The sequence below is a fragment of the Eleginops maclovinus genome, chromosome 22, assembly GCF_036324505.1.
Source record: "Eleginops maclovinus isolate JMC-PN-2008 ecotype Puerto Natales chromosome 22, JC_Emac_rtc_rv5, whole genome shotgun sequence".
Taxonomy (NCBI): Eukaryota; Metazoa; Chordata; class Actinopteri; order Perciformes; family Eleginopidae; genus Eleginops; species Eleginops maclovinus.
The window spans coordinates 6,792,840-7,037,511 of NC_086370.1; the positions used below are offsets into that span (position 1 = coordinate 6,792,840).

The window sequence follows — 244,672 nt, forward strand, 5'->3', positions numbered from 1 at the left end:
ACAAAAGTTGCCATGACTGTGCAAATTACAATCCAGCACAAGGCAAAACATGACTACATGTCAATTCTACCAAATGTCTTTTAGGATGGTGGCAAGCACTGGTTTCCAATACAATCTGACAATATTAAATACAGTTTTGAACATTGTGCCTCTTTTGAGGACTGTTTTCTCCCATACAGTTCAGACATGTGACATGGGTGCTTGGATGGGTTACTTAATGGGCCAATACTGGGCCAATACAGGGCACAAGGACCTAAAATGTCAGGGGTACAAAATAGACATGTAACAACTAGAAAGAGACTAAAAATGACTACAAAAACCATAAAACAGCAAAGGAGACTAGGAGGAATTTTAAAAAAGAGAAATGTAAAACAGCTGCAAAGAGACTCAGTCTCTCACAACAATAAAAAAGGGGAAGAACAACCACAGACATAATTGATGACAAAAAGATACAAAGCAACGACAAAGTATTGAAAATGCCACAAGGAGAAACAAAATAACTACACAGACGTTGAAAGGGGCAAAACAACCACAGAAAATATAACTACAAAAGGACCAAAGCAATTACAAAGTGATACAAATAAATGTTCACCAAAGACACCAAATGAGTACAAGGGACTCAAACAACAACAATTAGAGGATAAACAACTTTAAAAGTCTGTGTGTCTTGCTCTTACGCTGTACAGGTAGGGGGGCCTTTGGTGTGTTTGTGCCCAGGGGCCCATTGTGTTATAATCCTCCCCTGCATGCTATTTATGAAGAGTGGGTCCTTGAATTGAGGCAATGAAGGTACACTGCCGGTTTTTGCAATAGAAATGTCAAACTACTCCTCCTATTTGTGTAAGAAGTTTGAAGTATCTAACCTCTTGGAAGAAGTGTGAGCACACACACCCTTGTATATCCCAGTACAGCAGAAGTGAAGACCATCACCTGAAGTCAAAACATCGCTCTGGGAGCAAAAGCTCAACATTCGGCCTTGTTGCTAGGCTACACAGTACACATGGTTCAAATGAAACAAGAATTCATGTTGATGTGCTTGTCTAGGAGAGTACACAATGGGACAGATAAAACACTCAGGTAGCGGAGAGGCTGCTGTCTGATCGAGGGAACACCTCCCCTTTTATCCTAACTGATGCACATTCACACCCTATTAGGAAGAGTACAGGAGAGCCAGGACTAACGTTGCATGTGCCGTGTAATTAACAGCTTTTTATTCGTAGACTGTAATCACACTTCAGCGGGGAGTTTTTTTAAGTTGTGCGATAATTCGTTTTGGCAAGACGAGAACTCGTGTCATCATCTCACACCTGAAATTGTTTGGATCGTGGTGTTCATTTTTCTTTCGTGGCACTGAAGCTACGCAGAAAGAGGCATTGTACTAGCTACACGAAGTTTGAACGAAATCTAATCGGGGTACTGTAAATTTCCTCTTTACATCCTAGTGTTTAGCTTTTACTAAAGTACAATTTGTTATTCCCTAAATGTTTGAATGAGTATCCACAGGGACCACTGCACGTGCATGACTGACCATGCCAAAAACAACTGCAGTACTTACTACTCCCAATAGACAGAAAAAAACATCAACTTTATCAAAAGCTTTTTTTCCCGTTTGGTATTACTTAAGTGTTGCTAATGCCACTGTATAGGATCAAGGGCACAAACTAAAATCAGCTAGCATAGAATTCACACGAGGCAGAGCTGAGGTCCACAATAGAGCTTTATTTTGTCATTCATCAAAATAACAAACTTAGTATCTCTGCAAGCTACTGTAACAAACTCAATAATCAGAAATTAAACAAAACAAACAGGTACACCTCTATTTACACCATGATTTCTGATGTACGCTCAATCACCTGCACCGTGGGAGTGGGGGCAAATGCCAAGTAAGACATGAGGCAGTCAGCTTCTACATGGTGCGGTTCCAACAGCAGCAGACAACACATGGCCTATGTAGTCAGTGTGAAACCCGGACAGTACACGGCTAATCCAATGTCGAGTACCATTGTGTGCACTTCAAAATAGAAGCCTTTGATCCCACTCAGTGCTTTTATTTTAATGACAATACAGATTTGAGCTGAGCTTATATGAACATTAAGAGGCATTGGCTGATGCTCCTCAGTGCTTTTGGAAATTAACAGGGGACACTTAATTTAAAAATGGTAAACATTTCATATGTATTCTAAGCAACAACAAAAAAAAGATCCTATCAAAAACGGAGCATCCTGTCCTCAATACAAAAATGGGAATTATTACAGGGTATACAAACTCAAGGATCCATTATAACTGAGAAAACAAGACAATTTTCAAAACCGGTTAGATTGTAATTTTTATTGGAAAACAAAAATATACAACTTGGAATGGATTATTTGAGGCATGACCAGAAGTCATAAAAATAAACAAAAAAAAGTAAAAGTGAGTAAAACATTAAAAAGCATGGTAAGATTAGTCGTTTTCTGGTTATAGAACAGCAGATACAAAAAGAGTTTGTACGAGTACCTAGGAGATACACCCGTGTCATTTTTTTGCAGTAGTGCAATGCTGAGAGATTTCCATATATACTTTGTCCGTAGTCCATGCAGAGTTTAAACTCCTCTACATTGTTTCCATGCCAACAGTGTTGCCAAGTGACAACCAGCTGACAGGTTTCCAATGGCGCCATGCGTGGAGGGGCCCCGAGCACACAAGACGGGAAGATTTGAAGTTCTCCGGCTCCCAGGGGCCTCCACAGGCTTCTGGTTGTATGACCATTCCGTCACTCCAAAACACCATGACAGCAAAAGAAAGGGACATGGGGACAAGAGCCTATGCAGTTTACATGCAGTTCCTTTGGACAGCAGAAGGGGCAGGGACGAAGGGGGGCTATTAAGATTTTACAGATAAATTACACAAAGAAAAAAAGGCAAATTATTTATATACGAAATCTGTACAAGGCCATCACTTCGCCGTCATCATTTGTACGAACTCTGCGGGGGGGGAAAGAAAAATGTTGCGACTCAGTATCACAGAGTGACCCAAACGTACAAGAAAGATAAAATACAACATCTACCAACCTTCATAGTTGACCTGCCCATCTCCGTCAATGTCTGCTTCTCTGATCATCTCGTCCACTTCCTCGTCAGTCAGCTTCTCCCCCAGGTTTGTCATCACATGGCGCAGCTCAGCAGCACTGATGTATCCATTGCCATCCTGAACAGGACATTCATCAGTGAGCGCATTTTAAAAGACTGCTGCACATATGCGTGTGTGGGAGTGCAGATGGTATTTACCTTGTCAAAGACACGGAATGCTTCTCTGATCTCCTCCTCGCTGTCTGTGTCCTTCATCTTCCTGGCCATCATGGTGAGGAACTCTGGGAAGTCTATCGTTCCATTTCCTGAAGATAAAAAAAAAAAAAAAACAGACATAAACAAAAAGGGAAAGTCCAACGACAACACAAACCCTGTGTGTTTTGTTTGGATGTTTTTCAGCCAGACTGAATTCTCACCATCAGCATCCACCTCATTGATCATGTCCTGCAGCTCTGCCTCTGTGGGGTTCTGGCCCAGAGAGCGCATCACTGTGCCCAGCTCTTTGGTGGTGATGGTGCCATCGCCATCCTTGTCAAAGAGCGAAAATGCCTCCTTGAACTCTGAAGGGAAGAAGAAAAAAAAAAGCAGATGGTATTTAGTTAGGTAGTGATGTCATTCCTATATGTAGATATACACAGCAAAACTAACAAGAGACTGGCTTTTTTTTGTGCAAAAACAAATAGGTGACCAAAAATACACAGTTTAAAAATGCATTCATGCAAATGCAGTTAAACCACCTTAAATACAAATTCAAACAAACTCTTATCCTCACATTGCCCCAAACCCTGAACTAGCTCTAGACTCAAAGGGCATTACATCACCTATGTTTCAGTTATAAACTAACGTCAGCATACTGACAAGCCCTTCTGTTTTGAGTTCCAACTGCAGTAGTTTCTGGCTAAACAAGAGCAACGACCACGAGATATCAAGCAGTAGGCCGGTGATGCTACACCAGCAGCACAGGACAGCCATGTGTTTAGGTGGAGCCTTGAGGGCAGATGACACTCACCAAGTGTAAGGGGGAATGTGTAATGGATGCAGTGGCTCATCAGGATCACTAAAACTACAACCGGTGTGACCATTTGTAGGGTCAAACACACAGGGCAACACCCTTTTTGTTGTTATGGGGAGAGGCCCGATGTCTACTGCAGGTAATGTTGCAGGGAGTGTCTAATTCCTTAGGTTCAGACCATTGAAACTATCACTGTGCTTTAAATCAAAGTTAATTGATCGAGGCAACATGCTAGTGCACGTCATTTAACTTGTACAAATCTAACTACTGGCACATAAGCATAACAACAAGCTTATACTATGAAATACAAGCGTGTGATACTACATTGTGAAACCTGAGACCTATGCTGATTTAGGTAAACAGCAGCTGAAAGATGTTATCAGGAGAACAACAACAATTGGGCCACATTTTATACATTAGAGCAAGTATCACAGCTCAGCCCAAACTGGCCATTGACACACCTAACCTCTCCTGCATGACTTACATTATAAAACATACAGGTTTCATTTTCAGAAGCCATTATACTAAGCCCATGTTACTACTACGTTTGTTCTTGTATCATTCCATCTATTGAGAACACACCCAGGGCAAAGGACACATCATGCACATTGTGTAAAAAAGGTGACTGGCAACACCGCACAAGAATACACAGGCCTTTCAGATTACATCATATATTACATGGCAACCATGAAAATGCAAAGTTTTCCATGAGGGAGTCCTTCTGCACTCCAGAGGCAGCAAGCAACAGCCGTTTCATTCATTCCTATTTTATGACCAGTAGGCTGCCCTGTGGAACGCCTTAAAAGGCAAAAGTATAAATCCACTGCAGGGGATGCAAGGGTCCATAATGCAGGCCATTTCGCAGGATATGAGGAAGGAAGTAGATCAATGCAGGGAAGTCTTACCAGCAATCTGCTCTTCTGTAAGCTGATCAGCCTGTAAAACACAAGTATACATAATTAGCTTTATAATCAAAGAGCAACCGGGATGGTCTCAATGTAAGAGCCGCCCATTTTAATGTATATGTTGCGAACACAGCTTTCTGGTAATTATTCGGGAGGTTAAAATAGCGGTGTCAGCATTTCAAACGTTACAATGATTGAAAAAAAGGCGTTTTCCGCTCGCTTAGTTCACAATTTTGAGAGACTGCAACAATATCGGGAAAAACGTGGACTTGCAGAAACGTCAGATCCATCTACATTTTAATGTTCGATGACGCTAACTTAACCATAGACAATAGACGACTTACAATTTGGCGGTAAACGTTAGCTAGGACGCGCTAAAGTTAGCTAGCTACGGATACCGGCTCAGTTTACGTTACACACCTTTGAGGAAACCCGTCGTTGCACACTAGACCGTAGCACAATCATAAAGCACAAGTCACAAGCAAAGAATCAGGTTGCGCATAACGCTAGGTAACAACACCAACGTTACATTTCAATAAGCGCATGTAACTAAGTATGGTAGTGTGTGAATAAATGTACTGCAAAGCCAGCGTCAACGATACAAAGACTTATGATGGGCGTGTATAAAAGTATTAGAAGTGAACGATTCTCATGCACTTTTCCCAAAGTGTTACTGCGCAAACGTCTGCTACACGGGTGATAAAAATCAATACATTTATTCAGACAAACGCAGCTTTAGCCAACGCTAGCTTTGTCTAATAGGATAGTCTACCTAGCAACTAGCAAGCTGTCATTTCTTCGGCCAGCACTGCAGTAGTTCAACTGGATTCAGCTCAGCCACTGGTGACGTTACGTTGTATTTACATTATTTCGCATATAAACAATGACACCAGTTACTGGACTGTCAAGCTATTTAAGACAGAGTAAGAATATAATCTTGTTTTCCTTACCATTTCGATGTAGGTGCAGCGGCTGCTTCACGACAAAATCCGTAACAAGCTAAAGCCTTAGCGGACTGACAATCTCTATGACCACACTGAGGAAGAAGCAGCAGGACTCGCCTTTAACGGCTATCCTAAACTCCTCCTCTTTTTGATATCACTCCGCCGTCTTCCCTTTTTCTCGGATATTAAATTATTTGAAAACACTTTTAAAGACATGGTAAACTACCTATAAAAATGAAGAATAATCCATATTTGCGCCATATTGATGCTGGGGAGGTTTCACTGTCAGATTTATATATTATATTGCGTATTACTGGTGGTCTACATGACGGCGTATGAATACTTTCTGCTACTCTGTGATGGGGCACAAGACGTAGCTGAAAGAAGTCGCGCTCTCTGATTGGTGTGTTTGTACCTGCAATGCGTCACTCCCATGGTCTGCGCTGCCGCTGCATCTTGTCCATAGACATCCCAGCCAGTGCCACAGGCATAGCAGACAAGCTTGTTGCACAGTGTGTATACGTATGGGCATCATCTTTAGGGGGACCCAATAAGATAGTTTTGATAAGCAATTAGCTACCCGGAGCATGTATTAGTATTGTGATATTACTGACCCAGTTTGTGCTGCAAGCATTTCCTGTTGCGGCAGTTTTCTCAATCCTGAATACATTGTTTTGTGTTTTGACAAGCATATTAACACTCATTATTTATTTATTTTTTATTGCTGTTACAAGGTTTTCACATACTCTGATAGTTCATCAGTTCTCTTGTCTGCTGTGCAAATCTCCATCACTTCAAATGTTATACATAATGAGATGCAGAGTCAAGCCTGAAGTGTTTGAGTGTAATAGTCTGTAATAAGTCTGTGCATGTATGTGTTGTGTTAGTGCGTGCACATTTAGATGTGTGATATGCGACTGGGTTTGTAGCTGGTGTTGCTGTCAGGTGACAGTGGATTCTCAGGTCTAATTGAGCTGCTGTGTGGATGGGAGTATCTGATAGCCTGATTGCTTATGCATAACTGATCTCCCACACTGACCACCTGTCTCTGGCCTGCTCCCATGGGAGATGCTGAGGAGGAGGAAGAGGAGGGGGAGGAGGAGGAGGGTGGACAGGGATGTGCAAGAAGGATTTGAAGAACCACACAGAGAATGTACTAGAATCTCCATGTCCCACAAAAAGCAGCCCCCACTTCCTTCCAATTCCACTGCCTCTCTTATTATTAGACACGGATGTCACACTATAAGTAGAGAGGGGATTGTGAAAAGCTCAATATTTCACACGTAGCTGTAAGAAAAAGAGGATCCAAAGTGGTTCCCACTTCCATCTGCGCTGCTTTCAGAGGTGATGCTGCCTGCGCCATGTGATCTGCTGAGCAGCTTTAGCATCAGCCAGGCTTTTTCCCCCCAACCTACCTAATCTGGAGCACATTGGATTCCTTTCATTGAAATCTGTTTTTCCACTACAGGGTTTTTATCAGCATGCAGGTTATGTAATGTCAAAGGTGACAACACAAAGGCCGAACACAAGAACACGATAAGCTGGAGAATGTGGAAATGTATAGATTTTCACCTTTATTCATTACTGGTAAAACTTTTCAAACCTTGTAAGAGGCTAATATGGTGTCGCTATGAACACTTAAATGCTTTTCTTCTGGCAATCACAAGCTCAGACTTATTTAGAACAACCTAGACTGTAAATTACTCCAATAAAAGAAACAATGGTTTGCTATTGCATCATAAATACTCCTAAACATTTGTTTAGACATACTATTGTCCTCCTGCCTAATTTCTTTAGCCACTCTATACCCAATTTGCAGAATCAGCTGTTTGGTTGGGTAATGAGATGCCCTTCGATGATCCCGAGGTCCCGGAGGACCTGCTCCAGGTCAAAGGTGATTTTAGGTTGGAGGTTAATAAGGATAGGGAATATTGAAACCCAGGAGCTGTGACTTTAACGGTCTATAAAGCCTGAAACCAATCTCCATGATACACGACTTCCTCACAATACAAAGCAGAGCACAGTTTGTGTTACAGTGTGGTTTCTCTATTGTGACTTATTTTTTGTGTAGATTAATGTGTGTGTGTGTGTGTGTGTGTGTGTGTGTGTGTGTGTGTGTGTGTGTGTGTGTGTGTGTGTGTGTGTGTGTGTGTGTGTGTATGTGTGTGTGTGTGTGTGTGTGTGTGTGTGTGTGTGTGTGTGTGTGTGTGTGTGTGTGTGTGTGTGTGTGTGTGTGTGTGTGTGTGTGTGTGTGTGTGCGTGCGTGCACTTACGCACTGTGCTAACTATTCTCCTCTTATCAGTTCTGTATATATATGTAACTGCCTCGCATAATTACCCTTATCGGACGCAGCCCTTCCCAGAACATTTCTATAAAACGGCAGTTTTATTTCCTTGCCACAGGGATCGAAAGGTCATTGTAGTTCGGCAGAGGCAAGGCTGAATGCACCCCTCCATCTTCATTAATGTCGTCCCCCCCTCCAAACGCCCTGTAGCATCGCTCCTGCTGATTGCAGTTAGTAGTTAGCATTGTTACCTATTTTGGAAAAGTTCAATATTTGGCTAAGGGTTGGCACACGGCACAGGAGGTACAGAATGTGGTATAGCCCTGTGTGAGGTGTGGCGTTAAAGCACAGTCATGTTGTAAAATAAAGCAGCTTTCGAGCATAAACCTTATAGATAAAGCTAATTTGAGAACATAAGCGCTTGCAAGGACTTTCAGGGATGGGGCCCCAGTGACAAATATGAGATGTTTACCTGTGTAACTGAAAGACGCGGCCGGCATAATTAATAAATGAGGCTTTTGTAATACACCTGCTGGTTCCTTGCCAAGGAAGTGGATCACCTTTCATGGCCAACAATGGCAGTTGTTTGTGCGTCATGGATGTCAAAGCTACTATGAGTGAAAAGACCTTTACATTGTGTGTCATCTGTTTGTCGACTGTTTTTGAACATCTGCACGAGCAGAGCATGTGAGATTAGCCTATATGCCACTATGCAAATCTTCGGTATTCTCCGCACTGATGGTAAATACAAGAGGGAAGGAGTGTGTTCATTTATTTTTTATGACCTAAGGCAATTTCGACCACATCTGACCAGCCTCCAAGTAGAATCCTTGATTACCTGTAATGTTTCCCAGCAAACAGGGGCCAAAGGTCTGACCGAGCCTATCGTACAAAGCTGATGACAGCAAACCACTCCTCGTAAGCGTGAATGTTTTTACAGCCATGCAATAAAGGCAAACAACAGTCTGGATGAGCCAATCCCATTCTGTCGTACCTGTTACTGAGAAATGACATGTTTCCCAAAATTACATCATGAGGCAGAAATGATTAATGGCCTCAAATCGGATAAGAGGATTTGGTTGGGGGCCTGCTATCCTCTGCCTATTTCAATCATGTTGTGACGAAATGGATACAATGTTAGGCATGCACTTAGTTTTCTATCCCCCCTCCTAACGTGTTTCTGTTTGTGACTGTGGTACTAGATCATCTAACATCTCTAAACCAGTCGCTTTATTTGAGGGGATCGGAGGGACAAAACCATTTACTGGCTGTCAAATACAATCTCCCACTGTTGATCCCAGCTCTGCCTCACTTTTCATTACCCTCCTGTCTCTCCTTCTAACTCTGTCCCTCTCCCTCTCTCCTTCCCTCACTGGCTCGCCTCCAGGTTGTCTGCTGCAGTCAGTGCAAGGCTGGAGTTCAAACACTGCAGCCTTCGGCACATGAAGCGGTGCTACTTGGAACCTTCCAGAAGTGTGGCACTACAAAAGCTCTCCTGCCAAGGTGATTTCATCCTCAGTGGCTGTTTTCACCGTTAGCTGTGCTTTTGTCTAAAACAGGTGTTAGGAGCTCTACTAGCTATGGATTGTATTCTTTCCCAGAAGTTCCCTCTACAAATTCTGTATCTCAATTCAGTCTGTCAATCAGTCCTGTAGAAAGTAAAACCAGTGCAATGGCGAAGCACTGCAGAGGGTGATGCAGGGGTACTTTAGTGCGTAACCACAATAGGGAAGTGACAGACACAGGGTTGATTAGCAGCGCCCTGCCCTTGACCCTGTCTGCAGCGTAGGCCCGGTCTGTCTCTGCAGTGGCAGGGACCTGCAGGGCTGCTGCCTCGCTCCGCGCCTCCCTCTCAGATGATCTCATCCTGCAGGGGGGCAGCAAGATCCACCGCATGCTCAGGCCACTTCCAGATGAAGGCTGCAGAGCGGGCGACTTGTCGTCAGTGCTTGTGTGTGTGACTGTGTGTGCATTAGGGGCTGTGAAAGTGCTGCGTTTCTGCTCAAACCATACTCATAAGCAAACGTGATTGATCTGACTTGTGTGGAAGACTCAGCTGTGCCACCTGGTGCAGGGAGAAGAGATTGCATGGAGATGTGAAAACAGTAGAACTAACTGGTAGTTGTTGTAAATGCATTGAGGAAAAATACATTTTTGTGAAGTAATTTTACGAAATACTTATTCTTGACTTTAATATTTCCATTTTATCTGATTGTATACTCCTACTAGTAACCAGCAGCAATCATTGCACTTCCAAAAACATCCAAAACATAGGATCATCAGTACATATAATGCCATCCATTTTGATGATGAGACTAGCATGTTAACTAGAACCACTTCAACAATCAAAATACTGTTTGGATGCAAATGCATCGATAATTAATGAACAATGCAAACTTATTTTTAGGTTTTTGGACCAATACCTCTAAAACTTGAATGCAAATGATAATTTGAGTGTGACATTCACATGTATCACTTACTTTTAATCATTAAAGTACTTTGCTCCACTACTGGAAATGCTGTAGTTTTGACTACATCTTCTATTTTGCAGATACATTTTTTGTATAAAATCTTTTATATATATAAACACACACACACACACACACACACACACACACACACACACACACACACACACACACACACACACACACACACACACACACACACACACACACACACACACACACACACATATATATATAAGATGCATTATCATGGTTTCCCAACAGACTTGTAAAAAAGTATTTTTACACTGTTTGATTCTAATGTTTACTTATGAAGATTTTTTTTTTTTTAAATGTTGGCATGTACACTTCAATTTTGATGCTTTCTTGAAGTTTATTCGACTGTAAAAATTGATCAATTTTCTCCTGGTTGTCAATAAAAATAAAATAACAAAACACATAGAGTTAAAAAAGCTACTTTGAAACAAAAGTTTCATTAGTCGCTTTAATCATTTTTACATTTTTAGCTCTGGACTGAACATCACAAGCGTCCATACAAAAAAGCCCAAACAATACAAAACGTTGAATATACCGTATATAACACAAACAGAAGGCAGGGAAAGTTCAGACATGTATACAATCTCAGTTGATCGATAACAGTTCAGTTAGTCATAGGCATTTTTAATTTGGTATGTCAGCTTTTCCAGTTAAGAGACATCTCGGAAAATCTCAACAATTATCTGTTCCCTGGAAGCTCAATCTTAGAACAGTTTCTTGTTAGAGCTTTTTTATGCTGACTATACGCAGTCAGATATCTGTTGCTTCTTGCCACAGCTTCCTCTATGCATAATATAGGGACAACTAACCCTGGAATAAAAAAAATGCGTTTTTTTTTTTACCAATCTAGATTTGTTTTTGGTGTGAGTTGCTAAATGTTGGAAACAAAAGCTGTAGAGATGTCTACCTTAACTTAAGTATAATAGAATTACAGCATGAGAGAATCAGACTGACCTACTACATTTACACCAGGTCTCACATCTCATATCTTTATATTTTTATTAATATTTGCTGCTTTTTTAATGCATTAAATGAAGTTATTAACATTTATTATCAGCCTCATCCAGCACAATAATCAATAACTCACTTTACGTTTTCTATTGGTTTTTTTAAATGTATTTATTTATCATTTACATCATGTTCAAGATGTATAAAGTTGTCCTTGTGAGGAAAACATCTCATGCTTGATTATGTTCAAAATGTAAAAGAACATAACAATATATTCCAAATGCACATTTATGTATATATGTTATGATTGCACAATGCTTTGGCAATACTGTGTGTCATTATGGTCATGCTAATAACGCTATTCAAATTTTCACTAAGGACAGCCATGAGTAGAGGTACTCTTCCCTCTGCGCTGTGATTCAAACAATAATTTCTCAAGAAACTGCTCATAACAAGGGTCAGGATTTCTGGCAAGAGACAATACTGTAGTTCTTTCATTTTATGTGAAGGCATACATTACTACAGCCAAATATTTGGCAACTCAAACCAAAACACTCTAGATTGATAAGCAGCTCTCCAGGTAATAGGGAAAATATTTGTTTTTCCATTTTTTTGTTATCACTTCTAATTGGCACTTTTAGTTGACATTATATTCACACATCGTTTTTTAACCTCCAGTGATAGTCCAGTGTTACAAAAGACAGCTGCCACTGAATTACTATGCAACAATATGTTAGTGTTATCCTAATGTGGGATATGATTTTAGAAAAAAGTGTCCACCTTCTTTCTATAAAAATAAAGTCTAAATCGAATTAAATATGTTTGGGTGATTATGAGAGATGCAAATAAAGAAGCCTTACTGTACGTTTTGGACTGGAACCATAATGAACTCAACTTAATTGTGAACAGAGGGCAGGAGGAGCCTGATGCTAGGCTTTCTGGCGGATGCTAATGTCACTTAAATGGAAGCTGTGCTGGAAAGTGAAGAGCACTGCAGTGGTTTACTTTTCATCACTGTCTCCAGCCAAGAGATTGTTGCTTGGTCAGACTCGGACTGTAAATTGTCATCCTGGCAGAAAATAACATCCTGCTCCAACTTGGCAGGTCCATTGCTCAGCACCGAGGATGGAAATAATTGACTTTAAAGTCACTCAGGCTTAATTATTTGTTTGTTACCATATAAATAAGAGTCATTCATCTTGTCTTTATAAAACAGTGGCTCTAAAAGTGCTTTGTTTGTGATTTGCATCTGTCTGTGTGTGTGTGTGTGTGTGTGTGTGTGTGTGTGTGTGTGTGTGTGTGTGTGTGTGTGTGTGTGTGTGTGTGTGTGTGTGTGTGTGTGTGTGTGTGTGTGTGTGTGTGTGTGTGTGTGTTATCTGTAGCGTTGCCTGGGTGTGTAGTTGTCCAGGATCCGGGGGCTGCAGTGGGTTATGTAGTGCAGGGCGGGGTCGGAGAAGTTGAAGGGCGGGGGGTTGTACTGCTCCTGGATGTGGTTTGGCACCATGTGAGGGAGACTGGAGGTAAACACATAAGCCAATCAGAATGCAGGAATGAACAAGAACTCACCTCAGTCAACCTTTCAATACGGTTTAAAGTAGCATATAGAATAGTGTCCATATCATTTTCTGCACAGGCAAGACACTTCAAGTACATAGTAAATATAACATTTCCCCAGTTGATAAACATTAAGACAAATCATATACAAATATGCAAATGTGATATTATGTCATTAAATATTTGCTATTTTATTTACTTTTCCAGAGCAGAAAGTAAACATTAGATAAAGCCAGGTTACAAAATCTTGTTTCATTTTGTTCACATTTTTGGTCTTTGAAGAGGAGATGCTAGGTATGTCTTTGTATCACTCCAACATAAATGACAGCCACAACATTTTTAATTAAAATTTGAAACTACTGAAGTGGAGATTTCACTCAGATTTCATTCAGAAGAGTATTCTCAGTCTAGTGGCCTTTCAAAATATGTATCAGAAAATTGCATTCATTCACATGCTGTCAGGTTATTATGAAAAATATACTTTAACTAATAGATAATCACCACAAAACTCTCCAGAGGATACATTATGACAATTTTTTCCTATACAAATCAGCCTTTATCTAACGCTAACTGGTGAGAAATCTACAGAAACAAATGGACATATTTAATGCTCATTTTCAGGTTCATGTTTGTATTTTGTGCCTCTGCTGTGACTAATGTTTACTTGCTTTAATGTTCAAAAAGCTCTTTATTTTTCTCATACTGCCTGTGCCGCATCACCTATTTTCACCCTCTGTATGAAACCAGAACCCAGTCTGCTCTGTTGTGATTGGTCAACCACTTAGAGAAGTGACAGAAATGTCCTGCCCCTTAGCATATCACGTATATATGTTGGAGTGGTAGCAAATAGTGTTTAAGTCGGGGGGGAGTGTGAAGGAGAAAATCTCTGGAAGGACCTTTGAGGCAAAATTGCCCAAATTTATACTATGACCAAAGCATACCAAACAATGTTTTGGCTGTTGCAGTTTCTCTTCAGCCTGTACCATGTGGATCATTATGTTCTGTGAGACTGTAACTAGAGTTGATGTATCTCCGTTAAAGCCAGGAGTTACAAATGTGAATATTTTAAACCCTTTTCAAAGAATTTCTGACTTTGATTAGTGCTGCCTATATTTCTCTATTCTGTAGACAATCATTTCAGGCAATTTATGGAAATGTTTGGATGGGCAGCAGTTGTTGTGCTGTACTCAGTGACTCATGAATATTCAGGCAGGCTCTAGCCTAGATATTGTGAGTGTTGAAAGACGCTGAAATCTGGGTTTAAAGCTGATTAAAAAATATGAAACATGCATATCCCAAATGTTTCTCCAGACGTGCAGATTTGCAGTTCAGATGTTTTCGATTGTATATTATTATGGTTGTTCCATGTGCAATTATGTCTATCCTCTCTGATAATGAGGTACAAACTGTGCAACCTGGTGTGCCGTGAGTCATTCTGTGAAAAAAAAGGACAAAGGTGGGAAAATACACAATTCTTGCCAATAAAATAATGAAGATCCTTTGTTTGGTCATTGATCACAGTTCATTTAGAGAAATATTTAGAATCACTGATGCTTACTTGCAATATTAGTCAAGGTCCAGCTAGGTTACATGAGCATCCTTTAGGCTGGGGATGCTGGAGACGTTGGGGACATACTTTTTCAAAAGTATAATTTTCTAAAAATGTTCTGACCTTGTGAATTGGATAGTGGCGGTGTTAAAGAAGGACAGAAGAGGCAGTAAAGGTAGCTCAAACAAGGATCAAAAACGGTGGAGCAGCTAAACAAAACACAAATCAATACAAGGACATTCTATTACGGAAAACTAAAGGGTAACTTATCTTGAGAAAAACGCCACAACCTGAACCTAAGTATGAAATTGTTAACTTGTTTTTATATCTGAAAAAAGTGCCCCTACACTTAAAAAATAAAAATAAATTAGATAGTTAGAGATCTCAACATCAGCATCCCCATCTCCCCCTCCATCGCTCTTTAAGGCGATCACTTCGCCCTAACCATCGCACAACATCTCATAACCTTCATCCTTATTGCAAAAAACTTTGGCAAAGAAAACTATTTTAATCCACTGGAAAGACAGATCAAAATGATCAATAAATCATTGGCGCTATCTTTTAACAGATATGCAAACCTGGAACATATTTCTTCAACCTCAAAAGATAATACAATCTGTATTATTAAAACCCGCTCTCCTTTTTTGCAGTATATCCAGAGCTGATCCTCTTTAGATCAGATTGGCTAGAGACTCCCCTCAACAATGGAACAAATAAACATGATAAAATAGCACAATACTAGCTTTTCTCCTCTCCTTGTCTCCTTTTTTAGTTTTGTAAAAACATATTTATATAACAACAAAAAGAAAAAGTTATGTATAATGCTGACTTTATAATAATCTATAGATACAGTGCTGGAAACCCCTTTAAAAACCTACATTTGATGGTGGGAAGTCAAAGAGGAACATTGAAAACCCATCACTTTACATCTGGGACCTTTATATATCATACAACATAATCTAGGTTTTGCCATCATTCCATTTTATTGAAGGACAACAGCATTACCTCCTCCCTGGCTTTTGCTTATTCACTCTAATCCAACAACATAATCCCACAATGCTACTGCCGACCAGGGCCATTATATCCATAGGGTCTAGTTTGCTAATAGCAGAGAAAGCAGGCCAGTCATCAGGGGGATTATGTGTCTCTATGGCCCACGCACACCTGGTCCAGATGCCATACATCTGTACACACGCTGAGGCCAAGGACACATGAACATTAGAATGCACTGCTATGCACATTCACACGTACACATGCACCTGGATACGAGTTGTTCTTTAGCAGTTACAGCAGATTTTCATCCAAAAGGGTACAATCAGCTTTGTGTGCTATCCTTCAGTGATATGATATTTCATTTGTGGCCCTGTCCTGAGAAGCAATTGAGAATTTATTTCTAGTTCTGATCTTAATTGCTCCCTTTCCTACATTTATGACTTAACAGTTGATATAAAAATCATTACCAAAATAATTTTTCAAAGTTGTTTTTTAAATCTGCAAATCAGGTGTTTTTTGTGACCTTGCTGTTACCCATGTTCTAAAAAGGAGTGGTGCATTATGAGCAAGGTGCAACCTCCGGGGTTGAGCAGTGAAACACATACGGAAGTGCCAAAAGCTGCAGTTCATCGAATGGCCGCGTGGCCTGGCTCCAAGACAGAGCATTTGCATAGACCCCCCCCCCCCCCCCATGTTAAAATGCCAATTTTTACAACAGAAATAAACATGTTTACAGCGTGGTACAAAAATTGCTTTTGGTCTCTATAGCTAATTTCCCTATTCATGACAACTGTGAGGAGGGTGAATTTCTCTATAACTCTCCCGTTTTAATTCTATTAAGGCTTAAGGTTATGCATATTAAGGGCGTGGTCGCTTTGATTGACAGGTTAGCGCCGTCAGTGGGCGCTAGCCGCTAGTTGTCTGCTCTGCTAGCTCTGCTAACAGTCACTGCACTTGACCTTGACATGTTGGTGTTGGTGCCTTTTGAATGCAAATATCAGACATAATGTTGCTTGCTGTGCGATTAATTGTACTAACAGACCGTCCAAGAAGTCTAGTCTCCAGTTTTTTCGGTAAGTGAAATTGTATTATTGTTTTATTTATATTTTAGCACCGTCAGCACTAATTATCAGTGTGTCTGCTCCATAGAAGGTATAAAGTATCGTCTGCTCACTTGTTAGATTAGCTCGTTAGCTAGCTAATTAGCCGTGGGTTAGCCTTCGAGCAAGACGCCCACGATGCTAAACGGGAGCGTATGATAGCCACCTTGCCGCTGGAGAAAATACTACCGCATGAGAGTAGCATACGGTAGCATTTAGCATAGCTTGGCAGCCTTCGAGCTAGTTGGGCGTGTTTCAGTAGCCATGCCCGCTTCAGCTCCAACCCTATGTCCATATTTGGATTAGCCGGGAGGGGGCGGGAGGTACACTGTGAATATGTCGACGGTGGGAGTCGCCCACTTTGAGCTTCATTACGACTCTTCACAAACCTATGGGTGACGTCGCGGATACGTCTATTATTTATACAGTCTATGATTATGACTTGCAGAATAGTTTTTGTAGGCTAAACCCAAAGCTAGCCTCAAAGGCTCTCTTAGTAAAAAACCAAGGCGATTTTTCCATTGGATTAATCGGAAAACAAGATCTGGTGCAAACATGCATTTATGATGCTTACAGGTTTTGTTCAGCAGGATAATCTCCACACCACTTTTTAAATGTTTGAAGCGTTAATGCAATCCCCAGAAATAAATGGCTCATATTAGGCTACAAACAAACTACATGCCACGACCGTAACTAAATGTGGCTAATGTTTAGCGTTTAGTAGTCTCATTAACTCACTTGCTAGCAACCAGCGCTTTTATGACACTTAGCTTTGGATGTTAACGAGTAAGCTAATTACTGCCAATTTCCATGTCAAATAACGAAACGTGAACATTTCTTAAGCTTGTATTACGCTATTTCAGGCAACATGTTCAAAAAAACATTGACATTGAGAAGGAGTGCTAAAATGCTAACTCATTTCTGGGTTTTATAAATTCATCATCACTTTATAGGACGACTGCATGTTATCTTTCAGGTGAGTTCTGATTATTATTCATTTTAAAGGAACAGTTTGACATTTTTTCCAAGAGTGGGATCAGAAGATTGATTCTCATACCAATAATATATTCAGAAAATAAACTGCCGTAATTTAGCTAGCTGGAAAAAGCCAGGCAACGCACAAATGTGACAAAAGAAGAAACTCTTAAACTCACGTTATAAATGTTCTTACTCACATAGCGTCTTGTAGCATTTCATTTTTTGTAAGGACTAATCAAACAAGACATTTATATATTTTAAGCGTGCTTGGAGGCAGATTTTGTTGCCTTTGGAGATAGACATGCTAGCTGCTTCCCTTGTTACAAGTCTTTATGCTAAGCTAAGCTAATGAGGCATGCGGCTGCTACAGTAGCTGTAGTTTCATATTAAAATACAGACATAAATGTGATATCAATCATCTGATCTGACTCTTATCAACACAGAAGTAAATGATTTTGAATAAAATGTATTCCTTTTAGAAATATCATTGGATGAGTAGGCTGTTTATAGCCTTTTTGTGTGTGAGCAAACAGCTCTAATCTGTAGATGTGTTCCCCTCATCATTACTTTTACTGGTTAAATTCTGTCTGCAGAATTTTCAGTGTTACCAAAGTGCAGTTTCATAACTCGGACCAAAGCTGTTAGTAGGAAGTGTTTTTTGTTTAATATAGTAAGAGAGTGGGCAGTCCGTCCTCCATCTGAGAAGTTAAATACAAGAAGGGAGTGCTGCAGCGGAGGACAAGATTTAAAGCCTTCGAGCTGCTATAAAGGATTGTCTCTGGGCAGACCTAGCGGTACTTGACTACTGTACCGTAAAACACTGGCTGTGAAACTGTGTGTGTGTGCATTCTCCCTCACCAGCACTACATTTTGTGCTTACCTGAAATGAACCCTGGAAAAGAAGCTGCTGACCTACCTAAACATGTTTTTTGTTTACTCATGAGAGTTTAAATGCACCACAATTACCAATGATTTCAAAAGCCTGACTTTAGAGATATTCTTAGCATGGCTGTGTGTGGCAGTTATGCTCATTACATAGCAGAATACATGTACTATGAGTTATGCACAACGGAAGATGTTGTATGGATGAAATATGAAGAGAGAACATTGCTATTCTTAGAACTCTAGTGAGGCAAAAAACATTTGGTATGGCAGAAGGGTGGTGCCAAAAGAAAAAAGCACAAAGGGTCTCTTGCTGATAATCTTAGCTTCTTCACACATGCACTGCAACCATGAAATATACTGAAAGTTAATTGTAAGAAAGTGAGGTTATTATTGACGTTTCTATCGCAACAGTGAAGTGGGTGATTGAGGAATGGCCTGTGAGATATTTAAAACACAGTAAAGCGTAGTTGTGTACAGCAAATGTAAAAAGGTAAACAAATACTTAGGCCAAATTATGATCATTAGAACAAAGGTTGTCGTTTCAAAGAGAAGAAATTGATTATTTTTGGATCTTTCTTTTTCTTTTTTTTTTAAGCAAAATTGGTCCACCACTTGAAACCGTTGTGAATCTAAACCAACCAAGCCTTCAGGATTGTTTGGCACATAAAATAATAATAATAATAATAATTATCCGCACCGAAAAGTGAAAGAATACCATCACAAACCCTAATGTTTATAAGTTAATTAGTCAGACACTTGAGTAACAAGTAGAACGGTGTGTAGATTCTACTGAATGGTGCTCTGGTGTTACTTACTCCCCGGTCGCAGTCTTCTTGTTGCAGCAGAAGCAGGCCAGAGCAGCCAGGAGCAGCAGCAGCAGCAGAGGAATCCCAATGCCCAGCACCAGGCCCAGAACAAGGTCCATTTCCACTTCTTTCACAGGTTCTCTGTCTATAAAGAGTCAAGTCAAACCAACTCATGAGCAAAAATGTTCCTAAAATGCCAAAAGTAATTAGCAAGTTAGTGAATACAATGATTTTCTACATAATATGGAATTTAAACATGGCTACACTATAATAAGACATTACAGGGTTAGGTTAAGGTTAGGGTCTTTCGTCTAGTAATTTTTTTATCGATTTGGTACACACTGTTTATTTGCACTGGAGCCATTACTGTACCTGCAGGTTGTATGGATGTAAATTATGCTCAAGATCCTCACCTAAAAAACAGGACTGGCTTTTCTCCACGTCCGTCGTGCCGTTGCAAATACACCTATAACCTCCGTACGTGTTGGCGCAGAGGGCAGGATAGACGCACACCGCCTCCTTGGCCTTACACTCATCCAGATCTGTAGGTGTGGACCGTCCAACAGCAAGTGGGAGAAAGAAGTTTAGTTTTATGTTTTAAAACAGTGCTGCAGTGTTTTGGATATTTTAAAAAGAATAGCTTGGATGTGTTTAGAGTGGGGTTGCATGAGTGAGGTGTCCATAGTCACTCTTAATACTGTGAGATGGCGGTCAGCACTCCCACCAGTTTTGAGAAACAGATAGTAGCTAACGAAGCAAAGCATAGTTTAGCCACCTAAAAGAAAGGCCTACCTCAACATCCCATATCAGTTTAGGTGTATGCTATATTTAGAATATTTGAACTGCTTTAAGTAGAGTGGTGCAGTGGTGATGTAATTTTGTTAGCTTACATGTTTATTTCAGCAGGATAATCTCCACATATTGAAACTTATTATTGATATTTGGAGCGCGAATGCAATCGGCAGAGGTATGCTGTAGCATGTGTGTCAACAATGCTTAGCTAAAGGCGGCTAATGTTCGGCATGATGTTGTTTTTTGGTATCAGTTAGTCACTTGTTAGAAACTGACACTTACTGTATGTCACATGGAAGCCTCGGACATTCAAAAGTTTGGAATTTACTGACGTATTTTATGCTGTAGAACAAAACATTAAAATCTTTTTACTTTGTGTTGACCACAGATCCTATTTGAGGCCTCTGTTACTTTGTTATTGTGAAGGTAAATCATCACAGAAGTGTATTGCTAGTGTTTAAGCACAGACAATAAGTCTGCTAAAATATATAACATGATTGAATTGTTTTGCTGAAGTTAAACAAGAATAAATATCACTGAAAGTATCGGTAGTTTACCATCAACTTCTATGCCTCTCATTTTATAGTGGCTGCTGACTCTGGCCAGGTAGTCTCTGATGTACCAGTGCGGGGTGTCACTCGACACGTTGATACGATACTCTGCCACACCTAGGGGGGAGCTCTGCGCTGGATCCTTCTTGCTGGCGTTGTAGAATTTGTTCTGGAAACCCATGGACAGAATGTCCACCAGCTGGGAAAGAGGGAGAAACAGATAAGCATTATGCAGTGTAGGAATTTGTTATTATATATTTAATTATTTCTGTTCAAATCAATGTGTAAGCAGCCACCACTGGCATGTACACACACACACACACACACACACACACACACACACACACACACACACACACCTGCTTGAGCCCGTCAGAGTTGTTCTGCATCCAGCCCACAGAAACGTTGAACACATTTCCCCCTGCAGTAACAGAGCAGCATCCACAGTGACGACCTCTCTATGCAATATGGGAATGTTTACCATGGTAACACCATAGGAAGAGCAGAGCTTTAATAAAGGTAATGAAGACAAAGAGGGAGGTCTTACCTGGAGGATTGGCAAGGTCACCTGCAGAGAAACAAACATGAGCACATCATTCAGAGGTGTGTTTCTTAGTGTGTGTTCCCTGTTGTAGGGCATAATTATTGTTTTCAGAAACAAACTAGCTAGTTAGAGTTTTTTCTGGCTTTGCCCTGGGGCCACTTTTGCTACACGACAGAATTCGTATTTTCAATCAATTAATGTGCGTTGGTAATTAGAATATGGTTGGCGTGCCGGAATTGGCCTGCGGGCCATAACTTGAGTATCCCTTATAATGCAGGTTTATCTATTTGAGGAGTTTCTGTTACAAAAATGCAAATCACTCTGTTATTCTGGTTAATTGTTGTTATAATTTCTGCTGATCTTTGTATATATTTCATGATAAGGTAACACTATATTTGAATAGGCCATAGAGTTTTATTAACACTTCAATTAGTTGAAATTTAACTTTTTCACTTTGTCTTTTGGTGTTTATCACATTTCCTAAGGAGTACATGGGACAATTTGTGAACAAACATCTATATTCTCAAAAAAAGTTTAGTTTAAATATTTTGAAAAAAATGAGGTATAGATAGAATATCCAAAACAGTGTTCTTAAAATCTTATGTTGAATTAAGCTGCTCTCTCACTGATTTAATGATATTTTATTTGTGTGTTGCTGGTAATTATAAATTCAGACCAACTAACGATTTAATGATAATAAAATGAAAATAATGCTAATCGCTACCGTGCGTCCCTCATTCAATGCATGTAGTTTCTCAGAAGAGCTCTAATCAGAAAAGCTAACATTTATGATTGTGCACATACCACATCCATCAGTGTCCCAGGTCTTCTTGTATCTACAGAAGCACTCGACAGAGCCAGCTGTGTTCTTACACTCAAACTTAGCATTGGGACAGGTGGCCAGCTCGGCACACTCATCTATGTCTACAACACAGAGAAAGGCAGGTCAAAATACATGTGCTGTTATTCATTAGTTTTGGGTATATAGCAGAGTAGGCACCAAGTCATTGATTTCAAGTCAAAACTAAGTCTTAAGTCTTTGTACTCCACACACAAGTCAAGTCCAAAGTCAAGACGGACAAGTCGCAAGTCCTCAGTAAAAATACTGATAAGTACTGAGTTAAATCCCAAGACAACATTGACAAGTCCTGATTCAATGCTAAAGTCAAGTTTTGAGTCAGTATCCTAAATCAAGGCTAATTAGTCTCACGTGAAATCCCAGATCAAGACTAACAAGTCCAAAGCTAAATCCAACTACAACACTGACAAGTCATGAATCTAGTTCCGAACCTATATTTTGAAGTCCCAAGTCAAACCCAAAGTCAAGACTAACCACTCCCAAGTCCCAAGTCAAGACCGGTAAGTCCTGAGTCACGTTGTAAGTCAAGACAAACAGGTCCTAAGTCAATTGTGAAATCAAAACTGAAAAGTCTCAAGTCAAGACACACAAGTCCTAAGTACATTCCCAAATCAAAACTGGCAAATCTCAATTCAAGATTTGCAAGTCAAAAGTGAAATCCCAAGTCAAGAGTAACCACTCCAAAGTTAAATCCTAAAAAAACAACCAGTCCCAATAAACAACAAAGTCAAGACGGACACATCCCAAGTAAAGTTCCAAACCAAGATTTACAAGTCCTAACTCAAGACAATCAAGTCCCAAATCATGACAAAGAAATCCCAAGTCAAGTCCTGAGTCAAGACATTGCTCTTTCATAGCATAACAGTGCGTAGCCTCTGCTGATCAGTACCTGTGCAGTTGTGTCCATCTCCTGTAAAGCCAGGCTTACATGTGCAGGTGAAGTTTTGTCTCGTGCTGAGGCAGTCAGCATCTTTGTGGCAGGGGAAGGGGAAAGGAGGGCTGCACATGTCTGAGAAATAGTACAGAGAAGCAAGAATGAGACCAATTGTAATATTCGGGACACATCTGATAAAATGACTGCACAAAGCACTACAGACCATGCTCAAAGCACTTGTATCCCTGTTTTCCTCCAGAGACAGCATTATTGGGACACTCTCCACAGGTAAACTGTCCGGGCTCTGTCCCTGAATGACACTGAACGCCTCGGAAACACGGTTTGCCTTTACATACGTCTGCAGTTTTCTCACAGAACTTGCCACTCACACCCTTTGGGCACAGGCACCCCACCACCTGGGAGGAACGAGATTTGTACAGAAAGGAAGAGGGATAAACAAAACAACATATTGCATAAATAGAACAAAAAATAATACTTGTCTCTCACTTTTTCATAAAACTCCAATTAGGCTAGCAGCAGGAGCTGGGTCAAACCTGGGTTCCGGAATCAACAGAAAGTTTGCCGATCTGGCGGGGAGTTGGGGCAGCACCGTAGGGACTGCTGAATTTGAGATTAAAATTCACTGGATATATGGGTCAAATTAAAGGATGTGAAATGTGAATTGTCCATTGGTGGAGCAAGGAGTTGCTGGACGGTAATATGCTCATGCATTTCTAAAAAATAAGGTATTCTCTGAAGCATTTTTTGTTGGCATTTAAAGGGTACTATGCACTCTTATAATGCTAGCCACTTGAGTAATTGGGGTAGATCGATATGGTCACTTAAAGACGCCCTATTATGCTTTTTGGATTTTCCCTTTCCTGTAGTGTGTTATACAGGTTTTTGTTGCATGTAAATGTTCTGCAAAGGTTAAAATCGCAAAGTTCTCTGCAGAGGGTTTTGTCTTGCCCCCACCCCACTTGTAATGCTTCAATTCGACTCATTGTTTACTTCAGTAACATGTTGACATCACTATGTAACCAACACACTTCTATTGGTTAGCGCTCGAACACATTGAAAGTGATGGCCCTCCCAAAGGCCAATGGGAGGGACATCTCTATGCGGTTCACCAATCACAACAGAGCCAGCTAACCAATCAGAGCAGACTGGGCTCTGGTTTCAGACAGAGGGTGAAAAGAGATGCTACAGCTCAGGCAGTATGAGAAAGGTGAAGAGCTTTCTGAACATGAAAGCATGGAGACATGTCACAGTAGAGGCACAATATACAAATATCAATCAGAAAAGGAGCAGAATATGTCCTCTTTAATCAGAAAACCTCCTGATATTAAACTTCTTGAAAAATGTACCTGGAAAGTTCCCTGCTGGAGGTTTTCAGTGACGCTCTCATACTGGCAGGTCCCTCGGTTGAGGCAGTTGCAGACGTACAGGATGGGGGTGAACAGGGAGCTGGTGAGCCCGTCACTGACTTTGATGGTCAGCTGGACTGGCTGTGTGGTGAGGGGCTTCCATGTGAGGAAGCCGTCACCTGGAGCAACAAGGTCATGTAGCAGTAGGAGAAAGCTTTCATAACAGAAACCTATGTATATTACATTTCATATACAGTACACAATGGCAGGAAAACGGGGTTGAAAAACTTTAGACAGTAAAAAAAAAACACACACCTAAATACACTTATCACATTACATTTTGTTTTAGCTATTCTTATTTGATTTGATTTCATACAGGCAAAAAATACAACAATAACTTGAATATGATGATGAATATAAACCTCACAAAAAACACACGCTTCAATAGAGCAAGGTATTAAAAAACAATCCTGATGAGTTGTGATTCTTTGTAATGTTGTTTGTGCAAATATATATTCCTAAAACAGTTGGATTGCAATGTATGTTTTTAGGGAACTTTTCAGATTAGTTCTTCATTGAGCTTAAATACAAACATGTTGACATATTGACGGTAGAAAAACAGATACAAACACGATATTTTAGGGCCTGTATAATGCTGATTGTTTAATATTAGTTGTGGGTTATCCTGGAAAAAGAAAGATTAAAAAATGTTTTGTAAATGGTTATAAGAAGTTGTTAAAATATTCAAATCTTCCCAGAAGGAACAGTCAATATGACAGAAACAGTAAGGCATGTAAAATTACATGTTAAATGATTTTGGCTTTACATTTATGACCATATAACAGTTTCACTATCCTGCTGTACGTATCCACTTTTTTAAAATATAATCCTGGATTTTTTATTAAAAAAACACCATTTCCTACATGACAGTTACTTTTTGAGCCTTCTGTTTCCTTGTGCGTGTCTCTCTCTGTGACCCATCCACTGACTCACTCTGAAATGTCCCATCTGGCGAAAATAAGGCTCTCAATCCCAATAACAAATGTCAAGAGTAACGTCATGTGTAACCCGGATGGGGGAGGTGTGTGTGTGTGTGTGTGTGTGTGTGTGTGTGTGTGTGTGTGTGTCTTACTGCTGCCTATTGAAGTCTGGGGAGGCCTGGGGTGGAGCAGGGAGTAGGTGATGGGGTCTCCATTCGGGTCCTGAGCAACAATCTGAACGTTGACAGTGGAGTTGACCTTACAGCCGATCACTGTGGGCTCTTGCACTATGGGAGGCATGTTACCTAGCAGACCATATTCAATTAATACAGGTCAATGGGGGAAGCACGAAACATTTCAAAATAAAATTCTGTCATCTTACCGTATATGAGAGCCAGATTTTGATATTGGTTCTTGGCAGCCAGAGTACGCTGACCCAGATCAGAGCTTCCGGTTGCTATGGTGTCGTGGACGCAGTGCATGCTGCCTTTACAGGTTCTCCTCAGCTCCTCCACCTCAGCAGGACTTAGGCTTTCCAGGATCTGCTGAAAGGAGGCAGGCCGCAGTGAAGCAGGCGGAGGCGGAGAGAACAACAGGCTCTCTGGGACGGGAACTGCCCCTGGAAACCCACAGTCAGACAGTTATAGCTTTGCTTTTATAATCTCAGAGAAGCATGACCCACTAATCATTTCCTTGACAAAATAGTTATTACAATGTGTCCAAATATTGTTAGGATCTAATGTACGGCCACTGAAACCCATACCCAAACTGAGGGCCCACTATTCATGGCTTGAAGTCATCAGTTACTATGTTTACATGCACACTTATATTCCACTTTTACTTCAAATGTGTTGTTATTGCAAATTTGTTTCGGGTCATAAATTCAGCATATTCAATTTGAGTTTTTCTGAAAAAAGTGTGGGATATAGGAACGTTATTCTGATTTTGAAAGCATTCTTATGACTTGTATATTTGGAATATGCGTCTCAAATACTTTGTACAGAAGATTGCATGTGGGCTTTCTTTCACAACTAACAGAGATGTACAAAAGGGGCAAGAGGCTGTTAGCTGTAAAAGAAAAGCCCCCAAAAAACGACCTTTAAACCTAATAAAAGACTAAGATATCAAAAGGTTTTTCGAAACGTTTTTTAAAAGGCGTAGCAGCAGGACATTAAAGGAAGTATGCCCAGATGTATATATAAACAAGAATATACTGTAAGTGGCATATTCCTTTTTATTAACTATGTTAATCGCTTGAGAGGAATATTGTTTTGTTTTTTTAAAGAGCCAAATCTAGAACAAAATATTATTCATGTTCACTGTCACTTTGAATTTATTGAAGCTGAGGGATATTAAACCAAAACAATAAGCTGAAAGATGCTAAAAGACTTTTTAGAGTTTTCAGTTGGCTCTTATTACTTTTAATCACTACAAATGCCCTCCTTCCCTTTACAGATACTCATCTGACTCAATGTTGATGCATAAATATTGATTATAGCGTTTTCCAAAGCTCACCAAAAGACGGGGGAGGACTATTGTTAAGATTTGATGCAACGGGTGCAGCAAAGAGAGGACCGCCTGTAAGCCGCCTTCGTAGACTTGCTTACTTTTAACTTTTATCTTCAGACACAAATAAATAGCTGAACATTACGGATCTATGGTCCACTTACAGGACAAGCCGAAGTCATGCAGCTTGGCCTCTGAGGGGGGGTTGAGGTCCGTTGAGGGGACGAGCCTGCCGTCGGACATGAGGAAATCATCTGAGCGGTTGGAGCTCCACTGACCCATCAGGCCCACAGTGCGGTTGTAGAAGTTCTGAGGAACCTCCACCATGGCCGCCAGCTGATTGTGGGCTTCCCGCCAAACCACCACATGGAGATCCCCGGCATACACCGCCACACAGCGACTCAGTGACACACAGCGCACAGCAAAGTCCTTCTCACCCATGTGCACCACACCTGAAAGGACAATGGTGACATATTTATCAAACATTTACAACATTTGATACATATATGCAGGTTGGGTATAATATTAGTCCTGATGTTAACTGTAACATCAAGTTTTGTATGTCAGATGTGTGTGGGGTCCAATACCAACTGTGACTGCGACTTCCGCATCATCCACAAAAAGCTGAAGTCCATCTCCTTTCTTCGCACATCTCCATTCAATCTGAAAATAATATATGAATATTAGAGGTTAAAGTAGGACTCACCATTAGTTTGTATTATTCATTGTGGTCTGCTTTAACAGTTGGATGAGTATGTTTTGCAAAGGGAATACTTTGGCACTTTACTGTCATGGAAAAATATGTCTTGCTCACTTTTTCAGACAAGACTGATACCAATGTGTTAGAAGAACGAAGCTGGAGCCAATTAGCTTAGCATAATCCCCCTACTATTATAAGTATTTACTTTTGGATATCTAATGTAAGGATTAATCAAACAATTGTTGATTGTTGGTGGGTGTATTTTTTAAATTAGGACAAAAGTAGGCTAGCTGCTCCACTCCTGCTAAGCTAGGCTAATCACCTCCCAGCTAAGTACTTCACAATTGGGAATGCCATCACCATCAGTGGTCTTATCTTACTCTCTTAAAGAAAATGACCAGACTTCATTTTCCAAAATGTAACAATTATTTGAAGAGGCACAAACTATCTCTCTGTGAAAAATAGACCCCGTAACGTTGCCTTCCCTCACACACACAAACATCCTGACCTTGCCAATACCCTGGTGGAAGGCAGCTATGCGCACCACCACTGGGACCTCAATGATCCCCTTTGCGTCTGTGTGTAGCTTGTCAGTCTGTCCTTGCAGGGTGAAGATATTAGAGCCGCTGGAGGAGGAGAGACGCAATATCACAAACTCTCCGAGGGCCTTGAAGGAGAACTCTGTTCCATCGAAGGTGATGAAATGGAGGCTGCCGTACACCATCGCTGCAAGGGAATATCAACAAGAGGGGTTTTTCTGAGACATTATTGAAATTCATCATACTTTATTGGTTGGCATATCAGAAACAATACAAAAAAAAAGACTTAGATGTGAGAGGAGGGCTCTTTTCAGAAAACAACATTCTGATTTTCCAAAATTATAGTTTAACAAAAACATACATATATTGTAGTGATTATATGGTGTTGAACTTACAAAAAAGAAAACTCACATATTGAGAAAATGATAATTATTCTCTGTGAATTTGAAATCATTCATTTGCCAGAAACAACTCTAGTTGTTTGGGAATCAATTCACAATTCAATGAGAAAAAGTTGAGTTTTTTATTTTTCTTAATTATATTCTTAGAAGTTCTGAGTTAAAATGTTTAGTTTTAGCTCCTCTCCTGGTTCAGTATTTTTTTACATCCTACAATTGTCCAAACAAACTGTCATAGTCTTTTTTTTTTCTCTTCTCATTGCTGAACTTAAGGACTAGTTGCAAACATCACTATAACCCAAAAAAATATATATTACTAATCACTGGGCAGTCTGTGATCTTCTGCTGAAGAATCCCTCACCTACACCCTGCGTCGCCTTCTTGGTTTGACTGAATCGGTAAAGGCTTGCCCAGCTGTAACCTTGGCAGCGGTCCAGCGGTCTCTTGTTGAGGTAAAGGTGGCACAGAGGAGACTCGATACAACACCACTGAAACGGCAGGAGATCCTCGTCTGGAGAGGGAAAGTTGATTAAATATTAAATACACTGCCAAGGACAGGTGTCTTACTTTCTCCTTGAGCATGGCATTAAAATCGTACAGACTCACAGTTATTGTTACAGTAACTTTTAATACTATCAACTAGAAGGGGGTACAGCTCCTTCAGATAAATGTACATTTCTATCTATACTTTAAAAAGTCCTTACCAATATGTTTTTGCATGCTGTGTCCAGAGAAGTAGCGTTCGTTGTACCCAGCCAGCAGCGGGCCATCAGGGTCATACACACACCTCTTCCCTGAACCGTGTCTGTTGGACAGGATGGACTGGAAGACGTGCCCCCCTGTGCCCCCCCACCGCAGACCCCTCAGTGTCTTCACCAGCGAACCTGGATCAGTGGTGTCCTGCATGAAGGACATGTCCTCCTGAGCCTGGATGCGGGTGCAGGGACATGGAGACAGCCCCATTGTCCACTCAGCAGGGTCCAGCTGCTCTATCGTCCAAGCCTGGCACCTGATCCGGGAATCTAGGTCCGACACCCCTGATGCTGTAAAATCATACACCAGCTGACCCAGCTTCCCCATGACCCCCTTTACCTGCTGGGGCCTGTATCTGCCCCCAGACCCGAAAAGGTTGTCTGGAGGTATAGTGGGCTCCTTGTGGGAGGATTTCCCATCCGTGTAGCCGATGATAGCGTCATGGTATTGCCTCTGGCCGGGACCCCAGAGCATGTCCCCGTATCGCAGGAGGGCGAAGGAGCGAACTCCATCAGTGGTCAGGACACACTGGAAAGTGTTAGTCTGAAAATGACAAATAAGATTATTAAAAGGGTTTGGTGTTTTTACATTGACACTTTCTCCGGTTTTTTTGTTGTTTTTTTTGCCAATCTTCATGAATTAAAACAAAATATTAAAAAAAGGTCATTTCAATTTCATTCCCTTGAGATATTTTTCCTTGTGTAATCTGCCCATGGACGAAATTAAGAGAAACTCCCACTGGAGGGAGCTTTGAGATTTTACTCTTTGCAAAACATTAACATTCACTGAAACCAATACAACACACAATAAAAAAGGGAAAACCCCAAAAAGCACAACTTTAAAAAGTTAGGGTAATTGCACGTATACATTTAAAATATTCTGTAGCCAATGTTGCAGTACCTTTCATTGTATAGTTTCATACATTTAGCAAATAACAACACTGCATAGTCTGTTAAACTATAGAAATATTAAAAAATAAGACGTTTCTTTTGGTCGCGGTCTGAAAGAATCATAACTTTAATCCAATATTGGTAATATCACTTGTGATACAAATGTCATAATTTGGTATATATTATCCCCGATTGTAAAACATCCGACTGTGACTACACTACACGGAATTGTAATACAATTCCCACCATAAAAGAGTAACAAGACTGCACATACTATGCCAAATTGCCATTGCAGGAAGAAATAAGATAGACAGGTGGCTGCAGCGGATCACTACACTCTACTGTTACGCCCTGTAGCTGAAACATCCCCAGGGTGGCACCAAAGTTAAGCAAAACAAGTGCTCTAGCAATTGTGAGCTGTGTAGGAGACGGTTAAAGGTTTCATATTGTACAAAACAAAAGCAAACAAAGTAGGACAACCTCTCCCTGCTCGACCACACCTTTCACTGAGACTGAAACATAAGAGGACTCTTCGTATATTATTGTTTTGTTTATCTAACCCTAACCCTAGTGACACACAACAGGGCAATCATATTTAATAATCTATGCAGAATTTTATTTCAGATGTATATTATTATAGAACAGTATTATTGTGTTGTCTTTTATCATTAACAATTACATTTAAGGGAATTTAATATACTTAAATCAATAACATAATGAGAAAATACAGTTGCTTCATATCATATAACCATATAATCAGTTTTTATTTGTTAAAGGTAGCTAGACACTATGAGTGTTAAATGATTACAATAATGCTAAAAGCCCAATATATAGTATAGTAATAGGCAGGAGAGTGCAAGTATGCCAAAAGAGTACTTAAGTTCAACACTTGTACTTAGTTATATTAAAGCACTCTTAAATACCAATTGTTCTGGGGGGGAAAAAAGAAACAAAAGAAGAAGCTGATTAGTTTTGAATCTCTTTACCTCTGAGAAGTTGATTTTCTGATAGGCGACGGGCATCACATGGTCCCAGGTGATCTTGAGGATCCATGCAGGGTTGAAGGCAGGTCTGTTCCTCCGCTGCTCAAACTTTGTCACATCATCTGCTGTACGGTTAAACACAATCTGGGAGTAGATATCTGACATATCCAGACCATGGTATTCCTGAAAGATAATAAAAAGAAAAGGAGATATATAATGCAGTTACAAAAATAAAACTCCAGTCCTATTTTAACTTCAGCAAGACCCTAACCATTATTAAAATACAAAAGAAATGGTAAAAAAAACTAAACAATAATAACATCGATAACAAAATAATAATAATAATAATTTAAAATGTGAGAAAAAGTATTTTACATGATAAAAAAAGACAAAAAATAACAACATAAAAGAAATGGAAATAAAAAACGCAAAGTAATATGAAAAAAGATCTAGAAAGCAATCACATTAAAACATTTAACCTGGTAGAGCAGCTTTCCTTCCCCATGGGTGAGGTCAGCATCGTCCCAAAATGCCGCCAACAGGCCCACTGTCATGTTGTCTGGGAAACCAGCGGCTAAAGGAGCTGGGAGCAGGTACTGCTCGTTCTCAGCGACAGACTGAAACTGGACAAGGCCATTGTCTGAAAACTGAGAAAGGAAGAAGAGATAAAGATATCATATCATTTTTAATTTCATTTCACAGTAAAACCTTGAACAAAACATGCAAGCCCCAAGCATTATGTAATGTTATGGTGCCATTTAAACATTGTAGATTGTAAACCATGATCAATGTATTGTTATCAGATATCACATTAATTAAATTAAGGCACTCATTTAGATTCTACTGAGAAATACTGTTCTGCGAGGAGGCTTTGCTTTTATATTTTACTAGCTTGCTAATTAAATGTGTTGGTAAGATTGAATTACAATTGGAGATACATTTTTTGATTTGGATACAGGAATGTATTAATAATATGAAACATGACTTGGATTAAGATGCACACTTTTCAAAATATTTCAATAAGCAACAAAACAGTTGTAGAAGATTAGGTGACAAGAACGGCCAATGCCCCCACAAAAATAAAAACCCTCTGTGGATCCCCCTTACTCTGGGGAATATTATAATACAGTTTTCTGTTCGTAGGGGAAATTGTGGTTATTCACAGGCAGTGATGAAGAAAACATACTTGTGAATAGTCTTGTGTTGTATTGTTAGTTTCTTAAGAACCAACCTAATGGAGGTGGTGGTAGGTAGTTTTGATCATTACATGTGGTACCTTAAAGCCTATCAAGACCCTGGCTCCTCCCATTCCCAGCCATTTAAAATGGTATAGATCCATCGCTGGTTGTATATAAATACACTTAGAAACTCACATAAACCCTGTCGTACATCTTTCCCATGAAGGGGAAACCCATAGGTGGGGTGATGTATGGTGAATTTCCATCTGCTGAGTCCATCTTTAGGCCTTTATCACCAACCTCATCTCCAAACGGGTACAGACTGCTCTCTAAAAGAAGACATTTAATCAGTGGCAAAACTCAACACAAATACATTACACTTCCATAAACAAGACGGTGTTCATATGGTCCCATATTTCTTTTAAATTTGAAATACTATTCGAACTTTGGGAAGAAAATATTTAATGTGTTATTGTGTCCTAATTGAAAACTCAGTGTCTAACTCCACATACTGTACTTCGATGGGAATTGTTGGAAAAAAACGGACTTTTTGCCCTTGGTGTTGTGTGAGCTAGGCTAATGCTCCCCTTTTTGCTGACCCAAAATGGAGAAAAAGAGCGTGCTGTGTTTCCCACTCTGCTTGATAGTATTAAGACTAAAGCACCTAAGAAGTTATGTCAGTAAGCATTTAAGTTTGACAACATAAATAGAAAAATATCAAAAGAGGCAAGGTTCTTGTAGATGAGGTCTCAGAGTGATGTTAGCTTTTCAAATCATAACACCATGACGTAACACATCTCCAAAAGTGTTTCTAAGATGTGGTTTCTTCAGTTTTATGTTTTGATGTAATTTACAATTTTTACATTACCCATAAACCTGAGAGAGCATGCTTTTCTACATAAACTAAGACCAATTTTAGGTTGATCACACACTGGATTTTGATGAGTGACATTTCAATAATGCCTTAAATACATTTTACACTAAAAGAAAAGTTAGAAAAATGACTGATACATTTTTTAAAAATCAACATATGATTAACAAAGGCAAAACCAACCCTTCTGAGTCATCATTTTACACAATGTGCTGTTTTTGGGACAGGAACAGTTGTAAGACCCTGGAAGGTTGTTGCAGGATGTCTGCCCAGGACAGGCCGTGGGTAAAACACACTCATCAAAGTCCTTACATCCTCCTTTTCCATGACCGTTGTCTTTGGTAGCATTCCAGCCCTGACTGCAAGCACACTTGAAGCCCCCTGCATAGTTGGAGCAGATGGCAGCTGGGTGACACTGACCATTGGCCTGTTGGCACTCGTCAAAGTCTACACACAGTGGCCCGATACTCATAAAGCCGGGCATGCACACACATATGAATGACCCTGGGCTGTTGTGGCACCTAGCGAAAGAGTGGCACGGTTTAGTCAGGGCGACACACTCATCTACGTCTTTGCACCAGGAGCCATTTCCAGTGAAGCCTAAGGGACAGTGGCATGAAAAGGAACCAAGTGTGTTCCAGCACCACGCCGAAGAATGGCATGGTGAATCCTCACACTCATTGGTGTCAACACATGCCTGGTTCTCCTCATGGTACCCCAATGGACATGAGCAGTTGTACGTTCCAGGCAGGTTGACGCACACCTGGTCGATGCGGCAAGTGGTGTTGTCCTTGCACTCGTCGATATCCTCACAGCCCGTGCTACTGGGTCGGTACCCAGGGGAACACAGGCAGAAGAAAGACCCTGCGGTGTTGTTGCATATTGCGTGCTCAGGGCAAGGGGTACCATCTGGGTTGTTACACTCATCCACATCCTCACACTTTGTACCATTCAAAATAAACCCCTCATTACAGGGGCAACCGTAAGACCCAGGGATGTTGACGCATGTTGAATGATGCTGACACACCGAAGAGTTGAGGGAATCTGAGCATTCATCTACATCCGTGCACTCTGTCCCATTGCTCCAAAATCCTTTGAAGCATTCACAGTAATATGAGCCGATAGCATTCTTGCAGGTTCCATTGGTGCAAAGCTCACCCAACTCCATGTCACTGCATTCATCGATGTCCACGCACAAGTCATCCAAGCCGGAAAATCCAACATCACAACTACACAGATGGCTTCCGTTGACATTAATGCATGTGCTATGCTCAGGGCAAGTAGAGTTGTCTAGGCATTCATCGATATCCTCGCATTCAGTGTTGTTGCCTTTGTAACCTTGCCAGCAATCACAGACAAAAGATCCAACTGTGTTTTGGCAGTTTGAGAATTCAGGGCACTGGATGAAGCCAATGGAACACTCATCTATGTCTAAACACAGGGAGCCATTGCCTACGAAGCCAGGGTCGCAGGTACATTCATAGCTCCCTTCTATGTTAGTGCAGGTGCTGTTTTCAGGGCAGGAGAAGTTACCAGTCAAACATTCATCCATGTCCTGACAATGTGTCCCATTGTTGAGAAACCCTTCCCAGCAGTCACATATGTAAGAGCCATTTGTGTTGAAGCAGTAGGAGAAGGCAGGGCAGACTTGCGCTTGTGATTTGTTGCATTCATCAACATCATAGCATCCGATACCACTTCCTTCATAACCATCTTCACACTGGCAGTAGAAGGAACCCTTGTGTGGGTAGCACTTGGCAAGTGGGTGACAGACGCTACTAGCATTCATGCAGGTGTCTTCACTAACGCATGTGCCCTCGTCATACACCTGGCTCAAGATACATGAACATGTGTAGGAGCCAGGGGTGTTGCTGCATGTCATGTTCCTGCTACAGGTTCTGGTCAACTGACATTCATCCACATCCTCACAAACAAAGCCATCACCCTGGTATCCATCCTGGCACTGGCAGATGTAGGACCCGTTTGTGTTATGGCACAATGCATGGAAGCTGCAGTTGTGTGGCAGGGTGGAGTTCTGCTCACATTCATCCACATCCTGGCAGTCAGAGCCATTGCCCATCGTGCCAGGTGGGCAGGCACAGTAGAAAGATCCAGGAGTGTTATTGCAGTTGGCAACTGGATCGCATCTTCCATTTTGGACTTGGCACTCGTCAATGTCTATAATTTATCCAAAATGGGACAGTGTCAGGGAAACAGTCCAAATAGGGCTTAAAGGGGAGTCCACTTATGGGGCTAATGGATGCTTAAAAATGTGAAATTAATACTTACCAGAGCAGTTCTTCCCGTCACCCGAGAAACCGCTGAGACATGCGCAGGAATAGTTGCCTATTGTGTTGACACACTTTGCAAACTCACTGCACTCTTGCTGTCCTGACTCACACTCGTTTAGATCTAGAGAAGGAATGGACAAATAGGGAGGAAAATAGTTTAGGTTAACAGAATCCTTCATTGTTTTCAAAATTAAGCAAAACACAGCTTTTACAATATTAGGTATTGAAATATTAGAATCATTTATATGCTAAATCTCTGTTCTAGACCTACGTTCACTTTGTTTTCAATACTAGGATGAGTATTTACTTTTACTATTGGAATTTGGCGATAATTTTCTGATTTTACATGAAGATATACTGTAGATGCAAGATTGCTTCAGAGGCCACATTTAATTTGTCCCAAGAATTCCTATAGAAAAGGCTTGTGTGTATCTTTATTGTCTGCTTTTAGATTGGTATTCATTGGAAAAAATAAAACAACAAAGGATGATGGTTTCTAGAGAAGGATTGGTTGTATTTTGTACAATTTATTTATTGATTTAAAACTATAAAATAACTCCCTTACCGACACACTGTGTTCCATTGAGAGTGTAGCCTTTTTTGCAGTCACAGGAATAGGATCCTGGGGTATTCATACACTCCGTTTCATCTTGAGGGCAAATGTTTTCTCGCTCACACTCATCTATGTCGGAGCAAGTAAGCCCGTCACCCACGTAACCAACATCACATACACACTGGTATCCAGAAGGTGATTGGTGGCACAGGCCTTGAATGTGGCAGACAGGGTCACACAACAGACTGGGTATCACGCAGGTGCCATTGGATGCCAATGTTCCATTCAAACAGGAACATATATGAGCACCAGGGGAGTTTATACACATTGAAAAATGTGGGCAGAGGGTATCAGAGAGGGTACACTCGTCCACATCTTCGCATGAAAAGCCATCACCATTGAAACCTAGCTGACAGGAGCAAAAGAAGTCCCCCATGACATTGGTGCATAGTGCCCGTGAATGGCATGTACCTTCCACAGAACACTCATTTATATCCTCACACTGGGTGCCATTTCCTGAAAAACCTCGCTTACAGGTGCAAGTGAAGGATCCAATTGTGTTGAGGCAGGTTGCGTTAACATGGCATGAGTTAGCTTTACACTCGTCCATATCAACGCAGTCCATGTTGCTGGCCGGGCGGTAGTATCCGACCCGGCAAGGGCACTCGTATGACCCGTCAGTGTTCTTGCACTTTTCATTCACTCCACATGGATTGTTGGGTACACACTCATTTATATCCTGACAAAGAGTCCGGTTGACCAAGATGTATCCTGGTTGGCACAGGCAATAAAAGGAACCCTGGTTGTTGACGCATGAAGCCTTGTTTCGGCAACCTCCATTGTCCAACTGACACTCGTTCACGTCTATGCACTGTATCACCCCATCTCCATAATAACCCACCTGACAGGTGCAGTTGTAGGAGCCAGGGAGATTTATGCAAAGAGCATTGGAGTGGCACTGCTTAGCCAGCGAGCACTCGTCCACATCCACACAAGTGAAGCCATCCCCCCTGTAGCCTGCTGCACACTGACAAGAGTAAGAGCCGGGTGAATTTGTGCATTTTGCATAAGGACTGCAGGGGCCCTCCAAACACTCATCCTGGTCATTGCACTTTGAGTTATTGTAGGTAAATCCGCTACCACAGTTGCAGTAATATGACCCCCCAGTGTTGACGCAGTTAGTGGTAGAAGGGCAGATGTTTGGTGTTGCACACTCATTAATGTCTTCACACAGACGTCCATCTCCTATAAAACCTCCCAAACAGGAGCACTCGTAACTCCCAAGCCTGTTGATACAAGTTGCACTTGTGTCGCATTGATTGTTTCCATTGCATTCATTGAGGTCTGCACAGATTCCATTTCCGTCAAAACCACTCTTGCAGGTGCAACGGTATGACCCCATGGTGTTAATGCAGTCTGCATACAGACTGCAGGTGTTGCTTGCACATTCGTTGATGTCCACACAGCTCAGCCCATTGCTTTGGAAGCCAATGTTGCACGTGCAGCGGAAAGTGCCAGGCAGATTTTGACAGCCTTTGTAGCCAAGTGAAGAAGAACACACACGAGGAGTCTCTGAACATTCATCTACGTCAAGACACAGGTAGTTTCCATTTCCTTTAAATCCAGCATTACAGGTGCAAACATAAGAGCCAGGGTTGTTGGTGCATGTGGCGTTCCAATGGCAGATCCGTGAGTTTGCACATTCATTTATGTCCTGACACTGAAAGCCGCTGCCCCTAAAGCCATCTTTACACCGGCACTGTCTCCCACCCTCCAAATTACTACAGATGGCACTGGCATGGCATCCTCCATTGTCTTTCTGGCACTCGTTGATGTCCTGGCAGTTGGTGCCATCTCCAACATATCCATTGATGCAGACACAGCTGTAGCTGCCAAGGTTGTTGTTACAGCTAGCCTTTGAGTGACAGCCATGCAAACCGCTAAGGCACTCATCAATGTCTTTGCATAGCAGACCATCGCCCTGGTAGCCCATGCGGCACTCACAGGTGAAGTTGTTTCTGACCTGCAGGCACTCGGCTTGAGCGTGACACTTGCTGCCGGCTGCCTCGCAGTCCTTCAGGGTGGCAACTGAAAATAACCAGAGGGAGAAGAAGGAGCTTGAGAACTGCTGAATGTGATTATGTATCAACTACATTTTTCACAGATATGTTAAGGGCGCTGATGTAATATGGTTTGTACAGTCTGTGTGATGGGTTACGACAGTGCCATTGAAGAAAACCTACCTGCACAGCAGTGTTCCAGCCCTGCAAATAGACTCAACAGCCAAAGGAGTGTAAACCTGTAATGGGAAAGATAAAGAACTTAATGAGTGTTTCATCTGTGCAGGAAATCTACATATTGGCAACATCTTCTGCCATTTTTGCATCATCCCAATATTTGTTTCAAGGCAATGACCGAGAAGGGAGTTGAGAGAAATTGTGACATCAATCCCAGTTTATTCTTATTATGTTACCATCTAGATGCCAATATTCCAGACAAGATTTTTGTCTGTGTCTCAGGGGAAGTCTTTGGGTGGACAGAGACAGTACTGTAGCAATCCCATTACATAAGTGCAGAACTGTCTACTACACGTTCATCTCATCAAGCCACCCTGAGGAGCGACAACTAGGACATGATGGGTATGACATATGCCATAATGTCCATCACCATCTGTAGCCTTCAGAAAACATTAAAAACATTAGGTTAAAACTGAAAACTGAAATATTTAATCATCCATTTTTGGATGAGGTTTTGCTAAAATCACTAAGTCGATCTGAGCGAAATATCTTTTGGTTGAAGCATCATACATACAATTACTGACTTGTATCTCTGATTTTGGCTCTGTACCCAATAAATATTAGAGTTACATAAATAGTTGTCATGCTTTTTCTCAGCTATAATCTAGCTACAGTATATATGTTGATACTATTATTATTTTAAAAACAATATTATTTGCGTTATAGATCTGGTTTGTGTTTTATTTACTGTGACTTTATTGAAGAAATCATGTTCAGTTTTTTTTTAGAACAAATCAGTTTTAATTAAGACTCCAAATAAGGACATATTTTAAAGAATAAATGGAACATGGTTATCAATGAATAATCCATGTATGCCAACAAGACAATAATACACAGTTTTCATGTTTAAATTCATGTAGGGCGATAATGTTGAATAATAGGTGTTCCATTTTTAAGAAATACAACAATTTGGTAAGGTGGTCATGAAAAGGACTAAATAACCCTATAAACCGTAAAAATTATAAAGTGATGTAACAGTCTTAGACTATATCCAAAGGTGACCCAATACCATAAACATGAAAGGCAAGATATAGAATAAAGAGAGCAGATTTTTGCACTCACCGCATATTTCCCCGTCTCCTTGTAGACTTTGAATCTCTCTTGTGTTCTACGTCTATGACTACAGAATTGAACCTCTGCAGTCAAGCAGCCTGTTCCCCTTCCTTCTTCTCCACCTCTGTCGTTATTCCTCCACCCATGGGACTCGCAACAATGGCCCACCACACAAAACCCTGCACTGTCCTGACATTTTAAACCTCTGGGAAAGGGAACACCCATATCACCCTGCTTATGTGTCAACTCTCGTACAATAAGTGGACCCGTGCCCTTAGGCCTTTGTTTGTCCCCATCACTGTCAAAAGTCAGGACACCATAATGTTCATCAGGGAGGAGGGATTTGTGTTATTTGTACCATTTCCCTGTGTTTGTCGGAGATATCAGTTTTTTTGTATCAAGAGGCATGTTAAAAACATGTGTATTATTGCAATCACTATTGATACCTGAAAACTTGACAGTTTAAAGGAATACTTCAAACACAAAATTAGATATTAAACCCTTTTTAATAAGCTACCAAACTGATGCAAGCTGCACATCAGTGTGCTGGTGTAAGCTTTAATTAATGAGAAACAATGACTATGTATAATTATATCAGAGTGAACTGAGTTGACATGAACATTATTTGCAACGTTAGGTAATCCATATGGGATGAATGTAAGATAAAACCAAAATGTTGCTATTATTCCAGGGCGTGTTCTACTATCTAATATTAGATTTCATTTGTGCAGTGACATAGTTGACCTGCCATTAAGCCCTGTATACAATACTGTACATGACACACAAGTCATAAATCCTTGGCAGCATCTTCTGGAGCGACAGATGAAGCCACAGATACCAAGCTGGTTTATGAGCTCCATCCACAAGTGGGAAAAGTGGAACTGTTGTAAAGATTTCAGTTTATGATCACTAAAGGCAATTTACCTTTGTTACACTTCACTTTTAAATCATAATAGTCACGGTCTGGGTTGTATATTTGCTTATCAGTCAGAAGCTGTAACAAACACAGTTCTCGATTTTGCACTGATCGTGAACCCTTTGTGGAACTTCTCTCTAGTCCAGTAGGTAAAATAAGGAGTTGGCGAAAGAAAGTTTCATGGCGTTTTTCTGCCACTAAGAGCTTCCTTTTTCCCGGATGCTAATCTGAAAACACTCAGCTGTGAGTGTTTTGGAGGCTCAGTGTTTTGTTAGCTAAGATGCGTTTGGATGCATTAGCAGAAGTTAGAGTAATTCCTCAGGCCATTGTTCTACAACGGAAGGCTGAAAACCTTTCTGGTTTCAGACCTAAAAATGGACTGAGCCCGATATTTTGTAATCTTTGTCCCACCCCTTCTGCACTGTGATCAGACAGTTGGGTCTGGAACCAGAAAAAAATACTGAAATCATAGCAAAATGGACTCTCACCAGGCAGTCATTGCAAACATGTCTTAAGTGAACACAGATTTAAATTTAAAGAGACTCAACTTACTATCTTAATTTAAAATTCAGGAAAATGGTTCTGACGTAAAACTTCTCAAATTCTCAAAAGCTGGCAAAAATCAAGAATGCTTTGTGGTTTGTTCACACATTTTACACAAATATATTTATATCTAACTTTATGAAGAAATTGTACAAATGATATATTATATTATTGCAATAACAATGATGTTTACTGTCTTGAATAAATATAATTACATTATTTATAATGAATAATAATTATAACTTATAATAAAAAACATTGTTTAAACATTTTTTTCTAAAATAGTTAAAATTATACAGAAATGTAAAAGAAACATTGTTTCCTTATTATAAACCTAATTTACGATTAGTTATAAAGCAATCATATTTATCCACCTACAAAAACATCCTTTTTAAGGTACATTTAGAACAGATAAATAATGTGCGATTAATTTGCGATTAATCGCGATGACCTATGGCAATCATGCGATTAATCGTGATTAGATATTTGAATCGACTGACTAATTTTAACACTTCACAACAGATGAGCTGGCTAGATACTGCTGGGTGCATCGTCATTGCTTATCTTTATATATTACCAAAGAATGTGCGACATTTGTGATTGAATGAAATTGTTTTATTATAAGGAATAACTATAATTTAAACTATTTTAGAAATAAATGTTTCATGGGCAGGTATAACTAATGATGTACATGTGTAGTTTTCTTGAAACTTGATCATATTTCCAAGGCGACAATCTAAATTCCTTGGAAGGGCCTGTTCTCCGTGTAACACATTTTTGGAATATTTACAAACCTGGTTTCAGTTAAACATCATATCTCCTCCCTCTAAAAACCACAGCAGTTTAAAGAAAGTCTAGCAAAAGCATAATAACATGATACACTGGCAGTCATTGATCAGGGTGACAACACATCATATGATAGTTATACTCATAATGGAAACATACGGATTGATAATGTCTCAAGGGGTGGATAAAATTAAAGTGGCTTTGTGCTTAGTTCATGTTGTTTTGTTGTTAGCACTTAGTAGTGCATGGCAATGACTATGTATATTGTGAGGAAAATTTGAGGCTATGGGACTTATATAAGGAAAGGCATTGGTATAAGGGACATTTTGTGCCTTATACCAAAAACAAAACATTCCAATTAGAACAAACGGATGACACACTCAAAATATTAATTTGGTCACTTCAATTAAGAAGGTCAACAGGTTCAATGTAGTTGTAAGTGTAGTTTGCATGAAATTAGGTTACAAATACTGTAACTGCATCTATTTTTCTCTTGTGATAAATGTACCTCAAATTAGGATATCGTTTTTCAACTGTCCAGTAATCTATGATTTTGGTCAAATAGTGTTCTTTATTTTTCTGGGATGCACCATACACCTCTCACTCCTGAGAGATTTAGCTCACCTTGGATGCTCAGAGGATGCTTTTCAACTCTCCCTTCTCATAGTCAAACAGATGGGCATGGTTCATCAACGTATGTCACCAACTGAGAAACTGCAAGCTAATCATTTTAAATGTCAATGTGAAAACATCTAAGGGCCCCTTTTTTTCAATCCCTGGACTTTTGTCTATTTTATTATAGTTGGATTTATGTTGGGATATATTAACACAAAAAACAAAAGACCATTTAATTTCTCCTGAAAAGAGAGATTGATAGAGCCTAAATTATATTGATTTTGCTCCTTAATAGGCAGTGGTGAACCCTATAATAAAACCCTATACTCAGGGGAGTAAGGGATTACATTTAACCAGATTACGTACGTATCAGGATACATAAAGTATTCCCTTATAGTTACGTTTAAAAATGTCGTAATCATATAACTGTAAAATATATATATACAGTGGGGCAAAAAAGTATTTAGTCAGCCACCAATTGTGCAAGTTCTCCCATTTAAAAAGATGAGAGAGGCCTGTAATTTTCATCATAGGTATACCTCAACTATGAGAGACAGAATGGGGGAAACAATCCAGGAAATCACATTGTAGGATTTTCAATGAATTAATTATAAATTCCTCTGTAAAATAAGTATTTGGTCACCTACAAACAAGCAACATTTCTGGCTCTCACAGACCTGTAACTTCTTCTTTAAGAGGCTCCTCTGTCCTCCACTCGTTACCTGTATTAATGGCACCTTTTTGAACTCGTTATCAGTATAAAAGACACCTGTCCACAACCTCAAACAGTCATACTCCAAACTCCACTATGGCCAAGACCAAAGAGCTGTCAAAGGAGACCAGAGACTAAATTGTAGACCTGCACCGGGCTGGGAAAACTGAATCTGCAATAGGTAAGCAGCTTGGTGTGAAGAAATCAACTGTGGGAGCAATTATTAGAAAATGGAAGACATACAAGACCACTGCTAATCTCCCTCCATCTGGGGCTCCACGCAAGATCTCACCCCGTGGGGTCAAAATGATCACAAGGACGGTGAGCCAAAATGCCAGAACCACACGGGGGGACCTAGTGAATGACCTGCAGAGAGCTGGGACCAAAGTAACAGAGGCTACCATCAGTAACACACTACGCCGCCAGGGACTTAAATCCTGCAGTTCCAGACGTGTCCCCCTGCTTAAGCCAGTACATGTCCAGGCCCGTCTGAAGTTTGCTAGAGGGCATTTGGATGATCCAGAAGAGGATTGGGACAATGTCATATGGTCAGATGAAACCAAAATAGAACTTTTTGGTAAAAACTCAACTGGTCGTGTTTGGAGGAGAAAGAATGCAGAGTTGCAGCCAAAGAACACCATACCTACTGTGAAGCATGGGGGTGGAAACATCATGGTTTGGGGCTGTTTTTCTGCAAAGGGACCAGGACGACTGATCCGTGTAAAGGAAAGAATGAATGGGGCCATGTATCGTGAGATTTTGAGTGAAAACCTCCTTCCATCAGCAAGGGCACTGAAGATGAAGCGTGGCTGGGTCTTTCAGCATGACAATGATCCCAAACACACCGCCAGGGCAACGAAGGAGTGGCTTCGTAAGAAGCATTTCAAGGTCCTGGAGTGGCCTAGCCAGTCTCCAGATCTCAAGCCCATAGAAAATCTTTGGAGGGAGTTGAAAGTCCGTGTTGCCCAGCGACAGCCCCAAAACATCACTGCTTTAGAGGAGGTCTGCATGGAGGAATGGGCCAAAGTACCAGCAACAGTGTGTGAAAACCTTGTGAAGACTTACAGAAAACGTTTGACCTCTGTCATTGCCAACAAAGGGTATATAACAAAGTATTGAGATGAACTTTTGTTATTGACCAAATACTTATTTTCCACAATAATTTGAAAATAAATTCATTAAAAATCCTTCAATGTGATTTCCTGGATTTTTTTTTCTCATTCTGTCTCTCATAGTTGAGGTATACCTATGATAAAAATTACAGGACTCTCTCATCTTTTTAAATGGGAGAACTTGCACAATTGGTGGCTGACTAAATACTTTTTTGCCTCACTGTAAATGGGGATTACTCAGAGGAATACAATGTTGCAATACATTTTTGTATTGATATTTATTTTCTCTTTCATTTATTTGGATTATTGGTGGTTATCAAAAATATTTTAACCAAAAATGATATTAAAACAATAATGAAAAGCTGAGAAAGGATTAACAGCCCTTTTTATTTTATTCTAAAAAGAGAAAAGTGACTTTAAGAACCTCAATTACATTGATTTAGCTTCTTAATAAACAGTGGTAGCTGTGTCATGTGTGTAACCCTATACCCAAACCAGGTCTCTATTGTTAAACCATGATGACAAATTTGAGGGTTCTAAAGGAAACCACAGAAACATAGAACACTCCGTGATTCCAGCATCTTTCCACAAGAGAGACATTCCGTCGGAGCAGGTATGCTAGGAGTCCGAACTCATTCAGTATCAACTGCTCAGACAGGAGACATCCAAAAACAACTGCTCTCAAGAATCAGAATCAGAATACCTTTATTCGTCCCACAGATGGGACATTTTTATTAGTTACAGCAAAAAGAGCCAAAGACAGCTTAGAATTACATCCAGGATACACAAATATATACAAGAATAACACAATAAATAAATATTAAATACATATTCTATAATAGACCTCAGAAACAGTTCTAAGGTATAGCAGCCAGGTATTTAGTGCTTTGAATTTACAAAACTTGACACAACAAACATGTCACTTTCAATTCTGAAAGAGAAAAACCTGCAGCTCCCAGGGACCTCCACAGGTGAGTCACACAACATTTTTCTTACTCATTTGTAATCTGTATAAATCTGCAAAAAAGTCCTAATCCTTCTGAAAGTGTTGAAACATGTCACATGAAGGAGTTATTATTACGTTTGGTTCAAACTGATGGAGCCAGAAGGCTTTTGGATAGAAGTCTGTAAATGTAAATGTCTGTATCTCTACAGTACTATAGAAGCTATAGTTCATTCAGTTAGATAAATACCAGGAAAACTGTGGGATCAGGAAGAAAGTATGCACACACACAGAAGAAGTGTGAAGGACAAATTTCAGTTTATGGAAAGCACATCATTATAAACTTAATTTTAACCAAATAAATGAGAATAGCAGACCTGTATCCATAATGAACTTTGAGATGATTGATATTTTTTCTCATCAATAATTTGCTTTCGAGTAGTGTGTTTAATGTTGTTGAACGCTCCATTTAAATGATCTGAAAATCACCTGTATTGCTTCGTGTTGACTGAATGTAGTGACCAAACACATCTTTTCTCCATGTGTCTGTCTCAGGACCTGAGGCCGAGATACAAATCTTGGATGTGCTGCACAGTGTGTACCAGCTGCTGGACTTCACGTTCACCGGCACCTTCAGTTCAGTTGCTAAGTGCAAAAACACGCAAACCAAAGAACCTGTGGCTATCAAGATCTTTAAGAAGGGTTCCCAGAAGCACAACTCCGAGGTACATTATCTGAGTCTTTGATTAGCACATTTCTTTTAATGCATTTTATTAATAACTGTTACTTAGATGCCTTATTTTGTGTGTTTTCACCAGCTGGCTATGGTGAAAATGATCCATGGTCTCGATCCAAACAACCTTGTTCGATTCTTGGACAGCTTTGAACACAAAGGGTACTCATGTGTTGCCTTTGAAAGGATGGAAATGAATCTGCACCAGCTGCTCAACGACAGACCTGGCAACCCGCTCTCTCTTGAGGAAATCAAACCCATCGCAAAACAGGTATGTGGATGTGATCTCACCGAGTAACGATAGCATGATGAGTACACCAATAAGTTCAAAATTGTCAATTTTCACTGTATTCACTTTATTTATCTTCTGTCTCTGCAGCTGCTCAGTGCACTCAAGTCTCTTAAGACTGTTGGTGTGATTCACACTGATATCAACCCGCAAAATATCATGTTGACGGTCGAAAACGACCAACTCAGAGTCAAGATCATTGACTTTGGTTCAGCCGTTTTATCTGCGAAAGTGAAACGTGGTTTCGTCATGCAGGCAGCTGCATACAGGTGGCTATTTGTGTTCCAGTTATCATTTGTTGTTTGTTTTTTTGTATGTAAATCATGATATGTAAAACATTCTAGAATTAAAACGCTTGTCTTCCACCCCCAGGTCTCCTGAAGTTATCCTGGGTCTTCCCGTCACAGAGGCAGTGGACGTATGGTCTTTGGGTGGTGTTTTGGGAACCATGTACCTCGGCAGCCCGTTATTCCCTCAGAGATGCATGGTTTATCAAGTAAGTCATCTAAACACACTTAGATTTAAGTGCATATCTTGTAAACCCAAATAGAAACGTTTTTTAAAAAATGTGATTTCTGTTATCCAGATGAAAACAATAGTTAAGAAGATGGGCAACAACTCCAAGAATGAGCAAAGGTTTGCCAGCCTCCTTCGTAAGATGCTGCACCTGAATCCTGAGAAAAGAATAACACCCAGTGCTGCTCTGCTGCACCCGTTCATAACTGGACTGGATGCTGATGAGTCTCTAGTAGAGGAATCATCTGAGGAAGATAACGCTTACGCTGATGATGGTTATTCTTCTGAAACGGACACCTTAGAGGGGGCTTCCTCCAACATGAGCTCAACACACGTAGCCTGCGCTCACAATGTTTTAACAGATTCATTCGACAGTTGCTTGGGTGTAGAAAACGTAGCTGATGGGTTCTATAACGACGAGGCCTCAGATGGAGCTGATGGAGACTCAAACAGAGCATCAACTGTACCGTATGATGCCATTTCGACTGACCAAGGCACAGTCACAGCTAATAATCCGGCCCCACCCTTTACGGTTGACTCTACTGACGCCAACACCGGCTCAGATGGAGTCTCAGCCAGAAACAGTCTGGGGACAAGGATCAGGAAGTTCCTTGGCAGGATGTTCAGGGCCCTGAGATGTTATTGCTCTACAAATGTTGAGCAATAATTTTATGTTATTTTCTTTAATCTTTAATAGTGCTGCAGATAACTCAATTTACGAGGGAAATCTTTCACATTTTTCATCAGTGGATACTACCACTAACATTGGCACATATACTCCATGGAGGTTACTCTTTTGAAAAAGCACGTTAGCCACTCAAAATCCAAGATGGCCGCCAATAATGGCTTGGAGATATATTTTTTTGTTACAAAATCACTTGCACCTGCCCATTATGAATGATCTTGGTGTCAAATGTTACAGCTTTCACCATGAGGAAACCAAATGAAGACTTTAGGAATTACTCAGAAGCTTATTATTTCTCTGTATTTAAGCCATCAAAAGGATCTGCCTGCCATAACTGGATGTGTGGTAGTTGAGGTGTGGGAGTGTAGTAGCTGTAGTAGTAGTAGAGGTAGTATTTTTGTTTCAGTAGTAATTTCAGTCTCCTTATTTAGAAGATTAATATTATTATTAAGATTATTTACATGTAGTTAGATAGCTGCACCAGACTGGGAAGGAAGTGCCGGCACAGGAGAGCCGAGTCAAGGGTAAAGTGACTTTGCATGAATTGTATTTATGTATATCCGCATGGTGTACAGATTGCATGGGACTTTATTGGCACTGGATAAATGATCAGGCTAGGAGTAGTCAGTATAATCTTTTTAACCTAGTTGCATCCCATACCCAAGTGTGCATCCTACTGTGATTAGGTGGTTAAACAACATACTTGTATTTTGAGCATTTTATGCTACTTTATACTTCTACTCCACAACAATAATTGTGTACCTTTAGTTACTTTACAGATTTGGATTAATGATGTGAAATATAATCAACAATTTAAAAAAAGACTTTAGTTCCACCTGGAGTAAATTCACAAACTACCCTGCAGTATACAAAGTCATTCAAACTAGCTACACCACTTTAATGCATCAATAATTATAATCAAAATAGATGATCAGTGGCAGATATTCTGTACCAGACTTCCACCTATCGTTGAGAGCTGTCAGCAGCTAACCAAGTGTTAATGCAAGTCAGAATTGCGGGAGATGCAAATGTTACCCCTTGGTTCCAGGAGTAAATATTTTTAAAGACCACATTGTGTATCTACTGATGCCAGGATATATTAGAATAAATGTCTGTGTCAATGTTATGTCTTTTAAACATGGAAATAAGATTGTAGTTCCTGTTGGAGTTTGAAAATTGTTATAATATATGTTTTTTGCTGACACAAAACAGAAACTTTTAAGAAGTTTCTTTATTGTACATTTGACTTCCCCATAGTCTAACACATATAACAACACCAAAATCACCAAAATCTTTAAATTTCCAATTTGGAAATTCAAGTGGCTAACGTGCTTTTTTAAATAAATGACACCAAAGGGATGAACATGGAAATGTTGGTAATTGAAAAATTGTTACAGCTATCTGCAGTACTATAATAAAAAAAACTGTTGCCATGGCAGTGACCAGGACAAAAGGAAGTGGAGGGGGTCTGGAATAGGGATTCTAGCAGGTAATCTGGGGGGCAAGGCAGAGTCTGAGCATGGGCAGAGTCTGGGGCAGGAGAACACTGGGGGGGTAGGAGACAGGGGCATAGGCCACGGCGTGGGAAATCTGGGTGTCGGCCTAGAGGGCAGCAGAGACCGCGGCGGGGAGAATCTGGGGGCCGGGCTGGAGCGTTGAGACCCCTTCTGAGGGCGGCAGTAGGATGGCCTGGAGGATAGCGTACCCACTTTGGAGAACAGCCTGGAGCGCGATTGACTCCCCTGAAGGACGGCGGGACCCCTCTGGATGAATGGCAGCAGGACGTCGGGACCGTTCCTGTGGACGGGCAGGAGGACGGCAGAGGCCGCATAGGGACGACTCCAGATTCAGCAGGTCTGCCGGAGCAGGAGTCGACCGGGGGCAGGCTGGATGAGATGTGCACTGGGAGGTGGTTTGGTCCGTACCCCCTACTGAACGGGAGGGGCTGAGGGAGCCAGTGTCTGCAGGACTACCTACTGAACAGGAGGTGCACTGGGAGATGGAGGGGCGAGACCCTCAGCCCGACCACAGGACGCGGGGGGCTGGAGTGGGCCGGGCCGCAGACAGGATTTGTGGGTTATTCTTGGGAATTAATAATATGTGGTGCAGGGGAGAGCTGGTTCAGTCCCACCGCAGTCAGCATGTCATTGTGCTTCTGATAAAAGCATCTAAGAAGTAATATAATGCAATGTAATGTAACCTTCTATTGTATTCCACAAAAACGCAATTAAACAAGCAATTAAGTCAACAAAATACTCAAAAGTCATTAAAGTCAGATCCACTCGTGTCTTGGATGGGGATAGCGAGATTAGGTTTGTTAGGGTTAGTTAAGCCAGATAACTTTAGCTTTGAGAACACTTTAATGATCAATAATTATGAAACATATCAGATATATTATTCTGAAATCAACCAATTTGCATAATGGGTCATTTAAGTCGATGCCAGTACTTTTTGTATTTGGTGTTTTAATCATCTTTACAAAATCCAACCTTGCTTGAAAAAAAAAGATTTTTATTTTTTTTGAATGGCACATCAAAAGTGCATTCATGAGTACTAGGACACAGCACTGTCCTAACTCAGGGGCCACTGTTGGAAAATCCCTTTCTTTGCTTGTAGTCCTTTGCTTTGAGTAACACATCAATTTATAAGGCTTACTTACTTTTCTCCTTGCTTTCAACCTACTGTTTTTTTTTTCACTTTCCTTCTCTGTTTTGCCCACTTGAAGATTGTTTTAACTACTCAATACAGATGAAACTATTGGGTTCAATGCTTATGAGAATATTTCTCTCATAGATAATCTGTTAAACTGTGACTCAGCCGTGTCCTCGAAACAGAGCATGACTCACAGCAGCTGGGAAATGTTTTCCTAGCCTCTGGTTTCTGTCAGGTAAGATACCTGCTCAAACAGTTGATGATGTCATCATGTCACACAGTGCACCTCTGTTTATAATAAACAAGTAACATGTTCAGAATTATGTCCTTAACACTTCGAATTTTGTGGACATATTGGGATGTTTGTTAATAATATGAACACATCTCTGCTGTATCCAGAGAAATATATATACAGTATATATCTGGATTCAGCTAAGTAGTTTGAATGTAGCACACAATTTGATATGTTATGGCTAAATACATAAGGGAACTGCTTCCACAAAGTCAAAAAATTCGAATTGTTTTAATGTTTCTACAACATATAGAACATATATGAAAAGCATTACATTGGTGTAGGTTAAACTATCCAAAGAGATATATATAATCATACAGGACTATTTTAATGACACACCAGTAATAAAGTAAAGGACTGTACATAAAAAAGAACCGGTAATTATCAACATTCTGTAGAATAATAATAGCGAGTCTTTAAGTATGAAGTTAACTTTAAGCCACAAACTACATTCAAACTGCCCGATGATTATTGAACCAAAAAAGTACTCTGACTTAAACAAATATAGATTTCCTTTCATTTGGGTCTGTTTTACGTATTTTTGATGGACAAAAGTTATAGAAAGTTAAGACATCTTCGATTCATTGACAAGATAAAATAGTCAAATATGTCAACAGAGTGACAGAGTCGACGAGAAACCAAATATGGTTACAACGGAAAAAAGGTGCATTTGACCACCCCCCTTCTTTCGACTATGCAAATGAGCGTGACGTCAATAGGCTACTTTCTTATAAATCACCTTCATAACAGCTACATATCAGTTGACTGACAACTTCCAAAAGGGTTTATACCGGAAATCAACAATATATCAGTGCTCGTGCTTTTTTGAGACCTTACCTTTGGCGTGTGCGCGCTACTAGAGTTTCACTCCGAACAGGTTCGACCAGGACACACCTGCAGGGACAAAAAGGTGCCTTGTCAACTCAGGAAGCCATTCTTTACTTCACTGACCTCTGAGGACGACAGACGGATAGAAAGCCGAAGAAGGAAACTTTTTTCCCCACATTATTTCGTTTTGAAGGTTTAATTAATTCAATCATGATGAAAATGTGGATTGCTCTCGTGCTCGTTGCATTTGCAGCGACGCCGTCCGCCGAAAGCTGTAAGCCTTTTGAATTCCTAAACTTTATTGGTCTAAATAATGATATAATAATAATAATTGTCTCTAACATACCGTTAACTGTGAAATTATTTATTTGGCAGTGTATTTCCTCTATTTATGTATAGCTTTAGTTACGAAACAGTAATCATTTAAAATGGTAACTTTTTAATTGGGTGTGTTTGAACAGGTGGCAGTTTATATTTTAATACTTGTCTTTCCTTACGCGTAATGCTTGCTTTGTATGACGTCCTTTTTTAATAAGCAAGAAAAGATGGATAAACGGAAGTAAAAGCTAGTTAAATATCAAAGGCAGATAGTTTCGCTGTGGAGTGGGGGTTGGGAGGATTTGTCCCGCTCCCCGGGGTATTCTCTGTTTGGAGAAACCAACGCCCAGGTTTTTGCTAAACCTGCTGGTCTACCTGCTTTGCCCTCTGTGTAAACGGCTGTATAACTGACGATACAATAATCCATTATGAATCAGGTTCACACCAAGCCTATGAGAACATTGTGCAATCTTTAATCTCAACTTTATCATACCGTCTGCATCTATCCAATTATGTAGAATACTTAAAATGATCCCAGTTTAGTAAATTGCCATTAGATTGTCTTAATATTATTTAACTTAACATGCTATCTTATTTGGGATCACTGACATTTTCCTTTTTATTAATTGTGTTTCCTAATTAGGTGACTGTGAACCTCTGAAATGGGCCACCTGTGATGGAACTCCCTGTACCTGTTTCGTGTTGGTTGGCGACAACATGAAACAAACCCTTGACTGTAACAAATGTAAGTAAAACATGATTGCTGAAATGAAGTAGGTAGATTTCCTTTCTTTTTTGCTCATGATTCATCCTTCATTTTTCCACCTTCAGTGATTCCAAAGTGCTTCTTGATGAAGGTCGAGATGTACAGAGCTAAAAAGGGCCTGAGCACCCGTACTATCGGAGGAAAACCAGTTGAGACTGCCTTTGTGGACAACGATGGCATCTACGACCCAGAGTGTGAGAATGACGGCAAATTCAAGGCCAAGCAGTGCAACAACACAGAGGAGTGCTGGTGTGTCAACAGTGCCGGTGTTCGTAGAACTGACAAAGGAGACAAAAACCTGAAGTGTGAGAAGCTGGTGGAGACCAAGTAAGTGATGTCATCATCATTTCTGAGGACTGTGTTCGAAGTTCCTGTGTTCCATCACAAAATATTAACCGCTTATTTTGTTTTCGTTTAGCTGGGTCCGTCTTCAGCTGAAACACAAACCCGTGTCAACTCCAGTGAATAAAGATACTTTGAAAGTGTAAGTTTATTTAAAATTAATAAAAAAAGATTACTTTTTGAGTATATTTTTATCATTCTAATTTCTTGCCTTTTTTTAATACAGTGCCGTTGCAGATGCCATTCACAAGCGTTATTTAAACTTTAACAAGGACTTGGTGGATAATGTTGAGGTAAGTGTCCAATTTGGTGCATTCCCACATTTTATTTCTCTATATGTTACATAAGTCAACTTCATAGGGCTTCTTTAAAAACAGTTTTATCATCAGAGCAGCGTTACAGAAACACCCCACTAATTTCCTGTCCATTCTGCAGTATGATGCTGAGTCTCGCATGATTGTGGTGGATGTGAAGAAGCCCAAGGGAGAGCGCAAGAGTGACTTGGCCAACATGGCCTACTACATGGAGAAGGATGTATGTTAAATGTTTGTTGTTTTTAGTTTTTTAATACGTATATATCCAAAAGAGAAATCCATTGATCCTATCATAATCTCCCCTCCTGCAGGTCAAAGTGCTGCCCCTGTTCAAGCAACAGCAAAATTTCTCAGTGGGATCTCTGGAGATGGAGAACATCCTGGTGTACTACGTTGATGAGGAGGCCCCGACATTCACCATGAAGCACCTGTCTGGGGGGATCATCGCCGTCATTGTGGTGGTGTCCCTGGCTGTGGTTGCCGGCCTGCTGGTCCTGGTGAGTGCATTTATCTACTTATGAAACATGCCATTTATTCAGCGTGAGCCTGGTTTTCTACGATTTGCCAGACTTTAAGTTTATGGATCCTAACCTTCTTTTTTTTGTGTTTTTAGTTCTTCGCCAGAAAGCGACAGAATCAGAGATACAACAAAGCCCAGGTGAGATGAACATCTAGCACATTTTCACAATCATTGTAAAATGATTTTTGCACCATAGACTGTTTAACAACTCTCTGTCTTCTGCTCTTTCTTTTTTTTATTCAGCAAAGAGAGCTGGAACCCATGTAAATTCTTCAGGAGTCGATGACAAGTCAGCTAGTACATCACCTTTTTAGGATTCACTTTTTATTTGCAGTTGGAGGGTGCCATTTTTACCATTTTACTTGAGGAATATGGAATGTAAAGGAATCAACTTGCTTGTGTGTTTTATGTTGGCATTGCCATTACCGCCATTTTTATTTATAACCTTCAACTGTATTTGCCATACAGAAGTTTTCAAAAATTAGCCTGGACCATACTGCATTTTAGGATTTAGAACATGTTGGACTGGTTTAAATGTTGCCATGATTTGTACAGTTTGTTACTTGTGTTTGATGGATTGTTTTTAATAAAAACCTTTTTAAAAGACTCTTGCTGTGGTGCAGGTTTCTTATTTTAAAACTAAGGGTTTGTGTATGAAGTTTTGTGCTTGGACAGTGGAAATGTACAAAGGTTCAAAATGGGGAAGTGAGCAAACTAGAGGCAAACACTCCGGGCACCATTTTGCATTTTGTGGTCATTGTTTGGTGGCCAAAACATTTCTGCTGACGTTCACCCGCATGGATGTTCCCTCCGTTGTGTCACGTGAAATGACTGCTTTGATAATCGTAGATTTACATGAGGTTTTCTATGTTGAAATGTTTTTAAAAGGGTGTGGCTCCCTGTTTTGGACACTTTACTCTCTGTTTTCCATGGGTCACAATGCTTTCCATTCTCCTTGGCTTGAATCTGACTAACAATACACCTGTACATGCTTCTGTTTTTTTTCTCATTTGAACATGACTAGTTTAATATTTGGTGTTTGCGCTTAGGTGTCTGGTATGCAAGTGTTCTGTTAGCGATACTGGCTGACTGAGACTACTTTGTTAGTTACCTAGTCACTTCTATCCCACCTCTGTAAGTGTCTCTATGCGTTCAACCTGTCAGTCAGGTTCTGTCGCCATCATAAAAAAGAACTCTGTATGTAGACAAAAATGACTTATGGAAGCCTTTATTCATTTGTCAACACAATAAAAATTGACGCACAGATTGAGTCAGGAATTTATTGCACAACCATCTTGAAACAGGTGTTGTTGCAGAAAACGTACATTTAGGGGAAACTGGTGTTTAAAAATGGCATTTGTATCCTGTCACAACATGACCTCTCTGTGTGGGTTGGGTGTACTTTAAGAAGCAGTCCTTGTTCAACCTTGCTGTCACTATGTAGGATTAGCCTTTATTTTTTAAGGGAAACAAAGGAACCGCCATGACAGAAAAAGCTGTAAGCAGCCTAAATATATTTTATTTTGAAAGTACACACGAGTAAACCTTTTTTTTAATTGTTTTACTTTACTTGTCTGATTGCACTCCTCTAGTTTTAATACTGTATATTATTAGCCAGCAGAGTATTACACCTAATCATTTGTCTATTAGTTCTCTTGCCTCACCTAGTTTTTCTACCCCGCGAGCCTTCCCCCACTTGTCTCCATAGCAACATGGGGACAAAAGCATGTCTCTAACTAGTTCAGACAGGTTGGGTATCATATTTCTTCCCCCGCCTCCTCCCCCTCCCCCATCTCTCTTCGTGAGAGACTACAGGAATGAAGGTGTGTCATCTGCTGCTGGTATCAAAACGTCTTGTTTTATTTTTGCAGAAATTAAGATAAACTTTAGTTATTTATATGAGAGATGACTGCATACACCACTTTGCTGTAGTTTAGTTTATTCAGGCATTAGACATGTACAGTAATTATAAGACTTATTCCAAGGATGATTACTTTTAAATGACAAATAAATATGAAACTGAAAATACTCGCTGTATACAGGCTTGGAATGATACTTTAAAGTACCTGTTTTTATCTTAATGACCCAGGTCACTTTAACCGTTCATGTGACACCTCTTTACAATAGACAGAGAGTTTTATATTTGGTTGGTTTCTTTTCTTCAGCGAGTCATATTAGGATATAATCCTGTACAAAAGGATTTAGAGGGTTACATTATTCTATGTCACACAAACAAGAACAGACAGAACTTTATTTCTCTTTTAGATCATATCAGCTGCATACCATTAACACTATGTTTCCACAATACCACATCCTCTTACCATCTTCCTCTAAATAACCCTCTCTGCAAAATTATATGTTAACGGGGCCCTATGTGCCTCTACTGTGACATGTTTCCATGCTTTAATGTTCAGAAAGGTCTACCGCTTACAGATGTCCTGATTTGCTTTGGGAAAACTGCAAAAAGCATAATAGGGCCTCTTTAAGTGGAGGCACCTTGCTGGTTTCAGTTAAACTCTTCAACAGAAAGGCTGGAAGTATTTGATTAAAGTTCCACCACTCTCCTGGCTGTTCAGTAACTAAGAGCACACAGGGTCTAAACTGGTGTCCTTTTCTAAACTACACAACTGTCACCTCATCGATTTCCCTTCACTTTTTGTGTTCTTCAGTCTTGCTGTCTGCTTTCATCATAATGTTGAGTATCCTTCATTAAGTCTATCACTGAGGGTTTCACTTCCTGGTAGAGTTGTATTGCCCTACAGGGGGGAGGGAAAACAAACACCCTCTTAATTATTCCCTAACAAAGCGTCATTGCCTCTTGTACCGTGTGCTTTATTTTATTAAGGCTGGAATACAATCATTTACTTCTAACAGCATCTTTCAACAAGGAAATGCCGCACACAGCACAGGTAGGTTAATAATGAGACACCAGAATGCTAGCTCAGTCTGTCAACCAAGGGTGTTGACTTGCTTTTCTTTGGAGTCGGCACTTGAAGGCAACACGTTCGTCAGGGTAACAAAAAGGACTTTGGAGAATGTTGTTTTAAGACAAATGAGGGTATTACAACACACTGCTCCAGGTTTTTGAATCACCTTTTGTGTGCTTGAAATGAAAGGGCACGAAATTCCAGGAATCCTGAGTGATACTTTGCTCTTTCAAAATAAAATGTACCAAACAGTTGAGTGAGACAAGTCTAAACTCATCCCAAAGGGGCAATTATGCTTTAGAGAAGTGACACTTCCACATTCCTGAAATTAATCCGGGCCAATAAGTCACATGACAGAAAGGCAGTGTGTCAAAGTATTCTGGCCTAGTGCAACTAAATCTGCAGGTAAACCCTTCATTCTCTTATAAAATAAAGTAAAAGGGTTGATATTTCTCCGGGTGTGTTCTGTTTGTGCCGTCACAGCAGCGTGGGTGTCTTGCTGGGGCGTCCCAGAGCCGGCGGGGATTTGCTCCTCAGCTGTTTGCTCTTCAGGCTGATGGGCTGCGCCACCATCAGCGCCGGGGCGGAGAGGTGGTGCGCCGCCACCTTCTGCTGATGAGCGCTGTTGATGTAACCGGAGATGAGCAGGGTGATCTCCCTTATCTGATGGCCAAACACAACAAAAAGGGGTGTCAGTGTGTGATGGTGCCTCCATGGATGAAACTCAATTCAAAATCATAAGCTTATACAACATGTTTTTTTTAACTAAATATACTACTTAAACTTCCTCAATTTTCATGTTAAATTACAATTGAAATTAAAGTTTTTGTGGGGCTTTATCTGCTATTTTGATTTAATAAAGCATAAGTAGTGGAACTCGTTAGCCCTAGTTTACAGGGCTTGTATGAGAAAATGGCTAATGGTAACAGCTAACAGTCTTGTGGCTCCTCATATTGAAAGCTTTGCTCAGACAATTCTCATCAAGGAAAGATCTCAAAAGGGAAATCAGTCGAAATCATACCTTGAAAACCATTTTCTCAGGGTTCTCAGTGGGCCACGATTACATCAAAGTTGGTAAGCTGACACTAATGTCATTTATGTGATGAGATGAAACTGCATCAAAGCGGCATGTTTAAGGTAGATTAAAGACTGGCAAACCCTACTTGAGTGGCTGAATGGTATTATGGACACAATGGTTAATGTAAAAACACAGCCTGATCCCTCACAAACCTTTGAGGCGTCCATAGCAAACAGTTGTTTCTCTGTAGGTCTGTCTTTGCTCTGTCCCACAACCAGCATGAAGTCCTGTTTGTAACCTCCAAACGTCATCAGGGTCTTGTATGGGTGTGACACCAGCAGCTTCTGAACACACAGATGTACAGATATTCATGTTATGACAGGATTCTGATAAGGAAAATAGAAAACAAGGTGGGCACTAAATCCATTTGGAGTTTAGAAGTACTTCATATATGACCTACATATCGCTATCTGTAAGCAAGTTTACTTATTGGCATTTTCTGCTGTGCTTTAGTCCAACTTATGAGACAAAATCACATCAAGCTAGCGCTTAACTGTGCTAGTATAATCAGGTTATTTTAGACCACAGGTACCCCAAGGAATATGACTGACTCTTAAAGTGATAGTTTAGATTGTATGAAGAACTAATCAATAGACAGTGTATTATTACATACATGGCGGTCAACCCCAGTCTGCAGAAGCTAACAGGAGCTAGCATACAGGAGCTACGCAATGCTGTACTGCTGTGGACGGGGGCAGCGGCAAAACACATTTTACCCACCTAAAAATATTAAAATCAGTTTAAGTGTACATTATATTTAAGATATTTTCACTGCTTGACAGTCATTTCCAATTGGGAACTAAAGCATTAGGCTAGGCTCTCTTTAAAGCCACCAGACTCCATTGACAAAACCATGAATTGGGTTAGCTATTGCGGTCGGTTAAGTCAAACTCTTGTTTGTTTTTTTGCAATGGAGTCTGGTGGCTTTGGAGGAAGCACAGTAAAACTACTTTAGTTATCTTAAATGTAGAAGAGTCTTGAACTGATAATTCTTTTTTCAGATGGCTAAAATACATTTTGCTGCTATCGCCTTTCACAAGTGCACATACTGTACAGTATGTTTGTACTCCTGCTTGTTTCTCTATGGCAGCCTTTCTCAAAGTGGGTGCCGCGGCACACTGGGGTGCCCCCTGACTGTGTCAGGGGTGCCGCCAAAAAAATTACGTATTCTGACATAAAAAAAAAAAAAAATCCCCCCCAAAAAAAATATTTAAATTTGAATACATAAATACATTATTTGACCTACTAATGGATTACTAACATTGTAAATTAATGTTGATAATATATATCATTTTTATTTAAAAAAACATTTAAATTTTAAAATCTGACTCGCGGACCCGCCCACCGGGGTCAGATGCCAGCGCAGCGCATTGTTTGATTTAACTGCGAAAATCAATTTAATTTCAAAAAGAGCAAGGAACAAGCAACAACAGCATGGATCGTTTTTTAAAAAGAAAAGCCCCACAAGAACCGGACATGATTGACTGTAACATGGAGCCTCAGCCTGCATGCGAGCCTTCGTCCACCAGCCCTGAGTCTGCATCATGGCTTGTTTGTGTAAGTGTGAGAGCGTGCCTGCGCTCTGCGTGCACGTCGACCTCTCTCTCTCTTCCTCTCTCATTGTGGATTATTGTGTGTGTGTGTGTGTGTGTGTGTGTGTGTGTGTGTGTGTGTGTGTGTGTGTGTGTGTGTGTGTGGGTGTGTGTGTGTGTGTGTGTGTGTGTGTGTGTGTGTGTGGGTGTGTGTGTGTGTGTAAGTGCGCGGATGGCACGGATGGAAACACGGATGGAAACAAGGACTATGATGACATTTTTAAAACCTGCATCTTTTTCTTATCTTATTCATTGTATCTCATTTTATTTATTTGTTGTCATGTCTACCCCCTTTATTTTATTTTCACTGCATCCTGCACTTCATTTGAGTTCTCCTGGTCTCAATTTGTTGTTGAGTTCTTGCTTACTACTTGTGGTTTTATGACATTTGTGACTGGTTTATTGTTTTGTGAAGCACTTCTGTGTTTTTAAAGGCGCTGCTAGATAAAGTTCCTATAAAGTTGTTATTATCATTATTATTATTCACAGTTCGTGTTGCACTTTACTGTCCCATCTAAATAAACAGGACATTTGCATTTATGTTTAGGCTATGCAGTTATGTAGTGTCGTTTTTAATCATATTTTACATTGGGGTGCCTTGGGATTTTATGCACTTTTGAAAGGTGCCCTGACTGAAAAAAGTTTGAGAAAGGCTGCTCTATGGGGAGGCTACCTTGTGTAACCTCACTTCAAAATTGTAGCTTCAAAACCCAACACATCAAACTGGTTTGATTTCAAAACTGTTTTATGCCCCCCTGTTTGCATGACTTGTACTACCTCAATTCTCTTCATCAGGGGATCATGTCAAGCAGGGAGATAGAACAGAGACGCTTACGACAGAGTTGTGCTCCAGAACGCTGACACCCTCTTCATGCACCGCCAGCCAAACACGAGCACCCTGCTCCGGAGAGGGGGGGATGGACTAAAGCAGATAGAAAAAGGGAGTTAATATAATAGAAGATAATACACTGAGAAAAAAACCACACAGTATACAATATGATGACCTAACCTTACAATACGTAGAAGATTTATAAATACGTAGCTGCATACTGCTGTTAATATGTACAAATCCAACTGAGTTATTTATTACATTATTATTTTTTACCTTATCTTATTTAACCATTTATTTTAATATGCATTTATGTTTAACTGTTTTGTATGTTATAATGTCATTGCAATATAGAATACAATAACTAAATATAAGGAAGAAAATGGACTTCTTTCGGTGTTTGAGAAAGAATTCCTTAAATTAAAATAAAAAACAAATAAAACAAGTTGTTTTTTTGCGTTGATGCATGTTAAATTGACCGTACTCAATCAATAATGTACAATAACATTTTTATACTAAATGGTTCAGATTTTAAATAATACATTAGATTTCAATCTAGACCAAAAAGCCACTGAGTGGTAAAAACAAATGTTGAATGTTTTCCCAGGTTCTGGTTCATCAAACTAAAACCCTTTGATGTGTACTACCTATCTGTTTTAGCTTTTTTCTCAGAATGGAACACACTGAACACCACTGTGAACACACCACAGCCACAGGTGTGACATCACTATATGTTCAATCAGTGACCCAAAAACTAGAGCCCCCCTCTGTAGAGTGGAATCAGTTTTTGTTGAAGCTGTGTCCGCGGAGGGCTAAATGACCTTTATTTGTGATTGCTTGTCTAGTGCGCAGTATCAGTTTAATTAATGCATATGTTAGACCTTATTTGTTAATCACACTTAAACATTGTTTATATAAAAGCCTGATAAGACAACAACACAAACACACACACATACACACACGCCCTTACCTCTGCTTCAAATAACCTCGCACCAAAGAAAGGCCACTTCCTGGCAACGGTCAGGTAGATCCTGACACACTCCGACGAACTTCGGCCCCTGAGGGAGGCCCAGCGGGCGGAGAGACGCTGCAGCAGTTGTCTGAGAGGAAGGGGGGGGGGGGGACACACAGACATCCATTATATTCATATGATTGCCACAACCTGATTTTGGAATTGGTGGATCTGCATAACTTGATAGAGCTCTATTGTCCCTTTGTTACAGCTTTAGGAACTCTGTGCTGATAAGGCAAGTTTATTCACACAGCACCTTATCAAACACTGAGGCCATTTAAAGTGTATTAAAGGCAAAGAACAGTAAACAGAAGTTTAAAAAAAATGGAAGTAAAGTTTCTGAAAAGTACAGACAGGTATCAAACCAAACAAATAAAGACACCATAAAAGTTAATATTTAAATGTTTATAAAAATGTTTCCACTGAGATCTGATTGGATTAGATTAGTGTTAATGATGCAAACATTTATCACAAATACTTTATGTTCATAGCGACAGGAAATTGAGGGGTTAACTGTCAGGGAACAACTTCCCTATAAACAAAACTTACACTTTATTTATTTATTTTTGGGGGCTTTTTGCCTTTAATCGGATAGGACAGTGGAGAGTGACATGAAAGTGGGAGAGAGAGTCGGGGTGGGATCCGGAAAGGACTACGGGTCGGAAGTCGAACCCGGTTCGCCGGCACACGGTGCAGGTGCCAGCCAGTTGCGCCACAGCCGGGGCCAAAACTTACACTTTATGACGTCACAACAGATTATGAAAATTAAAGTGAGCATACAAAAGAGGCAATATCTAAAGTGTGTATAATAATAAATAGACACACACACAATAAAAGTGGGAAATATGTGTCGTTTTCAGTGTGGTACCTGAGCTGCTCCTCAGACGTGGTCCTCCGGTAATGTTTGGGGTAAAATCTGTCCAGAACCTGCTTGACGGTTTGGTTGGACTTGGTCTGCGCTGATCCAGGAGCAGAGAATGGACGCTCAAAGTCTCCAAACTCCACCTGAACAGACACATACATATTACACTTTCATACTGAACAAATTAAAGAGAAAACGTTTGAATGTATCTAAAAACAACATTGTTATAACTTCCAGACCTGGGCCAGCAGGGCAGCCATTTCCAGAGCCAGTTCCTTGTTGACAGGAAAGTGTCCCGCTACGATGGCCTCATTTGTCTGATAAGCCAGCAGCAACCTCTCCCGTTCTGACTCCCCCCTGACCTGGAGAGAGCAATACAGCCTGCAGATGGAAAAGGAAAAGACAGAGATAGTTCAACGATAAAAAAAAGGAAGAGAAAAGTACCTCCTTTTTTCTGTGTCATTTTTTTAAAGACTAAATCCATATTGCGGTACTCCCTTACAGTGAACCGTTATCTCATTATGTCCTGGATATCTTGAGGCTGAAACAACACATCGTCTTGTTGAACCTGGATGTATTTCAGAGTATTCTTGGTTGTGTCCCTCTTTACCTGTTCTTGTAGGTGAGGCGCACCGTCCTGGTGTTTTCAGACTTGCCAGTGTGCTGCTCCTTCGAAGCTTGCTCCCATTTGGAGATAATGTCACAGATCTGTAGGAAACACATTTGCTTCAAAGGTATAAATCAAACATTTCAGCATTAAAATGTTTAACTGGACATGCTGTATGTTAAACCTTTTGTTCACTAGAGAATTCTAGAGAAATAGGGTATGTTACTTAAGTCAAGGAAACGGCCTGATTCTTTTGGTTGCCTGCATTGGACGTATCCCCTTTGCAAAATGCATCACTGAAGTGGTTCTCCGACAGAAGTGTGCAAACTTTGATTTACCAATTTTAATAATTCGGTCCGATTGTTTTGGACAGGGGGAGATGTGGATAATTCAGCTAACATTAAAAACCTCCGAAGTGTCTGGATAATCAGAGACAAAAGCGGAACAAACATTAGTTGCAACTCAGCTAAAAATCCCCACCAGGAAGTCCTTTTTCAGTCAAACAGCAAAGTAGAAATACAGATTTGGATGGTTAAACTGTTTGAATCAGGGTTTTTACAGTTTTCAATCCAGGAAAAAAGAAAAACACTTCCTATGAACGCACGAATAGAAGACGCACCTTGATGGCTCCCTGCAGACAGTGTTCCAGCTCTCGTCCGGTCGGGTCATCAGTGAACAAGCTGAACCCAGACAGACCCGTTTTCCTGATGCCGGTGTCCTGGTTCAGGCGGCACTGGAACTCGTCCACTGTGGTGGAAGCATCGAAGCTCACTACCTGAGGAAATGAAACACATCACAACAGTTATTATCATGATCATGACAGTTTATTCTGCTTCTAATTTTCCAACCACATGATCAATCCTATGCCAAAATATTTAAATAAAACATAATTAAAACTGATTCCTGTCATGCATGTACTTGGCTCTGAAACAATATACATAAAATACTACTGGAATACTAAAATATTTGTTGGCCTAACAGGGTTTCCATTGGTCATCAAACAGTCCTAAATCCAATTATTTTAGACCCACAAAATGTCCAAATAGTCTTTAATGCAATCTTTTAGGTATCAAAATTGATCCTTCACTGTTGAGTAAACTGCAAATAATCAGAATGGTTTTGTACATTTTATTTCTTCTGATCAATATTTTTACTAGCATTCCCAAAATGTTTTTTATTTCGTTATTTGATTACATTTCACCTTTCTGACACGTCACTGTAGGTAACACATTTGCTTTCCATACTGTAGGTATATTGAGGTTATTTATGAAAACATTTAAAAACTAAATCTGACACACCAACGGTGTTCTACAAAACATCTACGTTTTCATGTATCGCCTAAACCTCATATTTTTTAGGGCTGGTAAATATAGCTATTGTGTTGTTTAAACATGTCAATTTGTTTGTGTTTTGGAAGTAGTACTTGTTTTATCATAAAATCACATACAACTTTATTAGTCTACAGCCGATACCAGGCTGTGATGTCATCGCTTTCTGCAAGCAACCACAGACAGGGAACAAGGAGTGACAAAAACAAACACACCCGGAATTGGTGGTATGTTAGTGATGTGTAACTGTGTGTGGCTGAGATATGAGGTTCTGTCAGCAGGATTCCACCTGTTGGCGTCCCTGTTGTTGTTATAATGATGTCTTCCTGTGTGATCTGTTGCTACCTGGTAGGTGTTATTGAGGAAGTGAACTGGCACGCTGAACGGCAGTGAGTGATGGTAGGGGTTCCTCAGGAGGATGGACAGGATCTCCATTCGCGACGGCCTGGCCTGCCTCTCTCCCTTCTGCTGGGTCCGCTCCATGGAGCGCTGGCAGTAGACAGCATACTTCCCTGCCTCCGTCCTGAGGAGACAGCGGTATATACTGTAACTGGTTTGACATCAAGTACAATAAGAAATGTTGTGGTTATATACCAGATTTAGTTTTATAAATGAAGCGGATATTTCTTTCATTGGGGGAAGAGGTCTAATGTAAGATGGAAGAAATCTTATTAGTACAACAAATCATTGACCCCAAGTTTCCTTCCATTTATTTAAGTTTTTATGTCTGTTACAGGTCAAATGGATAATAGCACTTTCATGGAAATGAAATCATATATGATTGTTTTTTTTGTTTTTATAGATTATTTTATTTCTATAATAAAACTATACTGTTATTAATGAGGTGTGTTTGTAAGTGCATTATTGGTGGCGTGCCCCTTTATTTGAGTCAAATTTAAGATCTGATGTTAATTAAGTCAAACATAAAGAACTATATTTCCCTTAACTGGGATGAAGGTGTGCTTTAACTCAGCACAGGCTTCCACGAAATTGAGTTACTAATTATAAAGGGCTGAAAATCAACAAAGACAATTCATTTGATAATAAATTAATTACAATTTTTGCTCAAGCTCAATCTCGAGTTCAACATGTGAGATATTTGTGCTCAGTGTGCAAAACAAGAGATATTTTAAGAACTGGGCTCAATAAACCAAATCAAATAATGAGGCCATATTGGGCAGATTCATTTCTAATTAAAATAGTCATTATTTGCAGACAGAGTTAATATAAATAAACACATATAGGTTAAAAATGTTAATGCTACATTTTCCAGACTTATTATTGCTGTGTTTTTAAATAATAATAATAATGATAATAATAATAATAATAAAAATAATAATAATGATAATAATAATAATAATAAAAATAATAATAATAATGATAATAATAATAATAATAATAATAATAATAATAGTAATAATAATAATAGTAATAATAATAATAATAATAATAATAATAATAATAATGATAATAATAATAATAATAATAATAATAATAATAATAATAATAATAATAATAATAATAATAATAATAGTTGACATTAAAAAAATATGTACAGAAATGGAATAAATATTTTTTTAAAAACATCATGAGTTGGGGTTAAGGAGTTTCACAGGAAAGCTAGAAGAGGTGTGTTTGATGGGCTTCATTTTTCATGGGCTTATTAAATGTCGTGCTTTGGTTCCTCGTGTTAAACGTTTGGGCCCCTGATTTTTTTTTTTCTCACCTGGAGTCTCCGTGTCTCTTGAGGTGAACCTGCAGCAGCCAGAGGAACGGATGCTGGGGCAGGAACAGTCCCACACACAGAGCCAGAAACTGCCAACCCTGAAGAACAACAGACAAACAAACACACCTCACACACTCTGTACCCACTGTCACAAACATGAGAGGAACTGTACAGAAGCACAGGTGCAGCAGGTGACAGAAAACTGCAGCTCCTTCTGTTTGATAACTTTTATTGACAAACAATTTGGCTCAAGTGTAACTAGTTTCAGTGAATGATCAGACAACAAGCTCCTTTATGTTCACCCTCACAAAGGAGCTGACTGTGATGACTCAGTCTGTTGTTTCAGACATACTGTAAACATACTGTCTGCCCTCTGCTGGTGCGACAGGTATATCTGGTTATTGGTTACAAAAGATCACATGACTACAGGAGGGGTTCCGCTCTTAAAAAGTGGGCTTTTTTTTATTTAAAGAAAATATTGGTAATTCTTTTTTAAAAGTGCCTAAAGTAAACATACTCATTATGAAGAATGACCCATGCCAGAATAATATGTATTAAATGATTGCTTTATGATTATTTTTTGCACTACTGTGTTGAAATGTGGCATTCGGTGGTTGGGTTTATGTGAATGACTTTATATACTGCCGGGTACTTGTACTGGGGTTGTATATTATGATGTAATAGTTACTTAAAATTGTGTATAAATAACCTTAATCTGTAAAGTAAGTAATAACTAATGCTGTAAAATAAATGTAATGGAGTCAAAAACAACATTTGAATACAAAATGTATTTGGGTAAAAGTATGTAAGATCACTGCTAAATGTACTTTGCACCACTAGTTTTAATCATTATTATAAAGCATTATGTATATTAATGGTTTTATAAACATTACTGTACAGTGCTACAAGCAGATTATAACACATTGTTTGTTTAAAATCCACTATAGACATTAGTGTCATAGATTTTGAAATGTCAGAATTTCCTGTTTACAACTCATGTGACTGCTGCTCCCTTGTGGTGAGAGTGCTTACCTGCAGGGGTGCTGGGTGGCCGTGCGGCTGCCTCCTGCAGGTCTGCTTTATGAGCTGGCAGAAGAACTCGTTCTGCAGCTCGGGGTGGGCCAGACACACCTGCAGTGCACTCTGGGCCAGAGAGACATGGTAGTCGATGGCCGGAGCATCGATGGCCACGTTGATGAAAAGCTGACACGTCTGAGGAGAGACAATGGGTATAGAGTTTAAAGACAGACGTAGGAGTAATAGGGACACAACTGCATTGATTATTGTGTATATGTGCATGTGTGTGTGTGTGTGTGTGTGTGTGTGTGTGTGTGTGTGTGTGTGTGTGTGTGTGTGTGTGTTTGTGTGTGTACCTTAAAGAGTTTAACGGCCTCTGTCTGCAGAGCTTGCGAAGGCAGCGTAGTGAGAGGAGACAGCAGAGCTTCCTTACTGAAACACAACATGGGGTGTCTCCAGAGCTGAGAGTCTAAAAGGCAGAAAAACAGAATGCTAGCTGAGTGCATAATGAAAGCACATATCATACAAATGGATAAAAAACAATATGCTCCGTATAAACAGAAAAGAGAAAGATATATACATGTTTTTCCTAAATCCCTACCTTTTTCTGCATTATTTTGCATGGTTAATCTGATCTGTATCATAGAACTCTGTTTCATGGTGATGCTGATGGTGAATTGTACAAAAGATCATCCAAATCTTTCATGGGTCATCATCCATCAGGTGATTGTAACTGCAGATGTTTTTTGTGGTCAGTTGATATTTAATCAAATATAATTGGTGGGAACTCCTTACTTGAATCCCCATCCAGTTGGAAGAGTTTTCCCACCAGTTGTTCGAATTCCGTGCCGACTTTCCCCGCCGTGGTGCCCGCTGCCACAGCCAGATGGTACAGCCACGCTTCCTACGGAGACACACATATGTTAACATCAGTGATAACGGAAATAAACACCAAAAGGCATGTTTTATATTCTTACCGGAACAGAATTAGGCCTCATGATCAGTTTTCAGTTCAAACGCATGAACAGTTTTGGAGGATGTTAAATTTATAACAGCACTTACACATAACTAAACTTAAACTATCTTTTAACTTGAGTTGTCCTCTCATGTCTTCATAAAAACAAAAGAGAAGCAACATACATAGTCTTTCGACAATAGAAAATACAAGGAATAAATGCATCCCTGTCTGAAGTAGACATTACACATTTTGATGTGTGATAATGGGTTCTATAAATAACATTTAAAGTGCAAAGCAGATAATGGGACAACGATAAAGAGTTTCAAGTGCCGATGACCTTCTCGTGGCGGGACTCGATGAGCAGGTAGGTGGGCCCCTGCTCCTGCGGGTGGATGGCGATGGTGAAAGGTGCCGCTTGTAAGCCCCGCCCACAAGCCTTCAGGTCATCATCAGAATCTCTTGACCTGTCCACCTCCTCCACTTTGGCATCCCACAGCTTGATCTGACCCAGGGGGAACTGGAAACACACACATGATCACACACACATACACACTGGAATAAAAAGGTACAGATTTGTCTAATAATATAAAGCTCCTTTCTGCTGAGTCAATTAGATACAGAGTTTCAGTCCAACCACTTTTATGACACTTAAAATCTTAAAGATGTTACCCTGACGAGCGTACAAGCGTTACAGCTTTGTCTCTACATCTCGTACAGTAAATCTGGAGAGCGGGATATTTTATGTTGAATCTTACCTTGTCCTCTTGGCTGCGGAAGTAGTACAAGGTTTTTCCAATCAGAGCACACCAAACCCGCTTTGAGTAGCCGTGCTTCACCTGCAACGGAGAACACTGATGTCACTTAATGCACCACACAGATAATCTAATCTAAAAGACATGGTAGAAATATCGAGGGGATCCAAATCATTGATTGGTAAGTCACAAGTTCGTCCCAAGTCTTTGCATTCAAGGTCAGAGTAAATTCCCAAATCTAGATTGAGGGTTTTAAGTTTAGACAGGCAGGTATTGATTTAAGTCCCTATTCCTAACGTGTCATTATGAAGTCCTAACCAAGTCATGTGACTCAAGTCAACACCTCTGCTATACATGCGATATATGAAGAGAAGTCTAATTCTGAGGTCATGTTGGTACCTTGATGAGCAGTCCCTTCATGCCGGGGCGGATATCGGGCTGTGTGAAGAGCGGACTGGCGGCCTTCAGCCTGAGCACGCTCTGCAGCACCCGCAGCCACTCCTCCAGCAGGTTAGGAGAGTCCGCCTTCAGGTAGTACACACGCTTTCCTGTCACCACCTACAATACACACAACAGGGACAGAAACGCAGGGACAGTTGAGGACGAGGAAGGGAATCCTTTTTAATTGTGCTATTGGGATTTGGAGTAGATTTTCAATAGCTGGACAGAAATACCTGGAGGACTTGTTTTCCGTCTCCACGGGCGATGCTGCTGGTGGCGTTGACCTCAATTTGACCCTGAGGCTTCCTGATCACATCACTCTATGAGAGAGGAATAGAGTTTTAAGGTGGCACATTGAAGAAGTACAGACATATATCCTCTAAGTTCAATTAATACAAATCAACTGTCAATCAAACCATGGATTTATAATAATGAAACCACATTTAATAACAACAAATTGAAGATAAACATAGAGATTAACGCAGTGGAGTAGTGATGAACATTTACTCAAGTAACTAAACTAAAGAAACAAAACTGTAATGATGTGACTTCCACAATAATTGTTGTATAAAACCCACAGGTGAGTTGTAGTAGAGCAGCTCTCCGTCTTTGAGGACAAACCAGCGTCTCTTCCAAGTCTTCTTCCAGGTCTTCACCATTTTTAACAGGTAGCCGGACTTCTCCATTGGTTCCTACAGAGAGACACAACACTGTTCATTTTGATGTAGGACAGTAAAGTACAGTAAAAACTACCAGCTGCATTTCCCACTCATTTATAACAAATGCATTAAAAGTAGGCTGCCAGATATATAAAATAAAACACGTTATTGTAGAAGAAACCTGGTAAAACTACCGGTGTGTAATTGCATTGTGCATCGGCATGCAAATGAGCTTACGAAGACTTGACTTGAGCTGGCCCACATCACACATCAGCAAATGTAATATTATTTGAGATATTTCGGACAGACTCACACTCTTGCCATTGTCGCTGACTGTCGAGCAGGTCTTGGGCAGTTTCTGCTCCGGTTCAGAGCACTCTGTGTCGGTGGAGTAGGCGTCAGGAGGGATGGCGTAGTCGCTCTCTGATGTCATTGACGACATGGACACAGCTGGAAGAGGAGAAAAAGTGAAGAAGTTTTGAGATGATACAGGCATTCCCAGAGTGAATGTATCAAACAAGCTTCCAGTATGTGTGTGTTCCGTACCTCTCTTGAGGGAGCGCGGGCTGCCGGGGCTGCTGTCCTTGCGGGAGCTGGAGGAGGTGTGTGAGCTGCAGATGGAGGCGTCCTCTTCTCCAGAGCTGGACGACTCCTCGGAGCTGGACGACTCGTCTGAGAACGGGCTGCTGCTCAGCAGGGTGGCTTTCTGCAGGAAGGTGGAGCAGCGAGCAACATCAACTTATATAACATTTCTAGATATAATTTCTAAATGTTCGCTGAATTCATCACATGCTTATTCTGATATAAAGTAGCACTCACCCCCTTCAGAGTTGTATACACCGGAGTAGTCATGTTTCTGTAGATGAGGGAGGTGTACATTACAAAGGCAGGATAGGAGGACTTGAGTGAGTGGTCTGCAACACAGATCACAGATCAGTTAGTCAGAGTCTGAGAGTGAGTGCATCACCTCCGCCCCCCTGCCCCTGCATCCTACCTTTGCTTGCAGGGTCTGTGCAGGAAGTCTCAGACAGTCGGATCCCTGATTTAGCCACAGCATAGATACGACTCTCCTGTGGATCAAAAATGCAGCGTTAACAGTCAATAGTTTAAAAAAAACTCTGACATTTCTACAGGGCTGCATTCGTTGCTGGTAATGTGCTCCTCAGCAGCAGATGGCACTGTGAGAACTAGAAATAAATAGAAGCGCATGCACCTGACATTGACCATGTAGCCTAACCGTAATAATAATAATAATAATATAATTTTCTGAAAAATGTAATTACATTTTAACCTAATGCAATAAAAACAATTTTCTCAATAATAAATTAAAATGTTATATTATAACAATATCTGTGTATCACATTTCAGGCAATGATTACATTTTAGATACTAGGCAACAAAAAGAACATGAATTGAATGCTGTTCATTAAAGAACTTCATGCTGGTGTACACTTTTATAACCCATAATGAGACAAAATAAAACATACAATACCCTTTTCACATGCACATTTTTTAAATGTTTCGAAAATTATGCGATGCATGCCTTTCCCATTGTCAGTAAACAGTATCCACTATCAGGAAGCCTGGTAAGCAAATAGTATTATGTTGTTTTTGACGAGTAATATTTTGTTTCTGTTGAGATAAAATGCAATGTGTTTAACAATAATCCCAATTTAAGATGGCTGTTTCTGTGAATGGAGTCTGTTGGCCTGGAATAGAACATATTCATTTGAGTGTATGTTATTAAGTGTACATTAAATAAAATAATAATTGTCAAAATCGATGTTTATATACGTTATTTTATGTTCACTTCTTCAAAGAGGAAAGCATTCTACCAGATATAGGGTTAATATGAGCATGTCCAAACACCAATATTGTTCCTATCACTGCCAAATGGTGCTCCTAACCTGTCCAAATAAATACAAACCGCAGATGTTAAAGTGGGTTAGTGGCGTTCAGTGGGAAATGGGCTTCAGACGGTCTTACCCAGGAGGGCAGCCGGTGTAATGGGGGTGTCGGGGGCACGGAGCTGTCACAGTCCTGCCCTGGGATGATCTCTGATTCAGGAGGCCCAGGCATGTCCCTCCCCGTCTCCATGCCGACCTCCTGCTCCTGGTCGAGGTTGGTTTCCTGCGGGCGGAGGGGGCGCAGCATGCTGAGGGCGTTACGTGTTTGTCCGTGTGTGGCCTCACTGCTGATGGGGGGCTGGCTCAGGTGTTTCTTAGCCAGAGCCACGTTCGTCAACCCGAAGCCCGCCGGGGTCCGCAGGCGGGGCTGTTTGGGGGAGGCGGGGTTGTCCTTCGGGTCGTGGGGCGGGTTTGGACGTTTGGGGGTGAGGGCTGGCGTGAGGATGGGGCTGGGGGTGTTGGGCTCGCTGGAAGAGGATGAGGAGTCGAGTCTCTGTGATTGAAAGCGTTTGTTAAGATCCTCAGAGGTGCAGTCCTGCAATTTGGCGTCCTGCTCCCCCTCCTCCTTACACCCTCCCAGGGGCCCATCGGATGACCCCAGCAGGCTGAAGCGGGGCCGCTCGGCACGCTGCATGTCATCGTCGAACAGAGAGCTGCTGTCGTCCGAAGCGGTCAGGTAGGTCTCACTGCCGGGGCGGCTGAACTCCACACCGCACAACCCTCCCCCTCCGCCTTCCCCCTCTGAGGCAGCACTGGAGAGCACGGAGGAGACGCCGCGGGACTCTGGGCCACGGGCAGGATCATCAAGGCTCTCAGACGCACTGTCGTCCTCCAGATGTCCGGTGTGGTCAGAAGTGTGGACGTCACCGTTTGTCCCTGAGGAGGCTGGATGTTTACTGTCTGTCAAAGCAAACATAAGAAGACACATCCAAAAATGTTGAATCATTATTTTATTAATTAGGTTGGGGATCATGAAACCCCCTCAGTAATAATTTATAAAAAATAATTTAAAATAGTAAACTTCTTATAGCAGAGTTCATCTAAATAATACAAATAATTTAAAATAGTAAACTTCTTATAGCAGAGTTCATCTAAATAATACAAATAATTTAAAATAGTAAACTTCTTATAGCAGAGTTCATCTAAATAATACAAATAATTTTCTGTTTATCTTTGTTGTGTTAATGATTGTTTATGGAGTCTTTAATGGTGTGGGACCGGCCTGCATTACCAATTATTCGCGGTTTAACAACACTTCACAGCCCCTTAGGTCTTATGCTGCAGATTTTGTAAATAGACACCGAAAAGAAGTCTTTAAGTCTTTTAACTATGTACTAAAACTATTGAGAAAGAAGTCCAATTGTATAGAAGTCTAGGAAGAAAATAGCAACTCACTTCATTTATCACTGTGTTAAACATTTTCTTTGTACGTTTGGGTCTAAATCTCTAGTTTCAAGTATTTTCCAATACAGCATGTTTTTGTTTTTTTTATTCTATCTGGTCTCATTTACAGTAAAATAGGTAAAGAAAGTGATGAAGCAGTGAATGATCAAGGGCTACCTTGTGAGAGGTCGCTACCTGTTGTCACCAGGTTGTGTTTTCATCTTAAAACCATTTTTTGGGCACCTAAACATCGCATTCAGTTGTATTTAGCTCGGCCCTATTGTGTCACTTTTGACTCTAAAAATAAGATATCTGTATCTTATTTATTATGGCCAGAATGCCAAACTTGAGGCTTCAAAACCACGCCCCCCTTTTAAATAAAGTCAATGGAAGGAAAGGTGTTTATTTTTTTCCATTAATGCTCTGGTTCTCTAGTCAAATAAGACCAACAACTGACAGTACTTAGCAAAAGTGCAGTGGTTGTGACAAGACTTGCCCAAGACACCATGAATGTGACCAAGTGGCTAAAAAGTCTTCTGAGTCACTTGCTTAATTCTCTATGATAAGAGCCTAATTCTGTCCATCTCATTCCTTAACAAAAGCTGTGAATCTGCTGAGATTTACCGGTTTCCTCTGTGTCCTCAGCCTCTCCCTGGGTACTGAGGGTCCTCTGGCAGGGTGCTGGTCCAGTAAGGACCTGGGGGCTCTTCCCCCTCACCTGGAAACAGCCAAAAGTCAGGCTGCTGAGTCGCTGGGCCTCGCCTGGTCTGCACAGGACTCCTCTTCCTGCACCACACTTCTGTTCAAAGGCTGCACACACAAACGTGTATTAGTATACAAAAGTGTGTGTGTTTGCACATGCACTTAATACTTAATTCATCATGTAGGTGTTACCAAGCTAGATTAGATGTATTCCAAAAGGACAGAAGAGGCTCTCACCCTGCACTTGTTTGTGTAACTCCAGAATCTGTGCCTCCTGTTGCTTATTGGTTTCCCTTAACGCAGCGTTCTCCACCTCAAACTGAACAAAAAGTGTTTCAACATAAAAGCACATCCCAAGGCACGTGGCCACTTTTCCATCCAACTTTATATCCAAAGCTATAATATAATTTACCTCTGACAACTTCAGCATCACCCATTCCTTGATTTTGGCTGCTTTCTCCTCCACTGTTTTGGAGTCCTGAAGTCGGATCTGTTTCTGTTTGGCAAGGAAAAATAGAAAATGAGGCAAAATCATGTGTTGACTGTGGTACACAAACAATGGGTAAAGAAATTTTGAAGAGAGAACATGAGAGTGACTCATGGTATTTCAACCTTATTTCAAACGAGGTTTAACAATGAAAGAATGAATTTACGGCAACAAAGCTAGCTAACACTTTGGCTAACGTTAGCCAATGTAGCTATCGTCATGGGAAACACCACTACTTTTGTCCACAGGGGGCGCCAAGGTTAAAACAACTTATCCATTATTTGCAGTTGTTTAATCAGAAAACCTTTGGTCATGAATATAAGTAAAATTTAAAAGGAGCTCTTTTTGCATTCTTAATGTTCTCCTTTAGCGATTATAAGATAAATGTAACAAGGGACGGAGAGTTTGCTGTTGCCTGTATCTCCCTCAGTCTACATTATTTGGGACCTTAGAAAAACTGGCTGTTGCTATGAAGACATTCTCCATTTGATGAGTGTTACCTGCTCCTCCAGCTGCTGCTCCAGCTGGGCGATGATGTCCGCTTTCTCCTGCACCAAGGCCTGCAGCTCCTGGCACCGCTGGAACAAACGCACCTCCGAGTCCCCTGACTGACTGTCTGGAGCTTTCAGCTTCTCCTCCATCCACTGCACCTGAAAGTACATGTACACTGTAAATAAACATAAAACACATACTAACAGCAGAGGTATACACACTTTTGTACGGATCCTTACCTGCTGGTGAGCGGTGAAGGCCCGTTTCTCTGCATCGATCACCTGCGTCTCCAACTGTTGGATCTGTGAAAAGAAGAGCAAAATATTTGGGTTTTTTCTCATTTGTCCTATTTTAGTTTAAATATTTAGTACATTTCATTCTTTTTTTTTATCTTTCTCTTTTGCTCTTGATACTTAATAATACATATTGCATCCTTTACCAGCAAATGCACATATTAACACTCCCTTCACCTGCACCATCTGGTCAGAAACTGTTCGTTATTTCCCCTCAGCTTCACCTCAGAGGTGCAATACTCCATGTAAGTCCTGAGTCAAGCACAACAGCACCAAATAAAGACAAAGAAAGTGCTGCATGCTGAAGTTGAATGAGCTCCAGATAATGCAAATATGTTGCAAAGGAGCAGATGCTTTGCAGCTGTTCATCGGGCATCCATGACTCAGAAGAATGTGTAGAATCACAATAGGCATACTAAGTTCTATACACATACAAGGATTTGTTCTTCAGATGAAATCCATATCTAATTGCTTTAATTTGTAGCAGCTCATTTCTCAGCTTTTGTATTGGAATTTCATTTGTGGTATTTTATTGGTGTTACAATTTGATGTTATCAACTGGAATAGCAGAGCTCCGCCAAGGCTAGTGGTGCACCTTGGAAGGTCTTTTTTCAAGACTTGGGAAGATGTGTGTCTTATTATCATTGCTACATTGATGCTAAAAAGACAATGTGTTGAATATTATCGTGTTTTAGCAACATTTTGATATCTTTTACCCAGTTGTTGGACTGTGTGGGTATTCACGTGAGTGTGGCAATCCGGAAAGTCATTTTTTTTATATTTAGGAAACACATGAATGCGCCCAGTGTATACAAAAGTAAAAATGTGCCTTAGATTTTGAGTCACTCTAAAAAGTAACAAAAAAAAATGATGTTGGTTGATAAGCATGCTTTATTCCTACATTTTAAGACCTCCTTCTACTCCTCTGTGTCACTACACTGCGCCTTAACACATTGGAAGATATATTTTAACAGATTCATTCCATTGGCTATTTTTGTGGAAATTACATAAACCTTTGGCTCTGTTAGTGCCAGAAGGTAACTGCTCTAAGAAAACGTACTATATACAAAATAGTTTAAACTGTTAAATGTATTGCAGACTTCATTGCCAGGAATAGGCTGCCAATTCCTTTTGGCAGTGTTTCAGTATGTTTACAACACTGTAACTTATATCTCAGAATTGATGGGGCAGTTTTATTTCTGCAGAAGTGCTACATATAGCACCTTTAACCAGCTACATAATAATAATGAGGTGTCACTTCTAAAAATGTATACAGACAGCTCTTTGTTTGCTATGATCAGAACAGAGCCTGTGGAACCTGGTATGAGTGTGTTAAAAGCTGCAGCAACACCAAAAGGTCACACAGCCTGGATACACACATGTGGATGGACACGCAGACAAACTGGACGCGCACACACACAAGGATGGAAAAACCCTGAGGGAATCGAAGGGAGAGATGACTTTATGAGCAACATTCCTCTGAAATTCCTCAGCTGAAAGTGGTGGAATCAGCACAATGACACTCTCTCAAACCTCAGTGGCTTTGTGAAGGAAAATATGCAAGAATCTCGATGGGAATTTTCTGCTTAGCAACTCTGCAACCATAGTGGTTAGAATATTTTTGCTACAAGTGCACATATACGTACAAATTAGAGTAGATTAGAGGGACGTTTTTACCTTCCCCTATGGGAATTTGTGCTGACACAGCAGGGAATCGGATTTAGCTAAGAACAGGACAGTGCTGAAGATAGTAATTATCCGTGGAGTAATTATAAATATATAACGTCAAACAAAGCTTTACCTTCTTAAGTGACAGATAAATAAAGAAAATATACATCAACTCAGACTTTTTTACACCGTGAAGACCCAGCAGTGGCTGCCTCTTTAAGGTACTTTTTATACCCTTTGAATTCAATGACTTCTAAACTCTTTTGGACTCCACCTCAAGTCGGATCAACAACTCGGAAAGTCCGCAAAACACTTGGTGCATGACTTTCCGAGTTGAGGTCCAATTACGCAGAAACATGTTGGAGAAAAGTATCGGCTTAAATGTCGGTTTGAAGGCTAATAACATAAAATGCAGCAAATCATTTTTCTCGAGTCCGTTTTATTTCCACATTACAAGTTAAGGCTCATGGACACATCAAAGTTGGACAAATTACTTTCCAACTCCGGAAACGGGATTATTAGAGGAGCACGTGGATGGCAGTCTGCTCTCCATGAGTGCTATTCTCGTAAATCTTTTGGCTAGCACACTTTTATGATACTTACATGATTTGCTCAGTAGAATAAACTCCACTTACGTGATGTTTCAAGCGTAAAATCCAATCGCCAGCAGTAAAAAGCTTACATAAGGATATAAACAAACTACATGATGGTTGCGCGTCACCATTGCTAAACTAAAGGTGGTTAATGTTCATCATGATGATGCTCAGTTGTCTCATTGAACTACTTGTTAGCAAACGCTGTGTTCACGACATATAGAAGCTCAGAGGGGTTCATATTTTAAACACATTTGATGTCCTACAATGAAAAGTGAAAATCTCTTAAACTTGTGTTGATCACAGACATTAGTTCAGGCATCAATCCAAAAAAAACGTTGAAACAAGGGAACCAAGCATGGTGAAAATGTACGACTAATTCCCCCCTCACACAAGTAGTAACTGGTTTCTTCCCTCCTGTGATATTGCAGAAGTCGGCTATGGGCAAAGCACATTTAATATCCCTTCACCTCTCACTGGTCATCCCGACTCGTCCATCCTACAGTATATATAACATACAGAATGAGAAAACGTACACATTTGCACACATGGTCTGCTATAGAGGAAAATTGTCATCAGACATATGTTTATAGGGTTTTGTATATTGTTATGTCTGGTGTGTGTGCGAGATTGTGTGTGTCGTCTCCAGCTCCAGCCTACAGAATACATGCCCTGTAATTAACATGCTATTTGCCGCCACATGCTATATCTGTATTGAGAGTGGTTCATGCGGTTTGTGGTACAGCAGAGGATCTATATAAAGTGCGTGTGTGCTTTTGTGACATATATATATGAGTCTTTCCACGTGTACTTAATTATAATAAAGAAGTAAGATCTAGGAAGGGATCCAGTAACCAAATAAATTGATCACAGGAATTTAAGCAGACAAGTCAGTCTATTTTATTGTCTTATTTGTCAATTTTCATGAGCAAAAAAGGACATTTATGGTCACAATATCTCCAAACCATATGTGAAGGTACCACGCAGGTTCCACTGACAAAACACACCCACAGATGATTAATTTCCAGGCCTAGAAACCAATCCTCCAAATAAATGACAATTGGAACAGTGGCGATGTACCGGCCTTGGTTCCACTTAGGTCCAGAGAACGCTGTGCAATGGAAATACTGAGTGGCTCTGGCAGGGTGTGGCTGTTTTTGGACAGCGCTGGGTCCACTTTTTCTGGTATTTTGGAGTTAACAGCAGCAGGGGAAAGCTGGATCGCGGCCATGCCAGTCTCCACCAGCTGCGTCCGAGCTGCAGCTTAGTAGTTATAGCTCTTCACGGTAGTTTACACAAAGTTTGGTTATGGAACGGAACGGCAGCTGCTTTAAGTCATTAGGAGTGCTAATTTGTTTATTTTAGTGCATTTAACAGAAGCACTGTGGAAATGGAGTTGTTGGCAACAACATAGGACATATGAAATTTGTGTGTTGGCTCCACTTCTAAAACACTACCAAGTCACATTACTATGGAATCGTTGAGTAACTTCTAGTAAAATACAGTAGGAGCAAAAGAAATGTCAGTTTTGTCAATGCAAGATATCTGTCCTGTCTTTTTTTTTAAACAATAAAAACTCAATAAAACATAAAAAATTGTCTTCGTAAATGTTATTTTTCAATAGTCTTAAACAAATGTCATTTTGTCATAAAATGTTTTGTTTAATTTGTCAGATTATTCCAACAGCACATGATTGTAGCACAAATGCCTTATGGTACAATGTTAAAACAAGTGAAAGTTCAATGACCCAAGCCCTTTTTTTTAGCCCATCCTAGTAACTCGGATTTTCTAAAAACTATTTTGGTTGTAAATAAACAATGGTGGGAGTGCCAGCTGGAACTGTATTGGCCCATTGGTCGAGGATCATTGTTAACATGATGGTGATTTTAAGAGTTACAGCCCCTAATGTACTCACTCACAATATCAATACTCCTGTTACCTCCCAAACACACACACACACGCGTGACCCCCTTGCCTCTCCCTCAGCCTCCGTAACCTTTGTGAAACGCTCTATCACCTCTGCATTCAATTCTCTCTTCAGCTCCAAACTGTAGCTCAACTTCCATTCCTGAAATTCCACAACTGGCGTCTGGCGCTCTGAGGCCAACCTCCCCCTGAACTCCATCCACCCCCCCATCCACAGCCAGCTCACAAAGCCTCCTTCTGTAGACACTACGACTCACAGTGCTGACCTACAGCTTTTATACCCAAAAGGCTGACCAAATATAGTTACATTTAGAACTTCATCTCACGCACATATGCTACCCAACACTCTTAGACTACATTTCTAATATTGTAATTGTTAAATCAAACCAATAAAATGAAAAATGGGGACAAATACACGGATAAACTCACCCATTAAACTATCTTTCTATGACAAACAAGGCAGGCATTCAAGCAGTTAGCCGTGGACACTAACACATAAACACAAGCAAATGGAGATGCACACACATGAAGAGAGACAACCTCTGTTAGGGCAAGTATGAAAAACTTAAAGTCATCAGTAGGCATCTATGTGGCGGTGACTAGGCAGGTAGTAATAAGTAATAATTAGCTCTTTTTTTCCTTCTTTTTTTGAATTATACACTCATGATTGACATTTTGCAAGACAGTACCATCACGATGATATGCTACGATAGCCACCAAGCTAACACGTACAACAACGCTATGATAACATTTTGATAAGGTTCAAGAGGCTTGCAAAGTTTTTGTAGTATAGTTTGGACCACTAATAACAGCACTGGGCTTCCCCCTGACTGAATTTACCACATAACATTATCGATGGTCTCTATGTGGTTGATTGACCAATGTAATGTTAGGTTATGGTTAGCTCATGTTAGCTATGGTTTCTTGAAGCTATTTCTAAAATTAAATGAAATAACATAAATAAAACCCTAACCCTAATCCAACAAAAAGATCTCAACCAACAAATAATTGTTGCTACTTATATTAAGAATTGTATGTGTGTGTGTGTGTGTGTGTGTGTGTGTGTGTGTGTGTGTGTGTGTGTGTGTGTGTGTGTGTGTGTGTGTGTGTCCAAACAGTGGTCTCATCTTATTCCTATGTGCCATAAAGCTCCATTGATGCCTGAAAACAAATACAAACATATTAATGAACCACATCTTTGAACTAGGTGACACATTCCTTCATTACGGCAAACTGTGTAATAGTTTACATTGAGCCAATCCCCCATACACAATCCTGCAGCTTAAAATAGTCCTACAACTCCACCTCATTTGCATTTTACATAATTCCAAATGCTGAAACGTTCTTTGTAAAGTCGGGATTAAGAGGCAGAGAGAAATAATAAAAATGATCAGTGTGCGTGTCAAAGGCAGGACTCAGAAAATGAACACTTGGGCTCTTTGTCTCTTTCATGAGATGTGTAGCCTACTGTTACAGCTGGAGGCCCCGCAGGCCAAAGCCAATGTCCCTCCCAAAAAGCTTTACCCTCACACACACAACGCCAGTTCTCATTTTAGTGCAAAGTGAAGTTAAAAATACATGAATAAATGAATTTGACCTGACCTTCATACAAACACTTGGATACAGTATAACTGACTGCGTCAACTTGCTAACTCACTTATTGAGCAACACACACACACACACACACACACACACACACACACACACACACACACACACACACACACACACACACACACACACACACACACACACACACACACACACACACACAGTTTACCAAACTGGGTATTTCCTCCCATGGGCAGCTCAATCTTTACACACAGCCCTTATTTTTTTTCCCTTTCTTTTTTGTTCTCCTCATCCCCCCTCCATCCACTAATACAGGCTTTCTTGAACATATGTCACAGTAGAGGCACAAAATACAAATATGAACCTGAAATTTGCACAACATGTAATTTTACAATTCAATTTAGTAACACAAACCTGCAGTTCGTTCAGCATCAGCAGCCACAACAACAGAGTGAATCACCACTCTAATGACTTCTTCACCCTTTTATCAGCCCACCTCCACAGTGAGATATTAGGGGGATTTTGCAGTGACGTACTTGCGCCCCCGTACAGCTTTAAAACAACAAGCTCTGGCTGAGGCGATGGGAGCCACAGTAGAGAAAAAAAAACATCAGCAGGGGTCTGCATGTTAACATGATGAGCTCATTGCATCAGTAGGCCAGGGAGCGCACAGTGATGGGTCATTCTACAATAAATCTGCAGCAGTAAAACAACTACATTTAAATGTGAAAGTTGTCTGAATTGGCAATCTGTTTCTGATTCTGGCCTTTTATTACAATTCTAGTATTGGACAAAAGGGTTAAATCACCTCTGGTATGATGGAAACAATGTTATTTGTTTACAAATTTGACTAACCAACTAAAATCGTGGCATGTTCCCTTAATCTTTGTATCTTTTCAAACAGTGGAATGGAACTTTTGATAACCATTTTTTATTGAGTATGAGCACATTATTCGTAGTATTCTGTTTGAACTCTGGATCCCTGGGAACTAAATCATTTGTCTTCTGTATGGGGTAAAATTAAAGGATTACTGCTATCAGATTTAAAACAAACTCAAAGACATTATTAAAGAGCACTGAGCTTAACAGTTTAATACAGGCTAGGGGCTACGAGCCAAACTAACATGAGAAAACTACGATGAGAAATGGTTACTAAGCTCTAAATTGATAGATTAAAAGTCAAAACTCTCAAAGAGAAAATGTAAACAGTGAATTAAAGTTGCACAGCCGCTTCTTGAAAACAAATTGTTTGTTATTCTGAGTTTAATGGTGTGTTTTATGATGTTGAGTGGAAAAAATGCCCAAGACAAATCTTTTGAGCAGCATGGATAAGACTATAAATAAACAGCAGAGACTTTCACATATGTTACGTGGGCTACAAAAAAACCACCAAAACCAATCTTTCTTCCAAGTCTCCGGGAGTTTGTTTTGCTGTCCAGCTGAGCTTACTCTGACTCTGTAATTGACTGGAGCTGGGTCAGTCCCATCATGCAGTGCGTGGCGGGGCCCTGTGGTAGGACTGCTGTTTACATTAGAGCTCTAATCAGCCTCCCTGGAGAGCAGCTTCAGATCTAGGCCACTGAGCAGTTTGGGCCGGCCCAATGCACCAGACACACCACGACTCTCTGTCTCAGAATGGATGTCCTCCTCTTAAGGATGACATGTTGACCACTTTACATTTTTGATATCGTCTTTGGCGCAGTGCTGAATCTTTTAATAAATCACCTACCAAACAATTCAGGCTGCTGTTAGGGTGCTGAGTGAGACCAGCAGTCAGCAATTACTTTGGAATTAGGTCAACTTAACTTCAGTACTTAAGCAATGCTACTTCCGTAGTTATTTTAACCCAAATGTTGACATACAGTATTTGTTACGGAACGTTGGTGCTTAACACTACTTTTGTAGCTATTTCAACCAAAATGTTGACAACATATTTGTTATGTAACTTCCAAACTTAAGTTACGCCACCTACAAAGTTATTGAACCCAAATGTTAATATATTTGCTACGCAAATTTTGTACTTACAGTAAAGCCACTTCCGAAGTTATTTTTACCCAGACGTTGATATGTTTGTTACGTGAAATCTATACCTATTAACGCAACAGTGGTAGTTATTTTAAGCAAAACATTGACATGATTGTTACGCAACTTTCATAGTGAACTCCACTTCCAAACTTATTCAATCCTGAAAATCTTAATGTTTGTGAAGTAACTTTTAAATGAGGTAAAGCCATTGTTATACTCGTTGTTACCTTACAAGGAAAAATTTGTTACGCAATTTCGTTAATTCAGTATCAGCAAATGTTTTCCCAAACATAACAACGTTTTTTTTTTTGTCAGGTTCTGCACTGGATATTTGTAGGTAAATGCAAACAAAATTACAAAATAACTTTTCCTAAGAGATCATACAAACCATTCTATGAGAACATGTGGCCGAATACTTTCACAAACCTTGTCAGCGGTGAGTTCTCGGATCTTGATGATTTGCACTCTGAACTTCATCAGCAGCGCCTCCAGGACCACACACTTGTCTTTCCAGTCTTCCTGGCTCATGGCCTCCTCACCCTCCGCCATCATGCCGGACCCTCTGGAATAAACACACACAGACGAAAACGCAGCGGTGAGAAGAACACAGTGAACCGCTATATGTTTCCTGTGGGAAAACATATAGCATATAATGTTGCCTTTCTGAGATCTATCATCTCCCTCTGTTCGACACTGTCCTTTATGCTGGTTCGGATTCAGTGTCTTTCTCAAGGGCAGTAGACCGCTGACCTGGAAACCAAAGTTTGGATCTTTTTGGGCATGTTATGCCTTTATGTTGTTGATAGATGATATGTTGTAATTCAAAAAGTTCTTCGTAATAATTGTTTATTCCCCAGAATTTAATTTGTGTTAGAGTTTCTCTAAAACAGCACTGAAAACTCACAAGGGTTGATGCTTACTAATGTCAATATTGAATTGGGCACAATTGACTGCTTTTGTTAGTTCTTTAAATATTAGGAAATCAATCAAACTTATTTATTATCAAATGGAAGGTCAAAAGTAACTGAACCATATCTGATCTCACTGATCAAAATGACTAATCTGAAAATGTCCTCTTTATTTTACATTTGTGATTTTCCTCTGATAATAATCCAAACACTTTTAACTCTTACATTGTCATTTTTTTGTGAAAAAATAACAATTAACAATCGTAAGTCAGTGTCTTTTTCTTAAATAGTGGGAGTCTGTTGTTTCTTACAAGATAATTCCTTTATTTTACAAAATCAGGCTATGTTTTCACTTTTCTACCATGATAGCTTTTGCAAGATGCTTATTTCAGAATATTCGTCGATTGCCAACAATGGAAACTGACCCCATTTCAACTTCTGTGAGTGTTTTTTAAAGTTATTTTTGGGGGCTTTTTGTCTTTAATCGGATAGGACAGTGGAGAGTGACAGGAAAGTGGGAGAGAGAGTTGGAGTGGGATCCGGAAAGGACCACGGGTCGGGAATCGAACCCGGGTCGCTGGCCTACGGTGCAGGTGCCCCAGCCAGTTGCGCCACGGCCGGGGCCTTGTGAGTGTTTTTTAATCAGGATCCAAGATATGATCTTATAAGTCCATCTCTTTTTGCAAATCTATTTACCACACATCTCAAACTTTAATATATCCCCATAAACATTTGTAAACGGACAGACAAATACACAAAGGGTGTGTTGTTATGCATATATTTTGCCAGTAGGCATCACCTGAAATGTTCCAGTGTTGAGCACAGCTGGACCAATGTTGGTAGTGGGCGTATCATTTAGCTTAGCCAAACAGAAAAACACAACTTTTCCTTCAAAACACCTCGACGCCCACCCCGGGACGGAGTTGCATCATGTTTTCCAGACGCTATCATGGGAAAACAGACGGTATACATACAGAGAGACAGATGAGGATCTCTGATGGAGGAGAGCAGCAAAAGCCTGGGTTTCTCTTCCAAGTAATAACCTCTCATTACCAGCCTGGCCTCCGCACAAAGAGACTGCAAACATGTGTGGAGGAAGGCAATAAACTGCTTTCCACAGGCTTATTTTTGCTGCCTGTTTGCTGTGGTAAACACTGACGAAGGCAAGGGAAAAAAGAGCCCTGATCCCACAGAACAAAACAGAATAAATAACTATAATATGACATGCTGCATGTAGATCAACAGAGCGATAGGTGCTAAGGAATTGAAGTATCTGGTTTGTATTATACATATCAATTCGAAAAAATAATAACATGTCATTTAAGGAATTACATTTTTTTTATAAGACCAGCATATCTCACCATGTTTGTCATGTAGTTTATTATTAAAGATTACATAAAAAAGTTTTCCTAATTATTTAAGTGTTCTTTTCTTTTGATATATATTAAATATCCTGCCAAATACAGGTTTAATAGTTTTTAAGTAGAGTATGTAAGGATACTAATCAATGTTCTATAATTTAACACATATATCATTGTTTTTATCCAAGCAGTATTTAACATGATAAGGAAAGGATATGGGTGGTGGAAAACATTAAAAGGCAATTTAACCCCTGACCCCTGACTCTGAGTTTCTTTTTGTCTCTCTTTCTCTGTCTCACTTCCTGTTGAGTAAAGCTGTGTCAGTCTAATGAGATAGTGGAACATTAATTTGCTCTTAGAGTGATTGTCTGTGATTTTTGGCTGGAATAATGATGTATCGAGGCATAAAAAGCCACAACTGGGATTAAAAACGACTGACTGGAATAGATGGATGGATGGATGGATGGATGGATGGATGACTGGAATAAAAAGTACCCTACACATTAATGAAATATGTATTAAAAAGGTATTAGTGAATTTTGCAAACGTCTCCCAAATTATTTCAGGATTTTAGTATTGATACAGCAACAGTGAGCGACTCTTAATGTACTTTCAAATAGTTTGTGGTACTTTAAATATAATGAACACAGACTGTAACACATCATAGCTCATGCATGTTTTTTATTCTGTGATGTCACAATACTTTTTTCTAATTAAATTTAACAAAAAACTGTATTTTGGGGTCTATTCTTGAGGGATATTGTTTACATGACAAAGGACTGAATACCAGCAAGTCAAAGACGCAAATAGCATCTCTGTTTCTTTTTTCATCTACAGTGAATTTGACAGTAATGGTAAACAGTAGAGACATTGTGTCTATCCATAATTTCACATCACTGTTATTTCAAATAGCGGACATCTGTTAAGGTTCATTGCTAAAAACATCGTTTAAACCTAACCTTAGCCAAAAGACTGCCAATTAGAGACAACTGTCTGTCGTTTCCTATTTATCTAAAGTAAAACACTGCAATTTTCTTTCAAAATTCTAGACTTACCTTTGAGAATATTTGATGGATATAATCTACTCGAAGGACTTCACGCCATGTGGACTCCAGCGTCTACACATTTCTTGTTATTCCTGTTGTGAAAGTCCTAATTCATGAGTAAAACGATGAATTTCTCTCGTGCCTAAAGGATTTCATTTCAAGCTCAGGCAAAAGTTGGAAACGGGCTGGATGTAGAGGGTGGGGGTTCGCACAATTACGTCCAATCATATTTTTGGTAGGCGTTTCTCAGCGCTGTACAACCACAAAATCTGGGTTATATTGACGTGTGTTTTCCACCAATGAATAGCTGGAGCGCTATTTTATGGACAGACAAACTTCAGAGGGCGGCGTGCAACGATTTGTCGGAAGTGACGTCTCACATGTGCAGCATGGACCATGGATGTGTCAAATTTGTAAGAACAATACAGGAAGCTGAAAGTGTGGCTTCAAATTTAAAGTTGTATGACATTCAAGTAAGATTTTAAAGGTTGGATCAGCGGCTAATGTTGCACAATATAATGTTTGTTTATTATGTAATTAAAAGAGGGATAAATAACTTCAAAAAAGTCCATAGAAGTAACAATTTCATTTGTTATATTTAGGTATGTTGTTTAAATTTAGTTTTATTCTGAAAAATATTTACCGGAAGTGAAAGCGTTTACTTTTCTTACTTGACATGCATTTGAGTTGCCTACCAGCTGAAACCAAGTAAACCTCATGCTGAATTGAAGTAAATGCTAGCTACCTAACAAATAACTTTTCACTGTGTAGTTGTTCCTATTCTTTTCTTTGTGAGCGTTTCCTTGTTTTACCCTGTCAGTGTTATTCACTTGTATCTAGCTTTTTAATTTCGGACGTAGACTCAGTGTTTGAGCTAGCAATAACTGTTGGCTAATCTTAGTCCTAGCATACAGTAATATTACATTTAACCGAGGTAAGGTAAAATATGCAGCAACTGCGTGAAGTTCCCACTAGTTTGTGTGCATGTGTGTGTGTTTGTGAGAGACTGAGAAAATAGATGGACATGGTGCAGTTCAAACTTGTAAATTGCATATTTTTGGAAAACAGTCATGTGAATGAATTAACTGTTATTGCACCTTACTTCATCCAGGGCAGAGCCATGGTGGTGAAGAAGAGGAAGAGCCCCAAAATAGAGGCTGTGGCTTTGGATGAGGAGAAACTACACAAGCTAATAGGTAATGTGACCAAAGAACTGACTTAGTACAGGTGTGTGTAGCCCACACCCATTCATGTTTTGTTAAGATACATTTAATTGAAAATAAGACTGCTCTGATTATCAATTCACAAAGTACTGTGACAACGAACTGCAGTTAGCCTCTAACCAGAAGTAAAACATAAACAGTAGTGTGCTGTGTTTTGTATGAAAGTCATTATAAAGTGTACACCGTACTAACAGTGTTAATTAGTATAAACCCTAATGAAGAGTAGTGTAATTATTGAATACCCTATACAGCTAGAATAAATATAAATGGTATAGCATATTAACTACAGACAGAAGTAGTTTTGACACTTTTAAAAAATGATATAAATTGATTTGAGTACACTTTATATCATTACCAGTGCAGTTGCAAAAGTACATTTCAACGAAGGAAAAATAAACAAGCAAAAAGTGGCACAAAAAGGGGAATTTTTCTTAGTCATAAACATTTTGATAATGCGCCATTTTAAATATATATTCAAGCAAATATATGATACTATAAAACTATATTTAGAGGAAGATATTTGAAAAAGACAATTAGCTTTGTCAATACACACATAAAAACATGACACTAATAGTTCAAATGTGTTTTAATAATTAGAAGAACTATGACATAAGGAAAATAAAATAAAAAATGCACACACTTTAAATATGTTTTTTAATACGCACACTAAGACTGTCTATTACTGATATTAATTGTGTTGTGCTTAATACTCAGCAATGTGTGATTTTTCCAGCGTCCCTCTCTGTGGGTGGAGAAGAGGATGGAGTCAGGGAGCTTGCACAGACCCTGCAGTCCTGCCTGGAGCTGACAGAGCCGGTGCAGCAGATCCAGCTTTTTAAAAAGGTTGGTTTGGATGGAAATGTAATCTTTAACATGCGTGCAAGTTAAATCAAAGTGGGAAATAACTCTTATATTTCTAGAATTTAGCTTAACAGACCTTTGTGTATCCATCCTGCACCAGGCGGGCTCCCAGCTGGAGGCCCTGAGTGAAGAGCCTTCTAATGGATCCCTTCTGGAGTCCTGTCTCCACACCCTGTCTCTGATCTACACCTCCCTGCAGTCCAAGAACCCCCTGCGACGAGCCATCGCCAGGTACAATGCTACATTTTACACATCTCTACAAGTAAATAAGATAAGGTACAGTTGATGGTCGTGAGAAAACCAGTATTTATTTTTCCAGATTTTATTCTGCTTTCAAATGGCAAACAGCAAGAACCGTTTCTGATGAATAAATTGTATAATCTAAATCCTCAACATAACAGCAATGTAAATTCGACATCAGTTATCAGAGAAGTGCAAACTTTCATCTCCAGTTTTATCAATTTGTTTTCATTAGCGCTTGAATGAAGAGTTGACTAAGCATTAGTTGGTCGACAGAAAAATAATCAAACGTTTTTTTGATAATCAGTTAATCATTAAAGTTTTATTTTCTGTATAAAAAAGTAAATATTTGGGTTTATTAATCATTAGTTACTTCCAATTGTCAAATTTAACAGTTCATGTTTTGAATATTTACTAAATTACAATCATCAAAATATAAATTAAAACCTACATTTTACAAAAAACCTTTGATTTAGGAAATATTTTTACCACTTAAAGGTCCTCAACTTAATTTTAAGAGTTTATGCTTGCTTTGACAGTTATTTTACCCTTGAGGATGTTTAGTGAACGTTGCCCCTGATCAATGACATATCTCTGTTTTTATTTCCTCAGTGCCTTAGGTTCAGTACCAGCCTGGCTGAAGGAGCAGACTGTCAACAGTTTGTCCGCCTGTTTGTCCGCCGACTGTCTGTCCAACCCAACCTCAGAGCAGTACCCCCACATCACTGACACCATCACTGCCTGTCTGGATGGCTTCAGTCTCGGTAAGCAGGGGGTCATTTTGGCCTTTACTCCAAACTGTATTCTACTTTTGAGATAACGGTTAGCAAATAAATCTTATTCTGTACTGTAGAATAACTACCTCTTCCAAATATTCTTCCCTCCAGGTGAGAGATGCATTAACAAACTGCTGCCTGAAGGTTAGTATCCGGCTTAAAAGCGTTAAATGATAAATGTCTTCCTTTTTTACTTTGCTAAAAAAGCCATTCATCAACTATCCTTCTCCTCTCTGTAGTGTTGCAGTTTCTTCACAAAGGATTGAGTGGATATCTTCACCAGAACAGGTATCGAGGAATATTCTGTGTTCCATATTTTTCCATATCTACCTTTCTTCTGTTTTGTATTTATATTTATATTTGCGTCTCAGTATTTTTGAATGTACAGACGTGGACGAAATTGTTGGTACCCTTCCGTTAAAACAAGAAAAACCCACAATGGTCACTGAAATAACTTGAAGCTGACAAAAGTTTTGTGGTTCAACAGAATCATTTAAAAAATCAAAATACTGAAACTGGCCTGGACAAAAATGATGGTACCCCTAGAAAAGACTGGAAATAATTTGACCACAGGGTCATGTTAAACTAAGCTGTGTCCTGTAATTAGCATCACAGGTGTCTTCAGACTTGTTATCAGTCAGTCTGCCTATTTAAACGGTGAAAAGTAGTCACTGTGCTGTTTAGTATCATGGGGTGTACCACACTGAACATGGAGCACTGAAAGCTAAGGAGAGAGTTGTCTGTGGATATCTAAAAGAAAATTATAGACAAGCATGTTAAAGGTAAAGGCTATAAGACCATTTCCAAGCAGCTTGATGCTCCTGTGACTACAGTTGCGCATATTATTCAGAACTGTAGCCAACCTCCCTGGACGTGGCTGCAAGAGGAAAATTGATGACAAATTGAAGAGACAGATAATACGAATGGTAACCAAAGAACCCTGAACAACTTCCAAAGAGATTAGAGGTGAACTCCAAGGTCAAGGTACGTCAGTGAAAAATCGCACCATCCGCCACTGTTTGAGCCAAAGTGGACTTAAAGGAAGACGACCGAGGAGGAAACCGCTGTTGAAAGAAAACCTAAAAAAGCGAGACTGGAATTTGCCACAATGCATGTTGACAAGCCTCAAAGCTTCTGGGAGAATCTCCTTTGGACAGATGAGACAAATCTGGAAGTTTTTGGCAAGTCACATCAGCTCTATGTTTACAGACGCAAAAATGAATCATACAAAGAAAAGAACACTACTGTGAAACATGGAGGAGGCTCGGTTATGTTCTGGGGCTGCTTTGCTGGCACAGGTTGTGTGGAATCTGTGCAGGGTATCATGACATCTCAAGACTATCAAGGCATTCTGGAGCGAAATGTGCTGCCCAGTGTCAGAAAGCTTGGTCGTAGTCGCAGGTCATGGGTCCTCCAACAGGATAATGACCCAAAACACACAATTAAAAACACCCAAGAATGGCTCAGAACAAAACGGTGGACTATTCTGAAGTGGCCTTCTATGAGCCCTGATCTAAACCCTATTGAACATCTGTGGAAGGAGCTGAAACATGCGGTCTGGTGAAGGCACCCTTCAAACCTGAGACAGCTGGAGCAGTTTGTTAACGAGGAGTGGGTCAAAATACCTGTCCACAGGCGCAGAAGTCTCATTAAGAGTCACAAAAGTTGCTTGATTGACTCAAAAGGTTGTGCAACAAAGTATTAACTTAAGGGTACCATCATTTTTGTCCAGGCCAGTTTTTTAAATGATTCTGTTGAACCACAATTCAAAAGCAATGTCTGATTTTCATTCGTTATTTTCAATACATTTTTATTTATTATTACTTTGTCAGTTTCAAGTTATTTCAGTGACCATTGTGGGTTTTTCTCGTTTTAACAGAAGGATACCAACAATTTTGTCCACATCTGTATATCTTTATTAAGTTATACACCACTGCATACTTTGTAATATACACATTTTAACGTCATTATTGTTGTACATAATGAAATACAATGTGCACATTTATACATAACTTCATCACTTCTATATTAATATAAATATTCTATTTAATTTAATCTTAATACTTATTTTTACCGTAAACTCTTATGTTTAGATTGATTATTATTAATTTTATTTTAATACAATTGTATTTATATTTTTTTATTCCAAAATGAAGCTGCTGTCACAATACCTTATTTCCCTCTGGGTAAATTCAAATATTGTGATTCTGAATATATATGTTGTTGTTGGTCCTCTGTCGCCCCCTGCTGTTGTCTCAGTGGTCTCGCAGGACGTCACATCGCCCAGGCCCAGCTGATGTTCTTGTGTCTGGCAACTGTGAAGGCCTCCATGCTGGTGATGCAGCGATCCCAGGAGGCCATCGGTGCCGCCCTGCAGTCTGAACACACTCGCACAAAGCTGGAGGACACAATGAGCAGCCTGCTGGGTTGCTACACACACATCCTCACTGATGGTAAGAACCAGGGCCAAACTAGAGTCCACACAACCACCCTCACTCACAATCCATCAAATAGTATCCTATAAAATAATATTGATGTATAATTGTTGATGCATTATGTGTTTAACAATGACCCGTTTCAGCTGGTAAATGACAAGTATTTGTATTTTATTTCATCTATAAAATGCTGGGTAGCTTGTGAATTTCCCCAAGGGATGAATAAAGCTAAAGTGATCTTTACCTATAGTAATGCATGATACAGTTGTTTATTATGTTTGTTTTGTGAATCTGAATCTTCAAGAGGACTGTAACTAGCCTTAACAAATAACTATAGTGGAGTAAGAAGTACAATTCCCTCTGAGTTATGGAGTAGGAGTCAACAGCAGCATGAGGGAAATAAAGTATAAGTACTGTATCATGTTACTGATGTACAGTTCTTACCACAACTTAGTAACTGTACCAAATGTTCCCAAAACGACACACAAAGAAAACATTACCAGTGTCCTGCTGGTAAATTGTAGAAACACCTGGCATGTACAGGGACCCAGCTGATGGAAGTAGACATGAAGATCTGCGTTCATTTCAATGCTGGGCATCCGTCGCGATCCATCCTTACTAAGCATCTATTACACATGCTCAGAAGAAGTCACTACCTCAAAAAACGGACTGTTTGAAGTGACTTCACCGGAGCCGATGAAGTCATGAACTTCCCAATTGCTCCAGAACTTGAAATAAGAATGACCTTTGCGTACACACCCTCCTCTCACCTTTTTCCTCCCCTGTTCATTTTCCCTTTCATAGAGGAGTTCGTCCAGTCAGTCCAGAGCACAGCGGGCATGGCTGTAGTGTTACTGATCCGCTCTGCCATGGGGGGTGGAGATGAAGTTGCCTCTGTTGTGAGTTGTGGTGGTTTTTTGAGTTCTGGATTGTTCACACATGTGTTTTGAGAACAAATACTATTCTATTCTTTGTTCTGACTTGTGTATCTTGGAAATACATGTTAAATTCAAAGGTTTCAAATAATTAGCACATTAACTACAGTGTAAATCTTATTTCTAGGGCTCTTCCAACAATGCAACACATATGACATAAAAAGAAAAAGACATTAAATAGGTTATGGGACATGATGTTGTAAATAAAATGCAGGAATAAGTATACAATGTTCATGTTGAGTAGCATAAGATATAAATATGTTTAAAGCTGCTAATGTACACCTGTATTTCTTCTGTCCCTCAGGTGTGCAGTCTGCTGCGTGGCTCTGCGCAGGGTTTGGACTCGGCCCCTGGGTGGCTGCAGCAGAGGTGTGAAGGTCTGTGCAGCAGCGCCCGCCCCCCCGGTGTCTCTCTGTACCTGTGTCACGGGGCTCTGGCCATGTTGAGCTGGAAGGGGGCTCTGCCGGGGCCGCAGTGGGAGCAGTTGCTGCTGCTGGTTCCCAACACCCTGCTGGATCTGGATGTCAGGTACACTGATCCCCACCCAGTAATGATGCTCTTCTGCTTCTAGAAGGAGGTAGAATCAAAAGTCCTTTTAAAGCAGCAACTTATAATGATGTCCAGAATAGCTGCAATTTGTGATCCGTTTGACTCGTATTGCAATTGATTCGAGGCATAAGAGGGAATGATCGTTTCTGAAGCATTATTCTCTTTATCTTTGTAAAATAAATTATCATCATTTTAAAAAGATCTGTATCAAACAAGGTATAACTGGGCGGTGAGTTAATGTTTCTTTGCCTTAAATTAAACATTTAAACATGTTGTATACTTTAATTTCTTCCAAAAAACAAAATAAACTAGAAATAATATTTTTTGCACTCCTACTCAAAACTTGCTTAAAAAACATGCATGTAGATTTCAAATGTAGCAGATAAAAACAAATACTTACAGAAACAGTGAAAAGAGTTAAATTAAGACCCTTGAATAAACCAGTAACATCGAGAGTGATAGATAGAATAGAATCGGAGGATGAAACCCTGTTTAGTAGTCACATACATGCACACAGCAGAGCACACACAGTGAAATTGGTCCTCTGCATTTGACCCATCCTAGTACTAGGAGCAGTGGGCAGCTATGGTGCAGCGCCCGGGGAGCAATGGGGAGGGGGGATTGGAGGTGTCTGGTGCCTTGTTCAAGGGCACCACAGCAGGGCCTAGGAGGTGAACTGGGACCTCTCCAAGTAGCAGTCCACTTTCCATATTTTTTCAAATCTGTTTGGGGACTTGAACCGGCAACCCTACGATTCCCAGTCCAAGCCCCTACTGACTGAGCCACTGCTGGACTTTTACATTTTTTTAAAAGATGATAGAAGGCATCTTTGAAATGTTTTCTGACGTGTAAAAAATGTTTACCCCTCTGCTGCAGTATAAAGGAGTCCAGTACAGCCATGGTGGTGTCCCGGGTGCTGACCCTGTGGAGCAGCGCTGCTCTGGAATGCCTGCAGGGGGAGAGGCAGGCCTGTCCCCCCCGCCTCCAACAGTCCCTCAGTGGAGGCTCCGAGCTGCAGCAGCGCCTGCTTGAGCACATCTACTCCCACTGGGAGCACCCGCTGGACGGCGTCCGCCACCAAACCCGCTCACTGTTCCGCAACCTCCTCCTCCTCCACCAGCACACACGTTCCTCCATCTTCCATCCAGCTGAGGACTCCTACATCAGAGAGCTCACCCTAAGCCTGCTGGGGCTGGAGTGGCACATGAGGGGGAAGTACGGCTCCCTGGGCTGCCTGGTGGAGCTTTACGGGGCGAGGCACCTGCTGGATGTCCAGCCCCAGCTGCCTGCGTATCTCCTGGGCCTGATGGGGGACCAGAACCTGGCTCCATACGCCAGTGACCTCCTGGAGAGGCTGTTCGTCAGCCACAAGGCTCAGCTGGGCAGTGAGGTGGGTGCTGTGGACACGACAGGCTCAGAGGCCTGGATGGAGGTTTGGCACCAGACGTGGGTCACCCCCCTGCTACAGGTGCTGTGCCGAGCCAGGCTGGACCAGACCACGTACATCCTGGACTACTTCATGCCCAAGCTGCTCCGCTGCAGCCCCTCCAGTCTGACGCACATGGTGAAGGCCCTGCAGGACACCCCGCCCTGCAGCACAGGTGAAGGCTCAGACACACAGTTTTCTTCTTCTTCTTGTTCTTCGTGTTCTTCTTCTAGTTATATTAAATAGGTGCTGTAAGACTCGTTTGGAGAAATTCATTCAAAGTATCATTTGTTATTGGATTATAGACTATATGACTATAGCCAGGCTCTCTGAAGAATTACATCATCAAAGCATGAGGATATAGGATTCATTAAAAAGTGTGCTATATAAGTATCATTAGACTCGTGCATAATGCTAATAACTTAAAAGTATAAAAGAAAATACAATTTAATTAATTCAATGTTTATTTGTTAAATACGATATTTTAAAAAATGAGGTGTGTATGGAGCCAGCATGTACATACACCCGGTTTGATGACTAGCGCTTGTACTGGCATATTTGCATAAACGGGATTTGATTGGCGGGCAGATTTGAAGCGTCTCCATTGAAGTTATATTTGAACACATAGAATGTCCCTGAGTTATGGCCTACATATTCTCAGATCAAATAAAACTGAGTAAAAAAAAACACAAACCAGAAAACACATAGGCCTGTCTCATAGCATTTTAATTATCTGTGCAGCCAAGTTATCTGACACTTTCATGTCAGCTGATTTTAATATCTCTGATCTTCACAGAGCTTTCTGTTGTGGTATAAGCATCGTGAAATGAATGAGCGCTCTCTGATGGCTGTGTTCTCTCCTCAGGCCCTTCAGGCAGCAGAGGAGCACTGGGCGCTCTCATGACGTGTCTGCGGGCGGCCAGAGCCCAGGGTGTCGTTCCGTCCTCAAAGGAGGGTCTGTGGGGGGGCCTGGTGCCCCTCTCCCTGCTCCAACAAGCACTGGTTCACAAACATGACCAAGTGAGTGTCTGGACCCTCATGTGTAAAACCTTTCTTCAAACTGTGGTTTTATACCAGATATCCTATTTAAACAGCCCCCCAACTTTGCTTAAATATGATGTGATTTGTTAAAAATGTACTTTATCTTTAAATAAATCACACAATTTGTTAGAAAATTACTCCATCTCTGAAAAATCACATTATTTAAAAGAAATAAAGCCTCAACTTTGGAAAGAGATCACCTCACTGAATAAAGAGGACCTATTTAAAAACATATGTGAGTGATTCTGAAACTACTTACTTAATTTCCTAATTTCTGAAACTTTCTTTCAAGTTATTCGACCTTTTTTAAAAAAAATGACTTTAAGAAAAAAAAAACCCGAATTCTAAAAGATGACTCAATTTCAATAGAAATTGCCTTTATTTCAAAAAATGCCAACATTTTCAAGAAAATTCCAAAGAAAAATAACACTTAATATCTAATGTTTATAAATACGTTTGTCTCTCTCAGGTGAGGATGGACGCCCTGGGGTTGGTGTGTGAGACCCACCGCAGTACCGAGGCCCTGACGTCTCAGGAAATGGACCTGATGCGTCACTTCCTGCCGCATAATCTCAACAGCCAGGCAGCAGGCGTCAGACAGCAGACAGTCAGCCTGCTGAAGAAGGTCGGACATTATCATGCATTGCCTTTAGCTGTCACATTATATTTTTTAAGGCTCAGATGGTGACATACAGTCAGTTTATGGGCTGGGAGCAGTCCATACAAGAAAAGATTCAAAGGGATCCGCAGTGCTAACAACCCTTTCACCTTGCAAGGCCCAAGCGATGACACAATTGTATGATCAAATAAAAACTTCCATCACTAAAGCTTGAACTCCTCTGTGCAGCTGCTGTGTAGATTGAAGGATAGCGCTCTGCTGCTGCAGAAGAGAATGAGCCAGGAGAGAGATCAGGAGCAGAGAGACGCAGACCAACACACACTGCATCAGTACGAGGTAAAGCACACACACAAACGCAACAGAGCAGGGAGGGTTTGTTCTCTTTTTAAAGAACTAAAGGGCTGCTTGTGTGTAGGAGTTCCTGCGCTGGCTGTGTGTGAGCCTGCTGGAGGTTCTGCTTCCTGGAGCTTCCTTCTCTAAGTGCCTCATGTCCCTCGCCCTGCTGTGTTACCTGGCCGAGCTCTTCCCCTTCAGCACTGGTAGGTCTGCTGTCAGCAGCAGCACTCACACATGACTTGCTAAACTTCACAAATGATGACAGTTGTTACAGCATATCAAATATGTGTTATTATTGTCCCAAAAAGCAAAAGCTGGATTATTTGAATGTTTTTCAATGTTATGAAAGATTATCCAGTAATAACATTATTAAAATTCATGCAAGCAACAACAACGGGAAGGAAGTAAGTGGCGGAGGTGTCACCATCGGGAAACATCATTGGGTCTGTACGGTCCGTGTGCTAGTGGTACTTGTTAATTGTTACAGGGATAGTATGGGGTGTCTATTTGAATCCCTACATATGAGATGTTAATCTATAATTGTCCGTGGTAATTCAAGTAATATTTATTCTTAAACATGCTAAAGAAGCATATCGCATGCAGAAAAGACCAAAAACAGGTTGCTGTTTGGTTCCAATTTGGCTCTTTTGGATGCACCTTTTCCAGTTCAATATGCAGGTTACAATAAAGGGCCAACACATCTGTGTATTGCCACGAGAACATTTACAAATTAGGTAAATCAAAATGCAATCCTTGTGGACCATGTCCGATTATTTTCTTCCATAAGTGTCGTCTTTAGGACTTCACAGTGATTCAATATTCAAAGTTTACTGTCTTGTCATATTCAACAAATCTCCAGAAATGGTATTCTCATATAGTGTAATATTTGTGTTGCCTAATCTTTATCTGCAGCTGTGCACAAATACCAGGTTTCATACAGAAGGAAAAGATTCCTCTGTTCACCTGCCCACACAGATCAGTCTGAATGTCAGGGCTTTATTCAGGGACAGCTTGTTGACGATGCTCGGCATGTGTCCCCTCTGCCTGTGTGTTTCCCACAGGTTCAAGTGTGTTTGCCCTCGGTGAAGTCGTGACCCCGGCCCACGCTCAGAACGTCCTCTACAGCATCGCCAGCAACTTCCTGGAAGTCAAACACCTGGCCTCAACGTTACTACGGCAACTCCCACCATCAGCTGTTGGACTGCAGGTTAATATGAGGACCATGCTCAGTCCCTACACTCATTTGTATCTTATAATGTGAGGATATTTGTTTATTGCACTGTCCTTTTTCATTCTGTGGTTGGTGACTATTATTTTGGCTACACTTTACACAACACCCTTATCTATAATGCATTATACACAGACTTATAATGCTTTATAATCTTGTTATAGTACAGTTATGGTTAGTTATAGTTAAAATAACTCATATTTCATAATGCTTTATAAAAACAATTACAACATATTACAGTATAGAGCATTTAATAATATCCCTTGAGGTCAATATTTCACAATTGATGGTAACTTACTGACATTTGTTTTGCAGATGTTATAATATCACGTAATATAATATATAATTACATTACAATTGCATGGATTTTAATATATATTTTTTCAGCTAAGTTGAGTTCTTATTACTAACTTCCACCCTGATGTTGTGAGGTGCCGGAGAGGATGCGCAGCGTCCTCCAGGCTGCTCTGGACCTCAGCACCAGCACCAAGCCTTTCGACAGCGTCACAGCAGCGCACCTCCTCCACCTGATGCTCCACCAGCCCCACCTCACCGAGGCTCTGCTGCACTGTGCCCAGGAGCAGGGCCTCCCCTTCCGGCCCCCCTCACCTTCACCCAATGCGTCTGAGGCAGTCATCCTGGAGCTCAACACACTGGCTGGTAAGATCCAGACGCATTGCCCTAATAAATACGTGTGTTGTCACTGAGTCGACTCATAACTTTTGCTCCTCCGTCCTCAGTGGTGCAGTTCTTGCTGTGCTGTTTGCAGACGGAGGTGTCCAGGGCGGAGGCTTCTCTCCTGCAGGCCGCTGCTTCCTATCCTCTGTACGGCAGAGCCCACTGCATCACCGCTGTCCTGCAGCTTCTCAACATGGAGTGAGCACACACACACACACATATACAACATTATTAGGCAGCTTAGTTGAATACTCGATTCTGATTGGATATTCTTCTATAAAATTTGACCTAGGAATAATTGACCTTAGGCCGCTCTGATCAAGGGAATATTAATCCGCAGAAAGTAGTCCTGTCAAGTAAACAACAGCTGTGCCCACTAGTTTTCCTCCATCAGAAAACACTGAGGAATATTTGTTTTTAATATTCTATTTTATATTTGTGGAAAATGGTTAAAAGCAGCGCAAGAGAAGATAAGAAGTTAAAACACTCAGAGAGCTGAACAACAGAAGAAGACATACAGGAAGTAAACACTAGCAGGAACACAATATAGGCTCTGGTAGTGTTTAAAGACTCGTTAGGGGAAAATAAAATGTCAACAGACTTGGACATTTACACAATCAGTGCTGCCGTCATTTTGAGTTACCGTCGCCATACGATTCCTTTTCAAATCATTTTTAATCGAGTACGTTTTGTGTAATAATTCATGTATTCAGTTAGTGGTTGTGTATTAAGTGGGATAATATGCAGTGAGCTGGTCATAATGGCAAAAGAAACCCCTTCAGTCTGATTCAAGACCCCTCTGCTCACTGTGTGTGTGTGTGTGTGTGTGTAGGACTTTAATCCAGACAGATCAGTGGAGGTGCGTGGTGTCAGAGCTGATCACCGTGTGCTACAGGATGTCTGATGTGGTCTCCCCTGTAGTCCAGAGCTCCTCCCCAGAAGGACTCATTCCCATGGATACAGACTCAGGTAATCTCTCAGCCTGGCCTCACATCATGTTGCGATTCAACTTCAATATAACATTCTGTGGTGTGTGTGTGCGTGACAGAGACGTCAGCCGGTCTGCAGAGGATCCTGCAGGAGATTCAGCCCAGAGACAGCAACGACTTCTTCAACAGCGCCAGAGAGCTGGACACACACACAGAAGATGATCAAACACAGATCACACACACACCACCACTGAACACAGGTGAGATAGAGATCGTTGTACCGATTTCAGTTTAGGTTACAGACAAAGAAAAGTAAATATACGGCATAAGGGAAAAGAGACGGGAACATTGATATCCTCCTTTATGGTTTGTGATTTTAATAGTGTTTACGTTTCTGACATTTTATAGGTTATTTATCTTCATAGTCCGCTGTATATATAGCTTTTCTTTCATGCCGGTTTATTTTTCATTTGTGTTTCTTCTTTTGTCTATACTTCAGCATTGTTTATTTCAAATGATTTTCTATGTCTTGTATTGTAACATGCTGCTGCAGTACAAACATTTCCCAGTTTGGGATTAATAAAGTAATTCTTATCTTATCTTATCATGCTATTGTTCTAAAGAAAACAGGAAGATTGAGGATTATGTCGACACATTCACGGGCAATTTAGGTTCATTTAAGCATTTGCTTATGCTTAATTCTTCCTTAGAATCTTTTTTAACTCATTTTGAGGAAAACCTCAGACTGACTGATTAAAATGACAGTTTTGCTTCTCCTAGGCCCTTTTTTAAGAGCCAATCCCACCGGAAAACGTGCAAAAACATAACTTTTAATAACTGTATGCATAAGTATAACAATTTTAGAACTGAGGACAAAGACAATGACAGATGTAGAGAGAGTGCCGAGCCTGAATTGTTGAGATAGGGAGGGAAAGAGAAGGTGAAGGGGACATAAATAATGTTTTTTCTATGTTTAGGCAAGGCAAGTTTATTTATATAGCACCTTTCGACACAAGGCAATTCAAAGTATTTTACACAAATGAAAGACATTATGAGCATTGATAAATAGTGCAGCAGAAACACATTATAAAATGGCATTTAAAAACAGTCATTAAAAAGCAAAGATAATAAAATAAACATAACGGGTAAAAATACATGAATAAAAGTTACAGTGCAGTGTGAGATAAGAATAGTTCAATTAAGAGCGGCGGCGGTTTAACTACATTTGGATTTTTTGCTCAGTCAAAGTTGGTGTTTAGTGACGTCCTTACAATGCCGTCACTTCAACATCTTGTCTTAAAAAAGAGAGTTTACAAACACACATGATTATTTCCTTCCTTCCTCATCCATCAACCCTTCTGCTTGTGAGTGCAGTTCCCTTGGTGTCCTGATGAGGGTGGTGTTTGACCTAAGATTTGTGTGGTATATTTATACAGAGGCACAGTCCAATACGTCTGTGAAGCATATGAAATGATTACCTAAGCCAGTGTGACTGTACAGTGATAAAGAGAGTCAAATGGCCCTGTGTGATGTACGTTTCTGTATGGCGTAAACCACAAAAACAAGCACAGCACGTGACTCTGGACGTCTTCATTTTCCATTGAGAACATCGCTCACACATGGCACGTTGCATAATAAGACAAACACATCTTTGAGTTGAAGTTATGAGGTAATAAATGTGATCAAACTTTTTCCATGTCACTTTCTGCATATGTGTGTGACTTTGTGTATGTGTTGGCTGCAGGCGGGGAGGGCTACAGGGTGACAGCCCAGATGGTGCTGGTGTGCTGCTGGCGGAGCATGAAGGAAGTGGCCATGCTGCTGGGACAGCTGTGTCAGAGTCTGCCGCTGCACTGCGCCGCCGACACACATGCCGGACTCATCACTGAAGAACAGGTGAGCTCCTGACACACCAAACACACTCCCACAAAGCTGGTGTGTGTGTGTGTGTGTGTGTGTGTGTGTGTGTGTGTGTGTGTGTGTGTGTGTGTGTGTGGAGCCTGATGTATCTTACTCTGCTTTGCCAAAGACATCCACTGATTCCATCTTTCACTATCTTACAATTCGATTTGAAATTGATTCTGGATTCTTCACATTGTGGTGGATTTAATCCAGTCGACCATACACTAAGACAGTGGCAAAAAAAGCTGAGAAATGTTTATAATATATTGAGTTTTCATTTTAAATATGTTGTATAAACTGATTGCAGAAATGTAAGCACACAAATGCAAACTTAAAGGGGCCCTTTTATGCTTTTTGGGGTTTTCCCTTTCCTGTGTTGGTTATATAGGTGCATGTAAGTGGTCTGCAAGTTCCCACGAGAGGGAGTTTCTCTCCCAAAAACGCCCCCCATGCCTTAAACGACTCCATTAGACTTGCATGTTTACTTCCATAACATAGTGACATCACTACGGAACACTCACGCCTCTATTGGCTACCCCTCTAACACATTGTACGTGATAGGCAAAGAGTCAGGGCATCTCCGTGTGGTGGACCAATCACAACAGAGCTGGCCAGCTAACCAATCAGAGCAGACTGGGCTGTGGTTTCAGACGGAGGGTGTTTTTTCAGTAGGGATAACTAGCTTAAAGCTATCCTCATTTAAAGCAACATGTTCCGTGCACATGTGTTGGATCTATATAAAAATAGTTCATTTCAACACTGTCATCGTAAAATCAGGGCAACGACTCAGTTCAAGTGTCCTGGCCTCATGTTACTTAAAATTATCTAAAAATAACCACGCAGTGATGTCTGTTAAGCTCTAAAACATAACATAGCCTCTGCTGCCTACAGTGTGTGTTTGTATGTTGGTGATGTTAGCTGCTTTGAAGTCACATTTCAGGAATAGGATGGCTATGAGGGCTAACCAAAGTATGGCAGCTGGGCTTTGGCAGTTTGCTGCTAAGAAGTTAAGCTGGCCCCCCCACCTTGATCCTATCGGGAAATCTCATACAAAGACGATCGGACAGAAAACAACAGAGAGAGTTGTTTACATCCACACACAAACCTAGTATTCCCTTTAAAAAAAAAGTGTCCTTCATTATACTGTATGTGTCTATATGTTCTGTAGTAAAGAATTATGTGAATGTGTGTGTGGTTGTTTGTGTGGTTGCGTGTGTTTGTGACACCACGCTGGGAGGCTCTTCAATTAGCATCCGCCCTCGTTAGCGCCGCGCTTTCATTTGAGGCCCGACCCTGCTGGTTTAACGGCCGCGACGCCCCTCCCTTTCCACTGCATTCTTTCCAAATCACTTCCACCACCAGCAAGAAAACACTGGGCACTTTAAACAACACACACACACTCACACTCACACACAGACAGACACACAGACAGACTCACACAGGAATACTTGTCTGAGTGCTTCAGCATGTGAACGTCCATAATAACAAGGGCCCCAGACATGGGCTGTGTTTGTCTGTGTAGGGGGTATAGGGTGTGTGTTTGTGTTTGCCTGTTGAGCATGTACACTTCTCAGAGAGGAGTACAGTAGGAAGTATCACACTGTACTGTGTGCTGAATGTGTGTTTTTTATACGTGTGTGATGGAGCAATCAGGAATGTGTGCAAAGGCAGTCATTGCACTGTTTACTCGAAGATAAGCAGCTGGGCATTGTATTGTCTTTCATATTCATAAAATGGATTCTATTTCCTGTTCATATTTGGCACTCCTGACAGTGATATAGATTTGTATAAATTATTCACTTGTGTACAAACAAAGCACTGTTGTACAATTAGCTGGATGAAAGAGGTGCTATTATGGTTTTTCTGGTTTTCCCTTTCCTGTAGTGTGTTATATAGGTTTCTGTGCAAGGTACAGTATGCAAAAGAAACCAAAGTTCTCTCCAGAGGGGAAACAAATCCTAATTTGAAATATTCCATTTCAGCTGAGTACCCACTGCAACAAACTAAACTACAGTATATGGTGCAGTTTATTAATACAGTCTATGAGGACGCCACTGCACTATCAGTGTGTGATTTACTAACAACAATCAAGTGACTAAAGAATACTTCAATTATTATTTTCAAACGTTTTAAATCTACGGTAAACCGATTGCAGTAAGACTTAGATCGCCTTGTAATCGCCCTAATATCTCATTTTAGTGAGAAACACCGCCGACTGTTTTACCTCTCTTTCCATGTTCTCAGCTATATTGCTGCTTCATTTCAACCACAAATCCATATTTGACTCTGTCATTCCTCATTTAACTGGCTTAAGTGCATGAATGGGAAACCCATAGGCCTCAGTTTGGCACATTAGTTTTTCAGTTTCCTGCTCCATTAAATTTGCTCCGTTTGTTCATTACTCCGTATAGCGCAGATGGAACAATAATAGGCTGAATGTAACCAGGCCCTATAAAACAGCCGGGGGGCGTTTACTGTGTCACTGTGGTTGTGACATCAGTATTGACTCCATTCCTGCAGAGATAATTGACAGTGATATCACGAATGTCAGCTGTGGTAACTATGGCGATGGTCTTCCCTTCATAACCGATGATTGAACAAACTCAAGCTGAGGACCGCGTGAACAGGAGGAAACTCTGCAATCCTGTCCTCCGTCTTTATCGCATCTACTTTCTTTCACTTCTCATCGGTTCCACACTGTCTGTGTGTGTGTGTGTGTGTGTGTGTGTGTGTGTGTGTGTGTGTGTGTGTGTGTGTGTGTGTGTGTGTGTGTGTGTGTGTGTGTGTGTGTGTGTGTGTGTGTGTGTGTGTGTGTGTGTGTGTGTGTGTGTGTGTGTGTGTGTGTGTGTGTGTGTGTGTGTGTGTGTGTGTGTGTGTGTGTGTGTGTGTGTGTGTGTGTGTGTGTGTGTGTGTGTGTGTGTGTGTGAACGTTCAGTGGGGTGATTCCAATAGTGTTTGGAAAGTTGGGTCTGGCGAGGTCTTTGCGGACACAGTCATTCTGCCCTACCACAGTGATGACATGCATGGGCAAACGTGTGTGTGTTAGAGTCCATAACACATTAGTTTCCTTAACGTGTGAGCACAACATCTTCTGCGGTCCACAGCCTGTTTTACATCCTTGTTGGCCTGGCAACCGTGCAGATGTCACTGAGTTGTGCAGGAATGAGTCCTAAAACCCCGAAATGAGTTTCCGTTTTCAAACTTCTCCTTACCTTGCCCACTAAGTCAACGTCTTTTAAAGTTTTTGGGTTAGATGTCTCAAGTGTCTTTGTTGTACAAAATAATGTCAGAAGCTTTGCCTCGTTTAAAAACAGTTGCTACCAAGTGTCTGAATACAATGAATATTCATCATCAATCGAACTTTACCTGCCTTTAGCTTAGCTCTGGCAACGTGTACCAATGTGGAATTGTTAATTAATAGCCTAATGTTGAGATTATTTAGCTGAACGACCCGTCTAAGTACCATAAGCATGTGTTTTCTGCAATACTTCCGAATACAGTGGAAAAATCACATTGTTTTTTGTCGTGGGACCCCTTGTGAGGCTATCTTGTAGGCCTACAAAAATGCCTCATCAATGCACATCCGTTAAGTTTTTCTCATGCCACGCGTCTCTGTTGGCTGTCCACAGGGCTCCATATAATGAAGAACATCATTATCTACTCTTGATGTAATTGAGTAAATAGTCATTTTGATTTCTTTATGTCATGTCTTTCTTGATCTATTGAGACAATACTATTTAGGGAGTCAGAGCTAAGGCACTGGCTGAAGAAAAGGGATGAAAAGCACGTTGAAATCCTGAAAGGACAATCCAAGTGTGTGTGTGTGTGTGTGTGAGGTGTGAGTGCTGTCCGAGTGGGACAGACCACCAGAGTGGCTGCTCAGCTGGATTTTGACAGCTCTGCTGTTTATTTGGCATCGCTCAGCCTGGGTCGGTTGGAGCCTTGGTTACACAGAGGTGACTAAGAGAAACACACCCACATAAACACACACACACACACACACACACACACACACACACACACACACACACACACACACACACACACACACACACACTGCAATGAACACAATAGGAATGCTTTGTCTCACATCGCTCTGCGTTTGCTTTCTAGTGCGCAATATTTAGACCATTTTATTTCAGTGTTCAAAGTCTAAAAGTCAGTTTTATGGCCCCTAATATTACTGTCTTTGGTTCTCACAGTCCAAAAATGGATTGTTTAGATGTGTGCTCATCTATAAAGATATAGCATACTTGCCCCTAACCCCTTAAAAGGATCATATTGCTGCAATTTACATCATGGTTCAGAAATCCTCCCTCATTGGACAATCAGCATGGCTGCGGATTTAAAAATGGGTTAAACTAAAAACAATATACAACGTGTGGATGGATGTAATTAAAATGAAAAACTACTAAAAACATATTCATAATGAAAAACACAAGATAGACCCTACATTTATTAAAATATGGGGTCAAAAATAGATTAAGGTACAGTGGGGCAAAAAGTATTTAGTCAGCCACCAATTGTGCAAGTTCTCCCATTTAAAAAGATGAGAGAGGCCTGTAATTTTCACCATAGGTACACTTCAACTATGAGAGACAAAATGGGGGAAACAATCCAGGAAATCACATTGTAGGATTTTTAATGAATTAATTGGTAAATTCCTCGGTAAAATAAGTATTTGGTCACCTACAAACAAGCAAGATTTCTGGCTCTCACAGACCTGTAACTTCTTCTTTAAGAGGCTCCTCTGTCCTCCACTCGTTATCAGTATAAAAGACACCTTTCCACAACCTCAAACAGTCATACTCCAAACTCCACTATGGCCAAGACCAAAGAGCTGTCAAAGGAGACCAGAGACAAAATTGTAGACCTGCACCAGGCTGGGAAAACTGAATCTGCAATAGGTAAGCAGCTTGGTGTGAAGAAATCAACTGTGGGAGCAATCATTAGAAAATGGAAGACATACAAGACCACTGCTAATCTCCCTCCATCTGGGGCTCCACGCAAGATCTCACCCCGTGGGGTTAAAATGATCACAAGAACGGTGAGCAAAAATCCCAGAACCACACGGGGGGACCTAGTGAATGACCTGCAGAGAGCTGGGACCAAAGTAACAGAGGCTACCATCAGTAACACACTACGCCGCCAGGGACTTACATCCTGCAGTTCCAGACGTGTCCCCCTGCTTAAGCCAGTACATGTCCAGGCCCGTCTGAAGTTTGCTAGAGGGCATTTGGATGATCCAGAAGAGGATTGGGAGAATGTCATATGGTCAGATGAAACCAAAATAGAACTTTTTGGTAAAAACTCAACTCGTCGTGTTTGGAGGAGAAAGAATGCAGAGTTGCATCCAAAGAACACCATACCTACTGTGAAGCATGGGGGTGGAAACATCATGCTTTGGGTCTGTTTTTCTGCAAAGGGACCAGGACGACTGATCCGTGTAAAGGAAAGAATGAATGGGGCCATGTATCGTGAGATTTTGAGTGAAAACCTCCTTCCATCAGCAAGGGCACTGAAGATGAAGCGTGGCTGGGTCTTTCAGCATGACAATGATCCCAAACACACCGCCAGGGCAACGAAGGAGTGGCTTCTTAAGAAGCATTTCAAGGTCCCGCAGTGGCCTAGCCAGTCTCCAGATCTCAACCGCATAGAAAATCTTTGGAGGGAGTTGAAAGTCTGTGTTGCCCAGCGACAGCCCCAAAGCATCACTGCTTTAGAGGAGATCTGCATGGAGGAATGGGCCAAAATACCAGCAACAGTGTGTGGAAACCTTGTGAAGACTTACAGAAAACGTTTGACCTCTGTCATTGCCAACAAAGGGTATATCACAAAGTATTGAGATGAACTTTTGTTATTGACCAAATACTTATTTTCCACAATAATTTGAAAATTAATTCTTTCAAAATCAGACAATTTTTTCTCATTTTGTCTCTCAAGATTCAAGAAGCTTTATTTATCCCGAGGGAAATTGAGGTTGATAGTTGAGGTATACCTATGATGAAAATTACAGGCCTCTCATCTTTTTAAATGGGAGAACTTGCACAATTGGTGGCTGACTAAATACTTTTTTGCCCCACTGTAGCAAATTGGAAGTGTGAGCAGGCCAAAACTATTTTTCACTTTACCAATTTGACTTATCATCACAGAAAATGCCCATCATTATAACAATATATACTATATTTAAATCTGTCTGGAACTCCGTACCTACTGTTTTTATCTTGAGGAAACATATACACTTGGATCTATAACCCTCTCTATTGTATTGGTTTAAAGAGCTTGACCCTCATCCACGACTTTTACTGATGCGTGACTTGTAACAGGTCAAGGTTACTCAAGTCTTAAAAAGGTCCATAACGACTCGTGTATATATCGTAAAATAACAATTGCAAGTCACGAGGATATACATGTACTGAAACGTTACCGTTTATAAATCAGAGTTTCACAATTCAGATTGCAGCCGCATCAACAGACAGGCTCAGAGCTGTGTAACCACCCCCCCGTCCGTCCGCGAGAAGTTAACTATTATGGTCCCGACCCCGAGCCATGCATATATATCCATGCAATTAGACCTGGGGAAACTTCCCTCTGCACATTGACGTTTTTTTTTCTGGGAAACAGGCACGTTTGCAAACAGGAAGTTGACGTCTAAATAAAGCCCCCCTGTAACCTCCCCCAGGAAGCTTGCTCGGCCCTTTTTTAAACCGTTACACAGACGGGAACCTTCAGAAGGGGAGGCTTTAAATAGGCCCGGCCTGGCTCGGCACCGCAGCGGTCTGAAGCCCGGCAGCCACGGGCCATCTAACGGTGACTGTCGCTGCCATTTTTACCCCGGTGAGGTCAGGCCTGCGCTGGGAGTCCACTCCACCAATGTGATAAGTCATTGGGCTTGGTACGGCTGTGGTTTACTTAAGCCATACTTTGGTGTTAAAGTTAGTGCAATTTCAGTCTGCAGGGTCAGTCGAGTTTATTGACCAGTCATGTGGCCAGAAACAGGCTGCCTAAGCCCTACATTTTTGTTTATTCTTTTCTTTGCTATTTTTAGTTTACACATTATTTTCCTTCTTTTTTTTTTTGTTGTAGCACATTCTACTTTCTTCAAATAAACCAAGGTAGTTTGTAAAACATTCGAAGCACGTTTTCTTAGTTGCCAAACCGTGGAACAACACTTTGTCTGTCCATAAAGTCATTTGGGCCAAAAAGACTTGACTTACAAACAAGCCACTGCCGTGACGGGGCATATTGGAGGCAGGGCTTAAAGAAACCCAACTACGCATGCTCTATGGGCCCGAAGATGCGGAAATCGCCAATCTGGGTCTTCCTGTTATTGATAGTAAGGCCACTTTGGCTTCATGCACCACTGAGCAACTTTCGTATGAATGAAAAAAAAACCCACTTCCAACGGTTCAGTTTACACATCCATGTTATAAACTCCTGTCACGCATCATGGTTCTATCACCCAGTGACATCTGGGTTCTGAGTGTTCCAGTGACTGGCGCACTCCTGGTTCATCTGCGGGTCTCTGTCTGTGTTTGTTTAGATGTTGTGTCTATCCCCACATCCCCTAAGGGCCTGTTTTGGGGATTTTTTTTTCTTCTTGTACACCGGGGTGTTTCTGCATCAGGGCCCTGCCACCCCTCCCTTTGCCCTCCATGCCACCCCTGACTAAGACGAGGCTTGGCTGGCTCTGCTGTGGCGGTGATACCACAGCCCAAATGACAGGGCACTGGAGCTTTGCGTCCGCCTCGCCCTGCCGCCTCACCTGCAACACACTCACCAGTTTACACACTGAGTTGTGTGTGTGTGTGTGTGTGTGTATAGTTAGAATAATGTCGCTAACACTATTACTAACTGGCTGGTTTTACTGACAGTGGCCATTATGTGGATGTCTCAGCATCCTCTTTTGAACACACTTGTCACGCTACTGACATGCCGCTCTCACGCTTGACATGCTTGACGCTGACTGGCTGAAAAGTGGTGTCTCTGAAACAGGAGCGTCGCCGGGGCTACAGCTTCACTTTTCTTGCCAAATAGAGAAAAGGCCAATTAGAGGATGCAGTTGTTCTTCTTTTATACGCTGCTCTGCTTTTGGTTAGATTTTGGAGTTCTAGACAATGAACCATTTCATGATTTAATGACTAAGCTGCTCAGGGAAGTCACTTTTACTACTGTATGCATTTTTGACCATGAACGGAATGAGGTCATTTGCCAGGGTGGGGATACTTTTTTGCCATTGTATTGAGTTTATTGCATGTGTTTAGATTTAATTGCGTGACTTTACAAAATGATTCACTCACTTACTCAAAGGCTACAAAGAGTGGTTTATTTTAGATGTTACTGCTTTCTTCAACAGTACCAGTGGATGAATTCTCACTCAAATATTGGTGATTTTTTATGGAGAGGAGGCTGGTGCTTGTGACGGGATGTAATCATTAATGGTATCCTCCTTGGCTAAACTGTAACCAGCTCAGGAGAGCCTCACGTCCATTAGTGGGTTTATGCTTTCTTCTGCGCAATGATCCGGTAACAAATGCGTTTCTGGATCATCTTGGCTAACTGTCATCATTTCAGAAAAGAGACGTTGCTTTGCGGTTTAAATCGATTTTTGATCGATGTTTTTCCTTTATATTGAAGAGAAGAAAAACATCTGAAGGGCCGGTACCTCCAACACTCAACTCAAACCAAAAACAATCTACATAGATAAATAGCAGAGGGAAAAGGGAATATATGCGTTTTGATTTTAGGGTAAACTGTCCCGTTGATGCTTTCTCTACGGTAAGACGCCAGACCAAATTACAAACGCTACAACTTAGCATTCCTCCACTGCTCACCGCCTCACCCTGCTTGTCACGTAATCCTCTTCACTGCAGTTATGTCATTTCACTCAATGGTCACATCCATTCATGCTAAAGTCATGCAGCACACACACACACACACACACACACAACCCCCCCCCCCCCCCCCCCCCGTTACGGCACATGACAGTATTGCTCTTGTTGTGGTTGAGTTTCTGACTCCCTCTCTGTGTCTCTGTTACAGGTGGAAGGGGTCGGTCTGTACTTCCGTCAGCAGCTCCTACAGTCCCGTCATCGTGGCGCCTTTGAACTGGCTTACGTGGGCTTTGTACGCCTCACCGACATGCTCTGCAGGTGTGTGTGTGGGTGTTGGGCTGAAAGTTAATACTGCTGAATGGCTGAGGGCATTAGCTCCCATTATGACTGAGTGTCAGTGTGCCTTGTTATTAGCACGTAGGCGAGTCCTGTCAGTATCACTCTTCAGGGATAATTTAGTTAATTACGTCAGGACTCGGTAAGTGGTGTTATTCATCATATGGAGCTCTCCGGACGGCAAACAGAGACTCACGGCATGAGAAAAATGTACCAGTTGATAACAGTGGTGCAGTGATGACGCATTTCTGAAGTTAGGACTAACTCAACTAAAAACTATGGGATTTCTTTCATTAGATTTTGGAATATTGCTATCTTTGGCTAACACATTTATGATACTTGGGTGTTTTGGTCAGCCGGGTCTACATGTTGACACTTTGTCATTTTTTAAGTATGAATGCAACACAAGAAGTAAAGAGCTAACGCGACGCATTACCTCAAGCTTTGTTTCCTTTTGACTAAGGATGTATAACTATATAAATGAATAGGTCAATCGACAAGGTACCAAAGGATAGTGTAATACAGGGGTATTACACAACTTTTATTTTTCGGCCATATTCCGTTACACGTTTTGAAGCTGCTAAGGCATCGGTTAAAAATGGGCCGATTCATAATGGGCATAATGGCCCCCGGGCAGAAGTTTGGACACCCCTGGTATAGTAGTATTCGTAAGGTATAGTATTTTTCGGGCCACCCTATTTAAAAAAGACAGGCTAACGGTTTTGTGCTAATTTTTTGATTGATAATAATAAACTTATCAGAATCTTGGGGGAATAAATAGTCCTTTAACTGCTATTTACAATATTATAACGGTGATGACAAAATTCAATTCAGCCTTCTAAATTTAACATTCAGTCAGATTTATTGTGTTGTGTGTGGAAAAACAACCCAAAAAACACCCTAAAACCCTGAGATCACGTTTTGTAATTTCCACATTAAACGTGACTTTAGTGACATGCACATACTGCTTCACACCCCGTCACGTGTGCTATTAATGGAAACCATCCTACTATTACCCTCCTGAGGGGAACAGAAACCATCTTTTAATTTTGAAGCCTCCCTGCCCTTCCTCTCCTTCGGGCTGCGGAAGATGTCTTCGGCACCACGGCAGGTGACGAGCCGCAGAAACCGTCTCAGCCGTGCTGACTTTGAACCACCCAGCGCCGAGCAGTTAAAACTAAACGCTCTTGTTTTGTTCTCCGACAGAAACCCCGTCTCGCGGTGTGTTGTGAAACGAGGGCCGACATTCTGGTGGTTGAGCGGAGGCAGTGTGTGTGTCCCGCTCCGGGCATGTGTGGATGGGAGTGTGTTGTTTTCAGGAGGGGAAGAGCAGTGTGTGCTCGGTATGCAGGCCGTGTGCTGGGTTATGGGGTGTTGATTGCGGGGTGCTTAACCGCGGCCTTTTTGATGCTCTGCCTGGAGACCTGGCTCTGATGTGTTCCTCTGTTTTTGCACTCTCACTGCGTCTCTGTTTCTCACTGTACCTTCATTTTACTCTCCTTTTCCATCCCTCACTTTCTCTCTTCTTTGGAAACTCCTGAACCGAGCTCGAGGTTAGAATGTTTATTTATAACGGCAATTGTTTAGAGCGGTGTTTCCTCTCCTTTTTTGCCAGATGCACCCCCTCACCCCCTGTAAGACGAACTCAGGTACCTTTTCATCCACAGTACCGCTATGAATGAAATGCGCAGGGAGTTTCAGTTTCAGTTTTTTTTTTTGCCTTGTTATTTTTTGCTCCGTCCACAGGCATGTGAGAAACATTTTCATAGCTTCCTCTAGGATGCGTGCTGGCGGCCTGGCATCTAGCCACTTTTTTTTTTAAGGTTTAGACCCAGAAACGTACCTTAACACGGCAAAATAAGGAAATCAAGACAGAGGTCAAAGTCTCAGACATGGCCACACACCTTCAGTGGGACATAAGTGCTGATTGACAGGGATGACTTTTGTATGAGTTTATACATTGTTTTGTAGTTTTTGGATGATCCTCCTCACTCTGCATTTTAACTATAGAAAATCTTAGTGGGTATTGGATTAGTTTTGCATTCATATTACTACCACGTTTGACATGGTAGGAGTACAACACCATTTGTCCATATATTTGACTTTGGCCCATATTTTTTGCTGATTTAGCTCAATTTAAACACATTTCCCATTACTTTTTGCTTTTCAAAGAATGTATCGATTACTTTAATGTAATTTTTTTTTTTTTTACTTTTAGTTATTTTTATCATTTCAACCATTTTGTTGTTAGTTTTAGATAATTATTCAAACCATTTATCCATTACTTTTAGCTGTTTCCACCAGTACTGTGACTTTACAGAAGTACCCGATGGGTTCAAGTACCCCTTGTTGTAAACAACTGGTGTACAGTTTATTCCTTACTAAGTGTGTTTGTCGGTGGCGATGTCTCTTTGTGTGTGGCGTCCCTCGTGTGTCAAGTGTGTGTGATGAAGTACACTAGAGTGTGTGGCAGCTCTGCCCCCCCCCTCGCTCTCTCCTCCACGTTGGATTGTTTTAATTCGTCCTCCTCGCTCTGCTGGCTCTTGTTAAACAGCTGCTTCCTACAGAACAGGGCAGAGTGGTTTCTAGCAGGTGTGGGTGTGTGTTTGCCAGACCTGCTTCTTGTGAGAGTAACAGGGGATATGTGTAACAAACTATACAGAAGGAATTGAATCTGTGGCATTAGAATCAGGAGTCGTGTCTGTTCATCCAAGTGTTTGAAAGCTTATCAAGTGCATTGCAAGGTCTTTCACAATTCATCCTACACTTTCTAAACTGGGTACCAAATTATCCACAAAGGTCTCCTCTATGAACCAAAACGACCAGGTGAATAACTGATAGAAACACTAATAAAGCAGTTTCTCCGACACTGTTTAGTGGACAGAGGCTCCAGAAGAGCTGCAAGCCAAGCTGTTGCTAACCTTAGCTGAGCTTTTTTTTGATAACTTCAGATTCCAAAATGAACTAAAAATGAACATGTTAACAACTCCAAAATCTGGATGAAAATGTATGAAAGCTTCGGGCAGAGAACCTTTACGCTATGCAAAGGGAATACAAAACTGTTAAAGGTGACCACTGAAGCCGTTAAAAGACCTTGAATCAAATTGTGTTTAATTCTGTTTCTCTAACAAATGAACTGTACAATGCAGTTATAATGCAGTAATGACGTTTTACATTAGATATTTAAAAAGTGCCAACAATTATATCTTGAAACTGTTATCCGCTCAAAAAATGGTATTTAATAAGTCAAATACATGATTACTTATTATTTCTGGATCTAGTATGGGTTGGATCAGTTTGGTCACATGAGTGTGAGGTGTGTGTGGGAGAGAGGGTGGGAGGGTCGCTGTACTCTTCACAGCTGGAGTATTCAGACTGTGTGTGCAAGTTATAATAAGGTGATAAGTCTTTATTAAAGCAAGATTTTTGTTCAACGCATTTTTGGATCAGCATTAGGCCCGACCTCAGCCTCTCAGCGACTTTGTTTGTTCTGCAGTCGCTACACAATCAAGAATTGAATTATAGCTGAGTCAACATGTGTGATTTCAAACTGATTCTTCTAATGTGATCATAAAAAAAAGCTTTGTGAATGCAAGTATGTGTAAAGTTACTCACTAAGAAAGAGAAGCTTATCTATGTGTGTGTGTTTCTGCGTGTAAGGAGTGGGAGTCCGGCCCTGCAGCAGCTTCCAGCCCGCTGGCTCTCTGAGGTTCTGGAGGAGGTTAAATCCAGCGACCCGTCGTCAAAGCTGTGTGCCACCCGACGCAGCGCCGGGATACCCTTCTACATCCAGGTGTGTAAACATGGTTGGTAACAACTGGGCGAAGTGTCCGAGCTTTCAAGGTGGACTCCGGATTTTGAAGAGGTGGCAAGAGGATATTGTTTTAATTGAAAACACTTCAGATCGCAGGAGATCTTGTCAGTGGAAAACACATTCCTCTGATTCAGTGTCCTGAGAGTGTATTCTGGGAGTGATGGCCACATTGGTTTGCTCACTGTTGGGGAATCTGCATACACTGATGCTGTGTTGCTGTTTGTGATCTTGTGGTGATGTTTAAGACGCACCTTTTTTTGTTATTGTCTTGGTTGCTGCCTTATTTGTTACTAGGCCTGTCACATTAAAAAGGCCTTAGTATGCTTTCTGGGGTTTTCTATTTCCTGTGTTATATAGGTTTTTGTGCATGTAAATGGTCTGGTAGACTAAAAATGTTCACGCCTGCCTGAAAAGCTTCAATTAGACTCCACACAGGGACATCACAATGTAGCACTCGCTTTTATTGGCCTGTCGCTCCAGCACATTGTACATGAAAGGCTATGAGAAGGGAGATTTATGACACATCTGTAAGTAGTTGACCAATCACAACACAGCCTGCCAGCTAACCAATCAGAGCAGACTGGTCTTTCAGACAGAGGGTGAAAAGAGGCACTGCAGCACAGGCAGTATGAGAAAAATAAAGAGCTTTATGAACATTAATGCATGGAGACATGTCACAGAAGAGACATAAATATGAAGCTGAAAATGAGCATAATGTCTGCAGAGCCTTCAGCTGCCCTGCACCCCCCTCTGGAACTCCCTCCCACCTGACATCCGGAATACTGAGTCTCTCCTTTTCAAATCATGTGTCAAAACGTATCTCTTCCAACTGGTATATCCACCCTGATCACATCACACGTCCTCTGTTTTTTATCGATTATATTATCTTGTTTTTGTGCTTTTGTTTTGTTGTTTGTGTACCTTGTACAGCATCTTGAGAGCCTTGAAAAAAATACTTCCAATAACAATAACAATATATACAAATAATATATATAATAATACATATATATTATATTATTGGTGGTCAGCGAACAAAGAGATCGATTCATATATATGATCAATATTGCATGTAATATAACTAAGCCTATGTCTTTTCACTTTAACCAAATCAAAGGGTTTCTGATCGCCAACAAGCAAAAAACTCTTTATTATTTTATTACAGTGGTGGGCCGTCAGGGCCAGCAAGGCCTTCTCTGCTGGCCTAAACATCATCAGAATATAAATTAAATTTTGATATATTTTTTCCACAAATACGTATTAAATTATTCCCCATAGTCTATTCTCTTCATTTTATAGCGTTCGTCTTGGCTGCGCTGCTTCCAGCCTCAGAACGAGATTTGGAGGGCTGGCCTTTATGTTAGAGCTTTTATCCAATCATATTTCAGCCATAATGTGTTGCTAGGGTCAAAGAAATCTGCCCTTAGGCCTTCAGAATCAACAGTGCGGGCGGCTGTAAGCTTAAAGTGAACGCAAACAAAACTGTGGCGTTAACCAATCAGATTTCGAGGTGGCGACAACGGGCCAGCTAGCAGGCGTATGCTAACGTTAGCACGTGCACATCTTCTGATTGGATACGCACTATTGAGAGGCAGAGCTAGGCAGTAGGCAGAGCCATACAGTCTATGGGCAAAGCTAGCAAACAGAATTAGAATTTGAGCGAGCTAATTTGTGTAGATTTCTACAAGCTATTTTTTTCAACCCACAATGGCTGAAGGAGGACAAGAGATCAATTTGGTAGAAGATATAATTACAACGCCATTTTCAAAACGAACTTTTCAAGTAAAGCTACACATCTTGAAAAGGGAACGACCAACTCCAACGCTAGCGAGCCTAGCACAGCAGGGAAACTACGAGCGGTACCCCTGGCTCACAGCCTCCGAGAGGCACTGCAAATTGTACTGCCGGGAATGCCTGGTATTTGCAACTGATCGATTTGGTGTTTGGAGCCACACTAAATTTGCAAACTTGAGTTGTCTAACCAAGGCAGCAGCGAGACACCAAAGCACAGCTGGGCACTTGGAAGCACTGGTGCTTTTGAAAAGCTTTGGGGACACCCGAGTGGATCTACAGCTCAACGAACAAGTGCCCAGGGAAACGGAGCTCCACAACGAAAGGGTGAACAAAAATAGGGAAATATTGAAAGACTGATTGATTGTGTCCTGTTTTTGGGTAAACAGGAACTTTCATTTAGGGGACACGATGAAAGCGCCGAGTCCAGAAACAGAGGAAACTACGTGGAGCTTCTTTCTTTTCGTGCTGAGAACAACACAGATTTGCATTACCACCTGTACACAAACAACATGTTTACTGGGACTTCAGGCAAAATACAAAACGACCTGATTTATGCTATTGCTGAAGTGATGGGAGAAGAGATCAAAATGAAGATTAAAAAAGCACCCTTTGTCGCTGTTATGGTGGACGAGACGTCAGATGTGGGTAATGTAGCACAGCTGGCACTTGTCCTGCGTTATGTGACGGACACAGGTGTCAAGGAGCGGTTTGTCAGATAATCTGATTAATTAAGTTAACTGTAAATATGCTGATGTATTGATTATAAATGCTTCAGAAATATTAATATAACTCTGTTGTACTTGACTATGTTAAGGTGATGCAACGCCCGGTTATACTGCGTTTCTGTCTAAATGTATAGTTTGTAGAGCCATGGCGTCATAATGATGGTATTAAGAGGTGGAATAATTCAGGTAGGACTGTGTAGGACATCACTGAAGGCCTAGGTGTGAAATGCACGGCCCGCCACTGTTTTATTATATACATAATATTATGCACCAATAGGCTATACCACACAAACTTTTTTATTGACGTTTTATCAGTTTATCAGATTTACCAAGGGGTTGGGTTGCTTTAGCCTACTCATTACAAGTGTTCTGAAAGGAGTCCAACTTGCCGCAGGTTTTACTGCATGTCCCTGTTCAATGTCGCCGCCACCACCACCACTGTCCTCAGCTATGGGAGCTAAGGAAGGCCCTGCCGTGGCAAACATATCACTAGTTTTGGCGAATTTGGCAGCGTTGGCTTGAAGAGCCAGCTTTTTCTTTCCTCGTAGTTTCTTTGCACCTCGTTTTCTGTCCATTTTCACAGATCCGAACAGATGACGTTACCGGCGCACCGAACCAAAGGGGGGAGGTGTTTCATGATATGATTGGGCGAGCCCGTGTCAGTGACGCAAATAACCAATGGGCCGTAGACCTTGCGCTGACTTTTTTTTTTTTGCCGAATGCATTACGCAGGCAGGACCAACTCCAAAGGGGTTGTTGTTTAACGATGTGACTGGGCCGGCCCAGTGTCAATCGGGCCGCTGATCAACTGGTTTTTTGGGCCGGTCAGACCAATAAATAAATAAAAAAATGTCGGGACTGTCGGCCCAAATAGCACTTCGGCCCACCGGGAAAATGCCTGGTATGCCAGATGGCCAGTCCGTTGGTGCTCTGAACTGTAATACGGTCATGTGACCGTTGGAATTGTTCAAATGAGATCCAAATGAAGGTGATGGCATGGATTGTAGCGTGTTGTGCGGATATAGTGAGGGTTATGGTTAGTGAACATTTTGTTTAGTATTGGAAATCCTGTGTGTGTGTGTGTGTGTGTGTGTGTGTGTGTGTGTGTGTGTGTGTGTGTGTGTGTGTGTGTGTGTGTGTGTGTGTGTGTGTGTGTGTGTGTGTGTGTGTTCGTTCCTGTTTACGTCTAAAATATGTGCAATCAGCGGTTCTGGGCATGCCACTGGTGCACTCCTGCTGGAAGAACATGGAGTTTCTTAATCCATCTGCCTTCTTTTCTCAGAGACATGCTTACATAAAGACACACACACACACACACACACACACACACACACACACACACACACACACACACACACACACACACACTGTCCTTTGCTTGACCCCCTCATAGTAGTCACGTCCGGCACACCTCTTACAGTGTGTTGTAATCCGTGACTACCTTAACACTCCACTGACTCTGACTGTTTTTCAGCTGCTGCTCGCCCCCCCACTTCCTCTGATTACTGATATTAAATTAGACATGTTTTATCATAGCAGTAATTTCAGAGCTGGGCGGCTGTCTCTTGTGGTTAACGGCACGTTGGCGGCACCGCTGACATCACCGACTCTTCTGTTCCGGTGCCAGTTTGAATTTAGCCAGATTTGAGTCTTGATTTTAAAAGTTTGTACCTTTCTGGAACTTGCACACGTCAGCGGCGTGCCTTTTCTGGATTATTTCTGAAATGTTGTGCGATTCATAGTCAAGTTTATTGCCAAGTAGGTTCACAAATACAAGATATTTGCTCTGATATGTAATACACAAACACAGCAAGAAATAACTTACTAAAAATATTACTATTTAAATGTTTAAAAATACACAAAAAAGTATGAATAAGAAAAATAAATACTCAAAAGTGTAAGAAAAAAAAGGTAGATGAAAAAAATATGTACAGTGGGGCAAAAAAGTATTTAGTCAGCCACCAATTGTGCAAGTTCTCCCATTTAAAAAGATGACAGAGGCCTGTAATTTTCATCATAGGTACACTTCAACTATGAGAGACAGAATGAGAAAAAAAAATCCAGGAAATCACATTGTAGGATTTTTAATGAATTAATTGTTCAATTCCTCTGTAAAATAAGTATTTGGTCACCTACAAACAAGCAAGATTTCTGGCTCTCACAGACCTGTAACTTCTTCTTTAAGAGGCTCCTCTGTCCTCCACTCGTTACCTGTATTTATGGCACCTTTTTGAACTCGTTATCAGTGTAAAAGACACCTGTCCACAACCTCAAACAGTCATACTCCAAACTCCACTATGGCCAAGACCAAAGAGCTGTCAAAGGAGACCAGAGACAAAATTGTAGACATGCACCAGGCTGGGAAAACTGAATCTGCAATAGGTAAGCAGCTTGGTGTGAAGAAATCAACTGTGGGAGCAATTATTAGAAAATGGAAGACATACAAGACCACTGCTAATCTCCCTCGATCTGGGGCTCCACGCAAGATCTCACCCCGTGGGGTCAAAATGATCACAAGAACGGTGAGCAAAAATCCCAGAACCACACGGGGGGACCTAGTGAATGACCTGCAGAGAGCTGGGACCAAAGTAACAGAGGCTACCATCAGTAATACACTACGCCGCCAGGGACTTAAATCCTGCAGTTCCAGACGTGTCCCCCTGCTTAAGCCAGTACATGTCCAGGCCCGTCTGAAGTTTGCTAGAGGGCATTTGGATGATCCAGAAGAGGGTTGGGAGAATGTCATATGGTCAGATGAAACCAAAATAGAACTTTTTGGTAAAAACTCAACTCGTCGTGTTTGGAGGAGAAAGAATGCAGAGTTGCATCCAAAGAACACCATACCTACTGTGAAGCATGGGGGTGGAAACATCATGCTTTGGGGCTGTTTTTCTGCAAAGGGACCAGGACGACTGATCCGTGTAAAGGAAAGAATGAATGGGGCCATGTATCGTGAGATTTTGAGTGAAAACCTCCTTCCATCAGCAAGGGCACTGAAGATGAAGCGTGGCTGGGTCTTTCAGCATGACAATGATCCCAAACACATCGCCAGGGCAACGAAGGAGTGGCTTCGTAAGAAGCATTTCAAGGTCCTGGAGTGGCCTAGCCAGTCTCCAGATCTCAACCCCATTGAAAATCTTTGGAGGGAGTTGAAAGTCCGTGTTGCCCAGCGACAGCCCCAAAACATCACTGCTTTAGAGGAGATCTGCATGGAGGAATGGGCCAAAATACCAGCAACAGTGTGTGAAAACCTTGTGAAGACTTACAGAAAACGTTTGACCTCTGTCATTGCCAACAAAGGGTATATAACAAAGTATTGAGATGAACTTTTGTTATTGACCAAATACTTATTTTCCACAATCATTTGAAAATTAATTCATTAAAAATCCTTCAATGTGATTTCCTGGATTTTTTTTTCTCATTTTGTCTCTCATAGTTGAGGTATACCTATGATAAAAATTACAGGCCTCTCTCATCTTTTTTAATGGGAGAACTTGCACAATTGGTGGCTGACTAAATACTTTTTTGCCCCACTGTATATCTTCAGTAAATCAGAATTTAAATTGGCAAGGCTGTGCTAAATGTATCTGCTTAATAAAACCTTAAACATCCCCAGCTGAAAATATAATGCAAAGTCAAAGTAAAGAAGAACCGAGAAAACACCGGAGATAGGAGAAATACTCTTATACTTAAGGATAAGTAAAAGTACCAGAGTGTAGGAATACTCTGTCACAGTAAAAGTCCTGCATTCTAAATGCTCCTAAAGAAAAAGTAGAAAGTACTCTCATCTAAATGTACTTAAAGTAGCGACAGTAAAAGTAGTCATTGTTTGATTGGTCCATTTCAGAATAATATCTCTGATATGTTTTATAATTATTGATCATTAAAGTGTTCTCAGAGCTGGTAAAGGTGCAGCTAGTTTGAATGACTCTGTATACTGCAGGGTAGCTGCTGAATTTACTCCAGGTGAACTAAAGTCTGATTTAAGGGCTGATTATATTTACCATCATTAATCCTAAGTAACTGAAGGTATAAAATAAATGTAGTGGAGTAAAAGTACAAAGTAGTATAAAACAGAAATACTCAAGTAAAGTACATCGCTTGAGTAAATGTACTTCCCATCTCTGGAAAACACATATGGGGGATTTACGATGAGGGTGAAGGGGGACAGCTGATAACAGGGAAGAAGAGAGGAAGCAGTTTTCGTCGGCTTGGCAGAGCGTCGGGTTGCATTCCTCCACACAGAAAGACGGAGTCAGATCCGGGAAGGCTGGCTCCCACTCGCCTCACGCTTCCTCCTCACCTTCCTCCACCCCGAGAGTTCATAAGATCCAGACTGTGCCTCCTCCTCCTCCATCTCCTCCATCCCTCCCAGGCAGACACACAGCTGGCTCCCATCAACCCCCACCCCCTCACTAACTCCTCTCACACATCAACCAACTCCTGTCACCTTCTCCTGCCACATTCTCAACTCCCGGCCGGCACATTCAAATGATGTCATTCAGTGGAGCCGGCAGGAGAAGCAGACTTATGTAATCATATAGCCGAGTCATTACGTCATGGACCAGCACCGAGATAGTCATGATTAAGTTAAGACATCTACTGCTGCAGAATTATAATAACCAACTTGCTCAAACTGCTTTAAAACCCTGATATATCCACACGTAAAACAACTATTTGGGTTTAATTAAAACGTATTTTTTAGGGTCGTAGCACTTTACAATAAGACTACCCTTATCAAATATGAATAAAGGGTTTATATTATTAATGAGGTTGTAAACACTTTATTAATCATTCAGAACCATTTATAAACCAGTTTTCATGCATCAACACAGGCTCACTATTGGCCAGATGACTAAGCCTTGTATTGGCTGCCTAGCTTACCTCGTCTTCTTCATCAGCCAGCATCCTTGGTATCTGTTGTTCACTGAGTTGATTCTCCCGCCGTCCATCTTGATGTTTTGTTTATCTCTTGCATTTTAAAAGCTTATTAATGATTTGTGAAGTGTTCACAACCTAATTAATAAATGAATTACAAACTAAGAGTAGTCTTATTGTAAAGTGGTACCTTAGGGACTAATACAACGGAAAATCCTGCAAAAATATATACATGTTACCATCGGTTCAGGATGAAGACCACACAAAAACATCCAAATCTCAGAATTTCTCTACATTTTTTACATTGATATTTAATTTAATATTCCACTCAACTGTACAGCTCCGGAAAGAATTAAGAGAACACCAAATGTTTCTTAAATCTTTATCTCTACATGTATGGCAGCCATTCCAGTGTCTGTTGAATTACAACACAGAGAGAAATTGTCAGTAGTTAATAGAATACAATAATAAATCAAAGTATAATTTAACTCGAAGACATACCTCTAAATCATTAAACAAGAGAAAATGATGATGCTGGAGTGGTCTCTTGATTTTTTTCCACGCCTGTAAATATTATTTTTGCTCTGTAATGCTGGTTCATTTCTATTCTTATTTGGAGGTGTTTATCTTTTTGAATTGTTTATTTCTACTCTTTTAATTTCTAATTATGTGCAATACCTTGTTTTGTGTTGTTTTGCTGAACGTAAACATTTCCCAGTTTGCCATCAATGAAGTACCTCTTATTTGAACCGCGTTGTGGGTAATAGAGCACCAGGAAAATGAATGCCTTAAAAAGACAATATCTTTGTTCTGTTCTATCCTTATGTTAAATGATGTTAATGTTTTTTAACAAAATATTCTGCTTTAAATGAGGTTTTTTTTCCCTTCTGCAGGCTCTGCTGTCCTCTGAGCCCAAGTCATCCAGTTGCAGTCTGCTGAAAATGACCATGAGACAACTCATTGCTCTGGCCATGCCCTCCAGCAACAGCACCACCGACAGCTCCACTGTGCCTCAGGTCTGACCCCCCCGCAGCTTCATGCATGCTTCCTTTCCTAGTCAGTTGTTACCAAGGGAAAAAAGGCTGCAGTGACTGATCTTGCTTTATTTTAATCCATGTTACACTTTGACTTATCCAAATAGCATGGAAAAATGTTAACATGTCAAATCCGGTGGTCTTTTCAAGCCTTGCAATGTAGCTCTTGATGTGATTCTGCTAGCTTTTGGTTAAAGGATCCGTTTACCTCTCCCCAGGTCCACGCTCTGAACATCCTCAGGGCTCTGTACCGGGACACCCGTCTGGGGGAAAACATCATCCCCTTCGTCTCAGACGGAATGCAGGCTGCTGTTCTGGGCTTCACCTCTCCTGTTTGGGCGGTGAGTTTCCATTTCTAAGTTCAACATTATCCCTGGCTTCTAACATTTCGCCACCCCATTTATATCACTGAATATCCACTATTTCGGCTTTTTACTGGCACTGTCGGCTGTGTTGAGTCAAATCACGCTGCACTGATTTGCATTTCCATTATTAGTTTTAGTGCGCCAAGTAGTGCCGTCTCCAGGCAGGTTTGGGGACATCTCATCGGCTTCTGATAAACCGCCACGACCCTTCTTCTCCTCCTTCTTCTTCTTCTCCTCCTTCTCCTCCTCAGTCAATTATTTTGACTGATATTCTAATTGTAATATGATTCAATATATTCTTATAGATTTTTAAAGAGGATCTGTACCAAATAAATATGTTTATAAAGTCTTTACATGGTGAACACAATATGAAGGCGCTAGAGCTCCACAATACTTCATTCAATATGGTGTTTGAACACATATTTAACCTTTAAGACATATTGTGCTCTCTGTGATTTGAGTATTGCACCAGCCCATATTGCGTTATAAAGTTTAATAACTGTGCAGGCCTAAGTTTTTGTTGCATAGCAGTAATGTCGAGTTACAAACCCCGAGCATTATAGTGATTTGCTTCTTTATTATAAGATCTTTTAGCTTACAGAAAAGAGACTTTATATGACATTAATACACTGAATTAGGAGAGCCGTCTTAGTGGCTATTCTTCAATAAAATCCAGTAAAAATGTAAGTCAACAACAACAAGTCTACTTATTCTGCGGGGAGAATGAATAAGATGCAGAAATAACGGTGGGCTTTATTTGTAAAGAATTCATGTTGGATAACTTTTCTATTCAACAGTCGTATGAGACAATAGAAATACCTACACACCAAAAAGAAATCCTAAGGAATGTATAGGAGTTGATGTCATGATCCACCATTTAACAGCCGCTCCTTTGACCATTCGTCACCGCCATGGTTCCACCTTGATGCCGGTAGCCCTGTTGTAATGGAGAGGCCGGCTCATGTTTATAGAGAAGGGGCTTAGACTGGGTTCACTTAACCATTCACACACCACACACACACACACACACACACACACACACACACACACACACACACACACACACACACACACACACACACACACACACACACACACACACACACACACACACACACACACACACACACACACACACACACACACTCTCTTCCTGAATCTTATCCTCCCCTCTCTGTTTCCTCTTTGTTCCCCAGGTGAGGAACTCCTCCACTCTGCTCTTCAGCACTCTGATCACCAGGATCTTTGGGGTGAAGAAGGGGAAGGACGAGCACTCGAAAAAGAACAGGTCTGCTGCTTCTCCCTCTCTTAAACTGCTCCACTAGTTCAAGGTCACTATCATGTGCGTCTGTGCAGGATGAGATGCACCCCATGCATAGAAACGACATCATAGTCAGTGGTTATCAGAATCTGAATCAGAATCAAGTTTATTGGCAGGTACGTTTACACATACAAGGGATTTGGTGGTGCCAACATAAACAATCCAAAAAAATTAGGTTGTTAAAGATATAAAGATAACAAAAAGAAGTATGTTTAAGAATCTATTTAGCATTAGAAAAAGGAAATGATAACGGCAAGTATTTACACGGTTCTGTTTGTGCAACGAAGGCCAAAAAGACTAAATTAATGGTGCAACAAAAGTTCTTAGCCACAAGCAAAAGTGATCTGGCCCTTATATATAATATTAAATACCTAGAGGTGATTCCACTTGCATACAGTGTAGTTTCACTTGTGTCAAATGTCAAGGTTCTTCTTTGATATAGATCATTTCAGACGAGTGCTATACATAAGCATTAACACACAAGAGAAAATAAAATGGGCAAACAGAAAGGAAGACTGTTCATAAAAGAGATATACGGTTGTTAAACTCGACTTTGCAGTTGATGCTGCAAGAGTTGAGGAAGTATAATAATCTAATGTTGCTAAAGGACCTCTGGAAAAGCTTTGGAAAACAGTTCAAGTTTGATAAGCAAGTCATCCTAAACTGCAAATATAACTGTCGTTGCTTGTGGTTTTAAGGATTTAAATAGTTTACACTCCCAAGGCTGCATAGCCAAAAATGTAAACAAATGATATGTAATTGTGTTGTACATCAAAACAAAAAAAGCAACTGTAAATCATTTGAAGCCATGGTAAATAAGAAAAAGCATTGTTTCTCCACTAGGGAACACTGTTGTAACACCACTCTGCCAAAAATTCACTTTCTGCTCAAACCCACTGCTCATCAGGATCTGTGGAGACGCTCTTCTCCACCGCTGCTATAACAGCAATAAGGAAGGGACGCTTGGGTCAAAGGGCAACTGCATATTGAGAAATAACAATAGTTGTTCAAATGAGGTTTGGGTTTAGGAGGTTATCAGCTGTTAGGGATTGTTTGACACATTTTTGAGGTATGCTTAGTCAAACAACCATCCAAGTGTTTTTCAAACCTTAGTAATATAACTGATAGCAGACCATGGTCAAGTGTCCCTTCCATTTCATATGTATATCTAACTTAGAAAGGGTGGAGTTGAGCTCTTAGGATGCTGCAACAAGTTCCACAGGATTACATCATCACAGGAAGCAGATGCATTTCACTCATTTTGCATCAAAAATTGTTTCTAGAAGCTCAAGATGTTACATATTTTTCTATTTGTCCAACATTTCTATGCATTACCAAATAACCGATATTGATCCCCCTCTGACCCTTTTTTTACTTCCAGTGAGCATATGTTTGCATGCTTGTAGTCAGATGGTGGAACCTTCTATGTTCTCAACACCAGTATGTTAGCACGCTGACATTCAGTTTGTTTGAGAAAGACACACACACACTCTCAAGCAGAGATGCATACACGTTTGGGGTCGGGTTCAGACTATCTACATCTAGTGATTTAATGAATGCTCTAAAAAAACTGAAATTGGTGATCATTTGTAAAGATGAACATACTGAACAACACTTGTAGGTATCAAACTTTGATTTGCCACATGCTTTTCTCTGCAGTTATTAAACATGTAATGGTAAACATCCATTTGGCTTTTCAATGGAACTAGAGCGATGCTAACTTTCAGATTTGCCTACACATAACATCCCCCCTGCAGCACTCTATTTGGAAATATGAAGATGCAGAAGCCCTGTACACCATGAAATGATAGTACATAAATCTGAAAAATGAGTTCCCTCTCGTATTCAGAGCAAGATTCAAAGCTTTTATTATCATATGTACATTATTCACAGTGGAGTTATGGCAGTGAAAATCTTAGGTTCCAAGCCCCTCCAACAATGCAACATGTTATATATAGGACATAAGACACAATAAAAATAGTGCAAAATGAAACAGAGTAGGATCAATTAGAATAAAATAGTGCAGGTTATGTTGCAAGACCAGTCTAAAAGTAGTGCAGATGAAGTATAAGCATGTCAGAAAAAATAATAAATACAATAAGCCAAATGATGCATGGAATGAATCTATGTACATTTACATAGATGAGAGTATCACCTACGTCTCTCCTGGTGAAATTACAGTCCCGCCCACTTTTAGGGGAAAACATTCGCTCTCATTTGAATGGCGGTCAATACAGAGTCTGAAGTTTTCGGGAATCCCATCAAAAAATCAAGATAACCGCGCCGTTTTTAATGAAAGAAGCCCAATTATGATGGTCAGACAGGCAAAACTATAAAAAATATCATTGGAGATCAATGATCTGTGTCGATAGTTTAATTTAAATCGATAGGGAAATTATGTCCGGTCAGTCTGCTGGAGGTGTGTCAGGCAGCAGGCTTACACTGAAACTGTGATCGTTTCTTTTACGTTCCTTTTTCTGTAAAGGAAGTAAAGAAACCGTAGGGCTGGATTTATTTGTTGTTTGACGTGCAATATATGACTGAGCAGCTTTAAGACATGAAGAAACCATTATTTCCCCCTGATAGTGGGCGGGGCCATATCACACAGCCTCATATTTCCCTATCGATTTAAATTGAACTATAAATCGACGCAGGTCATTGATCTCCAAGGACATTTTTTAATAGTTTGCCTGTATGACCATCATAATTGGGCTTCTGTAATTAAAAGCGGCGCGGTTATCTTGATTTTTTGATGTGATTGCCGAAACCGTCAGAATCTGTATTGACCGCCATTCAAATGAAACCAAATGTTTTTCCCCAAAAGTGGGCGGGGCCGTAATTTTGCCATGAAGTGACGTAGTTGTTACCCTCATCTATAGAATTAAATCCAAGAACAGAATGTAAGATTAAATATTGTACAATGAAATCCAATTTAATACTGTTTGATATATTTATAACTATTAAGATAATAAATCAAATACATTTTAAAATGAATGCTTTGGGTTATGGAGGCACTTTACAGAGCCAAGGCGTTTAGCAGCAACATAATGTACTGGTAGTTGTACTGAGGTCTATATCAGGCTCAGAGGTGAGTTGTTAAGCAGCAGATGATCACTGGTGAAGTTTCACACGCCTCAGAACCTTTTCCAGGAAATTGTCTGGTTCCCTTTTGTCGTGTTTCTATTGGCTGCTTCCCTGAAGGCCTCTGAAACCTCCTCACCAAGCCAAGGCTGCTGCTGTTTATCTTGTCTGCTTTCAGTCTGCTGTGTTTCCCTCTGTGCTGCTGTCAGTTAGTTCCACTCTTTCTGCCTGCTCCTTTCTTGCATTTGGACTTAAGCATCTTTCAGAGATTATTATTCTTACGTTCCTTGTAGCATGCTTGTTGTCATGGCAGTAAATGTTATTGTATCGAGCTGGAATACAGAAGGGTGCGTGCGGGAGCCACAAAGCTGCTTAATCGGGGAAATGTGTCTTTTCCCTCCGCTCTAATTCTGGTTTTTGCTATTACCCCGATTTTACGGTTGTGATGTCCGGCAGCAGAAAATGCACCGTGACAGCTTGTCCACTGTAATATTTGGCCGTGTGTTCATAAGAAGCCTTTAAAAGCAAAACCAGTTCCCCTTTTGCACAAACTCATTTATTTACAGCATCTGGGAAGCCTTGCTGTCTGTGGGAAAGTCAGCTGTGTATTTTACATAGTGACATGATTCCAGGCATACTGTTTGCTTGTGGATTATGGTTCCACTCGGCTCAGACTCCTCCGCTCTATCCCCGTGCATCCATGTTGATCTGATATCGTTTATGAGATAGATGTAACTGTAAACAAAGCTGACACAGCTAAGATTGCTCTCTGCATTCCAGCCTCCAAGCTTTATCTTCATCGTGCTTCATTCCTCACTCCGCTGTTGTTCTCTAAAAAAATCCCGTTTTTTCCCTGAGGGCCACATAAAGAAACACATATGAAGGGCTGGGCCCCACACTAGAGGTGAGGTATTGCCTCATAAGTTAAGTTATAAGTTAGCTAAATCAATCAAAGGTAGGTAATTATTATTATTATTATTGGGCTTTTTTTAATTGATTTGTTTGAAACATTTTTTTACTTTAATTGACTGAATTTATTGGAAAATTGGTCTAATTAACACATGACTACTACTGTGTAATATATTATTTACATATTTAAGAAGTAAAATATAAGAACAGCAGAAGTTTCAGGTGTGGGCCATACTCCATTATACTTTTAGCATTTGCTGAGGACCAATTAAAAGTGAGCCGCATTTGGCCCCTGGGCCGTAGTTTGGACACCTCTGGACTAAAGTAATAATGTTAAAGTAGCTAAAACATATACATAAGTGAATGCACTTTGTTACTTTCCCTTGTTTTTTGTGTATGCATTCTAGTTTAAAATCTCCTTTCTCACTCTAACCCTACCCCACACTTGTTGGGCCAGTTGCCTTAAAGCTAACACACCCACAGCTGTGAGCCCACCAACATGAGCAGGCCTTTCCCCCTCTCCTCTGTCCTGCTCTGTGACCCTCATCCTTTTACCCCCGTCTAATCTGCTCCAACACGACCTCTGACCTTTGTCCTCCAGGCAGCAGAGTCTCATAGAGAAAGCAGAGGAAGGCGGGGGAGGTCATTGTACATGCACACTGTGAACATCAAACAGTCAGGGACGCTTTGAGAATTCCATTTTGTGTTTGTTCCGTGATGCAGAGTGAATCCAGTGCTGGGATATAATTTAGTACATATACTCAAGTATTATACTTGAGTACAATTTTGAAGTACTTTGACTGAGTATTTTCATTTTATGCTACTTCATTCTTCTGCTCTCCTACAATTTGGAAGCCAGTATGGTACTTTTTCTCCACTACGTTTATCTGAGAGCTTTAGTTACTTTAAAGATTCAGATTTTTACTGTAGCTGAGACAAAATATAAATCAACTAATAAATAAGCAATGATTTATCAATATAGGATGAAATATCCATCAGCAGTATACAAAGTAGTTCAAATGAACATTTACCAGCTTTGATGAACACATTAACACATCAATAATAATAATAATAATATAATAATAATAATATAATAATAATAATTATTATATAATAATGATGGGTAATTACACCTAACAAGTACTTTTCATTTTGGTACTTCATTTATTATTTAATTTTCACATTTTAATTACTTTTACTAATGTAATATTTAGAAAATACATACATTTTTCTTTATTGATTTAGTTTTTCTATACATGACTTTGCTCAATATGCAACCTAATTTCTTTACTGGTTGTATAAGTAAAAAAAACAACAACGTCCCATTGTAATCCTTCAATCCCAAAGTTGTTTTGTTTTTCTATGTGAATGGGAAAATAAACACTAATTGCCTTTTTGTATTTAAACACATACTTACAGACATAGAGCCTACATAATATATATATATAAGAAAGTGCCTGAATAACGATTATACCCGCAAGGAAATGTGAATGCAGGACTTGTAACAAAGTATTTTAAACATTTAGTATGATACTTCTACCCAGATTTGAGTACTCCTTCCTCTGCTGCAGTTATCCCCACACTGTGTGTGCATGTGAGAGAAAGTCGGGTCACGAGAGGTGAGTGTGTCAGATCCAGGTTGAAAGGAGTTTTTAAACCAACACACGACCCACTTTCCTACCATGACAGTGTCTGCTGCTAACTTGAAGTGTGTGTGTGTGTGTGTGTGTGTGTGTGTGTGTGTGTGTGTGTGTGTGTGTGTGTGTGTGTGTGTGTGTGTGTGTGTGTGTGTGTGTGTGTGTGTGTGTGTGTGTGTGTGTGTGTGTGTGTGTGTGTGTGTGTGTGTGTGTGTGTGTGTGTGTGTGTGTGTGTGTGTGTGAGAGAGATCTCTCCCGGCCTGCGATCATGTGCTCAGCAGACCAGAGCTCTTCCCCTTCAGCAGCGGCTTCATTTAGACGCGCAGAGTTAAATAAAACCCTTTTATTGGCCCTGAGGCTGAATGGCGGTTGCCGCAGCGAGACCACCAGCGTTAAATATAAAGTTTGTCATTTTATCTACAGTTGTGCGCTTGTGTGAGCAAATATATAAGCACATGACGGAAACACAGGGCATAGTATATGCGCATACACACAGGGTTTTCTGGCTGTATTTCAGGGTGAGCAAACATAGAGGCTGGATGTGTTTAGGTAGAGAGTATTTGGCACAAGGACAGCCCCCCCCCTGGTGCTTCTCCTGATGTCACTTTTTTGGACGGAGAGTATTCGGAACATATGAATTCAATCACAGCTAATGAGGTAATTTAATTAACTGTAATTGAAGTTGGATCATTACCAGTACTACTGATTAATTAGTTTTACAGAGCACAGATATGTGCTCTGTAAAAGGCTTGAGTTTTGATTACGTTCCACATGTTCAAAGATTACAAGACTTGATTTTCATAGGCAAAATATCTAGAAGATAATAGTTATTGAACATCTTAAATCCCACTCTCCTCCAACAGTGCAACATATAGTAAAATAGTGCAATACAAAACATGACCACACTACAGATGACATGTTCCACTGTATGAGCCCTTCTGCTCCCCATTTAAAACCTGACTCCATTTGTCTTGTCATTATAATTTATCCTCAGTTGAAATTCAAATACATGTTTGTACATTTTGTAAATCCTGCTTTTTTTTAATTGTGAAAATGTGCAAAAATCACTTCAAAAAATCAGGCTTATGATGTTAAATGTTAAATTTGTCCCATCTCGACTCCTGCTTTGCCCTTTTTCACTTGTCTTAGCCAAACTGCCCCGACCCATGTTTGAATATTAATTATTTTCTTTACTCTTGCTGCATTGGATGCTAATACATTTCAGTATTGAGTTTAAGATTATTTTGAACCACTAACATAATAAGGCACTCCATCGCCAAGCACCTGCCTACATTTATGATCCACTTCCCCAAAAAACCAAAACCGTTTGGCTATTCTGTGGACCAATCTAGGTGCCAGTTTCTCCCCTCACGTTAGGTATTGGGGCTGTCGCTGGGCAACACGGACTTTCAACTCCCTCCAAAGATTTTCTATGGAGTTGAGATCTGGAGACTGGCTAGGCCACTCCAGGACCTTGAAATGCTTCTTACGAAGCCACTCCTTTGTTGCCCTGGCGGTGTGTTTGGGATCATTGTCATGCTGAAAGACCCAGCCACGCTTCATCTTCAGTGCCCTTGCTGATGGAAGGAGGTTTTCACTCAAAATCTCACGATACATGGCCCCATTCATTCTTTCCTTTACACGGATCAGTCGTCCTGGTCCCTTTGCAGAAAAACAGCCCCAAAGCATGATGTTTCCACCCCCATGCTTCACAGTAGGTATGGTGTTCTTTGGATGCAACTCTGCATTCTTTCTCCTCCAAACACGACGAGTTGAGTTTTTACCAAAAAGTTCTATTTTGGTTTCATCTGACCATATGACATTCTCCCAATCCTCTTCTGGATCATCCAAATGCCCTCTAGCAAACTTCAGACGGGCCTGGACATGTTCTGGCTTAAGCAGGGGGACACGTCTGGAACTGCAGGATTTAAGTCCCTGGCGGCGTAGTGTGTTACTGATGGTAGCCTCTGTTACTTTGGTCCCAGCTCTCTGCAGGTCATTCACTAGGTCCCCCCCGTGTGGTTCTGGGATTTTTGCTCACCGTTCTTGTGATCATTTTGACCCCACGGGGTGAGATCTTGCGTGGAGCCCCAGATCGAGGGAGATTAGCAGTGGTCTTGTATGTCTTCCATTTTCGAATAATTGCTCCCACAGTTGATTTCTTCACACCAAGCTGCTTACCTATTGCAGATTCAGTTTTCCCAGCCTGGTGCAGGTCTACAATTTTGTCTCTGGTCTCCTTTGACAGCTCTTTGGTCTTGGCCATAGTGGAGTTTGGAGTATGACTGTTTGAGGTTGTGGACAGGTGTCTTTTATACTGATAACGAGTTCAAAAAGGTGCCATTAATACAGGTAACGAGTGGAGGACAGAGGAGCCTCTTAAAGAAGAAGTTACAGGTCTGTGAGAGCCAGACATCTTGCTTGTTTGTAGGTGACCAAATACTTATTTTACCGAGGAATTTACAATTAATTCATTAAAAATCCTACAATGTGATTTCCTGGATTGTTTCCCCCATTCTGTCTCTCATAGTTGAAGTGTACCTATGATAAAAATTACAGGCCTCTCATCTTTTTAAATGGGAGAACTTGCACAATTGGTGGCTGACTAAATACTTTTTTGCCCCACTGTAACTTGATTATGAAATGAACTACATGTTAAATGAGGCAACTTTGTTATGTCACTTACAAATGTTATAGTTTCACTTACTTTCTCTGTGTGATTGTTCTGAACATCAAGATGGCCAACAGTCAGTGAATATATTTTTTACAACATCTACAAAAGGGCGACTGTGGCTGCGAGGGAGTGCGGGCGTCTTTCGCTTGATCCCAGCCCGAGCAGTCAACATGTCGATGTACTCTTGGGCAAGATACTCAACCCTCCCGATGGCCAACAAGTGCATGAATGTATGCTTCCCTAGAGCAATTGGTACTGCTCTGCATGAATGAGGTGTGAAAGGGTGAATGACTCGTCGTATGTAAAGCGATTTGAGGAGTCGAAAATACAACGTGCTATATAAGTACAGTCCATTTACTATAGTGGGAGTTAAAACCGGGTTTCAGGACTTTGGAGACGAGCATCCTTGTTTGTGAAAGTATACATATAACGGCCCTTGTGTTATTACTGTTTAACCAATGGATTCTCTTTCTGTCTCCGTTCAGGATGACGGGCAGGGAGTTCTTCACTCGTTTTCCCGCTCTCTATCCCTTCCTGCTGACCCAGCTGGAGGAGGCTGCAGGCACGGTGGAAAGGTAAGGTGGTCCTCTTTAATCCACACACACATGCAACCCCTTGCTTTGGCATTTCACACTCCCCTGATCCCTTTTATAGGTTTAATTTGACTTACACTCAAGCCTGTACTCGGAAGCTTTTCGTTTTGTTTTCTTAAGCTGATTAAGCAGCACTGTTTTTGTGCTGGGAGGCTTGTTGGACTAACAAGTGGGTGCAACTTTTCCATCGGTCTTAAAGCTAGATTGTGGAAACATGAACTATGAACTCTTAAGATATTTTCTCTAATCAAGCAATATTGCCCTAGATCAAGTTCTTGTGTGGGCTTCTCTTTCTCAAGATATCATTTGCAGACTTAGACTTTACAACCGAATAAAGTAAATGTCTTAGTTTTTGCAGTGGGGAGGTTCATTGGCCTTATCTTTGTCAGCCCAAACTCCCTATTTAAAAAGCATCGCAGCCGTCCAACAGCTCCCCAGACGGCATTATCTTAAATGGATCCAATTAATTGAGCGGCTCTTTCACAATTCCCCTCACTCCATTGCGACCCGTTGTTAAAACATTCGCAAATTTCCCACGGAACCAGATCTCGGTTGTTTGACTTCCCACATCATCTCAGCGTATTGAGCCACCCAAACACTGCGACCGCACCATGCTGAAGCAAAGCCCAGCAGGACAGCACACACAGAGCTGCTGTTAGTGGTTTGACAGTCCTGTGGAGTACAAGTGCATTCCCAAAATGGGTCACAATTTACAAAAAACTGCAGAAGTGAAATCTGGAACCAGAAAGTGGACATGATTGTTCATTATGTACTACGTAATCCAGCTTTCTTCCTCCAATGTTCTCATCAAACAGAAGACAAAACAAAACAAAACGATCTTGTGTTTAGAAATAAGCATTAAATAACTCAAAAGGCCCAAAACGTGGCTGTTATGTACATGATAGGCATACATGTGCACAAAAACACGACTTACATTTTAGTTAATTACTCAGTTTGAATTACTTTATGCAAGATTATTGATCATAACGTAGAAGCAATTCACTTAAGTAACCGGGAAATGCTCATTGGTACATTTTCTTGATCTAAAACCATTTGAAACTCGGCAAATGCTTTTCATTTGGGACCCTTCTTTCACTGGACTAAAAGCTCACTAACACCAACTCACAATTGGTTTCTCTCTTCAATAATAAAGCTTAAAATTGACAGTCATTCCCAGAAAATGGTACTTATCAGCTCCAGCTCAATGAACGGTAATGGAAACGTGTCATCCAGGTGGACACAGTCATAAAGAATGAATTAAATCTGGACAAATATTAGAAGTTATTTATTTACAAAACATGCAAAATTATACTCTTATCAAAGCCACCAGGCTCCGTTAAAATAATCAGTAATTGAAACTTGTTGATCATCGTGAAAAACAAGCTAAACAGGAACAAAACCAAACTCTTTCTTTCTTCTGTTTGGACAAACTCTGGTTTGGTGAAGGAAGAAACCCCCGGAGTTAGATATCTGGGGTTAAAATGTTCCTATTCTTAAGGAAACTGTTATATGCTTTACTCTTAGCCACCAGGCTATGTTGACAGAACGTAATTATACTGGCAATAATAATGGCATACCTGGTCATTGCAAGATATGATAACTCTCCTAATTCTTTGTAAGTTTAAGTGGCAAAAGATCCAACGACATCTTTCTATACTTTCTACCAGTATACGTCCTCCAATGCACCTGCTGCTATATATGGCCGCTATTTTAAGCACCAAATTAGGATTCAAGCTGAATATGCTGGATCTCCTAGCATTGAGCTGAGGAGACTTTCCCTGAGTAGATTCCAATGGTAATACTTCACTGTAGCACACGTAAACCTGATTTATCTCTGAAACTATTTGAGCTCAGTTCCCACATTTTAAAGTGATGGGCAGTGATTTGTCGAACTACAAACAGTCTTATCTACCACTGCTTTTTACTTCCAAAGAAAACAGTTTTCAAATGAAACTCAAGTACTTTCCCCTAATTTTCTAAACAAAACTGCTGATTTATCTGTCTGACTGCACACTAAAGCTTTAGTTTACTTTGGAACTTCTTTTGAGTCTCCGCTACTGTGTCCTGTTCTCTTCTTTCCAAATGAAGAATAAAACCACCTAAGGTCAGTGTTCTGTTTCCACTCCCTTTTAGAAGAAGTCAAACAAAAATAACCATTCATCAAACACTCGGGTACTAGAGATGATTGAGGACTTTAGGGAGAGAGGGCCGACATTAATAGAAGAGCCCCGAGAAATTAAATGCCACAGAATCTCTCTCGTGTAATATCAATGTTCCTGCCTCCAGCTGTATCCCAACAAGGCATAGTATGTTTGCAATCCTCCTCTCTAACCAACCACCGCCGCATCTCTGACATCACATCCTGTCTGTGACCCTAAACACATTAGACCACTAATTGGTCTGCTATTATCTTTCCCATCTTGCCGATCTATGTCAGTCCCAGCGGATGGTTCTGTGTGTGTGTGCTGTTGAGGGAAGTAATGAAAAGCACAGGTTGTTTTTGCAGGGGGTCCGTTGTTCTGTCTCCGTTCTATGAGATCCTCATGACTAATGACAGGGCCCGGAGGACATATTGCTCTGCTGACACACACACACAATCATAAAAGCAGACCTTCCATACTTGCAGACCTGCACAACTGCAGGCGCTTCCTACAATGTAAACATTGTTTTCCCATGATGTTCCCATGATTTAAGCAAGCAGCAATCTTTGGTTATATAAACTTAAGCCATTGCAGAGGGGCCTAAAACCTGCTTTCTTTGTAATGGCCAGCAGGGGTGACTACTGGAGGGAAGTCCAATTTTATAGAGTTCTACGAGAAAAAATGATCCTACTTCTCACTTGATGCATTACCTCGGTAAACATTAGCTAGTTTGAGGTCTTCATAACGTATAACCAAACATCAATTTCCTGTTATATACAGCAGAGTAAAGCCAATGCAGAACATGCTTTCTCTTTCAAAGGGCCAGCAGGGCCAGCAGTTGCACAAAAAAGTCTGATTGTATAGAAGTCTATGAGAAAATGTACCTTCTTAAAACTTTATTTATTACTTGAGTGAACTTGATCTTGTTTCAAGTGTTCTTCATGCAGCATGATGTTCATTTTGACAATATAAAGGTCACATTTAACTGGAAAAATAAAAGCCTGCCTTTTTTACGGTGGGGCTACCTTGTGATTGACATCTGGCCACAGTGTCCTGTTTCAAGGTTTCAAGGTTTTATTGGTCATATGCACAGCAGATACAACGTATATGTTGGCAATGAAAATCTTATGTCGCGTGCTCCTCCAACAACTCAACATACATGGTGCAAATAAGATAAATAAAATAGTGCAAAAAGAGAGAAGAATATTTACAGTAACAACAATAAAGATTTGAGGATGTGAAATATATACATATGTGGAATACATTGAAAGTATTTAAACACTTTACACTGTTGAATGAGGAGGTATGGACAGATGCATATATTATGTATAGCAGATGTATATGGCAGATATGTACAATATATAGATATGTGTACTATAAACAGATATGTATGGCAGATGTGTATAATATATATATATATATGTATGTGTGTACTATAAACAGATGTGAGTAGACATTCACAGAGCTCAGGAGTTCAGCAGTCTTATAGCCTGTGGTATAAAACTGTCTCTGAGTCTGGTGGTCTTGGTCCGGATGCTGCGGTACCGTCTGCCAGACGGCAGCAGACAGAACAGATTGTTGCTGGGGTGATTGGGGTCCTTTAATATCCTACCGGCCTTCTTCCTACACCGCTGGGTGTAGAGGTCCTCCATGGATGGCAGCTCCGTCCTGGTGATGTGCTGAGCAGTTTTCACCACCCTCTGTAGAGTCTTACGGTTGAGGGCGGTGCAACTGCCATACCAGGCGGTGATGCAGCCAGTCAGGATACTCTCGATGGTGCACCTATAAAAGTTGCAGAGTATCCTGGAGTCCATGTTGAACTTCCGCAGCCTGCGGAGGAAGAAGAGCCGCTGTCGAGCTGTCTTGGATATGACCCTGGTGTGATGTGTCCATGTCAGGTCCTCACTGATGTTTGCCCCGAGGAACCTGAAGCTGCTGACTCTCTCCACAGGAGTCCCGTCGATGGTGATGTGTGTGTGTGCCTCTCTCTGCCTCTTCCTGTAGTCCACAATCAGCTCCTTTGTTTTGCTGACGTTGAGATGGAGGTTGTTGTCCTGGCACCAAGATGTCAGGGCTCTGACCTCCTCTCTGTACGCCGTCTCGTCGCCGTCTGTGATCAGGCCGATGACGGTCGTGTCGTCAGCAAACTTGATGATGGTGTTGGAGCTGTGTGTGGCCACGCAGTCGTGCATAACAGGGAGTAGAGGAGAGGGCTGAGCACACAACCCTGAGGGGCTCCGGTGTTGAGGGTCAAGGTGGAGGATGTGATGTTCCCCATCCCCACTGCCTGGGATCTGCCCGTTAGGAAGCTCATGATCCAGTCACAGACGGCGCTGTTGAGCCCAAGATCCCTGAGCTTAATGATGAGCTTGGAGGGCACAATGGTGTTGAATGCTGAACTGTAGTCAATGAACAGCATTCTCACATAAGTGTTCCTCTGGTCCAGGTGGGAGAGGGCAGTGTGGAGGGTGAGGGAGATGGCATCATCCGTGGACCTGTTTGCTCTGTAGGCAAACTGCAGGGGGTCCAGTGAGTCAGGGAGGGAGGAGGTGATAAAAGGTTTGACTAACTGCTCAAAGCACTTCATGATGATGGAGGTGAGTGCAACTGGGCGGTAGTCATTGAGGCAGATGGGTTTTGTCTTTTTGGGGACAGGGACAATGATGGACTCTTTAAAACATATGGGGACTACAGACTGGAGCAGTGACCTATTGAAAATGTCTGTGAACACATCTGCCAGCTGAACTGCACACACTTTGAGAGCACGGCCAGGGATGCCATCAGGTCCAGGAGCCCTGGGTGTGTTGATCCTTTTCAGAGATCTACACACAGCTGCACTGGTTAAAACCAGTGAGCAGGGATCCTGGGCCTTCTGACCCTCCACAGCCGGGGGCCTCTCAAAGCGTGCATAAAATGTGTTCAGTTCATCTGGGAGAGATGCAGACACTTCCTCAGCACTTTATTGTTGGGTTGTTGTCTGTGTTTTCCTCCTGAATTTTTAACCCACGACAGTTCCAGTTTATGAAAACATAATTTAAACATTCTGGTACCTCAAAAATGTCCGGTTTGGTTGTACTTGCACCCATGTCATTTAAAAAAAAAAAAAAGGAAAACAGTCAATGTACAAAACTTGAGGCTCCAAAGCCGTGGTCTAAGAGCCATTTACCATCTGCTTCTTATGTACCGTTTTCAATTATAAAATGATGAACTTACCTTCCACAATCTTAAAGTAATAGTTCTAATTAGATTTTTTTGTTTTAAGTTAACAAAGATAAAGTAAACAATCTTACTCCAGAATAATAAAACTCACTGAACATTTGGGGAGTTGATTCCCACTTTATTCATCCCACAAACAGCTGGACTGTTAAACCAGAACAAAAAGGAAAACGACTGTTCTGAAAGCCCTTCTCCATTTTAGATACTTGATATTCAAACAGTAATTTTCCTTTCTTTGTGGTGTAATTGGACTTCTTGTCTGTTTTTCAATCTCCCTCCCTCCTCGCTCCACTGCGAGTGTTTCAGAGTGAAACTGTGAAACCGCTGGCAGAGATGGATAGTTTCCATTCTGACTCAATTGGCAGGGATGAGATTTGGATGGAGAAAAAAGAGGGAAGTAAAAAAAGCTCAGCTCAGGGACTGATGAGGAGATAACTTTATTATAATGTGGGTGGTTTTAGGGGAATTTATTCCTGTTAAATGGGGGATTGAAATGTTGAAAATATGTGACCCCTATGGAAAATACACTCTTTCAATCAGAGATTTCATCCAAAAACATCTCTCTTCCCGGTTGTTTACATGTATAACAGCTCTTTTTTGTTTAAGCCAAATATCAAATACTGTACAATTGTGCAATTATCGCACTAGTGGTATTGAGCAAATGTACTTAAGTAATGAACCTTACTAATCCAAGGTACTTATAATTACCTTGATTTTTTTTTAATGCTACTCTAAAGTTCTTCTCAAATAGATCTCTCTGAGCGAAATACTGTGTAGCAAACAACATTTCCGGACAGGCTTAAGCTACTAGAGAAGAATGCCTTTAAAATCCAAACTTATTGTTTAGAAATATTCTTCTACTTGTGGGATGGATACAATTAGTCACATATTTGAAACAACCAATGGCTGTCTAATAAACCAATGCTGACAGGGCTTTTTGTCGCCCAACTGTGGCATAGAAAGTTGAAACCTCCAACGCACAGTGGACTTGTCAGTATGAGCAAGAGTTAGCATTAGCATAATGGAAGTTTGGACAATGTGCAGTTTATGGATGCAAACATGAGCTTTCTTCCACTGTCGATCAACACAATCTTGTAATGCTGTGTCAGCCTCTGCCAGCTTTGAACTAACAAGCTAGCAAACAACATAAACGAATGGAACACTCAAACTTAACAATCTCAAATATTTGCACGTGGATGATCTTGGTATTAAACAGACTCCTCTCAGAATCTGAATCAAACATGTATGTCTAAATCTCTCCCATATTACCTCTAATAAAAACAGGACCGGATGCTAAAACTCATTGTTCAAGACCTGCGTTAGCTTCACGGCTCAAGAAAGCAGTGGTACTGGGCAGGGAGAGGCATGGTTTTGTATTTTTTCACGTCTCACCTCGCCTCTATCTGTGACGGCAGGTTTTGCATCCCGCTCTTTCCAGGTTATATTAATGTTGCATTCATAAAACTTGACTGTGTGTGTTTGTGTGTGTTCAGTGTCAGTGGTCAGGTGAAGCTTCACCCCAGTCTGTTCCTGCTGCTGCTGGTGCTCAGTCGACTCTACCCCTCTCCTATGGATGGATCTTCTTCACCTCTGGGACTCGCTCCGTTCATGCCCTTCATCATCAGGTTCGTGCTACACACAAAAGCAAAATATGAACATTTTTCTTCTTTGATAGACGTAATTCCACATTTATTTGTTTAATAAAGGTTCATAACCTGTAGTTTATTTACAATTTAGGGATAGCATTAGTATGTAATATTCCAAATTCATGTAATTTTACAATTAACTAAAAAAACTACATTTCTGACTCTTCAAATGTTCTGTTATTATTTATTGTAAAGTACATAAAAAATGAGTTTTCTTCCTCTGAAATGCCACAAAAAGTCCACAATTTGACATTTTTGGCTCATTACTCAGCATTCTGCTTATCAAAAACAGCTTTAAAAGTGCTTACCACCTTCAACACTCTTGGTGATCTTTTGAGCAGTCCGAAATGTATCATGCATGCCTTATTTCAAAGTGTAACTATTCCAAGAGTCTGCTGCAGCGACTCTTCTCAATGAGCAGCAGTGTCAGAATAAGTATAAAGTGCTCTCTCAGCAGCCGCTCAACTCCATTGTGTAATCACTATCAGCAAGAAAGTATTTCCAATCAGCTGGAACACTCACGGAGGTTAAAAAGAAACATTAGCATGCGGAACACTCTTATCAAATCCAAGAGGGTCACACACCTGCGCTCTCAGCCATGGACAACCTCTCAAACGTTTCTCTGAATCACAACTACTCAGTAAGTATAAAAAAATCAGCAAGACAAAACACCTGCAGTCTAAACACTCTGGCTGTTTGTGTGTGTGTTTATGTTGTTTTCACAGGTGCATTTTTTATGTGTCTTACATCATTTCTTTGCTGATATTTACGTCACACCCAAAATCCAGTGCGTGAGGCCATATAGGAAATTCAGATTTGATGTATGTGCACACCAAGACAAAACACCTCTCTAACTATTCGGTCTGTCCAGCAAGTTTCTGTGTTGTTGCTTGTACCGCCTCGTGTCTCAGCGGTTGATTAGATTGTAACCGTTTACTCGTAACTTTCCTCACTTTTCACTGGGGATTGGACCTAACAGGCCTGCATTCTTTATGTTCCTGAGATGGAGAGCGCTACAAATATTATTCATACAAGTTCATCTACTGCACCTGCAGATTGTGCTTCCTCCACTTATGTTATTACTCTTTTGTTTTAGAGCCCAAGGACGTTGGTTGTATTCATATTCTGTACAAACTTAACCTTTTATTTATTTATTTTACCTTAAACTAAGTCCGTCATCTCAACAGCCTTTTAAAAAAGTGACTGAAATATGAATGTTTTTCTGAGTAGGTCTGCTATTTAAAACCTATATAAGCGATTTGAAGATGTATATCAATAAAAACATGCTAGTCTAAATGGTGAGGTGAAAAACACTTTCCCACAGCTGAAATCGTTATCTTGAAGCGATAATTTCAAGGTTAATTTATTGTCATTGTACAACCCTTGGTTACTATGAGATACAGTTGTAGCCCTCCACTGTGCTGGACAAGAAAAACCAAAGAACAACAAAAAGAAACATATTTTATGGTGCAGTGTGGAGGATGACCCACACATGCAGCATTTTCGTAGCTGCCAGGAATTTCGGTGATTTACCGCACATGTTACGCTCTCTCGGTGAACCCGGGCTCTCAGGTGAACCCTAGCCCTCTCAAAAGCTATCAGAGAAAACACCCTTCCCCAAAATATATCAAATACATAGCACAATGTGTTCAGACAAGCTGTCACATAGTGAAATATTATCTGAATTCCAAAGATATACTTTAGTTCTTTAGGTTCAAGTAAGGCTATGATGCTGAATGCTGAGTAAGGTGCAGTGTGCTGTAAGTCAGAGTTGTGTGTTTATGTCTCTGAATGTGTGTTTGGGAGGAGATGAGGGTGAGGTTAAGACCTTGAGGTAGGAATGTTTTGTTGACGGTTTAGATAACAGCACTTGTGTGGGTATTTGTTCATCCGTGTTGTCTGCTGCTCCATCACAGCTGACTGAACGTATTAGATTCCGCTCGTTCCCTGTTTATACATGATGATTGTTTCTCAAGAGGTTCATCTACTCCAGCAGCACTGCTCTAGAGGGTTGCGTGATCCAGACTCAACAACTACTTGATGTAATTCCATGATGTTTTACAGAAATTCATAGAACCCAGAGAATAACAAGAGTAACGAACTTCCATCCATCCATCCATTTTTCTCAAATCTGTCCATATGAACATGGAAAATATCCTGGTTTGCTATATTAAATCATTCTGTTCTGTTCTTACTGGCCATTAAATCCCATCCTTATACTCTTTCAGTGTCAGTTATAGAGGACAAAATCCACAGTTCTTGCGCTAACCCTAACCCTACAGACACCGATTCTAGAGAAAAACTAATTAGGTGCAGCCTGTTTTATCAGAGATGACTTCCCAATCCCAAGGAAACCACTTCCCACGTCCAAGGAGACCCAGACGAGATTTTACAACTAAATATGACCCTAACTTTTGAGAAATCCGCTTGAAAAAACAAACTCCGATTGCCTGAATCTCATAAGCATCAGATAAGCTTTGATATTTATTGTGGCTTGGTTTTTTTCGTCCCCCATTACTCATTATTAGCAACTACATCTGTATAAACAGTCCAATATCCCAGTAGTCCAATGCTCTAATACAGGGACTCCCAAAGTGAGCTGCCACCAGGGGGTGCGCAAGATGAAACATGTAATGGTGGTCTGGTGTAAAAATATTACACAGTGTTGTTTTTTAAGTGGGATTTTTCCATAGCCTACAATAAAAAACAGGAACTATAAACATTTCCTTTGTAATCCCTTTTATTTTAAATAAAAAAAACTATAATTTATTAGTTTCTGATAGAAACGTAGAAGAAGACGACAGCCGCTGTTGTTGGGACGTAGAAGGGGGTGCGCCGCAAAAAAAGTTTGGGAACCGCTACTCTAATACATTCATGTGTTTTATGCCTTAATGACGAGTTGTGAGACACCAAATGTTCATCCTGTTTGCTTCAATGCATGCTGGACAGAAGGGGGCAAATGGAAAGTGAAGTGGGATAACAGAGGGGCTGTAAACATGGACCATTTGCACCGTTTCCTCAAGAACCTGTAAATTCTTAGAAATCAGCTCTTGCAAGTCACTGATGGACTGATTCAGCAGACTCTTTATGTGAAATAACCACTGTGAAGTGAAATCTTTAACTTGTTTGAGAACCAAACGGTGGATAGTTTGAGTGCTGACTAGCTGGCAGACTTCCTGTCAGAGAAGGTATGCTGAGCACATATCCACCCAAATGAAGCCCACATGTTGAACATGTTAAATATAGCCCCGCACTAACTTCTTTGGCCCCAGCCGGGTTTCTCTTCCCCATCCCCCCCGTCAACTCATCTTCCCGAGGCGTGTTGGGACGTGTCTGACGAGGTCGGCGACTGTCCCCCCCCCCTCCCCGTCCTCTTCTTCTACCTCTCTCTCCTCAAATGATCTGACCCGCCACCTCCAAGGATCACATGTTGCTTGGCTCCTCTTCTGTTGACAGGACTGAGCATCGCGTCTCGTAATCCTCCCCCTATACCTTTCCATCACACGGCATCTTTTATATCCTCCAAACACCCCCGCAAGATTGTTGACATATCTTCTCTGCGTGGCCTCTGCATGCGTCACACCTGCCGGGATAAGAACGGAGAGCTGAGGATGACGAAAAAGAGGGGGAGTCCGATGACAAGCAGAAGTATTAATTCTAATAATTGATGGTTGCTCTATTCCACCTCTTGACGTCTTTAGAGAATTTCTTATTCCTTTCAAAGTCCCTCTCTCAGCTTCTATTTTTTCCCGTTCACTCTTTGCACTTGATCTAAAGCATCTGAGAGTGCTGAGATAAGAGATTTATGTTTTCTGATATGCATTCCAGGCCTCTCCCCTCACCTAACCTGCCTCACTCTCTTTCTTTCCTTTCTTTTCTTCACTGACTCGTAACTCATATTTTTCTAGGGCAAGGTTATGCCCATAAACCAAAGAAAGGCTTTAAAAGTCTACTTTCCAGCCGAGATTCAGTTCTTTTTACCTCACAAACTCTTCCATCATTTTGTTCCGTTTGTCAACAAGATTACAAAAAACGACTCACCGAGTTTTAAAAAGATTCTATGAAAGGCTTAAACATGGGCCAAGTTAGAACCTATAAGAGTTTGTATGGGAAACTGGATCACAGGGCCGACACACACTTTTTTTTTTGTATCTTTTGGAAACAGCCTTGGCGGATGCCGGCGCTCTCTGGATGCTCTTTTTGTTGCTGAACTTTTGTATTCCACGATAAAATTTCAAGATGTTAACTGAGACTGTACTTGTGTTGCATTCTTTGTCATTCTGAAAGAAGATACTTATTAGAAGATACTTTTTTTGTAATCGGGTCCAAGGTATGGTCGTCCTAAAGTTGTATTCATGTATGTATCTACTCAAATAGCTGGAACAAGTTATTACCTTAAACCAGCAACTTGCAAGCATTTTATAAATCTTTGTATTCAAGGCTTTTCTTACTGCCCAAGGATATGTAAATAAATTGAAGTAGTTAAATATAAGAATAACTCATACTGGTGAAAAAGGGTTTTAATTCATGCGTTACTATAAGTTTATTCTGACACAAGTAGTCAAATACTCGCTCAACATTTGTATTAGTTTTCCTGGTAAAGCCAGTTTACTAACCAATATTGAGTGTTTGCAATTTCTTCAGTTTTTAAACCATTGCAGCCTAGAAACCTTTGGTTGAACAACCCAAGCTTTTCAATGACCTCACCCTTGCTTTGTGGACGTTTGACTGTCATGATTAAGACTTTGTTTTTAAAAGACAGATGAATCAATAATGAATATAATCAAACAGTGCTGGAGCATTACCGTATTTTTGTAGGCCAATCCGGAAGTTAGCGTAGCAATCTCATTTAGCCAATTGTTAGCCAACGCCTTTTTAAAGACGCGTTAAAGCTATGGGGGGTATTAGGACAAATGGGGTCCGGTTAACATGCACTGACCACTGACCCTTGTGGATTTGGGCAGATGATGGTGTCTAGTTTATACTGCCACTGTGGGCACCAAAAACCCTTTGAAATTATCCAGTGGTTGTGAAATAAATGAACTGATTAAAATGTCAAAACAAGTAAAGAACGGTTTTCTTCATCAACATTGTGTCCATGCAAACAAATAGAGCAACATGATCGTAATTATGTCACCACTTCCTTTCCTAACATTCTTCAGTGACAGACATGCTGTTTGGTGTTGTTCCGCCAACATGCTACAGTGTCTGTGGTGCAAATGATTCTCTCAGTTCTCCAAAATGAGCCCCAGATGAGTCCCATCCAATGCCAGTCCAACAGTCTGTGACCCCACAGGGGACGGCCCCGTTTCTAAAATTACACTCTTCCAAACTGTCATTTCCTTTTGCAAAAGTGTTTCAATGGGACAAATTAGCAGAGATAGTTAACATATGGGTCCCAAATGGGGGCTGGGAGGGGTGGAAAGTGAAGAATGGACAGAATTGGGTCAATAAACCCGCATGCGTGTATTTCTTATGTGTGTGTGTGTTCTTGTGTCTCTGAGAGAACGCTGGTGCATATAATTTACAGGCGTGTCGGGATTGCAAACTGTTGTCTGTCTTTAATACAGGGGTGTGTGTGTGTGTGTGAGTGTGTGTGTGTGTGTGGTAGGCTTGCTCACAGCAGGTGGAAAAGCATTTGTTGACAGTTGACTTGTTGCATCAAACAGTCCTTTCTTTGTTGAGCCTGAATTGAAATAAAGCCTCTGTTATTCCCCTCGTCTTTTACTTTAACAGTGGTTGTTTGTTTTTTTTGACAAATTCATTTCAACGCTTACGGATAATTAAAAGCTTGTCATTATTATCTGCAGTAAGTTTTGACTTGTTTCTCTCCCTCATGAAGAATGTAGCCTGCCATGTGTTTACTTACACATTTCCCCATCTTGTTTCCATCTCTGCATACTCTATACTGTACATACTGTACGGTCAATGTACACAACACATTTGTTGCACTAAATTTAGGCTTTCAGACAAGGATCTTTTAATAAGGATCCGAATAAACCTTCAAAGCCTCTCAAAACAAGCTTAATCTCATCAATATAGAGCTCCAAACACTGCTAAAAAAATATCAGTTTATCTGCTTTTACTATTTATTGGTTTAAGTAAAATGAATAACAAGAAGATAAAACAAAGCTGTGCTGTTTGAATGTTTGCTCAAGGGCTGAAATAGTCCCCCAAAAACCAATATCAAATTGAAAACATTAGTATTGGTGCCTTCTAATATATTTACTAGTTATTTTTCATTTTTTAGGTCCAAAACCAGTGTATCTTTTGGTGGTTTCTGACCTGTTGTCATTTAGAGAATATATTGACAGGATATTAAACTATTATCTTTTTAATTTAGGAGAAATGTCACTAGTTTACTGCATATAGATATTTAAACCACAGAAACTGAAATGATTGCCGTGCTCTCTTTTTTCTTGTATGTTCTTTAGGTTGATTATATCCTTAATGACTTTTAAAAGCATAATTCACATTGGCAGTCAGTTCAAGTTTCAAATGATCAGGAAAAAAATGAATAAATCAACATTTAAAACAATGTTTCTTCTTGGATACTTTTCTCTGAAGACAGCTGGTACAGAGACAGCCATATTTCTGAGGAATTAGCTTGAACTACAGCTAGCTGCTTGTTAGCACTTATACATACATTTTCCTCTTTCCTTCAGTAGCACTAACTAGCTCTGACCCTTTAGATCTGCCCACTCCCCTCCCTCTCATCTCATTCAGGTCCTTTTGGTCATGTCCTTCCCTCATGTCCGCTACAGCAGTGTTATGACATTGGATAAGGAAAGACTATCAGCTTGTAAACAAGGTTAATTTTAGCCTGCACTCAGGGTAACTGGCCACGTTCACCATCACCGGGGGAGTCTGTGTGCGATGTGTGGTTACAGAAAGAAAGAAAATAGGAGGGAGAGGAAAATAAGTTGGAAAAACAACACACTATTGATTACTTCCATGATAGTTTCAATATGGTTGATTTTGTGTGTCCTCTGCTAGCCTGCGAGCAATTTAATGTTCCTATCCTTTGCTTTTGCAATAGAAGCACGAAAAATGGAGGGAAAACGGGGGTATTACATATTGTATGCAAAAATAGTGACCAAATGTCCAAAATAAATACTTCCAAATGAATCTCTTTTGTCCATGACATAATGTGGCTGCAGTGCAACATAACTATTTTAATAGATAATCATAATACATGCCGTCATTAAATCATTTTTCATTTAAAAGTTACACCTGGGAAATAAATCAACTGGACCACCAACTGGAAAGAATATATATTCCTCCCTTAGCTCAAAAATACAATCTTACGTAATACAATCCTAGAGGATAACATGGCAGCTATCCGTGTAACATGATGTCAATATCTTCCAATGACACTAATGGTGTGTGTGTGTGTGTGTGTGTGTGTGTGTGTGTGTGTGTGTGTGTGTGTGTGTGTGTGTGTGTGTGTGTGTGTGTGTGTGTGTGTGTGTGTGTGTGTGTGTGTGTGTGTGTGTGTGTGTGTGTGTGTGTGTGTGTGTGTGTGTGTGTGTGTGTGTGTGTGTGTGTGTGTGTGTGTGTGTGTGTGTGTGTGTGTGTGTGTGTGTGTGTGTGTGTGTGTGTGTGTGTGTGTGTGTGTGTGTGTGTGTGTGTGTGTGTGTGTGTGTGTGTGTGTGTGTGTGTGTGTGTGTGTGTGCGTGCGTGTTGCAGATGTGGCCGCTCAGCAGTGTGTCGGACCAGAGAGATGGCGGCCCGGGCCCTGGTCCCCTTCGTGCTGGTGACCCAGGTCCCCTCCACTGTCCACACGCTGCTGCAGGAGCTTCCCGCCGAGCCCGGACCCAAAATCCAACACAACCACATCCACGGGACGCTGCTGCAGGTCTGCACCCCCGCACACATCAACCTAAACCAATACACTCACATATACATAACATATGCCATAATATTCAGTGGGGTTTGGAATCACAAGTTCCCTACAAGTACTTATTACCACAAAGCTTCTCAAAATTACACTGTTTTTTATCATCTTAAATTCAATATGTCTGCATCTCTTCATTTAATTTAATTTGACATTTAGACTAAGTGATCAATTGCTTAATTTAATCAGCAGATACAAATATTTTAAACAAGTTTAAAACTAGATGAAGAGACATTTCAGTTGGGAATGAGAATCACATAGAAAGTGCTTCTAACACTCCTTTTTGTTTATTTGTATCAATGAGTTCAGACCACAAATCTTAAGATGACAGAAAAGTACTTTTAAACAAAAATGACACCTTCATCAAATACCCTTTTCCCCAAAAATAGTTTCTGACTTTTTAGGTTATTCTATTTAAGCAGATACAGTGGGGCAAAAAAGTATTTAGTCAGCCACCAATTGTGCAAGTTCTCCCATTTAAAAAGATGAGAGATGCCTGTAATTTTCACCATAGGTACACTTCAACTATGAGAGACAGAATGGGGGAAACAATCCAGGAAATCACATTGTAGGATTTTTAATGAATTAATTGGTAAATTCTTCGGTAAAATAAGTATTTGGTCACCTACAAACAAGCAAGATGTCTGGCTCTCACAGACCTGTAACTTCTTCTTTAAGAGGCTCCTCTGTCCTCCACCCGTTACCTGTATTAATGGCACCTTTTTGAACTCGTTATCAGTATAAAAGACACCTGTCCACAACCTCAAACAGTCATACTCCAAACTCCACTATGGCCAACACCAAAGAGCTGTCAAAGGAGACCAGAGACAAAATTGTAGACCTGCACCAGGCTGGGAAAACTGAATCTGCAATAGGTAAGCAGCTTGGTGTGAAGAAATCAACTGTGGGAGCAATTATTAGAAAATGGAAGACATACAAGACCACTGCTAATCTCCCTCAATCTGGGGCTCCACGCAAGATCTCACCCCGTGGGGTCAAAATGATCACAAGAACGGTGAGCAAAAATCCCAGAACCACACGGGGGGACCTAGTGAATGACCTGCAGAGAGCTGGGACCAAAGTAACAGAGGCTACCATCAGTAACACACTACGCCGCCAGGGACTTAAATCCTGCAGTTCCACACGTGTCCCCCTGCTTAAGCCAGTACATGTCCAGGCCCGTCTGAAGTTTGCTAGAGGGCATTTGGATGATCCAGAAGAGGATTGGGAGAATGTCATATGGTCAGATGAAACCAAAATAGAACTTTTTGGTAAAAACTCAACTCATCGTGTTTGGAAGAGAAAGAATGCAGAGTTGCATCCAAAGAACACCATACCTACTGTGAAGCAGGGGGGTGGAAACATCATGCTTTGGGGCTGTTTTTCTGCAAAGGGACCAGGACGACTGATCCGTGTAAAGGAAAGAATGAATGGGGCCATGTATCGTGAGATTTTGAGTGAAAACCTCCTTCCATCAGCAAGGGCACTGAAGATGAAGCGTGGCTGGGTCTTTCAGCATGACAATGATCCCAAACACACCGCCAGGGCAATGAAGGAGTGGCTTCGTAAGAAGCATTTCAAGGTCCTGGAGTGGCCTAGCCAGTCTCCAGATCTCAACCCCATAGAAAATCTTTGGAGGGAGTTGAAAGTCCGTGTTGCCCAGCGACAGCCCCAAAACATCACTGCTTTAGAGGAGATCTGCATGGAGCAATGGGCCAAAATACCAGCAACAGTGTGTGAAAACCTTGTGAAGACTTACAGAAAACGTTTGACCTCTGTCATTGCCAACAAAGGGTATATAACAAAGTATTGAGATGAACTTTTGTTATTGACCAAATACTTATTTTCCACAATAATTTGAAAATAAATTCATTAAAAATCCTACAATGTGATTTTCTGGATTTTTTTTCTCATTCTGTCTCTCATAGTTGAGGTATACCTATGATGACAATTACAGGCCTCTCTCATCTTTTTAAATGGGAGAACTTGCACAATTGGTGGCTGACTAAATACTTTTTTGCCCCACTGTATATGTTCAGGTGATTCATTTTCTTCTAATTTGGTTTTAATAATGATCTCCTACTATAAAAAGGGGACAGCTGGGTTAGACTCCTCCTTGTGAAGTATTCACAGTGCCGGATGATTGAAAAATGTAGGAATATCAAGAGGTGAGTAAGGGTAAGCTTAACTGTCCATAACCGTAATTGTAAAATAACTATTAGTCATTGTGTGCAGTCACTCATCGTGTAACTTGCTATCTTAGCAACATTTAAACTAGCCAGCACTATTGGAGCCATGTGTGTTCACGGTAGACATGAATATGATCCCTGAAATACCAATCACTATCAATACAATATGGGTCGATTCGATCAGCAATATTTTTGTAGATAAAATAAATGTTAGTTTTTTGTGTCTTTTTAGCTAAACAGCTAGGTGGCTCACGCTAACAAGCTGTAGCCGTGCCTGGCTAGCGATTGGGCTGGACAGGACATTATTAATTTGACCCCAGGCTCCAAGTCACTACTGTGCAGAGTCTGGCTCCAAATGACATCAAAAGCACGAGATGGTAGGGTCTGTATTGGGGATATTTTTGGACAGAGGTCCAGAAGATTTCAACCATATTGACAGATGTATAGGTTAGTCAGTGCGACAGGGTCGTGGGGACAGTTAGGACTATTTTTTTACCAAAAGAGGAAGAAAAAAACTGTTGAATCTATGTACATGTTTTTGTTTCCAATACATTTTCTGAATATTGTTTCAGGCCATGCTGTTAAAATCATCTGAAAACCAATATTTTTTGTGTCGCTCACACCTAGCTGATAAAATAGACACGTTGTACAGTGATACAATTGTGCTACCCGTTACAGCCGATCAAGAATGGAGGTACACACATCACACATTTTATTACACAAGTTGCTGATGAACCCATATCTTGAAAATCTTCTCGAACTAATGAAAGCAGCCTTGTACTGTATTTGCGTTTACAACCATTCTCAGGGTTTAATATCATTTAATGTATCAGTTTATAGTTCATAAATACAAGTTAAAGCCTGACAATCTTTCCAACTGGATTTGAGAGGTTTGTATTCAACAGAGACAAAATATAAAACGCAATAACCTAAGCGCTTATCATAACATGTGAATGTGCACACCCACACACAGATTATAGATATGGAGCATCAAACCTCAACACACGCATGCACACACACACACACACACACACACACACACACAGTTTCCACACAGAGCCTGTCCAGACAAAGCGGTTATCGCAGAGTAAATACCGGTGTTTAGTTCTGTCATCACACTCTGACAAACACAACCAAACATTCTGCCGGTAATATCAACACAAGCAGAGGAAAAAGGGGGGAGAGGGAGTTTCCCCCCGAGCCTTTTATTACTGAACGCCACTGATGGGGTCATTGTGGGAGCAGGGGGGGTGCCAACCGGTGCCGGGGGGGTCGACACCAAGAATGAAAACTGCACCGATTTCTTCATCACTTATGGTTAGATAGCGGTCTGCACTGCATGGAGGTCCGCTGTGGGATGAAAGAAGGATAGCGGGAGGGGGGGAGAAGAAGAAGAAGGGGGGTGGGTCTCTTAAAGGCTTAGAGGAGACATCAGGAGGAGAGAGGATTTTTAGTAAACTTTCCTGTCATGGCCGCCATGTGTGGAGCTTCCCCAAATGTCTCCAGATCTGTTTTACGTTTGTTCTCTTCAGCTCCATCACCATCCACACTCCCCCTCCCCCCCCACTCCCTCCTATTTGTATACTTCCTGTCTCTACTTAAAATACGTTTCTTGGTGTCTTTCCCATCTCTCCGTCTTAGTCTTTTGTCTACCATACCCATTGAATAGATCATATTGTGCACCGCTCCGTGTGATTTAGTCATCTGTAATGACTGTTGAATCACAAGGTTGATGCTTTGTCTTCCAGTCATGTGTTCTTTGTGTCATGTGTGTACAATATCATCAGCTACCTGTTTCCTGTCACTTTCTCATACAGGAAATTGTAGAGTTTTTTTTTCTTCAGTCCAGACCCGTAAGTTAGCATCACAAGGGTTCCTTCCACACAAAGCAATGGGATTTCGCAGAGAATGTGCTTTGTGGCCAACACACGTTTATGATACAACATTTTTGTTCTACAGTATAATCTCCACATATATATAGCATCACCACCGCTAAGCTAACGGCCAACTCATGTCAGCGTGATGACGTTTTGTAGTCTCATTTAGCCCCTTGTTAGCAACTGCCGCTTTAATGACAAAAAAACTTCAGACATTCAGGAGAGGAGTATCTACGGGTGTATTTCTGTCGTTGAACAAAACATGCAAATCTCTTCACCTCGTTTGAACCGCAGACATTATTTCACCACAAACTTGTTCAAAAAACTGTTGACTTCAAGACGAGGAAACCGGACGTCATACAATGCGGAGTCTTTTCTGGGTTTAAGGACTCATTACTGCACCACTCTATACACCCGTAGTTGTTTTCGTAACATTAAATAATGTCTATGTCTAAATGTGACATGTCTAATGCCAAGATGTCTAAACTTTCTACTGTCCTGATATCAATGGTGAGCTTTTCCCATCATTTTGGAGCCAGGATAACAAACAGGCCTTTTTTTGTCAATGGAGTTCAAGTTGACTTGAATTTGACGACATGATGCTCTTTTTGGATCACTTCTGATTGAGTTGCATCCCTAAAATGAGCTTAAATAGCTTTACATTACACTTAAATATCCTGTTTTCATTGGTCATTGCGAATACACTTTTGGCATTTAGGATCTAAGCATTTCCTTCATTGTTCTGAATCCAAACAACCACACCCACGATTGGCCCTTTCCAAGTCGCGCCCCCCTTAGTTACTGTTGCTATGTAGGATATAGTTTGGCCAACAGTATAAAGATTTCTTCACCTGTGTCACACACCTATTTATTTTAAGTAATATTGCTGTTATTGTATACAGTGACAGCTCAGAGACATATCTGTATGGGATGTAGCACAGCTGATGCCTCAGGCTCTTTAATTTCCTTTTTCCTTCCACAAAAGGCACACCAGACTATCCTAACTCACACAATGTCCGTTTACTGAATATGTAGATATCATGCCAATACTTTCTTAAGTATTATTGTATTGAAGTTATGATTATTTCACATACTCCATAATAGACTATATGGTTTGTTTAGTACCAATGATTGATCCTTCAGTATCTTTGCCCTTTTGAAAGTCATTTCATCAAAGATATCACTAAATTAGATTTTTTCCAAATCGCCCAACCCGAATCCATCCAACCCGGACAAGCAGCTGTTCTGCATTTTTTAATCATGTTGTTGGCTTTGTATATTTCTTTTAAAGGGTGAAGAACACTAGTTTCACAGTTTTTCAGATGGCTAGGTTAACCAAAGTGCAAATTTAATGACATCTGCTGACAGAATGTATTCATGGACAGAAGTCGTTGCCTAGCAATGCAATTCCTTTGAAATAGTCCAACTGTGGTATAATGGAAAAACCTCTTGGCAAAAACTCATCCTACTTTGCCTCTTTTTTTTTTCTTAAGAGCAAGGGTTTTCACATTACGTTGTATAACAGCGGCCATACACATCGGATTGAAGGGTTATCCAGAGTTGGCAGTAGTCCTCATAATATTGTATATATCTCAGAGGCAATCTGTAACCAGGCTAAAGATAGCATGTGTGTATGTAGCTACGGTCATTATGGAGATTATGTAGGCAGATATATAAGGAGCTATGTGCTGGGGGGGCAGGCTTTAGAGCTGCATGCAGGTGAAGTGTTCTAAACATAGTAAAGCGGAGATAGCGACCTGAAGTGTACGTGTGGAGGGAAGCATCACACACACAGAAACACAGATAGACGAGATAGTAGCCATGTAGTCCAGGGCTAGTGTGTCAAATATTCTGTACGATAGGTAGCTGAGATGTTCAGATCACAGAAAAACTCACTCAAAGAGGGAAGAGGAGTGTGAGAACTACTGCGTGTGCCAGTACACCAGACACGGGTTGTTGTTTATGCCGAGGACATTGTGTTTGGCCTTGGGAGAGGCCTTATGTATGCTAATATGCTTCATAGTGTATTTGCGTGTAACATGTTGCAGATGTTTTCACTCGAGGGAGAAATGACTTCCTCTGTTATTGTCAAAGAACAACTGTTAGTGGGCCAAATGTGGAGCTGGGAACCATCACAGCTACTGAGCCGGCTGTACCACCCTACTGACTTTCTCACACGCACACAGCGAAGAGGTCTGATAACCTCGCAAGTAAATGTTTCCATCCAACCTTACTTCCAGCCCCTAGTCCATTCTTCCTAAGAATCTCAAATAAGTTTTATGCTTAATCAAACAGTATAAACCTTTACAGTTAGACCTCCATTCTTAACCTAGTTAGGTTTTGAGCTATTGTAAAATTCAGGGATACAAATCGAGGCAAACAATAAAATAAACCCAAACAGGAAGAACACGTTTTATGATTTCAATACATTTGAAAATGTCTCAAATTCAAGTTACAATACACATTGTCACTTTTTTAACACCGGCAAGGTTGTTATGTTTTCGGTCGTGGTGATTCTGTTGTTTCGGGAAAAAAACGTCTGTTTTTTTAGTGTAATTTGGTGGAAGGGTGTAGCATGAGTCAAGGAGGATTATATTTTGGATTGGATCCAAATCACAGGCCAATGCACAAACATGTTTCCCTGTCTTTGACATTGTGAGGTAAGGCATTTGTGCGGCATTCAAGTGGTGTTGGATTAATCGTAAACCTAAATGGCGAATTGGGAAATGTCGATTGAAGGCCCTTGGAGAGTAAATAGGGGGTGGATGTCTGGTGGGTCTGCCGGTGGACGAGTGGCAGGCAGCAGGCTAACATTGAAACTGATTTCTGGATTCGATTTTTTCTTTTACTCTCCTTTTTTCTGTAGAGGAAGTAAAGAAACAGCAACCTCAGGATTTATTTGTTGTTTGAAGTGCAATAAGGACTCGGCAGCTTTAAGACATGAAGAAACTATTATTTTCCACTTTATTCTAATGCATTATTTTTGCCAGAAAGTGGGCGGGCCGTCATTTTGGCCGGTAGTTAGGGCCCTCATATTATATGTTCGATAAAACCCCCTGCTACACATGGTGGTATAGTGAACATGGTGTTCCAGCGTTAGGTCATGAACCCACCAAAGACTCCCACCTTTGGAAATGGGACCATCTAAGGAGTCCATGAATTCACTACTGCCCTTGATCTGTGCTCTCCAAGTTCCATTCTAGTTTATGGTATGTTATGCTGGCCAAAAATGATTGGTCTATTAAGTTTTAATTTGATACTCAGCCGTGATTGTTATCGCTCACCAGTCAACCTGTATGGGCTCAGTCAGCTGCCCAAATTATATTTAAAAGTCATGGTGCAAAACAAAAAGTGATACATACAGTTGTGTTCAAAATAATAGCGGTGTGTTTAAAAAAGTGAGTAAAGCTCAAAATCCTTTTAATAGCTTTTATTTTCTTACCCACAAATTAATTGGGAACACTGCACATTCTATTCCAAATCAAAACATGAAGAAAATATCAAATTTGTTTTTACTTTACAGAAAGTGAAGGAAAGGGAATATTAGGCTGTTCAAAAAAAATAGCAGTGTCTGCATTCTGCTTTACTAACTCAAATATTTACTGTATGAACTGAAAAATGCTTGAAGATTTAGCTTTCCTGGGAATCACTGAACTAATATTTAGCGGTATAACCACTGTTTCTGAGAACTGCTTCACATCTGTGTTGCATGGAGTCAACCAACTTCTGGCCTCTGTGAACAGGTATTCCAGCCCAGGACGAGTAGACTACACTCCACAATTCCTCTGAATTTCTTGGTTTGCCTCAGAAACAGCATTTTTGAGGTCACCAAACAAGTTTTCTATTAGATTAATGTCCAGGGTTTGGGCTGGACACTCCATAACATTAATCTTGTTGGTCTGGAACCAAGATTTTGCTCGCTTACTGGTGTGTTTGGGGTCTTTGTCTTGTTGAAACACCCATTTCAAGGGCATTTCCTCTTTGGCATAAGGCAACATGACTTCTTCATGTATTTTGATGTATTCAAACTGATCCATGATCCCTGGTATGCGATAAATAGGCCCGACACCATAGTATGAGAAACATCCCCATATCATGATTCTTGCGCCACCATGCTTCACGGTCTTCACAGTGTACTGTGGCTTGAATTCAGCATTTGGGGGTCTTCTGACAAACTGTCTGCGTCCCTGGACGGTAAAAGAACAATCTTGCTTTCATTAGTCCACAAAATGTTGCGCCATTTCTCTTTAGGCCAGTCGATGTGTTCTTTGGCAAATTGTAACCTCTTCAGTACATGTCATTTTTTCAACAATAGGACTTTGCGGGGGCTTCTTGCCGGTAGATTGGCTTCACATAGGCATATTCTAACAGTTACAGTACTCACAGGTAACTTTAGACTTTCTTTAATCACCCTGGAGCTGATCATTGGCTGAGTCTTCGCCATTGGGGCTATTCTTTGATCCTTTCGAATGGTAGTTTTCTGTTTTCTTCCATGTTTTTCTGGTTTTGGTTGCCATTTTAATGCATTTGAGATCATTTTAGCTGAGCAGCCATTTTCTGCACTTCTTTGTATGTTTTCCCCTCTTTAATCAACTTTTTAATCAAAGTACGCTGTTTTTCTGAACAATGTCTGGAACGACCCATTTTACTCAGATTTTCAGAGAGAAATGCACTTTACCATGTGCTGCCTTCACTAATTGAACCCCACACTGCTATTATTTTGAACACGCCCCTTTCAATCTATGATTCAATTACACAGAATCAGCAGTGTACTTGTCATGACTGTTGGGTCTGTTGGTTTTGTATGGCTCTACTACACCTACTAGTAAATTATTTGCCATATAGAAATATAATTTCAACTAAAAACAGTTGTTGATCTGGTTAGTGATGTTGGACTGCTATTATTTTGAACACAACTGTACATGAGAAAGAATAGCTACAAACGTGCTTATGTTGTGATCATTGCATGACTAGTTGTTGAACTACTGCAGCCGGAAACTTACCACTAACATGGTAACCAGTTTGAAAAAAATAAGAGCAGTCTTTGTGTGGCAGTTTGTATTCTGCTGAACACATTTATACAAAATACAGAGCTTACAGGCTTGATGTGGAAAGAAACCCATGTGCTCACTTCTCTATGGACAAATGTGCTGATCAAAGAGAATCATTTGGAATAAAATGATTTGGCCATGAAATGTCATTTTAAAGTCCTGATTTGCTCTGACAGTACAAACAAACCCTGCAGTGTTCACATGCGGGAAAGTCTTATGACAACAATTGGCAAAGAACACTTAATGTAGGTCTTCCAATAAAGTTAAGTTGGTGACAATGTATTGAAGAAACAATCATATACAATAAAACTCAGACTGATATCTGATTTTGAACGATTTATTGGTTTAACTGGAGGCAGCATAACACTGTTGATGGCCTGAGTTGGGTCCTTGTCTTGATAAGGCTTATAAAAGCGCGGTGGAATTACTTCAATCAACTCCAGCGACCCCAAGCCTCTGTTTACACAACCAGAACTGAGCTTAACAAGCCCATCGGAGAGGCCGGCACTAACCCAACCCGACACTGGACTCTGCTTCTGACACGCGCAAGCAACAGCCCTGGCCCACAATGCCCGGTACAGGCCAGAACTATTAAAGCTGCGGCCTTTGGTGGTTTGAGGAGGGCCAAGTCGACGGATGTAATCCTTTGTGTATTTTCACAACAGAGGCTAAATGAGTGAGACAGAAGGAGGATGGGAATTATGCGTATCGCACCCTCCTTTCCTTTGGCAGCAGCGAGGTTGCTGTTGTTTTCCCAGATGCATTCTTCCTTGCTCTCTTCCAATAAGTGTCTGTTGGTCTGCTGTTACAACGGATGCCTTTGGCCAGTGGTCTGCCTGGACTTTCTGAGAAAACCCTCGGAGTTGAACCAATGAAAAACTGCGTGGGCCTGAAACCCAGCCTGCTTTCTTTTAGTGACAGGAGATGTGTCTAATCCAGAGGGAATCCCAAGTGTCTGATTCTGGTGTCGGATATGAGCCATGAAGGTGTGTCATTGAAACATTAAAACAAGTTTATGGTTGGAACGTTTTCTTTCTTTTGGGAGGGGCCACCAGTGCCTTTATTAAAGAGACATTGTTAAAGATGGGAGACGCATGGGATGATATGTAGAAAATGGTCGCAGGCCAGATTTTAACCTGGGTCCTCCACACGGGGACTGATCCCCAGTATTTGGGCGGCCAGCTCTAACAACCCAGCTATGTGGCAACACGTTTGGACTCTTTGTGTTCATTCTTCCACTACCTAAACTGAGTTCCATTTGGACCTTTCTTCATTGTAATAGGTTAGTATAAATCTGATCGTAATAGGCATATGAAAATATTATTTGCTTTTGTGCCACCAAAGGTCACTGACCTCCTGCAACTTGTCTATACAGTCTTTTACAATTTCCTTAGGGCCCCCAGTTTAAGACCTGATCTTTTAGAAAGTTTACTAGATAATCTTAAATAAGGATTTTCTTACGACCTAACTTACTAACTTACTACTTTGTTAGAATTGTTAAAGCTCTTAATATTAAGGATATGAAAACATCTATTACTATTATGATACTAGCTAACCCTAACCCTAATTATTTATTGAAAACAATATATCACGTCCAACTTTTTATATGGATAAATCCTATAATATGATTTAAAGAGAGGGACTTAAGCCGTGTAAAATACATGATCCAAGAATTTCTATTTGCAATAGGTTGTGGACCACGTCTACATGGACAGCAATCCAAAGCAAACATGTAAAACCTTTCGATTTCTTTCTTTTCATTGGAATGTATGATAAAAAGTACAAAGCCAATGTGCTTATATGGAAACTGAAGTGAACTGACCTTTGGGTTTTAGCATTTTTTTTTGGAACTTACTCACTGCTGGAATTATAGCAACGGGCTCCTGAACGCCAGCCTTCCAAACACAGCTCGTTCTGCCAGTAAACACATATTTATTTGTCTTTGGACATAATAGAATTAACAAACAGCTCTCTTTTGGGTTCTAGTTGAGATACACTGCTGTAATTTTTTGACAAAATGTAGTAACACAGTTCTAGACATACACCACTAAATGACTTGGTTGTCACACCCGTGTGTATATTGCATGTGTTAGGGAGTGTATCTACAGTGCATATTTAAGCTTTGTTTGTGCAAGAGTACGGCTATATAGAGCCAGAGAGTGTGTTTATTCCTTTTTTATATTTAGCCCAACTTTATTGGGATCTCTTTTTGTCTAATTGGGCGCGTCCACACTTCGCCTAACCTCTATCTGGTTTTATGTGAATGTCGATTTATATGTTTCTTTGTGCATGTGTTTTACTGGACTGGGGCATGAATTGGAGTGCAATTATTTGCACTTGCACTGGCTGTGTGTGTGTGTGCTCGCTGCAGCGTGTGGTCAGTCTGTGGTTGCGGCAGTGGGAGGGACGGCAGGGCAGGCTGATAACAGAGTCTGAAGGGACCTCACATCCACCACCACTATTTTTACCGGACCCAAAAGAGGAGCAAGGCTTATTGCAACACACACTCACACAGAAAACAACACACACACTCAAGCAGTAAAACGCCTCAGTAAGAAAACAAGGCGTACAAATAGGTTTTGATATCTTTCATATTTAGCACTGACACACCAAGTTTTTTTTTTGCTTTATAAATTTACAACTCTCAAGAGGGGTGTTGATTTCGCTCAATCATAAATAAGGAAGGATATTTTGGAATTAAATACTACTTACGGATCAAATTAATATGTCTAATGTAACAAGGTGTTGCTCCTAGTGAACGCAGCTCTGCAGTTTGCCTCACCTTCTTTTAGCTTTACGTTTTTTCCGTTAATTGTCTCCTTACATCAACATCCAGATCCAAAAATATGCTACTAAGTTTTCTTTGAATTGAAAGTTAGTAACTATTGTATTGGAAACATTTGGTCCCATAAAAGCTGTGTTAAAAATAAAGAATATTTCTCAAGAATAGTATTTTTAAAACTGTATTGTTAAGTACATCTTTCATGGAAAAAGCATTTTAGAAATTCAGAGAAACACACCTAACTTTAAGCACTAAGGTGGAGCCTTCAAACGTCTTCAACACTTTTGAGTAACCGGAATGTGGTTTTAGCTTCCCTTTCAAATGTCCTCGTAGGCCAATTTCAATTCCGCTCATAAACAGTTGCGACTAAATATAATATTGTAGTGCTTTCTTTTTCCTTTTTATTTAAAATTAAAAAAGAATGTGATTCAAAATGATCTAAAGTTACCCTATGAAGTTAGTAGTATTTCTAGAGGGCAATATTTTTACGTTTTGGTCCACGTTTGGTTGGTTGCACATGAGGATGTGTGCTGCTCATCATTTAAAGATTTAAACCTTTTTCAAATATATTCAGTTGTAGATATTGTGCAGTGGTTGGGTTTGAATAATAATTGATAGAAACATTTCCTACAGGTGTAGTAGCTGGAGCAGGACTAATTGAACGAAAAAGTCCAAACTAAAAATCCTGACATTTTCTGAAAAAGATTATCCTGCACCAGGTCTCTGTGCTGCTGTCTTAGCTTTCCCATTCATCTGAGCTCGATCCAATCCTAGCATCTCCTCCCACATGGGGTGTAGTTCTGCTCTGTCTTCGGGAGGAGGAACAGGGAGGCTGCATTTTCTATAAATATTCCAGTTTTCTCCGCACTGGGCTGGATTGAGCCGGTTGAGCCTCCCATGCAGGGACTTCCCCACCCGCTGACTGAGGTGTAGCTGTGGAGTGAATGGAGACGGAGTAAAGACAGAGGGCTCTGTCACTGACACTGGAACCAGAGCTGGGACCGGTGCTGCAACCTTTTAATCTGCCACCCTGTGAATGAGTTTACCGATTTCACAAGGCATACCAACAACCAATTATAGCATTCTTTGGTTTGTTTGAACAGCCTGAAAGGAAAAAAAACAAACCAAGTTGACAATTTTGAGAAGCCAGAAACCTTCATGACACCTCAAACACGATTTATGTCAAGTTCAACGCCACGTCAAACTATTTCTTTACCACCGAGATTTCCAAATGTACAGCCTTCGTATAAGCACACCCTCCAAAGCCGCAGGTGATAAACAAGCTCATGTGGCCAAAAATTAACCGTGATAATATACATACTATGTGGTTTTGAGCCAATTTCCAACAATTGGCTCAACACCCAGAAACTGTAATTACAAATATTTGTTTGATTTGGTGTTTCATCCTGCTTGTAAATGGGGTTTTCATCCATTTCTAGCATACACTTTTTAAATCTTTGTCATCAACATTATATTAACGTTATGATGGATTTTAGTCGTCAGACACCTGAATTATACGTTTCTGGAGAAACAAGCTCAGCCTGGAGACTTTTTTTCATTTGATTCCTTTTTCTACGGTTTGAGGGTTTGATTTTATTCAAAAGGAGAAAACATCTCAAATGCAGAAAGTTACATATTGTGCATTTAATCAAATGTAGTGATGCGAAAGACAAGATTCATCAAGAGATCATTGTTTTATTTTGTTAAACATTTAAAGTTGTTCTCAGGTGAGCTGTTAGCTGGAATTCTGCCAGAACCAGTTTGGGCTGACATTGAAATCGAAGATTGTTACATTCGTCAAGTCACATGAGATTTAGGGAAGTCAGTAGAGGCTCAGCAAATATTTTCAGAGACCATTTCAAGTGTGACTGATCCTCTAGAACCCGTTTTTGACACTGGAATCTCTTGAAAAGATTAAATATTTGGTTTGGGGATCTGCTCCACCACTGGCTCCTGTTGGTGGAAAAGCCCTCAGAGAGTGACAGCAGAAACGAAGAAGCACCCAGGGGTGTAGAAGCTTTTTGCAGCCAGTGGGTGTTGCCCGGGCGTGGAGACGGCAGGAGAAGAGAAGGGGCAGGCCTGGACTCGGTGGCCAGGCTTGGTGCTACGTGGTCGGCCTGGTTTTTCCCCACGTTTCCTTCCCTGCACTGCGTAATGAATGGCTTCCTACTGGTCTGTGGCCGTGGCCCCGGCTTAAAGAGTATACTTACCAAGGCCCAGAATACACACCCCAGCCAGCCAGCCAGCCAGCCTGTGTCCCGGCCTCCGAAACACTCCCAACCACCAGTCCACCTGCTACAAACTGGCTCAGTCACACACTGTCACATCGGCCACAATGAGAAGAATGATTTGGTCTTCAATGGGAAACATTCTTCTTGGGAATTCTTTAACATTCCCTGTCACCGTTAGACACTGCGCAGTCACTGCTGGTGTTTACGTACCCGCCTGTTTCCACCACAGGGGCCTAGAATCAAGTGACGGGAAGGATGGTTGTCTAGAGGGCGAGGGGGTGGCATGTTTATTGTCTGGTTTAATGATAGTGACCAACAGTTTGGGAGATTAATGTGTGCTATTAAAATGTTCATTCCTTTGGCTGTTTGATGCAACTTTGTATTTTAACATGGGATTTTCTACTTTTAGTTTTGGTTAGTATCGATCAAGACTGACTGAGTCGAAAGTTGACAGATCATTATTGATTATTATTTCTTGAATAATTGATCTATCAATCGTTTGGTAATTCAAATGTCTGAAAAGAGTGACAAATCTGCACTCCAGTTTTCACGATGATGTCTTTAAATTCCTTTGTCAGTCCAAAACCCATTTATTTTTTACCTGTATGCGATTTAAAACTAAGAAAAGATGAATATATCAACATTAGAGGGTCTGAAATCACGGAAAATCACGATAATGGTGATATATTATCAAAATATCATCTGGATCAACATATCTAGCAGTTCCAGCCCTGGTTCATGTATAAATGTAATAAATCATAGTCCTCTCTTGTATATCAATTCAAGAATGTGTGTATTTTTGTGTATGCAGGTGCTGTTTCTGCTGCGCTCCTACCAGACTGACTCGCACAGACCCCTGCCAGCAGGAAATGGCATCACCCGAGGCCTCCGTCAGCGCATGTGGCTTGCTTCTCGGTAATCCTAGACACACACACAGACACACACATGCACAGATAAGCGTCCCTCCCGCCTTCCTAACTCTCTAACCAGAAGAATAGCTCCTTGTCTCACCGTTCATCCCCTCCCTTGCCGTGTCCGCTTCATGTCCTGCCCAGGCTTCCATTTCAAAGCGACCGCCTGCTGTCCCATCCGCGGACCCCCCCGTCTCTCCTTCCTTCCCTCCCCTGCCTTCTACCCCTGGCCCTCTTGGCCAAGATCGAGGCCTCAAGATGGGGCACAGATTACCCCCTCCTGCCCTGCCGAGGTCAGGCCCGGGTCTCTGGCCTCCCCTGTGCTGTGCGGCTATGAGCAGATAACACAAGGTCGCCGGGTTAGCACACTAGCCCCCGCTAGCGCCGCTTGGTTACACTGATGAGCCTTTATTAAGATGACGAGGGTGAATTCTTGCTCACCAGAGCGAGGCCAGCGTCTGTCCGTTTGATCATGCTGCACCACAGAGCCCAGATCTAAGGACAACGCAGGTCAGAGGATCTCTGTTTTTTATAGAAAAAAGAAAAACCTCCCATCTCTTCCAGAACACCACTAATTTCAGACGGCCACCTTCCAGAAAGTACGGAATGCATTGTTCGTCTGCTCTGAGTCAATGTTTGGTTTTGGCCTCACACCATCTCTGTGTTGTGTCATTTTGGACTTTTTCTGGATCCAAGAGGATGTCAGCTATATCCACTATGTCCATATATTTTGTTACATTGCGTTACATGTTATTAAGCTGACCCATTCATCCAAAACGTACATACACTTCAAAACCGTGGAGAGAGCAATTGGAATCTTAACCAAGGACACTTTGACATGTTCATTACAGGGGGTGGAATCGAACCGCTGACCATCTGATTTGTTAAAACATTTTTACCCCCTGTGCCACAGTCGCGCCAATACTGATCATTTAGATTTAGTAAGCTGGGGGCTTTGGAAAATGTAATCCTTAAAAAACAATGTTTATGTGAGAAACTAGCAATTTATATTTAAATGTCGCGAGCCACCAATTTGCCTACAGCTAGCTAGATAGCTAATGCTAGTTTGTTAGATATAGAGTGAATGTTAGCTAGCTTGTTAAGTAGAGATAGCTAACTTTCTCTAGATAGATGGATAAGCACGTGAACTGGAAGTAGGAAAAGGGGCGGGGCTACATAATATAAATAATGTTACCTCACAATTATACACAGAGGAACACACTCAACACCCTTCACAGGACTCATCTGTGCCCAATATGTTTTCAAACACACACACACACACACACACACAAACACACACACACACACACACACACACTCCCCATGCTTCATCACGTGAATGTGTTTGCAGAAGATTTGAGTGGGAGTGTGTGTCTTATTAAAAAAAAATCTGATGTCAAGCTCACACAGTGTCCCTTGTTTTCACACACACACACACACACACACACACACACACACACACACACACACTTGTGGGCTTTCACAGCGCTGTGGTAATACCCTTGATTGAACGCACACTGAACCGAACACACATACACACTTCGCACTGCCCACACACACTGCTCCACTGATGTATAACACATTTATAGCAATTCATATTATGATAATAATACCTTTTATATCAGGATTAAGCCAAAATAGTGATACTTTTTATAGTTGATCAATTATTTGACATTTCTAGTTTTGGAGGACATTTTTAAAAGGAGCGTTTGATTGGTCATATGCGTGTGAAATATGAGTGAATTAATCAAATCTGCGATGCTGCCGCTGGGGGCTTCTCATGTGATGGGCCCACACTGAGGACTGACCACAAACAGAAAAACTAAAAGCTGTCCTATTCCGCTTCGACTCCTGCCAGCTGTTCACCCAGACGTACAGTAACCTTTTGTTTTTGTGGAACACACGTACATCTTAAACTCTTATCTGTTGTCCAATCAAAGCCATGTTCTGGAACCAACAGGAATCAGGCTGAAGCCAATATTTGTTGATATGTTATTGTACTTTTGTATGTATAATACCTTAAATTAACCAGGACGACTCGTGGAGATTAAGAATCTAATTTCAAAAGTGTCCTGAATTTGTCAATTGTCTGTTGTTGTCATAATTTATGACATCCTCATCCTGTTGAAAACCATTTTCAAATGTTATTTATGTTCTTTCTATGCAGACCTGATAAATTACAAGGGTGTCTTTCTTTATCGGTGAGAGCAAACTTCTTAGAAAAACTTATGTTTTTAAAAGCTAAATAACAATAAATATAGATTAATGCAGAATATTTAAACACTAACTTTAGAAAAAAATAATTTTTAATGTTGTTTTTCAATCATTTCTATCTTTTGGAGTTATAGGAAATGCTTGGATCACATGAAAAAAAAATCATTTAGAAAATAATTCCAATATCAACAATCCTTGAATTTGACAATGAATTACAGCTGCTTAGAATAAGAAAGGTAACAAATGATTAGAATTAAACAGAAATAACATTAGAAAACCATGAACTAATAGATATGAATGGGCAATTGACTGCATATACAATTGTTTAATTTTGGGGTTGCCTTTGCAATTTTTTAAAGATATTTAGTATTTTCATTTGTTGGAGTTTTTGAATTGTGAACCTTTTTTCTTTTTTAAATGAAAGAAATTAAACAGAGGAGTCGCAACTTGTTTTTTTTACTGTAATAAATAACGAAATGGCGAAAAGACGTCAGCCCTTGAGATCAAACCAAAGCTAATACATTCATTTAATTTCCATTGGCCTAATTGAGCTGTTTGCGGTGAGACATGAGTCTGATTTTTTTGAAGAATGTCTTCCTCTATAATCTTTAAATGGGAAATATTAATGCCTGTAGTGTTGTCTTTTTAACGGGATAAAAGGTTTGGGAACATTTCAATGATCTTCCTTAATAAAAGGGAGCTTTTATTGCAAAATGTTCCTTATTTAGTGTCCTGTGCAAAGCAAAATAAATCATCCAGGGTACATTGGTGTAATGAAATAGCTTAAAGACATTTTTCTCTTTCTAGACAAAATGGCTGTGCGGTGACCAGAGGAGCCTATCTGGATGTGTTGGTGTGTTTGTGTGGACCCAAGATCAGTCTTCTGAATGGTGAGTAGATACTGAGACTCCTGCTTTAACACATGGAGCAGGATACAGATACAACCCTGTTTTTAATATCTGAAAATCACCGAGAGTCCACCCATGATTTGGCATATGATCTTGGTGGTTTAAATAGCTGAATTTGTATTATCGTAGCCTAAACAGATGTCGTAATATCACATCTTATATTCAATATCAGCATATGGTTTTCTCATAGTAGTTAGGTTATGAATTTATGCTAAAATCAGACATCTACTTTCATATAGTGCTTTGATTGGTTCATTTTTTTACTGACAACAAACAAACGGTTGGACTCTATGGTTTGTTCAAAATCTATTGAACAGAAATTATCGTTGAGAGAAGAAAAATAAAAAATGTATGCCGAATCGTGAAATAAATGCAGTTGTTTGAATGAGAAATGTTCACAATAAAAAAAAAGATATTAGTGAGAATATTATGACCTGAATTATGACAAAAGCTCTGAGCAGCTTATGGAGCATAATGGAAAATAATAATGCCAAGATGAATGTTAATCAAAGCAATCTATCTATTTCCTAATCATTTGAATGTTTTTCTTGTGCAAAAACACTATACATGTATATAGATATATCTATATATATGTATATATAGATATATCTATATCTATATATATGTATAGATAGATAGGTAGGTAGATCGATAGAGAGATAGATAGATACATAGGTAGGTAGATAGGTAGGTAGATATACACACTGTAGATGAGACTAGCAAAGTAAAAGGAGAGTTCAGGAGAGTTTAAAATAATATATACTCTATATAAGAAAATGTGATCAGGATATCTCTAAAGGTACTGCTTACATACATTCTTGATAAGATGAATACTTCACAATTAGTTTATTGAGCTTTTTTTTTCTTGACTGTTTATTAAAGTCTCAGAGCGAAAACTATACAGTATGAATGCGGTTCAAACATTTTTCGTCCTCCTCCTCATCTTAGTCTTGAGTTTGATTTTGTTGATCTTTTGCTGATGTCAGACAGTTGCCGGGGAGTTCATCAGCAACTGTGTGCCCTCCATCTGCTGTGAGACGGACTTCTAAAAAGTCTGAACAGACGACCCCGCAACGTTTGGTGGCGAGGCTGTCCGCTGCGCTCTCCATTTAGACTGATTGTTGACAGAAGGCAGCTTCATCCCCCTGGTGTGTGTGTGTGTGTGTGTGTGCGTGTGTGTGTGTGTGGCTGTGTGCACATGTGTGCAGATCGGCGGGGGTCTCCGCGGTGCAGGAATGTGAAACCGAACGCGAGCGATGTCTGACAGATGGTGGGATTGTGCCTATGACCCAGTTTGTGTCGGGTGTGCTGTACTCGGAGGGAAAAAAAGAAAGGAGGAGGGATGGGGGGGGCACTTATGTTTTCAGTCGGCCATGTGCTGAACACATGTTGGTCTTGACAGTGGAAATACCAAGGATTTCTCAAAACAAGCCTGCAGATTGAGCGCCCGGCCTGGCCCGACTTGGCTCTGCTCCTTACATAACTAAATAAGCACCCTGTAGCTCACACACCTCTAATGCTCTATTATTATCATAAGTCTGTCTTTGGCGTCATTTCTCACCCTCTCTCTACCGCTCTTTGAGGCCTTTTTTTCCCTACCTCACTTCCAATCCCTCACCGTTTTTCCTCTTGTGTAATTGCACTTTTCAAACAAATCAGATGTTGAGTTAAAAAGCCACAGGTTGGGCGAGTTCATACGAAAACAGCCGCTTCTTAAGGGGGCTTGGCACCCGGGGTAAAGGAGGTGAACAATCGGCTTTTTCAACCTCTTTTTTTTTTCTTTTTTTTTCAACGGGCACCCCGCATCAAGTAGGAACTTTGCATTCAGCAGCCAATTCCTGTCGGCCCTGAACACAGGTCTTTGTGTGTGCATGTGTGCAATTCTCTGCTGAAGCCCCTTTGATCCACGCGGACTCATAAAAAAATCCCCCACCAACCATTGCTTCATCTCTACCTCCGCCAGTCTTCCGTTTCTCTGCTTTTCACCAATGCCAGTAAAAAGAGCTGGTGTGAGGAAGGTAGGAAAAAGTAGCCGCAAGTAGAAAGGGAAGAATCATGCGTAAATGTTTAAAGTATTGCTACATTTGCTGGAATATTGTGTATCTGCAGTAGCGTGATAGTGATGTTCAAATATGATGTTCTCTGGGTGAGATCAGGAATATACAACATTTCATTTCCTGTTTTTTGCAAAATATGTATGTGCTGAAGAACACTTTGAATCATACATTTCCCGTTTTAGATGTTGCTTCCTTTATTGCATATTTTACTCGCGTCGTGTCACTTTAGTCAGCTTTGGTTTGGGATGAAGACTACGTATAATAAGGAAGATATAGTGTCTCGAAGCATCTTCTAGCATGGCCTACGCAGTCACTGCAGGATAAAAAAACATTAGACATGAAGAATGAGTGCATAGTCTGTTTGTAGATTAGCACCATTCCCTTATAAATGCATAAAGTAAAAGCTTGTTCCCTATAATTATAATCTAATAATGTCATTTAATAGTGCTTTGAAATAGGTCTGGTTGTCATAAAAAAAGATGGGTAATAATAGATTACGACGGATTAGGAGAAAGTCAAATGCAACCTAACTTACTGTATGAATTCTAAATAAATGAACATTAAGATGGACTTGAAAATATCTAAATGTATCCTTTAACTTTGTCCTAGTACACAAAAAAGCGTATTACCATAATTAACAGCATGAGATTAATGTTCGCTGGCAGCGTGGTAAGCCATGCAGTTCCATATTTAGAAACTCACACACAATATATTTTCTGCTTTCTTTTTTGGGAAATTAAGCAACAACCGCTGCAATGCCATGTCGAGAGAAGAACTCCCCCTCCTTCTATGAAAAACTACAACATACTCCCCCCTTTAGGGGAAAACACAAGCCCGTGAAACACATCAGATGAAAGTGCTGATTTAATCAAATGTATAATTAATATTGATTTGGTATTAAATCTACATTACATGTCATTCAGCTGATGCGTTTTATACACTTATTTAGGTTAGGTCTTTTGCCCAAGAACACTGAAATCTTTACTGCACGGTCTGACCACTGAACCTCTGATTGGTAGATGCCCTTAACTCCAGAGAAACAGGTGCCCAGTAGAAATAATCTGCTTAAACCCTTTTGATTTAAACACTTTGGATGCACTGCCTTCTGACAATCTGCAGTATCATTTAACAGAAATGTGGCGAGGCAAGTCGTAAAACGTCCCCATTTAATTCCAATGAATTGAATCTTGTACTGTAAGACAAAGTTGTCATTTTTTAGCTTGCTGTTGCTTTTATTTCTGTGAGCAAACTCAAAAACACTTGTACAGTTATATATGTTCTACATATATGGAGGGAAAGAGCTTTTAGGCAAATAGAAGGGAGGGACCTTAGCAAATTGTAAAGCTCAATCAGCATGAGAAGGAGGTCACACTGTCAGACACACACACACACACACACGCTCACACTTAGCGTCTGGGGCTTGTTTTTCACAGTTTGGGTAATGAAGGTGGAAGCTGATGTGAAATCCAGCTGTGTGCTTGCGTGTGAGAGCACATGTAAGCGTCTCGCCAAGGTTCCAGCTTGACGCAGCAAAGTGTATTTACTGCCAGCCCTGAGTGCGCTGTGGACGCTACAAATGGAGAAACAGTGAGCCTTCTGACACACAAACACACCTACAACACACCCAAGTACTCATCCAAATAACTTTTAGTTCTGTACAATACAATCTTATTCATTTATTTTTTGTACATCAAGACCATTGAGGAGGTGTTCCCATTTAAAATGATGTTTCAACTGAAAAGCTAAAAATAAAAACCATGGATCATAGCCTCAGTAAAATACATAGAATAAACCCTGAAAAAAGGCAGTTAAAATAATTCCCAATCAGTTAAACAAAATCTGAAATAAGGCCTTTGGTGCAGTCACAGAGTCCAAGTTTATGATTTTAGTAGATCACATGTATAAAGTATTTAGTGTTGGATAGTGGAAGGTGGAATACTTCCAGGATTATGTGAGTTCAGAGTTAAAAGGGAAGAAAAACATGGATAGAACCAACTGCATCAAAGATTTATAGATGAATAAAAAGCAATGCTGGGTCCGACATATGAGCAACAATGGCCAGCCGACCGTTTGGAAAATGGCAGCGGCACATACTGAAAGGATACACAGTTAGGGCTGAGCGGTAGACAGCATCCAGTGATTTTAATGTAGAGTAGAATGCTTTTCCATATATAAGACACAAGCAATCCAAAACAGATACAACTAGAATGGTAGACCTGCGCTAAAGCCAATCCTGCATTTATGTGATCCCATTTTTGGAAGTTGTTATTTAAACTTAGGTGCATTAATTCCCTTTAAGTCGCAATTGGTGAAAAATGGACGTGACAAAGGTTTTTTTTTTGTCTACTTTTCTAGTTGTTGTCCCGACTTGAAGAAAGGGGCAAAGATGGCAGACCTAACCCTAACTCTCTATGGCTTCTTTCTTGGCCAATGCCACCCGTCCACCATAGAAATCAGGACAGTAGTTTCTGTTCTTAATTTAGTAAATACATTTTTAATATGGAGCTTAAAGTTATTATTGTCCAGACAGATAAGGTATTTTTAGTATGGCACATTCATGGAAAATGACATTTGTAGAATGTATGTAAAAGCTTTTAGCACGATTAGCGTCAATAAAGAGAACCCATTTGGTTTTTTTGCCCCAACTTATGTTTAGGTACCTTTTTATTTGCTAATAAAACCCACTAACATAAACCATATTACACATGAGCTGTTGCTTCCACTCCTCTCTCCTCGGTTCCCCTCTTCGACCCCTCCGCTCACAGGACTAAGAGACGCGGAATCGAGGAGGTTCAAACTAAGAAAGGAGAAAAGGCTATGGTCTTTTACTCAGTTCCCAGTGACATTTCTTCAAAAAGCAGGTTGTTAAAATAATTGGACTTGGCTGTTAAGTGACCGTTTATTACTGAGTGTTCTCTGGACCAGCGTGTTCACCCTCCGTCCTCCATCCAAAATGAGTTCATCTTACTCTAAACCACTAACTTGACAAAGTTCATTTGAACCAGATGTCATAGTGACCTTTAGAGGAAGGTAAGCGCAAATCTCCCCTGAACAAATGACCCACAGATGATGTGAATCTACTTCTCTAAAGCATTACTTAGGAAGGATTCTTTTCCCCAGTTTTCCAGGTATCATTACAGAATGCAGTTGTACTGTACTGTTTTCATTTTGGATAGCTACCCAGGCTAGCAACACCAGGTTAAAGCTGTCTCTTTCAAGACTCAAGTTCCTTTACTAAAACAGGAAAACTGCACGGGGAAATGAACACAACCACAGACCTTGACAAATGTTTCAGTTTAATGAGGCATGTTTCCACCCAAAGTCTGACTTCTTTCCATGTTTTGATTCCACAAGGAACCTGATTTGTGTGTTTAATCAAGAGCATTCTAGCAGCAACACCAGAAGTCCGTTTTACTGTCCTCTCACGTCTCAGTTTCCTGTATGTTGCCTCACATACATCTGAACGTCTAGAATTCAGGTTCATGCCAACCATATCAGTGCTTTAATCAATGCATTTTCTTTTTAATTGTGGGATTGAATGATTGAATCAAGTTTTGGCGGCATGGGATGCTTAGCAAACTTGGAGTACTCGAGTAGTTTACAATAAACAGACATTATACATCAAACTAAACTGGACACTTGTCCTTCTAACTAATCTGTCTATTCCTTTTTCTCTTTCCTCTCACATGCAAGTAAATCAGAAATGCTGACCGTGGGTAATATTTATAATAAGTCTTATATTTGTATAGCCTTTCATACAATAATTGCTTCACAGCAGTTATATAGATAAATAAAAGCAATGCAGAAAATAAGAGGATCAATGCAATTTAGACAATAACAAATATTGATTGATAAGAACTAAACCAATATCTAAATTTAAACAAATATATCCACTCAGATTAATACATGACTCAGACTTGTGACTCGGACTCGAGAATTGGTGACTTGATAACAACACTGATGCTTAGTACTAACATTCAAAGTAATTGTCAAGAAAGTTCTTTGAGGCTGAACTGAGGCACATTGGTGCTAAATGCTAACATCAATATGCTAACTTTTTAAATGCTATAATTTCAATTTCAATCTACAGAACCTTATTTGGTGTTATTTTAAATGATTGGTGAACATTTATTTGAGTTTTCTAAATGTTTTTGCCTTCTGTCTGTTTGTAGGACAGTATAATTTTCATTTTTAGACCATTAGTGGATTATTTGACATAAAAATAGGCAGATTAATCAACAAGGAATCAAAAGTTTGTTGGAGGCTCTAAACTTAATTGGAAAAAACGGTGACCTAATGACTTAATTGAAAAAACACGTCAGTTTATCCCTAGGGGACCATGAATTTCTGGGCTACATTTTAACAATTTAGGCAATCCATCCAATAATTGTCAATATATTTCAGTCCTGACTAAAACTGTAAAGCCTAAATGTTGGCTCAGAGAAAAGTGAGGGATCAGCTGTGTTCTTAGCAGTCTATAAATCTGTGAAACAGCCTTGCCCCTGTATATGTAAAACCCCCCCACCGAGACATGCAGCTACACAAACATTTCTCCAACATCTCAACTCTTTGCTGGCGCAGTAATCCACCGAGCCGGGCCCCATCCTCCTGAGTATCCCGAAATATCAAACAGTAATCACAAGTTAATGGAGTCTGGACGCACTCCAGCTGCAGGTTCGCACACGAGCGGCATTAGGAGACACAAGTGTTGTACACACAGATTTAAATAAACACAGCTGTGGGAGAACAATGGCTGTTTATGATCAGATAGAATTGGCCCCCACAGGAACACCTCTCATTTACTAAAGGAACCCCCCCCCCCCCGATTTCTCCGCATACTATTCCAATAAAGACATCATAAAAAAACAGCTTTGCATCCTGACTAATAATGTTTTTCCTTTTTTTACTCTCCTATTCCCTCCCCCATTTCTCTTTCCGTTTTCATAATTTTTCCCCTCTCTTTTATTCTACTTTTCCTCCCTTCCCTCTCTAATGAGTGCATTTGGACTCAGTTGAAAGAAAGTATTTCTGAGGCCTCCTTTCTTGATCTGCTCAAGTGTTTTTCTTGTGTGTAATGCTTTGTCTGACACACATCATCATCAGTTATGAATCAGGACCGTAGCATTACATTTAACTGTACCAGTGTGTGACGAGCTAATGGTAGCCTGCTGTTTCTACAACCCTTTGACACACACACACACACACACACACGCACACACATCGTTTCGCTGTGACAGAGACAGACGTTCTCTCTTTGACACGCTCCCATTCACCTTCAGTCATCTTCCTTCCCTTCATCATCGGTGTCATGCCCCCCCCCCCCCCCCCCCAATTATAACCATTAGGGTGTGCTTATTTGGCCCCGGACCCCCCTTTGAGGATCAGGTTCCACAGTAACCCGGCCCATCTCTGGAGGAATGCGGCATTTCCCGCTCTTTTGTCAAGGGCCACGTTTTGAGTGCTGCTGCAGGGCCAGATTGAGTTGCACCGGGTTTCATAAGCCGTGTGTGTGTGTGTGTGTGTGTGTGTGTGTGTGTGTGTGTGTGTGTGTGTGTGTGTGTGTGTGTGTGTGTGTGTGTGTGTGTGTGTGTGTGTGTGTGTGTGTGTGTGTGTGTGTGTGTGTGTGTGTGTGTGTGTGTGTGTGTGTGTGTGTGTGTGTGTGTGTGTTAAACTAATTGAGTTGGCTGTCAAAGCAGGGTCTGTTTGGAGCAATACTGTAGGGAGGAGCACAGCTTTAGAATGGCATTGGGTTACTCTATAGCTGCCCTGCCTCACGGATAAAACTAGTGTTTCAGAGGAAGTACGTGCTTTTGTGTGTGCATGTGTGTGTTTATTTGTGTGCCCATCACTCTGATGAGGCTGTATGTTCACAGGTGGTGGGGTTGGCACGGCTGTGGGCATTTCCAAACAGACACTGACGCAGCCTTTCCTATAAAAGTGAAAATAGAAAGGAACACAGGAGCCCAGCCTGTTGTCCGCTTCACAAAGCCGCTGTGTGTGTGTGTGTGTGTGTTTTCTTGGACTGGATATGTCTGATGGAATTAAGCCGCTGGGATTTCATTATATAAATATTTCAATCAAGTTGATGAAGAACTTGTTTTAATGTACACCGCCAGACATAATAGAGCCAAAATAAGCGAGAACTTTATTAATCCTGAATGGAAGCAGGTGTGATTTATTACAGTTTTCCTGAAATGAAGGCCAGATTTCACATAGTCGCAATATATCCTTGCTCTGCTGTATGTTCATGTGACGCCATTCAGTTCATACAGTTGGAAGTGAAAGTGTCGTGGGAGTGTTACACATTGGACCCATCCAGGGGGGTTTCATTGGAGACTTTTACTGAAAATGTGTAATTACACTGGTTTAAATAGCCTCAGCAGAGTATCCTGTCAAATATATCAACTTTAATATCAATATAAGGCAAAGATTTGAAGACAAGAAGTAATGTATCAAGATCATAATGCTAAAATAACATTAATGCATAGCAGTGCCTCCTTAAATACATTGTTTAAATTAAAATAGGGTGATAAATGAATGTTGTTATCTGAACATGGACATGTAGGAATTTATTTTTTACCTTTATTATGTTCTATTCACCCTGGAAATGGTTGTATGTGTATGTATACATAGAATTTTGTTTATTTGTGTGTGTATTTATATGTTTTTATTTATTCATTTATTTAACAGGGACAATGCACATTAATCAACATCTGTCTAAATGTGCCAAAGTGAGCCAAGAGGCTACTTTTCATCTGTAGTACCTGGACAGATTCTGTTAGTCATCCTAAAGACACATTTAATTTTAAACAAGGAAATAACAGTCGATAAAAACATGCAACATACAGTACTGGAAATTATATTAAAAACAAAACAGAAAAAGAATAAAGAAACATGTTAAAACACAAATGTAATTCCTGGTTTACCTTATTCTTTATCCTGCAACTGGATGACTAATTGGAGGCTATTTTCTGTATAAGCTATGCTCTCTGCCCTCCCGCTTCTACTAAATGTGTTTGTTTGTCAGTTTTATGAATTGTCTTTACTAATATTGAAATAGTAGAATAAATAATTAAACAAAAAAAATAAAGTATGGGACTTGCTATTCTGAACTTGACCTTATAAAGATAGTCTGTTGTGACCATTGATAAAACATTTTTGAGCTATTATCATACTGTAGGCGTGAGAAAATTATTGATCAAACTTTTTTTTTTAAATATACACAGGAATTGTAACCAAAACGGATAACCACCTCATGCTACATGGTTTGCTAACATGAAGCTGTGTGTGTTTCTCAGATTCAGAGGTCAGTGATCTGCGTCAGGAAACTCTCTCCGTCGTCCTGGCCTCAGACCTCGTCACCTCCATCCCTTCCCCCACCCCCCTGGTGCCCGGCAGCACCCAATACCTGCTAAGCCTGGCTCGGGTGGCCCTCAGCGCCAGTGTGGAGGTCCCTGAGCTGTGGGGGGGCCCTCAGCCGAAGAGCCAGCTCCTTCAGTGCCTCCTTAAGGCGCCGCAGTACGAGGTGAGGGAGCTGGCTCTGGAGGGGGTCCTGAGGAGGCTGCAGGAGGAGGAGGAGGAGGAGAAGAGGGGACATCAGTGGCTGGACGAGACCACCCTGTCCAACCTAACCAGCCTGGCTCTTCACGAGACACACCCCCAGTGTCTGGCCAAGGTGAGACCACACACACACATGTTTCTTTGTTTGCTCGACGGCCTGTCTGGTCATTTTATGGAAGTGTGTGTAGTATCTTGTTCACGTGTGTAAGTCTGTGACCAGCCTTAAGAGAAACAAAATGAGAAATCCTTTTCTCCCAAAAAATATGTTTTTCCTATTCCTCCCCGTTCCACTGAACCACAGGGACATTCGCAGCAAATTGATTAAACGTCAAAATCCATCTCGCAGAGGCTTGCGTGAGAGGCTAATCAGCCGCATGGGGAGACGCCAAGCTGGCAGGGAGCTAGCTCTCCCTCTGTCTCACTTCACTAAGGAGAGGTTTGGTCAGCTTCCTCTCTTACCAGGGTTTTGGATGAGTCCTATTTCCTGTTTGGTGACAGAGGGTTGTATTTCAGTGGGTTCTTAAAGCGAGGAAAGGCAGATCGGCTCTAAACATGACTCAGCGCTGCGGGGACTGAGTGGCTGTGTGTGTGTGACTTGTGTGTGTGTTGAGTAAGTTCCTTTGTATGCTTGTATGTGTTTTGGTGGTGTATTGTTTGCCAGCTTCACAGGCCAGCCGTTAATGTTTAAAGTGTCGGCGCTGTTAAAGCGGAGCCTCCGCTGCGCCAAGGACACACCAACACAACGGGCCAGTTGTCATAGCAATGAGGCATTATGGGAGAGGAGCAGCAGTAGGACAAGGACATTTGGTGTGTCTGTTATTCTGCTCTCCAAGTCAGTTATCTTCAGTTTTGTTGTGAGACAGAAGCTAGCATCGCAAAGTTCCTTTAACAAAAAAGGGATTATTTCCATTCGATTTCGGAACATTTTAGAGGAAAGAATCTTTGGCAAACACACATAAATGCAATCCCCAGATATAAAAAGCTCACGGAATATACTTTAAACAAACTACACGGTCGCATGACTTCACATCAACATCGCTAAGCTAATGGCGGCTAATGTTCCATGTCATTATGTTCAGTAGTGTCATTTAGACACTTATTAGCATCCAATGTTCCAAACACACGTGAAAGCTTCAGACGGTCACCAGTGCCTGCTAACTGAGGTATTTTATGGTGTATAACAAAATGGGAAAACTTTGTTAATTTGTTATAAGTTGTAGTCCTGATTTCTGGAAATTTATCAAAAAGTAATAAAAATGTTTTACAAAACTTGGAGATAAGGGAACCAGCAGTGCTAAAATGCTAACTCATTTCTGGGTTTAAAAAGAGGACTCTACGGGATGGTAGTAGCTTTAAAGCCTTGTCATGTTCTATTGCAAAAGTTATATTGAAATATTCCTTCTAAATGACACATGCTGCAAGATAAAACAACTGAATTATCACTTTTTACGCATTATGGCTATGACACCTGGTCTTATAAGCTCTAACATGCACAAGACGAAGTGAAAATATTTCTAGAAAAGACAATAAATTATTGAGAGACGGCTGTTTCTCATTTCACAACAAGTACCCTCAAAAAGATGACAGCTTGTTGGATGGACATCGCCAGGCAGTGGAGAGTTTCCTACTTGCTGTTGGCTAAATTCACTGCAATTTCAAGTAAATATCACAAAATAAACCATGTGTTCTCTGTTAAACAAGTACAAACATAGGAAAATAACAAGTGCTGCATTTCAAATTCAATAAGTGAAAAGGATGATTTGTCAGGTGCTTCATTCACTGCTCACAAGCAAGAAAGCTGTTTGTTTACAAAACATAATTGTTATATTTCTTTGTATCTTGAACATTCTGTCCCTTGCTTTAACCGCTGGTTACCACTTGGTTGTGTGCATTTTCTGCCAATATTTAATCTATAAAGCCTGTGGAATAGATTATGTGATGGTTCTGTGAGAAGCTGTGACTGAAGCAGGTGATGTTGTCAGGTCCCTTTGCTGTAAAAAATGTTCCTTTGACTTTTCACTCAGAATAGGCTATTTGGGGCTTGGAATCATTATGATTTTTTTGACATTTGAGTAAAACTCAAAATCTCTTTCATGGTTTGGCTTTGGATCTGCGTTGGCCCGGAGATGTCAGTTAACACCACCGGTGAAAAGCAGCAACACCTTGCCCTTAAGGGCTAGGACAAAGCCGCCGTGCATGCTGGGTAACTTTTTTTTAATTTGTTAACGTGTTACTGTGTGCGTCTGTTCATGCAGGGTGGGCGTCACTGTTTATTTGCATGTTACAGCTATGAAAGTCTGTACGCGTCCACGCCTGAGTTGGCATGTTTTCCTGTGACTGTGTATATTTGAGTATGCGGGCAGCCGAGTGTGTTGCAGGACGGGAGCTCATTAAAGCAGCTTGTTAAAGTCAGAAGCGGCAGAGATGGTCGGAGCAGCTGCGTTGGAGCTAGCACTCGTAATACCTGGCACACACAGGATTTAAGCTGGTGCAATAAAGAGAGAGAAATGCAGTGGCTGAATGAATAATGACACTGGCTTGGCATGAGCGCTCAAGTGATTGATTCACTCGCAGTGGAGTTGAGAGGAGCCAATGGACTTTGGGAAATATTGGCTAAAAATACACCAGAAGGGGGCTGCTGTGGTTATTAGATTACTTGATGGTGCATTAGAAAATGTTCTAATAACTTGTCTACAATGGTATGAATAATGGACATTACCTGTGTTTTTACACTATAGACTGATGTCAGCAAGTTTAGTCTTTAGCCGATGCATTTAATGGAAAATGGAAAGAACACACCATCAACATAAAATCACATCATAAAGTTGTTGCATTCCAACTTTTACAAAACAATTGGCTATATAAAGATCCAGCTGACATGAAGCATTTATTTTGATTAATATTTAGTCTCTGTTCCGGTTCAACTCCTGAGAAATATATCTTGAGCGGCTAAATGCTCCACTGTGTTCACTAGCTAGTCTTTAGCGCTAGCTTTGTCTCCTGTTCGGTGCTGGGAAGGTAGCGTTTGTTGAGTTTATTTTATGTTTTTTGCTCAAAACATCTTTGGCTGAAAATATGGTTGTTGAGAGTGGACTTTGTGGGCCCATGAACCAAAACAAAGCATATCAAAGGTAACCTGTTTTACATTACAATTACACTTACGATTAGGCCTGGGCCCTATCGAGGTATAATGGAATAACTGTATCTTCAATACCATCAGAAATATTATTGTCTTTCTACTAACCTATGCTATAAAGAGGGGTGCAGTGAAACCAGCTAACCCGGATATTAGCATCTCAAGGGCTCCCTCGACAAATATCGAAGGGATTCTTATTTGGATTTTGGGATGTTGAAGAAATAAAGTCTTTAAATCTATGGCCAACATTTCCTCTATAATTTTGTTCAGTGAAAATGCAATTGTCTTGCAATGGAAGCTAAAAGCTAATGTTAGGCTACAAACAAACTACATCTTGGTCTCATGGCTGCACCGCTAAGCTAAAGGCGGCAAATGTTGGGCCTGATTAAGTTAAGTAGTCTCATTACTTGTTAGCAGGGAGGTTTTTATGTCATAGTGGGTTATTTACTGAGTTAATGTATGTCATAGACCAGAACATTATAATCTCTTAATCAAAACACGTTCGCAAACTGTTGAATTCCAGACGAGGGAACCAGAATTGGTAAAATGCTGACTCAATCCCAGGTTTTGGACTCCTTCCTGCATTTAAATCCAGTGTTTTATACTAAAGCGTTGTTTGTTTAATCTAATGATCCTCCACTTTTTATTGACTTGACTATGAACCATTCAGAGTCAGTCAGAACAACACAACGGCACGTAGGAGGTCTACCATGCTACCTTTTTACTGCTCACATACACAAATATACAGACACACACACACACACACATTGCATGCACCCGCTCGCCCAGATCTCCACCCACACAGATCCTATAAAGCAAGCTTTATTTTAAAGCTCTAATAACAGGTTGGGGCCTTGAAAGAAATAATAATCATCGAGATATGCAGCAGGAATGTCAACATGTGTTCTCGGCTGGATGTGTGTTTTTAACGGGGTCTCACGCGGTGGAAAACTCGACTTTGCCTCCTCTGACTCGGTCAGCTGCCTCCCTCTCTGAAGGAGTGACAGAGCAAAGTAAACAGCATGGAGAGGATGGTGAGGAGGAGGGGCAGTGAGGTGTGAGGGAAGCAGAAAATCGAGTTAAGGAGGTAAACGCGAGAGAGGACAGGTGAAAACATCATTTTCATGCATTGGTCAGTTTTGAGAGTTTGGGCTATTTTGCTTTAATAACATGTTTTCTTTCAGACTTGTGGAAATAAAACATCCAAATTACACAATTTGATGTTTGATGTTTACCTCGCTTTGTCTATTTGTGTTTGCAGGTTTGTCCTACATTCACCAAAACTAAGCATTATATCATTTCTCCTTTGCATGTTTTTACAGAAAAATGATAATACAAAAAATTATGTTTTTTATAGAAGTAATTAACTGGGGTAGTTTCATGGTGATATGTATTACTTTTAAGAAGTCCCTAATCATCTATTCAGCATTGCAAAATGTACAGATTTGACTGTAGTTGCTATATTGAGAGAGGTTTGTGTGTACATCATTCACAGCTAGATTTATAGAGCATGTTATTCATAAAAACTAAAAACAAAATGTGTCACTGTTGGTCATATTTTCTAATGTAAAGAGCGATACAAAGATATATCCAAACCCTAGAATCAAACATCCATCTTTTAAAACGATTGACATGAATGAAACAACAATTTTGAACATGCTTTTATCGAATACTTGGATTTTTCATACCAGGACATATTCCATATATTTTATTTTGTGAATTCCACAGATATTCTATATATATAGAAAGAGAGAAAGATAATTCTACTGTTGTTGTGTATATATTTACTGTTTATTTGTATTTAATTTATTATATTTGTAACTAATGTATTGTAAACATGCTGCTGTAAAAAAATTGAAATAGAGAAATCATTTCCCAAATTGATTACATTATATATAGTTTAATCCAATAATGATTGAAGTTGCAAATCCAAACATAAAATTAAAAAAAGTAAAATTGATGTAAATAATCAACTTCTTAATATTTAAGGTGATATCTACAAGTCAAAATGATTGACCTACCCACCTGTAGTTTCTCCTTTAAGAGGCCCTATTATGCTTTTGGGAGATTTTCCCTTTTCCTTCATACAGTTTTGTGTGCATGTAAATGGTCTGCAAAGGCTGAAATCCCACACGCTCCCCCTCCTGCCTGAAACGCCTCCATGGGACTCCTTTGTTTACTTCCCTGGACATAATGACATCACTATGTAACACTTGCACTTCTATTGGCTAGTGCTCCAACACATTGTATGTGATCGGCTAAGTGGCGGGACATCACTTAGAGGTTAACCAATCATAACAGAGCTGTCCAGTTGCGGAGCAGGTAGTATGAGAAAAGTAAAGTCCTTTTTAACGTTTAAAATTGTAAACAAGTCACAATAGAGGCGCAAAATACAACTATGCACCTGAAAATGAGCAGGATAGGGCCCTTTAATCTTAATGGTGTCAACAAAAGACAAGGCCCTAAATGATCGATGGAAAATGAAAGCTCACTTGCTATTCTGTACATCTTGTCAAGCACCCATGTGCTTTTGCATCCATGTTCATGCATGTATTCGTGTTGCAGTGTGTGTGAAAGAGAGAGCTTGGCAGCTGTGTACCCGTGGTTAGGGTGTGCGTAGGGAGGATCTGACCGGTGTGTAAAAATACCCTCTGGGGCATCTTGCCAGCCACGCTGCAGAGAGGACACCAAAGCTGTGTTGATGGATGGCTGAGAAACTTCCCTCACCAGTAGCTCCTGAGTGTGTGTGGGATGGAGGTGAAAAAGAGTGACTGCATTAATATCTTCTTACTCCTCTTGACAGTCTCTTTGTCACTCTCCTCCTCTCAGGTCCTCTCTGTGTTGTGTATGGTGAGCACCAACAGTGAGCTGCAATGGAGGGATGGTGTTAAGATGTTGTCCCAGGAGGAGCTCTTGCTGCACCTTCTTGCTCTGGCTCAGAACTCTGCTCCCAGGTCAGAGAAGACACATATACATGTCCATGTACAAATAATCTTAACGTGACCCTCTGTTTCCTCTGTTTTAGCCAAAGGATTAGACAGTTATTGCCTTATTCCAGCAGCTACAGTTCACAGAGCGAAACACTGAAAGCTTTGGAAACTGCACACACATGGTTCTGACTTATATTTATGTTTAAGAATATGATGCTTGAAATCACTTCCCCCTCAAAAAATCCAACCAATTCAACCTTATTTATAAAGCATGCAACTCGCTGTGCTTTACATTAAAATGAAATATAATAATAAAGCAAGTGCAGAATGTACAAGAGCACAAGAAAAAAGACACACTTCCACAGACAGACACTTTTAAAGAGCATTGCTTTAAATACCTGCTACTCATTGCATACATTCAAAAGAAGGTAGCAACATTTTACAACCAATCCTTGATTTGATTGGGAGGCTTGCAGAATTCTAAGAACATGAGTAATAAGCTTATACGTTTTACTTCCAGGAAAAGATTTGCAGACACGTGTAGAATTAGCACTGCTGGTGAATACAGACCATTTCATCAGTGTATTCTGCTTTTTATAAGTCATTTAATTACATTTCTCAGAGTAGGATTTGAGGAAGCTGATCTTGTGAGATGATTAATACGGCTTGTGAAGTTTATATCGCTGTCTATGATGACCCAGATCTCTGGACTTGCTAATCACAAGGTAACCCGGCTCTGAAGCATATCCGTGTGTATCATCAATTTATCTCAGAATGGGACCAATTTACAAAATGATCATTATAATTTATCGGAGGAGACTTGAAACTAGCCATTGGTACCATAAACTCCTTATAACAATGTGTACTGAGGTAATAACACAGGTGAGAAGTAGGCTAATTTTCTCATAGACTTCTATACAATCAATCTATATCTATACAGATATAGCAACAGGTTGCCCCTTGTCCGAGACACTTTTTGGGTAAATGCATTATTTAATTTCACAGAGCAGGATTAAAGATGGCGGATCTTGTAAGATTTATACGGCTCTTGAAATATATATCGCTGTCTATGATGACCAAAATTAGACACTTGTTCTCCCCAGAGATAGTTATCTGAATTGATATTTCTGTTCCTAATGATACTACAAAATGTTTGTATCAAATCACCTTTTAACACCCAATGAAAACAACCAAGTCATTCAGGAATAAGCATTTGAATCAATGTTTCACAGCATTGCAAAACTGTCATGGACTGGGCTTTTCTGCCCAGGGTGTGTCATTAGTTTTACAGGTGCATGGTGGTGATGTTTGCCCAAATGGAAAGTTGAGGACAATGGATACCTTTTAGCAAACTGCACGGCAATCCATCAAAACACTTTTGTGAGAATTCACTGAAAAACTAAAATTCTGGCGCTCAAGAAAAAGTCAGGTGACCAACATTGGTTGCATTTCCATGCCCCTCTCCTTATTCCCATTGGCTGACGTGAGAACGTCATGCATTGTATGGCAGCAAAATGCAACAGATTATGCAAGTAAATGATGAGCATGTAGCATCAATGTCAGCTTAACCTCCTGCTCTACTATAGAGACAAAAAAAGTGAGAGTTTCCTCATCGCTCCACAGAGATCTGATTGAACACCATGGAATACAACAAGCCAATACTTGAAACCTCAATTCATTTCAAGGTAGGTGCAGAAAAAGGGAGGCAACTCTGTGACTCCAAAACACTTTGCTCCATCCTGAACACTAGCTGTCAAAACAGTCCCTGAACCCTCCAAGGCCAGCCTTTAGCTGTGATGGATTGAAGAGACATGAAGGGAGTACATGTTCAAATGCAACCACACACTCGTCCATTTTCCTGTTTTTTCTGGCTCCATCCATTTGTGAAAGAGCCCTGGCTGTCAAGCCTTCATTCAGAGCCAGAGTCCATGGAGGAGGGACTCACAGGTTCACTGGCTGCACCTGGGCACACCTGGAGTTTCTGGCCCCTTTTCTCCATGGCTCTTTGTGTATCGTTGCAGTATTAAGGTTACCGAATATTCTACCAGCAACATGGATTGGTGGTTTTAAAATGTAGATGAAAGCTGATATTTGGGCTCTCAAAGGCCGTCATTAGTGCATTATTCCTACATTAGATTATTCACACCTGTCAGGCTCCATCCAGTACTTTTTTTGCGAGAGTTTATGAGAAATTTTGGGCCCCTCTTACCACAAAGTGATTTGGCACAGACTGTCCCAGTGTTTGTGTGTGTGCTTACACTGTAAGCCCTTTGACATGCATTGACAGACATGCACACCTCCCTTGACAAGCCACCGCTGTACTTTTCTCACCCCAACAAGAGAATACAGGCTTGAATGAGGATTGGATTACAAAGGCTTTTAGCTCTGTAAAGTCTTTTCCTGGCCACAATCGCTGGACCCAAGGATCCACTTTCCCTTTGGAGCGGCCCCAGGGTTATGATTAGAGCCGGGGGAGGACGAGATTGGGTTGCTGGCTGCCCTTGTCTGCCGTGTGGTTGAATGGCACTCGGGGTATTGTGATCCATAATGTAGTGGTGAGCACCAGCACACTTCTTTTGTGGGTTGTAAGTCAATACAGTTGAGTGATGTGTGTGTAGTTGACGGTGTCACATGTTTTATGTGTGTAACCGCTTTTACAGAACGTCCCGTGGAGAACATTTTTATTTCAGACCCTCTCACTGCACCAATATACAATTAGAGTGCTAAAATACAAAAACACACTGTTCTTCCAAACAGTCCAAAAACAAATATATTACCCTTGTTTTTTTTTTAGCTACAGGCTTTAAAATAAATATACTTTCCAGAAAAAACTACACCAGACTGCTAAGAGTTTCTTTTAGTACAACAGTGACCAAAGCTTTGGTACTGATGCCATTGTAGTGACCTTGTCTATCATAAGGTAGCCACACTCTAAAGCATACCCAGCATTAATATCTATTTTCTGTGGGACGATTAAAGGTATTGTGATTCTGATTGACACTTAGAATAAACTAACCAAGTTATTATTAGACTTTTGGGAGCTGGTATCAGGTGTTGATTTTGTGTTTCAGTGTGGAGCTCCACTGTGCTGCCCTGACGCTGGTCTCTAACCTTGTGGTACAACTGGTGAGCTCTAGCCCTCAGGTAAGGACGGACTGTACTCATAATCCCTCCCCTGGTGAAGAGAATTGTTCTAGCAGCCTTTGCTTCATTTCACAATTCACAAATGCACTAGGAAAAGATGTCATTTATTACTTCAGTCCAATGCTGTTTTGTTTCGACTGTTTCTGCTAGCTTAGCATACGATTTAGTGACCCTACTACAAGACAATTACAGGATGCTGCTCTATGCAACTGAAGTTCCATTAGTTAATGAACTGATTAACTACAAAGTCCTCTATAAACCATTACATTAATGCTTTTCTTTATAAATTGTTCATCTAGGGTGCAAATTCAGTGGATTGTTTAGGACAATGGGCGGCTCTGGTGTGCGCATGCTGCAGTGAGCAGCAGCCGGTGGAGGTGAAGCTAATGGCCGCTAAGGTGTTGGTCAACTGTACAGCCACAGTGCTGACCAGCTCCCATCTGCCACTGGGTGAGTCTCAAAAATAGAACCACGTGATGAAATATATACCAAGATAAATACTGCAATTTTAAAAGGATAACGTGTGTGTGTGTGTGTGTGTGTGTGTGTGTGTGTGTGTGTGTGTGTGTGTGTGTGTGTGTGTGTGTGTGTGTGTGTGTGTGTGTGTGTGTGTGTGTGTGTGTGTGTGTGTGTGTGTGTGTGTGTGTGTGTGTGTGTGTGTGTCTGTGTGTCTGTGTGTCAGGTCTGACCACTACAGTTTCTCTGTGGAGGAGTATGTTCACTCTGCTGCAGGATGAAGACCAGGATGTCCGAGATTCTGCCTGTGACTTCATCTGTAATGTCCCAGCTTCTTTACTCAGCACAGGTAAGCAGACACACACACACACACACACACACACACACACACACAGTTATCACACAAAAACATACATACATGCTGAGTACAACCATGGTGTATACATGTTACTTGTGATTTACACGCTCACCCACTTAGTTTCAAACGCATACCAAACCAGTGTAAGACAACAGTAGTAATTACTGAAACGTATACAATCGCACATATATAAACAGACACACGCACACAACACCACAAACACATGTTGATGTTAAAAAGAGTTGATGACATCACTTCGTGCTAAGGGTTCAGGAGCATTCCCGGAATGAAGGGTGCTAATTGTAGTTGGGACGCAAGAGTGAGGTGTGTGTGGTGCGTGCGTGCGTGCGTGCGTGCGTGCGTGCGTGCGTGCGTGTCATTGTCTAGTGAGTTTTATTTTTTGGAGGATTGTATGATAGCAGGATTCACTCACAAATCCCTCATGTATTCACAGTCTGATGACAGTTTTATCCCCAAGGAAGCACCTTTACAATTCTACCTCTCACACACGTTGAGACAGGTTTGGGGAGTATCCAGATTATCGATACAATTCTTAAGACTTTGAGGCCCTGTTATGCTCATTTTCAGGTTCATATTTGTATTTTGTTCCTCTACTGGGACATGTCTCCATGCTTTAATGTTCAAATAGCTCTTTATTCTTCTCAGACTGCCTGTGCTGCAGCACCTCTTTACACCCTCTGTCTGAAACCAGAGCCCAGTCTGTTCTGATTGGTTAGCTGGCCGGCTCTGATGTGATTGGTCAACCGCTACGAGATCCAGTGTCCACTGAGAGATAAGGGGTTGCGCCCCTTAGCCTATCACGTACAATGTGTTGAAGCACTAGCCAATAGAAGCACAGGTGTTACATGGTGATGTCATTGTGTTACGGAAGTAAACAAAGGAGTCCAATGAAGGTGTTTCAGGCAGAGGGGGGGGGAGTGTGTGGGAGAGAAACTCAAGGATTTTAGCCTTTGCAGACCATTGACATGCACGAAACCCATATAACACACTACAGGAAAGGGAAAACCTCAAAAAGCACAATAGGGCCCCTTTAATATAATGCTACGGCAAGTTAAAATACGCCAGATGACTTAAGTCTTTGGATGATGTCAGCATTTGAATTGCTGGCAGGCAGAAACTGAACCCTACTTGCTTATATAAATGCAAGATAATGGGAAAATGCTGGCGTTTTTCTTTTCTCGTCTTTGTTTGCAGATTGGGTTTATCGTAAAGTATCAGAAAGTTATATCACTATTTTATTATTGTGTACTCGGGTTAGGTTACTCCTTACATTTCAAGTAACCCTGCTATCAGAGGTCTGACAGCTGCCAGCTCTCTAGTGGCCCTCACAAACAACCACAGTGCGACTTCCTGTCCTCACAACACGCACTTCCTGTATTTTCCCAGCTTTCCTCCACGGAGCCACCCTTATTGTGTCTGTCGCCACTGATAGTATCTCATAGCATAACACAAGGCAGCAAAACACCTCCTCAAAAGTCTTTGCAGCCCCTTGGGAATGAGAGGGCAGAGTCATGGGGGAAGAATCAACTCGGGTGAAAATAGACATGTTTACTGTCCATTTAGAGAAAAATCCAACCTTTTCCTGTAAAGGCAGGGAATGTCTCACAATCTCAAGGCTTAGGAAACACATTTAAAATTCGTAAAAGTGTGTTGATACAAGGATTTTATCCAAAAGGAATGTGTATGTGTGTGTTTTATATGTGTTTATGTATGTAAGGCCAGACAGGGCTGATAAGCTGTCAGCAGATAGAAGCTCAACAACATGACTAAGATGTTGAGGTTTTCTTTACAACAGGAAGAGAACACAATAGGCATAATTGCAGAGTGGGTGTTCAGTGTGTATGTGGGGAAAACAGGTTCTTCTTTGTCCATACGTATTTATTACTCATTTGGAGTTTACAGACTTTGTGTTTTACTTACGGTAACCTGGCAAACATCTCGTCCTGGACACTCTTTCATTCCTGTGTGTGACTTCACTCTCCAGGCCAGGCCAATGAAAATCTACTTTCGCTGAAACTCTTGAAAGTTGCATCGCAAATTCCTGTTTTATTTCCACACTTGTCGTACGCACAGCAGGAATGTAGCGCACGAAACAAAAAGAAATGAGACGGTAAATTGGTACGCTTGTTTCAAATGAGTGAGCCACTTGGCCGGGGTAGTTGAATTCCTGATGTAGATGAAAAACAACAGAAAAACCCAAAAGAAATCACATCCCAGCGACTGTAAAAACAGCATCACCCTTCAATTAAAAATAAATATGTCATCTTTCTTGAGTGCTTCGACTCAAGAGATGTTGCTAAAATTAAATACACGACTGTGAGCTGCTGAGACGCTTTGGTACTTGGAGAGCTTTTAATGAAGTCATCAGGATTGCATTACTGCTGTCACTAGGCACATATCATAGCGTATGTCAATGGGTGAATAAGTTTGATTTTCTTATTTTTAAATGTTGTTAATGCCGTCAGCACCCAAATAAAATACTGGTCCAATTTCAGAGAACTTTTCTGTGATCTCGATTGTAAGATTAAATCATAAATGGAGATCATAATAAAGAACAATAAGTTGATCATGGTGAATCCCATCAGGATTAATGTTAATATCATTACACGAACGACTTAAAAAAGCTGTCAAAACAAATACAGGAATTGTATTTCTAATTTTCGTTGGGCCATTATAATTTATGATTGCCTCATTAGGGTTGTATAATTATTATTCTTTTCCATATTTTTGCAAAAACGTTTGCCCTGCGATTTAGTCAAAAAAGATGTTTCCTAATTTAAACATGCTAGAATCCCTTAAATTGTGTTAATGCTGCACAAAAAACCCACAGTAAGCACAAAATGTGTTAAATATATATTTCAAATACCATTACACCGTTAATAGAATAGAATAGAAGTACTTTCTTGATCCAAAATTGGGACATTTAGTTGTTGCAGCATCAACAGAACAACGCAAAGTAATTACAATAAAATAAAATAGCATTTGAAAAGAAAGTAAAAACATATACATTAGGGACAAAACATTTACAGACAATATAAACAAAAACTAAATATGAAGCAGGATATTCTATGTACAATAAGTGTGAAAGCTGTGGGGCATTTGAAAGGTGTGGAATATTAAATAGAATCAATAAATATGGAATGAATGGTTTAAATCCAGTGAAGCTACGTGTAGGTAATGTAAACTATGAGACACTTAGATCGCAGGTTCTTCAACAGGAACCCTGCAAATACAAGACATAAAAATATATATATATATAAAAAACAACAATCAAATAAAAAATAGTGCACGCTCAGGTGTCAAATTGTGTTATGGCCTTCATGTATGAAGTATTGTGGAGCTGAAGAGGTATCCCGGCCTTGAAATAGCATCCTACAGACTCAACAACACTTTGTTTCCTTTTCAAAATGACTTATCGATACAATTTCAGAATCACTATTTTAATATATGTTTCATTTACAATAAGAATGATGATGCAAAAATGCTTAATTCCTCCAATTTCATAATCCCTAGTTGAGTCACACTTAGTTGTTTTTTTCCAAATCAACACGCCTTTGTTATGAGCCAGAATATGTTGATGATAAATGGGATTAAAATTGTGAATTGAATGTATTATGGTCTGAAAATTGTGACATTAAAATTGTCGTCCACTACAGAACTGAGAGTTAGATTGTGGTGGTGAAACCTTTAGCCTGCTGACCTGCTTAATTCCTTAGGTCAGCACATTAACCTCTTCTGTCTTCAGTGCCAGGGAACTGAAATGGAACAACTTGGCATGCTATTCCACACCATCGCTATATGTATAGTGCAATGCTGTGCCAATGGAAAAACAACCCTACTGTATGTTTGTGTGTGTGCAGGTCGCTGTGAATGAGGGTGTGTGTGTTGATTTTTTCCCTTCCCCTGCAGGCCAGCCAGCCAGTCAGTCAGTCTGCCTATAGTGGGGTGTGTGTTTGTGTGTGTGTGTTTTATGACCTGCCGTTGCAGAGTCAAGTATCTGAGGTGTTAGCTTCTTCAGATGGAGGTGACGACTCCTGGCCCTTTGATATGGAGGACAGGCAGGGATGTGGGAACAGAGACGGGATCAGCAACACAAACACACACACACACACACACACACACACACACACACAATGACAAAATGCAAAACACTCATCCCCTTTAGGAAGGAAAGACATTTTAATTAAATGTAAATGTTAAAGCTTGCTGTTTTGTTGCTAAAACCAGTAAGTAATTCAGCACATGTATAAGTATATCTTGAAAACATTTAAAGACTAGTTTGACACAACTATGCCTACTGGCTTTCTTTCAATGTCTGTATACTAGACCTGAATCTAAAGCCAGCAGGCTTAGCTTAGCTTAGCATAAGGGCCTGATACAGCTAGCCTTGGCTATGTCAGTATATCTATGTTCTCATCCAACTATAAGAGAGAATTTAATTGAGCGCATTTCTCAAAATGTTAACTATTCCTTTAAAATGTTGGGCCAAAGCTTTAAAACGAGTTTCAAGCAGTAATATGTATAGCTATTATAGCATACCTTAGCATAGCATCATTGATCAGCTTTTGTGTGTCTTTTTCTCTTAAATGCAGAGGACTAGTTTGTGTCACTGAATACTCGCATTGCCTTTTAATCTAAGGGTGAGCATGCTTTGTTTTTCATGTTATCTAAGTAAATGTTTCTCTTTTAATCAGAAAAACCTGTCCAGTGTGTGGGAGAGAAATCTGTGCAGATTCACATCGGGTTGCGTTGAAGCTCTTCTTCTCTGAACCACAGTGGCGCCATTGTCCTGGACAGGAAGAGCAAATCTAATTTAACCCCATCCTACCCTCCAACACCGCCAGCCCCCACCCACCAGCAGCATCACCACCACCCAAATACCTCTAGGCTAATTGGGTCTGAAATCAAACTCCGCTCACCCTCGCTGGACCTCCAGCATTGTGACAGACTCAGGGCAGGAACAGAGGGATCACTTTATATATAGAGCACAGGGGGATTGTGGTTGGACAGCAGAGTGTAAGAGGGCACTGATTAGGATTCTGATTGGGAAGACAAAAGGGAAACAGAGCTACCCAGTAATACAGCACTATTTTTATTTTATCTGGCCTTTAAATTCTACCAGCTAGTAGCTACCATTTATCAGCTCACACTGAAGCAGCTCTATACCCAAGTACCTTCTGTAATACCAACTTCCTGTTCCTTACTCCAAGCCTTCCTATGAATAGATTAATTAAAAATGTGTTCCAATGAGGCATTAAAGGAATATATATAATTATTTATTATCTTAAGAGGCATATTTTACCTTGGATCCCCAGGCATCCTGTTTTCCCTTCTCCATGGTATCTCTTCTATCTCGATGAAACATTAAAAGCATAGTCCTGAAAATCTAACACTATACCAATAACTTACGCACACTTGTCATTGATTTTTAAATATGAAATAGTTTTTAGTCCCCAATGAACTCTCTTTGTGTGGCCTCCCTCACTCTGCTTACATGCCCATGTATTCCGGGCCATTCTTAGTCAACCATTATGATCCAAACTGGCCCGGAGTAACCTTCTTGGCTTACCGTAAAGCCAACAAACGCCCATGCATTTACATGCCAGTCACGTGTCCTGTCCCGCAGTTCACTCATTTGCAGAGGGTGAAGTACACGAATTGAAGTGATCGACCTGGCGGGGCTGAAGGACACTCATTAAACATACCCGTCCCACTTTAGCACAGCACTCACTCAACCATCAAACCTGCTTTGGTGTTGGTTTATGTTGAATGAACAACACAAGAAACCATCACAGGTCATTCATTTAAGAAGAACTTCTAAATGCAAAGGGGAAAAACCTGAGAATTACTAAAAGTTGTATGTGCGGATTTGAAGTTATTTTACCCTCCGTTGAAAATATATAATCAGAAAGTTGGTGTTTTTGCTGCTTTCACCATCCTTGACTGAAAAGGCAGCATGGGGGGAATAAGATTTGAGAGATTTGGCGATGTGAAATGGTCACATGACTGCAGTAATGACTGGAGTCTGCAGGCTGTAATAGAGGATTTAGATACATTGTGTTCATTGATGTCTGGAGCTGTTGGTTGTAAAACTTGAACATAATGTGATTTAAAAATGAATGAGGAGTGCAGAGTATCTTGATCTGGCTATTTTCCAATCTAAAGCCCCTATCTCACGGGACCTAACGTTTACCATGTGGCTTCTGTCTTCAGTGGCAACAAATGACTTTACAGTAGACAGTGTTATTTATCGACTCCAGATGTAATCACTAGTGACGGAAACCGGATGCTCATTTTTCCCCTTTTCCCTCGTGATTCTTTTACACGTGTTAAAGTGAATATAAAATAGACAAATCAAACAGAGAGTTGAAGAATTATTGGATTTTTTTAAGTCGAAACCATGCAATTGATATGCTTTCTTCAAACCAACCCGACTACATTGAGGGTAACAGTCATTTTACCTTGGTGATCTTTGATAAATACATTGAATTCTAACTTGACAGAAACAAAACAAAACATTTCAAAACCGACAGCAACTTTGGTTTTATAGTTTAAAAGACGTTTAGCGTGCACATCATGAATCAGCCCCTGCTACTTTTGTGTAAAAGGTCTCGATGCAATCTTTCTTGGACCAGACCTAAGACACATTTCTGTACCTATACTCTGAACATGATGAAAAGACTACTGCAGCACTGCCGACATTTTCCATAGTCTTTTGTTGGGTTAAGGTTTGCTGAAACATATTGGAATCCTATCATTTATTTTGAGGGTCTGGTGGAGTCAAATCTTCAGTATCTAACCCTGATGGGAATTGTGGTCCATACTGTACTTTGGATTAAAGTCAGGGTATATTAGCTTTGGGCCCTTCCTTTTTTCTGCATATTCCTTTTCAGAAATGGGAAATAAACTCCCCGCTCCCAAGATTCAAAGTCAAACAAATACAGTGGTTAGTGGCTGTGTCACTTTATTGTTTATCTATGTTGCTGAAGTTCATGCAGATGCTACTTCAGAAGGAATTTTAAAAATCCGGCAGAAGAATTCCAGGTGGACAACTTTTACCAAACAGTCTGTCGGAGCTTTTGGAACATTACCATTACCTTTGGCTCCTCTTTGATTCGTGTCTCATAGGAAATGAAACGACCACAGGTGGTGTTTCCATGATAGACACAGCCTCTGTTGTCTCCCCATCAAGGCAGCCATTCACTTCCATTTGATCCTTTCACTGCACTAACCACTGAGTGTGCTTCATGACAAATGCTGCTACAGCGAGCTAAAACTAGCATATCCTCCAACCATTATCTCTATGCTAATATGCACCATTAGCTAAGTTTTGTGCTATCATTTTCATGCTAATGATTCCTGCCGCTGATGTTGTTGCTGCTCTCGATCTCTCTGTTTCTCGTCAGTCAACAGAGGAAGTCAGAGCTGTAAAGTTTGTGTTTTTATTTCACACCTCTCCCACTATCTCACACCTATGCTTCCTGGTGTCTCGGCTCCAGTGTAGCATCTGTAGCTGTGTGTGAGGAAGAAACAGGGTTTCTTTGAACTTTAATGTCATGAGTGTTGTTGATGTTGATGGCATGCAACGAATGAGCATTTTCAGAATCAGAATTCCTTTATTTGTCCCACAACGGGGAAAAGTACGCTATTACAGCAAGAGTACACTTACATATTATATTTTTTAAGTAAGCACACGTTATTATGAATAAAAACAATTTTTTTTAGATATATGTTTTATTTTTTTTTTAAATCCACTGGTGAAAAATGTCTTTCCACATCCTCAAAGTCTATTTTCTTGATTTTTCCTTCCAATGTATTCTCTTTAATATGATATGAAACAGAGAAAAGCATGAAGTCACTGTAGTTTAGAGGAAGGAAACAGCATTTTCTGCCTTCTGTTGGAGGAAAAAAAAACTTTAAACAATGAAACGATCATCAAAAATGACGTTTGTGGGGATTGATTAATCCATAAGTCAATTGATCCTTTCAGCTATATTGTTAGAGAGTTATCTTACAGTATGTAAGATATGAAAGACTTGGTTTTACCCCTTTTAAGCTTAGAAAATGTTTTTTCAGAAGCTCGGATCAATAAATGTGTTCATAGATTGAATCCTGCACATAAAGATCATTACAGCCATATTGGACAGGCAGTTTTTGTCCTGCCTCTTTGGAATAAAGACCTCACTGTGGGGCAGAGCAGGTGTAGCTAAGGGAACTGTATGGTGGTCTGTCGGCCCCCAGGTATCAACTGTAGTTGAAGCAGTTAGTTGGGGCGGGGGCTTCTAACCTTAATCCCTCAGATATGGGTGGCTGAGCAGAGGAATGGACTCCCAGTACAGTGAACATGATGACACCAGTGAGTGGAAGGTCGTAGGGCGGGAAGTGTTTTCTTTCATTTGAATGCTCTGACAGCCGGCCGAAGAAAAAAAAAATAACCACCCCCTCATCCTCCCCCTCCCCCTCCCACTCCGCTCCCACTCCCACTCAATGAGACATCTGACCCCCCCCCCAGCTGCAGAGGCTCAGTGGGGATTTACTGAACAGCAAAGGTCTCTTCACTCTCTTAATTTAATTCAGGGACTTTAATGACATGACTGTTGTTCAGACACAATGAGGCTGCTGCAGTGTGCTAACCTTGATGTTTGAAAACTAACTGACATCCAATGATATTACCATCATATTGCACTGCTATTGATAATTGATTCCACAGTCAAGCACATTGAGTCACATGAAGGAAAAACATTATACGTCTTATATCTTTCACCATCTTTTTTTTAATTGTTTGTTTTTCAAATGTAGTTGACAACGATTCGGTCTTACAGTCTGTTGAACAAACATTGTGTGACATTCATTGTCAGTCCTTCAAATCACCTTCTCTTTTTCTGGAACAAAACGCTTTTAAAAATGTTTCCTAACCCTTAATATAGATTGCCAGCAATTAGCCATCACCTTTTCCAGCCTGAATCCAAGTCAAAGCAGTTACAAAATATCCCAGTGTTATACATCATACAATTACATCATAGTTGTAATTGTGTGCATATGTACTAAACACTAATATTCCACTGCTGTTATTATACAGAGCAAGGTACTTCCCCGTCTGGCACATGACAAAACATGCACTTATGAACAGGAATCAAAAATAGGACTTGCATTGACACTTAAACTTAATTGAGAAAGGAACATTTGTTCATCCTTGACCATAGAAAAAGTTTAAGGTCAGTAGCTATGTCACAGCTAGTAAACTTACCACATAGTATGCATTACTCATGCTTTTTAAACTAATAACATTCCCATTCACCTTAGCTGTATGTTGCACTTAGTTCAGTGTAGAAAATGCTAGCATGCTAACAGGCTAAACCATCACAAGGAAATTGGTTATGTAACTTCAAATGTTATCAGCCCATTTAATGGCCATTTCCTGTTAACACTGACCTTATAATCATCCTGAATTTCCCTACGGTCCATCTAATATTATCTTATAATGCACCAGAAGGGACAAACTGCACCAATCGCGGTTGGAGTTTATGAATAGAAACAAAACTCGTTGGTGAAGTGTAGGCAACACAAGTATGTGGTTGGGTTTGGTGGAGTACAAGGTCAATGTTTGGGTTATTATAAGTACGTTTGTTACATAACTTAGTATGCACTGAACGTTGTTGCTTCAAATAATTCAACATTAGGTTAGTTTAATAGGTAGGTTTAGGTGGATGTGATATATGGAAAACCAGCTACAGATTAGCATTGAGTACAGGACAGGGACGCAGCTCATAGTTAGAGCCTCAGCACGTAACTATAAACTATAACGTGATGGTGATAGTGTAACTGAGCAAAGATAATAGTATGTGAAATATAAAAGGCCTGTTATAATTCCTGCAAATCTACATATAAAGCACTTTCTGACTTGGTTGCCAGGGTCTCTAACAAGGCAACCAAAGATCTGACTTGAGTTTAAAATAGCTCAGAATGGTACAACTGTTTCCACAGTGGCACAAGGTTAAGTTTTCCCCGTACAGTCCTGCCCTGCCCAGCTCAAATGTACCATAGGATGCCCAGTGGATGGAGTGTGCCAGTGGATGCCAATTGGCACAACACACACACATTCACACTCACAAACAGAGGCAAAGCCAATTCGTCCACCAAATGGAACTAATATTGTCATTTGCGAGACTGTCTAACACAAACACACAATCTTTCAACGCACACAATCCCTTCTTAGGACCGTTACTCATTCCAGCACAAACACACATGTGCTCTCACATCCAACACACATGCCAGTAACAGTGTGAAAGACAATCTCCTTGAGAAACGGGGCATTTAGCGCCAAAAGCTCCAGGAGGGAAATCGCATTAAGTGATGTGTGAAGCCTCTGTGGAAAAAGTAGATAGATTGAATGCGGCTAAAATTTCCTATTATGTCCCTTAATGTTAATGGGGGGGCTGTAAAGGCTTGACATCAGAGACTGGGCTGTCCCAGAGAGAGGCGGCTTGTCTGTAAAGAAAGGAATTTGTCACTCAAGCTTCTAAACTCTTAAATCTCCTCCTAATACGGTACAATCAGCAGCCTCTAATGTTCAGAGTCGCTTTCCCTCTCCGCTCAGACTCCAGGCTCTTCTCCGATTTTACGCCTTCCTCTGAAGCGGAAAAACAATCTGGGTTCCCGACCCTGTGTGTGTGTGTGTGTGTGTGTGTGTGTGTGTGTGTGTGTGTGTGTGTGTGTGTGTGTGTGTGTGTGTGTGTGTGTGTGTGTGTGTGTGTGTGTGTGTGTGTGTGTGTGTGTGTGTGTGTGTGTGTGTGTGTGTGTGTGTGTGTGTGTGTGTGTGTGTGTGTGTGTGTGTGTGTGTGACTGTATGTGTGCCCATGAGGGTCTGTATACCTCCCTCCTTTCTTCCCATAGTGGTAGTGTTTTGGCTAGTGTCTTTCAAAGCCTTTTGAAGTCTCTGGTGTTATCTGGGTGTCAGCTGTGGTGATGGTGGTCAAGGTGGGAGAACAACACACACACACACACACAACCTCTGGGTCAGATAGTTGCTGCGTGGACAACTGGAGTCGTTAAATGAAGTCATACGTTGTGTTTTCCCTCTGTTTGAAGTGTGTGTCCTTGCACTCACTCTTCCTCTTGTATACAACACTGAGGCTCATGGAGGGCCTGCCTTTGAAAATATCGTGTGTTCAAGCGTTATGGCAACAGAGGACTATTTGTACAATACTATAATTAGCAGGATGACTAAGAAAACATCATTTATTTTGTCACAAAAAGAAATCCACATGAAGATCCACCTCACATGTGCAGGCGATCCATTAATTAACACGTTTACAGGAAGTTATGGGCAGCGTTTTCTCTTACTGTGTGTCGGTGAGGAATACTTTTACATCTACTCATACACACCCTGATCGTGGTTGGTTGTTTGAGTTATACTTGTGTTTCCCAGAAGGAAGCCCAGAGAAGACACACATGTTTGAATCATACATTCAGCCCTGCATCATTTGAACGCCGCAAATCCACGTGCAGTAACGGTTACTGCTACATACAAGATATGAGGGGGACATTTCCCAATATAGGTACTTCGTAACTACATTTCTCCCCTGCTGTCATATGTCTGAGCAAACTTGAATATTTCATATTTTAACATGTTTTTTTCCCCTTGTTTTTGGGCTTGCGCCGCAGTTACTGACACACAAAACGTTTAGAGTTCAGCTGTGGAAACAAACTTATTTAGAATTATTCATCTCAGTTACTTTGGATTTAATTATTTTGGATACAGGGTAATGTTTTTTCCTTTCATGCCACCCATCACACAGAACTCCATGCTACGTCATGCACATCCACTCAATTAGAAACCATGTTATACCGTATCAGAATCAGTATTATTGATTCATACTAATATGCCCCACAGTAAGTTCTATTTAGCCTACTCATACTGTAACACACATGTATTCCTGTATGGAATATAATCATCACTCAATTAAAACACAAGTACACTTAGTAACGTTTAGGTATAACAGATTTATAACTTAACTTTTAAAGACTAAAAAGAGATCAAACAATGATATGGTCATTTGACATTTCATGAAAAAGTATCCTGATGATTTCAAATCCCATTTGAAAAGGATAACACAATAGAAATCAAATGACAGTAAAACGTTACTTATAATTTGTAATAATGAGCAAATGATTATTAAATAATTCCTCTAACAGTGGATTTTGTTTCTGTTTTGCTTGATAAAATAAGACGTAGTATGTTGACCTTGATTTTGGACATCAAATTTGAAATTGTGGGTCCAATTTTCGCATTTTCTTTTTGTTCTTTCTTGGTTCTGTCCCTAACCCTATCCCTTGTTATGAGCTGGTGCGTAAATGGGTTCATAAGTCACATGCATCAAAACATTGTTTACAGACTTTGTATAAACGTGTTTCCTTTTTTCTGTCCTCACAGGTGCATCTGTGTGTCCTCCGGTAGCCCTGGACGCAGGTATGGGGCTGCTGTGCAGGCTGTTTGAGCTGTGGGGACAGGTACCAGCCGGGGCCCTCGCTCTGACAGAGTGGCTGCTGGGAAATGAGGAAGCTATCTGTGAAGCAGAGGAATCTTCCAGCCTGGTAAGAAGCCATCACGTAACAGTAGAGTAACTTGGTTTTAGCAAAATCAAAGCTACCACATATCATCAAACAGTACCAAGGAACACTGCAATATATCTCTTGAGTACTTTCTATGAATCCCATGAAGAAAAACTGATGACAGATGAACATAATTGCTGAATGTCACAGTTTTCTTTTCTGTAGCTGGAACAAATAGGACATTAATACACAACAATGGAATCTGTTATTCAGGTTGGTTCACTGTCTGTAAGTGTGGATTCACAGGGACAGACAGCTCTGTATTTTATTTTCCTTGCCCTTGTTTCTCTCTGGTCATAGCAGTAGTCAAAATAGCTAAGGGCTTTAATCCATCAAGGTTTCTGCTCTCCAGCCACACTTCCTAAGCTGCCTGTTTTGTGGTGGTTCCAGTTGAGTTATTTTTTGTCTCTTCTTTAAGCAAAGTAACAGTAAATGATTGTGTTCTGTGGCGGATTGCTTAAAGATCTTCAGCAGTAAAGGTGTTGCACTAGTAAATATTTCTGTTCTACCTGGGGCTCATTCATCAACAGTTTTTGAGAATGCTCATTTAAAAAACCCACTAACACAGCTTTAATGAAGATTCTATAATTCAAGTTGCTTGTTTGTCTATCCTTTTCTATGGAAGTACCTCAACTTTGTAAGCTAAGTTCAATTTTTCTGTACGTTTTGATTCCAGTTGTTGACTTAATTCTCTGGGAAAACAATTTAACTAACAGAGAACCTTTTTCACAGTTCTTCTCAGGTATATATTTTGGTGTATTTGACCTCATTGTTTGGTTTTTTTCCGGTACACAACTTTACTGATTTCATTTACTGTCGACCTAATGATGTTCTGATTACCAATTTCACAGAGGGCGAATATTGACACCACACCCAGAAACACAACTACTATGCTAATGTCGCTCTATTTCTGTTGGTATATATAGGCAACAATTTGCTATCACATCCATCATTTCAACTTAGGAATTGTTTACAACTTGTTTTTTTACAGAAAAATACATCCGAAACAATACTGATTTAAATCAACATCCCAGTAATCACGTTTCCTTTTGCTTGTGCCCAGGATGAAGAGGACTTCCTGTTTGAGAAGGGGGACCTGAACCTGTGGGAGGAGCCGGTCCAGTGGGTGAAGCTGCTCCACCGACATGTGGACTCCCTCATCCTGAGCTTCAAGCAGACCCAGGCCTCAGGTATCCCGGGTCAGGGCCAGGTCCACCAAATCCAAAAACTGTCAACTCAGGCCCAGGCACAGGCACTCAGCTCCCAGAATGCCTTGGACTCCGTCCCAGCTCTGCCGCAGTTCTGCCTCACCATGGAGCACGCCAGGCTGCTGCTGCGGCTGCAGAGGGCCACACTGGCTCTGGATGTGCTAGACAGGCTCAGGTAGAAGAGTAAATGGAACCCTTTTTTGTTTTTAGGGAACATTTTCTATAATTACGGTTGAAATAAAGGAAAAGTTATCAGATAAATACTTCACCAAATGTGAACACAGACTGGCTAGGTGGTCTTGTTATTATCACTTCAAGGGAATGAAGGGAAGATTTTGTTTTACTCTGTAATGTCTCTTACTTTGAAATGACCGAATTTCTTTTAATTCTACTGTTCATTGATGTCTTTTTTTAATAAACAAATTATGTGGAATCAACATTTTTTTGTATGCCAAAGCTATGTTTCTTGAAGGGATAGACATTTGCAAAAAGGCTGGAGAGAGAAAACATAGAAATTAAATGAACACCGTGTGAATTTGTGTAGAGAAGCCATAACAATAACTCAGCTGGAGCATGTGCAAAAACAACACTTGCCGCTCTGTTCTGCTATCAGTGGGAATGTGTCACACGACCAACTTTAACAGTGTCAGTATTGAGTGCACAGGCCGTTCTGCTTTCTCCACATCTACTAGGGATTTAAGGTTGGAACAAAACAACTCTGCGCCTAAAACTTCCAGACTTGACTTCAATGGTGCAATTGTGCGGCGACACAAGCTTAAAGCATGGGATTCTGAAAGTCTCTGACACGTCCCCAAAGTTGTATTTCAGTATACGCTTCGGCTTCTACTGTATGTTTATACGAGGTGTTATTTTCCTGTGATATTTAATTTACTGCAGGATTCTTCCCATTGGACGATGTTTTTATGCTTCCCTCTACTTTTCCTGCTTATGTAATTAGGAGGACGGCACAATGGACTACTGTCCTGTGTGTGTGTGTGTGTGTGTGTGTGTGTGTGTGTGTGTGTGTGTGTGTGTGTGTGTGTGTGTGTGTGTGTGTGTGTGTGTGTGTGTGTGTGTAAGATGTCTGGATTCACGCTGCCCTCTTACAGCTGGACCTTTCTCCCTCCCTGGTAGCCATGTTCCCTGTTACAGTAAAACTGATGTAATGTTTTGGAGCGGCTCAACATCCCCCAATAAAAACAGAGCCGCGTGATGGGAGAGCGGTTTCTGTGGACGGGGACATGTTCAAGGAGTTTTTCAGGAGGAGCCTCTCCGTGTCTGTCCTTCACATTAAACTATTTATCACAACTAGCAATGCGCAAATAGTCCTGGGACAGCCCTCAGACTAATTTTAGGGTTGGTAGTAGTAGATTCCAAGCTCTTATGTCACTTGTTTTTTGCCTGTTGCTATTTTTTCACCTCCCTCCCTTTTCCAACCAAACCATTCAGCACTTAAATGTATTGAATCATGTCACCTAGAGAAATTCATTTTCTACAACCACTCTTCCAATTATGATCCTATGTGGAAAGGCTTAATGGTTGCTGTCGCAGAAACCTGCAATTTCTGGTGATATGTGTCGCTCAAAGTTTTTACACCCTCCTGACTAAAATATGACTTGTGGAGCTCTTGATATAGAGTCCCATCCTCTGCTGCCAACGCTGAAATCTTTCCACTGTGGTTCTTTTTTAAAAACTTGACAAAACTCCAACAGCAGAGTGGAGTACTTTGACATTTTCATGTGAACATTCTGACATGCTGAGAAGGTTACATCATGCTGAAAAGACTTATAGCAGCATTTTTTTTACTTTACCAAAAGGAGAGGAATGGGAATGACTAAAACATTCATAAACATTTTGTATCCTGTCTGAAAAAAGATAGTTTCTCCAGAAAAAAAATCTTGCTCCTGCTCTTCTCAGCAGGTGGCGCACTATTCTTGATTTTCAGTTCTCCTTTTTCTCTCATGGGGGCAGTGTTGCTCTGCTGTACCACATTAAAACCACATTCCTGCAGTCTGGCCTGAGATTGGGAAAAACAAGTCAGGGAAGGAACTTGGAGAGTGGCTTTAAAAGATTTAACCAAAGTAAATCCATTTTGTGCTTGGAATGACTCAACATGTTGTGCTTTAGGAGGGATTTCTGATCTTAAGGTGAAAGCCATTGTAAGACCAAAGAAAAGTGGGTCATATGAGCACAGCAGGCATTAACTTGTATGTTTTCCATGTGTAGTAGACTGGAATAGGCTGTGGAAGTAGATTATGCAACCAGTGGATTCTAAAAATTGTGCTGCACTCTGCCTGGACTCCTCTGTGCTCATACTTGTGGTTTCACCCCATCCAAAGGGAGAGAGAGGCAGAGTTTCCTTCCATTACACATACAAATGTCAGCTCCCAACAGTATGGTGGTCCACAGAGGCTTGAGGGGTGGCCTTTTTACTGGTGTGCTGCTGGTTTAAATCTTTGCTGGTGAGTTAAGGCTGTCAGTTTTAGTGCTTTTGAGCAAGGCATACTGATTTATGAGACGTGTGTATGGTTAATTTGCTTTAGAACAGCTTGCATGCATAGTAGACGTCCCTTGATGCTTCCACATTTTTTTCTCAGCGAGAGTCACAACCAAAAAAGCAAAACCAACTTCCACAAAATTGGTTGTGATTTAAAGAAAAAAAGAAAAGTTTAGAGGGGTGTGGGGGTGTGCTGGGGTTGGATTTCAAGGCGTGGTGTTGTAGGATAGGTGGCCAACGGGTGAGTGGAAGTTTTCTAGGGGAGGAGGGGGAGGAGGAGGCTCCTCGCAAAACTTTGCACCGACTTGAGTTCGCCCCTCCCCGGCCACCGCCAGGCATTTATACCCATGCAAAAGGCTCGAGCGCACAGTGAAGCACTCTGGCTCAGCGCTTCTCGAGGGGAGGTCATAAAGCCACCTACAACTCCACAATACAAACCTTAACCCCCTTTTTTGCTTCCTTTTTCTACGGACTTAAACTGAACACAAACTTTTAAAGGAACTTTTTCCACAACCAAAACCAGTCGTGGCACAAACTACCGTTTCCGCACGTCGCGTTCAAGGATCCTGGTCTGTCCTCCATGAAAGAGGGAGTGCAGCAGCAAACTTGGGGAAACGAGATGTCTGCGACTGTCTTGTCTGCGTTCTACGACATGGAAATGCTTTATAAGGTAAAAGTTCATACAATACATTACAAATGTGTTTCATCGTTGCAGGGTGAAGCGCTTTAACGTAGTTAGTTGAATGAGCGTGCTTCAACTTTTAGCCTGTGTGCAACAAGTTGTCACGTTGCAGGCAAACTTAGTTAATAACATGCCATGTGGTCAAAATACTTTTCGAATGTGAGCCTGACGTGCATTGCTAACTTGTATTTTTTTCTTTTTACAGCAAGATAAAAGCATGAACATGAACGCCCTCCACATCAACAGCATGCTGGACAAGAAAGCTGTAGGGGCTCCGGTCACATCTCCGGGCTCTGGTGGTCCCTTCTCGCCAGGATTTTTCCGCAGAAACTCAACCAGCAACGTGGAGGCAATGAACAACGGCAACAAATACTCCATGGGCTCATACAGCAGCCTGAAGGAGAACATACCCAGCTGCAACAGCACCACCACGGCCCTTATGAACAAGGAGAACAAGTTCCGCGACCGCGCTTACAGCGACAACGGAGACCGGGGCGTGTTGCAGCAGCAGCAGCAGCAGCAGAAGCAGCCCGGCTCTCAGATCAACTCCACCCGCTACAAGACAGAGTTGTGCAGGCCATTTGAGGAAAACGGGTCTTGCAAGTACGGGGAGAAATGTCAGTTCGCTCACGGCTACCACGAGTTGAGGAGCTTGTCCCGCCACCCTAAGTACAAAACAGAGCCGTGCCGCACCTTCCACACCATCGGCTTCTGCCCGTACGGTCCCCGTTGTCACTTTATACACAACGCCGACGAGCGCCGGCCTGCTCCGGCCGCCAACGCTAACATGCAGGGGGGGGAGTCCCGGTCAGCCCGTGAGCTTTGCGGCTACGGACAGAGGGACGTCCTCCCGCCGCAGCTCGGCTACACCCAGAGGGACAGACCAAAGCTTCACCACAGCCTCAGTTTCTCCGGGTTCTCCACCCACCACGGACTCGAGTCTCCCCTGCTTGACAGCCCCATGTCCCGGACCCCTCCGCCCCCCACCACCACCTCCTCCTGCACGTCCACCTCCAGTTTCTACGAGGACGTGCTGTCTCCTAACTCCATGTCCTGCATCAACAGTGCCTTTAATTTCCCTGGTCAGGACTTAAAAGCCTTACTGGCTCCGCTGGCTGTGCACACCCCCAGCGGCTACGCCAACAACCACTCCACCAGTGCCTACTACGGGAACATGCAGAGCAGCCAGTGCCCGCCCTCGCCTCCGACCTACAACATGAGCCACTTGCAGGCGCTGCGCCGTCTCAGCGAGTCGCCGGTTTTTGAGCCTCCTCCAAGCCCGCCAGACTCGCTCTCTGACCGGGAAAGCTATGCGAGCGGGTCCCTCAGCTCTTCCGGGAGCCTCAGCGGCTCCGAGTCCCCGAGTCTGGACGCTGGAAGACGTTTGCCAATCTTCAGCAGGCTGTCGATTTCAGATGACTAATCTTTTTTTTCTTCTTATGGATTTATGGACGGGTCAGGCAGAGTGGTTAAAGGACCCAGGGGGTGTCAGTGAGTAAGCTAGACTGTCCTTCAAGCGGAGGAACCCGGTTAGAGACCCTCCATCCCATTTCATCTAAAACCACCCTGCCGGAGTGCCTTAGATTAAGACATTGAATCCCTACCAGCTCCAGGGGTGCTGACCCTGCTCTGACCTCCCTGGAGGGGGGCATAGAAGAGGATTTCACCCACAGGGATCAATAAAGCTTCAGACAGTTTAAAGTGTCCTTGACCTGGCATTAGTTAGTGTTTTTTTTTCTTTGTATGTAATATAGCTGTATTAAAACTTAGATAGCAAACAGAAGGCATTCCATCAGTGCCTTGCCCGAGGGCTCATGGCAGCCCCTCTCCCTTTTTGCTCTATCAGGCAAGCCACACTTTTCCTGGGATTAGATGTGTGGGTAACATGACTTGACAAGAAGAAGAGACTGTAAGCGGTTTTCAGATTTCCTCCCATCCTGCCAAGAATATGCCTTGACTCAAAGTAACATTTTTTTCTTTATCAAAGTGTTTTTTTTCTTTTTCTCCTCTGAAAGCTTCAACTTCCATTCCAGACCTGTCTTCTCCCAGCGCCACCCAGTGGTTCGTTTGGTTAGTCTAGTTTGTTGCTTGGATAAAAAGCACTCTTGAGTTGGGTTTGTTTGGGGAAATCACTGCTGATGGTTGAATATATATTTTTTTAGCTGTTTTTGAGTGATTTACATAGCTGTGCATAACTGGCTATGGACTATTTAACTTATTTATTATCTTGTGAAAAAAGTATAGGCTACATTGGTAATTTGTGTCCATACTGTATTTATCAAGTATGATGAAGCAATAGATCTATATTCTTTTATGTTTAAATTATGATCGCCATTATTAATCTGCATAAAGTGGAGTGTATGTTCTTTTCACAGTAATATATATATTTTGTTTTTTTTCTCCTTTTTTTGTAACTTCACTTGGTTATTTTTATTGTAAATGAGTAAAAAAAAAAAATCTTAATTTAAGAGACCGTATGTGATATTTATTTCATTAATTTTGTTTCCTTGTTTACGTTTATTAAAAAAAGTTTGCGTGATTGCTGTTTGCTCCTGAGGTTGTGTGTCAGTGCTGTAGAAGGCTTTTTCTTTCTTTTTTTTTGTGGAGGATCCCTATTTAGATGTTTCCGTAGAATGTATAAACGATGTGGTTGTACAGACCGTCCAAACCTTACTTCTTTTGTTGATATAGATCAGACTTCAGCGACAAAGAACCCAAGTCAATAAATTAACCAAAAAGTATTTTTGTTTTTCTCTCTGTTTGCACGAGGTCACACTGTGATTCCAGCCACGTGCTAAAGAATGTAGCAATCCCTTGTGCCCCAGTATTATTATGATGTAGTGCCTATGGGGTTCACCATCTTGACATGCCTTAAAATTAACCAAATAAAGTATTTTTCCTACATGGCATCTTTTATACACAGGTTGAACTGAATGTAGTGTTGAATTCTGAATATTTTTAAAGGTTGTTACCACTCAGACACTCTGAAAAGAAACAACAACCGCAACCTTTCTAAATCCCCATTCCTCTTATTTCCTGTTTTCTTTTTTATTGACATTGAAATCTAGTCTGAGTCTTGAGTTTGCTGGATAGGGAAGTTGATGAACACGTTTGGTTTGTACATAGTAGGTACAGGGGGATGCGCACTATGTACTTTTGACTACTTTATCAGAAGTAAAGCTTTTTGAATGTAACAAAACGGACAAAAAGACAACGAGAGTTGTAATATTTTTGGGGGAGTCAGTTCACTACAAATTGAGTGTGAGACTGTTAACTTTGTACTGTACATTTTTTTGTAGTTCTCCCAATAAAAATCATTTTGAAAAAGATTATGTCAAAGGCAATTTTGTTTCACTTTTGGGTATACACACACATGTTAACATCTTGACATACTGATGTTTCTAAGGCATGACCTCGTGCTAAGATTACCAGCATAACTCTCCTCCTTTGGATAAAAGCCTGGAGCCCCATTTGCTACTGCCTGGATTGGGGCCCCCAGTATCTGCCCCTTGTCCTTCAGTATACAGTAAAAGCACTGACCTGTTAGTTTCCACATAAGGCCATGACCCTGAGTCCCATCGCCTTTCAAACAAAGGAGCTGTAGGTGGGCTCTGGTACCGTCTGACTCATTATGAACATGGAAAGGCAACAGACACTGAACAAACCGTATGTAATATTACATCATCTGTAATGCTCTGCTATAAACACAGCATGATGAGCGATATGTCCGCTCCGTCTGAGGAATTTTAAAATGGAAAATGTGTAGGAGCTCACAGGAGATGCGCAGAATGTGTCGGTGGGTCAGGCGAAGGAGTCTGTCTGGATCCTCACCATCAGCAGAAGATGTTAATCTTTTAATACGTTATGATCCTTTTCTCTGACATACTGGACACTGGCACTCACAAAACATCCCCATCTCTGGAGAGCAGCAACCTGTAGTAAATATGGAGATTGACCAGTGGTAAAAGAAGAAGTCAGAGCCTTTAATGTAGGAAAAGTACCTGTACTATAATGAACATTTTATAAGAATGCAACTTCTGCATTCAGAATGCTACAAGTTCATCAGTATAATCAGCAACATATTCTAAAAGGTCTCCTATTATGTTATATTTGAAAAATATCTTGTAGGGCAATATCTATACAAAACTTCTTTATGAAGTATTTCTCAGTGTTTACCACTAGAACAGAGACATTATATGTATTATATATACAACAACTCTAAGTCTGTCCTGCAGACATCCTGCTGAATACACAGACACACAGAGGTGTGTTTGGATAGTTTGGACGTGTCACGTGGATGGGACGTTGCCAGGAGTTCAATGTAAAGCCAGCCCATATTTCGGTTATGATGTCATAACTGAAGCAAATCTGCATCAGCTCGTTTGTAAATCTTGGATGTTTCTACTTCTAGGCATAAATTAGTTATTTCTGAATTAAAGCAAATAGGAACTCTCGCACAATTCTTGCAATATAATCAAAGTCTCATTTATCCATTTGTATGTTCCAAATTAATTTTCACAAAAACTGCACTAAAAAACATTCTCTAATGTCCAGTGTCACGCTTGCACAAGTCATTGTTGTACAGGAAAACACAGTTTAAGCTGAAATAGTTTGAATAGTAAGCTTTTTTTGCATTTACCTCCATCCATAAAGAGATCTCTCTGTTTTTGATTCTATGTCAATGTGGAGGCATGTTAGAAAAGCAAGAATTCCAGTTAACACAGGGTGTGTATTTGATTTACTGTATGTCATTTTGTGGGTGAGGTATTCCTTTATGGACAGTCCTTGAGTAAAAGTGCTTTCCATCCCTGAGATTAAAGAGTGAATAATGATAACTAAACCAGTGTTGTCGGGGCTTTCAGCTGGAGTGATTGCTCATCGGTGTGACAAATCAATGATCTTCAATCCAATCTCAATGATCCTATATGCTGCTTCACTAATTAATCTTCCACTGTAATCCGTCAGTGCTGTTACTGTGAGTGATATGAGTGTGGTCTGAGGTCAGACAGGCGGAGATGGATGTATCAGTCTGGGAACTGAACACCAGACATGAACCCATAACTGATTAACTCCGCAGCTGTAAATGTGTGTCTACTATCAGTCAGTGGGCAGGTAACCCGGGGACGAAGGTGGCTGTGTGAAGCCTCGCCACACGCACCCACCCTCGCCCTCATTGGTGGGTGGGTCATATTCGCTCATGTCTAGACCGAAGCCCCTGGCCTACATGTTGGTGTTGTTGTGGTGCTGCCATTTCCAGGGACCTTTCAAAGAGCGCCTGTTCTCTGCAAGCTATTCTGTCAAGTTATCAGCGGTGGCAAAGGCAGTAAGAAAATAAAGGGCCCAGGAGTCATGTGGTGCCTTGAGTTCACGCCAAGATAAGGGCGGCTGATAAGGGCCCCGGCAAATATTTACTGTGTCCTCAGGGTTTCATAATGAAGTGTTTATCAGAGCAGAGCCAAAGGGCTGCACAATGCAGCGGGCCCTGCCAACAAGGATCCACGTACTGTACCTGTGACTTAGTGTGTGTGTGTGTGTGTGTGTGTGTGTGTGTGTGTGTGTGTGTGTGTGTGTGTGTGTGTGTGTGTGTGTGTGTGTGTGTGTGTGTGTGTGTGAGTGGGAACATGAGTGTGTGTAGTTATGTGTGTCAATCAACAAACTCTCATATAATGCTTGATTATTTTAATGTTCATATATCTCATAAGATATGTGGGGAGCATTATCAATTACATCTATAGTGTGTTATGCACACCTACAATATGTTAAAATCTGCTTATAGATATAAGCACTTATAAATATTTGAATATTAAGTATTATAATACTCCATGTTTGCATTATAACCACTATAACCACAATAATTAGTTACGCTTATTGGCTATTGGGTACATAAATATTAATTTTACAGCATTTTGTGTGTTCTTCTTGCATATTTTTTAATTATAATAATCACATTCTAATGCATTATTACTCATTATAAATCACTTTAATAAGATTATAATGTATTATAACTATGAGAATGATAATATACCTTGATCCAAAACCTTTCAATGAGTGACCAGCATTTATGAAGTATTTTGATTAAATGTTTCTAATGTGTTGTGATTATTGCTCTGAAACATTATGAATATTTATACGTGCTTTCCACAATAGTTATACAATAATATAACAGATTAAAACACATTAAAAGTGTGTTTATAATGGGTTATAGACATGGACGTCATAGAACGACGTCTTTAAATCGTTTCTATATAAGGATGTGTTGGTGTTCGTGTGTGTGTGCAGGGGTCTCGCTGGTTAATGGATCTGGAGCTCCTACAATGAAAGGAAACTCTCAGACTTGTGATTAGGGCAGGAAGAGTGCAACTTCCTGGCCACCACCCATTTCCACCTCTTCTTCGTCCTGCTGTTTTTCCTCCTCCTTCAGTTTCCTCTCCTCTGTAGTGGCAGCTTCTAGAAGTTACTATTTGTGTTCCACTGCGCGGGGAAGCTCGGCTCGTCCTGGTATTGTTTTGGCATTCTCAGCCCCAGACCCGGGGTCAAGTCGTAATGCTTTTTAGACTTTGTTTAGGCCAACATGGGTGCCAGATGGGTGGCGCTTTGCCAAAATGAAAGTGAAGTTGTTTATCATTTTTGTGCCACAACCCCCAAATTGAAGTTAAGGCCTCAACCTTCCATTTGATCCATTTCTACCCCCTAGTTTGGGTTTTTGTTTATTTAGTAATAATGTAAAAGATTACAGATTTGAGTGAATCCTATTTCTATTAATAAGAGGTAATTGCTTCATAAAGTAAAAGTGAAAGCAAACAATGTCTAATTTTAATAGGGAAACCCCCAAAGATCCCTCCTGTCTCTAGTCCCCTGATTCAACAACCCTTAAAAGTCCCTTCTGTCTGTGTTTAACTACCAATGCCAACTTTCTCTGACAGCATTCTGGCTTCATTACGAAACAATGTGTGTGTGTGTGTGTGTGTGTGTGTGTGTGTGTGTGTGTGTGTGTGTGTGTGTGTGTGTGTGTGTGTGTGTGTGTGTGTGTGTGTGTGTGTGTGTGTGTGTGTGTGTGTGTGTGTGTGTGTGTGTGTGTGTGTGTGTGTGTGTGTATCTGGCTTGGATTCACACCCAATTGACTCTACTTCAGGTTCGAACAAATATATGCATCTGTCAGCATCTAATTAAAATGATTCTAATATTTACTTAGAAGCTTAGTTCCTTATTTAATGACTGTTAAAGTTACATAACTGTGTTGACGTTATGTAAGAGCAAAGGCAGGTGACATCTGAGGCTTGTGGTTCCACCAGTCGGTTCACTTAATGTTGATGTCTTTAAATAGTAGCCTACTAAAACACGATTTTTATATTGACAAAATAGCATTTAACTTCATTTAATGTGAAAGGTTTTGCTTTATAATGACTAACCCAATCATAGTTATCACTTGACTGCAATTTTCCATTCTCCAATATGTTAGCATTGTTTAGCTAACACTTGCCATACAGGTTCTGTTTAGCGACTCAGCACAGCTGTTCTTTTATGGTCCCTGAACGGTAACTACCCAGCACCAAAGGACAGACAGAACAGCTTAGCATCTAGCTAGTGGACATATTGTAGCATTTTGCCAAAATAAACAGATGTTTTACTCAGTTGGGGAAGACCAAAACAAATACAAAATACAGTATGTGTGAATAGTGGACTTATATTTGTTAGAAGACCAAAAATCCTCTCCAAATGAAAAGTAATGTGATAAGTTAAATACCATGCATGTACCAGCAACAAATATAAGATATGCTCCATAATTACATTGGATCTTCCCTGCACTTCTTGACCCTTCAACCAGGTTTCATCACCCTGTTTTCAAGTAATCCTACTAAATCCTGCTGTTAAATGACTAAATAAACTTAGTTTCTTTAATTTAAAGAATTATTTTATTTGGCCCTGATTAAAGATTTATATTATTTTTACACATGTTTGAATCATATCAATAAAGTAATTCACCCCCCCCCCCTTTCTTTTTATTTTGAACTATGCTTACATGTAGCCTTTTCTCCTCTCCCTGTTTTGCAAGCTGTGCTTAATTAGTCGCTAAGTAGGGGAGTTGGTTTCAGAGCATGAGTCTCTACACCGTGTCACCCTGATAAAGGTTAGTCCATAGTTAATAAGGCCATGTTTACATGGAAACGATCTGAACAGAAAACGCAAAAGTGGTGCATCAACAATTTGATGGTAGTAATTAATGCACCTTCTCTGTTCAGTAATACCATCTGTAAAGATTCGGTATAACTGCTGAAAAGACTCTTGGATGTTTATTAGAGCTGCTAGGGCAACTTAAGGTCCGACGGATGGAAATAATCCGACATGTTTGTTGTTATTTTTCCTGTAGCTACTGGCGCATGCCTGTGACGTAAACTCCTACGATCGCAGATCGGAGCAGACCTTTGCGTTTTCACCATTGACTGTAAAAATAAGGTTTTCACCCTTTAGGCGGGAACGCGACGGTGGAGCGTTTTTAAGATTTCCACTCTGGAGGGTAGTTTCACTTTTTTGCGTTTTTAAGCCCCCAAAACGAAAAGCGAATCCGATAAAATAGTTTGTCATTTTCACTGTAAACAGAGCATAAATAACGTATGTGCTCCAATATATTTTGGACCAAATCTCTGAATCTTTCATGATATATTACTCCTTTCCTCTGCTAGCTCCGGATAGGCCTGCACTCCTTATTGAAGCTTTACCATGTGTTTTAACTTTTCCTTCATATCAATAAGAGTCTAAAATTACTAAAACTGTGTGCAAGCTGCTGCTTTGTATCATATATGGTTATGTTTTATCAGTAGAAAAATATTGGAGCAAGTTAGAGTTTGTCAATGATAACCAAATGTCTTTCTGCATAGGCCTCAACACTTTGTAAATGATGAGCAGTGATGCAAACATAAATTACCTTCCTTTTTAGATTGATGCAAATATCTGTAATGTAACTTCAGAGAATGAAACCCTCTGGATATGTAATCATTTTTCCTATGCATGACTACAGACAGGAGGTCACAGTTTACATCAGTTCACCACTGCCTCTCATTGTGAGGAGCTAAAATCATAATCTTCACTTTATTTTCAGGAAGCAGCGTCCGGCCGCACGCTCAGCTGGAGTGACCTCCCCACAGCTTCCTGCAAGGTAAGCCAAGGTGAGCCACAGTGCACATGCTGGATAGAGTCGTGATGTTTGCATAGTGGATGTGAAGTCTGGTGATGGTCAGACGTGATGGGGGGTGGGGGCGCAGGAGATGAGGGAGTTGCCTGATACGGGTCACGTTTGGATAGCGCTGCCTGGGCCGCCATGTTCCTCTCTTTCCAACGCTTGCAAAGCTGTAAATATTTACAGAGGGGTGGGTGTGTGTGTGTGTGTGTGTGTGTGTGTGTGTGTGTGTGTGTGTGTGTGTGTGTGTGTGTGTGTGTGTGTGTGTGTGTGTGTGTGTGTGTGTGTGTGTGTGTGTGTGTGTGTGTGGGGGGGGGGGGGGGGGGGGGGGGGGTGGACATTTCCCCTTGGTCTCTCCACAGTTTACTAACACTGGCCCCTGGCTCTTGTTCAGGCCCTGGCTTTGAGCTCCATCTCTGAATCAACAGTGAGAGCCAGCAGGCAGAGAGGCACCTCTCTCTCTACCTTCTCTGACCCCTGGCAGAGAGAGAGAAAGATGGTATAAGTTTGTTTACCTCGCCCCGCCCTGTGTACGATGCCGCGGCGCTGACATCATGTCTTTGCGGGTGGAACATTCTCATAAAACTTGTTTTCTTTACTCCTTTCCCGATGTAAATAATGCGGAGGGTGTAAATATTGTGAAGGGTTGTTTTTAGGCAAGCGGCTCTGTATAAGGATGTTTCCAGATTCATTCAGCTCAGGCATGGGCAGGAGTTTCACTGTGGTGCTACCCCTGGACGGGGTCTTATTTAGTCTCTCGCTACTTTATTTAAGAGGTTTAAAACATTCTTGGCTGCCGTTTAATCTGCTAAAGAAAAACACACAATCCAAGATAAGACACTTAGAAAAGCTCCCAAATCAATGCATGAAAAAGCTGGCTATACCATGACAAATGAGGGTTTTGACAATTACATAATATATAATACTAATGCAGTGCTTATTTCATGTAAAACAGATTTAGCTGTAGTCAAGTGTAACCTTACATTAGCTTTGTTCTGATCTTTTTTTTTTCCAAATGACTGTGGCAGAGCTTCAGAAAGGTGAGACGTTAGAGGAAAAACCTGAATAAATGAGTGAAGAAATATAACAAATGCTTCCACACAAGGCTGATTAAGAATTATGAGGTTGGTAATATGCACATAAGTAGGAGTTTAAGTGTTCTGAACCCAGCCAGGTTGCATTTTATTACTTTGAGATTTCATTTGTTAAAGTAAGAATGTGTTATTTATTCTTTCAAAAGTTGCCTTGGTTCCACTGCATGGTTCAGCTGGAATGAAGTTTGACACAGACGTTGTAGTACCACTGTTTGGCCACTATGAATATGTGCTTCAACGGTCGGTTCGCATCCTGGGGGCTTGGGGTCTGCTCATTATTCCAAAACCCTGATGGGACATCCATTGCTCTGAAGGCCCATTTCTCTAAACATACACACCCTTCTATCATTCAAGGCCCCTCCTACTCTGCATCTGGCAAGTACTCCTTTGTACCACCCTGAAAATGTACTTTGCACAAAGTATTTTTTGCACTAAAGACCTACTTGCACTACCGTCAGACTGTGTTGATTGTGTCTAACATATGTATGTATTACTTAGTTTTGTTTTGTATACCCCTTTTTACTCCCCCTTTTTTTTCTAGGCTCTTATCTTTTTATGTTATATGTTCTTTTATATTTGCACTGTAGGACTGCCAGAAAAGGTATTTCAATTTTCTGTATGTATAACACATGTGGAAACTTTGACAATAAAGTGGACTTGACTTGACTTTGTTACGTTCCGGGGAAATATATCTGAGTAAGTTAACAGAGGTGATTTCATTGTCATTCTGCATATCAATGAGCCATGTGTAGTTCAGGGAGAGTGCGTATTTTTGGAAAATGGCTCTTCGAAACAATGACACATTTTTCAGACTGTTGGATTTCAGAACAAATCGCCTTTGGAATAATGTCGTGACACTATACTTTCATCAACCTTTGCTAATTGAAAACCAAAACGATAAGTTGAGTGAAGACGTACCATGCATTTGAAATGTGGCATAAGACTTTAGCAGCTGACCATACTGAATTGAGTGATGCTTTATTTTATTGGAAGTGACATTGCCTTTTATTTATAAGAGTACCAGTGTGTTTTTGCCCCTTTAAAACTTGCATAGTCTTAAATTAAGTTGGAGAGGTGACAGATTTATAAAAGAGTAATGTAGCCAATAGTTCAACACTAAACGTCTACACATTTGTAAACAAGCAGCTTTGAAAGCAGATCTGATTAGCAAGCAGTTCAAGTACCCACATAAGAGAAGAACCTGGAAATAACAATCACTATCTCTGTGCTATGTGTCACTCACACAGCTTTCACAGCCAAATATGAGCACGATCTGAAGCTCACACAATGTGGACAGGACGAGACAGAGGGCAGGCCTTATAGTCTCAGGCCTGAGTATTTGAGAGAGGCAGCTGTAAAATGTATCATATCCTATCTAGCTCAGTAAGGTGCTTTACTTAGACCAGGCGTGGTCTCATTGCACATGATTGGCAGCCGAGCGTGGAGGCCAATAAGGAAGTATCTGTGAGGTGAGAGGGCGGGACTGCTGGACGTAAATCCTCTGTTGACATTGCTGTGATTTGGCCTACTTACACTTTCTGACCAAAGGTGTAAAAGACAAAGAGCCACACATGAGATCTCAGAGGCTATGAGTGAAGCTCCCCGGTCAGTGCTGCGGTCAGAAAGCGAGAGTAAAATGATGGAGCATGGCAATAAATTGGGAGATTGACTTGAAAATATTTAATGGGGAGTGTTTGTTTGGATTGGATCTTGGCATCTCGCTGACTTCCTTCATTCTCGTTATTACTCAGTACACTTGGAGGAGAATAGTTCGGGGCAGTGTGTGGACGTTTGTGCCAGTCCATCCATTTTTACGAGTCTCATTTGAATGTCCATGCACCCGTGCTGCACTGGTCAATTATATATAATCATCCAAAATATTTATACTGTACAAATAGTCTCACGATGCTGGGTGAGTGGCTCTGTTGGATGGGTATACCTCTCGTTTTGAATGAGTCCGGCCGCTTGGTGATTACCAAGGCTCAGGGCCAAGCTCTGATTGTCATGCAGGGCCTGCTAACACTCTTTTATTACCTCCATATCCAAACCGCACTATACAACATATCATAAAGACATACTGTATAATGTAATCACTGCGCCTTATGGCAATGTTTATATTAAAGGCCAGGGGAAGGAAGAGTTCCGTGTTCGTGAATACCTCACATGACATGCTTCAACCACAGTACTGTTTTTGCAATTAGTCTAGTCACATTTTCAAACTGATTAGTTGTTTAACTTATACATCTTATTGAACGCAGCTTTGATAAACACCTGTCGGATAATAATCATGTTAAAAACACTGTACAGTACGTTGGTGTCATTGTATGACTCTTTTTGCTTTTTCTTGCTAATTAATGCCTGATGTATCATTTCCTGACTGAAACATTATGGTTTGTGTTATTTAAATGTAATCAGAGAAAACTATGTTGTTCTTGGATTAAATACATGGTACTTGGTAAGGTTTTGGATCTTTCTGATTGAGAATGGGTTTGTTTTCTTAGCAACTCAAGCACACGACTAGGAAGGGCAATATTGGTCCATGAATTTGAATGGATTATCATGAAATGTTTTGCAGATAACAAAAGGCACAAGAGGATACATCCAAATGCCTTTGGGGACCCTCTGAATTTACATCTATCGCCAATTACAGGTCATCAGGTGGCAAGGGGCTTCATTTCTAGGGTTATGTTACAGCTGTTATAGTTTTATTTTTCTGCAAGTAACGCATTTACAGGCTCATTTTAAGTTTCATTTAAGATAAATAATCAGACGATTGCTGTTATTGAGTTTTCATTTCGACCAATGATTCTTGCTCTCCACAATAAATGCTTACTTGCATTCAGCCAAATCCAGCATTGCCACTGTGGAAACCAGAACACTTTTGATACCAAAATCTGGTCCTGGTTCTTTTTAAAAAAAAGTATTTTGGGCCAGAGAGTGACTTCATTGATAGATGTGGTGTTGAAAGGGGAGATAGAGGGGGGGACATTGCCTGACTTTAGCCGGTGTCGAACCCACATACTGGGCAGCGTGGCCCATCCCTGGTCTTGTTACCATTGGAAGGCAGAATTTGTTTATGATATACTATAATACCTTCAATGGTCCCTTTAACTGTTACTATAAAGCTACAATAGATCAACACCTTAAGTCAGTCAATTCATGGGTTTATGACCCAGAGACATCCCCATCAGCCTTGGCATTTTTTTTATTTAGTGGTGATTTGCTAGAATGCTAAGCTGCTAAATTATGATGGGGAACATATCACCTAATCATCAACATGTTAAGCACTGATTTGCTTAAGTACAACCCCACAGAGCTGCTGGCATGACTGTAGACTCTTTGTTGTTCTTGGAACAAGCTAATAGTGTCAATGTCAATCTTTCATAGAATATTGAGTCACTAAGACCCTACTGATGATTATCATACGTATCTCTAATCTTTGTGCATGATGATGTTATGCATCACTTGGTATCCATAAGGCAGTATGAATACATTATGAATGCTTATTAGTACATCTGAAATAACAATGGCTCTGGCTCTCAGAGGTAGGGAGTTCAGAGCGCCTTTGAGGTTTGACCTGCATCTGGCAGAAAGTTAAAAGGGGCTAAGGTTCACCTAGTGCCGGATGTGGTGCTGGTAAGGCCATGTGTATCTCTGTAGTCAGTGTGTGTGTGTGTGTGTGTGTGTGTGTGTGTGCTACCAGAGAAGGAGGGGTTTTGGTAAGTACTTCTCGGTCTAGCAGTGCTCTTACACAGGTCCATATTTCATATCTGTGGCTTTCAAACAAAAGCAGTATGTTGATACAATCTGCTGGCCAGCCGAAGGAAATGAGTGTTTGTGTGCTCACTAATGATGTTTCTGTTCCTCTTTCTAATACGATCCAGTTTGTTCCACTGAGCTCATTAGATTACCCAGTTTCATTCCTCAACATACCCACAAATGTATTCTTCTTTGGTCAGAGAGTTTCAACATATACTCATGTGATGATCAAAGACATTCTGAATGAAGTCAAATCATGACCTATGATTTAGCATGAGGGATGCTTTTTTTACTGTGTCCAGATGCGTGGCTTCATTAAAATTATGTAAGGATGAAACCTGTGAGCTCTGAAATTGTACCTTTTTACAAAATTACATGTGAAACTTGATCGATTGACCTTGTGATTAACAGTGATATCAGCTAGTCACTGTCAACCTCCAAAGTAATGGTGCGTTCAAAACAAACAACAACCTTTCAGACACAGCAACATTACTTCCAAAATCATTGTAAATGTCTTTCTTAAATCACTTACTCGTGTGTTTACACTTCCTGTTTAAAGTACAGAAGTTCGCTCCAATGCAAAGTATGTCAAAATGCAGTGCCCTATGAGTGACCAGGTGGGTCAAAACGCTCTCCTTACGTTGCCAAAATGGCGTTCATTTGAGTCCATGTTAGCTAAATAACGGAAGTTATGTATGCAATCGGACTGATCACAGCAATATATTAAAAAAATGTCTGTACTAACTTACCACTTGAGACTACTGGGAAGAAGCCACCTTTTAATTTCATATTCAGTAGTCTGTATTAATGTGTCACCGCCAACGATCATTGCTAGCTAGCTAACTAACAGCGGCGATTGTCACTTCAGGTCAGAGCACAGCCCTTTGAAATATGACAAAACACTACTTTGTCAAAATTCACATTATTCACAGTGCACAACATGCAATGTACACAGCCTTTGTCCGATACACAATCTCAGATAAAATCAAATTTCATACACTTTAGGTTTATGTCCAGATGGAAAAAAAAGATATAAAGTGTCAATAAGTGAGCTTTACAGCGGGATTTAGTAGCTGATGGTAACAGCACATGCCACATGACTGCAACATCCCAGGTCCAGTTCCCATTCTAGGACCTTTTGCTGGATAACTGGGGGGATAATGAGCTAAATATTTGTCCGGGGCTCGCAGGTTAATATAGCCATGGTTGTTAAATAGCGTAACAAAATCCTTCCATCTGAATTGGCCATTAATAATCCAATTTCCTCTGTACCTCAATTGTGCATCCAAGCAAGCGGTGGCCTTACACACCGGAGGTCCTGGCTGTGTTTGCACGTTGACGGAACTGATATTTGGCACCCCCTAGCATTTTCACAAACTCACTGTTAGCAGTCTTACTGTACAGAGCTGCAGCAGCCAACCGGTCCTCCCATCAATGCCTCCCTTTAAGGGTCAGTGGAGCAGCGCAGCAGCACAGACCACCTTTATCTAGCACTCTCAGGACACTCATTCATACACCAGAGAGGGGGAGCTATCTGCACACACACACACACACACACACACACACACACACACACACACACACACACACACACACACACACACACACACACACACACACACACACACACACACACACACACACACACACACACACACACACACACACACACACTGAGTAAAGCCTGTATGTGTGTACTTGCTTACTCAAACACCATTGGGGAGCAAGAAAACACACCTCCTGCACTCATTTGCAGAATCCGTATGTGCATCTGTGTGTGTTTTGCATCTGGGACTGTGCATACACACACCGCTGTTTACTGTAAATAAAGATAGATTTCATTTTATGAACTAAATCATGTTTATTTGAATTATCAATCTCAAACTTGGGCTTCTGTGCATCCATTTAGGAGTTTCAGGTTTTCTTTGGTAAGCACCAAGCAACCGCTTCTCTGGGTTGAAGAGCAGACGCCTTTGGTCTTTTCCTCACAAAGTTTGAACAGCAACAGTCAGATTTCTCAATGGTGCATTTCACTATAATAATAAGGGAATTAGTATTTAAAAGATGAGTCATTACCACTGCTGCACATTCTCACTGTTTATTTGGAATGGACACACACACACCTCTGTTGTTACTCTCGCTAGTTTAACAAACCTCAATAATCTTATTTAAAGAGTCAGTTGAGTCCCCTTATAAACAGAGTCAGAATGGCCTCAAATTACCCAGTCCAAACTAAACAGGAAAGTAGATGTTACTCATAAGTAGAAAACCTAAAACCAAGGAAAGTTTTAGCAGAATATGAGGGCCATTATATGTTTAAAAAGCTGTGGGATCATGGTATTATATTATACAACACATAATAAGGAATTTCAGTGATTTAAGAACCAACCTTTTAAAGTAAAGTGATGTGTTTCCATGGCAACAAACTTCAAGCAATTTTTTCAAGTTTTGTTCTCATACATTTGAGAGTTTAATCTCAATATTGGGCATTTCTTCAGTAAATTAGCATTTGTTTTCCTCATATGTTCAACCCCTTTAATTTCTTGGTATATTAAGGTGTTGTTCTTAAAATAAACCACAAATTGATCTTACTTCTTTTGTGTTCATATTCATTCACTCATACATTGCGCTTCATAGAGATCCGCATTCATTTAAGATAATAAACTGAAACAATAAAACAAGACTCTTTCCACCCCACTTGTAGTACTGTTCACCTAATCTCAAAATATAACAATTTCTGAAGAAAACCACCAACCAGTGATTGCGGAGTTGAAGCATTGCATGACACTTGTAGTAAATGTTTAAACTCAAACTAAGGGCGATAATGAACATAATGACAGTTGGTCAGTCATTAGGCCTATAGCGTTTAGGTTGCTAAATCAAAATCAGCCTTTCTTTTTCTGCGAGGGTCAGTTATTCACACAGACCATATGCAACATTTCCAAGAGAGACCATTTTGGAAACTTTTTTCCATTTATTGAAATTAAGGCCTGCACAAAGTCCCAAGTGTCTCTTGAGAAAAACTCAATGAAAGTGAATAAATAAAAAATGTTCCCTTCACACTTATGTAACAGTGATTTTAATTATTTTATATTTTGAGTTTAAGATGGATTTTCTCTCCTTCCACTAAACCATACTAACCCTCCAGTCACACTTATGTAAATGACTGTAACCTTAGCCCTCTGTAAATGGCTGCTGTGCGTCTCAAGCTTTCCATTCTCCCAGAGTAGAAATGCCTATTTAAACTAACATTTGGAGAGGTATGACTCGTAATTCTTAGTAATTCTTTAAACAGGTCTTTAATTTTGAACAGAGGTGGAAAAAAGCAAGCTTCCCATTACTAGCTGGCAACTGTCCGTTTTGGCGGCTCTATTGACAGACTTTATTAGCTGCCGCTAGGTAGCTTGTTAGCCATATTTAGCTCCATGAGTTGGAAAACTTGTCTTTGGATGACTCTAATGGTTTCCAGCAAAAACACAATCTTATTCTTGAGAATCTTGACAGCTACATTCCATTATATCAAGATGAAGGACTGATGCTAAAGCTAAATGGAACAGGCAAAATGTAGCATCCTCACTAGCTGATGATTGATCTATGTTCTAGAGACATCATAATACATTAGAAGTATCGTTTTTGTATTACAGATTAGAATGAGTTTGTCTTGCTTGGTTGGCGTGACTTAAATATTTCACAAAATTAAAAAAAGAACAGCGCAGAGCGACTACTGTACGCTACTAATTAGCCAGACTTGCTTACAATTGCTTCTTTCATAAAACTGTGCGTTTATCGTCGAAGCAAATAAACAGACAGTTAAATCTATTCTTTTCTATTACTTGCTTTTGGAAATATAATGAAAGAATTGTAAATTACAAATGTCCCTCTGATGCAGCCCCAAGCACACTCCAAAATGTGGAGAGATCTAAAGCTTGACAGACCTTTGCTAACGTTTGCTAAGCTATGACCACCTTTCGTTTACCACTGTCCAAAATGAGGGACCTGGTCCAAGGAGTTGAGTGAACGGTCACTTCCAGCTGGAGACATTTTCTACCATATAGGCCTATCACTAAAATAATATTGATGGTAGAGCACATCATACCCTCCTCGCCTCACTGAAATCCCTAAGGACTGCTGCTCTTCAGAGGAAATGAGAGGTTTGAGATCGCTCCGTTGATAAAGTGGCAAACCTGTCACTATGTGTTTACATAGCAGCACGTTCTCGCTGCTTCCCAGCGCCGTTGGCCAGGGCCAGAACTTCCCATTTAAGTCCTCTTTGCCTCTGCTGCAAAGCTTATTAGAGGAGCGTTAGATAAACTGTGAAAAAATAAGTTGTTTTCTTTTTTCATTCCCAGGGAAGTGTATGAAGTCATTCATTACCAGTCAGAGTGTTTTAGCCACTTTCTGGTCTCTGCATTAATTCCCTGTCAAACATCTTGGCATGTGAATTCATATTCATGGAAGTAGTTTCCAGCACTGAGGTTACAATTTTCTGACGGGTTATTTTACTTCCTTGTAAAAGTCTTTCCAGAAGAGGTGAGGTTGTCCGAGCAACTGAGGCCAAGATGCAAAATGTGTGAAGACTTTGTGTGAGAGAAATAAAGTACAGTAGATGTAAAGAGGACACAAACCTAGCTGTGTTACTAAAGCAAGTCTTTCACACTGTTGAGTTTTATGTCAGATGGGATCTCATTCCATCCTACAACTTTTAGTTACTATCACAGCAGTGGCCAGACATTTTGTTCGTATTCTCCTGGACTTTGTGTTATGGTATACAATTTAAAATTCAAATTGAAATGTACTTATTGACCAAATGTTAGCATTCAAATGTAACCGTTTCCAGAGTTTTGGCTAAATACCATGATGGGATATTAAAAATATGAAAATGTTCTCAGTGCATTTGTTGTGCTTTTGTCAATAATGGTATATCTAAAAGCTGCTCTAATTATATAAGCCTTATTTATGTCTATACAGAAGGAAACATTTATTTTTCTGTGGATTTTTCCTGGAATGAAGAGGACTATAAGCCAGAGTTAATAGAGTTTGTGCAAAAAACATATTTCTGGGAGGAAAACACAATAAAATAAAGTCCCTAGTCCCATCATAACTTTGAGGATGACTGTAGCAGCTGGGTAGGTTTCACTTGACCTCATGTCAGGATTTCACTCCTGCTCTGCTGTACTCCTCGTTACAACACTGGCCTAGATTCTTACATAAAGGTGTGTGTGTGTGTGTGTGTGTGTGTGTGTGTGTGTGTGTGTGTGTGTGTGTGTGTGTGTGTGTGTGTGTGTGTGTGTGTGTGTGTGTGTGTGCGTGTGCGTGTGCGTGTGCGTGTGCATGCGTGTGTTTGCGAGTAAACATATGTATCATGAGAGACACAGGTGGTCACATTGTTGCCCTGAAGCACGTTAAATAAGACCATAGGCTGACTTTGTCCAAGCAGAGTACTATACAACTGGAACTTAAACACACACATGATATACTGTAGTTATGAATCACTAAACCCATAAGCTTTTACTCTGCAAACAGAAACCAAATACATGATGAAGTGTACACAGACTACTCATGTGACATGGAAACAGTTACTAATTGAAGTGCAAATAAGATGACAAATAATATATTTTAGTGAACCAGATTTCTACGGAAGAGCATTCGTGCAAGAATGTAGATTTTGTTTTTTAATTTTAAGTTTCAAGAATAATGTTTGAATTTCAGTATGAATTAACAAATGCTTAAAGTTTGTTTCTCAAAGTGTCGCATTATTCTTGACATTTCCATTTGATTCCTGACATGGTATTTAGAGTTTATTCTTAACATTTAGAATAATTTGCAAAGTACAAAGACATGTATTTTTTCTCATGCCTGCATTTTATACTGAAAGGTTATTTTCATTCACGATATTTTTACTTTATTCTCAATATTTTTTACTAGATTATTATTATTATTATTATTTCGGACATTTTTACCTTACTTTCACTCCAATAGTCTTCCGTAAATTTCCTACTGCAAATCTCATATAATATTTTAAGTTTACGACTCATAAATAGACTCAGTGACAGGTGTATTAAGAACTAACAGAAAAACACAGACAAACATTTGTTCATTATCACTTTTGTAACACACACACACACACACACACACACACACACACACACACACACACACACACACACACACACACACACACACACACACACACACACACACACACACACACACACACACACACACACACACACACACACACACACACACACACACACACACATAGTAGTAGTAGATAAAGATCCCCAACAGTGAGACAGCATGTTAAAGCGTTTAAATTCCTTGCTCCTGCCCCTGGGTATACACAGAGGAATTTAGGCCCATCCAATAAAACAGAGTGTGTTTATACGACAGCCGAACACTGAGTGCTGCTTTTCACATTACCAAATACTGTACATTCCTCCAAATGGTAAACACATCCCCGTCCTGCACACACAAACACATACACAGGCTGAAATATGGCTGTTAGTGTGTGTTGGCGCACAGCACATACATCTGGTGAGTCACAGATAGCTGATGTGATAACTGCGGTAGTGAGTGTGCAAATAAGTGTGTGTGAGTATGTGTGTCATTAGTGTTAAACACCGCCCACCCCCTGGTAGAAACCAGGTAAAAAACAGCTGGAACTAGAAGGTGACATCTGTCAGTTGCGTCAAACACACACCTACTGTTTCTGTCTCGTCTGCGTGTGATTCTATGTGTTTTTGTGTGTATGACTGTACATCAATCAGTATGAGCCAAGTGTTGACCCCCGGAGGTCTCAGGGTCATACAAGGCAATAATACTGTTATCAGCTCAAGTGTGTTTACTTTTCTGCTTGCATGAGAGAATTTTCCTTGTTGTGGATAAGATTCTGATACAACTGGGGACACAAATAATTCCTTGTCTCTAATATGTGCAGAAGTATTATTGCATAGCACTTTGCATCCACATGTTTACCTGTGTTCTAGCAGCACTGCTTCAGAAGGAAGAAGCAAGTTATTCTCTCAGATATATTTTATTGGAACAATCCTATAAAATATAAATTAGTCCAACAATTTCCACATCAAATTATTGTTAATATCTGTTAAAAAACTTCCGTTACGTCTTTTCCCACAACAATTTTCGACGATTGTACATGGATAGATGCACATTACCATACCCCTAATCCCATATTTTGCGTTATACATATCTTATTCTGGTTTAATCTTAACTATCACTATATTTAATGTTATTATCACAGCAATTCTAACATGAAAGCATTAAATCCATATGGAAAAAAGGAAAGCTAACTCTAAGTTGCTTATTCATTTATAATACATTAAAATCATGTATTAAAAAAGGGTATCTGTTTTTCATAGTTTGCTCCTTGAAAAAAATTGTCTTTTATTTATTTTTTATTTCTGTAAACATTTTCTGTAATGTTGAAGTTATTGGTCAAAAAATCTAATGTTAAATATGGATACCTCAGAGATGTTTCTTTCCCCTTAACCTATCATGCAATTGTTGTGACCATGGTTACAGTAGTTATCCACAGTTACGTAAACAAACCAGCACGGAACAAGATGTATCCCATAACAGACAGTAGCCCTATCATTTTTGTTTCTTTTGACACTTTAGGTTCACAAAAAAGAACTTGAAGCACCTTGTCAAATAGTAGAACAGGAACGTAATATGTAAGTATTTGTTTGAAAACCGGCACGACCTGTTAAATCGGTCCACACTCTTTAACTTGTGAGTAAAATGGATTATCCAACTGGGCTGCTGTTTTTGCAGAGGTATCATCGGAAGTAATATTGTCTCCATGTATCACATGCTGGTTCACACACTTGAGCTCTCTTACGGCTCAATCACGTCACTGTGTATTCAACTGCTCTGTGGAAACAACACCGCATCCATTCAGTCTTTATCAGTGCATCAACAGTCAGGGGAACACATGGCTTCCCCCACTGTGCCGTGTACTCTCGATCATATTTCCCTCTCTGTATGTCTTTTTCCTATCCTTCCCCTACAGCAAGGAAAAGAAAAGTTTGATGTAGCACAAGAAGATAGTTCTTCAGGCCTCAAGCAGAACCATCTTTGGTTTATAAAGAGCCTTTTCAGAAGGGCAACAGCTTATATTAGTTATTTATTTGATTTGGCTTTCTAATAAAAAAGAGTATTATCAAAGCTCCATATAGAACCACAGATGTCTCTGACATTCAGGAAACATGTTTTTTTAGCTCTGTTTTGACTTGTTTTTAGTAATCTAGGTCCATAAAAACCTGACATTCAGACCACTCTGGAGCTACAGTATATGGGTTGAGGGTGGATGTCTTGCTATTTGCAACCCTACTACCTATTATTATTTTTGACCAGTGTGTATGTGTGTGTGCTTTTTAAGGCTTATGGCTTTGAGTTGTTGTTTTTTTAGTCAAGCGCTTGTGTGTGAGAGAGCGAAATAGTGTGTTTGCCTTCTGCGGTTTTAGTCTGACTCTAGAGGGCTTCCCTCAGCCTTCTTCATATTCACCATCATTACAGCCAGCAGGACACGAGGGAGACAGAGGGAAACAGCTATTTCTTTTTTATCTGATAGAGAAATGTATCTTAATATGCTAAGAGAAACTTAAGAAGTTATATTAGCTAACTAGATTTTCTAAATTCAATTATTTGGTGTTGTCAGTGACCAAGATGGTGGAAGCATTTAGCTAATATTTGCTAGATAAAATATAGCTGCTAGCGAGGGGAATGCCTATTGTTTCTACAACCCATTACCCCGGAACTCCAATTTTCAGAAAAGTGTAATATGGCACTAAATGCCCATATGTCCAACAGCGTATTATCCTGAAAAAAAACATATTTTTCCAGATCAACAGCCAAATATCCCAAAGAGAAGCAATTGTTGTATTGAAGGCCCATTGCTAAAAATAATTACACCCTCTGGTAAACAAACAAGGGAACATCTTATTATAATCCAAAATAACCATTGAACCCTACCCAATTTGTTTTTACTGCAGGCAGATATATGTCCAGCCATACTTCTCCTCTGATTGGCTAGTTCCTGTTTGATTAGTTGGCATGATGAGTGATGATGGCTCTGTTTTTTTGCGAGAAGATCCAATGCATAATAATTAATTAATAATGTGCTTCTTTTGTTTCATGGAGAATGTGCATTTTTAAAGCAATTGACATCCGGAACATTGGGCGTTTGGTCTAACGGTACTTTTTCCGGACTATTGGGGTTCTATAATAATGAGCCATTGGAACAATGGCATAGCAATACTAGCTTTACGCGTCACTAATCACATATCTTCTCCAAAGCTACATATACAGCAAGCTGGATGTCACATAAAATTCATCTGGCTTATTTTAGCATACCTGCTAGTTAGCTAACAAAGTAGAACAAGTTTCATGCTACAACTGATTTCCAGAACACAAATTAGACTTTGAATTAGTAACAAATGCCCCATCAACTAATATCCTAAGAATTACACGTACAAAAACACTTTACATTTTTTTCACTTTCTTTAACTGCCTTGTTTATTATTAATCTCTTATTGTATGTACCAATTAACCACAGCTCAAAGGTTCAAAGGTTTTATTTGTCATATGCACAGCAGATACAATGCATATGTTGGCAATGAAAATCTTATATCCCAGGTTCCTCCAACAACTCAACATACATGGTGCAAATAAGATAAATAAAATAGTGCAAACATTAGACAAGAAAATATATACAATAACAACACTAAGGATGTAAAGATGTAAAATATATACATATGTAGAATAAATTGAAAGTATTTAAATATACTGTACAGTAATTTAAATACTTTACACTTTTGTATGAGGAGGTATAGACAGATGCATATATTCCGTATAAACAGAGATTTATGGCAGATATGTATAATATATAGATATGTGTACTATAAACAGACGTGAGTAGACATTCACAGAGCTCAGGAGTTCAGCAGTCTTATAGCCTGTGGTATAAAACTGTCCCTGAGTCTGGTGGTCTTGGTCGGATGCTGCGGTACCGTCCGCCAGACGGCAGCAGACAGAACAGATGGTTGCTGGGGTGATGGGGGTCCTTTAATATCCTACCGGCCTTCTTCCTACACCGCTGGGTGTAGAGATCCTCCATGGATGGCAGCTCCGTCCTGGTGATGTGCTGAGCAGTTTTCACCACCCTCTGTAGAGTCTTACGGTTGAGGGCGGTGCAACTGCCATACCAGGCGGTGATGCAGCCAGTCAGGATACTCTCAATGGTGCACCAATAGAAGTTGCAGAGTATCCTGGAGTCCATGTTGAACTTCCGCAGCCTGCGGAGGATGAAGAGCCACTGTCGAGCCGTCTTGGATGTGACCCTGGAGTGACGTGTCCATGTCAGGTCCTCACTGATGTTTACCCCGAGGAACCTGAAGCTGCTGACTCTCTCCACAGGAGTCCCGTCGATGGTGATGGGTGTGTGTGCCTCTCTCTGCCTCTTCCTGTAGTCCACAATCAGCTCTTTTGTTTTGCTGACGTTGAGATGGAGGTTGTTGTCCTGGCACCAAGATGTCAGGGCTCTGACCTCCTCTCTGTACGCCGTCTCGTCGCCGTCTGTGATCAGGCCGATGGTGGTCGTGTCGTCAGCAAACTTGATGATGGTGTTGGAGCTGTGTGTGGCCACGCAGTCGTGCGTGAACAGGGAGTAGAGGAGAGGGCTGAGCACACAACCCTGAGGGGCTCCGGTGTTGAGGGTCAAGGTGGAGGATGTGATGTTCCCCATCCACACTGCCTGGGATCTGCCCGTTAGGAAGCTCAGGATCCAGTTACAGAGGGCGCTGTTGAGCCCGAGGTCCCTGAGCTTAATGATGAGCTTGGAGGGCACAATGGTGTTGAATGCTGAATGGTAGTCAATGAACAGCATTCTCACATAAGTGTTCCTCCGGTCCAGGTGGGAGAGGGCAGTGTAGCGGGTGAGGGAGATGGTATCATCCGTGGACCTGTTTGCCCTGTAGGCAAACTGCAGGGGGTCCAGTGAGTCAGGGAGGGAGGAGGTGATAAAAGGTTTGACTAACTGCTCAAAGCACTTCATGATGATGGAGGTGAGTGCAACTGGGCGGTAGTCATTGAGGCAGATGGGTTTTGTCTTTTTGGGGACAGGGACAATGATGGACTCTTTAAAACATGTGTGAACTACAGACTGGAGCAGTGACCTATTGAAAATGTCTGTGAACACATCTGCCAGCTGAACTGCACACACCTTGAGAGCACGGCCAGGGATGCCATCAGGTCCAGGAGCCCTGTGTGTGTTGATCCTTTTCAGAGATCTACACACATCTGCACTGGTTAAAACCAGTGAGCAGGGATCCTGGGCCTTCTGTGCCTCCACAGCCGGGGGCCTCTCAAAGCGTGCATACAATGTGTTCTGTTCATCTGGGAGAGATGCAGACACTTCCTCAGTACCACTCGTCCTTTTGTAGTCTGTTATTTTTTTTAGATATTTTGGGGTTTTTTTTTGCCTTTAATCGGATAGGACCGTGGAGAGTGACAGGAAAGTGGGAGAGAGAGTCGGGGTGGGATCCGGAAAGGACCACGGGTCGGGAATCGAACCCAGGGTCGCCAGCGTACGGTGCAGGTGCCCCAGCCGGGGCCATTGTTTTTAGTCCGGACCACATGTTTCTGGCGTTGGAGCCCTTGTAGTTCGACTCCACCTTGTCCCTGTGTTGTCTTTTCGCACTGCTAATAGCTCTCCGGAGTGCATACCTGGAATTCCTGTACTCATCCAAATCATCGCCGCTGTGCACGATAGCCCGTGCTTTAAGTTTAGCTCGGACCTCGCCGTTTTATCCAGGGCTTCTCATTTGGGAATGTCCGTACAGTAATCCGTGGCACAATGTCATCGATGCATTTGCCGATGTAGCAAATGACCGCGTCAGTGTGTGTGTTTATATCATCCTCCTCAAACACACACCACTCCGTGATGCCAAAGCAGTGGCGGAGAGCAGAGTCAGACTGCTCAGACCAATGCTGCACTGTCCTCGTCACAGGTCGGTCCCTCTTCAGTCTCTGCCGGTAAACGCGGAGCAGAAGAAGAGATATGTGGTCTGACTTGCCGAATGGGGGGCTGGGGAAGGCTTTATATCCATGCCGGAAAGGAGTGTAAACATGGTCCAGTGTATATCCACTGCGCGTAGGGCAGCTGACGTGCTGATGTGCTGACGTGCTGAGCACCACTTGTTGTTAATCATGAAGCACACCTCCCTTGCTCTTCCCTGAGTTTATTGTCCGGTCCTGCTGATGAATGGAGAATCCGTGTTGAGCAATGGCGGCGTCCGGTATCGAGGGGTCGAGCCAAGTCTCCGTGAAAACCAAAACATTACAGGACTTAATGTCCCGTTGAAATGCCATCCTGCTAAGGAGTTCGTCGAGTTTATTATCCAGGGATTGGACATTTGCCAGAAGTAAACTTGGTAGAGGAGGCCTGTTTCCTGAGCCTGACCAGGACCCCGGCCCGGGATCCTCGCCGTCTTTTCCTCCTGCGCTCCACAGGTAGAGCTCCAGCAGGTAAACACAGAGACTCTCCATTGTTTGCAGGTCGTCGTGGATTATTGCTGTCCACCAGCGACCTGATGTGTAAAAGTTGTTCTCTATCATATTGGATGATAGGGCTCGCTTGGGCGGTTTGCATGTTGCAAAAAAAGTTAAAAACAACCGACAAAGTAAAACATTAAAAACACTTAAGATGTGGAGTTGGTGAGGAGCTCGAGACACGGCAGCCATCCTCTGCGCCATTTTTGCGACTGATTAAAAATGTTTTTGACATTCAAGTGTACATTTTGGATCTTGAGTAGTGTTTTAGTGAGTTTTGGTTGCCCATAAGGTAAAACTTATGCGATATGAGGAGAGGGGGAGAGCCAGGCAAGTCTCAAGCAGGTTTAGGGTTACTGAGGTGACACACTCAGTAACTCCCAGCAGGTGGGAAAGAGGCCTGGTGTGTGTGTGTTTGTGCATGTGCGTGTGTTAGGGGTCGCTGGGGTCAGTGGGTGGTTGCCTGGATTCCTTCATGCTAGTATTTAGCTTCGTCGTTGCAGACCCTGTGTTTTAAACCGTGACAGCTGCTAATCTCTTGCACCGACAGCCCCCTGACAACCTGACTGACAACCTGACTGACTGGAAATAGAGGTGAATGTGCACATGCCTTTGTGTGCATGTGAAATAGTGTCCTTCATATGCTTGAACATGAACTAAGTAAGCTGACACAGCAAAGTTCTCTTAAATAGCCCTTGGATATATTTGTTTTTCCCTTAAGGTAGCTAGGGATAAGACACATGATCTATGTGGAATAATGTCAACAACAGGATAAATACACAGAACAGATGCAGACATCATACATCATGTTTGCTCAACAGCTGAAGTTACTTTGCTGGAGTAAGTAAGTGGAAGTGTTTCAAAGACCTAAGCTGTGGATATGGCCTCATGCCTGCCTTAATGTTGACCTTAAGCTATATATGTTTTTATGTGAATCAATGAAATAAAAACCATTGCAAACAAATTAAGAATAACAAATGAATTAGGTATTTTCCCCATAGGTTATATCCCACATGACACTTTTGGAACAACAGTAAATATAAATGAAAACACGTTTTATGGTAGCCCTGAGCATCTAAAGAGTACGGAAGCCAACAGGGGCAACAGGCTTCAACGACATAAAACCCTACACTAAAAACTATGTAAATTATAAACACAAAAGTGCCAAAACATAGGCTTATGAAGAAACATCTTTACAAACTTGACAACACATGCGGAGCGTTCACTAAAAAGCGTTACATACACGGAAAACTGCAAAGGCAAAACACTGCAAAATGTGACGCACACAACTGGGACCAGAGCGCTTGTTGACGTTCAGGGACTATAAAGTTGGTAATCGCGTGCTGTAGGGTAGGCCAAACCTAAAGCTCGTATCGCTGTGGTTCCTTCGTGAAAAAGCCAGTGGATTTTTGCAGAAAATAAACGCTTGGGTAGATAAAAGATAATGGTAGACATTTTGTTCATAAAGATAGTCTTCCAAAATGAACACAATTAAATTGTGTCATTAATGTATTTATCTTTTTGTTTGTGGTTGATTGTACAATGATTGAGGGTGTAATGGAACTGAGATCATATTAATAAAATGCTTTCCACTGATTATCTTGAACATTTAAACTACTCTTAAGGCTTTGTTTCCAACTTCCAAACTGTTTCTGCTTTCACAAGATGGCACACATAGTTGTTTTGTTTACGCAGGTTTTCAAACTGAAAAGGCTTGTGGGTTAGTAGCCAGCTAAGAGACACTACACTCTGCCCTTATAGTAATACACCATGCATGTCTTAGATAACATCTGAATTCCCTGGCGAGTATCCAAATTAAAACTCACTGACACACCTTCTTTACGGTGCAACTATGTACAGCAGGCCACTAATCTACTACACAGTGAGAAGCAGGACCCGACACTTTACCCACAGTTTTTGATGTCTTTGTGTGCTAATGACAGCCTAAGTGTATATATGTGTGTTCCATTCCCGCAGTCTCCCGGCCTCTACATGATGTGCCTGAGTGAGTGGCAGGAGCGGGGTGAGTGGGTTCACAGTGTATATGTTTGTGTGTGTGTGTGCGTGAGACAGAGAGAGAGAGGGATGAAGGTGGAGATAGACAGAATAACCAGGGTCTGCTGACCACAGAGGAATTCTCCCTGCAGGCCTCAGGGCCCACAGCTGATCGAAGCACATGGTAATTAGTTTACCTCAGTGTATACACACACACACACACACACACACACACACACACACACACACACACACACACACACACACACACACACACACACACACACACACACACTCACACAAGCACTAAAAACACTGCTAACAAAACATGTTTTACACACAATGACTTTTCTTGAAAGCCATCAGAAGTTGTGTGTGACCTTTCATATCTTGTTAAGCTGCTGAAACACACACACACACACACACACACACACACACACACACACACACACACACACACACACACACACACACACACACACACACACACACACACACACACACACACACACACACACACACACAAAAACAAAACTGCTAGTCTATCTCTTTACTGGGGAAAAATGGCGGAGCAGTCAAATGACACAGGGCTAAGTCACACACATGACATTGCAGTGTAGAAGTGGGTCACGCGGTATTATGCAAAGTGCGCTTTTTTGTTTTAAAGTGTGGAAACCAGAGGGGTGGAGTCACCCAAACCAGAGGCCAGGACAGTCGGAGTCAAACTCTGTCAATGTCACACAGTCAAGGACGTCTTGCTCTGAAAAGCATCAAAGAAGTCCATAGTTTCACTCATAATTGTGTGGAATCTGTATCACGTTAGAATTAAATCAGGTTAGTAAGAGTGCCTTTTATATGTTTGCCTTGGAAGCTCTGCTTTTAGGGGGTGCATACATTTTGGATTTGTACAATAACTGTCTCCAATACAACACTTCAGAATCCCTTTTTTGTCAAAGTACTTTTTTTTATAGATACATTGCTTGGGCAAATTAATGATAAAATAGAAAAACATAGAAAAAGAAATTCAGTTAGAAAAATGTTAAAAAATCAGGAACACATTTAAAGAAGTGGATATAATTGAATAAAATACAATACATGTAATACTAAATACTAAAAAGAATATTACAAGACACAATAAAAGGAAACAATTATAATAAAAATGCTTCTTCTTTTTTTAAACCCAAAAAATATATCTTAATTAGGAATGTAAAAAATAAACATTGAAGAAAGATACGAGAGCACCAACTCATGAGTAAGAAATTATTCGTAACTATCGGTCAATTCCTCAGTTCTTCTTTATGATGAATTTATTCATTGTGTTAATGTCAATAAATAGTGAAAAATGCAAAGTTCAAGTCTTGAATTCCCTTGTTTTGTAGAAATATGAATTTGACATAATATAAATCAGGAAAATTCAGGAAATCTTCACATTTAACATCACAAATGTAACACTTTTTGCATGACTTAAACAGTGACGTTTTAATGCAACATTGCTCCTTTTCACTCAGCATACTTTATGACTGGCTTTGTAAATACTGTATGTGCTGAAACTAGTTCATATGTACCTCTGTGTTTGACACGTAGTGTGTGGTATTGAGGTGTTGACCATCATATGACCGGATCACTGCACTATAAAAACATAGCCACATGATCGATGTGCACACGCACAAACACACAAACCCTGGTTAGGTAACATCACACCATCTCTTTCTTGACTCTTCAGGCCCCACCCGCTGTCAAAATGGCAACAGTTGGACGTCATGGCTACTTTGACCCACCCCCTTTTTTTTCATGTTGCAGGCTAATTGATCATGAGACTATGGAAACTCATAAGAGAGAAGAAGAGAGACCAAGGGAGTGAGGGAGACACACATGAAAAACTGAATAGAGGTTGAAAAAATTAAGATGGTGAGGATAGGGAAAGTCCTCCACTTAGGTTTGAGTCAATTTACTTTTATTAAATAACTCTTGGCAACAATTTTTTAATTACTATTAAAACATCAGGAAATGAAGGCCCAGTACTTTTAGAAAATGCTTCTTAACTCTGTGTGGATGTGTGTGTTCGTGACTTTGCAATGCTTATGAATGGATAACAAAGGATTTCCAAGAAAAAGCTCTTATTTTTGAAGAAATGTAATAAAAATAATTTAATGTGTGGTTTTATTTACAACACAGGAGGTTTTCATGGTTCCAAACCAAAAATATAAGAAGGTCATCCGTTTCTTCTTGTGGTTTTCTTGTGATCTACAGTGAAGAGCACACTCCATGTTATTGAGTACGTTTACAACATGGTGCCTGCGGTCTGCCCCACAGTGCCTGCTGCTCATATGAGAGTTACTATTCAATCCCAGCAAAACGGTGTTGTGCAGAAGCCTCCGCTTGCAGTATCCTGTGACACATCTCTTTAGGATGGAGCTCTCTTTCCATAACATACTGCCTGATCTATGTGTGTGCTCAGTGGGAAACACATGTCACAGTAGGGATGCATTGTATAATGGTCTACATACGAGAGATAGCCAAAGGCTTTAAGAGTTTTACATAAAACAAAACAAACAGTAGATATAAATATTGTGTATGGCGTTGTCTGAACCAGTTGTTTAAGGCTATGACATGTTTTACATTTCTTTTTAAACTGTACCATGCTTAACCAGAAATTATGGTAAACCACACATCATATTGTTGAGCAAGGTTGTCTTCCAAGCCTGGATTTTTATTGTTTATGATTTCACTTTGGTTTTGAGTGTAGGGAGACATTTTCTAAAAGATCTGGGCAAATGAAACCTGTGTCCAAGATCAGCAAGATAACTGTTTTGTGTAGTTTTGGAAAGATTAAGCCAAAAAAAAAAAAGGTTTCTTATTGTTGCCAACAACATTGATTTGGATTTCTTCCAAGGTTCTGTTGTGGTTTTTTTTAATAAAACATCTAAACTTCTTTTTTCTGTATCATATTTGCCTTTAATGTTAAGCTCTACAATGTGTGTGTGACCTGGCGATCCATATTGAAAACATGAGAAAGCGTTATTTTGTTTAAAGCTACAGTGCACTGAAATACGCTTCAACCCATTTAGGCGGGAAATCATGATGTGATATTTGATCAGCGCTGCCTAGTTTCAATGTCGATATAAGTTGACAAGCAGTGATTAACACTGTCAGGGACTCCTAGGGTCAGGTTTGTTAATTCCCTTGGGGCGCTCCTAAATCTAGCAAATGCTGTTGGAAGCAGTTTGAGGAGGCAAAGGAACCTGTTTTTTTACAGTTTATCTTCTGCAATGTTGGGCAACCTTGTAAAGAAACAACCAGACGGACACACAGCCATATACTCATTACACTGACAAGCAGTCAGGACTTTCACATTACTGTCATTACAGTATGCGTCACCTCCAGGTCAGCACACTGATCTTTGCCCTTTTTGACCTACAAACTTAGCTAACTTGACCCTTGTGGTAGAAGTCTGATAGAATCACATACTGCTGAACTACTCACCTGATGTGTAAGTGATTGTCAGGCCAGACCTAAACACACAGCACACACTTTGACTTTCAGCGTGACCCTGCATGGCCCCTGGAAAGCCAAAATGAACTGTTTGTGTACAATTTAAAAATATCAATCTAGTGTCAGTTGGGGTTTGTGTGTTTGCTAGTAACATGATATGATGGCATTAGTCAGACACTGGATATGTTTCAGTGCCTTTAGGCATTATGGCAAGTTTTTAGAAATACACAAATAACAATTAGAGACATTTGGCCTAATTCCTTAACGGAACAGTATTTCTAAACATGTGGCCTGATTCATCTACACGTCATTTGCATGTGAAACCATGTAGGGACGTTTAACCCTCAAAGCACTAACTCAGCCCACCAGGGAGCTAGCTTTGTCATGCTTTTGCTTCTCTACCGAGAAACACCCGTTTATCTCTTCTCAGAAGATTCTGAATGTATTTATTTGAAACTGTATTCAGATTAGAGTGAAACTGAAAAAGGCTCTTGTGATGTAAGCCGTTTGTGTCTTATTTATCCCCTGATGAATCTGCTGTATGACTCAGACTCTGGTTTATTACTCATTCGTTTGCACAGGACAATTCATAGTGATCACTCCTGTCCAAGCAGATGGCTTCTTTGCATTTGTGTTTAGTTTAAAACATCGTCTGTTTCATCAGCCCAGACTAAGGAGCCAAAACTAGAAAGAGTTCAAATACTGATTCATAATTAATAAATATGTTCATCCCTGTATATCGTTGACACATTGTTCGTATGGAACTATGAGCTGAGTGAAAACTAAATATATTTCTCAAGTACTAGATTTACAATTTAGCGTTACTACTTAAGACCATACACATTTGCATTTCATGTGACTTCATACTGCAACCCCAAATTATTGAAGTAGATCATATTGTATATTTTATTCTACTACATTTATATTAAAGCTAGCTTGATAAACATATGTAATCTGAGGCATTATACAATTGAGCCTTTGCGACTTTTGCTGAATAGTGACCACAAGATGCACTTAAATAGCTAAAATGTAGCATTACAGTGACAAAGCTCAGAAAAGATAATAAGCTAATGGTCATACTTCTGACACAACAGAGCGTTTGTTTGACAGCCTGTATTTTGGGAGTTATGCCATTCTGAACTATATTTCCTGTATTTGCCATATTTGCCTGTCTGTGGCTACAGTGGCCCATTTGGGGCAGAAGCCCCGGGGGTGTGAAATAAAAGTTGGAGAACTGTATCTGGTCATCAGACCAGTCATAACCCATAATACAGCATGAGGAACATCTCTGCCCCGGGGGGGTAATAGGTTATGAGAAAAAACTCTGGCTAATGCTATTTAATATGGCGGACAGCTGTCTATATAGGTGTGTACCTGCCCACCTGTCTGTCTCTCTGCTTCTAATATTACATATTTTTTTAATCTGCTGCTGCATACCTGATCCGCAGCCTGTTTATGGAAACTCTATCCTCCCTGATGTGATTGCTTCCTCGTCTCAGGCCTCCCAGTCATGCTTGACTCACTTTATGAGCGGTCCCCGTGGACAAATCGGCCTTCATGCTTCATTTAACGCTTTGTGTGTGTGTGCATGGGGGAAAGTTTTACTCATTCTTAATTGTTTGTGAATGTGCAGCCGGGCACGTCTTGGGGTTCTGCAAATACAGGTTTTGAAAAAAGTGTTTTTGAGTCGTTTCAGGACACTCAAGACTCATCAGCCTTATTCTGCATATACCCTCAGTTTTATTGCTGTGTGCACAGAGCACATGGATGCACAATTGTCCACATTTCTCTCAGTCCAGGCCAGCTGATAAGAGCAGTGGCAGTGGAAAGGCAGTTCTCACAGTTATGGGTGTGTTAAGGAGACCAATTTCTTCCATTCAAACAATTTGGTTCTGAAGTGACACTTCTGACTTATATAAGTGATATTATGAGCTGTCAGCTTGTTTCTGGACTTACGATGTGATTAGGTGACCCGGGAGAGAACATTAGAGCTTAAGTTAGCTGGGAAAGGCTGGTCAGTTACAGTCCAGAGTCCAGGGGTGATATAAGAGGAAATAAGGGCCTAGTTAAGCTTTTTAACCTAGAAAAGAAAGTTAGAATGTACTACGACTACAACTAATGATTACTTTTATTTTAGAATAATCTGCCCTTTTCTTCTAGGGCAAGGAATGAAGTGTAACATAACAGAATATATTGATAAATGTCCTAGTTTCTCAAAGTCAAAGATCTTATTTTCAAAAATTCTTGTATGAAACCTTGTTGCAGTCCCTCATTTCTTGGTACTTTTTGACATTTCCCTAGTCCCAATTGATTTTAGCTGACTGCCACAATTCCCCTGAGTTGATTGATGGTTATTCGGATCACCTGTTGGCTCCTAATTAGTAATTGAGGACAGCTTGGTGCATTTGCTCTCTCATCCAATCAGAAGGTGACCACGCCATTCTTTTAGGTCTTAAGAGAGGTAGAGAACTGCTCACTGAGGACATTCTGACTCTACTACTGCTTCATACGCAACTCCTTTTAGCAGATATTGTCAGCCAGGGACTTGCTGGCAAGTAGTTTTTATTAGAGATGCACCTTATTGTATTTTGAGGCATTATTTGGTAGGACTTTTTTAATTGTTAAGGCAATTGGGACATTTTCTCCAAGTTCATATTTATCTTTTTTGTATTTCATTTGTCATGTGGTCATTCCTCATTAGCTGAAATCTGGGAAAATCTCATCGACCACAAACTCCTAAAATTCAACAATTGCTGTATCACATTTTATGGGAAAGTGTACAAATTAGATTTCATGCAAATGAGGTCAGTTGTTTTTTCATCTGACAAACAAACTAACCAAACCAAAGACAGAGGTAGCTAAAAGTGAAAAGAACAAAAGATGAATGAGAATGAAATTAAAATGTGGTGGGTTTGCAGCTATTTTTACATTTGCAACCATAATGAGCCTTTCAAAACTGACAGTACCCCCAGTCAGAATCATAAAAACAGGGCCAAATGGTTATGGTCGTGGAGGGTAAACTCTCCTGATCCACCCTCTTCCTGCCGGTATTGCAACTCCATCCAGTATTCAGCACCATCTGTGGACTGCTTCCACTGCAGGACCTGGCTGGAGGCAAAGCACACAGTAGTTAATATGGAAGTGATGGAAGGATGCATTTATGAGTAATGGATAAGGATAGAGTGTGGGGGCAGGAAGGACACTTATGGAATACATTGGGTTGGAAAAAGTGAACAAGTCATGTTTATTAAAAAAAGGAGCATATTGGAGATCGGGAAATGTCCTTGGTCTAGACTGCAGAACCTGATCCTACATTACAATTTATTCGTTAGAAAAAAACAATTCGAAAGAAGCTTTTGGGAATTGACGTATTAAAATGGCAACTAGACATTATGTTAAATGTTTATTTTTTGAGTTATGTATGACTTTATCATTTTCAATGTTAAAGTCATACATCATTTTAATTAAGCTTACTGTAGTATGGTGTTGTATATCCCCTTGGTGATCTTTAGTCTTAGGCTACGTTTAACCAAATAATGTTTAGAAGATGGCTGTTTTTAACTCTATAGTTTAAAGGGGCACGAGTTTGATCATTTTCAGGTTCAAAATTGTATTGTCTGCCTCTACTGGGACATGTGTCCATGCTTTAATGTTCAAAAAGGTCTTTATTTTTCTCATACTGCCTGTGCTGCAGCACCTCTTTTCACCCTCTGTCTGAAACCAGAGCCCAGCCTGCTCTGATTGGTTAACTGGTCGACTCTGCTGTGATTGGTCAGCTGCTTAGAGGTGTCCTCCCCCTTAAACTTTCACTTCCAATGTGTTGCAGTGCTAGCCAATTGAAACGCAGGTGTAACGTAGTGATGTCACTATGTTACTGAAGTAAACAAAGGAGTCCAATGGAGGCGTATCAGGCATGGGGGAGTGTGTGGGACAGAAACTCCCTCTGGAGTAAACTTTGGGATTTTAGTCTTTGCAGACCATTTACATGCACTAAACATATATAACACTCTACAGGAAAGGGAAAACCCCAAAAAACATAATAGGGCCCCTTTAACCTGCAGGGGAATACAATCTTCATCACTGTACATCTGGATTTATAATTCATAGCCAGCTAAGCAAATGCCTTAACCCTTTCTCCAGCGGGGAAACTGTGATTTTGCACAATCAATTGCGAGGACAAGAACTCCCATGATCCCATGTTACCTCACATCGCCTCTAAACTGTTTTTTTATTTTGATTGAGAGACCCCTAGTGGCAGAAAATTCCATAGTGTGCATTTGAGAAAGATTACATAAAGACAGAAGGAATGAAAGTGACATCACTGGAGAAGGGCATTTGATGGCTGATTGTTACAGACTTGACTGACTGCAAACATGTATGTGTGTGTCGGGTTGTGTGGGACAGAGAGAAGGTGACTGACGGGCACAAACTGGCTAACCAAACACTCAGTTGCTGTGTGTGTGTGTGTGTGTGTGTGGGGAGGGGGGTATGTGTGGGTTTTGTGGTGGTATGTGAATGAGTGTGTGTGCGTCAGTGTGTATAGCACCCTGCTGACAGCAGTGTCCTATCTGTGATGTGGACGACTGAAGGTGATGACAGGCTTGTGTTGTTTCATGGTCCTGCTGGGGGCTGTCGGGGCAGGCCGGGGTACAAACTTCCCTGCCTGCTCCCACTTCTTTCTCCATCGTGGATGAGTGGGTTAAATATAGAGCCGTTTGCACTGGTGTGGGATATCTCCTATACAGCTGACCAATATTCTTACACTAACAATGGATTAAATAACTTGGTGTGTGATTAGTGTCACCTATAAGCCCTTTCCTCATATTAACTCTGGACAACTCTGTGATTGTCCATGTCAGACGCATTCTTACTTACTGGAAATACTGCATGTGGTTGGGCGACATGACGCAGTTATCATGAAGCCGGTTTGTAATTGGGCCACCATTACCAACTCGGTCTCCTGCCGTTCCTTGAATTTGTCTGAAGATTTAAAGCCTCGGATCTTCCAGAACAATGATACATTTTGTTCCCAGAGTTCTTCCTCTTTCAGACCAAAGTGTTCCTACAGAAGCTCCGACTCTCATCGTCCCTTCCGCTTCTTGTTGGCATCTTCAGGGTAAAGACCCTTTTTCTTTATCCTCAGATCATCCTTACATTTGTCTCAGAAGCCCCATGAGATATCATTTGCGTAATTTTTGATTTTGGTCTACATAAATACAATTACGAAATTTTAAATTGATGAAGGGTTTGTTTTTCATCCAGTTTTGCACCACCGTAACAACAACACTTGCTCAGAGTATGTTCTCCTCATCAGCTTTATATTTATATTTATCTAACATTAAACAGACCACTGTAGATCATCCCAGAGTAGCATTGCAATCTGGTAGATGATACTGTCATCAGCCTACTAATGTTTCTTGACCTATCTGACTTGCAATGAAGAAGAACTGTGAAATAAAGTCTTGTCATAACAACTAAGTATCTATTGAAATTGAAGCAACGTTGGAGTAAAGCATAGTTTTACCTTAATAACTTTAACTGTATTCGTCTTACAAATGGGGGCAACAGGTTAGGAAAAACAGTATGGGCAAATGACCTATTATATCACCTATATAAAGTCATGTTAAGTTATTTAATGTTCTAACCTTTTGTGATCTCCAGTAAAGATTCCCTTTGCTTTAATGTATTTTAATCCAATGACTCATATTGACGGCTGGGTTAAATTTCTTATACCGGAAACCAGTTTTCACTTACTGTTGGATAGTTTTCTTCTCAGACATGAGAAATATTCTTGCGTGATATCTAATCTTCAGCAGCAGGTTTAAGGAACCTCCATCATATCAGAAGTTAATGATGACTTTCCTACCTTATTTTAATAGAAATGTCCATCGCCAAAACAATAAATATGTCGTGGTGTAGCATCCCCATTTGTGCTTTTATTATCCAAGATATCTTGCCCTGCGATCCTGAATGTATATTACCCATTGTCCTGCCTGTCATGTTTATGTCTCACTGAAGGTTGTTACTGTTAGATGTTGTAAAAGTCAAAGTAATTTCCACTTTTACCGTGTGAGAATGAAAAGGGAACTCAAACCCTATTGACGGCGGTACGGACGTGTTCTGTGAGGGTTTATTTCATGGAAAAAAGCACAGATGTGAAGCGACATTTACATGGAAAAGGTGGACATATGATCTGAGTGGTAACCTGACTGACCTGTGTTTGTTTGTGTGTGTGTGTGTGTGTGTGTGTGTGTGTGTGTGTGTGTGTGTGTGTGTGTGTGTGTGTGTGTGTGTGTGTGTGTGTGTGTGTGTGTGTGTGTGTGTGTGTGTGTGTGTGTGTGTGTGTGTGTGTGTGTGTGTGTGTGTGTGTGTGTCAGTAGGAGCAACCCGGCCAGAGAGATGGCCCACAGTCTTTCCATGTCTGTCATATCCTGTTATGAGGAAGATCAGTAAAGAAGGAACATACTGAAATCTACTCTACACATTCATGACACTTTCATGAACTTTTTGCATGGTAGGATAACATACAAAGTCTATGCAAAGAAGCAAATTCATGGCGTGAATGAGGCAAATAAGGCGGAGCCAATTGGCTTTCAGAGACTTCTCCTCTTGTCATTGATGTCCTGGGGTTATTTAAGCAGTCGGAGGAAAAAAAACTGAGTTCTGATAAAGACCCGTATAACCATCCGTATGACTGCCCATGGAATATAACACAATGGTGCTTTCGTGTTTTTCCCTAGATGATGTTGTTTTCAGTGTTACTGGTGTAGCTACATCTTAAGCTTAGCCTTGTCCGGCTCAATCAGAAAATATTTTAAAGTTGTTGGTTAGGGTTACAAACTCAGACGCTTTACAAACATAATAATGACAAAGTTATTGCGGCGCCCTTTGAATCGTGTATTGCAATGAAATCATATCAAAATGTTTATTCTGGGTTCATATAGCTGAATTTAACAAAATGTAAGTAACAAATTAAAGTAAATTAATTCAGCCAACGTGTATCTTGCTAAATGCAGTGAATAGCTAGCTGTGTTCACCTCCGGATGATGTCATGAAGCTAGATCCGATGGATTGGTTTTCCAACGTTCACAACATGTATAAAGTAGCAGTAGTGCTTTTTTCTGCCATTATTTATGATGTTTGTTGTTATCTATGTATATGTTAGCCTCTCTGGTGCGTGATAACCCAATTGATGCTGCTGTCAAACTCTGGAGTAGCACAAAGCGTTTTCAACATTTTAAAAGCCAACTAGTGCTCTGGATATTTAAGTAGGAAACAATGTTGACTTATCCGGGAAGGTGAAACTGTTATTGAACACACACCCGGGCAACCATACACACACCTATGCTGAGGTAACAGTGATGGAATCTGATTAAGTGTAATGAACAACAGTAATGGAAAATGAACGGACTTAGTGTTCAATTGGAAACAATTTGTATCGAAGTTGAAGTGTGCGTCATTTACGTAAAGCATGTTCTGTTTCTCATTATGACAAAAAGCTTTATTTTTGGAAATTCTTTTCATAATGTAAAAAAATATATTTACTGTCACAAATTGATCAACTTTTCGGGGCTTGTTGATGAGAGACTAAATAAACTCCTGCTGCACACAGACAGATATATCTGCCAGTGAACCTCTTGTCATAAATTGTGCACTCGTTTTAAGCGAGCTGTCATCGCATGCTGTCATTCACAACTGTCCTGGAGTCAGCGCTGGAGTGGAAGTATGGAAAAAGGAAAATAGAGGAAAGAGAAATGAGGACGATGACAGATGTGGAGAACATCACCGCTGACTCATGAGAGGAGATGGACGAGCCAAAAACGGACATTTGTTTCTGATTTAGATCAGCGCTGCCCTCCTCTTCACTAATTTCCCTTCATTCCATTTTCATTCATCATATTCCAGTAAGCGAGCAAAACAATTGTTCTACTGAAGGTCGCATTAAGTTTTATCTTGCTTGTTTATCTCTCAATTCTTCCTCTCAGCCTTTGGAGAGCTCACTGTCTGATAGGCAATATGCTAATTATAGAGATGGCCATTCTAGCCAAGGACGTCTGCCATAATAAACACTTAACAGCATGACATGGACGCGCACACACACACACACACACACACACACACACACACACACACACACACACACACACACACACACACACACACACACACACACACACACACACACACACACACACACACACACACACACACACACACACACACACACTGTGCTGGTCTGTAGAGGCTATCGCAGCAGAGATACTTGGCGGTGTTGTTTGATAAAGGAGATAGTGGCCCTTAGAAAAAGCTAAACTCAGCCAGTCATCCATCCAGCTTAAGTGTGTGTGTGTGTGTGTGTGTGTGTGCCATAAAAGTTCATATTGATGGCTAATAAAGTTTGTATTTCCTTATGGGTCCCTGTGATAGATGTTGCTTGTGAATTGTCATTAAGGCAAGATTCAAATTCAAAATCATGCATCCTAAAAATCTTTCCTTGTTCGCCACACACTTTTGACTAATTAAGCAGAGTTCATACCTGCAAGTAAAGGATAAAAATACAGATAACTATTAGGTAGATGCTTCGTTTATATGTAGGTTGTGAATGAGGTGATATTATAGTGAAGTCTGTTTCTGTTTGGAATGCAGCCCAGGAGTCTGGGAGGCCATCTGGATTGAAGATTGACCTGTCATACCTACAATGATCTACAGCCTTCTAACACACACACACACACACACACACACACACACATACACACACACACACACACACACACACACACACACACACACACACACACACACACACACACACACACACACACACACACACACACACACACACACGGCCTGCGTTTTTTATTAATTTATTTTTCCTTCATTTCAGTTATTCCAGAAAAGTGTGGTTTGTGTTGGTTAGGGCCAGGTTTGATGGCTCAGAATTCCCCAGATGGTATATGGTATTTAAATTGATATTTTAGTCTACACGGCTCGACTGCGTGTAATTTGGAAGCACAACATCATCATCGTCTTTTTTTCAGTTGCAATATATTATACCTGAAAAACTTTATTAAACTTTATCAGTTTTTTTCATACAAATAATATTATTTAGTTTCATTTCTTTTTCTTTTTTTAATTGTAGGCTTCAGTTTACAACCATATTGCTTAGCAAACCAGTAGTAACATGTGTACAAATGTAGACCTTTTAAAGGTTTTGATTGTTAATACCATTTAAAGTCACAGCATGTCCTGTACAGACACTATACCAAATGTTAGCGGCAGCAGAGCATCTTTGGAGAAACACTGATGTTTGAAGTAAAACTGCTTTATTAGGTATTTTTACCACTTTTTATCACTATTTCTGTTTTGGATAGTAAAAGACCCCTTCGGATAATTCTGCTTACATAAAACCTCATGAACGATGAGTGAAATTCTTACTGTGAGAAGAATGCTTTTGAATGAGACAATTAGTGGCAGAAAAATTACATACTGTATGTGCCTTTTAAACATTGGCTATAAGGTCAGAAAACCACTGTCACATATCCAATATTTTTGTTAACGTTTTATTGGCTCAGCTGAGTTTGATTACAGACTAGCAGTTTCCCCTGCTTCCAGTTTAGCTAAGCAAAAGCTGGCTGTATGTCCATAATTTTTGTCAGATATCAGAGTGGTATCAACATTTTGATCAAATATTATTATAATATCTATTCCTCCAAAGTCTTAATTAAAGGATACACAGAAAACATTAGTTCAGGTGGAATTAACTCAAGCTGTGACTTTGGAAGTTCTACGAAAGCCCAAAGACTTACCCAGTAATTAAATACAATCTAATGACCTAACATCCAGACCTCAAGCAGCAGCAAATGACTGGAATGCCACGAGTGAAACTAGTGTGGGTCAACAGCAGGTCAAAGGACACAACATCACCAGGGGGTGAGGAGAAGATGGAATAGAACATGGGTAGATAGAGAGATGACTGAGGAGGTAAATGAGAGAAACAGAGGAGTGTGGCACCCGACACACTTCATTAACATAGCTGAGCAGCACTCCTGCTTCAATTTCCATGTGTGTGCCTCACTTGCAGCGGTGTTGCCCGCTATAATTTGATGCATGTGTGTGTGTGTGTGTGTGTGTGTGTGTGTGTGTGTGTGTG

The 244,672-nt window shown here is 40.7% G+C and overlaps 5 protein-coding genes across 6 annotated transcripts; 3 read left to right on the forward strand and 2 right to left on the reverse strand.

Moving 5' to 3' along the window:
• Positions 1 to 2,313: 2,313 nt before the first annotated feature.
• Positions 2,314 to 6,072, reverse strand: calm2a (calmodulin 2a (phosphorylase kinase, delta)). Its single transcript, XM_063874609.1, has 6 exons — positions 5,936 to 6,072; positions 4,986 to 5,016; positions 3,485 to 3,628; positions 3,267 to 3,373; positions 3,051 to 3,186; positions 2,314 to 2,963 (listed from the first exon to the last, which is right to left on the reverse strand). The coding sequence occupies exons 1-6, from the start codon at positions 5,936 to 5,938 to the stop codon at positions 2,935 to 2,937; spliced, it is 450 nt and encodes a 149-aa protein (XP_063730679.1). The 5' UTR covers positions 5,939 to 6,072; the 3' UTR covers positions 2,314 to 2,934.
• Positions 6,073 to 51,055: 44,983 nt separating this feature from the next.
• epcam (epithelial cell adhesion molecule) lies at positions 51,056 to 53,999 on the forward strand. The gene is made up of 9 exons (XM_063874558.1): positions 51,056 to 51,406; positions 52,094 to 52,195; positions 52,282 to 52,543; positions 52,635 to 52,700; positions 52,785 to 52,851; positions 52,994 to 53,092; positions 53,184 to 53,369; positions 53,486 to 53,530; positions 53,636 to 53,999. Exons 1-9 carry the CDS (start codon positions 51,343 to 51,345, stop codon positions 53,657 to 53,659), a joined length of 915 nt encoding a protein of 304 aa, XP_063730628.1. The 5' UTR covers positions 51,056 to 51,342; the 3' UTR covers positions 53,660 to 53,999.
• A 640-nt stretch (positions 54,000 to 54,639) lies between these two features.
• plekhh2 (pleckstrin homology domain containing, family H (with MyTH4 domain) member 2) lies at positions 54,640 to 85,705 on the reverse strand. The gene is made up of 30 exons (XM_063874557.1): positions 85,553 to 85,705; positions 82,655 to 82,790; positions 74,391 to 74,453; positions 74,160 to 74,309; positions 73,585 to 73,668; positions 73,410 to 73,491; positions 73,095 to 73,280; positions 71,167 to 71,987; positions 70,175 to 70,250; positions 70,000 to 70,094; positions 69,727 to 69,886; positions 69,494 to 69,630; positions 69,100 to 69,213; positions 68,755 to 68,841; positions 68,480 to 68,638; positions 68,084 to 68,164; positions 67,666 to 67,845; positions 67,166 to 67,274; positions 66,727 to 66,839; positions 66,386 to 66,565; positions 65,354 to 65,451; positions 63,973 to 64,150; positions 62,919 to 63,074; positions 62,303 to 62,400; positions 61,932 to 62,073; positions 61,699 to 61,835; positions 60,789 to 60,918; positions 59,825 to 59,911; positions 57,550 to 57,681; positions 54,640 to 56,982 (listed from the first exon to the last, which is right to left on the reverse strand). The coding sequence occupies exons 2-30, from the start codon at positions 82,778 to 82,780 to the stop codon at positions 56,797 to 56,799; spliced, it is 4,347 nt and encodes a 1,448-aa protein (XP_063730627.1). The 5' UTR covers positions 82,781 to 82,790; positions 85,553 to 85,705; the 3' UTR covers positions 54,640 to 56,796.
• A 528-nt stretch (positions 85,706 to 86,233) lies between these two features.
• thada (THADA armadillo repeat containing) lies at positions 86,234 to 199,682 on the forward strand. Of its 2 annotated transcripts, none has more exons than XM_063875566.1 (38): positions 86,234 to 86,273; positions 86,655 to 86,739; positions 87,500 to 87,609; positions 87,728 to 87,858; positions 88,480 to 88,631; positions 88,755 to 88,787; positions 88,883 to 88,931; positions 90,903 to 91,096; positions 91,883 to 91,977; positions 92,318 to 92,541; positions 93,439 to 94,163; positions 94,854 to 95,008; positions 95,499 to 95,654; positions 95,877 to 95,984; positions 96,064 to 96,187; positions 97,046 to 97,191; positions 97,644 to 97,872; positions 97,953 to 98,088; positions 98,723 to 98,859; positions 98,939 to 99,079; positions 100,564 to 100,715; positions 109,764 to 109,873; positions 113,552 to 113,684; positions 121,993 to 122,115; positions 122,352 to 122,474; positions 123,695 to 123,786; positions 132,606 to 132,695; positions 139,564 to 139,695; positions 147,406 to 147,574; positions 162,555 to 162,658; positions 165,676 to 165,758; positions 175,132 to 175,508; positions 181,359 to 181,483; positions 184,531 to 184,603; positions 184,903 to 185,053; positions 185,286 to 185,408; positions 197,872 to 198,032; positions 199,114 to 199,682. In XM_063875566.1, exons 2-38 carry the CDS (start codon positions 86,664 to 86,666, stop codon positions 199,435 to 199,437), a joined length of 5,766 nt encoding a protein of 1,921 aa, XP_063731636.1. In that variant the 5' UTR covers positions 86,234 to 86,273; positions 86,655 to 86,663; the 3' UTR covers positions 199,438 to 199,682. The 2 variants fall into 2 exon arrangements, with proteins under 2 accessions (XP_063731636.1, XP_063731637.1); XM_063875567.1 differs by lacking the exon at positions 86,234 to 86,273 and adding an exon at positions 86,345 to 86,477.
• A 2,423-nt stretch (positions 199,683 to 202,105) lies between these two features.
• zfp36l2 (zinc finger protein 36, C3H type-like 2) lies at positions 202,106 to 205,766 on the forward strand. The gene is made up of 2 exons (XM_063874578.1): positions 202,106 to 202,425; positions 202,643 to 205,766. The coding sequence occupies exons 1-2, from the start codon at positions 202,336 to 202,338 to the stop codon at positions 203,858 to 203,860; spliced, it is 1,308 nt and encodes a 435-aa protein (XP_063730648.1). The 5' UTR covers positions 202,106 to 202,335; the 3' UTR covers positions 203,861 to 205,766.
• The last annotated feature ends 38,906 nt before the right edge of the window (positions 205,767 to 244,672 follow it).

Coding starts and splice junctions, on each gene's coding strand:
- calm2a (XM_063874609.1), bottom strand. Junction 3,374..3,484: donor CAATGAGGTGGATGCTGATG/GTGAGAATTCAG, acceptor TTTTATCTTCAG/GAAATGGAACGATAGACTTC. Junction 2,964..3,050: donor TGGGCAGGTCAACTATGAAG/GTTGGTAGATGT, acceptor CCCCCCCCGCAG/AGTTCGTACAAATGATGACG.
- thada (XM_063875566.1), top strand. CDS start 86,664: ATGGTGGTGAAGAAGAGGAAGAGCCCCAAAATAGAGGCTGTGGCTTTG. Junction 88,632..88,754: donor TCTGGATGGCTTCAGTCTCG/GTAAGCAGGGGG, acceptor TCTTCCCTCCAG/GTGAGAGATGCATTAACAAA. Junction 122,116..122,351: donor ACAGCTCCACTGTGCCTCAG/GTCTGACCCCCC, acceptor ACCTCTCCCCAG/GTCCACGCTCTGAACATCCT.
- epcam (XM_063874558.1), top strand. CDS start 51,343: ATGATGAAAATGTGGATTGCTCTCGTGCTCGTTGCATTTGCAGCGACG. Junction 52,196..52,281: donor AACCCTTGACTGTAACAAAT/GTAAGTAAAACA, acceptor TTCCACCTTCAG/TGATTCCAAAGTGCTTCTTG. Junction 53,093..53,183: donor CCTACTACATGGAGAAGGAT/GTATGTTAAATG, acceptor CCCCTCCTGCAG/GTCAAAGTGCTGCCCCTGTT.
- plekhh2 (XM_063874557.1), bottom strand. CDS start 82,780: ATGATGGCGGAGGGTGAGGAGGCCATGAGCCAGGAAGACTGGAAAGAC. Junction 74,310..74,390: donor CCTTCACCGCTCACCAGCAG/GTAAGGATCCGT, acceptor ATGTACTTTCAG/GTGCAGTGGATGGAGGAGAA. Junction 67,275..67,665: donor TCGAGTCCCGCCACGAGAAG/GTCATCGGCACT, acceptor GTGTCTCCGTAG/GAAGCGTGGCTGTACCATCT.
- zfp36l2 (XM_063874578.1), top strand. CDS start 202,336: ATGAAAGAGGGAGTGCAGCAGCAAACTTGGGGAAACGAGATGTCTGCG. Junction 202,426..202,642: donor ACATGGAAATGCTTTATAAG/GTAAAAGTTCAT, acceptor TTCTTTTTACAG/CAAGATAAAAGCATGAACAT.